Source organism: Tursiops truncatus, chromosome 1, assembly GCF_011762595.2.
Source record: "Tursiops truncatus isolate mTurTru1 chromosome 1, mTurTru1.mat.Y, whole genome shotgun sequence".
Taxonomy (NCBI): Eukaryota; Metazoa; Chordata; class Mammalia; order Artiodactyla; family Delphinidae; genus Tursiops; species Tursiops truncatus.
The window spans coordinates 75,996,153-76,284,510 of record NC_047034.1 but is presented as its reverse complement, the minus strand read 5'-3'; the positions used below and the strand labels follow the sequence as shown (position 1 = coordinate 76,284,510).

Sequence of the window (288,358 nt, the reverse complement as noted above, 5' to 3'; positions counted from 1 at the left end):
GTCTACCAATTTTAATGTTAATCTCATCAAAAACACCCTTACAGAAACACCCAGAATAATGTTTGACCAAATATATGGGCACCCTGTGGCCCAGTCAAGTTGACACATAAAATTAACCATCACAGGTAGTTAGAAGTAAATGGACTTATGTCTGAAACTTACTCTCAAATGATTCAGAAAAATAATTATATATGTGTAGTTAGATACATAAAAAGAAACAAAGCAAATATGATAACATGTCAATATTTGGATAATCTGGGTATCAGGGTGAGGGGTATACAAGAATTATTTGTACTATTTTTGTATTTCTATAACTCTGAAAGCACTTAAGAAAAAGTTAAAAATAAAATACACACACATAGAACCATACATCCAACATGACATCTGTTCTTCGATATCATAAAGACACTTCAGGATCAAGTCCAAAACAGAATTGGGCACCTAGTCTTTCCCTTCCCCACCCTTCCAAACCTGTGCTTCTTCCAATATTCTGTATCTTAGGGAACAAATGCCATCCATCCAGATGCACAAACCTGATAGTTATCCTTCATACTTTCCCTCCCGTAACTAGCCCATTACCACATCCTGTGGGTTTTACCCTCCCAATGTATATCTTACAGCCACAATTTATTTCCATCTTCACCTGCATGACCACCAGCGTGGTCCAAGTCATCATCATCCCTCACCTAGACTGCTACACTAACCTCCCAACTGGTCTCCCTGCTTGCACTCTTACCTCCTCTACAGTTCTCCACACTGCAGCCAGGGATCTTTGCAAAATAAAAATTTAAAGATGGCTAAATTCAATGCATGATCCTTGATTGGCTTTCGAAAAATAAAAAATTATAAAGGCAGTAATGAGACACCTGGGGAAATTTGAATGTCAACTATATATTAATAACAGTATTGAACAAATATTAAACGTCTTAGGCGTGGTAATAGCATTGTGCTTATGTAGGAAAATATCCTTGTCTTAGGAGATATACGTTTAAGTATATAGCAATGAAATGTAAAGATTTTCGCAACTCTCAAATGGTTCAGCAAAAATGATAGCAATATTTTTATTATATACACACATTCAAAGAGAGATTAGGGCTTCCCTGGTGGCGCAGTGGTTGAGAATCCACCTGCCGGGGACTCACATGACATGGGTTCATGCCCCGGTCCGGGAAGATCCCACGTGCCGCGGAGCGGCTGGGCCCATGAGCCATGGCCGCTGAGCCTGTGCGTCTGGGGCCTGTGCTCTGCAACGGGAGAGGCCACAACAGTGAGAGGCCCGCGTACCGGAAAAGAAAAAAAAAAGGGAGATAAAAAGCAAATCTGGTAAAATGTTGTCAGTAAATATAGGTGAAGAATAAATGGGGTGCTCATTGTACTAACCTTGCAATTGACATTATGTTAAATTTTTTGAGTGTGATAGGGTATTGTAGTTATTTAAGAGAATATTCTTCTTCTTAGGAGATACATACTGGAGTACCTAAGGGTGAAATGTCATGCTGTCTGCAACTTATTTTCAAAAAAAGTATAGAAATACATTTTTAAAGTATATAAATATACATAAAGTACTTAAACATAAAAGTATATATGTATAAGTATATAATATATATAAATGTAAAAAACAGTGAAAGGTAGAGGATGCTGTTTTGCACTGTTCAACTTTTCTGCAGATTTGAAATTTTTCAAAATTAAAAGTTGGGGAAATACATATATGGAGAAATCGATAAAATATTAGGATACAAAATAAAATACTGGTTGAATTGATGAGTTACATATCATCTTGGAAAAATCTCATCCTGTTATATCCCCACTGAAAACCTTCCCTAGCTTCCTACTGCTCCTAGGATAAAAACAAAACTGCCTAACGAGGCCTTCTCCCCACAGGCCTATACATTCGCTCAGCTTCCCATCACCATCATCTCTGCCCCGTGGGCTCCAACCATATCTAACTACACCCAAAGGAACCACTCCCCCAAAGTTCTCTCTCCACCTGGCCTTTGTGCGTGCAGCTACCACACTAGGAGGGGCTGAGAAAGGGATTTTTGTGCCTCTTGTAAACTGTTTCCTTAAGTTTTCTCTTCTCCCCCAAGTCTGGACGACATGCCTCCTTAGCATCCTGCTCTTAGTCCCATCACAGCCCTTAGCACACAGTATTGCAACTGTCCACTCACTGGTCCATCTTCTCCAGTGTTCTGTAAACTGCCTGAGGACAGGGCCTGTCTTACCTCCCCAGCCTCCAGGACTGGTCTGGCACACAATAATCATGTATTCAATAAATGAAATGGACTTCCATTTTCTTGTATGTAAAATAAAGGTGTTGGGCTAGATAATCTACAAGATGTATTGTCAATAAAATGAATCGAATAATCTCAATATCAATTGCACAGAAGTTCCCGTTTTCTTTACAATTCCGCAGGTTCAGAGCCTCCCACGACCTCACGAGTCGGGGGAAGTAGAGACTACAGTTCCCGAGAACCCTCAGGGCACCACGTGGTGCCGGCCCGGTCTATCGCGTAGCGAGGACTCCATTTCCCAGCGTGCCTCAGGACGCGAAGTGTACGTTTCGCCCGGAACGTCAGGAGTCTGGCCCTGAATGGGAGCTGCGGTAGCGAAGACTGAGTGCAAGGTAGAAGGGGCCCAGCCTGGGGTTCAGAGGGGACACAGGGACATTGGCTCAACCAAAAGCCCGGAGTTGCACATACCCTACTCTTGCAACCTCCAGCTCATTCTTTGCGAATCCCCTTAGTAAGGAACGTGCCTCGCGCGCGGGCTCTCTCTAATCCACCGCCTCCCTTCAGCGGCTCGCGGCTGGAGGCCAGATTCCCCCATGTCACACAGAGGAAAGAGGCGGTGCCTCGCGTCTCACTGTCGCGTCTAGGCGGGCTCCCAGTGTGGACGTTGGCCGGGGGGCGGGGGCTGGGGTGGTTGAGAGACGGGTCTCTCACCAAGAGCGAGGCCCTGACCCTCACTGCTCCCGTCCTTGTCTCTGCCGTAGCTGATGCTGAGTGGGCAGCTGGTCGGAAGCCTGTTCTCCATGGCTGGCCGCGTCTGTGTGTCCCGGGGCAGCGCCAGATCAGGGGCCATCGGTCCCGTCGAGGCCGCCATTCGCACAAAGTTGGAGCAGGCGCTGAACCCCGATGTCCTGGAGCTGCGTAATGAGAGCGGCGGCCACGCGGTCCCACCAGGCAGTGAAACCCATTTCCGCGTGGCCGTGGTGAGCTCTCGTTTCGAGGGACTGAGCCCCCTGCAACGGCATCGGCTGGTCCACGCGGCGCTGTCAGAAGAACTGGCTGGGCCGGTCCACGCCCTGGCCATACAAGCGCGGACCCCCGCCCAGTGGAGGGAGAACCCTCAACTGGACACGAGCCCCCCCTGCCTGGGCGGGAGCAAGAAAACTCGAGGAACTCCCTGAACCCTGAGAGAGAGGGAGGACCGGGATCGAAACGGGTTGGGTGAGAATAAACTACTGGGGCCTTCTTCCCTTCAACACAGTCTGGTATTTGTAAGAGTTGAGTTGACCTGGGCCCCATTCAACCGGCATATACAGGTTCTCTGGAGACAGCAATTCATTTCACATCAAGGTCAACCTAAGGAAAGCATACAATCACTCACTACTGCTCTTGCCCTGGACTATTAAGGAAAAGCTGCCCAGTTGTTTCGTGTTAAATTGTGACTTAAGGAACCACCAGACCTTATGAGTTGCAAGTAATCCTGTACATTAAAAGAGAAATTATCATATGAGGTGAATTGCTGTGTTGTTAAAGGCCTGTTGAACCAGTGCTACAGATGTTCTTGGGAGAAGAAAGATACTTGAAGCCTAGCATAGTCAGGAAGGGCTTCATTAAACCAGAAAGGAAAGGAAAGTTGTTGCAGGGGGGGGAAGAACCCAAGCAAAGGCATAGAAGCTGGACTGGGCAGAGAGTTATTGGACAAGACAGCAGTTACAGACACATTTGAACTTCAGACTTGGGGAATGTTTGGCTTTCTATCAACCTGTCCATTTCCAAAAGGATTTACATTTGTTTGTGAGAAAAAAAACTTTTTAAAAAAAAACCACTAAAGCAGTGAAAAGATTATAATCTAGGAAGTAAGTATAGAAGGGGGAGAAAACTTTACATAGCCCTTTTTCTTATGAGCCTTCCAAATGTCATAATTCTGAGGAAAGCTCAGGTGATGTCTAGATAAGCAGCTTTCTGATGATCTCAGTATGGAGATGGAACTTAGTAAAGAGAAAGCTTGGTTAACATGTATCAACTGTTTCTGGCTAAAGAGTGTAGACTGCATCTGGTTGGGCAGTAGGGAGTCATTGAAGGGTGTTGAGGAAAGGATGCCAAAGAGCATTTTGGGGCATATTGATCTGGCAGTGATGTGTAAGTGGGTTGGCATAGGAAATAGGAGGCACAGAGATTAACCAATGGTGCAGGCAGAACCCTGACCTAGAGGTCAGCTGTTGAAATGGAAAGGAAGGAGTTGATTTGAGAGCGACCATTTTTAAAAAGTCAGAAAACGGCTTGATTAGAACAGAAATGGACTAGAGTGAGAGGAGCATCAATGGTAAACCTCAGGCAGTACTTTTCAGATTTCCTCACAGATAAAAATTCCCACGGGAGCTTGTTTAAAATGTGGATTCTAGGTCAACTCTCTTCCAAAAAAAGATTCTGATTCCACAAGTCAGGAATGGAATCTGGAATCTACATTTTTAAAAAACACACAAAGATTTGGAGGAAAGTTGGTTCTATTCTCAAGAAATATTACTCCAAGTTTTTGTTTATTTGTATTCATTTTTGGAGTTCTTAGATTTTTTAAATGTTTTTGTAAATATTATTTTATTATGGCAAAAACTCTTGAGATCTGTCCTCTTAACAATTTTTTTAAGTGTACAATCAATACATTATCACTGACTATAGGTACAATGTCATACAGCAGATCTCTAGAGCTTAATCATCTTGCTTAACTGAAGTTTTATGCCTGTTGATTGGCAACTCCCCATTCCCTTCTCCCCCAGCCCCTAGTAACCAACATTCCACTCTGATTCTATTTGACTATTTTAGATAAAGTGGAATCATGCATATTTGTCTTTCTGTGACTGGCTTATTTCACTTAGCATAATGTCCTCATGGTTTATCATAGCAGAATTTCCTTCTTTTTTAAGGCTGGCAAGTATTCCATTGTTATGTACATACTGTATTTTCTTTATCCATTCATTTGTCAGTGGACATTTAGGTTGTTTCCACACCTTAGCCATTGTGATATTCTGCAATGAACATGAGAGTGCTAATACCTCTCCAAGATCCTGATTTCAGTTCTTTTGGATAAATACCCAGAAGTGGGATCGCTGGATCATATGGTAGTTCTATTTTTAATTTTTTGAGGAACTTCCTTATTTTCCAGAGTGGCTGTATCATTTTGAATTCTCACCAACAATGTACAGGGGTTCCAGTTTCTCCACATCTTTGCCAACACTTTATATAATAGCTATCCTGAGAGGTATGAGGTGGTATCTCATGGTTTTGATTTGCACTTCCCTGATGATTAGTGACATTGAGCATTTTTTTATATATACCTATTGGTCATTTTATGTCTAATTTGGGAAAATGGCTATTCAAGTCCTTAGCCCATTTTTTAATTAGGTTATTAGTTTTTTTGCTATTGAGTTGTAGGACATTACCCCAAGTTTTCAAAACTAGGAGACTGAGGGGGTGCTCCATCTGTAGAAGTGGAAAGGTCAGGATAGAGAGGCCAACTCAGGAAGTAAATGTGATGCATCATGTTACTCTGGCCTTCAGTTTAGAGAGAGAGGAGTTGTTTTTCCATCTCACGTCTTCCCCTCCCAGGACTGTCTCAGAGTTGGACGTAGGTGAAGGCAAAGAAGCAGACATAGATTTTAAGGATTTGTTTCCTTTTTATTTTTCATCAATATTTTCATTTTTTACATCAACAGAGTTGGGTTTAGGGTTCCCCAGGAAAGTAAGGGAGATGGATGGGTCCCTCCAGGGGGTTGCAGGGGAGAGGGCTGCGTCCAGCAAGTGAAGGGTGAGGGAAGAGGGCACACACTCGTACACTGGGCACTGGAGAAGGCAGTCCTTTGAGCACAGACATCAAAGAGTTAAACAGTCACCACCTGGTTCATTGTTACAAAATGGGTGGGGGGCACCAGACGCGGCATGAGGAGGGTGAATTTGGATTTCCTTTTTTTATTGTTGTTTTCACTTTTTTCCTTTTAACTTTTAACATTTACAAACAGCTAAAAACTACGACACATCACAGCTACGGTGGGGGAAAGGGGGCACCAAAGAAAGCAGCCACACAGAGTAGGGTGGGGCAGGGGCAGCTTAGCCTACAGGGGCTGTCCTGTGGAAAGGGTGAGATGAGGAGACTGAGGCTTCTGGTCCCTGCATTAGGAGTCCCTGGCTTACTGCCTAACCTCTTCCCACTTTACAGGAGTTGCTGGGAAGGCCCCAGTTCCTGCCCCGCCCCAGCTCCTTGTGCTTTTGATCTGCTGGTTGGACCATATGACTGGTTTCTTTCCCTCCACTGCTCCCCTGCCTGTGAGGGGACAGGTTGGAGGTGGGAGGGCTTCTGTGCTGTGCCTGTCTGTGCTATAGTGGGTAGAGCCTCTCATTCCAGATGAGGCCTGTGCTTCTTGAGAGGAGGGGAGGAGATGGACCTTGTCAGGTGCCCTCAGCTCTCCCTAGACTGTGGGATTCTTATCCCAGCCTGGCCTAGGGCTCCTCCCACCCAGGCCCGGCACAGAAACAAGATTAGGGGAGGTACTGGGGGAGGCAGGGTTGTGTGTGTGTCCACTGAAGTTACCCTTGGCTTGTATCTGAGGACAGCATAACGACACCCCCACCTCACAGCACGCACACACACACACATAAATGTACACAAGCACTCACACACACAGTCCTGCTGAGCTGCCTCAGAACTTAATATATAAATAAATAAGAATCAGAAAGCTAATTTCATAAAATTCAGGCTTCTTACTTGTAGCCCAAATTGAGAAGGAAATGGAGGCTAGGGGGCTGAGGTTTATTGCTACTCCCCCAGCATCCAACAGGAGGCGTGAGAGGGCACTTTACGCGCTTACGACTCTAAGTTCTTTTGGTCCGTGGTCTACACTAGGCCCCTGCCGCCAGCATAGCCACACGCCTGTGCTTTCACCAGGGCCCAGGCAGAGGGAATGAGGGGGAAGGCAGGAAGCCTGTTCTAGAGTCCCAGGCGCCGGGAAGAGCAAGGGCCTCTCTCCAACACTGGGGAGAAGTGTGGGGCCAAGCCTTCTCTTGGGCAAAGTCACGGGTGGGAGGAGGTGGGGGACAGGGCTGCACCCCAAACCTGGGATGGAGGAGCCTTCCCTGTAGTCCCTGCCCACGGGGTCACGCACGTGCACACACATACACACGAACACACGGCTAAGACACCAAACGGGAGCGGGGAATGAGGGCTCTTTGTGGCCAGGATGGCAGGGCAGGGAAGGGGAAGAAGGAATTGTTGGTCTCACAGTGTGCCTGCCAGCCCCGAAGCCCCAGAGACTCTCACTGCAGCACCTGCCCCCGCGTCTCGGGCAGCTTCAGGGCCAGAGAACTACCAAGGGCAAGAGCAGCTGAGGCAAAGAGGATGGGGGCGGCCTTGGTGATTCCCACAAAGGATGTGAAGATGCTGATCCCCAGCACAGCTGCCAGCTTACACAGAGCATTCAGGAAGCCGAAGGCTGTGGTCCTGCTCAGGAGTCCCCCAGCGCAGCACGCAGGATGCAGGGGCCCGGCCCCGGAGGGAGACAAAGGGAAGAGGCATGGGAGGGTTTGTGGGGGAAGGGTGGGTAGGTGGGAAAGTGAAGGAGAGACGGCAGGCAGTGTCCAAGAGGAAGAGGAAAGATGGAGAGATTAGAGAGGTGAGGGATGCACATCAGGGAATACAGATAAATTGGGAGGCAAGGGGGAAAGGACACCAAAAAATTAAGTTAAGACTTCAAGGAGTGAATATAAAAGCTACCAACTTGTAGAGGAGAAACTCAAGGGGAATATGTACCCTTTTACCCCTAAAGATGCCTTTCCCAATCAGCCCCCTTCCTCACCCCTTTTCTGTCCTGTCCTGTGAGCACTAAACCTGCTGCCCTGCCCCTACCACACTCCAACTACCTCTTGTCCGAGGGGTAGAGTTCAACAGTCAACACGTCCAGCGCGTTCCAGGATGCAATGCTGACCCCCCCAAAAAGGCAGAGCAGAGCAATCATGGCTGACTCGCTGTTCCCAAAAGACAGGAAGAAGCAGGAGACACAGGACATCACGCTGGAGCCAGCTAGAGCCGGGGAAGGAGAAAGCAGCATGAGCCTGGCCACAGCCCACACTGTCCTGTCGACCAGCGTTGAGCGCAGCCCAGGATGAGACTCTCTTTTTGCCAAGGTACCCAAAAGAAAGGCTTTCCACTCATCCCCAACCTCCCTTAAAATTGTCTTATTAACAATTCAGTACCAACCATTTCTTCAGTGCAGGCTATGGGCCAAGCAACTTGATGGTTTACACGCATTGCTAATAAGGCAACCTCATGAGACAGGTACTATCATCACCGCCATGTTGCAGATGAGACAGCTGGGCTCATAGAGGTAAAGTGACTTGCCCAAGGTGGAGCTGAGATTCAAAACAGATGACCTCAAAGCCTGTGCCCTGAACTTGCTATTCTGCCTACCTCCTACCCCCAGAAGAGCTTCCCCACCAGACCCCTCCCTGTCCTGCAGCCACCCCCAAGCAGAAGACATGAGAGACAGAACCTTCTATCTTAGCTTCTGGCTAAGCTTTCCACAGACTAAGCTGAGAAGCCCAGTGACAGCCTTCCCCTTCCCCCAGCCCCCTAAACAGTTCCGACACACCACCAGCCAGCCTCCCCGCCTTACCAAGCATCCGGAGCCTGCCAATCTTGTCCATGAGCAGGGCAGACACAATGTTCCCAGGAAGCACAGCCAGCGTCCCCAAGAAGCTGACGAAATACACCATGTAGGCGCCTTCACCTGTCCCTGTCACGTCCAGTGGGCAGCCCTCCTTGTTGTGCAGGAATGTGCTGTTCACCAGACGGCTGTTCACAAACTTGTACTCAAACAAGTCTGGGGGCAAAGGCCAAGACAGGCGGACAGGGCAGATGTGAGAGGGAGGCTGCTACTGCTTATGCCCAGGGCTCTGCCTTTGAGGGGTTTAGCTGGGATGGCTCTCAGAATCATTCAGGACACTCATGGCAAAGCATCAGATAACATCACCATATGAACTAGAACTCTTTACAGCACAAAATGACCATAGTCTACCAAATGAAACAGTGTGGCTGGCTGTTTCCCAGTTTTCTCATTAACAGTGTCTGCTTCTTTCCCATTCATTCTTTTTGTCTGCTCTAGCTGACTACAAGCAGTAGCAGTGCCATGAATTTAGGATAAATTAATGAGCAAAATATTAAAAATCATTAAAAATCCTATCTATTATTTTTTCCTGCAAGGTGGAAAAACTCACCCAGTACTCCATTTAGAGGTGGGAAACCTCAGTCTAGCTCACAAAACCAGCCTTTCATGTGCATACAGTTTGAGAATCACTATTAAAGAAATGGATTAAGGCACTGACTCCCTTTTCTCCACCAAATATCCCTTTTATTGTTTTTCTGTTTCCCAAGGACACTGTTTTGAATGATTTTTGCCCTCTTCAAAAATGCATTAATATCACCACACTGAGCTGTTTCAATTCTAGCCAAAGGCAAAGAAACCTGCTGTTTTTGTCAGATGTTCTATTTATCACAGAAAAATGTTCAATTTCCATTAGATTTTTGTAATTATTGGTAGTAGCTAATAGGCCCCCATACCACCTCCAAGGCTCCAGAGAGCTCAGCTTGAGAACAGTGAGTTAGGAAATGAAGAAGGCTCCTTTCCCTGGCTCAAGATCCACCCAACCCTTTAGCCTGTCAGCCACTAGCCACCCCACCTTACCAGTGTTATAGAACACGGTGTTGATGAACGTGCAGTTGCGGAAGAAAGTGTTGCTGGATGTGACATCCTCGAAATAACACTCCTCAAATAGGGAGTCCTCAAAGGACACTGACTTCAGACGCAGCCCAATAAACCTGTAAGGCCAGGATGATGAGAGCCACTTTCCCCTCATCCTTAAACCCTCCTCCAAGACTCAGTTCCTTAGTGAAGTAACAGGAAGCTGCAGCGCTGAGGAGAACCACGGCTCCTTGCCCCCAAACACCTTGTCTCCAAATCCCCAGACTCACAAAGGAGGCAAAGGGTAGAAGGGGTGGAAGGAGTGAAGTGCAGAGGTCCCCACATACTTGTCATTGAAGTACTGTCCCCCTCGGTGGATCTGATTCTCCAGGGTGAAGTTAAAAGTCACATGCTCTACACGTTCCCCAGGGAACACTTTGGTGCGAGCTGCATAGTCCACTGCTTGGAGATGGCGGATCATGTCGGGAAACCAGACAGTCAGGCCATAGTAGCTGAAGAGTCAAGGGCAATGGAATCAGACAGGGCTCCAGCATCAGGGCCACGCAGTCCAGAAGGAGGGCGAAATAGAGGAGTCAGCTCATGTTAGGACCTTGCTCACCTCCCCAGCCTCATCTCCTGCCTCATCTCATCTTTCACCAATTGCTGTGGTTCTGGGGGACTTCAGGTTCTTCTAACCCTCCCACCATATTATTTCTTACCTCCCAGGCATTTGCTCTTCCTTCTGTTTAAAACAGTCTCCCCATCCCACCCTCAGCCTATCTAACTCCTATTCATCCTTTAGGACTTAGATCCCCTCCCCAGCCCACCCCAGATCTGGGCTGGAAAGCCTGCTCATGTGTTCCAGAAGCACTTCCCCCACCGTGGCACCCATCACACTGCTTTACAGCTAGTTTTCTCTAGCTCCTGGGCCAAAATGTAAACTCCATGAGGACTGGGACCACATCTATTCCATCGCATCAGAGTACCTGGCACAGAACAGAAATTAATACTGTTCAGCCTGTAATATAAGTTTGTTGGATTAATGAGTGAAGTATAGGGTGGAGGATAAGAGGGGCTCTGAAAAGCACCTTCCTCATTATTCATCCCCTTCACTTCCATTTTCTCCACCTCCCTCCCAACCCACAAACCATCACATCCCCCACATACCACCCGTCCCACCCACCTCCTCACCTGAACGACATGGTGAACCACACACCCATCATCATCAGAGTGATGCGGCGATATTCTGGACCAAAACAGGAGAGGAAATTCCCCCAAACCTAGGTGGAACAGGACAAAGCCAGACAGTGGCTGCCAGCCAGTAGTTTTAGCACCTAAAGATCCCCATTCTTCTGCCCTACCACCTCCCTTCAGTTCACGCATCACCCCCACACCCAGGCTCAAGCTCTGCCTTCCTCTCCATCTCTCCCACTCCCTTCTTTCTCTCCACCATCCCATACCCCATTACCTGCCCTCCCAGGCTCAAGGCCCGGACCCCCCAGCGCTGGTACCAGGTCCCTGTGTCTGACTGAATCTCAATCAACTCCTCCTCCTGATGAATTGTCTTAATGTGGGTTACCTAGGGTCAAGAGAAGGAGCGAGCAGTCACACAGTCTGTACTTTCCACCCCTTCCAGGTACCTCAGTTTCTCCCGCAGTAGCAAAATGGGAGGCAGGAGGTGGACATGATACCCTGAGGGATCTCGCTGAGGGAGAGTGTGGCCAGAGCTCCCTAGGAAGGTGGGTGGGGACTGCGGGAGGTATCCAAAGAGGGGCCAGGTGGGGGCTTGGAGGACTGAGGGGGCTGTGGCTTACTGAGAAGACTCGCTCAGGATGCCCCTTGGCTCGCATGTTGGTGTCATGGACCTGCTTCAGTACCATCCAGGCCTCATCATGTTTCCCGTTCTAGAGCCACAGACACAATCCCCACATCCAGGTTAGCCCCTCCCTGACCCAGGGTTATAGACCCCCTCCCTCAACCTGGCTTATGGAATCACAGGACACAAAAAGGCTCCTACCCCCAACCCCTATGTGCCCCTATGTGACCTATGGGCACATCCATCATCCACTCTGAAAGAGCCCAAGCGGGAGTACAGCAAGATATCATCAGACTTGGGTAAGAGTAGGGGGATCCAGGGTCCTAACCCAGGTCTTAGGGAATCCCCTGGTCCAATGGAAAGAGAAAACTGAAAACAAGGGAAATGATGATGGTGGGCAAGGATGTAGTCAGAGAAGGGGCAGCATCCTAACCCTGCTGGATCAAGATAAAGTTGGAGGGGGAAGGAGTAGGCAGTAGATCCTCTTTTGAACTGTAAAGTCAGGGCCAGGGCCAGGACCTCTGCCTGCAAAACCTTAAGCCACCCATGGTTGAGCAGGTCCCATGGTTTCTCCACCCACAGAACTCCTCTGGAAACACATTCTAAGACAAAGGAAGCAAGATAAAGTCCCCCAGACCTTGGACCCTGTGAGGAAGGAAAGCAGCCACATAGGACCAAACCAAACCCACAGTGGGTGTTTGAATACAGGAGCCCCTGCTGCCCTTCCCCCAGGCCAGCCCCCGCCGCATTCACCTCCAGGAAGAAACGGGGGCTCTCTGGCTGTGTGGTCAGAGCCCCAATGGCAAACACAGAAGGAAAGGCGCAGACGAGGACAAAGACCCTCCAGCTGTGGAACTGGTAAGCGGACCCCATCTGAAAGCTCCACCCTGGCAGGGACAGAGTCACAGCATCAGCAGAGAGGCCAGAGGCTGGAAGGTCCTACCACAGGGAGCACAGGAGAGGAGGGAGTCTGGGGTGCATCTTCTGGGGGCTGCTCACCGTAGTGGGGGATGATGGCCCAAGCCATAGCAGCTGCGTACACTCCACCAATCATCCAAAACATGCAGAGCCAGCTCAAATGCTCCCCACGTTTCTCCTGGGCCAGAAACTCCGAAAAATAGGAGAAGACGATGGGGATGGACCCTCCAATCCTGGAGGGCATTGCAAGAATCCAGCATTGGAAAATGGCCATATTCTTGATCCCCTCCCTGCCCCACTGCTCTGGATCCCCAAGTCCCTTTCATCTTCCGGACCTTTTAAAGAGACTCTTTCTCACACGTGCCCTATAAGCTCCCTCACCACCAGCCATCAAGCACTCATCCTTGGGAATCTGGAAAACAGGCAGGCAGGTCTCGGGGAATGGGAAGGAACAAACATTGAATGTTGAAGATGACTACAGAGTTGGAAGGGAGGGAATATAATTACAGAAAAGAAGGGAAATCCCCAAAGGAAAAAGAGCAAAGAGGCAACTGAGGGCACATATATGGGAGCAGGCCAGAAAAGAGCTTGGAGACAATGCAGAGAGTACATGCAGGTGGCTGAGGAAGTGTAGGAGTTGGGTGGGTCAGGACTTCAGAGTTCTGGCAGGTGGGGGTATTGACAAGGTCTGTTACTGAATGTAGGAAATATTTAGACTCTGGGAAGGGGATAACTCAAGGGTCCACAGGTACCCAGGGGTGAAGCTGAGACCCACTAGGCCTCTTCATGGAGCCAGGCTCAGAATGGAACTAAAGCATAGGGTGGAAGACTCAGGAGTGAACCACACATGGAATGGCATTCTGGACAGGCAGTAGACAGGTCCTGGACAGGGAGAAGCTGGCCTGAAGATGGTGGGAAGAGGAAGGAATTCATTCATTCAACTCACACATATTTGAGGTGCATCTGGTGTGCCTGGCACTGTGCTGGGCCCTAGAGATACAACAGTGACCAAGACCCAGCCCTGCTCTCCAGGGGCTTAGGAAGTGGACACTCACCCGACGCCAGAAAGGAGGCGGCAGAAAAGGAAAGTGCCATAACCCTGGACGAAAGATGAGAAAAAGGCGAAGACGCTGTTGACTGAGAGCGATATGAGCAGACATTGTCTTCGACCCAGCCGATCAGCCAGCCCTCCCCAGAGGAAGGCTCCCACCATCATGCCCAGGTAGACAATGAGGCCTGGAAGGAGGAAAACAGGGGCAGAAGGGGTATGAGCAGACACATTTCAATTCTTCCACTTGCCAAATATTTAAATGAGCTGAAACTGCAGGAGCATGGATGGAGGATCTGAAGGACCTCTAGAAGCTAAGTCTACCCAGAGATGAGAGCAAGTGAGAGAAGATGAATTATGTGAGCAAAAATGGAAGGCCATCTCTGCAGGCCAGGGGTTCAAAGGCAGGGATGCAGGTATGGGAGATCCCTAGAATTCTCCTCTTTCTTTCCCTCATTCCTTCTTGCTCGCTCTTACTTCTCACTCTCTTGCTGTCACGCACACACATGTACACGCACACACATACATGACACCCCCATCTCTGGCTTGCCTGGAATGAGGAATGGATCTGCCTAGATTCTCAGACCCTCCCAGGGTCCCCTCTATTCTCTCTGCCGTGATGCCCTCAAAGCAGCAAGACGTGTCTCTTATGTTTCCTGGGAAAGAAGCTCCATTGCTTCAATCTTCCCAGGAAATCCCATGCACAAAATCCATCCTTTACTCTTTCCAGCTCCAATACTTCTGGTCCTAAAACTCTCCTGTTTCTTACTTCCTTCATAAAATCAGAGTTGGAATTGATCTTAAAAGTCATCTACTCCAAACTCCACATTTTACCCAGGCCCAAGCCAAGCCCCAGGGAGAAGGGAACTGCCCAAGATCTCACGGCAACTTGGCGACAGAGCAAGACCTGATCCCTTCTGAGTGAATCTAGGGGACTTCCTCCCTCTGGGTCCCCATCAGGAAGGGCCATTAAAGACCAATCGCTGGCCCCTGAACACTCCCAAGGCTAACCAAGAGCAAGTGTGACCAGCTTCTCTGGCTGAAGGCCGAGGATTCTTCCCCTCCCCCGACCACCCCAAACTGACTCTCCTCATGTAAACCAAGGAATTTGGATACTGACTTCTTGTTCCCCGCCAAAGGGGAATGGATCAGGATAACAAGAGGGAAGGCTCTGAAGAAACATTAAATGGGGGCCCATCCCACCATGGCCACCTCCCGCAGAACTAAGCAGACCACCACCCAACCACTGGCCCAAGCCCCAGCCCAGCTGCCCTCCCTCAGGCCTCTCTTGCATAAGCAACCTCACCATGACCCAACCCCCAGAGGAGGGGGTGGGGGTGGAGAGTTTGCAGAGGAACCCTGAACCCTCTGGGGACATCTTGGGAGCAGGGTCCTTGGGAGCCCAGTGGTGAGGACAGGAGCAGTTCTCAGGAACAGGAGTGTTTCCAGAGTTTGGGGCAGGACGGGGCTAGAGTGTTCGTTGAGAATCTTACCCAGCATGCCTTTGTTGGAGTCAGACAGGCACATGTCTTTCTCAGCACTGGGCAGCACGAAGCCCACCACAAAGACCTCGACACCATCAGCCATCAGCGCCAGACCAAGCACGAAATACAGTGTCCACTGGAAGCGGCCATGGCCACACTCCCGTAGGATGGCTTCATACTGCTGGGCCAGTTCTTCCCGTTCTTTCCGCCGCTGTGCCTCTCCCCGGCCCCCAGGGGGGCCCTCTCCATCACCCAAGCCCCCCCTCACTCCAGCCAGGGGTGCCCCATCTGCCATCCGCTCGCCTTTGCCCCCAGACTCTGCACGGGGGATGCCCTGATATTCCCCTTCATAGATCTCATCATCCTCGTCATGGCCCTCAGTGGCATCACTAGATGCGCCACCTTCCTCCTCATCCTGGGCCCCTTCCCCGCGGTAATAGCCGTCAGCAGTGGCAGGGAAGTCATCATCATCGTCCTCCTCCTCAAAGCGGGAGTAGGATCTCCGGGAATATTCATCCTGGACTCTGTCCAAGCCCTTCACCACCTTCTTGGCTGCGTGCTTCTTGACTTCCTTGGCAATGTCTTTGGCCCCACGGATGAAAGCTGCCCGGTCTCTGAAACCCTCTTCCATGATGGGGCTTTGGGAATACTTCACCAGATTTCCTACACTCCTTATTCAGATTTTGCTCAAGGACTTGTGGAGTCAGAAAGACCCCGTCCCCCTGTTACTTAGATGAAGTGTGTTCGAGTATCTTTGGGCACAGAATAGGAGAATATAGGGCTTGGCCAGTGTGTGTTTAGGAGGGGAGAGGAGGGAGAGGAGCTTTGGCCCACACCCACTTCAGTTGGGTGCATTGGGAAGGGAGAAGGGGAGAGGGGGAACAGGAAGGGGAGGGGGAGCCAGGTTGCGGAGGCTAAGCTGGGGAGCCAGGATAACTCAGAAAAGGCTGCTACTTCTCTTCCAGGAGCTTCTGGAGATCTAGAAAAAAATAAGAGGGAGAAAAAGGAGGTTGTGAGGTGTAAGACACTGAAGAAGGCCAACAAAGAGCTCCTGCTGACACAGAGCCCCACCTGGGCCATGTGTTACAGAGATGGTCTCCTTGCCTCAAGTCCCACTCGGTAAAAAGGGATGACTACCTGGGCCTACTACGGGCCATTCAGTATAAGCCCCCTTACTTTGACCTTGGAGACTAGACCCATGGGATTTGCTCCAGAGTTACAGTCATCGACCCAGAGCCCTTCTCACGACCCCCTGCCCCCCATCAAGATCAGACCTTTTGCTTTACCACCAACCTGCCAAGAACACCAGAGGAAATAGAGAAACCAGAACTCCCTACTCCAGTCTGGTCTGGGTTTCTTACTGGGGGTGGAGCTTGGGGAGAAGGTAGAGAAGGAGCACTGAGTCCTCCAACCTGTTGCCTTCAGCCCACGGATGGCATCTGAAGGTGGGGCTTCCACAGTCCTTCCCTCGGGTTTCATGTTTACAGGCCTCACAGGGAGGGGTCTTCTCCCAACATAGCTCAGTGGGTGAAAGCTCAGCTTCCAGAGTCAGACACACTTGGGTTTGACTTCCTGCTTCAGCACTTACTAGCTAAGTGACCATGGGCATGTCTCTGAACCTCCAAACCTTAGTTACCTCTTATTTAAGCAGGGAAAAGTAAGGATTAAATGACATAATGTGTGTAAGCTCTTTACCATAATACCTGGCACGTAAAAATTGATGAATAAATATTAGTTATTACGCTTCACAGTGATAATAATGTACGGAGATGCCCTCTACTCCTTCATAAGATGCCAGAACAAAAGCCCTGTGGGTGCTCCTAAGGGTGAGCAACAGAAAGGGATACTGGCAAGGAGAAAGCTGGTTCAGTGCAAAGCACATGACAGTTACACGACGTAAGTTGAAATCCCAGCTCTGCCATTTACTAACTGATCTTGAGAAGGTCACTTAACATCTCTAAGCCTCAGAGTCCTTATATTTAAATTGGGGATAACAATCTCTATTTCTCCAAGTTGATGTGAGAATTTAATCTCACAACAGACATTCTATTAGTTTCCTTCCTTCCTATTAGATTGAAAAATGTGAAAGAAGCGGCAAGCAGCAAGGGCAAAGCAGGGGAGTCATACTTGGATGCTACTGTATCCTCCCAAAACAGAGTCCCAAGACCCCTCTGTCTGTGTGCAAACGAATTCCAGCAGCTGGACCCACACTGTCTCCCTCCAGACAAACAATGGAAGACTCACAAAAAGGGAGATCCGGAACCTAAGGTCATGGAAAAAAAGGCAGATCAAAATCTAAGAAAGAGGTGATGACTGGCTATTGCCACCTTCCTTCAGGATGTCATAAATAGGCCCCCATTTCACTAGTGGGGGTGGGAGTGGAAATGACTGATCAAACACATACATTTCCAACATGGGGGTCTAAGGTCTATAGTTGCACCTCATTCCCCCATGGCCTCCCTTCCTAATCCCCCTTAATCCTTTCTGCTCCTCCTCCAGGAGTCAAGGAAAAGGGAGTCCATAAATACCGCATTGCGTAGGAGGCTGATGTAGAAGGAAGGGGGCCTTGGACCTCCCCACCATAAAAGTCACCCTCCAGAGGCAGGCATAGGAGAACCCCCTCTTCCTTCATAGAAGCAGAGGAAGCAGGACTAGATTCTGATCAGAGATCATTCCCCTAAAAACATCCTGCCTCCTTCTGCTCCCACCCATCCAGGGCCCTCATTAAATATCACACACACACACACACACACACACACACACACACACACACACACACAGACACACACACACACAGACACACACACACACACACACACACAGACACACACACACACACACACACACACACACGGTGGCCCTGGCAAAGAGGGTAAGTAATGCTATGTAGTTCAGAAAGAAGCACTGGCAAGCAGAGTCCTACCCCTCAGGTCAGATGTGGGCACTGGACCACGATGACCAGAACCAGTGACCCCTACATCACCTTCTTTTCTTTGCAGTTCAACCCAAACCATCCCCCATGAAAGAAAGGGAACAGTGGAATCCCCTTCGTGCATGCAATTTGCTTGCCTCTCCTTTCTTTCCCAACTAGAATCTCCCTCCAAACCCTGAAGGAGGCAGATGGACCCACCAGGAGCCATGCCCCTTGTTTGTTAACACTATCCACCCCTGAGAGGTACGGGAAGGGTAGAGAAGGCCCCCAGAGCCTCAGCAGAATATGATGGCTCAACAGCCAGCTCCCCCAGGGCCAACAAGCCCAGGAGGTCAGGATGGACAGAAGGAAGACAAATTCTTTGAGCTGGTGAGGAAGTGGTGTTATTTTTAGCCCCCAAAGCAGCACAGGGTGGCTAAGCCTGTGGGAGAGGAGACAGGACTCGGAGAGGTGGGGGTTAAAGGAGACAAGATTCAGGGTTACAGGGCCCTTTAAGGTTGGCTGACTTCACCTGACCGGAAAATGTGCCCAGGAGATTTTCTGCAGAGGATGGAGGGGCGGGGAGACTCTGAGCAAAAGCTTCCTTTCAGGATAACTGAATCAGCCCTGGATAAGTGGAGGAGGGTCCAGAAGCCCCCTCCCCCCCATCAAAACCCCTGACTTTGGAAGCCACCTGGATTTCCCAACCTACCCTAGCCCAGGTGACAAGGTCATCAAGAAGCAGTCACTTATCAAAACATCCATGGAGGGGGAGGCTCTGGAGCACCCCTCCCCATTACAGCTGGGTGACTGAGCCTCGGTCCCCACCCCAGGACAGCCAAGGCTGCACCTCCCCTCCCTACATGCTACCCTAGGGTTAGGAAGATGGAGTATCTGAGGGAAGAAGATCAAGGTGTCAGCTGAGAATGCCCAAGACGGAATACGGAAAGGCAGGGGCGCAGGGGGAGAACTCCACGCGCACACGCGCAGAGACTGCACCTGCCATCATCTGCGGTGACCGTCCCCATCCCACTCCGCTCTGGTGTAAGAGACGAGCCCCTAGAACTGACTGAACCGATTCTCTGAGCGCCTCCCCTCACCCTTGATTCTGCTGCTGGACGAGGGCCTACTCAACACCCCTTCCCCCTCACCCCGGAGCAACTGCCTCCATCCCCCGCCATCCGTGCCCCTCAGCCTATTCATCTACCACCTCTACCTACCCAGCGCTTCCGTTCATCATTCCCTTCCCTCCCTCCTTCTCCTGCCCTTCCTCCAAACCCCCCCCCCCCCCCCCCCGCCGCCCGCGCAACCCGAGTCCAGGCGCACCGACTGAGGTAGCATCCATTCTCTGGCCCCAGCCAAGGTCATTTATCACTCATGGGGGGAGGCAAGGAGGCGGGGGAAGATGAGTTGGGAATTGGAGTTTGAAGGAACCCTGTTCCACCTTACAACCCCCATCCCGTTAATATCTGAGGAGGGTAGTAGACACTTGGTTAAGGTAGAGAAAAACACCCCTCCTCCCTATATATACGTAAATATATGAGATATATATATATATATATATATATATACACACACACACACACACGCACACACACACACATACAGACAATGTTTTTTTTCTCTCCTTCTCTGATCAGCACAGCAACCACAATAAACGTCCATTCAAACCACCACCAATTCCCTCAGCCTTAAAGAGGGACGGTCACCCTTCCCACAAGCAAAGCATCGGAGGATAAAATGGCTGCAAGGCAAGGCGAGGATGCTTCTGCCCGGGGCGGGGTGGAGCCGAGAGACTGAGAGAGGGGTCTTACCTGGGCTGGGTCCCCCGGATAAGGGAGTCCGGGCGGGGGTCCCGGCCTTGGGGCTGGCGGCAGCGGCGACTGCTCCGGGTACCAGGGGAAGCGGCAGCGCAGACCTGCCCCCCAGCAGGCTCCGGCCCCGCCTCCGCCCTCCCCCTCCACCCCCCAGTGCCACTGAGCATCGGGAGAGACCATTGTTGGGGGGGGGGGGGGGGGGAAGAAGAAAAGAGGATGGGGAGGGACTCGGGGCTCCGCGGAGAAGTGTTGACGGGGCTAGCGGGGCTGTCACAGGGACAGCTGGAGATGACACACAGACCCTTCTAGTTAAAGACTAAAGGATCTAAGGAAAGTAAAACTGGTATCAGGGAGGCAAGTGGGAAGACAAAAAAAGGAGATGGTGAGCGAGGAAGCCCCTTCTTCAGCGGCCCAATCCCAGAATGGCAGGACCGACGAATTTCAGGGGCTCTCTCTTCCTTCAGATCGCCTCCCTTCCCCTTCCTCACGGTTCCTAGCCAAACTCCTTTGCACAACCCTCTCCTAAATCCGGAGTGCTCACACTTAAAGTTTACCTGGCTGTTTTAGAGGAAGCAGGAATAACAAGGTGTGGTTTCTATCCCAAACTGCCAGAGGCAGAAACTCCTGGATCCCTGCCATCTCCTTCCAGAAAGTCCAGATTATTTATTTCCAATGCAGACCTCCCTGTCCTCCATTCTGCTGGCGACAGCAGAGTTTGGAGAAGCTGAAGCGGTTTAACAGGCCTGACCAAGTGGGCATCTCCCTTTCCATTTATTTGCTCCAATGACTTAAAAAAGAACTTCCTCAGTACTCTTCCCCACTTTCTTACTACACACACACACTTCACACTTCTGCTTCCAGGGCAAGAAGGAGTGAATTGGTTTCAATTCTTTCCTTTATCTTTCCTTTGCCCCTGTACCAGTAACCTGGGCTTAGAGATCCAAGTCATACCACTTGGTGAAATCTTTGCTCCAGAGTGCGGGAGCAGGGTGCTTTGGGGATGTTCATACTGAATGTGTCTACCTATTCTAGGTAAGGTCTTGGGTTATCTACACAGAACACTGACCAGGGGCTCTGACTTGGGTTCTCACTTCCAATAAGCTATGGGCTCTTGGTCCAGTTCTCTGCCTCTCTGAACCTCAGTTTTCTCATCTGGAAAATGAGGGTCTTGGACTAGATGCTGTATCGGATCCCTTTTATATTTAATAGTATGTGATTCTGTTCTCCTAAACATGGAGGTTTCAAAATGCTGGGATATGTTACATGGAGAGGGCTGGCAGGCTGTGTCCCAAGCAACCTGACAGATGGCATTTGTGGTGTTGAATTTACCACTGACAAGGATGTGGGCCTTTGGAGTTTCGCATACTCCAAAGCTACATCTTGGAAATACTGTTTTTTGCCAACAAACTTTATAATTTACTAAAATATAAAACCATAATACATAAGCATAATTTACAGTGAGAAATTTAACTGTCACTCAGACTGAAGAAAAACTCATGTCTGCCTGTCCAGCACATTTTCTCCCTTAAATCAAATCAGAATAATAATGTCAACATATAAATGCACAATGACATAACTGAACAGGAGTAGTTGTATCTTTAATGGCATCTGGCCATCCCCAGCAAGGAGTCGTGCCAATGGGTTCAGAAAACTCTTCTTTGGCTACGGTTCTCCACCCCTATCTCTTAAGCTATGGGCAGCCTTGCCAATGCTCCTGGACTACTCTAACTCTGCTAGTTAAGGCACTCTTTCCAGGATGGCTCTTGGAAAGGCTGTGCCCACGTGGGCCTCATGGACTCTCCCTTTACTGGCTAGCATTCACTGCTGACCTCTCTTCAGGTTGACATATTCCTTATTGAAATACGTTAATATTTTCAATTAGGTCATAGCCAAGTCCTGCTGGCAGGGAGCCATCTCTTCTCTTTAAGGTTACTTTGCATACTCTCTACTTACCCATTACTAAAATAGAAATCTTGTACTCTTAGAGAGAAAGGTTGTATATACGTTTCAAGTTCTGAGGAAAGACCATCATTTTTCCCTAGAACCAAGGACCCATGCACCTCACCAGCTACTCCTTCACAGGCCCCTTTTCTGGGTCCATTAACATTAGAGTTCCTTAGGGGCTCAGTCCCGGGCCTGTCTCTGCGTCCACCTACTCTCTCTTCTCCTTGATCACTTCAGGTAGACCCAGGACCTTAATGCTGCCTATATGCTATTAATTCCCACATTTCTATCTCCAGTCCAGACCTTTCCACCAAACTCAGAATCACCATCTGTCAATTCAACATCATCACATGGGTATCTAAAAACCATCTCAAACCTAACAGACCATAAACAAACTTCTGAACGAGTTCCTCATCTTTTTACCAAGGTGTTCAGGCCAAAAACCTTACAGTCATCCTTGTTTCCTTTCTTTCTCTTATCCCTACATCAGCAAGTCTGGTTGGCCCTACCTTCAAAATCTATTCTGTATCTACCACTTCTCCACCACTGCCTTAGTCTAAGCCACCATCATCTCCTTCCTTAGCTACTGCAACAGCCTCCTAACTGGTTTCCCTACTTCCAATCTTGCTTACTTAAAACCCATTATTCTCAGCAGTCAGGGTGATCCTTTAAAAATAAATCAAATCTGATCCAACAAATATGCTCCCAAGAGAAATGAGTGCGTATGTCCCATAAAAAGACAAGTATTTTTATAGCAGCTTTATCCATAATAGTCAAAAACTTCAAATGTCTATCAGCCAAAGAATGGTTAAACCTGGATAAACAAATTGTGGCAGCCAAAGAATGGTTAAACCTGGATAAACAAACTGTGGTATATTCATATAGGAAATACTATGTAACAAACTTAAAAGACAGAACTATTATATACAACTGCATAAAAAGATCTCACAAAATATTGAACAAAAGAAGCCAGGGCTTCCCTGGTGGCGCAGTGGTTGAGAGTCTGCCTGCCGATGCAGGGGACGCGGGTTCATGCCCCAGTCCGGGAGGATCCCTCGTGCCGCAGAGCAGCTGGGCCTGTGAGCCATGGCCGCTGAGCCTGCGCATCCGGAGCCTGTGCTCTACAGCGGGAGAGGCCACAACAGTGAGAGGCCCGTGTACCGCAAAAAAAAAAAAAAAAAAAAAAAAAAACCAGACCAAGAGTACATACTTTATTATTTCATTTATGTAAAGTTCAAGAAAAAGCAAATTAATCTACTGTGAGAGAAAATAGTGGTTACATGGTGGGAATGTGCTACATTTAAACCTAAATGGTGGCTAAAACGGTGCATACAGATGTAAAAATACACTTAAGATCTGTGTGTCTTTCTGAATGTATTTTATACTGCAAATTTTTAAAAAAAGCTTTAATGAGATTTTTCATTCTCCTTTCCTCAGATCCTCCAATGCTTCCCATTATACTAAAAATTAAATCCAAACTCCTAACCAAGATCTAAAAAGCTGTGCATGTTCTGGCCCCTACCTGCTCCCTCCAACCCTCTTTCCTAGGTCTCTCCCAGGCTTCAACTCTGCTTTACCTTCACTGGTCTCCCTGCTGTGCCTCCAACATGCCCACATCTGAGGACCTGGGCACTGGGAGTCCTGCTGCCACTGCTGGGAACTAGTCTAGACTTGCTCTTACCTCCCCCCACCAGACAGCTCTCCTCCACAAATGGCTTAAATTGGGTGTGGGAAATAAAATTATGGAGCAGAAGGTGATCAATAAGTGTACAGTAATCATGGTTAACATTGTTAGAGCATTTACCTGACTTGGGCACTTTTCTGACCAGTTACATTGATTAACTCACCCCACCTCCTCATTAACCTATGAGATGATCACCATTTACAGATGAAATTGAGGCACTGATTAGTTAAGTAGTAACTTGATATAATCACACAACTCAAAAGTGGCAAAACTAGGATTTGAACCAAGGCAATATAGATGCAGAGCTCTTATTCATTTTAAATGCATCCATTTTAAGTGTATAGTTCCATGTGTTTTAACAAATGTATACACCCATGTAAGCAACCTTTTGATCAAGATAAAGAACATTGCCCCTAAAAGTTCCCTTGTGCCCTTCTGTGGTCAATCTCCCCATCCTTGGCAACCACTAATCTCCTTTCTGTCACCGTAGATTAGATTTGTCTATTCTAGAGTTTTATATAAGTAGATTCATACAGTATATAGGTCTCTGGCTTCATAGCTCTGGGTTTCAGAGCTTTCCAGGGTTTTTAACCACTGCCTTATACTACTTCGTGGTGTAGCTTCTTTCACCACTTACCTATCAAACTGGCTACTCCTCAGGACTTCCCTGGCAGTCCAGTGGTTAAGACTCTGTGCTTCCACTGCAGGGAGCACGGGTTCGATCCCTGGTCAGGGAACTAAAGATCCCACATGCTGTGTGGCATGCCAAAAAAAGTTTTTTTAAATGGCTACTCCTCAACATCAGCCACCCATCTATATCCTATCGCTGCTTTTACGCACGCCACTCCAAGCACACGAGATTGTCAGAATGGGGAGTGTAAAGAGGGACAAAACAAGCTCAGTGACAGCCCCTCTAAGATACCATAAAGTTCCAGTGAGAGAGGCTAACAAGTGAAGCACCAAAATTCCTATCCTTGAAGAGCTTATAATCCAGTTAAAGAGAGGGGATAGCTTATATATAAAGCCAATAAGTCGCAAAGCAAAAAATTCATTCATTCAACAAGGACTTATTCAGTAAATATAAAATAGTATAATGTGACTAAGCAATTGGCTCTGGAGTTCAGACAGATCTTACTTCATCTACCACTTCTTAGTATGTGACCTTGGTCAAGTAAATTAGTATCAGTTTCCTGATCTTAAAATTGGCATAACAGCAAAATCTACCTAAGGGGTTGTTTTGAGGATTAATTGAGATAATGCATACAAAACACTTAGTACAGTACCTGGCACATAGTAAAAGTTCAATAAATATTAGCCATTATTTTTACAATTATTGTATATGTTAGGCACCTTTCAACACTCTCGGGAGATACAGATTAACAGAATGAGATTCATTAAAGGTTCTTAAGGGATTCAGTTTAGTGCAGGGATACTTAGACCGGGATCCATGAAACTTCTGGAATTTTTGCTTCAGGATATTGGATATATATGCATGTATGTATTTTTTCTTGGGTAGGGTCCACAGCTTTTGTCATATTCTCAAAGGACTGTCCCATGACCTACAAAACACTGAGAACCCATCGTCTGGAGCATGCATTCTCAATGGGGGTGGTATCGCCCCCCCCACACACAAGAAGTCAAAAATTGGTTCAGGGATGGGAATCTTAGATATGACAATGCTTATGTCCTTCCAAAGGGCCATAGTACATATGCAGAGACACAGAATATTGGTGATATTAAAATTTCATGCATAGGGGGAGGGCAATTAGGAAAAAATGTCAGAGGATGGGCAAACACTAAAAAACAAACAGATGTGCAAACTGAAGTACCTAAGTGTACAAGCAATACTAGCTCTGTTCAGAGAATTGCTGAGTACTAAAGTCTGAAAGAACCAGAGGGTGGAGAGATAAAGGAGAGTTTAGGGGAGTCAAACTCAGTGAGTAGTGGAGGCACTCAAGAATCACTGAACGAAGAAAAGCTCAGAGATTCTGAGAATGAATATCTGAGAAAAAAAGTGGCTCCAAAGAGAGAAGTAGGGAATTCAGCAAAGGCACTAATTTATTCTATGGTGTGAATTCATCAACACGATATCAGATAACAGCAGAAAATACCGCATAGGGGGAGTTCCCTGGTGGCCTAGTGGTTAGGATTCTGGGCTTCCACTGCCGTGGCCCAGGTTCAATCCCTGGCCGGGGAAGTGAGATCTCAGAAGAGTCCATTCATTTGATAGGTAACCTGAAGACAGAAAGGACACAGAGACTGAAAAAACCCTCCCACCACCTGGGGCTGCTTCAGTGCTGTGCCGGGTTCCAAGTGCTCCTGGGACCTCAGCTTATGACCACATACAGCAGAACTCTGAAATTACGAGGTCAGTTTGTCCCATTATGACTCAGAAGACCGGCATCCAGTCATGATGTGAAATATCACATCTAATCTTCCAAGTTTTTTTTTGGCTGCACCATGCCGCATGCGGGATCTTAGTTCCCCAACCAGGTATCGAACCCATGCCCCCTACAGTGGAAGCGGAAAGTCTTAACCACTGGACCACCAGAGAAGTCCTTCCCCCAAGCTTTTGACATATGGAATCAGACATCCACTAGACGACCCAACCTGCATATCTCACAACACCCCTCAAAGTTGGCATATCCAAAACTGAACCTATCGTTTTTATCCTGCCCCCCTAAATTCTTCCTGCTGCATACTCTCATCCTTCATGCCACCCTCCCCTTCATTCACTGTATCCTATCTAATACCAAGTCCTAATTTGCCTTTTAAATATCTCCCCACTGCATCTCTCCCTTTTCTTCCCTACTTGTCACAGCCCTCATTTAGCCCTCATCTCTCACCTGAATTGTTGCCAGATGCATAACTTGTTACCTTGCCCCCAGTCTTCATCTCCCCCATATCTACTTTCTACAGTGCAACCATGGTTCTAAAACACCAATTTGTCATCCCCTTGCTTAAATCCCTACTGTGGCTTCCCATCATGGATAGCAACTTCCCAACCAGTGTGCCTTGACAATGATGCTCAGTTATTAATTCCCTCAGCACTCTGGACTGCTAGGCAGGGCCTGGGATCGCTAGAATTCTTAAGCCAATAGCCTCAAGCCTAAAGAACCCTCCTCTCTTTACCTCAGTGTGTTGCTTGAAATGGTTCTGTGCCCTGATGTGAAAAAGGGCTGAGAAGCACTGATCTTTGGGAGCTCCCTAACTGGCTCTGACCTCATCCCACCTCCAGCACAGAACAGTGTTATTAGCTTTAGCGAATTATATACCATGTTACTCGTCAATCTCTGCTTCTGCTCAGAAACATCCCATCCACCTGGAATGAGCTTCCCTTCATCTTTGTCTGAGAAGCTTCTAACCTTCCTTTAAGATTATATTCAAGTATCACTTTTTTTCCAGGAAGTTTTCATGCCAGGACTTCCATGCCAGGTTAGATACCCTTCCTTACGCTCCCCAAAATATTTTGTTTCCTATGTGCCAGTCTACCCCCTCGGTAATGATCAGACAGCAGAACCACCTTGCTCATCTTTGCATCTTCAGCGGCCACCAGCATGGAGCCCTTGTATGTACGTTACATGAATGAGAACGATGCAAGAGAACGAGAGAGCTAGGCTCACCTTTTCTTTCCTAGAGTTTAGTTCGTGGTTACGTAAGAGCTTCAGAGAAGGGGGTGATATAACAGGATTAAATGTGGCAAAGAACAGAATAGGCCATTGGATTCGGTCTAGTTACTGCTCTAGTTACTGAAAGTCTGAGCACAGATTTAAATATGATGGAAATCAGGTCTGGAAGGACTGAGAATGAGGAAAAAATAGGAATAAGATACAAATCCCTTACCCAAGATACCTGGTGGTATGAAGAATGAAAGAAAATGACGGCTTACTGAGTTCCTACTGTCCCATTTCAATTGTTTTGCAATCATTTAAGACATTTATATGGTTCCAAAGAAAGCCACATTAACATAGTACACTCGGAGAAATCCAGTTTCCTCCATATCCCTTCCCTTCCCCCAGTGGTAACAACTTCCATTAGTTTTTGGTTTATCCTTCCATTTTTAAAATATAGACAAATGTATATATTACGTGTCACCCCTTAGATAAGGAAACACACTATACATTGTGTTCTGTGTGTTAGTTTCCTCACTTAACATATCCTGGAGCTCTCTCCAAACAGTATGTAGAGTCTCCCTCATTCCTTTTTTACTGCTGCTCAGTACTCTACTGTATAGATTTACCAGTTTATTCCACCATTCCCTTACTGATGGATACATGAGTTGTTTCCAATCTACTGGTATTACAAATAGTGCTGCAATGAATAGCTTTGTGTATGTTACTTTATATTTTTGCCATCATATCTCCAGGAACTTTACTTCTGTTCTCACTTAATACTCACAATAACCGATGCCATGGATACTGGGTCTCCATCTTATGTATAAGCTTGATGTAAGGAAACAGCTGCTGTAGTACACAGCAGTCCAGCAACTGCAACAGCACATTACAGAGTAAGCCCTTAAAACATGGAATAAACACCCTCACTCCTACCTTACCATTCTTCTCCCAATATACGTCTCTTCTTAGAGAAAAAGAAGTTATTTTGCCAAGTTAAACACCACAAAGAATAAACAAGGAGTTTAGTTTTATTTTCTCTGTGCATTTGCAAAACACTTAGGACTGACACAGAAAAAAATAAAACCTCCTGTGAAAAAAATTACACTTACAAAAGGAGGCCTGAGAGGGATTAGCGCCTTAGTCCCTGGGAGCTACAGCAACTCTGATTGGTCCAAGGAAGTGAACAGATATTGGGAGGCTATAACAAGAGGAAAGGCAACGAGAAATCACTGAGGGAGAGGGCCTCGAAGTGGGCCTCGAGGGGGAACTGGAGGCCGGGGAGTGGGTCTGGGTGGAGGGAGGGGCCCCCGCTGGTAGCCATAGGGTGGAGGTCGTGGAGGGCCAGTGTATCCATGAGGGGGCATCAGTGGAGGAGGTCCACGCATGCCATGCGGAGGCATAGGACCTGGGTGACCTGCAGGAAGAAAAGGAAAACTTAGTAAAAACAAGAAACAGGAGACAGTTCACACTGGGACAATGCAGAGAGAGGACAGACAGGGAGACAGTGAAAAGAAATCTAAGAAACAAAAGTAAGGAAGTGCAGTGGATAAGAGGTGTGACAAAAGAAGCTGCAAGAATGCCACGTGAGGATGAGGGAGGTGGCTACAGCCTACTCACCCATGGGAGAGCCGAACGGAGGCCCTCGGGGGGGCATGCCCATTGGAGGAGGTCCAGGATGAGGCATTCCAGGTGGTGGTCGGGGTGGTGGCTGCCCCCCAGAGCCAGGGGGCCCAGCATGGGGGTGTCCTAAGCCATGAGGGCCATGGTGGGCCAGCTGCATCTGAGACATCCCTATGAGAACAAAACAGACACAAAGAGAAAGGAGACAAAAGGAAGTTAGACAAGAGGGCAAAGAAAACGAGACAGGAAGAGAAGAAAATGGAGAAGCAAGTGACATCAGGAAGAAGAGCATGGAAAATAAGGCTGGTAAAAAGTGCCCTTATCCTTGACTCCATTCCAAGAGAACAAACCAACCAACTACCCAATCAACTCCCTGCCCCCTGCAGCTCACTTGCTCCTTCCATGATTTAGGCACTGTAATAGTGCTGCAACAGTACATAACAAATGGCGTGATTATTCTACGGAGTAGGATTTGGGAAGGTAACAGAGATGCTGTCTGAGCGAAGATCTAATTCTAAAGGATGAAAAGGAATTTTTCAGGTGGACAGCAGAATGGGAACAGAATATTCCAGGCAGAAAAGATTAGCATGTGCAAAGCATGTGTATGATCAACAGCATAGTATGTGAAAGGAAATCCAGTAACTCAGTCATCAGGAGCAGCGTGCAGTCATAGGAGTAAGGGGAAGGAGCCTGATGGTGAAAAGCCTAGAATGCTACGGCAGTGAGTTTGGGTTTCACTCTGTAGATAAAAGGGAGCAACACAAGAATTTTGAGCAAGGGTGTGTGAACATCTGTATTTTAGAAAAATTACTCTGTGGAAGTCGATGAAAGGTAGACATAATTAGAGTTAAAGTGTCAGGATATTACTACAATAAATTAGGTGTGAAATAATGAGGATATGACAGCCTGAACTAGGGCACTGGCCTAGTGGAGGTCGATGCCAGATATAAATAAGACTTGGTATTAAGAGTGGGGTGACAGGGAATAGTCAAACATAACTCCTAGATTTCTGAATCAAGCACCTGAAAACAAAGAAAACTAGAGAAAGAATAGGTTTGAAGGGGAATGGCAGAAGAATGGAGCTGTCCATTAAACACCAAGATTAAGGGTATGGAATGTTAATAACCATGGAACAGAGATACAGATCTAGGAGGCATCAGTGTACAAATAATGGAACTATGCAGAAAAGAGAGCCAAACACAAAAACCTAGGTACAAGCAGAGAAAAAGGAGCCCATTAAGGTGGATGAGATTAAGGATTCAGAGAGATAGATGGAGAATCCAGAAAAATCAAAAGAGACAAGATTTTCAAACAGGAGGACATGGCCAGTTTCAAGTATAGCAAAGGTCAAACCAGATAAGGAGCAGAAGTGTCCCCTAGACCTGGCAATTAGGTCACTGCTTTTGGGTGGAATTCAGAGGAGAGAATGGAAGTAAAAGTTAAGGAAACAAAAAATAGCAAGTATAGTTATACTCTTTGGTAAAACTGAAATAAGAAATGAAGACAGGGTGGTAGTTGTTAAAGTAAACAGAGTAAAGTATCTTGTATTTACTTTTACAAAAGAATGTCTGAAAGAAAGGAGAACTCTGGGACTATTTATTATTGCTGAAGGACAAAGAGCAGCAGCATAAGTGGTGATAGAGCTCCTCTACCAACATTCCTCTCCTTCCCAGCAAAGAACACCCACCTGGATGGGGCATCCCACCCGGTGGGAATGGGTGAGGATGTGAGTGTCCATGTCCAGGATGTCCAGCCCCTGGGGTTCCTGCTGATGGGGGGCCATGTCCTCCAGCTCCAGGAGGCATAGGTGGTGGGGGCATGGCTGGGGGTATCCCAGGTGGAAGGGCTCCAGGAGGCGGTACTGGTGGTGGGAAGGAGCCAGGAGGAGGCATGCCTATAGAGAAAATGTAAAAAGAGTTAATGACAGTGAGAAGAGAGTGCCTTTAGAGAGCCTGTTCCAATCTGGCCTCTCCAGGAAGGATGAGCTCTTTCCTCCTCCTCCCAGCTCTCTAAAGTCAGAAGCAATGCTAGATGACTCAAACAACACCTTCTGGAGAAACTCAACAACTTGCTTCCCTCCACAATCATCCCTCCACAATCACCCCTCAATCCCTTTCTTATCACTTACTGACTCAATGTTCTTCCCTTTCCAGGTTCTTTTTCCTTCTCCTTACCTGCCAGCCCCCCAACCCAAGACAAACATGTTTTTTTTGTTTGTTTGTTTTTGTTTTTTGTGGTACACAGGCCTCTCACTGTTGTGGCCTCTCCCGTTGCAGAGCACAGGCCACAGACTCCGGACACACAGGCTCAGCGGCCATGGCTCACGGGCCTAGCCGCTCCGCGGCATGTGGGATCTTCCCGGACCAGGGCACCAACCCGTGTCCCCTGCATCGGCAGGCGGACTCTCAACCACTGCACCACCAGGGAAGCCCCCAAACGTATTTTTTATCAAAAGCTTTACCTGGTGGAGGAAGCCCAGACCCCAGTGATGATACCACAGGATTCGGAGCAGAGGGTGGAGGGGGTGCATCTGCAAACAGCTGATGAGGGCGGTCAGCCTGGGAGAGTGGGTTCTGTGCTGCCAGAAGTCGTTCAGCAGCTGAGCCATGGCGTTCACCTTTGGAGTCCTTCTTGAAAGCATAGGACACGGTGATTGGGCGGTTACAGAGGTACTGCCCATTCATGGCCTCAATCGCTGCATCCGAAGCATCAAATGAAGCAAAATTAATAAAGGCATAACCTTTGGAGTTGCCTGTGTCAGGGTCCCGCATAATCTTGGGGGTTTGTAAGATGACCCCAAAGGCGCTAAAAGTATCATAAAGCAACTTCTCATCGATCTCTGGGTCCAGGTTCCCAATGAAAATGTTGGCCCCCACATCCAGGTTTTTGTTGTGAGCTGATGCCTTGTTCACCCGTATTGGTTTCCCATAGAGTTTGATCATGTTCATGATCTTAATGGCATAGTCAGCATCTTCCTCACTCAAGAATTCCACAAAGCCATAGCCTGGGGGAGTGGAAAGAAGAGGTTAACAAGTGATTCCAAATGAGGTATAACTCATTTGCCTTCTGAAGCACAAAAAACAAGAAATAATAATCTCACTTCAACTGAGAATGGTTCCAGAAACAAACTGTGAGTTAGGCTTAAGAGAAAAAAATCCTTAGTTTGCTCATTCCAAGACAGCTATGAATACTGCTGGGGGCCTCCTGGAGCAGCCTGTCCCCTCAAAACATAACTGCAATTCTTGCCATGTACTCACCTTGGTGCTGACCAGTGACTCTATCCTTTGGCATGTGGGTGTTGACCACTGGCCCTGCCTGGAGAAATAGCTCCCACAGCAGTGGTTCGCTAACCTTCTCATCGAGGCCCCCCACATACACAGTGGCATCTGGAGGACAGGATTAGGAGGTTAGGGCAGAGATGAGAGGAGATAGGGAGGTAACGGGAACATGAAGATGGAACCCAGGCGGGGGATTTGGGGGTTGAGACAGGGTATAGGAGCAAAGAGGGAAAGAGAGAGAGAAAAAAAAAAGACGTTAGCTTAAGCCCTTACACCTCCTCCTTTCCAGAAAACAGATAAACTTCTTAAGTCTAACTTAGAGTTCTAGAGCAAATTCACTTCGTAACTTTTCTTTTTCTTTTTTTTTTTTTTTTTGAGTGGGAAGGCAGCAGGGGATTGGACATAGCATCACACCTACAGGCCTCAGCCTGCACCCGTCCATCCCGTCCCCAGCAGGCATCGGGGTAGGTCTGGCACCCTTCGGAACGGCCCAATCTCCCGCCCCGGAGGAAACACTGCTAGCCCTAATCGGGGCCCCCCAAACTCCCTGAGTTCATTCCGGGCTTGTCCCCTCCAGTCACCCTGGTTCCGCTCGGAGATCGGCCCGGCCGCCATGGCGAAACAACTCCCGCCGTCTCCAGACAACGATCCCGCCCCCTGACCTCAGTCACAACTTCCACTTCCGGGGCGAAAGCTGACGTAAGGCTGTGGGCGGGCCCTAGGCAGGGGAGGAGCCGGAAGCGGCCGCGGCCATCTTAGGAGCCGCTGATACTTGAAGCGGCGGAGGTGACGGCGTTTGAAGTGCGTCTGGGAGTTGTCAGGGCGGGGCAGACGAACGGAAACGCCCAGACCCTCCTAAGGCAGTGCTAGACGTTAAAGGGTCACACTGCTCGCGAAAATGTCAATTCAAAAGCTGAAAGAACAAAACTTCACTTTTCATGTATTTTGTAGCCTTCTTTCGTTTCCCAGAGAAGGGTGTGCTGAGGAACCCCCCAACGCAAGGCGTGGAGGCAGCTGTCCGCCCCGACCCGCAGCCTTTGGACAGATACGGCCTCACAGCCCCGGCCTGGGCTTGAGGTATTTCGTTTTTCCTCAGCCAGGGGATTGCGGAAGGTCTGAGCTCGCCTAGGCGTTATTGCATAGAGAGTGAGGGGAACATGAGGCTCAGAGGTGGAGTGATAGCAAAGCTGAAGGGTGGTTGACACAGAAGCCCAGAGTCCTCTGTCTCAACGTCCAGAGCGCACCCTGACGCCCAGCAACGTCTGGGTGTCTTTTGACCCATCTGCACGAAAGAGAGAACCCAAATTGCCTGTGAATTCTTCAGAGCCTCCCCTGACCCATCCCCTTATTTCCTTAGCAATAATATGGTCGGTACCTTCCTCTCTTGGGTCACACCCCCTTCGCCCCCCCCCCCCCACCACTCTCTTACCTAGATTCCTTTATTCAGACACAAGAAACAATGCCAGCAGCGTGTATAAATATTGTGCTTTAATGAACTCCTTAAACAGAAATGTCACGACAAAAATATACAATTGGAAGAGACAGGTTGTCTCCCATACCCATGGAAAACTGTAAAGGAAGAAGTAGAAATCGGAATTACAGGAACAGCAAGAGGAGGTGAGAAGGAGGTCTGTAGGCCATCTTGTTGACACTGATAAATGGTATCTCTGATCTCACAATTTACCAGCTCAATATCCAAAATTTCCATCCAAAAGGGATGGCATTGCCCTGAAAAAAGGATGCGATCATATTCTGGATTGTTTTTGTTTGTTTTCGTTTCTTAATTCTTCAAATCACAAGAAACTATTTAAACCAAACAGGGCAGAGTAAGAGTTGGATAAGGTCAGCACCACCCATCTGCAATGGAAACTCAAGTCAGTGAGCTTGTTTAAGGGCTGACGTATGAAAGCTGAGGCAGCAAGACCAGGTAAGAAAATTGAAGGATTAGACAAAACTCTCCCTCACCCCAGACCACCCTCTGCCCTGCCCATGAGAAAGCCAGCAATTTCAACGGGACTGGGACATAATGGTATTTGGATTTCTTTTCTTGGAGTGATCCTCAGGAGATATTCTTGGTGTCCATTTCCTTAATAACTCCTGAAGATGGGCTAGCTCAGCCTGAAGGCCAGAGATCGTGGGAGCTGAGAGTCCCATCTGGGGAGGGGGTGAAGAGAGGCAGAGAGGAATATTATTTTAGCTGCAGCTCTCTGCTCCTGGCATCCTTAATTCTCTTTCCCCCTCCAACTATGCCCTAGTTTCCACTTGATATTAGTCGCAAGCAGTTTCCCCACACTCCCAGACCTATCCACTTTGATACCAACAAGAATGGTACCTCATTTCCCAGACCCCCAGCCCTTTCTCTTTCCAGCTCCTGGAAATATCTGGTTTCTCCTAGAACTTCTGGTTCAGCAGTCAGGCCCCTTCTCCCACTCCCAGTCCCTGTTTTTCCTTCTCACCTGGACCTCAGGCCTTCCCCTCAGGTAGCAGCGTCTCCAGAGCCTGATTTGGGGTCCCAGATATCCAGGCAGCAGCAGCCCTGGGGGTAAAGGGCAAGCTCCCCAATGTGAGGGGAGCCCCCACTCCTGATCAGCCAGGCTTTCAGAGGAGATAGCAGGTCGAGGGAGCCAACGAGAAGAGACTGCCAGCAGGGAGGGACTGTCCCGCCAAGGACAGAGCTGATTCAGGGGGGTCAGGGCCCCTCTAGAGAAGAGCCACACGGAACTGGGGGGCCCAGGAACCATGAAGCTTGGCTAAGGAGGAAAGGGAAATCAACTGACAACCTAGAAAACTGATGACCCCAGTTTCCCCAAACTGGGTCAGGAAGGAATGTCCAGCTGCCACTCACTCAACACTGCACGTGTGATCAAACTACCAGCCTCCGCCCTAGAACTCTTTATCTGCTCTCCTTATTAGCCTTCAGACTAGGCCTCAGGACTGATTCAAGTTGATTTTAGGGAAACATAAAAATGTTTGCGTGAGACAGGAAGACTAATAAGGATGAGGAGGACAAAAAAGATGCTTTATGTTAACTTTAGGATTTCTGTCTTCCTGGGGACAGTCAGGTACTATAAATGCCTGCTAACAGAAGAGGAGTGAGGACCTCAGACACTGTCTTTTCACTTCTCACCTAGTGGGATGAGCCTGTGAGAGAGTCAGAAGAATTTAGGAACTTTAGACACCTCACCTGCTGTCTAGGGAGCCATGAATCTGGGCAGTGTTCTGGGTCATAGCCAAGATTATGGAACTGTAGTATCTGTTCCTTGCTGTAGCGTAAGTCCCAGTCCCAGACAGATAGCTGTGGGTTAACAGAGTTCCCAGCTGGGGGCTGGGAGTACCCTGCAGTATAGACTTGTGTATAGGTGTTGAACTGGATAGAGGAAACAAGAAAAGGATGGTTAAACAAACAAAAATATATAATCCTTCTCCCAAGTCTAGAGAGAAATCATGAAATTCTCATCTCTTAAGAATCAGATATAGGGTGAAAGTCCCTTCCTGAAAGTGAGCATCAACCTCCCCCTTTCCCATCCACAGACCTCACTTTTCATAATCAAGACTAAACTTCAGAGAGTAGTGGGATTTTTTGGGGGGGGCGCACTGCACAGCTTGCGGGATCTCAGTTCCCCAGCCAGGGATTGAACCTGGGCCACGGGAGTGAAAGCCCAAAATCCTAACCAGTAGCCCACCAGGGAACTCCCAGAGAGTTCTTCTTAATGGGGGGAAAAAAAGACAAGTCAAAAATGGAACTCACTGACCTGTCCACTCTGCTTTCCACGCTCCCAGGGAGTGTCTCTCAAGAATGTAAGGGTGTCAGGAACCCTGACGCTGTCATGAAGAGCAAGAAGGAAGAACTCAGAGAATTCAAACTCAGCTGGAGACTGCTGGAGGAGCTGCCAGACGCAATCAAGGAAGAGGAGAAACACTGGGGCCTGAGAAGAGGGAAATTAAGAGGTTGGAAGGGGTTATGGGGACCTAAATGGGGAGGATGACAAAATAACAGGGGATGAGGGGCACAGGAACAGAGGACACTAAGGAGGTCAGGGAGTGGAAATCTCAGTTGAGGTAGGGGGTTGTGGTCCCTCACTCATCTGGGTCTCCCTTCAAGCTTAGCCCAACCTCAGAACCCTTTGGACCTAATTCACCTCCGATGGATTTTACTATTTAATTTTCTCATCCCCGTACTTCTTAATAATACTCTCCCAGTACCCTCCCCAAACATTCTCACCTCTTCACTGGCCCCAGTTCCCCCAAGTCGGGTCAGGAAAGGATGTCCAGCTGCCACCCACTCTCGCTGCACTAGTGATTGGAAGCCAAGCAGTGTCCGGGCTTCAGGGGCTGAAAGCAGCTGGACGAGTGAAGAGAGGAGGCCATTGAAATCACGATCACCGCGCTCTGGGTGATAAAGAGGGATAAGGGACAAAGAAGGAAGGCCAAGAAACTAGGGCAGAAGAGAGTGAGAAAAAGAAATATGGCAAGAGGAAGTGAGCAGCACAGAGGGGGAAAGTTTGAGGTAAGTAGGATTGAGAGGGCACATAAAAGTGAAGAGAAAACAAAGACTTTGAGTGATTCACTTCATACACTCCACTGAGATAGAAATACCCAGCTTCACATGTAGGAAGCAGAATCATAAATGTCCAACCAGCTTCCACATTTTCCTTCCCACCCCAACCCCAATCCCCATCCTCTGATGGAAGGACAGGAACAGAGGGCTGAGAACCCCTCTGTTAGGGACCACAAGCTTAGTGGGGAGGCAGAAGTAGCACTGAAGGATGAGTTAGAGCTGATGGGTAGTTCCTAGTAGAACGAGAGGATGCTAGCACTGGGAGGGGACAAGGAAGCTTTATAGGTCTCCCTCCCTGAGCAGAATCCAGTCAGGTGAGTAAAGAGAAAAGGCAAGGAATGGAGTGGGTTGGCCCAAGAAACTCACCTTGAAGTACTACAGAGCGAACCCTGGATGTCACTAAGACTGAGATGTCACTAGCCTTTCGAAGACAAGACCTGGAGGAGTGGGTGAGGAAGAGAAGGGGAGAATAACAAGCCTGGAGGAAGGGAATGATGGGTCAGGGGATACAACAGAGACAGACTCCCAATTCCTTCCCCCTCTCCTTCTAAGGAGAAACAAATAACAGTCTTCTTGGGGAACCAAGGAGAAGAGTTAATGGAAGACCATTTAGGAGTCAGAGGGAGTACCTGACGTAGTCCAACCATCGTGTTCCATCCAGAGCTGAGAGCCATTTATCCTCAGCCACAGATGAATCTGAGAGAGAGTAGAGGAGTCAGAAGGGCAAAGAGATCAGGAGAACTGGAAGTTCAGGATCCAGAATTAAGAAGGGTCAATAATAAGTTGGGTAGTGGTTGGGTCTGGGGTTAGGAATGAGAAGTAACTATAAATGGCTATGAGGTTTCTACAATTAAGTTGTGGCGATGGTTGTACAACATTGTATATACAATGAAATGCATTGAATTGTACACTTAAGATGGGTGAAGGGTGAATTTTATGGTACATAAATTATATCTCAATGAAGCTGTTTAAAAAAAAAGAATATCTCGGGGTCAAAAAGACAGGAAATCAGTGAGTCTGTGGGAGATGGGAGTTGAGTAGAAAACTAAGGATCAGTGGGTTGAAGGGGTACTCATCCACAGCAGGCAAAAGGGTAAACCAGGTTAGGGTCAGCAGACCTAGAGATGGGGTAAGGGGTCATAGTTTATCTCACCAGGCAGGCAGAGGGCCCTCAGCCTCAGGTGGGCAAGTTGGACGTCTGCAAGACTGGGGAGCTCATCCATAGTGTCTACCAGGACAATGTCTGAATGCCCAGCCTGGAACATCGACTCCACTACTCTGGAGGGGAGAGAGTCAGAAAGTAAGGGAAGCTGTCTGCCCTGAATATCTAACGCTTGATTCTTCTCATCAAACCTCCCCTCACCTGATATCATCCTTGTTGGGGTCACTGGCTGTATAGAAGCCACCACAGCGGAGAAGATCACTACCCCCAGGGTGATGCCAGGACAGGCGCTTCATGTGGATGAGAGAAGGATCATTGAGGGAGAAACTCCTAGCCCCACCCTACCCTTGCCCCCACACTGACCTCACAGGGATCCCCTCCCTCCACAATGACCCGTAACCTCCCATGACCCTCTAATTCCCAACCGTTACCCTCACCCTCACACACTGACCGGTCCACGGCTCTGATGGAAGTGGCCAAATGCTCTCCTGACCTCACTGTCCAGAGTTCGGTTAGGGACCCAGAAGTAACGGGGGAGGCTGTGAAATTGAGAGTTATGTCACAGCTTGGCTCAGTGACCTCATTATAATGCGAACCTGTTATTACAAGGAAGCTGCTTAGGAGGGGATCATTCCAAGGGATCTCAAGTTTAGAGATCTAGGAATTAAAGGGGATAGCTTTGCGGATGTCCTAGGAGGCTGGAGTTTGTGGGAAGTCCTAGTTTTAGAGGATCAGAGAAGTGTGGGAAGATTGAGGGGGCAGCAGGGGTTGGGTGGACTGGGGGATCACCTGGTGGCTACGTCGAACCTCTCGTTGACAGTGCTGACCCTCCAGCCCCTGGCCCCCTGCTTTTTTCGCTCAATCTCCCAGTCTTCTGATGTCTCCAAGAGGGGAATAGGTGGTTTTCTGGAACCAGAACTCTGGCCTAGGGCAGGAGGGAGGCACAGAGGAGGAGGAAGAGGAACCAGAGCCAGCTCAGCTCTTTTGCCTTCAGCCAGCTTCTACTTTTTCAGACTCTCTACCCTTTCCTTATCCTAAAGCCCCCACACTCACCAGCCTTGCTCAGGGTTATCCCTGCATACTGTTGGGCTTGACTGTTCTGAGCTCTGGCTTGGACAATGGCCATGGTCACCTGTAGAAGAAAGGACATCCCATCCTTTGTCTCAGACTGAAGTGAAAAGAAGGAAATAGGGCTCATGTGTTGCTCCACTGTCTTTGCTGCCAATAGAGAAGAAAAGCGAAGACAATCCCTAACGAAGGGAGCTTCCACAGGTCATGGGGACTGGAGTCAGGGGAACACATTTAGGACCAGAGAATGACAGAATGGTAATTCTGGGAGGAATCTTGGGGATAATCTTATGCAACCCTCCCTGTTTTTCAAAGGAAGAAACTTGTCCGCAGTTACACTCCTGATAATTGGCAGAGCTGGGCTAGAATTCAGGCCTTTACTCTCATTATACTATCATTTTAGTCACTCCTTGAGAAGAGAAGCAGAGAGAATGATGAGAGGGATCTTGGGAGACAGGGGACTATTGGGAATTTCCAGGGAAAGGATGCCAAGGTTCTAAGGGGAAGAGGGGTCCTTGGGCTGGAGGCCTCTTACCTGAAAGGCCTGTGGCTCTAGTCCTCCAGCCTCAAAACCAACTCTGAGTAGCCGGAAGTCTTGGCCATGAATCAGAATCTCCTCAGGGATAAATTTAAGCAGGGACCCTGGACGGAGGAGCTGGACTCGGGACAGGCCATTCACTGAAGTCAAGAGAGAGTGGAGTGAAGTAAGTCAGAAAGAGAAAAAAATACCGTATGCTAACACATATATATATATGGAATCTAAGAGGAAAAAAAAAAAAGGAACCTAGGGGTAAGATGGGAATAAAGACACAGACCTACTAGAGAATGGACTTGAGGATATGGGGAGGGGGAAGGGTAAGCTGTGACAAAGTGAGAGTGGCATGGACATATATACACTACCAAACATAAAATAGATAGCTAGTGGGAAGCAGCCGCATAGCACAGGGAGATCAGCTCGGTGGTTTGTGACCACCTAGAGGGTGGGATAGGGAGTGTGGGAGGGAGGGAGAGGCAAGAGGGAAGAGATATGGGAACATATGTATATGTATAACTGATTCACTTTGTTATAAAGCAGAAACTAACACACCATTGTAAAGCAATTATACTCCAATAAAGATGTTTAAAAAAAAAAAAGAGCTAGAGAGCGGTACAGCCATGGATCAGGGTCCCTCTAGGAGGAACTCTTCCAGCCCATCCCACTCCATCCACTCAGGCTGTCCTCTGAAAATAAAGGAAGGATGAGGGGTTCCAATACTCCCAGTGAGCCCCTTCACCAAGCTCCCACACTTACCAGCCTCTAATCGCCCAATGTTGGCCAGGGAAAAATCATACTCACTGCTCAGGGGAGTCTCCTAGAGGAAGCACATGAACTGATGCTAAAGACATCTGAAGTCTCATTCTTTGTCCTACCTTGGCAGCCCTAACCTCCCTAGAGATGGTCCCCATGGACAATCCCTGATACTCTCAGAAGACAGCCCTTAAGCATAACTCTCACTTTCTCACTTCCTGTAATGTTTGTCTACATCTTCTAGACTCCCCTACCCACTTCCCACTAGTTGTCCTTTGCGCTGCCCTAACCTTCTCACCTCACTCCGCTGCCATCCACAGGGCTGGAAGGTGACCCTCAGGTTGCTGCAGATCAGGGTTCCAGGCAGTTCAGGTTCCAACCCTTTCCTCACCCCTGGGGCCCATGCTAGGATCTGCTCCCCTGCAGGGCAAGAAGGGAAGCCAGGTTATGACTGTTCCCAGTACTGCCCACACTTGTATACACCCACTCCTCTCAGACAGGAGGATCTAAAGAGGGAAGATTAAGATCCTCCCCTAACCCCACTAGAATGAAAGCTTAGGAGGAGAGAATTTATATTCTTTTACTCTAGAGCCTAGAAAGTGCCTGGGACATAGTAGGCACCCAAATATTTATTGAATAAGTAAATGAGAAGAGGAGTAACAGGGTCAAGAAAACAGAGGGACCATCAAGGTCCAAGCTCCCAGCCAGCCCTGGACAGAGAAGAGAGCAAACCTCAGGCAGAAGCACTTTGAGCCAGGAGAGGAGTACAGAGGTACCTTTGGTGAGGTTTGAAACAAGGTCTGAGGAGCATGAAATTTGGAGGAGTCTTTGGAGATCAGAAGTATTGGAAGGGCATTATTACCTGGGAGGCATCCAGAGGCCAGGCAGCTGCCAAGCTGATGACTCCTGGGCTCTGGCATCCCACTCCCCTGGACAGACTTTGGTCCAGAGAGCTGCGAAGGGTGTAGGGTTAATCCCTAGGCCTCTCCAATCCTGGGGTCTGGGGTTACTTCAGCAACCACCTCTGGAGGCCTACACTCAGACACTCAGGATAAACTGAGATCAGTGGCTGTGGGGAGCTCAGCACGGTGCGGGGGGGGGGGGGGGGTGGCAGATAGTTAAGGGAGGAGCTGGTTAATGGATAATGAGACAATGAACTTGAAACTGCAAAAAAGACCAAGCTCCATCAACTGAGGTTGATATGAGACACACCCTCCTCCTCCTCTAGATCCTTTTCTTCCCTCTTTCTCCACACCATCCCCATTCACACCCTCTTGCCAATGCCCCCCTCGCGCAAGCCCGTTTCCTCTCCTTACCCCCATCTCTGGCTCCTCCTTCTGGGGGGTGACGTTGAAACTCTGGCCCCGGCCCCCCCACCACATTTCTCTGGCTCCATCCGGGGATGGAGCGGTCAAGGGTGGGAAACCTCGAGGATGCTCAAGCCCCTTGGGGAGAGGCTGAATCTTGTAGATGGGAGGAGGGAAGTCAGGGAGAGGGGCAGGAGGAAGATTCAAGGGAAAGGAGCATTTAAGGTGCAAGGAGCACGCTTTGGGGTCTTTTGAAAGGTGTGTCCAGCCCAGCTAGAGAAGGCTCCTCGGAAACTTCAGTCGACTCTGGAGAGGGCGGGAGAGATGCCCAGCCCCTTAAAGGAGAATACACACAATTTTGGAAAAGTGGAGAGGAAGTGGAGGAGCCTAAGAAAGGTGAGGAAAAAATGGGGGAGTGAGAAAATACCCAGATTCCCCGCTTTACCCCAAACCCAGATCCTATTGTCTTCCTGTTCATGAGCATTGGAGACTGTTTGAGGGGAGCAGTAGTGCCAAATATTAAACTGGAATCATTGGGCCACTTCCCTGGACTCTCACTGATGGCTTCCCTGGGAAGCTGTTTTTGTTTTTTTGTCTTCTTAAAGGGGGTGGAGGTGGGGGGAATGTTAAAGTAGTGCAGACTTCCTTGCTGCCTCCCCTTACAGACCTAACAGAAGTGGTTGAGAAGAAATTTATTAATGGAAATTGGCCCTCAGGGTATTTTTGCCTGGGGAGGGAATTAGGGAGGGGGGTGAGTTAAAGTGTTTTTGTGTATCCTTCTCCAGAGAGCATGAAACATATCTCATGTGAAGGGTCCAGTGGAAAAGTAGGGAGAGAAATTGAAACACCTGCAGGATACAGACACAGGTACAGGTATGTTTACATGCAAGTTCTGGTGGTGGGGGTGGGAGGCTCAAGGAAAAGATCCACTTAATCCAACACACACACACACACACACACACACACACACACGCACACGCACACGCGCGCGCGCACACACACACACACACACACACACACACACACACAACCAGCTGGAAACTAGGGCCCATTCCAGGTACAGGAGCCCTCCCTCCAGCCCAGACATCAGATCTCCAAGTTAATGATTCATGTTAAGGACTTTGAGGGCTGAGGGTTGGAAACCTCTGTTAAGTGCAACAGTCCCATCCCCCCACCCTCCCCCTTGCAACCCAAGAAGCAAAGATGGGTGGGGAGGGCACTAGGAGGGAAGTAAAGGAACTGTAGGCAACGGTGACTGGGGGTAGGAACGCAAAACTCTAACTTTAGGTATGAAAAAGACAGAAAATAAAATACAAAGTAATGAATTCATGAGCTGCTGTTTTATTGATTTTGAGTTTGTACAGAGGCAGCAATTCTTAGGTGGGGGCCCCAGTTTTATAGTGACAACTCTCTCTTCCCCCCACCAGCACACACACCCTTCCGGCCTCAGCTTTAAAAGTTCCCTGTCTTGGCTGCAACTGTGGAAATAGTGAAGATATTCTGAGGCAGGGAGTCAGTCTGGAACAGAGAGGCATACACCTGCTAGGAAGGTAGCCCAGAAGCCTGATTCTAGAAGTCTTAAAAGCTACCAAGCCCCACCACCCCCACCTGCATTCCATCAGCCTCAATCTCTTGGGGGGAAGAAAATATTTCCCAAGGTCTGTGGCAATAGGAAGAGCTGTGTACCACAGTTTAAAAATCCATTATCCACTTTCCTTCTCCCCACCACCCTTCATTCAAGAGCCTCATTCTATTCTTTAATACTTGAGGTGTAGGAGCAGCAGAGGAATACAGAGAAAAAACATCAGGGGAATGGTGGAAGGTCACAGGCAGAAAAAAGATGGGTGACTTGGATCAGCACCTCACCAGGAATGCAAAGGGGGCAGCAGCTGAGGGTTAAGTAACAGGAGGATCCCCTCTGTCCATTCTACACACACCCAGTAGAGGTTTAGTGGATGAAAGGAAGGGTGAAGAGGCAAGGGGCTGTATCAGATTTTTCCATTTTCAGAATCCTGGTCTGGTTGCAGGTTTGTGCCAGGAGTGAAGGCTGCTGGGAGGGGCAGCTAGAGGAAGGAGGTGGAGCTGTGTGACTCACAAGATGAGTCACAGATCCAGTTATAAGCACAGAAAAGAGGCCAAGGTCCTCCCCACCCCCACTCCTCTCTGCGCCACTGTCAGCCAGCTTCCCTTTCTCTTTTCTACTGCCCCTTACCCAAGTGGCCAGTGAAGGGAGGTGGCATGGAGAAAGTCTCCATGGGGGATGTCATATTTTGCTAGTCAACTTAAGTTCAGGAGGCAAAACAGCCTGTAATTTGCAGACCAGGTATCTACAAAGTGAAAGAGACAGACTGCCTACATGAGTCACTGAATCTGTTGTTGAAGGGCCTGGAGGGAAAAGGAAATTAGAAAAATCTGGGGTGCAGGTGATTCCAGGCCGAGAAGGGGCTTCTGATTCTGTCTTCTCACCTGTGGTTGTGTGTCTGGGGCACTGACTCCTTAGAGAAAGAAGAGAACACAGAGTCCAGAGGTGTCCGAGTAACTGGGGACAATTATCTTTGAACCTCCTTTATTGGGAAAGATAAAATGTGACTGGAACCTTGGACATGTGGCTGTTTAGAAAGTAGTAAGAATACCAAAAGCTAGGTTCTCAGAATTCATTCAGCTCCATTCTTTCCAGCTCAGTATCATTCTCAAATATACAACAAAAAGTCATTGCTAATTTCTGTTGTGTTGGTCTGTGAGCTTTAGTTTCACTTGAGAAGAAACAGCCAACAGGAGAGGGAAGGAACTTCCCTCCAGGCCCTGTACAGCACTGAGTTAAACACCATCCGCACTCCATAAAGAGACTGAATCTTAAAAAAAAAAAAAACAACAAACTTTTAATATAATCTTTTACTTTTGTTTTAGAATCCAGTGTGAGGGGAAAACGTTTGGTTAAATCTTATAACTCTCAATAAAACCAGCATAGATTAAGGGAGGAATTTGGAGGCCTCTCCTATAGTATACTTGCTCCATCAGGGCTGAGATGGAGAACGTAGGGTGGAGGGGTAGCACTGTCTTAAATCAAAAGGGGAAAAATAAGAGGCCTGAAAAATCTTCCCTCTCCAATAAAAACCTCAGTAGGTACCCCAGTGCCTGGATTAAAGGAACTAGGTGCACTTATTTAAGCCTGAGAGATATCATCCCTCATCCAGTGTTGAGGGGTCTGCCTCCCCCCTTCACCCACACCCTCCTTAACTAAGGAGTTTGGCTCATTTTGAGTGCACATCATGTACTCTTCTCCTCCCTTTTCCCCAACACAGTAATTGCATGAGCTTGCCTCTTCCACCCCCTCATCCTCCCCAAATACCATAAACCAACTAGAGTCTGTCTTCATTTTGCAGGCATTATTTTTTCACCACCCTCCCATTCCACAGCCCTCTCAAAGGATGAAGCAAAACAAACTTTACTCACCCCTATGGAAAAACATCCATTGACTCAGGGTCCCTCATCTTTAGAATAAAGAGAGTGTTTTTTTTTTTTTAATGTGTCAATAAATAGTTACCTTCCCAAATTAAAAAAAGAAATGTATTTCTTAATGAAAAAGCTAGAGGGTCTAAATAAAGCTCTATTTTACCATATTCACCCCTAGGCCACCCACCAGAATTTCCACCTTTTTTATTTGAAAAGAAGTCAAAAGCAATTGGGATTGATTCATTTATAAATCAGAACAAAAGCAAACATGACACAAGGTTTCCGTTTTTGTTCATTTGTCCTCAGTTTTTAAAAACAAAAGTATTAACTAGAATCTAATAACAGGTCAAATCCAAACACAGCAGTCCAGTGGAGAATCAACTTTCCTGGTTTTATTCTCTGGGAAAGTCCCTGGTCTGTTTCCATTTCTATTGGTCCAGGCCAAAATCCTATGATATAGATGGATGCCTATGGGAAAGCTAGGTGAGCTATGCAAATTCTTGGTGTGGGTTTGAGCCACCTGTTGTTTGGGTGCATGTTAGGGGATGAAGTTCATAAGGTGGTGGTCTCACCAGTGCTGTTCTAACCCCGGAAACAGGGTAAGGTGAGCAAGGCACTCACTTTGGGCACAAAATTTAAGGGGTGCCCCAAAACCCAGTAACCAAGATACTATTTTAACACAGTATATTTTGAAAATCAAAACTAATGTAAAAAAATCCACAATGACTAAAGTATCAAAATTTTAAATAAAGACAGGATTCAACCCGTACTTGCTCAATTCAGTGTTCCTACCCTCACTCTAACCCCAGTCCTGTTGGATTCTGTCTTTTTTAAGATTCTGATATTTTGCTTGTCATGGATTTTTTGCATTAATTTTTAAAAATACTGCATTAAAACAGTATTTATCTTGATTACTAAGTTTTTGGTATCTCCTTAAGTTTTGAACCTGAGGGGCGTGCTTGTCTCACACTAGTCCCAGTCCTGCCCAGAAATATATACATACCCTCCACCCTCCTTTGGAACCTATCTCCTTTGACCTCATCTCATTGCTTCCTTAACACCAGGTTTGTTTTCAAATAAAAGCCTAAGAATTAACAGCCATGGAAATTATTAAATCAACAATCAGATTTAGAAAATAAGTGACTTTTCAAGTTTGTTGAGGAGAAAGGAAACTTTCTAAATTGTGAGCAGTTCCAGTCTTGGCTGGCTTTGTTACCAAGGGGGAGATGGGATGACAACTTTCCTGATTGGGCAGAAGCAACACAGGGCAAACACGAGTCCCCCTAACACACACACCCAGCCCATGTCTGCCTTGGATCAAATGTGGGGATTACATTCCACAGGATGGTTTATGAGTACATACCTCAAAAGAGAAATCCAAATACAGAAAAATAGCCCCAATTAACACTCTGGACACTTAAGTACACTTATTCCCCTTCCTCATATGCACCCAGGAGTGTATACAATTGCATAGTTGAGTTTTTTTCCCCCCAGAAAAAAAAAATTTAAAGAAAAGGGAAAATTGGCCCAGGATAGGTCCTCCAGTTTAAAGCTCTTAGAAATGGTGCTGGCCAGAGCATAGGCTGGCCAGACTTGTGCTTTGTGCAAAATGCAAAGGAGCTCCCCGCTACTGTGTCCACAGACCCACTCCCATCCTCTGGGGAAAAGGATGGGGGGGGGGGGGGGGGCAGGGGGAAAGGGGGAAACCCAAAAACAGATCAGCTCATTGGGAGTAATCTGTGATCTGTGGTTATAGTTCACTAAAATATATTTCTCTACCTTTTTATAAATTGCCCCTAGCCCCTACCCCAAGTTTCAACATCAGTCCTATTATCAAAAATATCTCTTCTTACAAAGTATTTTTATTATTTTAATAAACTAACCACAGATTAAGGTCAGCTATGGCTTAACAAAAGAAGCCGGGACGTTAAGTTCATTCTCCAAAAGTAGAGAGGAAGGAGAAAGAATCACTTAAATAGGAGGAAAAAAAAATATTTTTTAAAATGTTTTTGCTTGCTGGGGTCTTTTTGTTTCTTTTCTTTAAAAAAAAAAAAAATTCCAAAAAATAAGTTGCTTTCTACAGAAACACAGCAGCAGAGGATGGTAGTGCTCTATTTAGGTTTTTGGTTTTGTTTGAAACAGTCTGGCCAAAAGTCTGTCCTCCTCCCACCCCCCTCCCAAGGCGCACTCAAACCCCAATATGTGGTTATTGCTAGTAGTTAAAAAAAGATCACCTCTGTACCAATTCACCTGGAGAAAATTCAACACACACAGCTGCTCTTCTCATCATTCTCTTGCCTTCCCCAGAGGGAACTTTTGTTGTTGTTGTTGTTTTTTAATAAAATTAAAGTCTTAAAAAAAAAATCACAACCTTCTTAGCTCAGCCCTCAAAAAGGATGAGAAAAAGATAGGGGGCAATTGGCAATCTCCTCCCGAACTAGAAGGGATGACAGATAGCTGTTTAGAAGGAAATCAAACTCAAGAGGAAGAAGATTCCCCTTTTAAGTTTCTCCCTTTCCCAGCTCACTAAACTGATTTAAGCCAGCCCCCTCCTAATAAGCATCCATAAGCACATGTTACTGCCTTGTCTTTCCAGATCCTTCAAGAGGAAAAATTTATCCAACACTAAATTTCTACCTTAATTCAACTCAATAGAAAATTTGACTAATTTCCCAGTTTCCCTCCACACTCCCAACTCCACCACCATGTGCTTTTTTCCAACCTAAAAGAACTTTGGTCTGTTTTTTTCTTTTATTGACTGAGAACCTCCTTTGCCAGTTCCTCCCCCAGACTTCTGCCCACCTCCCCACCCCCTCACATCAGATCTTCCCTTACACTTTCCCTTAGGTCCTGGGATGGACCCAAGGGATTATGACACAGAATTACCATCTTTCCCCGCTTGTACCTCCTCAGTACCATTAAGTCAAGATGGGCAAAGGACCAGTAGAGCCCTTGAGGCACCATCCAGCCCTGACCTGCTCTTGCCAGCCTGGCAGCTCTCCAGAGCATACACACTTAAAAGTTTCTGGCCAGGTTCACACAAACATTACTGCATTTGCCCCATCAACATGGAGGCTGGGTCTCATGAGCCAATTAATTGAGCTTAACTTTCTTTGTTTAGCCCCCTTGCCCTCCAGGGTTTCCCCATTCAGAACCTGTGCACCAGCAGCTCCCCACCCGGTTCACGTTCCCTTCTCCTCAGTTCTTCCCTGTAACAGCAGGAGCAGAAGTTGTTTGTCTCAGGGTGTCCATAGAAGCTGCAGTTCGGTTGTTTGCATTTGGTCTGGGTTGGGGGAAGCCCCCGGGGACCTCCAGCCCATCCATCTGGCTCAGGGGGCTCTCTGTAGCCGTTGCTATAGGAATCAGCCACGCGGAAGTGGGGTGGTAACAATGCACCCCTGTGAACTCCATCCTTGGAGTGACTGCCTGGCTCCAGAGAAGGGATGCTGTCCTGATGGGGGTAGGGTCGCCCAGGAGGGCACTGTCTGGGGAAGGTGGCATATGGTGGCAGGCCCCCCCCACATGGCCCCCCTGCCATCTGCCTCCGGGGCTCCTGGCAGTGGACTCCACCCCCAGAAGGTCGAGGGATAGTAAAGCCACCAGGGTAGCCAGTAGACAATGCCACCGCCTTGGACTCTGCTGGAGGGGCAGTCAGCAGCTCCTCCCCGCCATCTGGCTCTGGCTTTTTGGCTGGAGGAGGCCCACTCCCTACCCCTCCATTCATGATCTTACTCTCTGCCTCCTTCTGCTTCTGCTCTGCCAGGAATCTCTCCTCAGCATCAGAAAGGTAGCGTTGGATCATCTCCTCCTGATATTGGTGACGGTGACCCATCTTCAGGGTTCCAACAAAAATAAACTTCCCCTCCCCTTGCATTGCAATCCTCAAAATGCTCAGGCTTTGCATCACCTCCTGGCTATACTTGCTCCCTCCATTACCAACAGACTCAGATGTGGGCTTCTCAGTTACAGGCCCATCCCCAGCTGCCTCCTCTTTGCCACCCTTCCAACTCTTCAGTGAGTTTTTCTTCTTCTTCTCCAGTGTCTCAGTGCCACTGCTTACCCCCGACCCTGTTCCCATCCCTCCAGGCTTAGAACCCTTGCTGTGCATCAGGCCTCCCATGTTCTTCTTGAGCTTGCTGCCCAAGGTTTTGCCAAAGCTGCCCAGTTTGTTAGCCACAGAATCTGCTCTTTTCTTGTCCTTTTCCCGGTCTCGTTTTGACTTCTCTTTCCGCTTGCTGCCCTCATTGCTGGCAGAACTGCTGCCAACTGACTCCTTGTCTGATTCCCCAGACTCAGGAGTGGACCGGGGCTCATCTCCAGCTGAGGCTGTCGGGGACTCAGGCTGGGCCAGGGGAGCCTGGAAGAGACAAGAAAGTGGTTGACAGATATAGGATGGATAAACAACAAGGTCCTACTGTATAGCACAGAGAACTATATTCAATATCCTGTGATAAACCATAATGGAAAAGAGTATTAAAAAAGAATTTGTATATGTGGATAACTGAGTCACTCTGCTGTACAGCAGAGATTGGCACCACATTGTAAATCAACTATACTTCAATAAAAAAAAATTTTTTTAATTAAAAAAAAAAAAGAATGTGACTGACAGTTATCCCATTGGTTTGGGTTGAGGGAAGCCCCCAGGAACCTCCAGCCCATCCATCTGGCTCACGGGGCTCCCTGCAGCTGTTGCTATAGGAATTAGCCATGTGGAAGAGGGGTGGTAACACCCCTATGAACTCCTTCCTTGGAGTGACTGCCTAGTTCCAGAGAAGGGTTGCTGTCATGACAGGGGAAGGGTCACCCAGGAGGGCACTGTCCTTCCCCAGCTCATCAGCTCTCCCATGAACCAGGGAAAGAGGTATCTAATATCTAACTTTTATCTCACCCCCTGCAATTTGATGCCCTTCTGTAATAAGGGGATACCAAAATGAAGCCTGGATTTTGCTCTTCTAGAACAATGAGCAACTATACAAATATATGGCCTCTGGGTGAGGAGGGAGAATATTCTATAGACACTAGAATGGCCTTTATTATAAATTTCTCTATGCCAAATTCTGCTCAAAATTAATCTCAAGGAAGTCTTGAATAACCACCCCAAGCCTTAACCATTCTGCATCCCCTCAAGTTCTAGACATTCAGCACTGGAGTCCATCAGTTGGCCCTTGCTCCTGTGTTCCTGTTCTATGGATAATAATGACATCCTCAGAACCTACTGTATCAGGAGCCCTTTAAGCTATTCTGTCTCCTCTGGTGCCCAACACAGAGGTCTATGTACAGAGGGCTTGGAACAAAGTAATAACAATCTCAAGTTCACCAAAAAGTTCAGAAAACTTTTCTTGAAGAATGTGTTTTAGTATCAGAAAGAAGAGCCTGGCCGGTGAGAAGATATAGAAAACAAAGGGCACTAACACGTAGAAAGGCAAGAAAAAGTGTCGTTTGGAATTTATCTGATATTTTCTAGGTATTCCTAACCTTGAATCATAAGCCACTACTCAGAAGAGACTCAGAAGGAACCACCATCAGATTTCCTTGTTCTCCCTGACATGAAAATGAGGACATGCAAGGGTGGGGTGGGAGAAGTCCTCACCTGTGCATCCGAGGACACTGGGATCCACTTCACATTCATGTAGCCATGCAGCAGATGCAATTTGACCTCTAGGGACAGGATTACACTGTGAAAAGGAGAAAAAAAGAATTTCAAAATACTGTGACCTTTAAAAAGCAGAGCAGTGTGATCCATTTGGGAGGTAGGGTGGGAGAGGGCTACATGGCTGGGATCTCAGACAGGGTTGAGTTTGAATTAGGGCTCCACCAGTTACTAAGCTTTATGACCTTGAGCAAGTCACTTCAACCTCCCTGAAACTCAGGGAGGGGTTGATAATGGGTATAGATAATAATATCTATCCTGCAAGGTTGCTGTGAAGATTAAAATAGTATTTGAAAAGGGCCCAGCACAGTGTCTGGAAACTAGGAAATACTTCTAAACGGCAGCCACTATTATTGTTGTTGCTGTAAGTATTACTCAGAAGGAGCTTTTCATAATTAGGTAAGAACTATTTAAAAAGCCATAAACGCTGGGTTTTTAAATCAAACCGTCTCAGTTGGGTTCAGTTTTAGGAGCCCGAAGAAGGCGGCACTGGCTAAGAGGTAAGGGAGGAGCTTTTACATTCATAAGCTCTTATGGGAAGTTTGGAGGCAGGAGGAAGCCAACTTCTGGGAGGTGGCAGGGGGGCGGAGAACATATTTTTCTTGCTGTTTAAGTTCCAGAAAGGCAAAAGCCCAGACCAAACTGTTTTGGTCAGCTATTTAAAACCCTTCTCATTTGGGCTGGGAGAAGAAGTGTGATTTGATTATCTTGATTTTCTGATCACTGTTTTGGGGATTCTGCAAGAACACTCCTCATACTGTAAGGAGATCCCAGGATTCCCTTGTCTTTCACAGGGAGAAAAGGCAGCTGCAAGAGTCCTGGTGCCCAATCTGTCTCCCTCCTCTCCATCTTCCCAAAGACACTGGAACTAGGATGCGACTGTCTTTGCCTCTGAGCTGAGGAAAAGTCCCCGGGAGACGGACATCGGACATCATATGTGGAAGAGATCGCAGCTACAAAGCAGATAGAAAGGCTAGGCTTGCCTCACCTGGCCAATCGGACATTGTCATTGTCATCTTTGCCCCACTCCCAGCCCTTTCCAGGGTCCACAGCAAAGTGCAAGGGCAGCAGCTTATGCTCTGAATCTGTAAGTGGGATCACAGCTGGGAAGGAAAGAAACATGATCAAGGAGTCTCTTTGAGGAGAGAGGAAGGCAACTGAACACAGACTGACTTCAGTGAAAAGGAGGCTGAACCATACCAAAGGTCTCTAACTGCAGTGACTTCTCAGTTCGTAACATGTGAATTACCTTAGCATTTAAAAACTTAACAGGCAGGTTTTCCCTTGTAACCCAGCACACAATTTAGGCCACTAATCTCCATGACTTCCCACCAGTCATCTAGCACCTATGATGTTCTTGCCAGTTAACGGAGATTCAGGGAATTCAAAGTCATTATCAAGACAAATATAGCAAAGCATCATTTGGAAGGTACTATGACCTTACTGTATTAGCTCTTTACTCCAGAGCAGGGAATACAGGCTGTGTTTTTCTCCAAACCTTTTTTCTTTTTTTAATTTTAAAACCTCTGTATATCTTATAGCTTAGTAAAACAGTATCAACATGCACTGTCTGAGCTTGCAAGTCGCTTAATTCTTTCCTCCTACATTCTCTCTCATTTCAGTTTTTCGAAGTGAAAATAAAGCGGACCAAAAGACACCAGAGACACAGACATTGCATTCCGCACCTTGTTCCTTGGCATTCTCCTTCTGTTCCATGGACACAAGTGCAGAAAAGTGGGCCTGATCGTAGGCGAGCACCAGAGGGGAGCGGTGACACTGGCTGGCTGGAACCTCCAAGGGCAGATAGATTCCCCCAAAGGGAATAGGGGCAAATGCTGCAGGAAACCACGGAGATTATTATTAAGGCTATATTCTTGCCTAGTGGGAAATCCCTCCACCCCACTCTGCCAATTGAGCCCCCCTCTCATTCCAACCCATGTTTAATAATTCTTTCCTAAGAAGCCACATCAATTAACCTCAGCTGCTTTACTCTGAATCTCCTGAGAATTTTGCCTTGTTCTAATTTATACCTTGTTTTTTTCCCAAGGGTCTATATAACCCCTTTCCTGCCCTCCTTCCAGTGCTTAGCCCAAGGCTCTGCAAATAGGGCTGCTCAGGGTAGAGTGAGGACTGACTGACTCACCTTCCCCACCAGAGTCCCTCAGCATGGTGTCTGCCACAACAACTATGGGCCTCCTAAGCACGTGGGCAAGGACGAAAACATGGAATTCTTCTAGGCTCTCATACACAGGCTCTTCTGAACTCTCCACCCTAGAGTTGCAGGAGGCGAGAGAGTGGAAGGGGTGCAGTGGCAGGGAGAGGGAAGAAAACAAAACAAGAGACCCATGAAGACCAGCTCTGCAAAGAGGAAAAAACAATGTCCCTTCCTTGTTTTCCAGTCTTAAGGCTGTCACACACACAGCTGATTATTTTTTATGCTACCATGGCTGTTTCTACTTCCGTTTCACAGATGGGGAAATACAAGAAAAGAAATATGAAGGTCAAGAGTTAAAGTAGTGTTAGGAATCGGCACGTAATCCCTCTCTTAATACCCATCTTGTTCAACAACCTTCCCCAATTCTTTGTCCAGTAGCTCAGTGTACAGCTGTGTAGCTTCATCCTGCTTATCACTTTACGCACCACAACGCACACATCACACTCACCATGTCCTATCAAAAAAGGACAAAACAAAACACAACAGGAAAGAAACAAAAATCCCTCCTTCTATGTTCACTTACTTGAAGAACAGCCTCACCCATCTGCTTAGTAGCCTAATCAGAAATCTGTGAAATATTTACTGTTCTTTATATTTCATCTTCAATTAATCACCTGGCTTGACCAATTCCATCTTTTAAGTGTCTCTTGTAACTGTCTCCTCTGGCCTATCTGCAACCCACCACTCTTGCTCATACCCATTACTACTACTCCCCTCCGCTTCATCATCCACTCTGCTGTCAGTGTGTTCAAATACATGAATTTGCTCCCGTCACTCACAAACTCACAATTTAGTGGCTTCCTGCCCCCTAAAGCAATGTTATTCAACATTGGGTGCTTGCTACAAATGCAGATTTCTGGGCCTCACCTCAGTCCAACTCAACTGGACTTCCTTAGGGTGGAAGTCCAAAAATCTGCATTTTAAACAATCCTCCCAGATTATTCTTACGCCCAATAAAGTTTGGATAGGTTATAGTTTTTTAACTTTCTAACTATAGAAAAATTTAAAATTTTAAACATATTCAAAACTAGAAAGAATATTATACTAAACTCTCATGTATCCATCACCCAGCCTCAACGATTATGAACAGATGGTCAATCTCGTTTCACCTAGACCTTGATATATTTTCCTAGGGATGGCCCCCACACCCACCCCACCCCACCAGATTATTCTGGAGCAAATCCTAGACATCACATAATTTCATCCATGAATATTTCAGTTTCAATCTCTAAAAAATAAAGGACTCCTTTAAAAACGGCCACAATAGCATCAATACCACACTTTAAAAACTTAACAATAATGTAAACATTATTCACATTTCCCCAACTGTCTTATATATGTCCATACATTCCAGCTGGTTGATGTGTCTCTAAAGTGTCTTTAAACTTAGGTTCTTTCTCCCTTTTTGTTTTCTTTGTCTTTATTTATTGAGGAAACCAGGTCATTTATCCTGCAGTTTCCCAAAGTCTGGATAGAATACAATTTTAATTCCTTAGCATGGCACACAAAAATCTGGACGGCCTAGCCGCATCTACCATTCTGCGCCACATACTCTATATTCTGGCAATACTGAACTACCTGTATTTCCTAGAACGTACCATGCTGTTACACCCTTCTGTGCCCTTGCCATGGCTTCTCTTCCTCTCCTTCTAACATCCTCTTAGCACAGAGCTCTTTGGACACTGAGGACTCAGCAAAGATTATTTCCTGCTCCTCCAGTTAGACATACTTACCCACCACAGTTGGCTCCATTGGTACCTAGATGCATGCGGGGTTCACTTGAGGCAAGCTTGATCAGCTCATTCCATTCCTTCTGCCACTCATCCTCTGTGTATACCAGCCCCGACTGTGTGAAAGACAGGCAAGGAATATCAAGCAATTAGAGGCTAGGTTCAAGAGGCAATAGCCATTCCAACTCACTCGTGTTACTCCACTCCCTATTCTCTTACCACTTGGCTAACAATTTTTACTACAAAGTCCAATCTCTTCTCCCTTTTATAGTCAGGATCCATGAAAGAATGTCTATGATCACTCACACTTCTTCCATTCTTTTCTGACCCACTGCAGTCTAGCTTCTGTATCTGCCCTCCAGCCTATGCCCCCTCCCTCACCCCCACAAACTACTTCACCGAACTGACTCTAGCAAAGACAATTACCTTCTAATTGCCAAATTCAGCAAACTCTTCAGTTCTCATCTTTCTTAGCCTTCATGTGGCATTTGATCTCCTCAAACTTTCTTTTCGTTTAGCTCACACAACACTACTTTCTCTTACCTCTCTGAACTCTGTCTACCTCAAAAATATTGATGTTGTGTCAATGATTTTAGCCTTGGTTCTTTCTAGGTTATCTTTTCTACTACTATAATCTCATCTACTGCTATCTACATGCTCAGGATTCAAAAATCTTCTTCTCCAGCCCAGATTTCCTCTTAATTTCTATGTTCACATCCAGCTGCCTACTGAAGACTGCCACCTGCCCATGACTACCTCAAACTCTGTGCAGTCAAAACTGAACTTCTGCCTCTTCAAAAACCCTCTCTTCCTGTTTTCCTACCTTTGTAAACAACACTATCACCCAAACACCCAACTAGAAACCAGGGGGTTATCTACGACTCCTCTCCTTTCACCCATCCCATGCCTGGGATGGGTGAAAGGATTTACTAACCCTTTAGTCAACAGTTATTAAGCATGAACTACGGCAATGGACCCTTAATTGGTTTTACTACTTCCAGTCATACATTCTTACGATCCGTTTTCTACAATGCTACCAGAAAGATTTTTCTAAAATTAAAATATGATGATGTTTGCTTCCTGCTACAAATTAAGACCTGTCATTACCTCTTAGATACAGTTCAAACTCCTTAAGCATAGCAGAGACTCCACTTCCTGGCTCCCAACCCACTTCTCTAATACCATTTAATTAGTCATAGTTCCTTGAATGCACTGTGTTGTTTTATACTTCTGAGCTTTTGTCTAGGTTGTGCCTTCTGCCTGGAGCAGCCCACTCCATATCCACCTGGTGAATAATTTCTCAACTGTCAGGAAAGAACTCAAGTATCACTCCTCTATGAAGCCCTTCCTAAATCTCCCTGGTACATCAACCACTCACTCCTTCCTTTGTGCTCTCCCTCCTCAAGTGCTATGTAGACTTCTATCATAGAAGTCATAACCTGTTACTTTGTTGCAATTATGTATTTACATGTCCATCTCCTACTACTACTCCTAAGAACCAGGACCATGTTTTATGCAATATGCCTAGTACTTACTATGTGATCAGTAATCAGTAAATACATGCTCAGTAAAACTATTAACTTTTTATTAAAGGAGTAGAAGGAGTAGTACAAACAATCTTAAAATACCATATTGGCTTTAGGATGTATATGATGATTTGGAAGAAAGTCTATATTATTAATTATATTTGACCTATATAAGTGTTAAAATGAGTTTATACTTTAAACACACATTGACATAGTAGAAAGAATCACACTGGAAACATGAGAAGTATCAGAACAAATTTAACAGGAATTAAAGAGCTATTGTGACCACATTTTACTTTAACAATAAAAAAAAAGACAAAGCTATTTTCAATGTGTAAAATTCTATCACAGATTTTTTCAACTAAAAATACAGAAGAACAATGCACAGGTTATATATGGGGTGCTCTGGTCACTCTAATAAATGGTCCCTGATACACATTCATGAGGATCTGTCTCCGTCTTGCTCTCACCTATTTTTGTTTGCTGTTTTTATACACACAGCCACTAGGTGGTGTACCCTTCTAGGCTGAAAATGTTCTTACTGTGTTTTACCACCATTTTTAACAACAAAACAAGGAGGCCTGGGAAATCAAAACCAATTTAGTTTGTTTGGTGTTTGGTACTGGCTAAAAGTAGCTCCGCAGTCCGTCACCCCCTTCCCCACCCCACTATAATGCTATGAATGGTCTGAGCTAAAACAATTATCTTGTTTCCATGTGGAACTTTCAATGTGCTGAGCAAAAGGAGTAAAAAGATCAGTCCTTCAATATCTACTATCCTCCAGGCATGTATTTCCATTTGAGGACTTTGAGAGGGAATAGATAGCTGACCAGGAATAGAACTTGGGTATTTCTGGGTCTCCTGGCTAAATACCATCATAATCTAACTTAACCTTTAAAATAGTAACTATAACAGCTTAATATAGCTGGAATTGGGCCTACCTATCCTCTGACTGTGGCTATCACGTCTACTTTACTAGCTGGCATGACCTGGTTTGGTCTTTTCCTGTCTCTGAAGTGGTCAAATCTAAGGTTCAGGTATAGCCTGAATTCAACAATGAGGAAGGCAAACTCTAGGCTGGCTCTAGCTCAGACAAAAAAAGCTCTCCACATAGTCCAGCTCAGCTCACCAGACTGCCAGGGGGTTTGGTGTCAATAAAGAATGCTGTTTACTGGCCTTGCCCCTGTGCATTTCTTTCCCTCAAGAATCTTCGGGGGCAGACTGGCTGATCAAAGACCGGATTCTGATCTTAATATCATCCTAATTTTAAGGTTGAGTTCTTTATTTTTGAGAAAGAAACATAACACATTCTACTTCCATATTTTAAATCTTGAGAACATAAAATTCTAATAACTGAAACAAACAAAAGTCTGTTAGTTCTATATTATGGCCAGTTATGATAGAGCAATAAAAAGAGAAGGAAAAGAAGCTGGAAATTAAGTTTCTGAAGATATTCCCATATTAATGCCAGAAACACCCAGCTTTATATACATGGCAAAAATAAAAAAGATATACATGAAGAGCAGGAGATAAACATAGAAGACAGAGAACCAGGGCAAAAGGAAATAGGAAGACTCATTATCTTTATTTAACTGTATAACGTCATCATTAAAGGGAAGGGAATCGGCAAACTTTTTTCTGTAAAGGGCCAGACAGGAAATATTTTAGGCTTTGCGGTGGGGCAACGTGCAGCTTCTATATTCTGCTGCTGTAGCACAAACACATGTAAATGAATTGAGTTGGGGAGGCTGTGTTCCAATAAAAAATTTTTTTTAACAAAAACATTTGGTGGGATTTGACCCACAGGCCATATTTTTTTTTTTTTTTTTTTGCGGTACACAGGCGTCTCACCGTTGTGGCCTCTCCCATTGCGGAGCACAGGCTCCGGACGCGCAGGCTCAGCGGCCATGGCTCACAGGCCCAGCCGCTCCATGGCATGTGGGATCTTCCCGGACTGGGGCACGAACCCATGTCCCCTGCATCGGCAGGCGGACTTCCAACCACTGCGCCACCAGGGAAGCCCTACAGGCTATATTTTGCCCAGCCCGTTTATAGGAATGGAAAGTACAAACAGTCCAGTGTTACTTTTTTCTTTTTTTTTTTTTTTTTTTGGGTGTGTCGTGGTGGTGGGGACTGAACCCGGGCCATGGCAGTGAAACCGCCGGAGTCCTAACCACTGGACCCCCAGGGAACTTCCCAGTATTGCTTTCTTATATGAAAGCAGCCTTAACATTTACTAAATCCCTGAGAAGTACCAATTAAACTCAACTCAACATCTGCTGAACTTCTAATAGAAGTACCATTCAAACTCATGCTTTTACAATTTTTTAACAGATAAACTGAACATACAAAACACGGTATATATGGCCAAAACTATTTTTATGCATTTACATTTCTATAATGGTTGAAAACATAAGTCCTTAAAAATTGGTCTAGCCTTATTATATGCAAAAACACAAAACAACACAAAAATCCTATGTGCTTGTCGTATTTCATTTTGCAAAAGACTGCCACTAAAGGCTTATTGAGTGCCTATCGGGTAGAAATGCACAACGTTAGATACCTCCTCTACAAGTCTCCACTTCCCCACACCAGTTCTCATAACTCTATCAGAAGGCATGTACCCTATGGTGGTATCTGAATTTTCAACCATTTCCAGGATTACAAGAGGAGTGACACTGACCTAAGCACCTAAGTATGAGACATTTCCTACTGGTAGGCACTGAGCATTTCCCCTCGGTAACTTTGGGAAACAAGGTGCTCCTGCCCAAGCTCCCTCACCTCTTTATTCTGCTGAGTTTGCTGCCACCTCCAGCGCCGTTTTAATGCTTCCTTCTCCGCTCCCTTCTCCATTAGTGCATACAAAGCTTTCCGTAGCATCAAGTCTCGATCATGGAAACCCCACATCCCTATGGCAAGAAAACATTATGGTTAAGACACCCTACCTCGACTCAACTCCACTCATTAATTATGATACACAGACCCTGGCATGAAGGAAATCAGGCTGAAGCCCAGGTTCAAAGAAACCCCTGCTGTGACTTGGGGGAAAGGTAATCAAGAAAGAAAAGATGTTCCTATTCTGGAGGTTCAGAAACTTTGAGAACCTGAAAGTGGGGGATATACCACATCCTACAGACTCCTGACAAGAAGCCTTTACTCGTGATACCAAGTCTAACAAATTAAAATACAGAGTGGGAATTCCCTGGCCATCTAGTGGTTAGGACTCCTCACTTTCACTGCCAAGGGCCTGGGTTCGATCCCTGGTCAGGGAACTAAAATCCCATAAGCCTCGTGGTGCGGCCAATTAAAAACAAATTGTTTTTAATAAATAAAGTAAAATACAGAGTAGCAGCAGATAAGATGGGTCTGGCACATGGTAATCAGCATCAAAGCTTGAGGGGTGGTTGGAAAATGGGGACTTTTTTTAAAAGCTAAGGCAAATAATATATTGAATTATAAATAGGCATAACAATTTAAAGAAAACAAGTCAATAGTTATGTAATATATTTGTATGGTGACAGATGGTAACTACACTTAACGTGGTGATCATTTTGAAATATATAGAAATATTGAATCGCCATGTTGTGTGCCAGGGTATAACAGTGTTGTAGGTCAATTATACTTCAAAAACAAACCCACAGAAAAAGAGATCAGATTTGTGGTTACCAAAGGCAGGGGGAATTGGATGAAGGTAGTTAAAAGGTACAAAGTTCCATTTACAAGACTATTGAGTACTAGGGGTACAATGTACAGCATGATAAATATAATTACACTGCTGTACATTATATATGAAAGTTGTTAAGAGAGTAAATCCTAAAAGTTCTCATCACAAGGAAAAAAGAATTTTTTCTATCTCTTTAATTTTGTATCCATGAGATGATGAATGTCCACTAAACTTATTGTAATCATCTCATAATGCATGTAAGTCAAATCGCTATGCTGTATAAAACTTATACAGTGCTGTATGTCAATTATATCAATAAAACTGGAAGAGAAAAAAGAAAGAAAAAGAAAAATACATTATTCTAGATTAGACATACATTAAAAAATAATAATAAACAAGTTTCACAGGGGACTGATGAAAACGTATCTTTTTTATATACCAAAAGAATAAATACTTAGTGGAATTATATGCATACACATACAGTATACTGCTTGCTTACTGCTGCGCATTACTTCTGGGGGCCAGTTCTCCGAGTGGGACTTGTGCTAAATCCTATGTACTCCATACGATTTCTCAACAAGACTGAAAAACTAGGGCAGGGCTCTCTTCCATCTCCTCCTGCACCAGTGAGCATGCACGCACACACACACACACACACACACACACACACACACACACACACATAGCCTTGCTCTGAGCCATCACTTCTGTCTGAGATCAAGAATAGTCGGATCAAGCCCTTCACATGAGATTTAACTACTGCTTCCTTTCTATGAGGGAATGAAGGACCATTTTCAAGACTCACCAAGAGAGGCTGCGTGCAGGAGGCAGTTTCCATCTCCAGTAGTTGCTAAAGGAAGGAGCCTCTGACAGGTGGGGTCCACACTCACCCACCAGTTCAAACGCCCTACAGAAACAGGACGAAAAGGAGAGCAGCAGATGATGCATGAAGTTCTCCCTACTTCCCTATTTCTAAAACAGACTCCTAATTTGCCTCCTCTAGGAAGCCTATCCAAAATCAAACCATCACTCTATTACTCTGTGTATCTTCTTCACTTATATTTGCTTCATCAGAATCTGGTGAGCACAACTGGTTAGATCAGTTCTTAAGTAGGGACAATTTCGTCTCCAAAGGGACATTTGGCAACATCTGGAAATATGTTTGGTTGTCACAAGTGGTGGGGAGATGCTACTGCCATCTAGTGGGTAGAGGCCAGGAAGGCTGCTAAACACAATATAATGCACAAGGCAGCTCACACAACAAAGAATCATCTGGTCTTAGGTGTCAGTAGTGCTAAGATTGAACAACCCTGGGTTAGATGATGAGGCCTAGGTCATAGGTCGAAATCTGTGTTGGCTACTTGGTCTGGCTCTGATTTCTTCACTCTGGTCAAGAGACCAGCAGACACTGTAGCAATAAAGGTCAGCACAAATCCATCATCAGTAAAAGAAAAACAACCCAACATGTATATTCAAAGTGTCATGCAAGTATCATCTGCATATATGACAGTAAGCATGTCACCATGTATGTGGTACGACTTTAAAGACATGAGCAATAAGACAAAGTACTTAAAATACCCAAGAAAATGATTCTCAATTCTGTAGTCATCCTATAATTGCTGATCCATTACTTATATAAGGAAAATAATTTATGAATAATGCTTAAAAGTTTTTTTGAATTACTGGACAGTCTACTGAAAGAAAAACTGGCCTATAATCACAGCAGTCAGATAAACTGCTTACTACTTAAAAAACTGTAAATAGATGCACATGATTAGTATAGAAGGGCACAAAATGAAAAACAAGACCTTCCTTTCTGTGCCCCCACCTCCCACCCGCCCCGTCCTTCTTCCATGGGAGGTTTTTAATAACTGACTAGCTTTCCCAGAAATCCCAGCTGCCTCACCCCAACATACCAACAAATTTTAAATATAATTTAAGACAAACATAATTGTAAAGGTAAATAAATCTTTTGGGAAAGGTTCGTATAAATAAATGTGACTTAGTTTAATCACCACTTGCATCATGTACAGCACTGGTTCTTGGAACCAACCATCTACAGCATTGGAACACACAAGGTGTTCCAGAGCCAATTATAATTCATTTGTATTTTTTTCATGTATTGATTTTTAGGTATTGATTTGTAGGCCTTTCACATGTGTATCTGGTTTCCCTTCAATCAAACAGGAAATTTCCAGAGGAAAGTGTCTTATTTGTGTCCTTTCTTTAACTTGAAGAAGCACCTAGCTCAGTACATGTCTCTCTGACTGACTGCCGAGTTTGACTGCAGTCAATCAGATCGCAGGCTTAGACTGGAAGCCGCTTGTCAAGCCCAGCCCCTCCACATGGCTGCCTAGACATGGAGAGCAGAGGGAAGAGCATGGGAAAGAAAGTGCTCACTGACCTGCCTGCTCCAAGGCAACCAGCATGGACTGCTCAATGAGGTCTCTCTCTATGAAGCTGCGAAAGTCTTCATTGTACACAGTGAGATCTGGAAGCTGGAAGGCACAGATGGGCATTTCCAGGGGGTGCTCACTGCTCCCCCCACCCCCACCATTGGAGGAGACATGGGACCGGGCCAGGGAAACAATGCTGGAGCTGGCGTGGGAGATGCCCCTAGACAGGCGTTTTTCTGCAATGAGAAATGGAGTCACCTTAGAACAAACACAACCCACTCAGAGAACTTTCCACTCATGAGGTGATGGTTACCTCTTGACAAGGTTTCCAGTCAGGGAAAAACTGTAAGTCTAACTGGCTACCAAATTTCATGACCCTCTTTCTCATGCCAAACACAGTTGGAGAAACATAGAAAGTGGCCTTTTCACAGGCACTCGCATTAGCACCAAATATACGTTCCTCTTTCTACCCTTTTGCCTGAACTTCTCTCCACGACGCTGTCTTCTTCCACTTCCATTTCCCAACATAATAGGGACCCTTCATTTGGCAACTTAGTCATTGTCTGGTGGGAGGAAGAGGGAATAAGGGAAATGGAGTTTCATTTGGCTACACTGAGTCAAATAATCTCTCTGATAATTTTCAGGGCCTTGGAGAATGTAGAAAAGGATTTCCATTATAGAAAATTAATGACAAATCTTACACATTCAGGAACTTTCTTATCTACCATCAATAACATTTATTTACGTTATTTACTACAACTATTCTTGATGCTCATATTTATCAGAAATTTATAGGTACAGTCAATGCTTACTTAACATACTACAGAGGAAGGCGGTAATATAGATAGTGCCCCAAATTATTTCATTTGTTTTGAATACATGGCACTTATAATTCTCCAGCAGATATTCCAGTGTGATAATAATTTGCTCAGTATAGTATTGAAATTCATTTGCATGGCTTGACTTATATAATGACTATCAGAAAGAGCTAAAAATTATATTGGGTATCAGGTCTTAATCCAATATCTGCCAGGGATGATGCATAAAGTAAGTAGTTAGTCTAAAGTTATTTTATAGTGTTATTTTTTAAACTCTTTTTAAAGGTATTTTAAAAGTACCACATGCCCATGGTAAAAAATCAAAATACTACCAAAAGGTTTGAAGTGTTACAAAGAAATGTCCCTCTCATTCAAAATTCCTGATCCCTTCCCCAGAGGCGATGTTTTGTATCCTTCTAGAATTTTTTTGCCATGCCGTGCGGCGTGGTATGTGGGATCTTAATTCCCCAACCAGCGATTGAACCCGTGCCTCCCTGCAGTGGAAGCACGCAGTCCTAACCACTGGACCACCAGGGAATTCCTAGAATTTTTTATGCACATAGAAGCACAAACAACTTTTATAACAATTTTTAAAAACATAAACAGGAACATGCTATATATATTGTTCTGCATCTTACCTTTCTCAATAGATTTTAGAGATTTTTCCAAAATAGCACATCAAGTTCTACTTAATTCTTTCTAATGGCTGCCAAGTATTCCATAATATGGATGATTACAATTTATTTAACCACTCTTCTATTAATGGATAATTAAAAGTTGTTTTCAAGCTTTAACTTTTAAGCTTTACACTACATGTCTTTGTGTCTATTTATGAATTAGGTAAGTATGTATTTATTTAAAAGGATACACACCACACACAGACACACACACACACAACACATATATGATAAATTCCTAGAAACAAAATTGCTGAGATAGAGTATACGTGCATTTAAAAATTGACAGATACTAATAAATATTAAGAAAATATCCTCCAAAGGGGCAGATGATAGTGATCCTTTGAATTCTATCTTTATGTGTACCTTATCTCAACAATTAGATCGTTATTCTTCTTCCTCTATCTCTTTGAAGATGGCATTTATACAGGATGGCACTCAAGATGCAGAAAGTGAGGGGTTCCAGCATCTGGACAGACTGTCACCTCTGATCATTTGGTTGGGGAGGTGGGGGAAGAATGGAATCATCTCTAAAGGATCACTAAATTCTCTGACTGGTCAGCAGCTGCCTCCCTTTCTTTCTACTCCGCATATGGAAACAGCCCTCAGCACCCCAATACCTTGAACGATGTCATCTTGCCGCTGTAGGGTGGGTCGGGGAGGGCGAGTAGACTCTCTATCAGAAAACCCTTTCTCAGGGGTCCTGGAGCCACCACTCCCCTCACTAAAGGGTGGGGGCAGGTTCCCAGCATGGACCTGACGTAGCTGTTCAAAATCACTGAGGGCGGCGCTCACATCCCAATTCTTTCCTGTCAGGACACAAAGCAAAAAGTGAATTGGGAGCTGAGAGTATAGAAAAATTGAGGAAAGATACAGAACCATCATTCTAAGCATCTTATCAAAACCAGCGAGCATATACTCATGCGTACCTCAGTCATTCTCCTTTTCCTTCCCCTACTTTAATTTCCTTCATAACACTTCGATCTGGAATACCACAACTTCTTTATTTACTTATTGTCTATTTCCTAAGAAAGCCCTGTGTGCATACAGAATTTGTTTCTCTGAACTGAAAGGGCCCTTGGAGACCTAGTAACCTCATTTTACAGATAAAGGAAATGAAGCCTAAAGAAGTAGAGTTACTTGCCCAAAGTCACGGGTAGTTCACACCAGGGCCTCAGCTGGACTCAAGCCCAGGTCTCCTAATTCTGAGATCCAGAGAGTTCTGAGCCTAGATGTGCTCTGGGGTGTCCTAAACCACCTGAAACTGTATACAAAGTTATAGGTATGTGTGTTCTAAAGAAAGAGCTGATAGCTGCCATCAGGTTATCAAAGGGAATTATTAATTCCCCTCAAATTTAAGAATCACTACTCTGCTGAAGAAAACACCCGAAGGATAGATTTGTCACAGCAGATTTTTCAGTTGCTTTCTCCAGTTAAATTAGTCAATAAATAACATATTGCATAATTGTTCACACTTCTTTCTGTTCTATTCCATTTGTCACCACCTTAATTCAATTCCTATATCACCTAGTGTCCCACCTCCAATCTAAAGGATCCCATGAGATTAATCTTTCTACAGCACAATTCTGATCATTTCAGTTCCATAATCAAATTTTTAGTGGCTTACCACTACCTACAGGATAAAGTTTAGCCTCCTTTGTCTGACGTTCAAGGCTTTCTATGACCTAGCTTACTTTTCTAACCTTTCCTCTGTGCTTCAACTTCCCTGGCTATGAAAGTGGAAGTGATACCACATAGGATTGTTAAGAAGATTAAATTAACTGAAAGCACTTAAAACAGTGCTTGGCACACAGAAAGTGTTATATATGTATTTACTGCCATTGCTGTTATGCTTCTTGTTATAATTATAATTCTCCAGTTAAGCTGTATTAATCATCCATGCCAGATGAATTTATTTCTGAACCATTAGATTCACCACTTGCTCCAACTCCCTTTGCTCACTCTACACTCTGCGTCAGTCATACTGGCCTCTTTGCTGTTCCCAGAAATGTGCTAAGCCTGTTCCCACCTACAGCCTTTCCACCAACTATTCCCACTGCCTAGAAGGCTCCTTCTCCAATATATCTACACAATTCCTCATCTCCTTCAGATATTTGCTCAAATGTCACACTCTTAAAAAGGCCTACCCTGACTACCCAACTAAAAATCACAACCTACCTCATTATTCCCCTTACCATTTTCCACAGCACCTAACACCTTATACTATGTACTTTACAACTTACTTGGTTATCATGTTTATTGTTTATTGACTATCTCTCAGGCTAGAATGTAAGGGCAGAGATTTTTGCTTGTTTTGTTTTGTTCAAGCATCTAGAACCTAGTACATAATAGGTACTCAATAAATATTTGTTAAAGAATGGAGGACTTTTGTTCTGAACCAATGAATGAATAAATGATTTGTCTTGAGCACTGGATAGTTATCTCCAACTGTCTGCTAAAGTCCTTAAAATCAGGTCCTCCTAACAGTCAACATGTCTAAAACTGAACGTCCATCATCTTCCCTCCTAAAGCCTGCTTCTTCTCCTTCTTCTATAGTCCCTAAATCAGTAATGGCATCACAACCCCTCCAGGCCAGAAACTACAGTCATTTCAGCTCTTCACCATTCCTCAGACCCCACTCCTTCTCTTCCCTCACTATCTACTCAGTTCTCAAGGTGGTTTGTACCCTTGAGACATTTCTCAAATCTATTCTTTCTTGTCCATTTTTATTGTCACTACCCCAATTCAGGTCCTCATATTTTCACCTGGTCTTTTGGGAGGGGGCTCCCTAGTCTCTCTACTCTTAGTCCCCTCCCCTCTATAATTTGTTCTTTACACTACAACCAGGGTTAACTTTCAAAGGAAAAAGCAAGAGACAGAAAGATAGAGACAGAAAATGAGGATCAGATCCTTTGGTTCCCTTTCTAAATTATACCTTAAATCTACCCACTTCTCACTCTGCTGTTACCACTGTAGTCCAAGTCACCATCACCTCTCACCTGAACTATGGCAACATTCTTAACTGATTTTACCACTTCATCTCTGGCCACCTTCCAATCGGTTCCATATCTTTTATCAGTACACTGTTCAGAAACTCAAACCCAATCATTTCTCTCCCCTGATTAAAATCCTTCACCAGCTTCCCACCGAACATACACTGAAATGCACAACCCTTACCACGGCCTACAAAGGCCCCCCATATTCAGCTTCCTGCTTATCTAACCAGCTTCCTACCACTCTTTCTTGTACTACTCTTCCTACCTCGCTCACTAGCAGTGCCAAACTCTCTCCCACCTCAGGGTCCTTGTATAAGCTACTTTTTTTTACATAAACACTCTGTGCTACATCCCTTTGTCTTGCTACTCCTGTGCATCCTTCTGTGTTCAGTTCACATGTCACTTCTTCAGAAAAAGCCTTTCTGAACTCTATATCCAAATTAGGTTTCTCTCTTAAACTTCCACAGCACCCTCAACTTTTCTTTCATAGTATGAATGTGTGTGCACATGGGTGTGTGTGAGAGAAAGAGAGACGACATGCAAGCATTAACTTGTAACACACTTGTTAAAAGCCAGACTCTGAAACCAGATGGCCTAGGTTCAAATCCTACTTAACTTCTTGGACCTCAGTTTTTAAGCTGTAATACTGGGATAATAAAACCTATTTTGCAGAATGGTTGTGAGAATAAAGTAATATATTTCAAGTGCCTCACACATATTGAACACATAGAAGTGTTCAACACATGTTACAAGAGGAAGAGAAGGCATTTGAGCTGAATCCGGAAGGATGAGGAAAATTTCAAGAGAATAATGGAGGAAAGGACACTGCAGACTTAGGAGACAACTTAATATGATCAGGGAAAGGAAACAGGTCAGGCCTGGCTGGAGCACAGGAACTGTGGGAGAAGGTAGTAGGAGATGAAACTGAAAATACAAGTTAAGGGCAAAGCCATACTGAATTATCAAACTAGAATTTAAACCCTGATCTTCCGTTTCCAAACCAACCTTATTCTCACAGGTGCCTAAGTAAATGTCATATTGCCACACCTTACTAAGGGCTGACAACCTAGAAAATTACCTATGTGTGCTAAGAACTTGCTCCTTCCCCCACAGGCTCACCTATTTGCGTCATTATATATTTTCACCAAAAAGCATCTGTTAACTATGACTCCAAACAAAGAATCCTACTGACATGAGGCCAAGCCTTAAAGGACCTTAAAATCTAGAACATTCACACTTACGTATACATACAGATATAAGTAAACAAAAGCAGCTAAATGAAAACATTAAATTAATCCACTCTATATAGAATGACCCATACAAGTTAGGGAAGGAAAGACAAAAAACATGAATGATCCCAAATATGAAAATCTAATCATTTATACATAAAAAAGAAGTCTTACAGATCTAAAATTATGGTTTTAGTGGATTAATTATTAGTGGACTAATATCAAATTTCACTTGCATTACCTGAGCTTAAATTGACAGTGGAGAAAGCTACCCAAAAATTCAAGGTGAAAAGGGAATTTTGCATTTTAAAATTATGGTGGGTAATACACAAAGTAGATTATTAGAAGTAACTTAAATGTAAGGCCTACCATACACAAAGTGTCTTTCTGTTCACCTTAAATGTTCCAAATCATCCTAACAATAAATATCACATCTTATTTTCTCTCTTCTCATTCTCCCCCAAAGACTCCTTACCTTCCAGGAGATCTCGGGCCAACCCTGGCTCTGCTCCTGTGGAACGGACAAAATCTGACAGGACAGCATCCATGTCCAGGGTCATGTGATCATTAAGTACTTTCAGGCAGCTGATGTAGGGAGGACATAGATCAAAATTCAGGCCTCCACCTGAGGAGGAAATAAACACATAAGGCCCAAATTACACTGGAACGGGATGATCATAGCCCAATTTCAGCAGCTTCCTAACCAAATGGGGAAACTAACTATCCTAGCTCATTCATTTCAGTAGAATTTATTATAAAGAGTAACATTTAGTTTCCTAATTTCTCATTAACATTAGTTTTTTTTCCTTTTATTATATAAGTTTCAGGTGTCTAGCATTACAGTTCAACATCTATAAACACTACAGTGATCACCATCACAAGTCTAGTTACCATCCATTACATACAGTTCACCCACTTCACCTATATTAATTTCTTAACTACTACATTAACCACAAAACCATAATACCACTCCAAATAATGCTCTTCCTCTACCTTTCTAGAGTATTACATTTCTAGCCATCAGTTTGCTTATCCAAACTAATGGAAGGAAGCAGCAGACTACCACCCTGAAGAATTCCCCCCCTGCATTATTCTCTTACATAGCGCCTGTTTATTTCCTTCTTGGCACTTGATATACCCTGAAATTATTTTAGTTGGTTGCTGTCTAGCCTCCTCCTCCAACGTAAAAGTTTCTTGAAAGTACAGAGCTTGTGTGTTTTGTCCACTAATGTATCCCCAGCATGTATCCCTTGGCACAGTGCTTGGCACACGGCTCTCAGCAAACATTTTACTGAATGAATGAATACCATACACTGAGTAACTTTAGAGTTGACTAGTACTCTGATGCTAGCTGAGGAAATGGGAGGAGCAAACTGGTATCTAAACTTAATCAAAATAGGGACTTCCCTGGCGGTCCAATGGTTAGGACGCTGTGCTTCCACTGCAGGGGGCATGGGTTCGATGCCTGGTTGGGGAACTAAGATCCCACAAGCCAAGCAGCGCGGCCAAAAAAATTTTTAAAAATAAGAATACTCAAAATAAAACAATCTGCGATTATGCAAAGCAGAGTGGAGATCCCAAAGGTTCATAACAAACGTCAATCTTTGTCCACTAACTTCATGAACCCAGGAAACATGCCTTTCTCCACTCAGGACAAATGACCACCAAGTAAGTTCACCTGAAAAAGATCGCTTCTTTCAGACTTGACTTTGGCAGAAACTATGTCCCTGACCTGTCGGCCTGGCACCAATCCACATTCCTCTGAAGTTAGCAGTCCCAGCGGAGGGAGCAATAACCGAGTGAAAAACAACTTCTCACCAAAATCTGCCACTTCAGACAGGTTTACAGTTCTCTGTAAAAGAGGACTTGTTGGTAAAGTCACCAGGCACATACCTGCCCCACCAAACCCACCAGTCCCCTGCTTTGGCGGAATGCCAAAAGTAGAGTTCTCAAAGGCAACAGAGTGGCTCAGATGACTGTCTCTTCAGAAGCATCTCCTTCTAAACAACCTAAACTCTAAGGGTGATTCTCAGGTACTTTTTCATCACACCTCCCCTGACCCCAAGACACAGATTCTTTAGTAGTGTGATCAGATCCTAATTATCTAAATTCCTTAGAAATAGTAAGGCAAATAAAAAGCAGTGATTTGTGGGTTATAAAACCAGTAGGCCATTAACTTAATAACTTCATGTAAAAATTTTTTTTTTTTGGAGAGAGATGGCAAAATATAAAGTATTCCTTCTTGTACTGTTCCACGAGTACAAGAGGTCTAGGAGCAGAGGGACATGTTTAATTCCTATTCGTGCCGCAACATCTAGCACAGCATCTACATTACTGTCGACAGTCAATAAACGCCTGATGAATAAATGATTAAATGACTAACTGAACCTCCACATCAGCCACCACCAAACCAATCAATTTGAGGCTTAATTCAGAAGATCAGAAATGTGAGAGTGGGACTTCCCTGGTGGCACTGTGGTTAAGAATGCGCCTGCCAATGCAGGGGACACGGGTTCAATCCCTGGTCCGGGAAGTTCCCACATGCCGCCAAGCAACTAAGCCTGTGCACCACAACTACTGAGCCTTCACTCTAGAGCCCGCGAGCCACAACTACTGAGCCTGCAAGCTGCAACTACTGAAGCATGCGCGCCTAAAGCCCATGCTCCACAATAAGAGAAGCCACCGCCGTGAGAAGCCCGCGCACCACAACGAGGAGTAGCCCCCGCTCACCACAACTAGACAGAGCCCGCACCCAGCAATGAAGACCCAACACAGCCCAAAATAAATAAATAAAAACAAAAATAAATTTTAAAAAAAACATAAAAAGAAGAGAAATTCAAGGGTACTTCATCTTTCACATCACCCCACTATTTCTAATGGTCTGTCCCAGTCCCAATCCATCTCTCAAAGTTTTACAAACTCTCCTTTCTAAAGAGACATCAACATACTGACACTTCCACCACCCTCGTATCAGAAGAGTTCTACCTACACTTATATATATTAGCTGGGTGACTTTGGTCAAATTACTTACAGGGTGTCAGTTGCTTCTTGTATATCCTAGACTTGGATTCGATGACTTCTAAGATTCTTCCCAGGTTTAAAAAATGAACTTCTTTAGTTCACTACAGCCTCAGAAACCATGATCCTTACATTCTCTTTTGGTCTGCATATTATCAATGTCTAATTTACTTCCATTTTAATATCACAACTGTCAGAAAAGACTACCATTACATAAAGAACTTTTGGCCTGAGATGCCTCAAATTCAAAATGTTGTTGTTTTTAAACAACTTAGTTCCTCAGATAAAATACTTAACAATTAAATTCCTTCAAAATTCACAGATGAATGAGTGGTTTCCCTTTCCTCTAATACAGACAAGAATTCCTTCTTCAAGCCCATTTTAGTCACTGTCTTAGGTCACAGGGCATGGTAGCAGCCCAAATAACTTAAACACATGAATAATCTAAAACCAAGAGCACAGCTGCAAAATGAATTTCAACTCTCTCTCTAAAAAAACATGCAAAGGAACTTGGTAAAGCCACTCTAATAACTTACTGAAAGGATGTGGGAAATATACAGTAAGTACACAAATAACAATCAACAAAAAGGTACTCAGCAGAAGAGAGGAGTTGATTAAGCCACAGGCTTATAGGCAATTTCCCAGCCAGCCAGAGGCTTTTGAGTGAGAGAAGCCAATGAATACCATCGATGTCATGGCATCGTAGACCTCATATGCCAAAGTAGTAGGATATTCTTTTAAAAAAATATTTTTAGGGCTTCCCTGGTGGCGCAGTGGCTGAGAGTCCGCCTGCTGATGCAGGGGACGTGGGTTCGTGCCCCGGTCCGGGAGGATCCCACATGCCACGGAGCGGCTGGGCCCGTGAGCCATGGCCACTGAGCCTGAGCGTCCGGAGCCTGTGCTCCGCAGCGGGAGAGGCCACAGCAGTGAGAGGCCCGCATACAGAAAAAAAAAAAAAAAAAGTTTTAAAATAATATTTTTAAAAAATAATTTCCAAAAAAAAAAAAGAATTAATTCTGAGTAAGTCATCTGAAAAATAAATAAATAAATAATTTCAAGGTCCAACATTATCTAGAATGACTTGCTCAAAAATTCGAAGCACTAAACCAAACTTCTTGGCAGCCCATTCTTATATTTGATGTCTCCAGGTGCATGCCATGGACTCCACCCTAAGCCCACCCAACAGGTGAGGACTGCAGCTTTTGTTACATCACCACCAACACCTGGCTTGAGCTTCTTAAATTCCAAATGGGAATATCCAAGGCAATGACTAAGACTCATAGTCCTTGACTCAGCACACAGGAAGGAAAAAAAAGAAAACAAAACACTGGCTTTCAAAATGAAACAGAAGAGGTACTCAAATATTTGTTGATTGAATGGTGTTTAGACAAATCTAAAATGGAGTCAAAATCCTCCAACCTTCCAATTGGTGGGACTTTAGCAATTACTTAAACCAATGTCTGCCCCAATGCAAGAATCCTTCTATTGCATCTCTGACAGATAAATCATCCAGTCTCCACATGAATACAAGCTCTGATGGAGACTCATTTCTTTGCCACAATGTCCATTTTATTGTTGGACAGCTCTAATTGTTAGAAAATGCTTTTTTAAACTAAATCACCAGCCCCCTCTCTCTCTCACATAATGGTCCTTGATCTCTTCTCTAGAACAATAAAATCTACTCCCAGGAATGATGGAATTTTCATGGAAAAGGAACAGATAAAGCATTTCTTTCCATAAAAATGTGTTGTAGGTCAACACTGCAATGTTATCATAAGCCAGCCAGTGCCTTTTTTTTTCTTTTACAAAATTCTTCCTTATATCAATACTTGCTTTTACCTGTATTCATTCATAAATGTTTATGCTGACCCTACAGTACAAACTCAACAAGTGGAATAAATGAAGTCATGTACCTTGTTCAAAATTCACTTCTGCTGCTATCTTTGCCTCTCATCCCTACTTCCACACTTTCATGCCCTCTTGAAGTGATGACAGCAATCAAGAATAAAAACTAACAAGTTAATATTAAGTAAGCACTTTCAAAAACACTATCTTATTCATTAACAACAAAACCCCTAGAGCAGGCTTATTATTCCCAGTTTACAAGTAGAGAAAGGTATAAGGTTTGAAAAGTCAGGTGAGTTACCCAAAGTCTGAACCCAGATATTTTGAACACATGCTCTCTCTACTGTACCATGCTGCTTCCCTAGGGACTAAGTCATTACTGATTCCCAGAACTGCACTGATTCTTATCCATTCAATTCTTTCACCATAGGAAAGGGCTGTGCCTATCTCTCAGTGTTTATTAATGACTTAGACACCTGCCTTATATTTTCCTCAGTTCAAAGCCTACCACCTTCCTGAGCAATTTCAACACCCACCTGCATAATCCATCCAACATTTCTGCCTTAGAGTTTCATAACCTCATCAAATGCAAAGACCTCCATCTCCACTTCAACAACTCAGTCCTGGACCCTGCCATGCCCTGAAACCATTCCACCTCTAAATCTTCAACTCCTAACATCTTACTCTGTCTACAACCTCATCTCCCTCCAGCTTTCCCTTACTACTAAACCTGCTACCTCACCTCAAGACATCCTCACCTCAGACTAAGACATCCAATTCCTTAACCACCTTATTCATTAATTCAACAAAAATTCATGGAGTGCCTACTCTGTGTCAGGCACTATGGTCAGGACTAGGAACACAACCATGAACTAGACATAATCTCTATCCTCACAAAGCTTCCAGTATGGAGGAAAAAACCCACAAAATTTCACAATTATAATAGGGAAAAATATTGGGGGGAGGGGTGTTATAGCCTATAGGGAGTCAGGAAAAGCTTTCCCAAGAAAGTGACGTTACACCTAAGGACTGACGAACGAGTAGGCATTGGAGACAAACTAAGAAAGAAAGAATGCTCTTAGCAGAGGAAACACATATCAATGTTCTGTGGCAAGGAGGAACACAGAAGTGAAAATGGTGCAAAATGAGGATGAAGAAAGGGCCTAGGGCTTCCCTGGTGGCGCAGTGGTTGAGAGTCCGCCTGCCGATGCACGGGACGCAGGTTCGTGCCCCGGTCCGGGAAGATCCCACATGCCGCGGAGCGGCTGGGTCCGTGAGCCATGGCCGCTGAGCCTGCACGTCCGGAGCCTGTGCTCCACAGTGGGAGAGGCCACAACAGTGAGAGGCCCGCGTACCGGAAAAAAAAAAAAAAAAAAAAAAAAAGGGCCTAGTGGACCCTAATGAAGATTGAGATTTTATCCTAAAAGTAATGAGAAGGCTTTGAAGGGTTGTAGGCAGGGATAGGACATGATCAGATTTAAATCATTAAAAGATCATCCTGGTGGCAGTGGGAATAGTTTGTAGGGAACACAAGTGGATTTAGGGAGACTTGTTTAGAAAACTGCTGGAAAAGAGATGATGGTGAGCTAGACTAGGATGAGAGCGGAGAAGACTGAGAAAAACAGATAGATTCCACTTTGTTCCTTCTTACCTACCTGAACATAAACACAATGAGTGATGACTTTATTTTCCTGTAAAAACCTATCCTTATCCTTCCATTTCATTGGCCCAACCTGGATGGACCCTACATTCAACTTCTCTGCTACTAAATAGGGCTACTGCACAAGACAAGATCACATAATACTACAGAGTAAAGTGACTACAGATATATGGCGTTCCATCTCATTCCTTTCAGTGAAACACTGCAGTCTTTTGCTTGACTTTGGTACCTAACCAGTCTTCTCAGCTACTACCCCACACCTTTGCCATTCTCCCTGAGCCTCCCACCAAAACCTTATTACCTCCCTTACTCCTGGTAGATGACCTTCCCTCTGACTTCACAGAAAAAATAATGAAATGAAGCAAAAGGAGTTCCTTCAGGCTTCCTCCTCTGCCCTACCTGCTGGCTGCTATTCTCTTCTTCCCTGCAAAACTCCTTAAATTAGACTACAGTCACTGATGCTACTTTCTCATCTTATGGTCAGTCCTCGACCTATTAAAATGGGCTTCTATAGAAAGACAACAGCACCACTGTCTTATAGATAAGATCATCACCATCCTCCTTACTGCTTATCCAAAGTATCTCTTTGTAGGGACTTCCCTGGTGGTGCAGTGGTGCTCAAGCCCTGGTCCAGGAAGATCCCACATGCCGTGGAGCAACTAAGCCCATGTGCCACAACTACTGAGCCTGCACTCTAAAGCCCATGAGCCACAAATACTGAGCCCACACTCTAGAGCCCACAAGCCACAACTACTGAGTCCGCGTGCTGCAACTACTGAAGCCCGTGCGCCTAGAGCCCATGCTCCACAACAAGAGAAGCCACCACAATGAGAAGCCCACACACCGCAACGAAGAGTAGCCCCCACTCAACGCAACTAGAGAAAGGCCGTGCGCAGCAAGGAAGACTCAACGCAGCCAAAAATTCATTCATTCATTCATTCATTTAAAAAAATGCATTCACAGTCCCCAACTCTTTCAACTCACCCAGGAATCCCACAGGCACTTCAAGCTCAGCACATTAAAAAAATGAGCCCATTCTCTATCTCTGTCCCCCACCCTTTCAAGCTATTCTTCTTCTGGTATTGCCTATTCTAGCAAGTGGTACCACCATCCCTCCTATCACTCAGGTCACAAGCCTGGGAACCACCCTGGATTTCTCTTGTGCCTTATCCTCGCTCACAAATAGTCCTTTACTATGGTTTACTAATTTTAACCTTAAAAAATTCTCAAATCCATCCAACACCTTCAGATGTTCATAACCTGGACCCCAGTAAGTAGCTTCCTAATTTCTCCCTCTTCCTCTCTCCAGCCACTTTTCACAATGGTTGCTTGTAGAGGCTGATCAATCTAAAATACAAATATGATAGTATTATATCCCACTGCTCTGAATTCTTTATTGGATCCTCAGTGACTAAAGCTTAATATCCAAATTCCTATACATGACAAACGAGGCCCTTCATGATCTAGCTCTACCTAACCCTCCAGCCTTATCTACCTCCCATCATTCCCCTCCTTGTACTGGTAGTTCCCCAAGCATATACTACGTGATTCACATTTCAGTTCCTTTGTGAATGTTGTTCCCTCTGCCTGGAACAACTCCTGGCCTAGCAGGTGAATTCTTATCTCTTCTTTAAGGCTAACTTAAGTACTACCTCATCTGCAACACCTTCCCTGGCTTCTCAAGTTAAAGTGCCTGCTTCCTCCTTGGTGTTACATCTTGTACTCTACCTCTATCATATTCTTTATCACACTGCACAGTATTTGTGTTTATTTACATGTCTCTCTCCCCACTAAACCATGAGCAATTTGAGGGCAGGAATCTTGTCTTGTTCATCCTGTATTCCTAGCATCCAAGCACCTGGGAGGTACTCAGTTTTTGTTCAGATGAACTGAATTCTACTTGTACAGTATCCCACTACACACACACACACAAAACAGTATTGTCGATAATCAGATAATCGGTGTTGTAAACAGGCAAGTCATCTCAAAGTGTTTACAGTGTTGTAAACGCTGCTCATCTCAAATACATTTGCTTAAGATTGTAATATGATCTTATTTGCAACAGATTTCTCTCCCTAAACATTTAGCTCAGACTAATATTAAAACCAGTCTGCATGATCTGAGTGCCCAACTACTTAGTAACAGAGAAAAGTGACTTAAAATTAAATACCGACTGTAGATAATACAGCTATGTTAAAATGCGTGAGAAACTACTGACCCTACATTCTCCCATCTACAACATTCCCCAAAGTGTCCACATTCTCACACTATACCCACTCTCCTGGTCCCAGTGATGCATTACAGCTGTGTCTGAGTACTCTCCAACTCCTCCCCAAACTCACTGGAAAACCACAACATTCAAGACTGTCAAGAATTTTCAAAGGTCAGCAACTCCTCCACGTCTATGATGTCAGTCCCAAGGAATCCAGACAGGGAGAAAGAGGAGGGACAGAAACCCTTAGACTTTCACACAATTCTTGACTAGGTGGGCGGGAGAGATGAAAGACTGTCTTGGCAGATTGTTTTTAGTTAATATACATCCTTCCAAGTGAAAGAAACAGAATATAACCTTCTTAGAAAAAAAAGAATTGACCGAGTTCCATACTAAAGAGACCTATATATCACTAAATGTTATAACCCAGAGATAATAAGATGGGTCTAAATGGAAGAAAAGAAGGAAAAGAAGTAATATGTGTTACAGTTTTAGACACTGTTTTCATTTAAACTTCCAAACAACTCTTAGAGGTTTGTCTGTATTGTTAACTCCATATTATAGATGGAGATGTTAAAGCTCACAAAGGTTAGACAATCTACCCAAGGTTATACAGTTTTAAAAAGTGGTAGAACCAGAATCTTTATGAGTCCAGCCAGTCTGACTCCCAAGACCAGACACTTGCACTAAATCACACTTAGTCCAGGGAGGAGGACTGAGGAAACACAGGTAGTCCACCATGTGAAAGTCCACCCTCACTGCTTCAACTCCTTTCAACTCCACCTGGAGAGAGAGAATAGGCTCTGGATTCAGACAGATCTAGGTTCAAATCCCTGATCTACTACTAACGGTGGTGCAATCATGGGTAAGTAATATGACTGTTTTGTGCCTCTGTTCCTTCATGTTAAATTGGGGGAAATACCTACACTTCAGACCTCTTGTTAGGATTAAATAACTTAAGATATGAAAAGCCTTTAGGGCAGTGCCTAGCACACAGTAAGTCCTCAAAAAATGTCATTTGCTTTCTTGCCTAATTCCCTCCCACGCGCTCTGCCTCACTCCACTGTGTGCCCAACACAGCCTCTGTATCTCTCCTTCAGAAGCTCCCCCTACTTCTCCAAACAAACCCTCCAGTCCTACAACTGTTTCCAAGGCACAGTCTTAACACATACACATTGTACATGCTCTATCACTCCCATTCCAGTGTCTTTCAACTCCTCAAGTCCTCAAGAAAACGTCGTAAAGGGAACTCCCTTAGTTGCATCTTCTACCGGATGGTCCCTCAAAAAAAAGAGCAAAAGAAAAATGTCTGTCCTCTCCTAGAGGTACAGACATAGCTAAATAGCTCCTTCATCCCCAAATCTCCAGGAACAGCAATTTCACACATACTGACCGAAATTCTAATGCCTTAATCTACCAGCCCTATCTCCCCACCTTACTACTCTCCTCATTCCAGATTCAAAGACTCTATAATATTCACCTAATCTCATGCACAATGTCTATTTTTGGATTATTGGAAGGAATAATCCTATTCACCCTGCACAATTCTGAGATGTTTTCTACCTCCACTACAGTGTATACTTGGGGAATGTCTATTTTCTCCCCCAAAAACAAACTAAAGAGAAAAAAACTTAACCCGATCATATAATTTACCACTCCCAAAACAATGTTATTGTGTATACACACCAGTAAGGACTCAAGAATTGGCCCCTGGACTTTATCACTACAACTGGTATGTGTATGAGTCAGAACAAGATTTAACTATTTCTTTTCAAAAGTTTCTAGTTTTTATCGGGCTACAAACAGCAAAATAAATTTCTAAGAGACAAATCCCATAAATAGCCAAATGTTAATATACAAATGAGACAGAAGTTCACAGAGAACTCCTTATGAACTGGTATTTGTCTTTTCAGTGCTACTGATAAAAGGCTCCCTGGATTACAGTTATTTGGGAAATTTAATAATTTGGAAGGCTTGTACAATGGAAGTGACCTTTGGAAAAATAAGGGCAGAGACAGTCACAGAGAAAGTCTATTATTATAATATTGGCACAAGAGTAACTTGAATAGAAACAGAAACCATGTTAATGTTTATTTTTTTTTAGATCCAGACCAGTATGTCTATTTGCCACACACAATGAATTTTTTCTTTTTCCTTTCAGCTAAGGTCAAGGATAGCCCAAGGTTTGATTCTCAGTAAGTTCAACTTTTAAAAGAATAGCCTGTAGGGCTTCCCTGGTGGCGCAGTGGTTGAGAGTCCGCCTGCTGATGCAGGGGACACGGGTTCCTGCCCCGGTCCAGGAAGATCCCACATGCCGCGGAGCAGCTGGGCCCCATGAGCCATGGCCGCTGAACCTGCGCGTCCGGAGCCTGTGCTCCGCAACCAGAGAGGCCACAGCAGTGAGAGGCCCGCGTACCACAAAAAAAAAAAAAAAAAAGAATAGCCTGTAAAAACAGAAGTTCTACTGAGCCCTTAAAAATAGGACTTACCTGGTGGCACAGTAGTTAAGAATCCTCCTGCCAGTGCAGGGGACATGGGTTCAAGCCTGGTCCAGGAAGATCCCACATGCTGCAGAGCAACTAAGCTGGTGTGCCATAACTACTGAGCCTGTGCTCTAGAGCCCACAAGCCACAACTACTGAGCCCACATGCCACAACTACTGAAGCCTGTGCACCTAGAGCCCGTGCTCCTCAACAAGAGAAGCCACCACAAAGTAAAGCCCGTGCACCACAACAAAGAGTAGCCCCTGCTTGCCACAACTAGAGAAAGCCCGCACAGCAATGAAGACCCAATGCAGCCAAAAATAAAAAATATATAAATACATAAATTTATTTAAAAAAATATTCTCATTACTGAACTTTTTTTTTTTTTTTGCAGTATGCGGGCCTCTCACTGTTGTGGCCTCTCCCCTTACGGAGCACAGGCTCCGGATACGCAGGCTCAGTGCCATGCTCATGGGCCTAGCCGCTCCGCGGCATGTGGGAACTTCCCGGACCGGGGCACGAACCCATGTCCCCTGCATCGGCAGGCGGACTCTCAACCACTGCGCCACCAGGGAAGCCCTGAACTTTCGACATGAGAGAAAAATAAATACTACAAATCAACAGAGGCTAGTCTAATAGCAAAACACACTATTTCTCTAGAATCAACCCTCAAATATTCAGTAGCTGACAACCTTCTCTCCCCTTCTTGATTCCTAACTACTGGTCATTTCACTGTCAATTACAGAACTTCCATTCAAGGGAAGAAATAGCAGAAGGGAAAAAAATTCCAATTACTATCCTATCTGAGATTAGTTATCCACAGGAAATTAATTCACTTTGTAAATTCCTTCTGATAAATTAACTTCCTTCAGCATACAACTACTAATTTTTATAAAAGCCTCAATTAGAAAATGAAATCTGCGTTTTATAAAATGATATAATTCAGTTCAAAGAAAGACACTTTTTATTACTATTTTTTTTTTTTTAATTCTCCACCTGCAAGTTCCACTGTTCCATCTTTCCTGGCTATATCTAATCCTCATTTGAACTCCTACAGGTACAATATGTGAAAAATTCAGTGGTACTTGCTGTTATCATATATTGCCTTATCATATTAGTTGGCCTTCCGGAAATTTACCTCGCCAATTTGACTAACAGTCATTCATTCAAAATTTACCAAGCCGGGTCCACCACAGCCTGGGGATACAAACGAAGAAGAGAAGCCAGAGTCCTACCTTCAAGGCACTCCAGTCTGGTGTGAGAAATCTAAACATGCTTTTAGTGCCCAGTGGGGTAGGAAGAGGTATTAGGAGCAACTAGTTTACCTTGATGGGTTAGGGAAGTTTCTCAAACTTAGTCTTTAGGATGTGTAAGGCTGGAGGACAAGATACATTCTAGGTAGAATTAAGATCCTTGAGCTTGGCACCTCTCTTTTATACTTTTAAAAATTCTAAACAGGCCTAACAAACTGCTTGGCACATAGTAGATGCCCAACAAATATTTGTGGTTCTAAATTATTCATGGTAGTCCATGTGTGTGGTAAACTAAGAGCTCATCTATACCTAAAATAGGCTGGTGAATATTTACGGGTTTCAAATGTCACCATTCACCCCACAGACATGTAAAATAAAGGTCTATATGAACAAATACATTTGTACAGCTGTCTGTTCACTAAGAATAGCTTCTCTTTCGCTGTAATTTTTTGTTTTTAAAGCACTTTCACAAATATGGCCTCATTTAATAACAATTTTAAAAATTATATACCCTTTGAGATTTTTAATCCCCTCTTTTCTGATGGAAAACACATACACAGAGAGAAGCTTACAAAGCTTGAGTGATACCCAGATAGCAAGGAGCTTGGACCTACATATTCTGAATTTGAATACAGGGTTCATATCAGTTCTCCAGGGATTTATAGCAAAATGAAATCAGTCTAGCCATGCAAAGTCCACAAGCTGAAGAACTCTTTAATACTTTGCTTTTATAACTACTATCCACATTCACCCACACTGTCTTCTAGCCACCACCACCCTCCCCATCCCCCAGCAATCCTGCCAACACACACCTATTTCTATTTCCAGGTTAGAGTTAAGAAGCAGAAACTCCAACCCAGGGTATCCTGAGCATTATTTGGGTCTCATTCATTTGTATAGGTTGTACCTTTTGTGATAATAATTTCTCTTTTAAAAGCAAGCAAGCCTCTGGTGGCACAGTGGTTAAGAATCCATCTGCCAATGAAGGGGACACGGGTTCGATCCCTGATCCAGGAAGAACCTACATGCCACAGGGCAACTAAGCCCATGCGCCACAACTACTGAAGCCCTCGTGACTAGAGCCCATGCTCCACAAGAGAAGTCACAGCAGCGACAAGTCCGCGCAAGGCAACGAAGAGTAGCCCCCGCTCGGCACAACTAGAGAAAGCCTGCGCACAGCAACAAAGACCCAATGCAGCCAAAAATAAATAAATAAACAAACAAACAAATTTATTTTTTAAAAAAAGCAAGCAAGCCTCATATTTATGCACATAAAATTAGTTACAAGCATATAATACAATCTGACAAGTCTAGTCTACCTAGTTATACACTTCTAATATATTTACATAATTAACATTTCACATTCAGGTCTTATTTGGAACAAGGCTGGTGGTAAGGTACAGAAAGTCAGTCTATTTTCCTTGTTTGGCACTCTAGAATTATGGACTTTAGAACTAGGATATCAGAGATCATTTCATTCCATACCCTCAAGTTACAGATAAGAACACTGAGAACCAGGTGAGTGAGATTAAGTGACTTGCCCAAAGCCGCACAGCTAACTAGCGAGAAAACTGTGTATAGAACATAAATCTGTTAACTCCCATTCCAGAAATCTTCACTTGACTTCATATATATTGATAACTTTCAATTCTCCATGTAATCTGCACTGTGGATTGATATATGAAAATGTCTTTTCCTCCTGCCACCCAGATAAATCTCTTACTTCTACAGATGTATATCAAAGAAAAAAATGTGTACCTGGGAAATTTAATCACTTAAGCAAACCATATTGGAGAAGGGAAATCATCTATAAAGAAAATCATGAAAACATGCTCAAATCATCATTTTTGTTCTGATCGTCACCACTAAAAATATAAATTGGATTTGAAAATACTGTATTCTTTTAGCCTTATATCCCTAAGGTCTGAAGTTCTGTAAAATTTAAGTTTTATAAAATTATAAAATTATGTATGACATAGGGAGAGATTTTTTCTTTTCTACTGATAGTTTGAAGCTATAATACACTTCTCATACGTTAAGAAATCACAGCAATAACTAAATTTTGAACAGAATAAAACATAAAAACCAAGAGATAAAGCACCAACCTTTAACACATTACTTCTCCTTGTCCAAAAATGTAAAATGCCTGGAAGCATCAAAGCAATCACTTTCCTCGCATTCACATTTATTCATGTTTATTTGCAGAAAAGCTACATTTCTTCTTCCTCTTAGGAAGGGCCACCATCGGCACAGCAGCACCGAGGTCACACAACTCTCCCCTTATGAAAACTTTAACCTCCTGACTCAATCATTCAATAAGCACTTATTAAGGACCCCCTCAGTGCCAGGCAGTCTGCTAAGCGGAGGGGACACATCATGCATCAACTAATAAGGCATTATCCCTGCTTTCTAGAAGTTCATCTAATGGGCTGGTTCCAGAGAAAACCGTAAGATCAGTATCAGCTAACTTCCTTTATTCAACAAAGATTTACTGAGTGCCAGGCCTAGAGACAGAAAAGGATGGCAAGGAAATTTTTTAAAGTAAGAGGTTTTTTCAAAATTTGCTGAACAAGTTGCTCTTTTGGATTATAAAAATCACATGTTCTTCTCTAAGAACACCAATCATCAGAAGTTGACTGTAAAGGCTTTTAATGATAACACCTAACCAAATATTTTGGTCAAAGGCACTGTTTCCTCAATCTTCCTACACTGGGAGGCCAGGCAGATACTATCCTGGACCAACATAATTTTGTTATTTATTATAAGATCCATAATATAGGAATGTGGTTGATCTTACCAATAAACTGGGATGAGTTGTTTCCTATGTAGACAGATGCTTCCAGTAAAATGTACTATAAGCCTCTAAGGTCAAACAGATGATAAATCCTGTTAAATTTTCTTGCCACCACAGAGAACCAGGTATAGTGTAGGTAACCCTTCATGAAGACATAGCACCAGGCCAAGTTTTCAGGGTGTCAGGTATCTGCTTTTCCTTCTCCCTTCCAGAAAAACTACAAAAGGTATCAATTAGTACACAAGTCATCTGGCAAATATCCCATTGTCCTCTGAGTTCTTCTCCTTGAAATTAATCCAGGAAACCAACCCCTGTAAAAATGAATCCCATTCCATTAATATTTTTAATGTTATTATTAGTAATGATGGTGGTGGTGATAGCAACCACTAGCTCTGTGGTTCACAAAACACTTTCAAATATATTATCTTATTTACTAAAAAAAATGGAGAGGGGATAAAAGGAAATATCATAGGCAACTGTCTCAAATATCAAAAATCAAACCCAGTTTAACTGAATTGAAAAGCAAGCATTTTTAATTCTACCAACGGGTCAAGAAGTTATTTCTATCAAAAAAGCAAAGGGTTGACTCTAGCAAAGCAAAATCACAAATACCCCCTTATATGCCAGGCCTAACTGATTCAATTTATAAATGTTAAGTCTCAGCAAGAATCTGATATTATAAATCTTTGTTACCCCAACCCCTTTCCCAAATGCTTTACCCACAGGTAAAGGCTCAACAAATACTCTTCTAAAGAAGGAACAGTTAATGATGAGGAAGCTGCCCTAGGAAGACAAAGTGATAATACTCAGCATTCAAGTATCTTTTTAAGATTTAACTAACGTTTACTGTGCACCAAATCAAGTATCAAGCACTAGGCTAGACACACCCACATAAATCATCTCATTAACCTCATGAGCCATGCCCAGATATTCCTGGAATCCAAATACTAAATTGACTGGATCCCCAATACTAAATAGTTTTGACACTTACAACCTTGATCCCACCTTATTAATCCCTAGAATTCAACTACTGGAATTTAGCTCATCACTCTCACAGACTTAAGCATCTTTTAATGCTTTCTGCTAGGTAATGCTCATGAAAAAACTCCCTGTGCCTGTTTTTAAGTTCCTAACTCCAGAATACCACTCATTCCAGATATGGCACATGGTGATAATGGCCATAATCTAACAAGTATTCTCTTGGATCACACTTGCTAAAGAATAAACCTAAAATGCTAACAAAACTGGATTTCAGCTGGGCAGAAGACATTGAATATTAACAGTCTTCTCAACCTCGAGACTATTTTCTAGTCCTCTGAATACAGAAAGTCTTCTCTATTTGAATGAACTGTGGAAAGCAAGTGTGACCCAAGAGTCACATACTCATCAGAAAGAACCAAGGGAAAAAGAAAAAAATATTCCAACTGGCATGACCACATCACGAGGTTAACAACACATTACTCATCATTGTGCTACAAGAAAGAACTTGCAAGCAGGCAAGGAAGTCAAGGAAACAAATAAAACTCTCCCAGTGCTCAAAGCACAAACACATCCAAATGCCAAAGCAGGTCTCACTGTCCAGTTCATGCCCAGGTATGAGTGGGTTCAGAGAGAGTGGGTAGAGGGGAGAGGAAGAGAGGAAAAGCATTACTGTGCAGGTGTGCTTGCCAGCACCAAGGCAGATTTATTTCTCAGATTCATCAAGAGCCTTTTTAAAAAGAAATACTGGGGGAACCCACCTATTTTTATAGCTTGATTTGTGCAATTACAGAGAACATGTAGTACATGTAAACAGTAGCATATTGTATTGATAATAATTGTTGCAGACATTCCCTTTGGAATCCATCAGTTCTATACCTAAATCCTACCTCTGCCACTTTCTTGCTATGCGACTTTGCGCAAGTTATTTAACTTCTCTGTGCCTTAGCAGGAACCTCATCTGATATTCACTGTGATATCCCTCAGCACCTTAAACAGCGCCTAAATATTCTGGTGAATTAATATTTTATTAACATAGTAATAAATACTTTGGATGAATTACCGGCAAGCAGGTATAAGAATATCTACCTAACTTACGGAATTGTTATCAGTATTAAATGAGATGATTATATAAAACACTTGGTATAGCTGAGGGTAGGGTCTTCACTATTAAATAGCAAAGTTTTCTTCCCTTTATTCCCCAGGCAGGTCACAAGTTATAAAAGAAGAGTCATGGCAAGGATTAAAATGGGATAAGAATTGTAGAAGCCAAACATTGGAATATGTTGACTACAAGGGAGCTAACATAAAATCCAGGAATATTTAATCTTGGCTGATGAAATTACATAACAGTGCCAGACCCTTATAGTAGATACATAGTGTTAGCTGATCCAGAAAATGCTATTTTGCATCTGCAGGTATCTGTTACCAGATAGATAAAAGCCTGGTAGAAAGGAAAAGAAAAGGAAAGGAAAGGAAAGGAAAAAAAAGGGAGTAAGAAGGAGCCACGGGCTTCCCTGGTGGCGCAGTGATTGAGAGTCCGCCTGCCGATGCAGGAGACACAGGTTCATGCCCCAGTCCGGGAAGATCCCACATGCTGCGGAGCGGCTGGGCCCGTGAGCCATGGCCACTGAGCCTGTCCGTCCGGAGCCTGTGCTCCGCAACAGGACAGGCCACAACAGTGAGAGGCCTGCGTACCGCAAAAAAAAAAAAAAAAAAAAAAAAAAAGGAGTCACATCTTAAATATACCTGACTACATATTTAAAAACAAAACATAAAGGATTCTTCAGAAAGCCATTCAATTCTCTAAAAACACACCATTAGCAAAAATACCCTATTGATTCACAGTATTTACTGCCCTTTTTAGGTAATAAGATCTGTGTAAGGAAACTGTTCATAACTGCTGACAGGGTAAATAAGCTTGAAAGATTTGGGTCCAAAACTCTCCTCCTCCAAAAAGACTAATGTGGCCTTTGAGGCTACTTCACCTATAGTTTGTAACCAAAGCAACCTAACTACATGCAGGGAGAAGGACTATTTTATCTTGAAAATTGGGGGTCAGAGAATATATGCAATTAAATCCAAAATCTGAAAGAATCTTTTTCCTTGACTGTGAAGAAGTGAAACTCAGAAGAAGATGGCTCTAAGAAACCTAGATCACTGTTACATTACGAGCCTGACAGAAGTATACACATTTAGCGTCTAAATATAAGGAAAATCTATGCAGAACTGAAACAGCTTGTGGTTAAACCTCATCATAATGTGGTCTTCAACTTCCCATTTCACTTCCAGGCATTTGCTCTGTGTTTTTAACCACCTGACCCACCTCCTCGTAAGCCGTATGATATAATAGAAAGAGCACTGAACAACAGTCAAAAGAATGGGCTCTACACCAAGTTCCACTACTTACGAGGCATGCACACCAGCCACTTAAACTCTTTGTATTCAGTATTATCTGAGTGTTGGGCTAGACTCAGTGCTTGCTTCCACCAGGGTATCCCTTTGGAGAGTAGATCAGAAACCAACCAAATCCAGCTCCCCTACTGCTATAACCCAGAATAAAAACATGAGCATTGTTCTTATCTATCCTTTTTCATAAAAGCAGTTACCAAATTCTATTTAGTTTTCTTCAAATCACATGAGTCTCTCCCCTTTCTCCATTCCCATCACCCCTGTAGAGACTCTTTTGTAACAGTCCTCTAACTGCTCTCTCTTCCTCCATTTCACACCACACGGCTGAATCCATTTTCCTAAAATACTAATTATATATACAATTCCCTGCTCAGGAATTTTTCACTGTAAGGATAAACCAAACTCCTCGGCCTCAGATTTAAGGCCCTCTCCAATTTACCTAACTCTCCAACTTTATTAATCTCATTGCTCTCCTAGGTGAAACACTATGTCTACTTGTTCTGCCTCCCAAGCAAGATGGGCTCAGCTCAAAGTTCTCATACTTTGAATGTTTCCCCTCTATAATTACCCAGTCTTCTCTCTTCTCTAAGGCCTAGATTATCCTAAGGGTAAAAATTTTCCCTACCCACTCCCTCTAAACTTCTGTATAACTCTATATAACTGTATCCCTCACTTGACACGTAATGCCCATGACTTTGTATTACTATTTATCTTTTTATGCAAACATTCAGTCTTCATAACTTACTAAGTTCTTGATAACTTTAACTCTTTCTATACCTGAGGCCTAACTTTTCAGAGGGCAGATATCTAACAAAATGTTTGTTGTTGAGGGTAACTACCTTGAACAAGTCATTGAAATATTCTGGGCCTCATGTTCCTCACCCAGACAATGATGACAACATGTAAATTTCCTTTCCATTCTAAAATGCTACGTGAGATTATACATAATACTACATAGCCTGTATTTCTTTTTTTCTAAATATGTGTGTGTAAATATATAACACTATGTCCTATTTTAACCCAGAATATATATTCCCAAGGGGCCAAGTCTCCTACTACTTGTTTAGTTTATTTATTGGGTAACACTTCCTTGGCATCTCCTCAGAGCATCTTGTCCAAATTCCAGTACACAGCAGGTGTTCAGTAGAAAGGAATTTATAGTCTCAGCCAGACAGCAAACATCAAGGGAAATCTGCGTAGATGATTTTTTTCAATCTTACTTTCCATAATGAACTAGTATATTACCAAAAATTACAAAGATGATGTGAGAGAGAAGGAACTTAATATTAAAATGAGAGGTCACCTTGTGTCAAATAGCTAGGAATTTATTTTAGGCATCCAAAGAAACTAGGATGCAGCCAATCTTAAGTCTAACTCTCAAATTCTATTTGCAGAATTCTGAGGAGTGTGTTAAGTCTCTATCCCTAGACAGTAAACAGGGACCAAGTATTCTTCATATCAGATAATCTTGTCCTTAGTACTGATGGAAAATTTCAGAAAATGAAGAGTCCAAACACTCAGCCAGGTGAGCTCCTAGTTCAAAGAAGATGAAAGCAAACACTCACAAAGGAACTCATTAGAGCCTTAAAGTTTTTAAATGAGAGCATGCTATCCAAAATATTTTTGTTAGTAGCATTATATTTTCCCATTGTCTTGCCTTCATTCCTCACTTGGGACTATCTTCATGTAAATATCAAGACTTACTCATTCTAAAGCCTCAGAGGAATTCTTTTCTTTTCCTTTGAAGTCAGTTATTAATGATTCAAAAGGCACTAGCAGACCAACTCATTTAAAATGACCTAACTTTTCAAAGAATCATTTTAGAACACAAAGCTGATACTTTCAAAGCTGACGTCTATATATGATGTTTTCCAAGTAGGTATGTGGCCTGGATACAACTTTGATATAGTTTAGGTACAAGGTTTATAAAGAATTCTAAGCGGTTTTGAACGATGAGAGGAAACAGAACCTCTTTAAATTTTTATACATATCCCTTTTTCCCATTTCTGCTCCTCTGCTAACTCTCGCTCTCTACTCTGTTTCTTTGCTCTTTCTCCTGATTTCCGCATTCCTCCTCGCTCTTACCCTAAGAACTGTTTGGGGAACCATGGGTAAGAATCTGGTGCCAGGAGCCAGGGTTCTTACCCTCTTCCCTGTTAAGTCTCCAAATATCAATAAAATCAAGGGTCACAAGCAATTTTCTCTTCCCACCACCAGATCTCTCCTATCAAGACTAGAGAAGAGACATGGGGGTGGCAGGAAAGGATAGTGGGGTGGTCATCTACTCAAAGGAACTGCAAGCTCATTAAAGCCAATTCAATCAATTATATGTAGCTACTGACAGCGTAAGTTTTCATCTCAGCCTTATCTTCCAGGTACTCTGGCCTATAACCTTCACACATTCCCCTACAACCTTCCCAAATATACTAAATGTGTGCTGAGAAATAAGAACATTTTATCAAAAATTTGAGCTAAAGATAACTACAAAAGATAATCGGTTGTAAATTAAAGTTCAGAAGTGCATTTTAGAATTATAAATAGATTTGGAATTAGCCCTCAGAAAGGTCCATAATAATGTTCTTCAGAACCCCCATAGGAAATCAAGACGTGACATGTTAAGTTTAACTACAGTTTAAGTTTAAGCAATAACCATTAAATATAAGCTTAAGCAATAACCATTTAACATAATAACCATTAAACATAATAACCATTTAACATAACAACATAAACATAAGTTTAAGCAATAACCATTGGTGATATTTTACTTACTTTACCTCTAAAATTGCAATTTCATTATAGTTCAACTTAACATTTAATTTCTTCCTGGTGGGGGGAGGGAAGGGCTTCCGTGAGGCCTAACAATGTTATACTGGTACTACACATTCCACAATTAAAAGCTTAAAAATATTTTGCTGAGATACAATCTGGTCGCATCAATAAAAAAGATGCTGTTAAAAGTATAAGTACATATATATGTACAAATGTGTACATTATTTAGGCTTTCTTTTTTAGAGGCCTAAGAATTCCTGTTTCTCAGCAGTATTCATTAAGTGAACAGATAGGCTGCTTTTTCCCAATGCCAATATAAATCTCCAGTGAAGGTGTCAAGACCTTGATGACAATAGCAGAATTTGATAGCTAGTGAAATGTGTCTGGCCACAGGAGCACATTGCCTCAAATACCATCAGGATCAATTCCCAGGAGTTTCCTCATTGGGATGATATCACCAATCAATTCCTATTTCATTTTTCAGGGAATGTTTGCTCTCATCTCCTACAGGAAGTTAGTCTTGACTGCTCTCAACTTTTATGTGCATTTCTATATAATTTTCAGTGCTGAATGTTTCTTTATAAGCTTTATTTTTCATTAGGGCCACTATATCACTCATAATTAAACAGTTCACCAACTCAAAGGACTGTCTTTATTTTTTTATTCATTAGTTAACCATTTAGTCACTAATAGCGACTAAATGCCTACTATGTTTATGTTACTGTGGCAAGCCCCTGAGGGATACAAAGATAAAATAAACTACTTATCTGCTTTCAAGGAGCTCACAGTATAGTAGAAGAGCCATGCTAAGGGCACAAATAAACTAAAATACAAGAATATACAACCACCACCAGATCAGTACCAATAAAATGATAGGCGGATTCAGAAGTAGGAAAGATCGCAGCCTGCAGGAGAAGAAAAACGAAAGTTTTCATGGAAGACAGGGTTTAAACTGGGACTCTGATGGGTAGGATTATTTCATGAGGCAAGTGGGGAGGACAGTAGAGGAAAAAGGCTTCAAGATTAAGGTGATTAAATGAACTAGATCTACATGTACACAAATGTGAAAAACAATGTTGAGAGAAAAGGTTGCAAAAATATACATGCAGTATGACTCTATTTATGATTTCAAAATAAAACTATATGTTGTTTGTGTCTATATTACACATTTTTTAAAAAAGTATAAAACATGAAATGGAATGATACATAACAATTCAGAACAGGATTCATTTCCCAAGAAAGAAGAAGGGGATAAGGATGCAGAGTAGGACTTTGGCTATATCTAATACCTAACAGAGAGTGAGAGATCTAAAACAAATATGACAAAATGTTAATATCCATTAAATTTGGGTTGTGGGCTCAAAATTGTGTTAGGGTTTATTCCCCTGAACTTTTCTAAATATTTAAAATATCTTAGTATTCAAAATTTTTAAATTAAGAAAGGGCCGGGTAACTGGAAGAATAGGGGAGTCATTAACACAAAAATAATCAGAAGCAGGTTGGTTCCCCTAAACTTTAAGGGAACAGTTGATAAGCTCAGTTTTAGACTGAAGAGCGTCCTTCAGATCCCCCACCTAGTGTGCACAAAAGGCACTTAGAACAGAGTGAGGTGGAGGCTGACATATATGGACAGAAAGGAAGTTTTTATTGCCATCCTAGGTCAGATAACTGAAGGCAGAGAGAACCACCTTCCCACGTAGCTTAAATGCCCTGTAACCAAGTCATCTGCCGCAAAACAAAGCCAAGGAAACTTCCAGTTACACAGGAATTCAGATAAAGACTCACTGTGAGTAGCTATTCCATGCCGCCTCTCTCCCCACCCCTCCCCCAAACACTCATAAACAAAAACAAAATGTACCCTTGCCCACTTGAGAAAGAATTAAGAATTGGCAGCTCTGCTAAAGTGGACAGTATCCAATCCAAGGCCCTTCTCTGGAGATGTCGACAGAGCCCAGAGAAAGGAGTAGAGAAATCATAATTCAGTTAAGTTTCGATGAAGACTTACCAGTGGAAGGCATCCATCCTTCTACATCCCCTCATGTCCCAACTTTCCCCAGGGGAATCTAAGGACCTCTAAGATGTCCTCTATCCTGTTCTGTTTTTCTCCAGCAAAAAAGACTAAAACGCAAAATCCAAACTCTTACTTCACGCTTTAAACCCAAATAATTTATTTACCTTCACAAAAATCCAATGAAATTAAAAACATGGGGAAGAAAGATTTAGAATCCAAGTATAATGACAAATCTTGTTTTTTAGATATACTTTTTTCGGTGCCCAATTTATCATAGCTTATTTCTTTTACCAAAGTTTCATTAGTACAATTTAAAATTAAGTTTAAAAGAAAACTTGAAGGCAACTTAGCAGGAGAGATAAATACATCTACACACACAATAACACAAATACCCTGACATTCTTCTACATTTGAATCACTATCGCTGAAGAATCCTAACACCCTATTCACTCCACTCCAGGGCATCCAACTGCCCCAGGTCAAAGTCCCTATTCTCCATGGTACTCTCAGAACAGATCTTCCTCAGTCAGACCTGGGAAAATACCACTGTTCACTTTGGACTAGTAAAAAGGACAATGGAGTGAAACGACAGAAGTCCTTCTGTCTTCTAGCTCAATGCAGTGTGGCAGAATGGAACAAACACTGCAACGGGACTTGTGAGGGAATGAGAGAGGTGAGCTAACATTTATTAATCACCTACCTCATTACAGCCACTGAAGACTGAATTCCAGACCAAGCTATCACTTCACTACTTCTGTGATCCTAAGTAAATCTCAGGTATTCCGTTTGAAAATCAATGAGGGAGACTAAGAAGCCTAACAGTCCCTCTAGTTCTCTGATTCCATGATTCCACAAACATGATCACTCAACAACAAACGTATTACTGTTAAACATAATAAAGTTATTTTAAAAGTCTTCTGCTTTGTTCCTCTCCAATCCACCCTCTATATACCACTAACAAAATAATCTTTCTAGAACATGAAAATTACTTTATCACCCAATGCTTAAAAACCCTTAAATGGCTTATCATTTAGTGTAGCACAAGATAAAGCTGTCCATGATCGGCCTTACCTACTTCTCCAGCCTCTTCCCCGCCCTCCAACCCTGTCCTCCAGCCATAATAATTACTTAAAAGTTACCTGAAGAAGCCTGACTGTTTCGTTCCTTTAAGCTTTTGTTCATGCTGTTTTCTCAGCCTGGAGTGTACTTCTCTCTCTCATCTGTAGGGTATATCCTTAACTCATCTTTCAAGACTCAGCTCAAATATCATCTCCTCTGGGAGGCACTTTCCAACCTCTGAATGTCCAAGGCAGAACTGACCTTTAGGCCCCCACTCTGCCCCCTACATACCTCTAACACAATACCTATCACACTTCATTCCATCTATATACTGACACATCTCTCTCCTCCCACTAGACCCATAACCCCCTTGGACATTGAGATCTTGTCTGACTCATCTGCTTCCTTAGTGCCTAAGACAGTGCTTACAAGAGACATTCAATGGGTATTTGATGGAGTGGGGAGCAGAGGAACAGAAAACATGAAAGGAGACAGAAAAACTCAATTAAGATGGCCTGAAGAGTGGAGAATAGTAGTATTTATCAGTACCACTATCTTTGGCCTTCTGCTCTTTCCCTAAACTCTAGTCTTCAGAGAGTTTATTCATCTTCTTGGCTACAGCTACCACATCTATGCTGATGAACTGCAAAACAACACTTTCAAGCATTATTAACCCTCACCGCTCCACCAGCTGTAGGCTCTTCTCTAACAACTGGAACACCTTTCATTCGGATGTTTCACTGCCACTTTAAATCCAAAACATCTCAAACTGAACTCATCATATTTCCTTAAGAAATGAGGAAACCTCCCTAACTTCTTTACCCCAGTCAGTATCTCAGAAACCCAGGCTTAAAATGCTATCATTATGTTTGATTGAACACTCTCCATCATCTTCCACATCCAGCCCGCACTGATTTCAATTTTTTCCTTCACAATCTCTTTGTCACTCTTTCCCCTCCTTAACCCACCCTCCACAACTCTAGCTCAGGCCTCATCACCTCACACATCCCAGCTGCTAATCTCCCTTCCCTCCAAGCCAATCTATTTCCCAATATCATCATATTACAATCCTAATAAAAAATTCTCAGTGGTTAGCTATTTTCCATTGTTCAAGACCTAAACTCATAAGCCTGACTTTTAAGACCCTCTATAAACATAGCTCCAGACCATCCTAACCACCTGTGTTTTACTACTATTCACTGCGACTCAGGTCAGTCTCATCACTGCCCCAAGAACATTCCAAGTACATTCCTGTGCCCAGGCTTCTGCTTGATCCCTCTCAGCTCCAAATTTAAATGATTTTTTTGTTATTTGCTTCATTTTCATTTCTTGTACCTAATACAATTTTTTTTAAGATCTGGAGTAAGTCACAATTCCTCTGTGACATCACTCATAACTACCTGAGTACTCTACTCCCAAAACACCTATGGTATGAGGTCTGTATTATGCAAATGATAATACACTTTCACATTTTAAATTTTTCTCTGGCATAAAGAGGCTCAATAGGTATTCATTCCTTCCTATTCCCCTTACTCCCAACTAGGCTGTAAATTCTTCAAGGGCACAAAACTGTCATTTTTCCTAATCCTCCATACCACTTAGTAGAACTAAATTCACAGCAGGATCACTAAAAATAACAGCTTAGTAGTCTCTCCTATCAAAAACTATTTCTTATAGTATAAGGTATAAGAGATAATCCTAAAAAACACAGTTAAAAATAATCCTGAACTAAACTGTATAAATTAAGATGACTGATTTTTCCACCTCTGAATTTTAGCTCAGAGATACTTCAATCTCCTGACTTAAGTGGTAAATAATAATCCTGTGCCCATGACATCACAAGCACATAGTTTGGTAATGATTATGAGAAGGCTGGGGGTAGGCAAGGATGAAGGAAAGCAAGTCAACTGAAAGAACAAGGATGGAAGAACAGCTGTGTGATTTTTTTGGTTACTTCTTAAGTGTGGACTTCTCCTCATTCCTTTTCTTTTTTTTTTTTTTTTTCTTAAATTGGCCACATTTTCAAACAAGTTTACTCCAGGAGGAAAAATCTAATAGATTTTCAAAGGAGCTAATATCTGAAGAGCCTCTACAAAGCCCAAGTCCTTCAAAAAAAAGCCAGCTTAATCTTCAACAATGCAGTATCACGCAGTAGGACTCTTCCAGATATTGTGTGTAAAGACTTATTCAGGCTGCAACATAGGCATCTTCTACCAATAGCTCTTAGGAATAAGGCAGACAGCCTGAGGCCACATTGGACACACACAGATTTTGAAAAGAAATTGGTCTTCATTAACATACTCAGTATAGCCCAGTCTTAATTACCCTCATATGGACTTTTCATTTTATGGATTTCTGAGGCAAAATCTTTAATCCAAGACTGACGTTTCTTCACCATCAGTATACTTTCCTCACTATCAGGTAATTCAGGCTTAGAAATGCCAATTCATTTCATCAGTATGATCCCCAAAACACTAAAATAAGTCTGGTTTTTAAAATAATGCATTTTCCAACCAAGAACTTTCTTTCTGAAGTTCTGAATTACCTAAACTAGTGCTCCCTACAACAGCAGAGACAACTGAAAATTCAATGCACTGGAAACATGACACTGCCCTTACCATAAGCTCTTGAAGAGAATCCAGACATAGCCTTGAGACTTCCCCACAGGTTGGTACAACATCAGACAGTCACAAGCAGAGCTCAACATAGTGAGTAAGGTGTGTAAATACAAAAATTTCTACAAGGAATCTTACGTCTCCTGGCTGATCTCTTTAGGCCAGGATGGTCCAGAAGAGAAGTAGGAGAGTCACAATTTACCGGTGCCTGACTCCTTGTCCCTGAGTTCTTGGATCAGAGGGCTCAATACTTCTCATTAAATCCATCCTTTGTTCAAGGACCTACAATGACTCTATTGACCCTTTCATCAACACCCAACAGAGTCTGGCCTCTGAGTCCCCTCCACCCTCTCGCCTGCTCTACCCATGACTTGACCAACCCACATTCTCTCCAGTCATTCTCATTTATTCTCCCCACAAACACAACTTAGTCATTCATACCATCATTGCACACTGTACATTCTATACTTTCTGCCCAGAAGATCTTTTATCTCCTTTTACTCCTAACACAGAATAATTATTTTATTTATTGGAATGCTCACACCTATTATATAGATAAGGATGGAGAAGTAAATTGCCCAAGGTCACATTAGTAAAAAGTAGAACCACAAGTTGAACCAAGATCGTCTAACTCCATAGCCCATGCCTCATTATGACTGTAATCCATAGCCTCCCAAGTCCACTTCAAATTTTACTGACTCAGAAATCTTCCCTAATTTACTTCATTCATACTTTGTTACTTCGAATTTCCTAATCTCTACATACTTCATTTGTAGCACATTAAACTTGGTTTTGTTTATATGTTTTTTCTTAAATGTTAAAGCTTATAATAGTCTGCTTTCTCATTTACATACTGCCTTCCCCAACATCACCCTTGTCCCAAGGGCAAGAACACCTGTTTTTACAACTTTTATATCTCCCCAAAGCCTGTCACTGACACTTGGAAACTGCCTTATCCACAGGAGTGTTCAGTCATTATTCAGCAAGGATTTATTACTTAAAAAAAAAATCAACTTCCTTCTTCTATCATATTAAAAAATCAACTAATTTCAGGCATTCATGATAAAACTGTCCTGCATCTGCATTCTAGTTACACAGATTTTAATTGTCTGACTTATCAGGGGCTGTTGAAAAGATTCCAGGCTGCCATTCCACAGCTCCTAAGTTTGCATAGGAAAGATACTGCTGAAGTCACACTTCAAAGCATTGTTTCAGGATTTTTCCCTTGATGGGATGAATGTCTGGCGTAAGGAGAACGTGTGCTCCCTTATAAAGTCCTCTGCCAGCATACTTAGCATGCTTGAGACATTCAGGGGCTCTAAAACTTTAACAAGTGGCACTTAGTGCCCCCGTAACAGTCTGAAAACTTATTTTTAATACTGAGTTACTCCATCATAATTCACTTAGTTACATATATATTGAATCTCAAAATTCCAAACAAAGCCTTCTGAGAACTGAAAACAGTGATGGGCTATTGGGCTGCTACACTTATTCCTAGAGTTTATTCACTCCTTCAATCCCCACCCCTAACCCCTGGAATAATATATGTAGTTCAACTAGGGGAAGTTGCTAAATACAGATATGAATTGAATTTGCCAGATATCATCACTAATATTGGCACGAACTAACTCATAAATTAAAACAACTATTGATAGTCAACAGACTCTGGAACAGCATGTGTGATTTTTAAAAATTAGATATTACCCTTCAAATTAAGTCATTTTCAATAGGGGTCCCAAAAGAAAGAGATTAACGAAATAAAGCTTCAGGAAAATTTCCACGTTGTTGGTAACATAACTACACAAAGTCCAACTAGTAATTAACATTCATTACTGGTCAGCTTGCCTTATACAAGTCAGTAGACAGCCCTTTCTTTGGCAAAGGTTTACTTTTTTTCTTCACAAAGGAGTCTTTGGCATTAAATGAAAGGGATAAGTCAAAGCAGGCAACAACAACAACAAAAATAGTAATAGTTTGGAAACTATCTTCCTTCCATCTTTCCTTCCTGCTTGAATGCGTACTGTCCAAAGTGGATATCTGTTCAACTCTAAATTATTCATGTTAATGGATGATTATCGGTAGAAAGGTGCTGATAATCCGAAATGGAAAAAATCGAAAAATAATCTATTTCAGTTTTGGAAAATCTTTTCAGCGTATTTATCATTTCAATTATTCCTAGCATGAGCTAATATGTGTATTCATTTGTAATCTCTAAGTACATAGTAACTGGCCACTAACTCAGGGAGGTGCTCTGAGGCACGCTGCGTAGCTAGCGGAAATTAGAACAGACTGGTATTCAGCTTCCAGATGAGCAACATCAATTTCATTTATTTTACAGTTCTGTCCAGCCTTCAAAATATCAATAGACTAGCACAGCAGGTTGGTTACTAACCTTTAAAAGAAAGGCTCGGAAAAACAATGAGGACAAAGAGTATAATTGTTTGCCCATAATGTATTCATTTGTAAATTATGCACAGCAAATGTTTAATTACAAGTCTGATTCTCCCTAGGCACCCAGCATAAGCCCCTGCTGTCTTCTCCATCCCATCAAGAATGCAATCTCACTTATTAGGAAAGAAAGTTTCTGTTTTTTAAAGTAATACAGTATAGAAAATGTTTTTTAAAAGATTTAGGACTAACTACCCTTTTGGACCCGCCTTATCGACTACCTCTTCTCTCTACTTTGTCCTTTCCCACTTTAGAAATAGGTTGAAAGACAAAGGGATCCAGCGTCCTCTAAGATCTAAATATACAGTATGAGAAGCCAAAGACTGAACATTACCTGTTTCTAATTTTCTATAAAGTATTTTATACATATATGTACTAAAAGTCAACTAATTTTTGCCTTTGCATTCATGAAAACTCCCTGAAAAGCTGGGGAGAACCTCTTACAGAAAATTTCTTTGAACCTAATTTTTATATCTGTATTGTGCCCAGAGAAGCCACCTGGGCTCCAGAGAGATTATCTAGACCGTGGGGGGGTGGGGGTGAGGGGTGGGAAAAAAAGAGGAAGAGAGAGAAGGAAAGCCGGAGGGGAAGAGAGAGGCGGAGAGAGAGACTCAGAGCGCTGGTCCTTGTGAGCCGACAAGCTAAAAATACGCCGGCCCAGTAAACAAATCCCGTTCCATCCCGACCGGAGCCACACCGTTAACCTAGTAATTATGAGAAGAGGAGTGAGATCACGCAGCCCCCGGCTTACTCATCATCAGCTTCTAAAGTTTCCATCGGCTCACGGCAACTTTTCTTTTTTCTAAAGTTCATAAGCCTGCCCTAGAACCAACCCCTCTCTCTCTCTCTCTCTCTCTCTCTCTCTCTCTCTCTCTCTCACACACACACACACACACACACTTCTTTTTCGCTCCCTTCCTCCATTACTAGACGCACCTCAGTTTGGCTATCGATAGGGGAGAACAGCTTGTTTTCTTTTCATTTTACTTTTATATTGAGACTTTAAAATGAACTTTATCCTACAATGAGGGTAGCACCCTGCACTCCTAGCCACCTTAAAACTCCACCATCTCTCCCCGAAAGTCTAGCTGACAAGGGAGGACCGTCCAAACTGCCCAGCACAGTTGACGAAGGGAGGCCACGAACGGGGAAGGGAGGCTGGGAAGGCGGGACGCAGGTGAAAGGGAGGAGTAACCGCGGAAAGGTTGGGGCCAAGCAAGGAACAGTCAGGGCGAAGAGGGGGTGCCGAGAGGAGATGGCTCAGGGTGAAATATAATCAGAAAGGAGATGGGGAACAGTGGCGATCAGAGGGTCAGAGTTTGGGAGTCTGAAGAGGCGGGAGGGGCGGGAGCAGACGGGGGAGGGTGACAAGGCGGGGGCTCCGTTACCCTCGCGGCTCCCGGGGCAAGGCCCTAGGCCGGGGCGGAGCGCGGGGCCCGGCTGCCTCTCCTCATTCCTCTGCTGTGACCCCGGGGTCCGGCCGGCCCCTCCCCCGTCGACGATGGAGGCGGAGGCGGTGGCAGAGACTGAGACCGCGGCTGCTGTTCCGCACAGGATCAGGAGCTGGAGCCAGACGGGACTGATCTGGACTGGCCTCCCCCAGTGGCTTTTTGCCTGCTCCACACTCGACTCCGGCTGCTGGTTCAGGATCGGTGGTTTTCGGCCGTCCGGCCGGAAACAAGCGCCAGTTTCCGGCCGGAGCGGGTTGGTGGTGACACCCAAGCGGCCCCCGGGCCTCCTCCCTCCCAGCCCCGCCCCGCCCCACCCCGTAGCAGCCCCGCCCTTAGCGCCACTCCCCTAGCTGCGGCCAGTTTGGCGCTTGCCCCGTGCGTGACCCCGTGTTTTCCTGGCCCGTGTACCTAAAGCCCCTGTTCTGGAGGGTTCTTGAACCGGAGCTGGAGGGCTACTGGGTGGACTCTTGAGACTTTGAGGTGTAGTTAGTTGGACACAGACCTTTGGGAAGAAGCAGAAAGAGGCGGGGTAGTTCTAGAAAGGTGAGAGGGATGAAAATACTTAGACTGAGAAGACTGAAATTCTAGTTACTCTATGCGATCATTCTGGACTGACCGGAGGAAAATTAACACTTCTTCCAGACCAATCTCCACCCAGTTAAGCACTCTCCCTCCTTCACTCCTGCAGTGAACATAGTGTAAGATGTTAGGGGAAAACCCGAACGAACTTTTTGGCCAACCGCATACTTTTCTCTGTAAATACTCAATATTTATTTACTTGCATAATGATAATACCCTATTGACATATCTGCCTTAGACTGTTAGCACAAGCAAAACAAGTTATGTAGTGCTTTTTTGGTAATACCTTTTAACAGCCTTGTACAACAACCATGCTGTAGCATAGTTCAATTCACAAATATTGAGTCCCTACTACGTGCAAGGCACTGTGCTCATTGATCCTGGGGACACAAAAATGAATAAGACATAATTCCAGGCATCAAGGGTCTTACACTTTAGTAAAACACAAAACTGTATTGTATAAGGCAGAACTCACATATGTGCTGTGTGATTTACAAGGACCTATGGCTATGGGAACATAAGCCTTGCCTGGCACATAGCAGACCTTCCATATTTGTTGAATGAATAAATATTAGACGAACGTGGACAGTTTCAAGTAAGAAGAGCCATTTAATAAATACCTCTTTATGACAAACACAAAGTGCAGCCAGCCCCTGCTATAATCTGACCAAAGAAATGCTAAGTTTTTTTAAGTTTATTTATTTTATTTATTTATTTTTGGCTGTGTTGGGTCTTCATTGCTGCGTGGGGGCTTTCTCTAGTTGCGGCGAGCGGGGGCTACTCTTCGTTGAGGTGCGAGGGCTTCTCATTGCGGTGGCTTCTGTTGTTGCAGAGTACAGGCTCTAGGCGCACGCGCTTCAATAGTTGTGGCTTGTGGGCTCTAGCGCTCCGGCTCGGTAGCTGTGGCGCTCGGACTCAGTTGCTCCGTGGCATGTGGGATCTTCCCGGACCAGGGCTCAAACCCTTGTCCCCGGCATTGGCAGACGGATTCTTAACCACTGCGCCACCAGGGAAGCGCAAGAAATGCTAAATTTTAATTCAGATTCCTAACATTGTGGCAACTGGTTTGCGTTTTCAAAATGTTGTGCCCATTAGGCCTATTTAAAAACAAATATTACAGTCAACTTTTCTGTCCCCTCACTACTTTCTGAAGTCTTCAGTTTCTAAAGGTAAAGAGGGGAGCATAGACACTTTAGAATTATCCAGCTCAAGACTAGAAAATTGACATCTGAAACAAGAAACTTCCTAGACAGCTATATCTCTTGGGAATATCCTGGATTTAGAGTTGAAGATTTAGGGCCTAGGGCTATACCAAGGCCAAGTAGGTCAGAGTACCTAGCATGAGGCATATCCAGGACCAGCAATACAGGTTGGCAGGCAGAGGCATTTGGGGGACAAGCATGTGGGGACTACAAATTTTGGACACTGTTCAGTGGCAAATTTGAGAAGGAGTAGGATGAGACTTGGTCACCGAACTCCATGGATCACACCCACCCTTGCCAGCTAGATCTGAGGTAGGAAGAAAGGTCCACAGATGAGGAGCCTCAAAAATTTAAAGCTGTCTTGTTTCACCAAGGCCCTCCCAGGACCAGGTTATGCCCATCTGTTAACTACGTCTTTCTAGTCTTAACTCCACTACCACAGACTTATTATGACCAGGTATGACGTTCAAAGGCCTTCTCCACCTCTCAGTACAAGGCTGACCTTTACTTTTGGCAGTGACTACAAAAAGTTTCCAAATTTGAAAGCTGGGCCAAGTTGCTGATCAAACTCATTTAAGTGACCACACTTTATAGGCTTGCCTGGAAATTTAGGGGCCAGGAAGTGATGGGGTTGCAGTTGCTTTGTGCCTGTTTCTTGCTCTGACCATCCATCACTCATTGTTGTTTGTGCAGTTGCTCAATGGGCTGCTTGTTTTGGGTCAGCCCAGGCTGTATGCGTAGCAGTGTGGTCAGCCGGGCTGGGAGCCAGGCCACCTGGGTTCTGGTCCCAGCTCAGCCAGCCCCTAATCCATTAAGTGATTCCCTATTCCTATGTGTCAATTTCTCTGCCTAGAAGCAGGGGACCTCTTTTGTAGTGATGTGCAGCCATTCAGGCTGTCACTATGCTAAATGCTCAGAAGCAGCTGTCCAGTGTCATTGTGGGAAGTCAGAACACAGGTGATTATTTTTTGCTGACAGGTAGAAAAACAGTAAGGGAAGTAAAAACAGCAGAGAAAACCCTACCAGTATACACAGGGTCACACAGCCTTATCTGCCATTCAGTACAAAGTTCTCATCCACCCTAAAGGCCTGTTTACTCATTTTAGCAATTCTAAGGGCTACTCCAAGGAGCTCCCTGAGTTTTCACTTCACTTTAAGCAAGAGCAGAAAAAAACAGAGCTTTGCCTTTCAGCAGAGAAACTAAAAGGAGAGATTATTTCAACACCTGGGCTAATGGATAGAGTAGGGGGAAATGTTCAGAGAAAGCTATTTTGCAGCTAACCAGGAAAACAAAAAACAAACAAAAAAAGCCACCCGGCAATTGTTTGCATTTATATCCTTTTGTGGTAGAAAAGAAAATCAAACCAAAATAACTTCCTTTCCACTACCACCACTATAATTTAGACCAGTGGTTCTGTGGAGTCTTAAAAACTACATACCGTATGTGCCTAGGAACCTCAGATGACTAACTCAGAATTCTTAGGACTGAGGACCATGAATCTATATTTTTTAAAAATATCCACAGTTCTTATAAAGTGAAACGCTTTCCTACTCTGTAACCCAGCAATTCCACTCGTAGGTATTTACCCAATAGAAATGAAAACAGATGTCCACAAAAAGCTTTTACGTAAATGTTCATAGCAACATTATTCATAATAGACCCAAACTGGAAACATCTCAGATGTCTACCAACAGAAAAAATACACTAATCAAACAATGGAATACAATTTTAAAAAAATGGACTCCCTTTAAACACAACAACATGGATAAGTCTTAAAATCATTTGTTGAGAAAAAGAAGCCATTTATATGAAATTCGAGAACAGGCAAAAGTAACCATGATGATAGAAATCAGAACTGTGGTTGCAGGGACTTCCCTGGTGGCACTGTGGTTAAGAATCCACCTGCCAATGCAGGAGAACATGGGTTCGAGCCCTGGTCCGGGAAGATCCCACATGCTGCAGAGTAACTAAGCCCATGTGCCACAACTACTGAGTCTGTGCTCTAGAGCCTACGAGCCACAGCTACTGAGCCCGAGTGCCAGAACTACTGAAGCCTGTGCACCTAGAGCCCGTGCTCCGCAACAAGAGAAGCCACCGCAATGAGAAGCCCGCGCGCAGCAATGGAGAGTAGCCCCTGCTCGCCGCAACTAGAGAAAGCCCGCACGCAGCAACAAAGACCCAAGGCAGCCAAAAATAAATAAATAACTTTATTAAAGAAAAAAAAAAGAACTATGGTTGCATATTGGGGGGAAGTGGAGATTGAATACAAAGGGGGCATGAGGGAAATTTTTGAGGTGACGGAAATGTTCTGTATCTTGATGAGGTAGCTGTTACACATGTACATCAAATTGTGTACTTAAGATCTGCACATTTCACCATGTGAACTTTACCTCAATTTAAAAAATAGAAAACAAACATCTTGGGTTCCTTCATAACACTTAACCAAGTTATAAATTTACATTTACTTGTAGATTATTTCATTGATATTTGATTCATCAGTTAGATTGCAAAGCTCCACCAGATATGTTCACCGTTTTATCTATAGTACCTAGCATAGTGCTTTACCCATGGCAGTCATTCATTACATATCTATTGAGTGAATGAGTGAATGAATTGGCAGTTGAGAACCATTGCTTTGGTAGTACATATCAGACTCTATTTTATAATAGAGTCACATCTAGACTCATAATAATATAACTGGGTCTATTTCCAGGCCTTCTATCTGCTCGCATACCATTGCTAGATTACGCTTCCTAAAATGCTTCACTGATATTTTCTCCCTTTGCAAAAGCTGTAGCAGCATGTTGCTTGCTTAACCACTGTCCATCCCCCTTCCCCGCCCTTGCTTATAGAATCCTGATCATGTTTAAGCAGCCGTCCTTCTCTATGTGGCCATGGGCTTCAGGGGAGATTGACTCCAGTGTAGGGGTGGGGGCTGAGTGGGAGGGAGATGGGTGAAACACTGATGGATCTAAACCAATCACGGGGTTCCATTCCCCTTGCCAGTACTTGGTTTAGGACTATGATAAAATTCTCTCCAGTGTGAGATTTGAGGAAATCTGATGGACTTCCTTGCTCCTACAAAGAGACAAAGAGAAATAAGAAATGATTCTCTTTTGCTGCTGAGTGTTGCTGGATTTGGAACTGCTGTTCTGTTTGGAGGACAAGGTGACATACTAAGGATGGCAGAGCAAAACAAATGAAAAGAATCTGGGTCTTGGGTGAACTGCTGAATTAGCCAACCCTCAGCCGTCCTCCTTGAGTTTCTTATTATATAAGAATACGTCTTCCTTATTGTTTAAACAATTTTGAACTTAGTTTTTCTATTGCTTGTAAGGAAAAGCATCTCAGCTAATATAAAGCCATCAACAATTCCTCGATATCTATAGGATAAAGCCAAAATTCCTCAGTCTCCCCTGTAAGATCCTATACAATCTGACCCCAGTCTAGTACTAACTCCAGAATGTGGCTTGCTAATTTCCATCTCTCCAATGGTTTTCTGCTTTCTTTACCATCAATGGTAAATATTAACAACGAGCTCTCCAGGTGGAAAAGGCCCTGATTTATAGCCTTTACCAATTTCCATTGTGTAAATATTTCTACTCCTGATAATTTCATGCCACTAATATGACATCACTGAACACAGAGTCGGGAAGAGACATGCAATCAGCACCAGCAAGCCAGTTAGAGGACTCTACCATGCTACTACCCACCTTCCTTTCTTCTGTCTATAAGTTTTCTCCCTAGAGTTCAAGGCCCAACCTGTATCATGTCCTTTTAAAGACTTCCCATAAAATTCTAAACTATAAATGTCTTTACCAATCAATTGGAATCTAAAAATTGTCTTGAACTGTTAGTCTTCACAAGCATTTGCTCATCAGTCAACTATTTAATCAATTAATTTAAGAACCTAGGAATAATAAAACAGCAAGAGAGAAGAGTTCAGTGATACCATTTACGTTCCCACATCTTCTAAAGGGTTCCTAAGATTAGGCACTAGGGGAACTACTAAGCAGAAAATCCTGCCTCCAGGCCCTAGAAGTAGTAAAGATCACTGGAGGTACATTGTTGTAAATAGAACCTATCAGCTCTCAATTATTGCAAGTGCTGGTCCCCAGGAGAGCTATGTTAGGACATTAACTACAAGGCTGTTGGCAAGATTTGGGCTTGTTCCTATTCTGGTCCTGACAAATCCCCTGAGGATGTAAGAATGGGAGTTTAAGGCCATCAGAGGCCTAGCAACAGGTAGGTAAAGAAGAGAAGCCAGTTCCTGAGGCTTTGAAGAGAGCAAGTGCTACCTTACCTGATTGGAATGCCATCCAGGTGGATCAGCTTCATCTCCACCTCACAGGTGACACTCTTAGGTTTGGAGGAAAAGCAAATAATTAGACTGCCAACACATTGGCTGGGGCAATGAGGAGAGGCGGGGGAATGGAGTGACTAAGTCACTCTGTCCCCTGACTAGGTCAGCCCTGGGAGGCAGGCCAAATTCAGGCTACTGGAAACTGACAGAGCATTCAAGGGATAGGAGATGTGAGACTGCACCAAACTCTCCTTTTTTAATGAGACAAATGGTCCATATTGAGCTCTATGGGTACTGAACACTAGGAATGTTTTCTAAATTATAAATATGTGTTTCTTTCCTGCCTTGGAGAGCTACCATCCAGCTGTAAGTGGTATAGTTGAGTGACTATAGGTACCCTCTGACTACCTCTTTCCAGGTTACTGAACTGATCAGCATTAGGGTTTTTCCCATGTTGCTTATGTTCTGTAGACAAGCCTGCAGATCATAGCAGCTCCTCATAGAGAAGTAAATGGATGATAGTTTTTTTCTGCTGGAAAAAAAAAATCTGGATTTGAAAAGCGTCAAAATGTTACCTTAGGTTACCCTTACCCTAGCACGTTAGGTAACCTTCCTAGTCGAAGAAGAGATGAAATCCTGAGGTCAGAAGAAATGAGAACAAGACCAAGAACTAGGGAGATGCTTGGATGAGTAAAGTACTCTAGGGGCACCCAAGAGAAAAGTGTAAGGCCTGAGGGACATTGATTATGAGAAAGCATTGACTATGGGAAAAGAAAGGAAGGAAAACTGAGGGGCTGAAAAATGAGACCTGCTCGAAGAAGGTTACAAGTGCTACTCAGGGATGCTGCCCCTGCAACAGTGTTTGAGTGGTCTAGCCTCCCCCAAGCAGTGTCCTTTTTATCCTCCTCTGGGCCAGAGATCACACACAAGTGGCAGCTCTGCTCTTACTTGCCAGGAAATGATACTGAATATAGCGCCAGAACACTTGCCTCCTTATTTAGATCCTCTACAGGAGCAACAAAATGGGAATTAATACCATTCAGTGAATTCTTTTGCTATTTTTAGGCACCCACCATGTGTAAGGCATGCAAAAATACAATCATAGTCTTTAAGGAGATTTCATGAGCAGGACCAGGCATTAGAAATCCAAATCCTTCTATGACACGTAGCCTTCACCTAATCCAGAAAAAAAAAGGAAGGTGGGACTTCCCTGGTGGCGCAGTGGTTAAGACTCCTCACTCCCAATGCAGGGGGCCTGGCTTCGATCCCTGGTCAGATAACTAGATGCACGCCACAGCTGAGAGTTTTCATGCCACAACTAAGGAGCCTTTGAGCCGCAACTAAGACCCGACACAACCAAATAAATAAATAAATATTTTTTTAAAAAAGGGGGCTTCCCTGGTGGCGCAGTGGTTGGGGGTCTGCCTGCCGATGTAGGGGGCGCGGGTTCGTGCCCCGGTCCGGGAAGATCCCACATGCCGCGGAGCGGCTGGGCCCGTGAGCCATGGCCGCTGAGCCTGCGCGTCTGGAGCCTGTGCTCCGCAACGGGAGAGGCCACACAGTGAGAGGCCCGCGTACCGCAAAAAAAAAAAAAAACCACAAAAAAGAAACACACACAAACACACACACACACACACAAAAGGAAGGTGATGTAGAGTATAAAAGGACAATGTGGCCTTTGACTACAGACATCCATTCCTAAAAGAAGCTGAAAGGGCCAATTCTTACTGCCCGTACTGTACATTCTGTCATTGATTTCCTGCTTCCTACATGACTTCCTTTTGATCTTTAGTTTCCTCCTCGCCTCCATCTCTAGATGAATAGTATTTATAGGCCCTTATGCAGCAAAGTGCTTCTTTTTTTTTTTTTGCGGTACGCGGGCCTCTCACTGTTGTGGCCTCTCCCGTTGCGGAGCACAGGCTCCAGACGCGCAGGCTCAGCGGCCATGGCTCACGGGCCCAGCCGCTCCGCGGCATGTGGGATCTTCCTGGACCGGGGCACGAACCCGCGTCCCCTGCATCGGCAGGCGGACTCTCAACCACTGCGCCACCAGGGAAGCCCATGGTGGTTACTTCTTAACACTGAAGCACAGCCCAGTGCTCTGGCCTATTCTGTGGGATACCCCTAGCACTGGACATACACACATCTACAGTTAGGTTACACCACAGACTCAGTTTGTCACTAGTGTCCCTGCTTAAACCCAGGTTAGTTTTCTTTTAATGTCTGAATCTATTGTCAATACCTCTACATCGAATCATTAAATCTGTTCCTTTCACCCAATTCCCACTGCCATAATCCTAGCTCATGACCTCTGACCTAAGCTACTGTAAAATAAGTCCACCACTGGTCTCTTGCCTTTCAGCTCTCTCTTCTCCTACTATCCTTCATGCCCTGTCTAAAACTAAGGTCTGGTCACATCATTCCCCTGTTCAAAAACCTTCAATTGTCCTTGAAGCAAAATGTAGCTACTGCCAATAATAATAATGATGATAATAATAATTATTATAGGTATATTATAATATTAAATTAAAGATTATAATTCTATTACATATATATTATTATATTATAATCATATTATCATATACTTATAGAATACTTTTTTTGGTCAATGTGGTTGGCACTATACATCCCTGAGGGACTAAAAGAATTCAAAGAGCTCGTAGCTTACTTTGTGATCATTGCGTAAACTGAGAAAGAAAATATGTAATGTTATTTAAAACCAAAATTGACTACAGCTGCTGCCTTTTAAAGGCAGTGATGTAATTCATATAGAAAACGAAAATTTCTTCACACTGCCTGCTTCCCCTCACAGAAATGGAAGAAGGGAGTGGTGGCCTTTGCAAGGCTCAGTTGGTCCTTCTGAGTCTCAGGATGGGAACTAGAACTGATGATCCACAAATTGGCATGACACATTACTGAGTCCTTGGCTCTAACAAAAAAAGGAGAATAAAATTATAAGAGGGGAGCCCCGTGGAAGGAGATCAGGAAAATGAGGAGTCTTTTTCATTTATTTATTTATTTTCTGTCTGTGCCGTGTGGCTTAGCGAGAGATCTTAGTTCCCCGACCAGGGATTGAACCCAAGCCCTCAGCAGTGAAAGCACAGAGTACTAACCACTAGACCACCAGGGAATTCCCAAGGCATCTTTAAGCGAAGAGAAAGGAACAAGCAATATGGCAATATAAGACTTCTTCATCGCCTCCAAATCTTCAGCAAAGCTTAACACATACACAAATATCCTGTGCGAGGAGTATTTTCTGGGGAAAATGAAAGTGGTCATTTCACATCTTGGGGCAATGTGGTGGAAAACAGCAACAGCCCACTATAGATGGTGAACCAATCTATCCATTGAACCAATTAGTAACAAGGAAAGGCATAAGGCACACCCCCACCTCCAGAATTCCAGGAGAGACTGAGGGCTCTTACCATACAGGAGAATGGGCTTAAGGCAGTTTCATTTGAATCTCACTGGTATCTGTACAAAAGCACTGGAACCTTCACAGAAACATGGGTTACGATTTGATGAGAGATGTGTATTCCCTTTTGACTCCCGTTCCCTGTGAGTATTCCGGGGGCCCAGTGTGTGCTCAGTGCCCACAACATGAGTACTAAATAAATACCTATCTGATAATGGTGTTGACATTTTTCATTTTCCTTTCATTCAAAATGGTCTGCTCAGAGGCCTGTTCCATTGTGCGTTTTCTGTTCCTCCAGCTGTGGTCAGCAAGCAGTGTTCCCTCCCTCCCAGTGTGACTGTTACAGGGGCCACCGCTCCTCTACCCAGGGGTGGAATCTGCCACAAACCCAGTGCACAGTAGTATTCTTAAGGCCTTCTCCTCAGTGAAAACAAAACGCCATGTCTCTTCCCCAGACTTATTGCCACCCACATTCTTTCCTCCCCTGGGTTAACTTTGCTAATAAGAAAGGTCCCAGATAATTAGTAGAGGGAATTGGAATCAAAGAGAGAAATAATGGAAGATACCATCCTTGTGTCCTATTTAGTGAAACTAGTATCTGAGCAGAACAGTTGGTAACCTCTGTGTATTTGGAGGGAAGACAGTAGACAAGAAAAGAAGCAAAAGACAGGGGCTTTGTAGTAGAGTAGGAATTATAAAGGGTGGTTCCCAGGTGACAAATTATACCACCCACTGGGCTCATGCAAGGGGCCTCTGCTTTGAGCCCTGAACTTGAAAAGGTACCATTCCTACCTTCCTCTGAAGGCCTTAGGATTCTGTAGAATCAGGAGACATACACATCTGGAGCCTGGCACCCACTTCTAGAGCACATGCTAGGTGCTTGGGAATCTGGAATTCCTGAGCCCACTTCCAGGGCCTATGTGGGCCTCTTTCCGGGTCAAGATTTCTGAGGGTGATCACAAACACCAGTGGGCCAGCTCCTCCCACGCTGCAACACCCCAGGCCACAACCCCAGGAGACCAATAATTCTAAATTTGAACCCTGCCTTCCAAGTTGTTATGCAAATACATTTGTTAAGGTAGGAAGATAAAACATGTTTTATCTAATAACTTCTTAGCTCTATGCATAACTTTTAAATATTTAGGCATATGGTATATGGGCCTCTATTTGTACTCTTGCCCCATGCCTACGAATGTTAGGAGTGACCCTATTTAAAATAAAGTGCTTGGGACTAGAGAACTATATATTTAAGAGAAAATATGCTTCCCTGCTATTGATTAAAACTGGACTACAAACCTAGATTTTTATTTACAGCTACTGATTTACCTGGAAATTTTTCTCTAAGGTGAAGCAGACCCCTGTCAAATAATTGTCTGTATCTAAAAATTATACTTTCCCCACACATGTTTGGTGTAACAAAATAATTATGGGCACTTGTTGATTTCTTAGCTTCCAAACAAGGGCCTGGATCCTGGCCCTAGTCTGCCTTATCTGGTCCTGCTCTGGTCTCTGCTGCGGCTGCTGTTCCCACCTTTTCTCCTCTGCTTGGCCTCAGTCTCCCTCCTTCCACTTCCATCAGCCTTCTAATAAAAGGAAAGTCACATATTTTTTAAGTACATAGATTAAAAGACTTTTTATTCAATAGCAAATGAATCGACTCTTTTGTATTCCTTTCTCTCAAAAGAAAAAAATATCTAACAATCTTTTTTCAGTGACTCAGAATTTCCCCCTTTGGGTCATATACTTTTAGTAGGAAATGCTCTGTTTTGCTCAATAGTGTATTGTAAGCCTTTTGATGTCTGATTTTTTTTTCCAGTGGGGGTGAGGAGGAAAGCAGGCCAGCCTTGGGCAGGGTCCCAGAGGCTAGGAGGACTTGAGAAAGGTATTTACTCACAGCCGCTGGGAGTGAATGAAGCCAGAGGGTGAGTGTAAAACTATATTAGGGAGGTCCGGCAGGGGTTAATTATTAATCTGGAGAAGAAAAATCTTGTCATCAAGTCCGAGGGGCAAATTCAGAGCCAAAAACAGAAGATGAAGTCAGAGAGCAGGAACTCAGGAAACTCAAGTACCATGACTAAGGCAGGTATGAGGTGAAAGGGTCCAGTACAGAATGAAATAGACTGAGCACCAGAGCTCCCTGGTATGGGATGAGCAAACATGGGCTAAGCCCAGGTCAGGTTTAGTGAAGAAGACACGACAGCAGCAGCCCAGTGGAATCCAGGCTCTAGTGCTCAATGGATACTTTCAGTTGATGGAATCCATTTATTAATTAGTCAACAACATGTATGAAGAATATATAAGAAGTATTAGAATAAGCATATGGCCAGCAAACTCAGCAGCTTTCCTGAAGAGAGGCAAAAGGGAGAAAAAGGTGCGAACGTGGACATTTAAAATTCACTAACATTATAGACACAGTGGTTACACTAGACTTTCTCTTGCCACCAAATACAACATCTAACCCAGTCATTTCAACAGTTTCAACAGTCGTTAAGAAACAACAGTTTCTTATTCCAAAATGAAGAAAAATCTAGCATATCTCTCTCTTTTTAAAAAAACTATTCTTCCTGCTTCCCTGCCCCAGCTTCTGGAACTCAGAATGGAGGTAGTAATGAGTCGGAGTTAGTTCAACACTCTTCAACTGTAACCAATATTATAAAGCCTCATGCCTAAGTCTGAAGCAGCTGATCTGGCTGAGGGAGCAACTCCAGCCCTTGGTACCTGGAATTGTGTAAAACAGCCACGTCCACACATGCTCACGTGAACAGAGCGCGTACTTCACGTGGTTCTCAGACCAGCAACAGTACATCACCTGGGAGTTCATTGGAAAGTAGACTTGTTGGCATAGACAGATTCCACAGGCCATGTAATGACATCTTATCACCATGTCTCTAAAACAGACTCTGCAAACCACAAACAACGGATGGGAGTCTGTCCCCTGGGCAAGTCGGTCAGGAGTCACTCTCCATTTACCTGCAGTTTTATTCAGCTATCTAGTACTTCATCTAATATTTCATTCATCTTATGTCCAATGGTAGGTGTATTTTTAAGAACGTAAGAGAAAAAAGAAACACCTCAAAGTGCCCTATTACTAAAAAACCCAAGGAGTCTCTTTGCTAAAAGGCCAGAACATTATCTGCAGGAGCCTCAGCTAAGGGACATTAGTATCCAATAAGATTTTATTGTTTGCCATCATTGTGGCAAGAGGTTTATACAATTAAATGATACCTGGCTGTGGGGGACTAGGCACTAGAAAAGACAGGGAGACTTCTCTTACCCGGTGTATAATGTGAAAGCAGAATCAGGAAGGGCTATTGACATTAAATACAGAAAGGTATAGTAGCCTGACCTAGTGACATCCATACTTCCTGCTTCCTTCTACACGTGTTAGTGAGTGATGACAGAATTGAACTACTTTAGCCGAGAACTATTTCCTTCCTAGTTGTGACACATCAGTTAGTGGTGGGTTCTAGGGACAGGAAAGGCAATTATTTCTCAGTGGAGCACCACTACTTAGCATATTAATAAAAAAGACTTCACAAGTATTTATCTGCATAAGGCAATGGAATAAATATTCCATTTTACAAGTCAAATCTAGTTCCTGCTTAGCTTTTCTAAGCCCCTATGATCTATTTTAGATCACAAATTATAAGTCCCTTCAAACAGAGCCATTTTCATTTTTGTTGTCAAGAATGAGACCACAGCAAACAATAATGTCTGAGGTAACAGTTTTTCTGGCAGGAGCTTGTCCCTGATTATTGCCTCTGCACTCTGGGGAATAAAGGATCTCACAGGCTTATGAGGGAACATTAGCTTCAATAGGAGGAGAACAATAAAGAGGATAAGGGATTTGAGTACAAGGTGATAAAGCCTAGGAACAGACGGCTTGATGAAGAACACCAAAGAGGGTTAAAGGTATTGATCTGTATGCTGCTTTCCATGTTCTGCACAAAAGCTAGAAAAATTTTTTTTGATGTTTTAAGAGTTTAGCCTGAATGACATTATATGACAAGAATTGTAAAGACATAAATATAGCGATTTGAGAACAAATATCTCAATAAATAGAAATAATTGCAGCTATCATTTTAGAGTGTATTGTATGCCAGGCACAGAAAACTAAAGGACTGATGATGGTTTTCTCACTTAATCCTCTCAACAATTCTTCTTTTAACCCCAAGTCTTCAGTGAAGTTTTATAAAACACCACAACCTGATCTGAGCTGAGTTGCGGAAGGTCCAACATATGAGCGACCTCAGGAAGGAGTGACTGAAACCAAGGGCTCAAATGTTTCCAGGATTCTCTGCAGCCTTTATCATGAGTAAAGTTCTTTCTACGTTTGAGCTTTACTCTCTCCCAGCACAGACTGGCTTCTTTTACACAAGAGGGAGTAACAACTCCAGGAGCCACACGTCTCACAGTGCTCTCACCACCAGAGAAGATCTGAGACCAGCTTTCTCTGGCCAAGTTAAAAAATCTGGAAGAAGGGCTCTTATTGAACCAAAGTGGGTCTGGTGCCCATCACCAGACCAATGAATTATGTCTAATGTTGGGAATAGTGAAATATTATGTTTGAGTCTTGTGTCTGGCCCTAGACCAATGAGCATGGCCAGCTACAAGGAGTCATATAAGAACATGGAAGCCGGGACTTCCCTGGCAGTCTAGTGGTTACGACTCCGTGCTTCCACTGCAGGGGACACTGGTTCGATCCCTGATTGGGAAAAGGGGATCCTGCAGCATGCAGCACAGCATAGCCAAAAAAAAAAAAAAAAAAAAAAAAATAAAATGGAAGCCTCCATAAGAATTACATGATTGGAGAAGCCAACGTGATCAGGGGCTTATGTTCATACTTGGAACAAAACAGTATAGGGGAAGCAGAGCGGGGAGAGTCTTATAGGGCTGCAAGGGGATCTGGAGAGCTCTGGAGCAACAGTGGCCTTGAGTGAGAGCTTTCCAGTGTTCCTCAAAGGGAGGAGGAAAAAAATGAAGAAGCACATGTTCTTTTAGAACATTTCCTAGACACTGCACACAATAGTTCTGCTTACATCATTGGCCAGAACTTGGTCACGTGACCACACCCAGCTGCAGAGAAAGTTCATAAATGTAAATATATTATTTATTCTGGGTAGCTGTTTGCCAAGTTAAAATGAGAAATTCTTTTACTAAGGAAGAAGATCGGAAGGAATAGTAAAAGAAAACTAACAATATAGGCCATGCAATGAATATTTACTATTTTGCCTGACTATAACAGTACTTATCTTCTTCGGGGAACTTTTTCTCTCCGACTGCAACCATGTGATATTGGAGGGACTTGCCAATAATAGTATTCCACTTCCCTGGCCACAGAGATGAGCTGCTGACCCAAGTTCTTTCAAATGTAACATTGCCATCCACCTTGACCTCAGTGATTAGCAGAAAGATGACACATAACCCAAGTTCAACGTATCACAGACACTCCCTGGAATTTTCTAGTTGGATTTTTCTTAGGTTATGAGGTCATAAGTATATAGCTCAGGGCTACTTAAGGCTATGCTTGAAATATGGTGACAGCAACTTAAAAGATTAAAGCCAACACAGAGAAAGAAGCAGAGGTGAAAAGTGAAAAGAAAGAAATGAGGAGACCCTGGATGATATCTAAGCTCTTGGAGCCAGTCAGCTATGAGAACAGCGTGACTCCTGCCCTTTCTTCAGTTTGGCAATACGAGCCAATACATCCCCTTTCTTGCTTAAGTTCATTCCATTTGGCTTTCTGTAATTTGTAATCAAAAGTATATTTGGACTTTCCTCTTACCATGACGCCATCATGCTCTGCAAGCCATTCACTGTGAAGGTTTACTTCCAAGAACCATGCATGTTCTCTCACCCAGTGCAGTGGGAACTGTGCTCCCTGAGCTCCAATGTCACTGGCTGTGACAGAGAGAGTTAGAAATGAACACTTCTAGAAGGAGTGAATCTGTGCACTGTGACCAGGTCACCTGCCCAGCATGTTGGAGTCCTGAGGAGCTTCCAGGAGCTGTCTGTTCTTAGTGCTTGCTAGCCCTGGGGATTCCTCAATGTCCACCCACAAGGAAGGAGCCCTGAAGCTCACGGTGTTCCTGCAGACACTCAGTTGTGCACTGGGAAAAAGGCAGGTCAGGCTACTGGCCACGTCAGCAGTGCTGGGAACCATGACCATCTCAGCAAGAATGACTACCTTGTCTACAAAATACATGGTGTGGTTAGTTGTTATGAATAAATCCACCTCCAGAGCAACTCTTGATAATATTTAAACTGTTTCAGGTGAAGAAATGTTCACCCAAGTTAAGGGAAACACGAAGTCTGTTGTGAATTATGATAAACATTCAATTTTACCTAACTTTGTCTGAAAAAAAAAATATATTTGGGGGCTTCCCTGGTGGTGCAGTGGTTGAGAGTCCACCTGCTGATGCAGGGGACACAGGTTCATGCCCCAGTCCGGGAAGATCCCACATGCCGCGGAGCGGCTGAGCCCGTGAGCCATGGCCGCTGAGCCTGCGCGTCCGGAGCCTGTGCTCCACAATGGGAGAGGCCACAACAGTGAGAGGCCCGTGTACTGCCAAAAAAAAAAAAAAAAAAAAAAAAATATATTTGTATTTAAATTTTAAATATTTAAAAATTTTTAATTTCTAGACAAAGTTATACTGTATGCATATACAGTGTATGCCATTAATGGTGTGATGAGCTCCTGCTTAAATAATCTTTAACTTTCGGGCTTCAGATAATATAAATCAAATATATTGTGTTCTTTTTTTTTTAATTAATTTATTTTTTTGGCTGTCTTGGGTCTTCATTGTGGTGCATGGGCTTCTCATTGCGGTGGCTTCTCTTGTTGAGGAGCATGGGCTTTAGGCACGTGGGCTTCAGCAGTTGTGGCACTCGGGCTCAGTAGTTGTGGCTCGCGGGCTCTAGAGCGCAGGCTCGGTAGTTGTGGCACACGGACTTAGTTGCTCCGCGGCATGTGGGATCTTCCCAGACCAGGGCTTGAACCCATGTCCCCTGCGTTGGCAGGCGGATTCTTAACCACTGCGCCACCAGGGAAGTCCCTTTTGTGTTCTATAGTATTGTACTGAGTGCCTTCTATATGTGATAGGCACCCTGTTAGGTTGGTTCCAGGGATATAAGATTATGCCTTTATCCCTATCCTCTGTAGGGGACGCAGAGGAAATAAATAGTTACAATAGTATAGAGATAAGTAAAAGGTGGGCAATGGTACAAAGGAAGGAGTGATCAGCTGGACATTTCCAACTTTATTTATCAAAGAAGATTCTTTGTAATAATTAATTGACTACTCTACGAGTCTCCTCCAGTGCTAAAAGAGTAAGTGCTAAGACAAAGTGCATTTTCTTAAAATTCCGAATTAAAAATAGTTCTTTACCTTATCCCTTCCCTATGAAATATATAAATTCTATTCTACTCTATCATGAGAGATTTCAAGTAGAAAAGAAACTTCCTCAACTAATTTGACGAGTTCAAATTATTAAGATGATTAATTAGCCAAGACCAGAAGACATTTAAAATTTTTATTTATTTATTATTATTTTTTGGCTGCATTGGGTCTTCATTGCTGCACGCGGGCCCCCTCCAGTTGCAGCGAGCGGGGGCCGCTCCTTGCTGCGGTGCGCGGGCCTCTCAGTGTGGTGGCTTTTCTTGTTGCGGAACATGGGCTCTAAGCATGCGGGCCTCAGTAGGTGTGGCACACGGGCTCAGTAGTTGTGGCTCACAGGCTCCAGAGCTCAGGCTCAGCAGTTGTTGTGCACCTCGGCAGGTGGAATATTCCCAGACCAGGGCTCAAACCCATGTCCCCTGCATTGGCAGGCGGATTCCCAACCACTGTGCCACCAGGGAAGTCCACAGACATTTTTAATACAGGGGAAAATACTAGAAAAAAAGCTTTCTGAAATAGCCAAAATAATATATCAATATCCAAATAATGAAACCAGAAATTTAAGTTGAATTCCTTCAGATAGAAAAATTAAGTTATTAGATAGTAGGTAATCTTCAATGATATTCATGTTTTCATTAGGTGATCTGTACATAACCATTCTACTCAAAAGAGTTATTTGTTTAAATCAAACAGGTTTGGCAAGGCTCTAGGATACAGTTGTCAACTGTGTCCTTAATTCAACAGACACCGTGAAACTAAGCACAAGGAACCAAGCAGGTAGCAGCAAGCTCTAAAGAGCCCGGCTTACACTGTAGTAACCACTGGAGTAAATCTTATCAAGATCATTTGGCCTAGTATAAGGTTGTGTGAGGTCTATGTTTCAACTGTGACTCAGGTAAAGTCTTATTTCCAGCAGATAAGTAACTGAAGTTTGACCCTATCCCTTGAGATTGCTTTAGATTTGTACTACTAGATAGCTTAGACAGTATTTTAATAAGTATACTTAGTTCTACTTATTAAGATACTTTAATAAGTAGAACTTATTAAAGATTCCAGGAGAAGTTTCAGAATTTAACCCAAAGCAAATCTAGGAACACATTTATTTACAGCTGCCTCCAGCAGAGGTTGTTCATTCTTTCAGGCTCCACAGTCCCTGAAGACAAGCAATTTGGTATTAGCATTCTTCTGGCTTCCCATTTTTCATATAAGGAAACAGAAGATCAGAGTGATTTAAGTAAGTCATCCTAGGCCACATAGCCAGGAAATGCAATGGGTTCTCCAAAGCCTTTGCTCTTTTTACTGCACCACATTGTCATCTCTGAATTTTAATTTAATTTAATTTAATTTATTTATTATCTTTGGCTGCATTGGGTCTTCGTTGCTGCGTGCGGGCTTTCTCTCGTTGCGGCAAGTGGCGGGTACTCTTTTTTTTTTTAACATCTTTATTGTAGTATAATTGCTTTACAATGTTGTGTTACTTTCTGCTTTATAACAAAGTGAATCAGCTATACATATACATATATCCCCATATCTCCTCCCTCTTGCGTCTCCCTCCCACCCTCCCTATCCCACCCCTCTAGGTGGGCACAAAGCACTGAGCTGATTTCCTGTGTTATGCAGCTGCTTCCCACTAGCTATTTTACATTCGGTAGTGTATATATGTCATTGCCACTCTCTCACTTCGTCCCAGCTTACCCTTCCCCCTCCCCGTGTCCTCAAGTCCATTCTCTACGGCTGCATCTTTATTCCTGTCCTGTCTCTAGGTTCATCAGAACCATTTTATATTTTTTTTAGATTCCATATATATGTGTTAACAAACGGTATTTGTTTTTCTCTTCCTGACCTACTTCACTCTGTAGGACAGACTTTACTTCACTCTGTAGGACAGACTCTAGGTCCATCCCCCTCGCTACAAATAACTGAATTTCATTTCTTTTTATGGCTGAATAATATTCCATTGTATATGTGCCACATCTTCTTTATCCATTCATCTGTCAATGGACACTTAGGTTGCTTCCACGTCCTTACTATTGTAAATAGAGCTGCAGTGAACATTGTGGTACATGTGTCTTTTTGAATTATGGTTTTCTCAGTGTATATGCCCAGTAGTGGGATTGCTGGGTCGTATGGTAGTTCTATTTTTAGTTTTTTAAGGAACCTCCATACTGTTCTCCACAGTGGCTGTATCAATTTACATTCCCACCAACAGTGCAAGAGGGCTCCCTTTTCTCCACACCCTCTCCAGCATTTGTTGTTTGTAGATTTTCTGATGATGCCCATTCTAACTGGTGTGAGGTGATAGCTCATTGTAGTTTTGATTTGCATTTCTCTAATAATTAGTGATGTTGAGCAGCTTTTCATGTGCTTCTTGGCCATCTGTATGTCTTCTTTGGAGAAATGTCTATTTAGGTCTTCTGCCCATTTTTGGATTGGGTTGTTTGTTCTTTTAATATTGAGCTGCATGAGCTGCTTGTATATTTTGGAGATTAACCCTTTATCAGTTGCTTCGTTTGCAACTATTTTCTCCCATTCTGAGAGCTGTCTTTTCATCTATTTATGGTTTCCTTTGCTGTGCAAAAGCTTTTAAGTTTTATTAGGTCCCATTTGTTTGTTTTCGTTTTTATTTCCATCTCTCTAGGAGATGGGTCAAAAAGGATCTTGCTGTAATTTATTCATAGAGTGTTCTTCCTATGTTTTCCTCTAAGAGTTTTATAGTGTCTGGCCTTAAATTTAGGTCTTTAATCTATTTTGAGTTTATTTTTGTGTATGGTGTTTTTAAAAATAGTTTGCCCATTTATTTTCTTGTCTATGTAGATCATCATGTCATCTTCAAATAAAAACAATTTTCTTTTTACAGTCTGTATGCCTTTTATTGTTCTCATGTTTTCATATTTGTTTGCCTCCTAATGAATGTTGAATAGTAGTGATGAATTCCCCTGTCTGGAAATTCTTCTAAAGTTGCACTATTAAGTATAATGTCTGTGTATACATTAAGAACTCTTTATCAAGTTAAGAATTTTTCTTCCTATTCCTTTTTTGCTAAGAATTTGTATTATTTATTCAGGAATGGGTGTTGGATTTTATCAAATCTTTTTTATCCATCTACTGAAATGATCTTTCCCCTTTTAGTACATTAATCTAGTGAATTATATTTATAGACTTTCTAATATTGAACTATTCTATAAACGTGGAATAAATCCTACTTGGTCATGACGGATTATTCTTTTAATACACTATTTGGGCTTCCCTAGTGGTGCAGTGCTTAAGAACCCACCTGCCAATGCAGGGGACACAAGTTCGAGCCCTGGTCCAGGAAGGTTCTGCATGCCACAGAGCAACTAAGCCCATGCCCCACAACTACTGAGCCTACACTCTAGAGCCCATGAGCCACAACTAGTGAAGCCCGTGCACCTAGAACCCATGCTCCGCAACAAGAGAAGCCATGCAATGAGAAGCCTGTGCACCGCAAGGATGAGTATTCCCTGCTCCCCACAACTAGAGAAAGCCCACGCGCAGCAACAAAGACCCAATGCAGCCAAAAATAAATAAATAAATAAATTTATTTTTAAAAAATACACTATTGACTTTATTTTCTAATATTTAAGATTTTGCACTGTGTTAATAAGTGAAAATGGGGTATAATATTCTTTTCTGGTGCAAATTTGTATGTTTTTGATATCCTGGCTTTGCCAGGTTATAAAGTGAACTGGAGCATTTTCTTTCTTTTTTTGTGCCTTTACACTAGGCTAAGTTATAATTATTTCTCTGTCTTCGATGTGGGAATATGAGCTCAGTGAGAGCAGGAACTGTGTTTGTCTTGTCATCTGCAGTCCTCCCAGTACCAAGAACAGTGCTTAACAGCTGGCAGGGGCTCAAAACAATTTGGATAAAGGAAGCTCTCCCTGCACATCTAATGTACAACATGGTGACTATAGTTAACAATACTGTATTATATGCTTGAAAGTTGCTAAGACAGTAGATCTTAAATGTTCTCACCACACACACACACACACACGGTAATTAAGTGAGATGATGGAGGTGTTAGCTAGCCTTATTGTGGTAAACATTTTGCAACATATAAGTGTGTCAAATCATCACCTTGTATTCCTTAAATTTATACAGTTATATATCAATTATATCCCAATAAAGCTGGAAAAATAAATAAATCTCTCCCCACTTTGACCTCTCAAGGTACATAGTATCTTTTTACTGTAGTGATCATTTTCTAGTACTCCCTAATCTCGCTTACTAAGTTATAGACTCCTTAAACAATTTTTCATTGTGTGCCCGATTGTGCCTAGCAAGGAGGAACCTAATGATTATTTGTTAAATACATCAATGAAAATGTTAAGTGATATGGAAGAGCACTGTAACATCATATTTTAGATGAGGTATGGGGGCAGGCCCAAACAAAACTGCTCTCCAGCAATAGCCACCCGCATTGCATTCCTCATTAACCTAGTCTGGCTCTTTCCTGCTCAATGTTCTTCAGCTGTCCCAGAGAACCTGTTACTGATGTGCTTTCCCTTTCACCTCCATAAAATTTACCTGTCCTACTTTTTATTTCCTCAGGGCCTAAGGTTTCAGCCAGCAAATCAGACAAACTAATTTTCATTAATGGAGAACAGTAATTAGAGAAGCCAAAAGGAGCACACGCTTAGGCAATAAATGTGCACATTTAATAAAATATTGTGCTTTTTCTGATTATAAAATACATATTTTTTAACATCTTTATTGGAGTATAATTGCTTTACAATGGTGTGTTAGTTTCTGCTGTATAACAAAGTGAATCAGCTATACATATACATATATCCCCATATCTCCTCCCTCTTGTGTCTCCCTCCCACCCTCCCTACCCCACCCCTCTAGGTGGTCACAAATCACAGAGCTGATCTCCCTGTGCTATGCGGCTGCTTCCCACTAGCTAGCTATTTTACATTTGGTAGTGTATATATGTCCACACCACTCTCTCACTTCGTCCCAGCTTACCCTTCCCCCTCCCTGTGTCCTCAAGTCCATTCTCTACGTCTACGTCTTTATTCCTGTCCTGCCCCTAGATTCATCAGAATCATTTTATTTTTTTTTAGATTCCATAAATATGTGTTAGCATACAGTATTTGTTTTTCTCTTCCTGACTTACTTCACTCTGTATGACAGTCTCTAGGTCCATCCACCTCACTACAAATAACTGAATTTCATTTCTTTTTATGGCTGAGTAATATTCCATTGTATATATGTGCCACATCTTCTTTATCCATTCATCTGTCGATGGACACTTAGGTTGCTTCCGTGTCCCAGCTATTGTAAATAGAGCTGCAATGAACATTGTGGTACATGACTCTTTTTGAATTATGGTTGTCTCAGTGTATATGCCCAGTAGTGGGATTGCTGGGTCATATGGTAGTTCTATTTTTAGTTTTTTAAGGAACCTCCATACTCTTCTCCATAGTGGCTGTGTCAATTTACATTCCCACCAACAGTGCAAGAGGGTTCCTTTTCTCCACACCCTCTCCAGCATTTATTGTTTGTAGATTTTTTGATGATGGCCATTCTGACTGGTGTGAGGTGATACCTCATAGTAGTTTGGATTTGCATTTCTCTAATGTAAAATACATATGTTTTATGGAAGACATTTTAACTACCAAAAAACGTAAAGAAAATAAAACCCACACAAAAAACCTCAGAGAAGAAATTATAACTTTTTTGTGTTAGTATAGCATAGTAGCTAAGAGCCCAGACTCTACTGCCTTAGCTTGAATCCCACCTCTACTACTTTCTAGCTGTGTGACCTTGAACAGGTTACTTAACCTCTCTGTGCTTCAGCTTTATCATCTATAAAATAGGGGTAGTGATAGAATCTATTTTTGCCCTGAGGATTAAATGAGTTAACATGTATAAGGTGCTCAAAACAATCTGAGGCAAATAGTAAGTTCTATGTAAGTGTTTGTTATTGTTGTTTTGCCAAATATTCTTCCAGATAGATAAGACCAACCAACAGACAGGAAAAGGGTAGGTCTATAAAAACATGTTTTTTAAAAAATATTGGAATCATCCTTTACTATACCACTTTTCTTATTTGCTTTTGTCACTTAAAAATATACTATGCATTGAAATAATGCCATTTGCAGCAACATGGATGAACCTAGAGATTATCATACTAGGTGAAGTAAGTCAGAAAGAGAAAGACAGGACTTCCCTGGAGGTCCAGTGGTTAAGACTCAGCGCTTCCACTACAGGGGGCGCGGGTTCAGTCCCTGGTCAGGGAACTAGGGTCCTGCAAGCCGCATGGTGCAGCCAAAAACAAAAAAGAAAGAGAGAGAAAGACAAATACCATATGATACCACTTATATGTGGAATCTAAAATATGGCACAAATGAACTTATCTAGGTAACAGAAACAGACTCACAGATATAGAGAAGAGACTTGTGGTTGCCAAGGGAGAGGTGGGTTTGGGAGGGATGGATGGGGTATTTGGGATTAACAAATGCAAACTATTATATATAGAAGGGATAAACAGCAAGGTCCTACTGTATAGCACAGGGAATTATATTCAGTATCCTGTGATAAACCATGATGGAAAAGAATATGAAAAAGAATGTATGTATATGTATAACTGAATCACTTTGCTGTACAGCAGAAATTAACATGACATTGTAAATCAACTATACTTCAATAAAGTAAAAAAATTTTTAAGTATGCCATGAATATTTTCCCACATTTTAATATTCTTCAACAGTAGGTGTCTCAAGCTGGTAAACCTATGGGCAGAATTCAGACTTCACCCTTTCTTGGCCAAAAAGTGTTGTTTTATAATTTGAATTTTAATGCCTTAGAGGGGTGCACGAACTCTCCAGTTTATCATTGTTCTCACCACTTGCTAGAGTCTCATACTCAGATGATTCACACATTTAGTTTACTGGCTAAGCTTTTTATACCCAATGTGATTTTTAGTAGTTACATATTCTTTCATTCTATGACTAGGCCATACTTTACATAAGCTGTTTCTATCGTTAAGCTTTTAACTTGTTTCCAACTCACTATTGTAAATAATGCTGTGAAGAACATCTATAAACACATATCTTTTTATACATCCTTGTCTCTTTTCCTTACAAAAGTTTCCTAAAGAATAGAAATGCTGGGTTAAAGATCTTTAATACATATTGCTGAATTGCCTGACCAAAATATTGTATTGCTTTACCTTTCCACTGGCTCATTTCCTTGAACAGCTATTGATACTGCCCAGAAAAGGTCTACTAAACAATAATAAGCATCTTTTAAATATGGTCTTTTGAGGACAAAATATTTTTTCCTCCAGCTGGCCAACCCCATTCTTTTCCTTGCTGTCCAGACAACTAAGTGAAATGGTCAGAAGAAAATAAGAATCTTAGCTATGGCCTTAACTGATATCAACATTACCCAGATGTCTCTATGCCTCAAAGAACTTGCCAGTGGTAAATAATAGGAGTAAGATATGGAATATCTTCAGTCCCTCCTAACCTCTATCATTAAGGTATGAAATTACCATCAGTGTAATTATTATTGTAATCGTTAATAACAGCAGCTATCATCTACTGCACACTTTATTATGTTGAGGGGCTGTAATATAATTTCAGTAATCCTTACAGTAGCCCAGGAGATAAGTATTATTTTAAGTATTATAACAGATAAAACTGAGGGTCACACAGGTTAAAGAAACTCGTTTCAAGTTACATGATCATCGGTGGCAAAGCCAGAATTCAAGCCTTGCTAGTCTAACTCCAAAACCACTATACTAAAATGTCTCTAAGAATATTGTTATCAAAAATAAATCTCTTTCATTAAATGCTTTTAATTTCTCAAAAGGATTTCACATATATAGTTTGGTGCTGATGATAATAAGTCTGTGGAACATAATGAAGAGACCACGTGATCGGTTCACAGATTAGGTAACTGCACCCGTCTGTTGCAGGATAACAAGAAACACAACATCTCACATGGTCATTGCTCTCCATTAAGGTCATAACCAGTTCTATACTTGCGTTAGAACTTAAAAATTACTCACATCAGCACTCTGAGTTAGATGTAGATGACAGCCTTATAGATCTCCCACACAATTAGGTTTCTCCTAGCGGCAGCAGGAATGCCAATTACAGAATTATGACAGGAGTTCTAGCCTACTCCAAACCATCCTCATTCAGCAAGTTTGTTCTTTTTCTGTTCTCCAGCTGACAGAGCTACTTTAAAAAAAGAAATCATTTCTGCAAACATTTGAAGCAGCTCAGCCCTCTGGCTTTTAGCATAATAGGACTCTGTCAGAATAATATAGAAATCTGTTTTCCAATGCTTCTATAAAAGTTCCTAAGTTTTTTACTATAAATTTTTGGGGGCTGTTATGGCATTAGATTAGGCCAAAAATATAAATATATATGCAAGCTTTGACTTGTACAAACCCGCATATTTTATTTTTTAAATTTACTTAGGGGCCTTTAAAAAATGTCACTATGACTTAGAGTAATAACAAGATTCATTGCATACTTAATTTTAGCAGCTTTCTTCATAAGATCAACACACAAAATGTCATATTAAACTTCTGTTTCAGTGCTCTCAATCTTTTTGGTCTCAGGAACACTATACGCTAAAAAATTATTGAGGACTTCAAAGAGTTTTTTTATTATGTGGGTTATAGCTACTGATATTTACCATATTAAAAATTAAAACTGGGGGCTTCCCTGGTGGCGCAGTGGTTGAGAGTCCGCCTGCCGATGCAGGGGACGCGGGTTCGTGCCCCGGTCCGGGAAGATCCCACATGCCACGGAGCGGCTGGGCCCGTGAGCCATGGCCGCTGAGCCTGCGGGTCCGGAGCCTGTGCTCCGCAGCAGGAGAGGCCACAACAGTCAGAGGCCTGCGTACTGCAAAAAAAAAAAAAAAAAAAAAAAAAAAAAAATTAAAACTGAGATATTTCAAAACTACTTACTTTTTTACTTTTTAAAATCAATTAATTTATTTATGTATTTATTTTAACATCTTTATTGGAGTATAACTGCTTTACAATGGTGTGTTAGTTTCTGCTGTATAACAAAGTGAATCAGCTACACATATACGTATATCCCCATAACCCCTCCCTCTGGCGTCTCTCTCCCACCCTCCCTATCCCACCCCTCTAGGTGGTTACAAATCAATGAGCTGATCTCCCTGTGCTATGCAGCTGCTTTCCACTATCTATTTTACATTTGGTAGTGTATATATGTCCACACCACTCTTTCACTTCATCCCAGCTTACCCTTCCCACTTCCCGCGTCCTCAAGTCCATTCTCTACGTCTGCATCTTTATTCCTGTCCTGCCCCTAGATTCATCAGAACTTTTTTTTTTTAGATTCCATATCTATGTGTTAGCATATGGTATTTGTTTTTCTCTTTCTAACTTACTTCACTCTGTATGACAGTCTCTAGGTCCATCCACCTCACTACAAATAACTCAATTTCATTTCTTTTTATGGCTGAGTAATATTCCATTGTATATATGTGCCACATCTCCTTTATCCATTCATCTGTCGATGGACACTTAGATTTTTTCCATGTCTTGACTATTATAAATAGAGCTGCAGTGAACATTGTGGTACATGTCTCTTTTTTCTTTTTTTTTTTTTTTTTTGCGATACATGGGTCTCTCACTGTTGTGGCCTCTCCCGTTGCGGAACACAGGCTCCGGACGCGCAGGCTCAGCAGCCATGGCTCACGGGCCCAGCCGCTCCGCGGCATGTGGGATCTTCCCGGACCAGGGCACGAACCCGTGTCCCCTGCATCCGCAGGCAGACTCTCAACCACTGCGCCACCAGGGAAGCCCAGTCTGGTGGGTTTTTACCTTGCTCCTTCATCTGTTGTGTATTTCTCTGTCTTCTCATTTTGCTTAACTCCCTGTGTTTGGGGTCTCCTTTTCACAGGTTACAGGTTCGTAGTCCCCGTTGTTTTTGGTGTCTGCCCCCAGTGGGTAAGGTTGTTCAGTGGGTTGTGTAGGCTTCCTGGTGAAGGGGACTGGTGCCTCTGTTCTGGTGGATGAGGCTGGATCTTGTCTTTCTGGTGGGCAGGATCGCATCCGGTGGTGTGTTTTGGGGTGTCTGTGAATTTGTTATGATTTTAGGCAGCCTTTCTGCTAAAGGGTGGGCTTGTGTTCCTGTCTTGCGTTGTTTGGCATGGGGTGTCCAGCACTGTAGCTTGCTGGTCATTGAGTGGAGCTGGGTCTTAGCATTGAAATGGAGACCTCTGGGAGAGCTTTCTCTGTTTGATATTACCTGGGGTCGGGACGTCTCTGGTGGAGCAATGTCCTGAACTCGGCTCTCCCACCTCAGAGGCTCAGGCCTGATACCCGGCCGGAGCACCAAGACCCTGTCAACCACACAGTTGAAACACCATCTGTAGGCAGCCTCTTCTTCTCCAACTTGTCAGGATGAGTGGCAGGAGAGATTCATGAGCTGAGATGCTTTGTTAACTGGAGGTCACACTGCCGGTACAAGTGGAAAATCTGTATCCGCCAAACCTTTAAAATAACTTGTAATAAGTTTTGAGCTCTATAAATGTTTGCCTATTTAGCAAATGCTGGAAAAAACATCAGAAACTTCGAGGATGAGGCCAACTCTCTGTGTTATTTCTGTTCCATGTGATCATAGATCTTAGCAACCTCAGTATACGATTTTTTTTTCTCTTCTTATTAAGTTGAGAACTTTCACTTTTCACTTAAAGGAAGCACTTTACAGCTTCTCTTTGGCATATCTGAATTGCCAGCATCGCTACTCTTGCAGTTTGGGGCCATTTTTAAGTCAAAAGAGTTTCCTGAACACAGTGCTGCCATAGTGATACCTCAACAGTCCATCTGGTCAAAACTACTTATTAATTCATTTTAAAATAAACCCATTATATGTTAACATAGACAACGTTTTAAGAAAAATAACTATATTTTTCAAAATAAAAAAATAGAAGAGGATGGCATTGTTTTACATTTTTGCAAATCTCTTTAATATATGGTTTAATACAAGACATCTGGATTCTCTCTCATATGTCTTTTCCATTCAATTTGTTGGGATATGTTTTGTTTTGTTTTGTTTTGTTTTTGCGGTACGCGGGCCTCTCACTGCTGTGGCCTCTCCCATTGCGGAGCACAGGCTCCGGACGTGCAGGCTCAGCGGCCATGGCTCACGGGCCTAGCCGCTCCGTGGCATGTGGGATCTTCCCAGACCGGGGCACGAACCCGTGTCCCCTGCATCGGCAGGCAGACTCTCAACCGCTGCGCCACCAGGGAAGCCCCGGGATATGTTATTTTAAAAGGTTAAAATAGTTGAAGAAGATCCAGCCTCACACAGATGTATAGTTATAAAAAGGAGGAATATTTCAAGGGTTTCTTCAAATAATTGTGGATATTTTTCTTTGATACTACACCAAAACTCAACAAGTAGTAGTCTCTAAAAGGCTAGTTGCAATATGAAATCTGAAAGCATATCAATGAATTTTTTTTTATTTTTTTACTTTTTGCAGTACGCGGGCCTCTCACTGCTGTGGCCTCTCCCGTTGCGGAGCACAGGCTCCAGATGCGCAGGCCCAGTGGCCATGGCTCACGGGCCCAGCCGCTCCGTGGCATGTGGGATCTTCCCGGACCGGGGCACGATCCCGTGTCCCCTGCATTGGCAGGCGGACTCCCAACCACTGTGCCACCAGGGAAGCCCCATATCAATGAATTTTTCACACTCTGTTACATTAAAACCCATTACTCTATCTTGTACTTATTTTGTACTGGTCATTTGAAAAATACTGAGCCACTGAATTATGCAGATCTTCCAAATGTTAACACACTTCATTGTATAATATCAATATATTACATTTATGAATATAATCTCATTAGAAAATCTTTAAGTGTGGGAAGCTGTCAAGTTTACAATGGCAGATACAACTTTCCCAAAATTCCTGTATTTGTTTGAAAGCCCAGATTTTATCATTGGCAACAAATTTGGTCAGTTGTTTCCCTTGAAGTGATGGGCTCACTTTGCTCATTTTTGAGAAAATACCTGCCATATACCCATGTCTCAATATCCATAGACTGTCAGACATTCTTTCAAGTAAAATGGTGTTCCATGACCAAAAAACTGGTTAGTTCAACTCACAATTCAAACAATTGCACAAATGCTTTTCCAAAAAACAACCTTCATACCATGGTATACAGCAGGAGTGCTTATGTTCACCTATTTCATCACCCAGCATATCAAAAACACATGTACTCAGTGGTCGAAGTTTAATAAAATAAAATTTCCTGCTTCATCAGCAGTCTTAAGTGAAACCGGCATTTCTTGCTTTCTCTTGCTTTCTCTCTTCCTTCTTTCCTCTTTCTTTTTTCTTCTTTCTTTCCTTCCTTCCTTCTTCTTCCTTCCTTTCTTCCTTTCTTTCTTTCCCACCCTCCCTTCCTTGCTCCTTCTCTCCTCTTCTCCCCTCGCCCCTCTTTATTTCTGCAATTGCCTGGCAGTGAAGAATATAATGACTACAAATAGTATAGTTTGGTACCATTGCTTAATTTGTGTTAAGGGACTCACAGTCTTATCCACAATTGCTTTTGCACCATCAATGTAATATCAACAGAGGGGGAAAAAGGTACATCATGTCTAAAAATTTTTTGAAAATAGTTTAACCTTGCAACTCCTATAGTCATCAATATACTATACTACTATAGTAGTCACCAGCTACTATTGTCAGTGATACTCTTGCTAACTAGGGTCTACTGATTAGCAACCTTAATTCCATCTGCAACCTTAATGCCCCTTTGCCATCTAACATGACATATTCACAAGTTCCAAGTATCCTAATGCTAATAAGAAAATCTTTCAGGAGGAGGGCATTATTCAGCTTACTATAGTAAGCTCCACCCTTGAGTTACCATCCCAAAGAGAAGCAGGCGCCATAGCCCAATGCCACTATTACAAGACCTTCATGTGCTTTGTAATTTCCCAGTGTTTGCTCTTTGTGACTCCCCAAAGTGGTTTGTAATAAAAAAGTTTTAAATGAAAAAGGCCTGGGAGGAATGATAAATACAGTCTTCCAATCCAGAGCTAAGCTTGGAAGAGATTGAGCCCAATGGTGTTGCATTGGGGAAGAAAAAGGCAGCCTGAGTCCCTGAGGCCAAAGTCTCAGAGAGAGGAACACAGGGTGCAGGTGTGAGTGGCATGGGTGCCCTCACTTACAAAATACAGTGACATTTAGAACATCTAATGTCCTCTTACACAGAACTGTCAACTGCCTGGGTTCCAGTTTCTAGAAAAGCAACATGCCAACTATATCCCTAGCACTGGGGTTATCACATTTGTATGTTTCTACTATCTCCCTTAGGTTTAAGTCTTTTTTATGGTTGCAATAGTAGTAGGTGCTCAAATAATGTTATCACTGTGTGGCAAGGGCAGTGCTAGGTAGGGGTTTAATTCTCATCTTCACAATAAACTTGCAGAGTAGCTAACAATATCCCATTGGATAGATGGGGACACAGGTCCAGGGAGCCAAGCACACAAGTTGTGAGGGAGTTAAGCTGAGACTGAGACCTTGGTTGCTTTGGGTTCAAAGTCAGTGTCTTTTCATGACATCACACTGCCTCCCTCATGAAATATCTTTGCCTGCCGCTTGCTCACACATTGTTCTCTTGTGAGAATTTACCATGTAAGTGTGTTCTTCATCATAACTTTTATGAATGCTCAGTATTCCAAGGAGGACAGCCATCATTATGTAATCAATCATTTTTCCACTGCTGAAATTTTTATGATCATAAATAAAGCTATGGTGAATATAAGAAAAATCATTTCAATGGAATAATCCACAAGGGAATGAATCCAGAAAAATATTGTGAAATTAAAATATGCTTTAGGGTGATTTTCATATTGATTGAAATAACTCATCTTACTTAACAAATATTTGCCCCACAAGAATTTAACAACAGCCATAAAACTGAATCATTTGAGTTCATGTATGTCTTTAATTCATTCCTAGAATTGAATTATTCATCAGGTAGATTTATACTAAAGCAACATAAATACTGTGTGGTCCAGGCCTTTAAAAAGTAATGGTAGCTTCCCTGGTCACGCAGTGGTTGAGAGTCCGCCTGCTGATGCAGGGGACACGGGTTCGTGCCCCGGTCCGGGAAGATCCCACATGCCGCAGAGCAGCTGGGCCCGTGAGCCATGGCCGCTGAGCCTGCGTGTCCGGAGCCTGTGCTCCGCAACGGGAGAGGCCACAACAGTGAGAGGCCCGCGTACCGCAAAAAAAAAAAAAAGTAATGGTAAACTGCTTTTCCACTGCTCATATTCATCCTATAGACACAAAATATAAGTTAATTTTTACATTAGGTATTTTCTTTAGTTATGCATATTTTCAAGCATATATGAGAAAATAAGAGCTAGCAAAAATTAGGTCAGATATGGTCCAGTCAACTCAGAATTTTATCTAATGAAAGTGATACTGAAGATCCATTTCTAAGGACATATGCTAGCTGTCCTTGGTAGAATAGATCTCAAAATGTTCAACAAGTAGCACAAAATACTACCATCCCCCTTTTAAAATAAAATCTTTTTTATCTTATTGCTAGTTTTTTAATCTGAAGAAAAAGACTATAGACAGTGGATTCAAGTGTTTACCTTGTGTAAACCCCACTAAAATGGCAATAAAAACATATGCGTTCTGGAACAAATAGAATGAGAGACAAGATGACAGCAACAAAATCTTGAAAGTTGGATAAGTATCTACTTTAACAGACTTCACATCTTATTTCACAGATTTCAGGCCTTATCATATATCTTCCTAATTTTAGTTTAAAAATTACATGAATATTTGCTAATTATAAAAAGTCAATACCCTGGGTGTAATCTGGACAGTATAGAGGTTTTTTTGTGTTTTTTCTAATTTATTTATTTTTGGCTGCATTGGGTCTTCGCTGATGCACGCAGGCTTTTCTCTAGTTGCAGCGAGCAGGGCCCACTCTTCGTTAGGGTGTGCGGGCTTCTCTTGTTGGAGAATACCAGCTCTAGGTGCGCAGGCTTCAGTAGCTGTGGCACGCAGGCTCAGTAGTTGTGGCTCGCAGGCTCTAGAGTGCAGGCTGAGTAGTTGTGGCACCCGGGCTTAGTTGCTCCGCAGCATGTGGGATCTTCCTGGACCAGGGATCGAACCTGTGTCCCCTGCCTTGGCAGGAGGATTCTTAACCACTGTGCCACCAGGGAAGCCCTCTAAGTGCATTTCTAAAGCCATGTATTTTCTTTTTAATACTACTTTCTGTATGCTATAGGTTTTGCTATGTAATGTTCTCAGTATTGTCTTCAACTTCAATTTTGCTTTTTTTCAACCCAAAAGTTATTTACAAGAGTTCATCTTACCTTACAAGCAGATAGTTATTTTTTAGCTACTTGTTGGCAGTATATATTTTTTTCCTCCCACCCCTCCCCTCCCATATATCTGCCCAGAGAACCAGCACCCATTTCAGGGAAGACTGCCCCCAAGACTGGCACCATCAATTTAGCTAAAGATCACCAAGTTTTGTCCAGCCTGTGGTCCCCAACATTCATTTCACCCTGTTCTGCCTTCTAAGGGTCATTTTTACACATTCATCTTTCTCACCAGCTGAGGCCTTTTGGTAAGGAATTCAGAGATCTCTTAGTACTACATTTTGAAACAATATTTCTCAAAAGGAGGCCCAGAGACCTCACCCGTCAGAATCACCAGGCAGTACTAATTAAAAGCAGAGCTTCTACAGCCCCATCTCAGATCTATTAAGTCAGAATCTCTGGGGAATATGGTCCAGGAATTTACATTTTTTTTAAATAAATAAATTTATTTATTTTGGCTGCATTGGGTCTTCGTTGCTGTGTGCGGGCTTTCTCTAGTTGCAGCAAGCGGGGGCTACTCTTCCTTGGGGTGCATGGTCTTCTCATTGCGGTGGCCTCTCTTGTTGCGGAGCACCGGCTCTAGGTGCACGGGCTTCAGTAGTTCTGGCACACGGGCTCAGTAGTTGCGGCTTTCAGGCTCTAGAGCACAGGCTCAGTAGTTGTGGTGCACAGGCTTGTTGCTCCGCAGCATGTGGGATCTTCCCGGACCAGGGCTCGAACCTGTGTCCCCTGCATTAGCAGGCGGATTCTTAACCAATGCACCACCAGGGAAGGCCTGGAATCTACATTTTTAACAAGCACCCCATATGAGTCTATTCTAGCGCACTGAAATTTAACAACTATTGCTTTACATGAAACCCTGATAAGCTTCAGTAAGTTCAGAGCAAGTCAACCAGGTAGGAAGGTCTTAGGAACCATGTCACATAAAGAATTTTGAAGAAACCTAGGATGTTTAAAGCTAGAAAACAACTTGATAGGAAGAACAAAAGAGATGGCACTCATATGAAAGATACTTTAAATTTATGCTATATCATTTTTAGAGGGTAAGTCCAAAGGGCAAAAATTAGAGGTAGACAGATTTCTAACAATTTGAACTCTTCAAAAATGGAATAGCCTTCTTGTGAATTAGTGAGTTCACTTCTATTTGGACATATTCAAGCAGATCACAGATGATTTTGTGCCAGAGATGTTGAAGAGAGACTTTACCTCAGGCCAGATGATTTCTACATTCCCTTCCAACTCCTAGGATTCTTAAGATTCTCTAATTTTAGGTTCATGATCTCAGTAAGAGTTATAATCATTATAACACTTCCAGACGATACTGGAAGCCTATTTCTCCATAATCAAGCATTCAAATACATTTGGTGGTTTACTACAATGTATACAAAAACTGGTCTGAGTAAATAAAATCTCACACAATTATATTTTGTTCAAATTTAAGAGTTGTTAAAGGTTTAGTTTAGATCATATTTCTGCGTATATATATGTGATGGCTAATCCCAACCTAAGAGCTAAAAATACAAAACTCTTATCAAAATCAGGTGTGCAATGGACAAATAAACTCATTCACTGCTTACATGAAAGTCAAGGAAATATGGCAAAGAAAACTATATATAACAAGCCAATATTACAATCTACCTACACAATAACTCATCTACTCCTTGCATCTTTATAAGGTGAAAAAATGAGTTTAAAATTTAAAGCAGAAACAAGATGTATTAATCTGTGAAAATGGTTCTTCAATTGTGCGCCTTTAATAGAAAAAAGAGACGGTATTAAAATAGATAAATTATATATCACTATGTTTATGTAGTAGTTGTAGCCAAGGTCCCTAAACAGAATATTGTCCAGCGGTGCCAAGGGAATCGTAATAGTATCAAGAAGTGTTAGATTCAGATTTCAAGTTTTAGTTGAAAAAAAGATAACATTTTATTTGTTTTTAAACTAAGCTAAGCTCTTAAACTAAGCTCTTAAAATCAGAAATATTCCTCAACAGTCATCCTCCAGAGTAGAGGGAAGTTTTTGGAAAAAGGAGACAAAAAAGCATTGAGAAAGATAACATTTTCTAGAGAACTCTGCTAATATCAGAATTAAATGTTTTAATTAGATAGTAATTTACTTGCTCTCTTGTACGTTATGCCATCTTCTCTAGTTTGTGTTGTTACAGTTCTGCATGTGAAATAACAAAAACATATCATATAACATAACAAAAACTCATCATATTTTACATGATCAGTATGTTACAACATTAAGATCAGACTAATAATACAAATCCACTCCACTGCCAACTTTTAAACTCCCTGCAATCTTACAGCAAGTCCTCAAGAATATTAAAATGTGAACAACAGGCTTTATATTTATCTTACAGAAGGTATAAACATCAATCATAAAGAAGAGATGCAAGCCTTTTTTAGTTAGAACATAATTAACATGATTATAAACCATCTCTAATAAACCAGAGGCAATAATTATATTGCTTGTAGTTCTATTCAGCGTTCATTGAACAATTAAAAATTTCAAAAACAAATACAAAGGCAAATCCTTATTAGATAAACAAAATAAATGCATTAGCTATTGACCCAGCATTTGCTTTTCCCCAATCTAAACAAACTAATCTTAATTCCTATGGCATACAGGGTGGATTGGAAAAGGAAGAAGCTAAAAATCTGTTGTTGCAGAGTTCCTGGTGTGTAGCATGTGAATGATGTAGTAACAGTGAAATTGAAGAGGGAAGGGCAGTCTTCCCTCACAAAACCTCTTTTCCTGCAGTCTTCGCCATCTCAGTTCATGGCAGCTTCATCCTGCTAGTTGTTCAGGCTAAAAAAAAACCTATTATCTTGCGGGGACTCCTCTCTGTCTCACATATCCTTCATCCAAACCACCAGTTAATTCTGTCAGTCTCCAGAATCCATCCACTTCCTCACCATCTCCATCTCCCTGGTTCAGACCTACCTCTCACCTGGATTATTGTAAATGCTGCTAACTAGTCTCCCTGCTTGTTGCCTTTGCTGTGCAGTTTACTCTCAACCCAGCAGCTGGATTGATCCACTCCTTAAAGCTCTCCAGTGACTTCTCATCTCATTCAAAATAAAAGTCAACGCTCTCACAACAGGGTCCTACACAAACTGTTTCCCATTATCTATCTTTCCCCCTCCCGGCCTCAATTCCAGCTACACTGGCCACTTTGCTCTTTTATGAACAGGTGACTCTCACCTCAGGGGTTTTGCAATTGTTATTCCTTTTACCTGGAAGTTTCTTTTCTTTCTTTCTTTCTTTTCTTTTTTTTTAGAATTCTATACCCAGTGACAATATCTTAAAAAAATTTCTTTTATTGGAGTATGGTTGATTGATACCTGGAAGTTTCTTTATTTAGATAACACATGGCTTTACTCCTCTCACCTCCTTGAGGTTTTTGTTCAATGTCCACTTCTCAGTGAATGATTCCCTGACCACCCTATCTATAACTGCGAACTTTATAAAAAAGAGACACTTAGTATTAAAATAGATAAATTATAGATTTATCTATAATTTATAATTTATAGATTTATCTATAATTTATCTATAATCTATAAATACTCCATCTCCCTTCTTTAAACCTGGTTTGTTTTTCTCTATAGAATTTATTACCATCTAATTACCATAAATTTTACCTATTTTCTTTGTCTGAATGTCCTCACTAGATTGTAAACTCCATGAGATTAGGAATTTTTGTCTGTTTTGTTTAATGCTTATTTCTTTTTTGGCTGAGCCGCATGGCTTGCAGGATCTTAGTTCCCTGACCAGGGATTGAACCCCAGTCCACGGCAGTGAAAGTGCCGAGTCCTAACCACTGGACCACCAGGGAATTCCTGCAATGCTTATTTCCACAGCTAGCACATAGTAGGTATTAAATAAATGCTTTTTGAAAGAATGAATACACTCTACAAATCCTCTAGTAACCAGAGTTGAGAACTAGATGCTTATATAGGTGACCCAGACAATTTTCTCTAAGAACCACACAGAAAAATGACTTTGGGGAAGTTAAGTGTCGTTCAATTTAGATGTTTTAACTCAATTAAAAATAGCAGCATTAAATAGTCACATAAAAATTAGACCACCATTCCCTTTACCTCTTTCCTATCTTAAGTCTGGATGACATTACTTTACTTCCAGAAAGGAATAGTTCCTAAATATTCTGCAGGAGAAAGCAAAAGAATATTAATAGAGATACTCTGCCCTCACATTTACACAGTCTTTTCTCAAAAAGTTGATAAAATCCACACCTCCCTCCAGGAGTTTAAGAAGGGAGATACATCCTTCTTCTTCCCACACTTAAGGAAATGCTTTAACCAACATTTAAGAAAGCAAGAAAAAGCTATCCCCAGGAACCTATGCAAAGAAAGAAAATGACAGCATGTCCTAAGAAATGTCAAAGACAAATGACTATATTTCCATGGCTAGTACATAGTAGGTGTTCAATGCTTGTTGATAGAATAAATACCCTCCACAAATCCTCTAGTAATCAGTGCTGAGAACTAGATGCCTATGTAGAACTATTCTGGGGGCTCCACACCAGTGCTAAAGCAGGCATGACACTGTTAGATTTCTATTAATATACTGCTCCCAGAAATTGAAAACGATGTACAATATGAAGATATAAAACAATTTCCATATGCAAAATATAAAACTCAAAGATCTATGACCTGAGGTTTTCTAGTCCATTTCCTTCATTTGAAAGACAGAGGTCTAGTGAGCTTGAATCATCTCTGAAACTCATCTAAATATTAGTAGTGAAACATACTATAAATCAGATTACTTGGCTCCCAATTCATTACTCTTTTCATTCTATCATGGTACTCTCTAAACTTGAGTGTTCCTTGACCAGGAGTTCTATAGCACCTGAGTTTAAATTACTACATCACCTGGAAATTAAAAGCCTAACTTCCCAATATTATGCCTAAATTAAGTTGTGGTGAGCCTGGATGTTGCTGTAGTCTTTCAACAATAACTGGAAAAAAACCAATTTCACAATTAATTGCATATTTCCTGCCATGAACAGAGGAAACTGTCATTTGCAGTATAGTTTTCTGGTATAAACATGAATTCTGGTGTTCACACCTCCCAGGTTCATATCCCAGTTCTGTCACTTTTTAGAAGAAATCTTCTTAATCTCTCTAAGCTTCAATCTTCTCATTTTAAAAAAGAAGTTAATTGCCAGGAATTCCCTGGCAATCCAGTGGGTAGGACTCTGCACTTTCACTGCCGAGTCCCCAGGTTCAATCCCTGGCTGGGGAACTAAGATCCTGCAAGCCACGTGGCAAAAAAAAAAAAAGGATCACATGCTGTATTTAGTTGCATGGAAAGTACTCAGCACATGGCCTAAAACATACATATTCATGTTGACAGATCTACTGTCAATTGCAGTCAGACATGAATAGAAGTTATAATCAGATTCCCAGCCTTCAAATTTTAGACTTCATATTTATTAAAATAATCTCCCAAACTGAATGCCTGTTGATTTGAACTTGGTAGCTATTAGTTTTATCTAGTTCCTCAAGAAATGAAAAAATTATAAAGCAGTCAATTCATGTAACAGTTCAATAAGATTTAAAACCAAAACAGATTAAACACAACATTAAAGCATTTTGTGACCTATTTTGGCCAAAAAATGCATTTTTCCCTCATTCGTGTAACCATTACCATTACTCGGTGAACCAGCACCCAATGTTACAAAGATCTTGTAAGTTTGTGTGTGTGTGTGTGTGTGTGTGTGATATTCAACACTTTATTATAAAATTGGCTTTGTGATCGATAATTTTGCCCCACTGTAGGCTAATGTAAGTGTTCTGAGTACATTTAAAGTAGGCTAGGCTAAGTTATGCAGTTTGGTAAGTTAGGTATAGTCAATGCATTTTCAACTTACGATATTTTCAACTTACAATGGGGTTTATTGGGATGTAACCCCATTGTAAGTGGAAGAAGAAAAGATCCTGTAAATTATTGATACCTTCTTAGTGGTCCAAGGGCGCCCTCTGTCTGGGTGCAGAAAAAGTTCAATGCTAAATTACTTTTTTTAAAGCTGATGCTTTTCAAGTAAATTCTTAACAAGTCTATGAAATTAATCTTCTCTTTAATCACTGCTAACATATTGTCAGAAAAGGCAATGTCATTGTTACAAGAGTACCAGAATGGTTTGGTCTTACATCCCTATAATTTACCTGGGAATTGGAAAGAAAACCCATGCTATTTTCCCCAGAATTTATTCCACATCATTCAATAAAATTGTTGGTATAGATCACCTAGATAAGTATATTGATCTCTTTGTTTGTTCTGTCCATGTAAAACTCTATACTTTATTTAACATGCCATTGTAGCCGTTTGCCCAGTAATGAGTATCACCAATGTTAAATATTTATTGGGCATCTCTGTGTACAGGACACTGTACTTGGTGAAAAGGATGGGGAAAAAATTCTCTATCCTCAAAGAAATGGCAATCTACTTTTTTAATAAGGATGTGAACAAAGAAATATAGGGTAAGATGTCCACTGAAAAAGATATGCTTCTCTCAGTGCTGCTTTCTGTTACCTCAGGAAAGTTATTCAACTTCTCTGAACCTCAGTTTATCTATAATATGGAGATAATACTCACCTCAAAGGAAAGTTGCACAAATTAACTGAGATATTTGCAAGGACTCAGCATATAGTAAAAGCTCAGTAAAAGGTGGTTGTTTTTATTTATTAATATTAAGAGAAATCTTAAATAACAGCATCCTACATTAAATTTCACTTGCTTCAAATGGAAAGATGCGTAAACAAAATATTTTGTATCTCATTTTTTCAACATTATTCTTTCTAGCGAAGAAAAATAAGTGATCCTGATCAAATGCTTGATTAAATCAATAACTAGGTATTTCTAAAGGAATTATTTCAGTATAAAAAACATAGTTAAGACTCCTTTACCACTACCGAAATTTAGGATTCATAAGAACATGAATTTTCTGGTACTTATTTCATATGCCTTGCCTATTCTCTTGAAATATCTAAAATGTTGAAAATAATTTCATTGTGTTTCATGATCAGCTACATTTCTAACATAAAAGCAGCCCAAAAACAGAATCATGATCATAAAAGGGATCTTAGCAATTTCTAGTTCAATCTTTTTTTTCTTTTTAGAAATAAGAATTTATGCATCTCCTTAACATTACAAAGCACTTTAAAATTTATTTTGTGAATTTTAATAATTTCTCAGGGGGGCAAGCACATAACAAAATATTTTTTATTCTGTTTGTAGGTGGGGAAACATAAATAGCAAAACTAAGCACAGTACAAAATATTCACTAAGAAAAAATAGTTAAAGCTACGCTAAAGACTACATGTATTATCTCAATTCTCATGTTAACCTGATATAGGTGCTATTTTCTCCATTTACAAATGGGGAAACTGAGTCACTAATCGCTTATGTAACTTACCAATGTCCTGCAACTAGTACACAGCAGAATCAAATCCAGGCTGCCTGATTCCAGAGTCTGCACTCTCAACCTCTATCTATACCTTTCTATTATTTAAAAGTGACAATTTTCTTAAATATCCATGAGTCTGACATAAACGATTGTATAAATAAATGGGGGAAAAGGATCACTTTTTTACAGAAGAATTCCAAATAATAACTATAGAAGGAATGAGGAAAATAATTACCATTCAGTAAACACCAACTGTTGCAAGGAAGAACCATCAACGGATTCCAGTTAAAATTACCAGGTGTATGATGAGAATAGGACATTTGCAACTCACCAAGGCATCTCTCCATATGATATTTATTAATTATAAGGAGAAAAATAGTAAATTTACAGTGGAGAAACCCAGCAGACACAACCTAAATAAAGTGATCAAAGTTAACATCACCACCAGAAAGGTGGAATCACTGTAATTACTGAATGTACAGACAGAACCCTCCATGCAAATAATTTTTACTTAATGATTTAAAGCTCTTCAGCGTTTTTGCTACCATAAAGTTTGGTACTAAACTACCAACTGTGACAAAAACTTAACAAATTCTGTTTGAGTTGAGGCTGGGTAGGCACTAAGTCTCTGAAATCACTTGAAGCATTTTTCCTAAGTTTTGTCTTCGCGAAAACCGTATGCTTTAAAGAAATTATGATGGAGCAGGCCAAATATTCCCATTAATATTTCTATTATCATATAGTAATGCAAGATACAGTTATTATGGAAATTATATTTGGAAGATAGTTTACAAATTCTGAAATCCATTCTCTTTTTAAATATTATTGACAAAGAAAATGAATTATGCCATATGTAAAAAAATAAAAGTTATGGGTACCTTTTGATTTCAAATAATTAAAACTGATATTTATTGAGCCTTTACTATGTACCAGGCACATTTTTTTCTTGCACATTATTTCATTAAATTCTCACAATTTCATAAGGTAGATTATATTACCACCACTTCTCAGATGAGTAAATGGCTAGAAAGGTTAAAAACACTGCATAAGGATGGGTTGTCTGACACAAACAATACTGTCATTCTTTTTCTAAATATTTTTCCAATTGCTAACAAGCAGAAAATCTAATTAATTTGAGTTTCATTGACTTTCATCTTCACTTCCCTCCTATGTAGGGCTATGTTAACACATAGCAACAAGGAGAATGGTAAATAATTAATAATCTAAGATAATTAAGAGTTGGCCATATTGTTATTACAATTATACTAAACTTATTTACATATCCTTTGTTTTATATCAAACTTTGAGTTCTTATGGAGGAGAAACATGATTTTGATTAAATATAAAATGGACAGTTAAACCTCTAAATAGTACACACTTTGTAAGAAGCTGAAGCACATGTCATTATTCAGGTAATCATTCTTGATTACTTCATTTACACACATCTTTACAAGTCTAAACAAAATGTACAGATATAAACACCATAATTTTTAACTTCCTGTTTTTCACCCTTAAAGCACTGATTCCTTGAACCTAGTAAAAAAAATTTTCAAGTAACTGCATTAGGAAGTTTATAATTAATGTAATCATTTATATTTAAAGTATTTTTTAAATTTGAAGTTTCTATTATTAAAAATATTTATCATTACAGTTTATTTACACCCTTGATTTTTAAAAAAATAAGTAATGTGCTTCATATTGGCTTCTGGATTTGCTGTCTTGCCTACAACAAAACAAGTCACTGGGTTTAAACTGGATGAGTCACAAAGCAAAAGTTTGGACTTGATCATTGGTTTCAGTCCTATTTTTAGAGGTATGGGAATACAAAAGAAGTTCTTAATCTGGAGACATTTAAAATGGCTTTTTTAGTTTTCTTCAGAAAGGAAATGGGCTGCCAAACTTCAGGACCATCATAGAATCCACTAAATATATAATAAATATTTTGTACAAAATGTTTACATTCTATTAAACATTCTATCTTACCTACGTGTAAAATAACACTGCCACTGACATCAGTGGAATTTCATGGGCAAAGGAATGAGTCAGTAAGTCTTGTCAAAATAGGCATTTTTCTTACTCCTCTAAAATGTTATAATTGTCCAAATATAAATACTTAAAAGGATGCAGTTTCCATGTATTACTTACAGATTGACAATTGTCTAAAAAAGCACAAAGTTCATAGACAAGCCTCTCTCTCCTTGTTCTTTCTAAAAAATGCATAAAATGGAAAACAACCTTATACTATACTGAAATCCAAATTATAGGTAAGAAAAAACAAAAACCAAATGATACAAGAGTGGAAATTAATTTTCAAATATTGGTAACTTACAGGATTTGCAGTTTTTCATTAGCATTGGTTTGCTGTTTTCTATGTTTTAAATTGTAATATACTTTGAAGAAAATATTCAATGTATTTAAAATTTTTAAAAACATTTAAAATGAATAAGAACAGAATTTTCAGATAACATTAGATTTTTCTCATTTGTATCCATTTAAAGATTCATTTTCATATAACTGTTCTTGCAAAATGTATCTCAAAAATAGAAAAAAATGTCCAAAGGAAAGTTTTATTTATGTGGTAGAAAAATTGAAAAGGAAAGAAAATAAACACATCTTCACAATTTCAGAGGTGACAAAAACCTATGGTATTTCAAGTGGTTTCTGATCTCCCTTAAAGGATTTGAAAATTGTATACAAAGTTTTATAAAGTAATCTTAACAGCCAGATTCCTGTTGACGTGCTCTAGGTCTCGTTTTAACGGTAAACTTCATACAATGTAATGAAAGAAAATTGATTTGGTAATGCTGAACCTATGGATTAAACTGTGAACACAACAAACACTGGTCATTTTTTGGGTAGAAATATTTACAAGTAATTAAAGTCTCTGATTTCTTGCAGTTGTTTCCTGTTGTCTTCCCGATTTTACAATTCCCCAACGCAAAGGTGCAGAAAACTAACATTTACCATCCTTTTCGAGAAATGGCATAATGGAGAGAAGACCTGCGGGGTATAAACACAGATGTAGACATGTGGAAGTTGATGGCTTTAAGATTCATTTTGTTGCTAAGTTTTTGTCGTTTCTTAAATTAAAATTTTGAGTTTTTCCTTAAAATCCCCGCGCTACTTTGCTTTAGCCCCACCGAATACATGTCCCCTACCCATTTTTGACCCTGTTAACTCTTCTCCTGCCGCTGTTTCAGCATCGCAAGTCCCCAGCAACCTGGGAGAGTTGAAACCCACGGAGTCCAAACGCCCAGGGAGCCGAAAACTGGGTGGTTCCGGGCTCCGCTGGACCCGCGGCCTTCGAGTTCCGGCGGCAGACCCCACCTCCAGGCCCTCCTGGGAGATCCGAGGCCTCTCCCAGAACATTCCTAAAGGGCGTTCCCTATTTATTCGTTCAATAAGTATTTGTTCAATTTCCGATACCCCTCAGTCTTCGGAAAAGCAATTAGGGCCTCACTTTGCCCGAACTGTGTCCTCGCCTTGTTAATGACACAAATAAGGCGGGGAAGACGAATCTCGGCCACTATTTAGCAAATACCGCGTGAGATTTACCAAATGCCGTCCCTCGGAGTCCCTAGCATCTGCCGGGAACACAAGGCCATCTCCCTTCCCTCCATCCTTCACTGCCACCCAAGAAAGCGTTAATGGCAAATAGCGACCACGGCCAAGCTCTGCTGTTCTTGCCTCCGAGCCAGCATTATGCCAAGTTCCTCCACACCGCGAGGCGCCACCCTCTCCCCAAGCCAGCAGGAGGGGCGTCAGGCCGCGGCCCGGACCCCGGGCCAAGGGCCGGGAGAGATCTGAGCGTCCGGGCCTCAAACACCTCCGGGCTAGAGGTGGGTCGAGAATCAAGTCCGGGCGTGGCATCCTAGGGTGTCTCAGCCGAATTCTTCCAAGTAGCCGGGAGGCTGGTTGTCCGAACCGCGTAGCGAAACTACAACTCCCAGGACCACAGCTGACCGGACTTCCGGAAGCCAAAGCCAGGCGGGGAGGAGGCTGCTGAGATCCGGATAAGAGGCCGGGGGTTAATTTAGCAAGAAAAACGGGGGGCGGGAAGAGCTATAGTGCTAACCTGTCAATTCGCCACCATGAACGTGGTTTTTGCTGTGAAGCAGTACATTTCCAAAATGATAGAGGACAGCGGACCGGGCATGAAAGTACTTCTTATGGATAAAGAAACGGTGAGTTTGCTTTTGCTCAGTGTTTGTGAGGGAACCCTCCTCCCTTGCAATAGCTGGTCCCATTCCACTGTAGGATATAGTATGTAATTAAAGATTTATAAGTGAGGGTCAGTTCAGTGTGGAACTGAAAGGTTGTGTATGTAAAGCTTGCCTAGAAGGTTTGCAGTTTGAATGGCTCTAACCACTGCCGGAGGTTCTTGTACCCAGAACAGTTTAATGAAATCAGAAATCGTTTTTTAAATGCCTCTGCCAAGAAATAATATATAAGACAGCGCACTCGGAGGACTTTGGGATGGTCCTGTTATTTCCACTCAGCGTTATGTTTTTAAAGGAAAGCTGTCAGGGCTCAAACTGAGGTGACAGGTTATTATTTATTGGTCACAAAATTTAAAAAAAGAACTCTTTAAGGTGATGGGAAATTTATGGGTTGTTCGTGTTCAGAGAGAACGTTTCATTTTGGTACATTACTTATTATTTTAGATGCTCAGTAAATGTTATTACATATGTTAGTATTTAAGTTATCCAACTAAGTAGTGTTAATGAAAAAAAAGATTTTAAGGCTTAGGTATGGCTGCTTGTTTTTATTATTCTGGACTAGCATAATATTAGTTAATTCTTTTTCTTTACAGACCGGCATAGTGAGTATGGTATACACACAATCGGAAATTCTCCAGAAGGAAGTGTACCTTTTTGAACGCATTGATTCTCAAAATCGAGAGATCATGAAACACCTGAAAGCAATTTGTTTTCTTCGACCTACAAAGGTACTACATAAACAGCTGCCGTCTGCTTAGGCAAATACAGCACACTATGATCTGGAAGTATTATTAAGGCAAAATAAATTTATATTATCATCATTTGTGGCATCATAATTATGCTGGTTTATCAGAGTTATAACCATGACTCTCCTCCTTTCCACATCTCAGTCACTGCTTACAGCCAGTTTTTCCTTCAAGGTGTCTTTAAGGTTCTCAGCTACTTCCAAAGCCACTAACTATCCCAGCAGAGACCCACATCACTTTATTCCTGGATTAACCTCCATACCTATCACACTGAACACCATTGCCATTTATTTATTTATTTATTTTTAAATTTTTGAATTTTATTTTTTTATACAGCAGGTTCTTATTAGTCATCAGTTTTATACACATCAGTGTATACATGTCAATCCCAATCGCCCAATTCATCACACCCCCACCCCCACCCCCCACGGCTTTCCCCCCTTGGTGTCCATACATTTGTTCTCTACATCTGTGTCTCTATTTTTGCCCTGCAAACTGGTTCATCTGTACCATTTTTCTAGGCTCCACATATATGCATTAATATACGCTATTTGTTTTTCTCTTTCTGACTTACTTCACCCTGCATGACAGTCTCTAGATCCATCCACATCTCTACAAATGACCCAATTTCATTCCTTTTCATGGCTGAGTAATATGACATTGTATATATGTACCACATCTTCTTTATCCATTCGTCTGTCGATGGGCATTTAGATTGCTTCTGTGACCTGGCTATTGTAAATAGTGCTGCAATGAACACTGGGGTGCATGTGTCTCTTTGAATTATGGTTTTCTCTGGGTATATGCCCAGTAGTGGGATTGCTGGATCATATGGTAATTCTCTTTTTAGTTTTTTAAGGAACCTCCATACTGTTCTCCATAGTGGCTGTATCAGTTTACATTCCCACCAACAGCGCAAGAGGGTTCCCTTTTCTCCACACCCTCTCCAGCATCTGTTGTTTGTAGATTTTCTGATGATGCCCATTCTAACTGGTGTGAGGTGATACCTCATTGTACTTTTGATTTGCATTTCTCTAATGATTAGTGATGTTGAGCAGCTTTTCATGTGCTTCTTGGCCATCTGTATGTCTTCTTTAGAGAAATGTCTATTTAGGTCTTTTGCCCATTTTTGGATTGGGTTGTTTGTTTTTTTAATATTGAGCTGCATGAGCTGTTAATATATTTTGGATATTAATCCTTTGTCCATTGATTCGTTTGCAAATATTTTCTCCCATTCTGAAGGTTGTCTTTTCGTCTTCTTTATGGTTTCCTTTGCTGTGCAAAAGCTTTGAAGTTTCATTAGGTCCCACTTGTTTATTTTTGTTTTTATTTCCATTACTCTAGGAGGTGGATCAAAAAAGATCTTGCTGTGATTTATGTCAAAGAGTGTTCTTCCTATGTTTTCCTCTAAGAGTTTTATAGTGTCCAGTCTTACATTTAGGTCTCTAATCCATTTTGAGTTTATTTTTGTGTATGGTGTTAGGGAGTGTTCTAATTTCATTCTTTTACATGTAGCTGTCCAGTTTTCCCAGCACCACTTATTGAAGAGACTGTCTTTTCTCCATTGTATATCCTTGCCTCCTTTGACATAGATTTGTTGACCATATGTGCGTGGGCTTTCTATCTTGTTCCATTGATATATGTTTCTGTTTTTGTGCCAGTACCATATTGTCTTGATTACTGTAGCTTTGTAGTATATTCTGAAGTCAGGGAGTCTGATTCCTCCAGCTCCGTTTTTTTCCCTCAAGACTGCTTTGGCTATTTGGGGTCTTTTGTGTCTCCATACAAATTTTAAGATTTTTTGTTCTAGTTCCATAAAAAATGCCATTGGTAATTTGATAGGGATTGAATCTGTAGATTGCTTTGGGTAGTATAGTAATTTTCACAGTACTTATTCTTCCAATCCAAGAACATGGTATATCTCTCCATCTGTTGGTATCATGTTTAATTTCTTTCATCAGTGTCTTATAGTTTTCTGCATACAGGTCTTTTGTCTCCCTAGGTAGGTTTATTCATAGGTATTTTATTCTTTTTGTTGCAGTGGTAAATGGGAGTGTTTCCTTAATTTCTCTTTCAGATTTTGCATCATCAGTGTATAGGAATGCAAGAGATTTCTGTGCATTAATTTTGTATCCTGCAACTTTACCGAATTCATTGATTAGCTCTACTAGTTTTCTGGTGGCATCTTTAGGATTCTCTATGTATAGTATCATGTCATCTGGAAACAGTGACAGTTTTACTTCTTCTTTTCCAATTTGTATTCCTTTTATTTCTTTTTCTTCTCTGATTGCCATGGCTAGGACTTCCAAAACTATGTTGAATGATAGTGGTGAGAGTGGACATCCTTGTCTTCTTCCTGATTTTAGAGGAAATGCTTTCAGTGTTTGACCATTGAGAATGATGTTTGCTGTGGGTTTGTCATATATGGCCTTTATTATGTTGAGTTAGGTTCCCTCTATACCCACTTTCTGGAGAGTTTTTAACATAAATGGGTGTTGAATTTTGTCAAAAGCTTTTTCTGCCTCTATTGAGATGATCATATGGTTTTTATTCTTCAATTTGTTAATATGGTGTATCACATTGATTGATTTGCATATATTGAAGAATCCTTGCATCCCTGGGATAAATCCCACTTGATCATGGTATATGATCCTTTCAATGTGTTGTTGGACTCTGTTTGCTAGTATTTTGTTGAGGATTTTTGCATCTATATTCATCAGTGATATTGATCTGTAATTTTGTTTTTTTGTAGTATCTTTGTCTGGTTTTGGTATCAGGGTGATGGTGACCTCACAGAATGAGTTTGGGAGTGTTCCTTCCTCTGCAATTTTTTGGAAGAGTTTGAGAAGGATGGTTGTTAGCTCGTCTCTAAATGTTTGATAGAATTCACCTGTGAAGCCATCTGGTCCTGGACTTTTGTTTGTTGGAAGATTTTTAATCACAGTTTCAATTTCACTACTTGTGATTAATCTGTTCATATTTTCTATTTCTTCCTGGTTCAGTCTTGGAAGGTTATACCTTTCTAAGAATTTGTCCATTTCTTCCAGGTTGTCCATTTTATTGGCATAGAGTTGCTTGTAGTAGTCTCTTAGGATGCTTTGTATTTCTGTGGTGTCTGTTGTAACTTCTCCTTTTTCATTTCTAAGTTTATTGATTTGAGTCCTCTCCCTCTTTTTCTTGATGAGTCTGGCTAATGGTTTATCAATTTTGTTTATCTTCTCAAAGAACCAGCTTTTAGTTTTATTGATCTTTGCTATTGTTTTCTTTGTTTCTATTTCATTTATTTCTGCTCTGATCTTTATGATTTCTTTCCTTCTGCTAACTTTGGGTTTTGTTTGTTCTTCTTTCTCTAGTTCCTTTTGATGTAAGGTTAGATTGTTTATTTGAGATTTTTCCTGTTTCTTGAGGTAGGCTTGTATAGCTATAAACTTTCCTCTTAGAACTGCTTTTGCTGCATCGCATACATTTTGGATCATCGTGTTTTCATTGTCATTTGTCTCTAGGTATTTTTTGATTTCCTCTTTGATTTCTTCAGTGATCTCTTGGTTATTTAGTAACGTATTGTTTAACCTCCATGTGTTTGTGTTTTTTTACTTTTTTTTCCCTGTAATTCATTTCTAATCTCATAGCATTGGGGTCAGAAAAGATACTTGATATGATTTCAGTTTACTTAAGTTTACTGAGGCTTGATTTGTGACCCAAGATGTGATCTATCCTGGAGATGTTCTGTGCGCACTTGAGAAGAAAGTGTTATCTGCTGTTTTTGGATGGAATGTCCTATAAATATCAATTAAATCTATCTGGTCTATTGTGTCATTTAAAGCTTGTGTTTCCTTATTTATTTTCATTTTGGATGATCTGTCCATTGGTGTAAGTGAGGTGTTAAAGTCCCCCACTATTATTGTGTTACTGTTGATTTCCTCTTTTAGAGCTGTTAGCAGTTGCCTTATGTATTGAGGTGCTCCTATGTTGGGTGCATATATATTTATAATTGGTATATCTTGTTCTTGGATTGATCCCTTGATCATTATGTAGTGTCCTTTCTTGTCTCTTGTAACATTCTTTATTTTAAAGTCTATTTTATCTGGTATGAGTATTGCTACTCCAGCTTTCTTTTGATTTCCATTTGCATGGAATATCTTTTTTCATCCCCTCACTTTCAATCTGTATGTGTCCCTAGGTCTGAAGTGGGTCTATTGTAGACAGCATATATATGGGTCTTGTTTTTGTATCCATTCAGCAAGCCTGTGTCTTTTGGTTGGAGCGTTTAATCCATTCACTTTTAAGGTAATTATTGATATGTATGTTCCTATGACCATTTTCTTAATTGTTTTGGGTTTGTTTTCGTAGGTCCTTTTCTTCTCTTGTGTTTCCCACTTAGAGAATTTCCTTTTGCATATGTTGTAGAGCTGGTTTGGTGGTGCTGAATTCTCTTAGCTTTTGCTTGTCTGTAAAGCTTTTGATTTCTCCATCGAATCTGAATTAGATCCTTGCTGGGTAGAGTAATCTTGGTTGTAGGTTCTTCCCTTTCATCACTTTAAGTATATCATGCCACTCCCTTCTGGCTTGTAGAGTTTCTGCTGAGAAATCAGCTGTTAACCTTATGGGAGTTTCCTTGTATGTTATTTGTAGTTTTTCCGTTGCTGCTTTCAATAATTTTTCTTTGTCTTTAATTTTTGCCAATTTGTTTACTATGTGTCTCGGCGTGTTTCTCCTTGGGTTTATCCTGTACGGGACTCCCTGCACTTCCTGGACTTGGGTGGTTATTTCCTTTCCCATGTTAGGGAAGTTTTCAACAATAATCTCTTCAAATATTTTCTTGGGCCCTTTCTCTCTCTCTTCTCCTTCTGGAACCCCTATAATGCGAATGTTGTTGTGTTTAATGTTGTCCCAGAGATCTCTTAGGCTGTCTTTATTTCTTTTCATTCTTTTCTCTTTATTCTGTTCTGTAGCAGTGAATTCCACCATTCTGTCTTCCAGGTCACTTACCCGTTCTTCTGCCTCAATTATTCTGGTATTGATTCCTTCTAGTATAGTTTTCATTTCAGTTATTGTATTGTTCATCTCTGTTTGTTTGTTCTTTAATTCTTCTAGGTCTTTTTTAAACATTTCTTGCATCTTCTTGATCTTTGCCTCCATTCTTTTCCGAGGTCCTGGATCATCTTCACGATCATTATTCTGAATTCTTTTTCTGGAAGGTTGCCTGTCTCCCCTTCATTTAGTTGTTTTTCTGGGCTTTTATCTTGTTCCTTCATTTGGTACATAGCCCTCTACCTTTTCATCCTGTCTTTCTTTCTGTGAATGTGGTTTTTGTTCCACAGGCTGCAGGACTGTAGTTCTTCTTGCTTCTGCTGTCTGCCCTCTGGTGGATGAGGCTGTCTAAGAGGCTTGTGCAAGTTTCCTGATGGGAGGGACTGGTGGTGGGTAGAGGTGACTGTTGCTCTGGTGGGCAGAGCTCAGTAAAACTTTAATCTGCTTGACTGCTGATGGGTGGGGCTGGGTTCCCTCCCTGTTGGTTGTTTGGCCTGAGACAACCCAACACTGGAGCCTACCTGGGCTCTTTGGTGGGGCTAATGACAGACTCTGGGAGGGCTCACGCTAAGGAGTACTTCCCAGAACTTCTGCTGCCAGTGTCCTTGCCCCCATGGTGAGCCACAGCCACCCTCTGCCTCTGCAGGAGACCCTCCCACACTAGCAGGTAGGTCTGATTCAGTCTCCCCTGGGGTCACTGCTCCTTCCCCTGGGTCCTGATGCTCACACTACTTTGTGTGTGCCCTCCAAGAGTGGAGTCTCTGTTTCCCCCAGTCCTGTCAAAGTCCTGCAATCAAATCCCACTAGGCTTCAAAGTCTGATTCTCTAGGAATTCCTCCTCCTGTTGCCAGACCCCCAGGTTGGGAAGCCTGATGTGGGGCTTAGAACCTTCATTCCAGTGGGTGGACATCTATGGTATAAGTGTTCTCCAGTCTGTGAGTCACCCACCCAGCAGTTATGGGATTTGATTTTACTGTGATTGTGCTCCTCCTACCATCTCATTGTGGCTTCTCCTTTGTCTTTACATGTGGGGTATCTTTTTTGGTGAGTTCCAGTGTCTTCCTGTCGATGATTGTCCAGCAGCTAGTTGTGATTTTGGTGTTCTCGCAAGAGGGAGTGAGAGCACGTCCTTCTACTCCACCATCTTGGTTCAGGGCCACCAATACATACTTATATCAGTGTTTTCAGTCTTTATCATTTTATTCACATGTATGCTCAGGAACCTTTAATGACTCAATTTTACTTCCATCATTAAGTTTATATTTAGTAGCCCTCAGAGCCCTCCTTTAGCTGGTCTGGTCTGCCCTTATGTATTCAACCTCCTATGTCCTACCTCTGCTCCTCCACTGCAGCCAGATTGGCCTTTTTATGATCCCTTTACATACTCATTCCTGTCCTCTGTTCTCTTCCCCTGATTAAAGATTCTTTAGCCTTCTGTCAGTTTTCAGCCATCATCTTCTAAATCTAACTTGAGTCCTCCTTTAAAATTCCTTTACTATTTCAATCTTATTTTGTATGTTCTCTTGTTTTATATTCATGTGCTTAACTCCAGTGCTTGTACATTATCTACTTTCCAATATACAAATCTGACCATGTCACCACGCTTGAAATCCTTGAACGTTTGCTCATTGCTTTTATGATAAAGACAAAACTCCATTAAGTGTGGCCTGCAAGGCCCTGTATGGTCTAGTTCCTACTATTTCTATAGCCTCATTTCAAACCATTCCCCTTTTGCTCTTAGCCACACTAACCTTTCAGTCCACTGTATTCCGTCATGCCGCAGGACCTTTGCACAGGTTCTTCTCTTTGCCTGGAACGTTTTCACTCCCTCAAGCAAATCTTCCCTGGCTTTGCTGACCAGTTCAAACTCCCCTCTCATAAACACTTATAGCACCATCTTCCTCTTCCTATTACTTGTCATGGTTGAAGTCTCGTATGGTTTGTGTGATTAATTAATATGTCTCACCTGCCAGCAGTAAGCTCCAGGAGAGCATATTTTCACACTGTTCTGTCCCCATTGCCTGCCACATAATGGATACTCAATAAATAGTTCCTGAATTAATTAATACATCAATTAATTCTTTGATACAGTAGTTTCCAATTGTTTCATATTAGTCATGAAATTTTGGCTCTGGGAGGGATCTTAGAGATTATCAGTCTATCATTTCCTAACATTTTTTATTGGAGAAGCTCTTTCAGTGCCATATGTATGTTCTCTCAAACTCAAAATGTGTTGTCAAAAACAATTTTTCCTTAAGATTACATTATAAAGTTAATTTTTAATGTGTTTTTTAAATTTAAATTACAGTTTTTAAAGTCTTTTTCCCATTTAACAAGCAATATGTATTGCTTACATTACTTTTAATTCTATAAGGAAATGTATGGTTTTTTAACATTCAAAAATGATATTTTATATCATGTATAATTTGGGGATCAACTTTATACTGAAATTTAACCATATGTTATAGTATCAAAAGTAGATAAGATCTGCATTATGATCGTATGTAATTGGAATTATTATGTTTTGACCATTTGAAAATCAACTTTTAGTTCTAAATTTCATGTTTTATTTTTAAATAATGTAATTATACAAAAGGTCTTAGCCTACTGTTTGCAAATACTTCACAAATATTGCAGTTCTGCAGCCTCTGGTCCCAATTAGTTAAAAGTCCAAGTGAATATATTTAACTATATTTTCTCTTGAATGTTGGTTTTTAAAGGACTAGACACATTTTGATGTTCCACATAAGAATTTTGATCAGATGAATAAAATTTATAAACAAACAGCTTGAGGCAAATTTGCAGAATTATTATCTATTTTATGTTGTATTTCAACATCTATGTCCTTTATATTTTTTAATCTTAATTTGGCCAAGGCAATGCAGCTAGTTAATGTTACATGATTCCTGATCATTGTATTCAATGTGGCTCTTTTTTATCCCCAGCCCTCACCCCTCCCAACATACACACACTTAATCTAGACCTCAGCACACAGTAGGCACTCAGTAAATACTTAAATAAATCAGTGGATGATACGTATTTATTACTTTTTCACTTAAGCAGTTCTCGTATTTTATTTGTTTGTTCTTTTCTTTTCTAGGAGAATGTGGATTATCTGATTCAGGAGCTCCGAAGACCCAAATACAGTATATATTTTATTTGTAAGTATGTTACTTCACCTGTTCAATCATGTAACTAAATCCTAGCTAATATGTTCTATTGGGTACTTCATATCATCAGTAAGTTAATTGAATCCATCACTGAAAGAGTCTGGTGAGTTTTTTTGTCATTTCAAAGTATTAAAAGTGTTAAAAGTGTTGGACCAACGTTCTGTTTCTGAGAGCTAAATGTGATTTCCACTCATCATAGACTGCTTAGGTTAAAAACAAATTTTTTGTTAAGTTTTACTTTGCCCTTCAAGTTTCTTTATAAGTCAAAAGTTGTAAGTAGTCAACTTTCACATTCTACCTTTGCCAAAAACGTATGTATATTTATTTCTATTTTACACTTTTATGAACGGAGGCATAGAAGCTGATTTATTTATTTGGAGGGAGGATATACTTGAGTTTGTTGGAAAAGCAGAGATTTACTTTACATACCAGATGAAAACAGTCTACTTCTCTTTGCAACTTTATGTAATACTTGAAAGTACAAGTCATCAGGTAGATATCTCCTATTTGCATAACTTTTGGGGAGGGGAAAGGGGGTGGAGGCCTGGAAATAAACTGGGTTTGTGGTTACTATACAATTTATATGGATTTTTTTAATGTAATACATTCTGCTTTGGAAGTTACATCTTTTCTCCTCTAGATGTCCTTATTGATCTTCATAGCATTTGTATTGTTTACTTGAAGGCTTTGGAGTTTTAGGGTTTAAACTATAGTCTAAGATATATACTTTCTTCCGCATATACTACAATTTAATAATGGTACAAAAAATTAACATTTGTGATAAGACACTGTAGTTTATAAGAACTCTCTCATATTTTATTCAGCCCTTAAAACAACCCCAGGAGGTAAAAACAGGCAATTTTATTCTTTTCTGTCATCCTACTTTTGTTTTTGTTATTGTTTTATTTTTGGCTAATAATCACGGGTTTTCTTTTTCAATTAAGCTTTTTTTTCCTTCTTTTCTTTTCTTTTTTTAAATTTATTTGATTTTATCTGTGGCTGCATTGGGTCTTTGTTGCTGCACACGGGCTTTCTCTAGTTGCTGCAAGCAGGGGCTACTCTTCATTGCGGTGCTCAGGCTTCATTGCGGTGGCTTCTCTTGTTGCAGAGCATGGGCTCTAGGTGCGTGGGCTTAAGTAGTTGTGGCATGCAGGCTCAGTAGTTGTGGCTCACGGGCTCTACAGCACAGACTCAGTAGTTGTGGTGCACAGGCTTAGTTGCTCCGCGGCATGTGGGATCTTCCCGGACCAGGGCTCGAACCTGTGTCCCCTGCATTGGCAGTCAGATTCTTAACCACTGTGCCACCAGGGAAGTCCTCATTTTTATTTATTTATTTATTTATTTAATTACTGAGTAGTATTCCATGGTATGGACGTACCACAATTTGTTTAACTGTTCACCTGTTGAAGGACATCTCAGTTGTTTCTAGTTCGGGCTAATACAAATAAAGTTGTTATAAATATTTGTGTGAACGTAAGTCTTTATTTCTCTGTAATAAATAATACCCAGGGAGCAATTGCTGGGTCATATGGTAGTTGCATGTTTAGTGTTTTAAGAAACTGCTAAATGTTTTCTGGCATGACTATGCCATTTTACATTTCCATTAGCAGTGTACAGGTGATCTAATTTCTTTGTATCCTCACAAGCATTTAGTGTTGTCGCTGTTTTTCATTTTAGCCATTCTGATAGGTGTGCAGTCATTCCAGTATTTTTTAAGTCAGATTACAAGCTAGGTACTGAGGATAGGAAAGTATAAAAACTTTTGTATTCAATGACGCACATAGACACACATACACACACACATATATTTATATATAGAGAGAGATTGATTCCCCATACTGTCAAATTTATCTGGACATCTAACAGAATTACTGTTTTGCTGAGTCTCTTAGCTAAAAATTGAATAGATCATGAGATGAAAGACTCCCTTTTCCTCTGAAAAGTTATTTGATGCAGTGGTTGGGATTAATAACCAAAAATAAGTCTAATATTTACTCTTCTGGTTGTAAAGTTTGTTTGATTTGGGCTGTAAATCTATGAAGTCAAAAAAAATTATATATGTTAAAGTAGTTAGCACTAAAACCTAGGAAAAATGGACTGTTGAAATGTCTTGGGTGGAGCAATCAATTTCACAATTTTATTTGATTGAAATAAACTAAAATGAGTTTATATATAGTGATTTTATTCTTTACAGACTTTTAGCACAATTTATATTAATTAGCACAAAACTGGCCTTCTGCTCATGTCATTTTTTAATAATTTTATTTTTGTATATTCTTATGTCTACTAAACATCTTGTATAACAGGCTCCTCCCTTCCTTTATTTAAAAAAAACCTTTTTTATTATGGAAGTTTTCAAATATGTAAAAAGTAGACAGAATAGTCTAATAAATCCCAATGTACCCATCACCCAGTTTCTACAGTTATCGTACCATGGCCAATCTTGTTTTAACTATACTGCTGTCTACTCCCCCATCAATATCATATTGAAGATAACCTAAGACATCACATGATTTCATCCATAAATATTTCCATGTACATCTCTAAATGATAAGGACTTGTTTTAAAGAGTACCATTATTATATCCAAATAATGAAGAAAATTCTTATTTATTCAAATATTCATTCAGTGTTCAAATTTCAAATTCTTTCATGCCTTTTTTTTTCACCACTGTTTGTTTGACTCAGGATCATAGTAAGGTCCACACATTGCTATTGGTTGATACGTTGTTTAAGTTTCTTTGATCTTCTATAAGTCCTCTCTCTACCCCAACCGCCATGCGGTCTATTTATTGAAGAAACTACATTGTTCTGTTAAAGTTTCCCACAGCCTGGATCTTGCTGATTGCGTCTGCATGGGGTACTTTAACATGTTCTTTGCAATTTAAAATGTTCCCTCTGTCCTCTAGTTCTTGTAAATTGGTACTTGGATACAGAGGCTTAATTAGATTCAGATTTGATTTCTTTTTGACGAGAATATTTCATAGATAGTGTTGTGTGCTTCCACTGATTGTCTCTTACTGTGATACTAGCAGAGGTTAATGCCCAATGCCTAGTTCCATCCATTGATTCATTTGGGGTTTGAAAAAAATGATGGTGTTTTAATTCTATCCTTATCATTCCTTTGCTTTTTAGCTGGAAAATTTCTTTAAAGAGGAGTTTCCCCTCATCTACCGTTTGGTTATCTGGTGGTACAGTTTGCATATAAAAGGATAAAAGCTTACTTCTTTCCCAGTATTTGCTATTTTCAATATAATGATTTGGTTCCCTAGCATCCTCCAATGCCTACAATGGTGGTTCCCTTTTTTTTTTTTTTAAGTATTATGAATTTACAGATTTAAACATATTTGTGCTGTTCATTCCAATGTGAAGGTGTTTGACATATACCACAATGTATACTAAATTTCACTTAGTCATTAGACTTTAACTGTCAGGCCCATTTATGTCTAATTGCAGCAGAGGTGATCTCCTCTGAGTCAACCACAACCTATATGTCTGTTTCAGATTTCAGTAATGTGATCAGCAAGAGTGATGTGAAGTCATTAGCTGAAGCTGATGAACAGGAAGTGGTGGCTGAGGTTCAGGTAAACATATTGGTCCTCTAATACATATCTTATATTGGCCCTTTCTAAAGATTTGAGTCTAAAAATATGGAAGGTGTTGTCTCATAAGAAAGGAAGCTATTGATCAGACACAATAAATGTGCATTGCACCAGACTATACTCATATTTAGAAAATTTGGAAGAGGTATCAAATTGAGTGGGAATAGAATTAAAGTAGGCAGTGGGAATGAGGAGATTGGAAAGGTACTGGATTGGTAGGGACGGTTTCACAGGGTTGGGGGCAGAGCCAGGTATGTCTTATGCTAGTTTTATGAGCTATACTATAAGAATATTCATCTACACAGTTATAGTTTATGTCTGATTGGGAGAGAATAGGAAGTAAAGGATGTGAATGAGGTTTATTAAAGTTCTGTTTGTGATTATCTTGCTTTGGGAAGTAGTAAGCAGATTTGTCATTAGGTTAAAACGTGCAACTCCTAAATGTTTATTCTGCATTCTATGTAATACTTCACATTAGAACATTTCATGTTACCTTTTCCTTCTTAAACCCTTTAGTGTTCTTGAATACATTATCACAGATGTTTGAATACATTTATCACCTAAGTGAAGAATATCGTCCTCAGGGAAGCAAATAAACAAGTTTTGGATTTTCAGGAGGATGCGCTAGGTGATAAATGAATGAAAAAAGAATGACCTATTTTAAATCATATTCTCCCTCATGAGAATACACTGGACAGCAAAGTTCTTATTCATCTAACTGAGTGTAACATTGTGTATCTTTAGCAGTGTTTTATTTTTACTAATTGATAAGTCTTCTTAAGTATGATATGTATATTTATACAACTTTGTTTTTTGGGTTTTTTTTGTTAAAGATTTATTATTATTGCTACTATTTTATGATTATCTTATTAATTCCCTCACATTGACTATTGTTACTCAATTGTTAATTGATCAATTTTTCTCTTTTATACCTGCATTTCCTTAAATTTGATTGTATCACATAGTATTATATCACATATGAAAAATATTATTGCATGATACAGTTAGGAGTTTATGGAATGACTGACTAATCTTGGTGCTTTGTTTGCAGGAATTTTATGGTGATTACATTGCTGTGAATCCACATTTGTTTTCCCTCAATATTCTGGGTTGCTGCCAGGTATGGAAAGAAAGGATTTTTTTTTTAAGTTTATTTATCAGGTAGGAGTTAATTCAGTAAGTAATTGGACTTGTAAGATAAAATTCAAATATTTTCTCTGAATATATGTTTTAACAAAAAGGGTCGAAATTGGGATCCAGTCCAACTATCCAGAGCAACTCAAGGACTGACAGCTCTCCTTTTATCTCTGAAGAAATGTCCCATGATTCGTTACCAGCTTTCATCAGAGACAGCAAAGAGACTTGCAGAATGTGTTAAGGTATGGCATTCTCTATCTCCAGTTCCAAAACATCAAGACCATTCATTTCTTTTTCATATTTCAGAAATTAAAGGAATATTTTATCTAAAACTAAGGAGGTGATGTGTTAGGTTTACTGGCAAGGAAGTAGGCATTTGTAATTCAAGACCAAAAGCAACAAATTAGAGCTAAGATTCTTAGGTTTAACCCAAGAAACATTTGCAAGCTACTTAACTTCTTTTGATCCTATTAAACCGCTTGTAAAATAGAGTTTCAAATCCTAACCCCTTAAACAGAATGCTACTAAACTTTGTCAAGCTTTTGAATCCTATTATGGAAGGCATATGAAAGTGCAAGAAACTATTGTTAAATGTGGTTTTTGTGTATTAATTTTCTATTTATATCATCTCTATCTGCTACTAATTGGTTCACCAAACCGTCTTTCTCTCTTACCCACAGCAGGTGATAACTAAAGAATATGAACTGTTTGAATTCCGGCGGACTGAGGTTCCTCCATTGCTACTTATTTTAGATCGCTGCGATGATGCCATCACCCCATTGCTAAACCAGGTGCAGAGCCCTTTGTTAGCATAAAGAAAAGATGATTTCAAGTGGTATTCATCAAAATGCAGATGTGGAAATGAACAACATGGTCCATTTATTTGCCTTCTTATTTTCAGCTATTCTTGTTTTTGCCTTGTGTTTCCTAGCATTCTGGTATCAGTGTTCTTCCAGCCACAGTCATCTTCAGCTCTTTCTTCTGCCTCATCCTTCCTGTCCCTTTCTGCCACCATCCCTAATTAAGGCAACTTCTGGGTCTGTAGATTCTACTTTTCCGGTGTCTGCTCTTTTCCATTCATATTGCCATTATCCTGGTGTATCTAATCTCTTATAGGAATCCTCAAATAGTCATCTTCTTGATTCCCCACTTTTAATTTCTCTCCACTCTAATGTATCTCAAGGATACAATGTTGTTAAATTACTTTTACTAAAGTAAGTTCTGATCCTATTACTCCTGGCTTAAAAATCTTAATTGTTTCCCATTTGCCTACTGGATGAAATACAGACTCCTGAACTTGGCATCCATGAGCCTTCACAATGTAGGCTCAACGTTATAGAAAACTGCAGCCCACTACTGTGTAGATATACCTCATGATTTCCTGCCATCATTTTATTCATGTTGTGACCTCTCTTTGAACTCTGGCATGTTTGGAATACATTCTCTTCCCATCTTCACCTCTCAAAATTCTTATCCTTTAAAACCACTTGAAACATCTTTTAAGTGTTTTTGAAACATCTTATGTCTCATGCTGCACTTTCTATGTTGTACCTTTGATTGTTTTCACAGTCTCCTAGGTTATACATTCCTTCAAGGCAGACTGTGTCTTACTAATGTTTGTTCTTCTGTGAATACAAGCACAGTGGCTTACACTTTGTAGATACTTTATTAATAGTGACTTTAAATTTATAGGAAAAGGCACAGTCTATATTTCAGTTCCATCCCAGCTTATAATAATAATGTTAATGCTAGGGGAAATCTGTACTGTGCAATGCAACTTCTCTATGATATGATAGATAGCTTATATTCCTAAAATTCAAAGTAATATAACTTTATATATTACATATTATGTGTTACATATTTTATATACATTTTAATAATATAACTAAAGAAATTTTGATGATATAAAAAAGTAGAAAGAAAAATAATTGCTTATAATTTAGTTTCCCAAAGAAAAGCAATCATTCATTCAACAGATTTCACTGAGGACCTATTATGTGCCAGGTACTGTATTAAGTACTAGAGATAAAAGGTTAAAAGATACAGTCTCTGCTCTCAAAGAATTCATGATCCAATGAGGAGAAAGTAAACATCATTTTAATTATGAAGTATGTGCTAATGGCAAAAGCATGCACAGGATGCTGTCTATGGAAGCATAAAGCATTTTGTTGTACTTATTTTAAATGCTGTAATGAAACTTGCTTTTTCAAGGACTCATTGGCAAATATTTTAGGAAATAAAGCACCTACTTTTATAACCTCTGAAGTTATTTTAACAAATCTAGTATTTAGACTCTAGATTTAGAGGGTAATTTGCTGGAAAATACTTAGTTTTCTCTAATGGGCCTGTGACTAAAAGTAACCTGTTCTCCATAAAAGGTGAGAAGGCAAATTTGGGGGTTTCTCCTTTCCAGTTTTACAGAATAAGTAAGACTGGAAACCGGTCCTTCTTCACAATGCATATTAAGTAAAAATATAAAGTAAAATGGATTCAGAGGCAAGCTTCTGAATATGTGTGTTTTGATCAACTCAAGGTTTTTTTCTGGTAATATTAGTGTTCCCAGGATAAATATAGCACCACTCAGATCTGCAAGAACACACTTCTCATGCTGCAGAAAACCACAGAAGTGTACAGGAAATGGTACAGCTTGTAACTGCAGTACCAATATAGCCCTATCTATGAAGCCAAAAATATACTCTTAATTCACAGGCAAAAATTGGAGCTAATGATAGATCTAATTTGTTTTCTTTCTATCAGGAATATTAATCTGGCTGCCCTTCTTCCAAAAGTGTGAGATCTAAAAGCGTTTTGACTGTCGGATGTTTAACCAATTAAAATGACAATCTTAATGCTTAGTATGGCACAAAGTATTAATAAAATTTGAGCTAAATAGAGAACCTCCATGTAAACAAGACTAGTTACTAAGAATGTTGTCAGTTTTTATTTGTTTTTCTGAACGTGTACTATTTCCATGTTTTGTCAGTTACCAATTTTTTTTTCTCATAATTCTTTATTTAGTGGACATATCAGGCCATGGTCCATGAACTACTGGGCATAAACAACAATCGGATTGATCTTTCTAGAGTGCCAGGGATCAGTAAAGACTTGAGAGAGGTGGTCCTATCTGCCGAAAATGATGAATTCTATGCTAACGTAAGTGGTTTAAAATTCTTTTAAATTTTTTTAGTTGTTTTTATGTAAGAAGGTTAATATTGATTTGTTAGAATGAGAGCAGGTTGGGGATTTCATGTAGAAGGATGATAGAGGCATCCTGTAGATAAACTGCATCTCAAGGGAAGGCAGACTTTTTTCTGACCCTTTAACAATATTTTTTTCACAGTAATCACATACTTAGTTTTGTACTTTTAAAATTAGAACCCAATTTATTTACTTCCCTCCTGTCCTTAGCCCTTTGTGAAAATGGTAATGGTATTCATCACCAGTGTCCTGGCCAATATCCAGATTTGGTAATGATAATGAAATTTTCTTGCCCTTCAGTTCTCACTGTATTCAGTGTTCTTTTTTACTTCTTTTAAATTGTCTGAAAGTCAGACTTGTTGATAGAACTGTGTTTCCAACTTCCTTTTTCACAGAATATGTACCTGAACTTTGCTGAGATTGGTAGCAACATAAAGAATCTCATGGAAGACTTTCAGAAGAAGAAACCAAAAGAACAGCAAAAACTAGAATCAATAGCAGACATGAAGGTAAATTGAACATGTACATGGATGATTAACATACAAGACTTTGGAACTATTCATGTAAGCAGCATTTCTGGAATATTCTGGGTCTGATTTCTGCCTTGATTCCTTTTGTTTGGTTTGAGATTATTTTCTGTAATACTTCTCTTTAGGAAAAAATATAGTGAAAACTTCATAATAAGCCATGTACTTCTTTCCATTCATCAGTCATATTTGGTCTATTTAAAGACTCAGTCTACTGACATATACTAGTTCTTCTCTTCTTAAGCATAACAAAATGCCATGTGATTGAAAGTATTAGATGCCTTAGTCTGGGCAGAAGAATAATCCCTTCCTTTTTTTTTTTTTTTTTTCTCCTTCTTCATATATGCCTATCCTCATCAAGAAATAACAGAACCCCTAATTGATGTTTTTCCCATGGCAGGCCTTTGTTGAGAATTACCCACAATTCAAGAAGATGTCTGGGACTGTATCAAAGCACGTGACAGTGGTTGGAGAGCTGTCTCGGTTGGTCAGTGAGCGGAATCTGCTGGAGGTTTCGGAGGTTGAGCAAGAACTGGCCTGTCAAAATGACCATTCTAGTGCTCTCCAGGTATCTATTCAATCCAATTTGATGAGCACCTACTATGTGTAAGGCACTGTGCCAGGCAGAGCAAGAGATACAAAGGCAAGTAATCCTTTTTAACCAACATGGAATTTACAGAGTAACAGGCAGTTGAGACAAGAACACAAATTAGTATTATTTAAGATAGATGTATGATAAGAGGGACAGTAGAAGAAAAATGTGCAATCTCAAAGGGTTCAGGCAATTAATTGAGTGTTTAGGAGGGCAGCCTAGTCAACTAGAAAGAATGCTAGACTAAAATCAGAAGATCTGAATTTCAGTGTTTGATTTGCCACTGCTGGCTTTGTGACCTGGAGCCGTTGGCTTAATCTGAGCCATTTTCCTCATTTGTTAAATAAGTATAATGATATTTATCTCACAGGTTGTTAGGAAGATTTTAAAGGTATAATATATTAAAATGCATTTTCTAGGTTTTTATTATTGAACATCTGCTGTTTATTCTACAAACATGTGAATGCCTGCTCCATGTTCATGGTGCTGTGAGGATCTAGCGGTACAAAAATGAATAAGATACCATCCTTTTCCTCAAAAAGTTCACATTTTAGTAGGGGAGAAAGAAATTTAAACCAGGAATTATAATATATGCAATAAGTGCTATACGAGAGGTATTACAAAGGGATATGGGAATACAAAGGAAGGACAACTGTTTTCCCTAAGGATGAATCTTCTTAGAGCTTCTTAGAGACAATGACATTAGGTCTGGTTCTGGACAAGTAATTAAGTAGAAGTGCACCAACCAGAGAAAAGGAAGGAAATTCTCAGCAGAGGGAATGCAGGCATGGAGATGCGAAAAAAAAAAATTTTTTTTTTTAAGGGAACAGAGACTAATTCAATGTAGCCAGTGCTGAATATAAGATGAGGAGTGGTCTTAGATAAGCCAGAAGGACAGATTGAGGCCTGGTTATGGCCATTGAAAGGAGGTTGGGCTTTAATCTTAAAATGATGAGAGCTATCAGAAGATTTTATTTTTTTTTTTTTTTTTTTTTTTTTTGCGGTACGCGGGCCTCTCACTGCTGTGGCCTCTCCCGCTGCGGAGCGCAGGCTGCGGAGCACAGGCTCCGGAAGCGCAGGCTCAGCGGCCATGGCTCACGGGCCCAGCTGCTCCACGGCATGTGGGATCTTCCCGGACCGGGGCACGAACCCATGTCCCCTGCATCGGCAGGCGGACTCTCAACCACTGCGCCACCAGGGAAGCCCCTATCAGAAGATTTTAGAAAAAAGTGACATAATCAAACCCTAGCCTCATGAAATTTACAGTATAAGTTGAAGAGACAAAACTAAAGCATGAGTAACAATTAGGCAGTGTTTCAAGTTAATATTTAATTAAGTCAAAATTGTGGTACTGACTATAATTAAAGATTTGAGGTTATTAGGGACAGTTTCTTAGAGAAGGTGATATTAAGATGGACCATAAATAATGAATAGAATCTGGAGGAGGATTTCAGCAAAGAAAAGATGCAGAACTATGCAGAAAATAATAAACAGCATGACCTGTTGAGAGTGGGTGTGCAAGAGACATAGGAGATAAAATTGAATTGGTAAACAGGAACTAGTTTATGAAAACACTTGTAAGGGGGATTTGTACTTGCTGAGATAGGCAAAGAGATCCAGTGTAGAGTCTTACTTAAAAGTTGATATGATGAAAGCAGTATTTAAGGAAATTTAATCTAGTAAGGATGCTTTGGAGATGAAAAAAATTCAAGTCAGAGAGGCTAGAAGACTCATAGTGGTAGTAGTAAAAATGTACAGAAGGGCAAATATGAAAGACATTTCAAAGGGAGAAAATAACTATTTAGTGACAGATTAGATATAAGGATAACAAGGCAGAACAAATCAGAGATAATTCCAAAATTCCTGAGAAGTGGCAAAACGTGGTATCACTGAGAGTGAGTAACTTGGGAATGAGAGTCCTTTGGGAAATAGCTGTTTCTAAGCCACTTATTATAAGAAGCACATTTCCTTATTAATAGGACCCTATATTCTAAAACTTAGTCTCTTTCTTTCCCTGCTGCACTTTTGCTTTATAAAATAAAGCCAGCATGGTATAATGGAAACAACACAGACTATCCTGGCTTGTGTCCTATCTCTATGTATCAAAGCTTCTCTGGGAAAATTACTTATTTTGCCCAAGCCTCAGGGATAATGATTTCAAACTTTTAGGTTGTTATCAGGATTTAATGAGATATAAAATGCTTCGCATATGGTAGGTACTTTGTAAAGGTTAGTTTCCTTCCTCTAAGTACAATTTTTTAAAGATATGGTACAATCAAAAGAAAGAAATTCACCCACCTGTGGTTGCTCTAGTTATACCAAAGTCTTCACTGTGATTTATGTTGATAGTTGTTGGTTTTTAATTTTTAAAAATGTTTATTGGGCTTCCCTGGTGGCGCAGTGGTTGAGAGTCTTCCTGCCGATGCAGGGGACACGGGTTCGTGCCCCGGTCCGGGAAGATCCCACATGCCGCGGAGCGGCTGGGCCCGTGAGCCATGGCCGCTGAGCCTGCACGTCCGGAGCCTGTGCTCCGCAACGGGAGAGGCCACAACAGTGAGAGGCCCGCGTACCGCAAAAAAAAAAAAAAAAAAATTAAAAAAAAAAATGTTTATCAAGAGTTCCTCTGAAAACACCATCATTTTGAAAATCATAAAGATGCTATTGGCTTTATATTTATGAAAAGTACTTCTGTCAACACTTAATTTTATCTCTGTGTTCTTAAATCTTCACAAAGAACTTTTAGGCTGACTTTATATTGACTTTATATTTTAGTTGTATTAAATATGAATTTTTTTAATCTATTTTTTTATTGAAGTATAGTTGATTTACACTGTTGTATTAATTTCTGCTGTACAGCAAAGTGATTCAGTTATACATATATCAACATTGTTTTATATTCTTTATATCATTGTTATGGTATACCATTATGGTTTATCATAAATTCTAATTCTTAAATAGATAATATAAGTACTTGATGAAAGAGATACATAGTAAAAACTGAGTCTGTTAGTTTCACTTGCATTCTTACAGTTATTCTGTGTGTGTGCAAGCCTCTATGAGTGTGTATATTTCCTTCTCTCTCTTTTTAAAATTCAGATGATACCATACTGTACACATAGCTCTGCATTTTGCTTTTTCACTTAACTGTGTATCTCAGAGATTGTTCCAGACCAGAACCTAAACACTCATTCTGTTAAATCACTAAATAGTATTCCTTTGTAAAGATACATCACAATCTATTTAACTTGGCCAACTTACTTTAAACAACACTATTAATAAGAGTTTATAGTTGGTTTGTGGGCCTAATAGAAGCATTCCTATGAAAACTTTTTATTTTTCTCAATAAAATGATTTTTTTTCTCTTATTAAGTAAAAACAGAATTGTGTCCTGTAACTAAATTTAAATTTACTTATGTTTCTTTATCATTTTATTTTTCCCTTTAAAACAATAGAACCAAACTTAATCACTAGCCAATTTTAGTATCTTTATTTGTATCTCACCATATGGAAAGCAGTTAGAAAAGGCTACTGTAATTCCTTGCCTGAAATCTTATTTTTTGTTCATTTTAAAAGAAAAACAGATACTTTAAAATATGAATTCCCTTTGTGATCCACTTTATATTTTTAAAAATTATCTTTTGAAGGTTTTCTTGCCCAGGGTATTAGGGTTTTACAGTGAGCAGTTGATTTGGACTCCCCCATCATAAAGGATTTCTTTGACAACATGATAGCAATAATCAATAAAGAGAACTTTTAATAATGAGTAGATGCCAGGGGCCTGACCCCTAGATGGGTTACAGCATTCCTTGGCTTGACCTTAGGTGATAATAAGCGATGAATTGACTTTTGAGTAAAGATGAGGTTTGCTTTATTGAATAGTAACTGTATCATGGTGAGGCAAAAAAAGCTCATACATTGCTAAAATTTAACCTATAAATTGCTGCCACTTCTAACCAGTTACCCTACAGGGTAACAAAAAATTTGATTCAGAAGAATTTCACTAGAACCAAACTGCAGTGTACTATCATTGAGACATATGCATAGCCTTGGAAAAGACTCATTTGATTAGTAAGGAAGATTTTTTTTCATACCATAAAGAGAAAAATCTTCAGAAAGTAAATAATTTCTCCCCCTTTTGTTGTCATATTACAGCTTTTCATTTGGAAGGAGGATCTAGTCTTTTTATATCCTTCTTTCCTGACCTTGAGTAAAAGATCTCAAATCATCCCATTAATAACACGTAATAAGGACAACAAATATTCATTAAAGAAATGAAGATAAAGAGTTCTGTTTGAAGCAGTATAGAATAGTGGCTGATAGCTTGAATCTTTGATGGCTTGGGTTTGAAAATGATTCTTAACCACTCCAAGTCTTAGTCTCTTTGTCTGTAAAATAGGGGGAAATATCAGTACTTACTTCAAAGATTTTTGTGAGGGTGTAATGAGCTAATACATGTAAAGCACTTAATACGGTACCTGGTACTTACAACATTCAATGAATATTAACTATCGCTATTTTCAGTATTATTGTTTCTCAATAAGAGAAAAACATTCTCTTTTCTTTATGGCATCCGAGACATGTTTTTTAATTCACTCATGATCTTGGAACTCTCCCTGATTTTAGAAGGGTTTTTTTGCTTCTCGTTAAAATTGTAAGAAAATTGTCTTGGACACATTGAGCTGACAATTTTACTTTTACCAACTAAGAGTAAAAATGATCCTTTTCTCTCTAAACTATCATTTGACTAGTATTTCAGAAACAGTGTTGACCAGCAGAAGACCTACACCAAAGCTAAATTTGACTAGTCATTAAGTAAAAGAATACTGACTCATGTATTTACCAGTTAGTGGAATTGGGTCCTACCTACTTTCTATCATTTTTCCTAGATAAGCTCTTTATAGTCCCATAACACTGTTCTCTCAAATGGTTAGATTAGACTCATTATTTAATCATATCAGCATGTTGAAGACTTCTACCAATTTCATCTTGCTGTTCTAATCTATTGGCTTATAATGCTATTCATTGAGTGTTTTACTACATTACTGTGATAGTTGATAACAAGGTACAGATCCTGTTCTTTAGTTTAAATTAAAGCAAAAAAAAATGGGGACGATCTTTAATTGCAGACTTCAACTGTAATTTGTACAATGGTTTAAAGTATAGGCATGTCATTATGAAAGTTTTTTCTTGTACTGCTATATCATAGTTTTGGTAGGAGAAAACAGAAAAGTATAAAAGTAGTCAGCCCAAAATAATGGAAGAATCCCTAAATATCAGAAGAGAAGGATGTTTTTTAATCAATGCCTTTTGAATGAACATTAGCTCCTTTTTGAAACTTGACCTTCAAAGATAGTGTTTTTGCATTTCTTTTTCTTATTCCTTCATTGGGCCTACACTAATGTTAGAATTCAGTGGAAGATTTTTGAATGCCTCTCACTGTTGTGGCCTCTCCCACTGCGGAGCGCAGGCTCCGGACGCGCAGGTTCAGCGGCCATGGCTCACAGGCCCAGCCGCTTTGCGGCATGTGGGATCCTCCCGGACCGGGGCACAAACCCACGTCCCCTGCATCGGCAGGCGGACTCCCAACCACTGTGCCACCAGGGAAGCCCAAATCCCATCTTCTTAAGTGGACAATAGTTTTCTGTTTCACTCTTTATTCAGCCATTGTTATTATGTAACAGTGTACTTTTCTCCCTTGATTATCTCAAGGTTTATGGGAAATTTAATAAGAAAAGAGATACCAAAAAGTTCATTATATAATTCAGTCATATTTCCAACATATAAATACCACTGTGTAACACATACCTCCTATGTAATTAAAGTCTTTCAGATTCTTTTTCTCCTCTTCTCTGGTTAGTACTCTGGAATCTTAATATAATGTATGTCACTGTCAGTCAAGTTGATGAGTCAAGTAGCCATGAGGGAAATAGTTCAAAATTAAGTCAAAGGATAACATGGGATCCAGGCAGACAAAAAGGCCCTGCTTCTTCAAGGACTTATATAGCTGAAAAAGAAAAAGAATTCAGCTTGTATCTACAGGTTTCTTTTCATGAGGGAATAGATAAGTCTAACTGGAACACTGACCTGAGCCATGGGTTGGGTCCTAAGGGCTCAAAAGTAAGCAAAGTACTCTACTCAGCGTAGTCTTGGGTCAGATCTGGGCTATTGGATCAGAAGGCCTCCCATTGAGGGAGAGCTAAGAGTCAAGCCGGGGACTCTAAATACCAGTACCAAATCTCAAGGATTAGAAGTGGATTTTTTAAATGGGAAATAGAGCCAAGAGTCAAGATTCAAGGAAAGGTAATTAGAAAGGAGCAAATAGGAAGGGTATAAACTGATTACTGCAAATAGTCTTTGACTGTCCCCATACCAGTTTTTGTGGGTTTACAGTTACTTGAGTATCTCAGATTTGCTTAGAAGTACAGGGACAGGTCAGTCAGAAATTGAGTAGATTTGAGGTAAAAAGAGAGTGACTGCAAGAGCAGAAAATGAAACATTGTGCCTATAAGAAAAGCGACAACAGAGATCCCAGATGGATGTTTTAAACTTATGCCAGGTTGACTGAGATACATATGAAATTGTGTATTTTTACTTGATAATTAATTTGTATCCTGAACTTTCTCCATATTATAGTAGAAATTAGTGGAACATTTAAACAAATATTCTAAATAGTCTGTATTTAGTCACTGCTGTGTGGAAACGTTACCACAAAAGGCAAAAGAGGTAAGGAAAATTTTATGACTGCAGGGTTTAAATCTGTAGAAGAGAAATTTATTCCTTTTTGATCCTGTAAGGATGATGGTAATGAAATGTTCACCTAAAAAGCAACAATAAGAATCCTACCCAGAGAACTTTGTACTTGAAAACTACCTGGGAGGTTCCCCATTTCATCATAGTCCCTCTTTAGTGTGAAGAAAAGAGTTCTTAGTCATGAGACCTGGTTGTTGTGAAGTACTAAAAAGACAATGTATGTAAATGCATCTTGTAAGTTACAGAGTACTATACAGATGTTAGTTGTTATGTCCTCAGAATCAAGTGCCTGAAGGCTCTTACTAGTCTTGTCAACCCAACTCATTTCTTTCTCTGATTTCCATATTCCTATTAATAGCCTCTCTTTCAGTCTCTCAAACTAATTCCAAAATTTAGTTTTTAAGACCTTTTATAATTGATCCCTCAGTAACCAGATGAGCTTCTCTTCACTTTGTGTCCCCTGTCCCCCATTGCACTGATTTTCAGTTTTTGGTTTTTGCATGCATATGTTTCTGTTATAATACCACATATGTGTTCCTGAAAAAGCTTCACATTCTGCAAAATCATGCACTAAAAATAAACAAAGGTTATGGGAAAATAGGGTTATAAGCAGATCACTTAAAATTTATATAACTAAAAAAGAGAAAGAAAAATCTATATAACTTTGTAATCAGAGCCCTGATAAAATAATAATCCTAATTAAAATGCTAACACAGTTAAATTTCGCTGGCATTTGCCCCTAGAAATGCACTCAGACCATCCTTTGTGGTTACTCCTGGGGCTCATGTTTTATTCTTCGACATATAAGGTCTCAAAAATATTTGCTTCTCATAGAGACTTGTGTCATCAAAATTAAAAATACGATATGGGAATATCAGTCAGTTCGGGGTTGTTTTGTTTTGCTTTTTAACACAGAAATATCTTTGCATCCTTTTCATTTGCACTTGCCCTTTCCCCACATAGCTTAACATTGTGGAAAGCACAGCAGTTCTTAAAGCTACAAAATCAGTTACTTCTAAAAAAAACACTTCTGTAGGATTTTCATCTTTTTTCCTTAACATATTGGTAAAGCTTCCTCTTTAAAGAGGAAACTTGTGCCTGATCTTTTCTAAATATTAACTTGCTGAAAAATTTACATGTAAACCAATATGCCTTCTGTGTTATTCCCATAGTTACCAATCTCGTAGAGCTAAGTGCATTAAGAAACATACTTTATAGCAGAATGGAACATACTTGTTTTATCCCCCTTTACCCCATTGTCTATGAACTCACTGAGGACAGAAACTGTCTCCAACTCATCTCTTTGTCCCCTCCAGTGCCTGGCATAGTGCCTTTTGCTTATAGAGTGATCAAAATGTATTTGGGGCTTCCCTGGTGGCGCAGTGGTTGAGAGTCCGCCTGCCGATGCAGGGAACACGGTTCGTGCCCTGGTCCGGGAGGATCCCATGTGCCGCGGGGCGGCTGGGCCCGTGAGCCTTGGCCGCTAAGCCTGCGCGTCCGGAGCCTGTGCTCCGCAACGGGAGAGGCCACAGCGGTGAGAGGCCCACGTACCGCAAAAAAAAAAAAAAAAAAGTATTTGTTGGCTCTAATTAATTTGTTCTGCATAATAAATATAAATCTATAGTATAGGGAAGTCCCTTAATGTGAGGACTGATACAACCTAAACATGATTTTGTCTAGCTTCCTTTGCTATCAGCACCTGCCCTCTTAAGATCTTACGTATTCAGTTTAGAGATTATATGCTGTTACATATTCATATCTCTGTAAGCCATGTTGAGACATATTGTTATATATGATGCTTCTTGGAGATTAAGCCCAGTCCTCCTATGTAAAATTCTCCCAAATTGTCTCCGTTTCACTGGTCGGTCACTGACACTAAAAAAGGCAGTAGAGTTTTACAAGTCAACTGGTCAGTTCTCTTCTGTGCTGTATTGATTGAAGTGGTAGAAATAGTGGTGGAAATAGTATGTGTTCCTTATTTCAGTGAGGAAATTGCAAGCTTTCCTACATGAGACCCTGGACCATCTCAATCAAAGGAAAGAAAAGGGGAAATAACCATAGTTTGTCTTAAAGCAATTACAGTGAGAATTTATGTCCTTATTTAATTCTTATCTTAGGCAAAAGGCATTTAATTTTCTGTAGTTGAAACAGTTGCTAAACCTATGACTTGTACATTGCCATAGTAGTGATCTTAGTCACATGTATTTTAGTCAGATGTATCACTACCATTCCATAATTATTAGAACTAAGATATTATACATCACCCAAGTGAAGGGAGGATAAATATTAGTTCTCTCTTTTTTCAGAATGTAAAGAGGCTCCTGCAGAACCCCAAAGTGACCGAGTTTGATGCTGCGCGCCTGGTGATGCTTTATGCTCTACATTATGAGCGACACAGCAGCAATAGCCTACCAGGATTAATGATGGACCTTAGGAATAAAGGTGTTTCTGAGAAGTATCGCAAGGTAACCAGATTTATGTTAATCCCATCAAACAGGAACCAAATTCTAGTATTATAGCCTTAACTCTGACAAATGACGTCATACTGTTTTTATTCACAGAAATGTATAATTCTGTCCTCTCATGTTTTCATTTCCTTAATAAAGTTATTTTCTTCCTGTTCCACAAGCAATAAGAGGTTGTTTCTCTTTTTTTTTTTTTTAAAAAAAGCTTGTGTCTACAGTTGTTGAATATGGTGGTAAACGGATCAGGGGAAGTGACCTCTTCAGCCCCAAAGATGCTGTGGCTATTACCAAACAGTTCCTCAAAGGATTGAAGGTATGATATCTCTATGCTTTCCTAAATGAGAAACAGTTGAAGTCCCTGAAGCTGAGAGTGAATGAATATGATCTTCAAAGTAACTTCAGGATTGCTGCTGATCCAGTACTATGTCAGTTAAATGAAATTAAAGCAGACATCCTCTTGAAAGCTTTTTCTTTAAATACTTTCTGTATTGGAACGCATCATCATTGGCCCAAATAGCTGAGAAGGGAATAATGAGATATTTCCAGGAAATACCCAAGAGTAAAAAGGCAGACAGTTCTGTTAGTCATAGCTATTTTACTCCATTTGTTTAAGATTTGTTAGGTTGTTTTTCTCTGATGGAAATTAAAGATGAAGCAAACAATTGTAGATCTTTTAAAAATACTAACCTATTTTCTTAAAATGGTCAAAAATGAGTTTTAATCTGCTAGCCTTTCTTATGTTTCCTGAAATTTTTCCATTTTCCTGAGTGTTTCTAGTCTCCTTTGCTACATAGTCCTTTTATTTGCTCTACATATCATATAATATTTCCACAAAAGGAAGGGTGTCAGTGAAGAGATAATAAAGGATTTAAGCAACTGCATTTTAAAAATTCCTTTATAATAGCTAACCTTAAATTACAGAGTTTTTTCATAAGATTAGAACATTTCTAATTGATGAAAATAATTAACTATAAAATTCTCCTAAAATTCCTGCTTGACTCTTGTCCCGTGAAATCTCTATTGAGTACATGTCCTTTTCTGATATGAGTATCATTAACTGTCATATTGCAATTTCCAAAAAAAATGACATAAGAACCATTTCCCCCTGTCTTAGGGAGTAGAAAATGTATATACTCAGCATCAGCCTTTCTTACATGAGACCCTGGACCATCTCATCAAAGGAAAGCTCAAGGAAAACCTGTATCCTTATCTAGGCCCCAGCACACTCAGAGACAGGTAAGATAACAAAGATATTAATAGTAAAAACCAGAGACACTAAGAAAATAGGAAATTTAGGGTAATGTAAAAGACTACGACAAAGGTTATATCATTCTAATCTTCCTTCCCCAGTTGTTTCAGTTCTAAGATTCTTTTGGTTTTACGTGTGTCAAAGTTAGATTTCAATTCCCCTACTAAGCCTGAAACATTGTTTCTTTTAGAATAAAGAAACAGATGTTTTGGAGAACCCCAAATACTGTGTCCTGTCCTTTAGTTTCAGACCAGTTTACCTGTGCCGTTTAAGGTTCAGTTCCATGGCATCTAGCATTTGGAGTTTCAAACATTAAGGCTGAAAATAGATTTGCTGCTTGATTACCATCCAGAGCAGGTTGTTACTATTTTTGGTGAGGACTGGACTTTGCCAAATGTGGCCAGTATATAAACTGAGACCTAAGTGACAAAGGCCTTTTGTCACACAGGAGAAAAGGATGGCTTTCTTTTTGGGTATTAACTGAAGGAAGCAATTAATTGTCATTTTAATCCAGTGGTTTGTTAGTTTTAATAAAAACAAAAGTTGTCCAGAACAACTTACATAGGCCAACCTGAAATTTTAAATATACACAAATTCTACCTAGTTATAAATTATATTCTTGTGTATTTTTTATTGGGACCACATATTATAAAGGGCCTAATATATGTAGCTGAACCCTATTGGATAGATTAATGTGAGAATTGTTACTGTTGGTATAATTCTTATATTATTTTAGCTAATCATAATCTAAGGCTTTGGAAGAATAGTGTTTTATAAATGTAATGAATTTCTGAAAGGAGAAAAATATTTTGAGGTACATAAATAACTCTTGTATGATAAAATATATTTTTTCACGTTTTTCCTTTAAAAAAAAAAAACTCTGTAATTTGGTAACAGAACAGAAAGAAAAAAAGAAAAGAAATCTTTTTAAAAATCCAAGGTTGAGAAGCAGAACATCTGGGGTTAAATTCAGAGAGTATACTCATTTGGCATCAAAATTTAGAAATGTCAGCTAAGTGGTAAGAATGAAAACCAGCCCAAAGCTATTCACCTATCTGAGAGGCTTTTTGAAAAACGGTATAACTCTCTTAAATAGCCTTCTAATTAACATGATAAAAGTAAAAATATTAATTTTCTTATGAATTTCATATAAGAATTATTGAATAAGAAATTAGCTACTTATTGCTAAAGGGACATAATAGACCACCAGAAGAATATTGTGGATGATTAGTTATGAGAGCAAACCTTTCTAATTTGGGGAATTCATTTCCAAACAAAGTTCAAAATGAGGCTCTTCCAACAAAACACACATTCATCAGTTGTCAGCATCTGCGGGCATTTGTCACTATTACCTAAATATATATATAGTTAATTATTCAGTTACTTCATCCTTTTATATAACAAATATTTGAATGCCTTCAGTATGTCAAGAACTGCTGGGGAAATAGAAGTGACAGGAAAGACAAGGTACCTGCCTTCAAGGAACTTACATGAAGGAGACAGACAGTAAACTAGTAAAGAAATTTGAATATAATTTGAATGAGGTAAGTGCTATTGAGGAAATAAATAGGGTAATAACCTACAAAGTAACTTTGTAGAGGTGGGGAAGGCTACTTTAGATGGAGAGAACCTCTCTGAAGAAGTGATACTTAGGATAAGCTTTGAATTACAAGAAAGAACCAATCTCATAATGATTAGGAGGAAAAGCAACACAAATAGAGGGAACACCAGAACAAAGTCCTTGAAGAAAGAGAACTTGGCAAGTTCATGGAACAGAAAGAAGTCCAGTGTGGTTGGACCATAACAAGTAAGAAAATAAGAAGTTGAGAAGATAAGTAGGGCTGGATCACATAGGGTCTTACAGGCTCTGGTAAAGAGGTTTTTAACATTTTTAAATGTCATAGGAACCCACTGAAGAGCTTTAAGCATTCAAGTGACATAAACTGAATTATGTATTAAGAGATCACCTTGTGGGGAGAATGGATTATTGAAGACAAAGTTAGAAGCAGAAAGACTACTTAGGAGGTGGCTGCAATAGTCCAGGTAAGAAATGAAAGTGCTTTGGATAAGGAACCTAGGAGAGAAGGTAGAATCAATAGACTTATTTAATGGAGTAGAGTAATGGGACAAGGGTAAGGGAGAAACCAGGAATAACTCTCAGGTTTTGGGGGGAAATCAAGGGTTTTGTTGTTAAATTGCAGATGCCTGGTAGATAATCAAATGGAAATGTTCGATGCTAAATTGGGAGTCAACAAGATTTTGGTGATTTAAAGCCATGGGACTAGACTAGATCACTTAGGGGAAAAGAAGAGGACGCAGGACTAAGCACTGAATAGAAAATTGGAGTCAGCAATGGAGACTGAAGAAGAGACAGAAAGATAGGAGGAAAACCAGAAAAACTTGGTGTCATAAATATCAAGGAGTGAGTGGTTACCTGAGACCAGTCTTCTGAGACATAAAAAAGGTGAGGACAGGGCTTCCCTGGTGGCGCAGTGGTTGAGAGTCCGCCTGCCGATGCAGGGGACACGGGTTCGTGCCCCGGTCCGGGAAGATCCCACATGCCGCGGAGCGGCTGGGCCCGTGAGCCATGGCCTCTGAGCCTGCGCGTCCAGAGCCCGCCTACCACAAAAAAAAAAAAAAAAAAAAAAAGGTCAGGACAGTGAAAAATCCATCAGACTATTCCCCAGGTTCAGTGAGTTTGGAAGCCAAATTAGAGAGGGTTACAAGAGATAAGACAAAATGGAGATAACAAACAGTATGTAACACTTTTTAAGAAGTTTTGCTTGAAGGGGTTAGAGAATGGGATTGTAGCTAGAAGAGATTGTAGGCTCAGGGGGATGAGAGATTCTAAAGCATACTTATAACTTGATGAGAATTATCCTAAAGAAGGAGAAATAGGTAACGCAGAAGAGAAAGGGCAAGACTTGCAGAAGTGAAGTCTTTAGGAGATCTAGAACACAAGCAGAGAAGATTTTGATAGGAGCAGAGGTACTTCTTTCACTGTAACAGCTTTTTTTTTTTTAATTAATTTATTTATTTTTGGCTGCATTGGGTCTTCACTACTGCGCGTGGGCTTTCTCTAGTTGCGGCGAGCAGGGGCTACTCTTTGTTGTGGTGCACGGGCTTCTCAATTGCGGTGGCTTCTCTTGTTGCAGAGCACAGGCTCTAGGCGCATGGGCTTCAGTAGTTGTGGCATATGGGCTCAGTAGTTGTAGCTCATGGGCTCTAGAGCACAGGCTTGGTAGTTGTGGCGCACGGGCTTAGTTGCTCCGCAGCATGTGAGATCTTCCTGGACCAGGGTTCGAACCCATGTCCCCTGCATTGGCAGGCGGATGCTTAACCACTGCGCCACCAGGGAAGTCCCCACTGTAACAGCTTTGATGTTGAGAACATGGGGCCATCTTGTTTGATTACTTCTATTTTCTCAGTAAAATATGACGTCAAGTTATCAGGTAAAATACAGGATAAAAAGAGAAAACATTGTGAAATTGATATCTTGTAGGCTTGTAATCAGATTTACTAGGGAAATGTAGTAGGACTTCTAGGCACGACTGAGTGCCCACTGGAGTTCTGTGGTCATTAATTTAAAATACAGCCCATGAACCTAGTTGTGTGGTTTTCTCTAGCAGCTTTTAGCTGCACTAGATTAAATGAGGAGAAGGCTGATGGCTGGGTCCAACCAGGATTTTAGGAAACAAAAAAAGAAGGAGGGTATTGGATAGTGAAAAAAATATTGTTGAATGAATTGGAGGTATCGATGAGGTCAAAGAAATATTACAGTAGCAGCATTAGCATAAGTGAATTAAAAGTTGAGGGAGTGGTTATTAGAGAAAGAGGTCTTCAATTCAAGATTTCATATTGTGGATACTTGTAATGCAAAAGTTTATGTTATAATCATGGATATTGGTGGCTGTGAGGGATGAAAGAACGAATCAGTGTGGGTGAGGAGACCAGGATGTGAGATGAGTAATCCATGTTGGTGTTAAAGTCACTGAAAATCTTGAAAGGAGCAGGAACGAAAAGGAGGACAGTAAACCAGAGCTGAAGTCTTCAGGGAATAAGAAAGTGACCAGGAAAGGAGGTCAGGAGAAAACAGTGCAACTATATCATAAGCTTCTAAGATAGTGGAAATTTTGAAGAAGGCAGAGAAATGGTTATGAAACCATAGTAGGGGGCACAGGGGATACCTATGCCACCTCCTGGCCCTGTTTAACAGAAAGAAGAAAGAAATTGTTAATAATGGTTGCCTCTGGATACTGAGACAGTGGTTAGTTGTATACATATCTATCCTTCCCACTAGGTATTGTATTAAGTATTGTAATCTTGAAGTAAGAACTATGTTTTATTAATATTTGGGTTTTTCACAATATTTAACACAGTGCTTTGCATATAGATGTTCAATAGATATTGTCAGATTTCTTATGTAGGCATCTGTAGTAGTTGATACGACAAGATTTACAGTTGGGAAATGTAAACTAGAGAGTAAATTTGGTTGATGTTACCAGACAATTTCGACTTTCGCAGTTTGCCTGTACAGTATTTTGGCTCTGTATTCACTTAGACCCACCCTCAGCTCTAGGCACCGTCTTCACACTGGGTTATCACATTTAAAAGAGTCATTGATTTTAGTCATCTTTATGGCTAACTTAAGTCTCATCATGATAGAACTTCTTCATTTTTTTGTTATTGTCATATTAGAAGATAGCAAAGGAGATCTGGCAAGAACACAACTTTGCAAAACCAGGAACAGTTGTAGGGATGTTTTAGCCCTTAGCTTTAAGTTAGTGGTTAACCTGTTTGGCAGTATAGCTATATCCACAAATTGGGTTTGCTCTTTCTCGGCAGATGGGACTCCCACATATCCTATTTATCAGGCTAGAGTTTTTTTTTTTCTTGCTCCAGAATTGCTTCTTACCCCTGATAAAAACAAGCAACTTAAACATTTGGTGAGAAAAGAGAGCTATCTGGTCATGCATTCCAGAATTAGTCAATTCAAAAAGGAAGTACTCTTTCACATTTATACAAATTTAGTAGAATCTTGTTGTTTTTGTTTCTATGAAAGCAGCAGTCCTTTCTCATTGGCCTTTTTTCCTACAGTCAATGCTCATATGATCTTTACTACCTGTAAGTACTAGCTTCAAAAATTTGAATTTTAGCCATAAGTGTAACAGTCCACAAAGTAGATAAAATACTGCCTCTTAAAAGTTTGTTTTTCTGCTTAACTGAATGATTAACGATTAAAGTAATGATTTCCAGAAACACTGTGTGTGAAAATTTTTTTATTTTTCTAATACAATAGGATATAAATTGGTTGGGTTCTCAAGGTGTCCTTGTATGTATATGTGTGTGTGTGTGTGTGTGTGTGTGTGTGTGTGTGTATATATATATATATATATATATATATATACACACATAACAGCATGAACAGACTGGTGTTTTCTAATGTTTGCTATCTGCATTAATTAATGCTTTTGGTTGCTATGGTGAATTACAGAGCACAGGAAGATGTGTACAAAGAATTGAACTTGTGTATTCCACTTAGCTTCAACCATCATATAAAAATGATTTACTGTATGTTTTACTGTTGGCCTCATCAGAACATCTACTTTTAAAATTCACCAGGGGAACGAATTAAAAGGAAAAATGTCAGGGATGTTTTTTTAATTTTTTTTTTCACCAGTGTTCCTCCTTAAGCCAGCCTGACTAAGTAGTAGGAGGCTCAGGAAAACATTTATTAATGTTTTCATAACCAAATGTGACATAGTCATCTTTGTTAGGTACACAACTGAGTCAAGCTCTAAGAGCCTATCCCTACATGTAAGTTTTGTCGTTACACTGATATAACCTACACCCACAGTTACCACCCGTGGCATCTTCTTCCCTCTCCATCAATATGAAAATACTCTGGCACCCTGAAATTATCAGACTAAAGAATAGTGTTCTCTGGCTATGTTAGAAACCTGCTTGAATTTATTCCTTCCCAGTTCTTGCCTTTCTTTTCCATAAGAAAGATATATACTCTAGAGACAGGTGATAGGCAGAGGGCAGCTATGGAAAAGCGACATCATTTTCCAGGGTGATCCTTACTACTCCACCCAGCTGCTTTTCTTTTTTTTTTAAGATTTATTTATTATTTATTTTATTTTATTTATTTTTGGCTGCATTGGGTCTTAGTTGCGGCACGTGGGCTCTCTCGTTGAGGCGTGCAAGCTCAGTAGTTGTGGCGCATGGGCTTAGTTGCCCTGTGGCATGCGGGGTCTTAGTTCCCTGACCAGGGGTCAAACCCGCGTCCCCTGCATTGGAAGGCGGATTCTTTACCACTGGACCAGAGAGAAGTCCCTTAGCTGCTTTTTAAATTGACTTACCAGATCAAGAGCTCAAAACAAAAGTGTTACTGTCTAATTCTTCTCATCAGTCACTGTACCCCTGTAAGGGAGAAACCTGCTTCCCTTCTTCTTAATGGAGTATTCTGTGTAATTCATGAGTATTTACTCAAGATAAGCTGCATAAAGGGTCTCAAGCTAGATTTGTCCCTCAACATCAAGAGCACTGCTTATGGAACGTTACTGTAAAAAAATACTCATTTTCTGGCAAAAAAAAAAACTCATTTCAGGTTTGAGGATTTTATTGTTTCTGAATACTGTAACAGCCTTTTTTTTTTCCTCCTGTTTTCCACCTAGGCTGACCCTAGATAGTTACAACACAGACCAGACTGTTGGTAGAGTCCTCAGTCTCCTTGATGGCACGTTCTTATAACACTGGAATTTTTTTTCCCAAAGAACTCATTCTTTAATGACTATTAAACCAGTTGGCACTGCACTTCAGAAGCCATTATTATCTCAGATCATTCGTACCTCTAGAACCAATATAGTGGGAAGATTTAAAAATATATATCCTTAGAAATTTAGTGTATATTCTTGAGGGTAATACTATGGTAAAAGTTACAGGAACTCATACCAGTTTTTAAAATTACAACCAATTGTAGTTTATTTGATCTCTTTCTTATGAAATATACCCCTAAAGATCCTGACAAGAGCTGAACTTGAGTTTTAGATGTTCATATTCCCCTTCCCCTTCTGTAGAAATATTAGTAAGAATTGAAACAACACATACCAGATGTAGAAAAAGACAAGAACCTGTATTTTGCCTGAATATTCAGTCCCCAAATAATTGAGAGTTTATCATACTTGGTAGAAAACTATTGCTATCACAATTATACAACTCGTCCTAAGCAAATGGCCTTTTTCAGCAAGAAAAAGCTGGCCAGTAACTGGAGGCAAATACTTGAAGGAAAAAAACCTTGATAGTATAGAAAATTTTAGTCATTCGTGAACAGTGGTAATGCTTTCCTATAAGTTTATAAAGAACCTCTTTCCCTGCAGCCTAAAGCACCAGATTAATATTGGATTAATAATTTAGGCTTAAGGCTCATAACTCTTTTCTGTGCTACTAGAGGAAATCATACAAATTATAGATTAGGGCCACTACAAATTCACTGTTTCTCACTTCACTTGGGCCTTCAGGGATACTCAGTCAAACTTAGTAGTTCTCTCTCTTTGTCTCATTCACTACATCAGTTTAGAATGTTTTCCATAATGTCTAAGTCACCTGACCCACACCAGTGTTTCCTACTTCACAGTGGAAAAAATTGAGTCTGTCAGACATTAGCTCCCTCAGTGTCTAGCCCCCATGTTTATAAACTTAGTTACATATATCTACCTAATCTCCTTCCTTCATTCTAAAGGAAATACATCCTCTTTTCCAATTCAGAACTAACCTCTCTGCCAACACTCATTTTAGACTCCTACCATCATTGAAGGAAGCCTTTCTCTGTAATTACTTGCACTTTCTGTAATTATTTCCACTTTCTCTCCTCTCTCTCTTTCTCTCCCCCTTCTTCTCCCTCTCCCTCCTTCCTTCTTCTGTATTTTCAGCTTGTCTTCCTCTAATTACTTTTCCACAGACTACACGCATACTGAAGTTTCTCCTGTTAAGTAATGTATTTAAAGCCCTTGAGCCTGGATTCTCCTCTAACCTGTCTTCTCTTCAGTCAAGCTTCTTGGATAAAGTCGCTATCTTCACTTCTCACCTCTTCAATCCATGTACCCTGGCTTCTTGCTCCACTCTAATACACTGAAACTCTTCTTGCGAAATCACATTGCAGGAATGTGCACAGTGGTCTCTTTCAATCCTCACTTATTTACCTCACTACTGCATTTAACACTTAACCATTCTGTTCTTCAAACTCACTTGTCCCTTGGCCTCTCCCTCTGGTTCTCCTCCTACCTTTCTGACAGTTTCCTTCTCAATTGCCTTTGCTAGCTACTGTTCTTGCTTATCCTGTAGATGTTAAAGAATCCTCCCAAACTCTGTCTTTTGGTTCTCTTCTCATTCTACATGATCCCCCTAGGTAGAACTCATCTATTCCCACGGCTTCAGCTGCCACCTGTATTCAGGGACATCATCAGGTCTCAATGTCCAGATGTCTGGTGGACATCTCCATTGGGATGTTCCACAGGTATCTCAAAAACAGCATGTTTTTGTCTTAATTCAGTCAGTCTTGCTTTCTTTGTTCTCAAACTTAAACCACTATACCTAGTCACCAAAACCAGAATACTTGAAGTTATCACAGATTCTTCCTTTATCCTCATCCTTCACATTTAATCATTGACCAACTACTGAATGAAGAGTCTACATTTTTTGTGTCTTCTATATCCAGTCCTTCCCCTCCACTTCTGGTATTTCTTTAGTTCCAACTTTTATCACATCTTCCCAAAAGTCTTACAGTAGACTTTTGTTCTCCAGGTTTTCCCACCAGCAGCTCCCAATTCATTCTCACATAGCTGCCAAAATTTTCCTTCAGAAAAGCAAGTTTGATCATGGTCACCTGTTAAAACCCTTCGGTGATCCCCCCATGGCCTATAAGATTCAAGATTCTCCCTCTCTTCCTCTCGCTATATCTGCAGCCATAAAGGAGAAGTTAGGATGGCTCCAAAGTTTTGTCCTAAGCAAGTGAAAAGATAGGTTGGCCATCCACTAAGATGGGGAGAGCTATATGTGGAACAAGCCTGGGGGAGAGGATTAGGGATTTGGACATGCCGAATTCAGAAATAAACTAAACAGCCAAGTAGAAATGTCGATTAGACAGATGCTTAAGTCTAGCATTTAGAAGAGCAGTCTGGGCTGGAGATAGAGATTTGGGAGTCATCAGCAGATAAATGTATTTAAAAACCACAAAACTGGTTGAGATCATCTAGGGAAGTGCAGTTCAATAGAACTTTCTACAATGATGGAAATGTACTATATCCATGCTATCTAATAAGGTAGCTACTAGCTACATGTGACTATTGAGCACTTGAAATATGGCTAGTTCCACTGAGGAACTGAATTTTTTATTTTATTTTAATTAATTTAAATTTAAATAGCCATATGTGGCTAGTAGCTACTACATTACACAGATATAGGGAGTAAGTGTAGATCAAGAAGAAAGGAGGACCGGTGAATGGGTTCTGGACACTCTACCATTAAGAGGTTCAGTGAGGGACTTCTCTGGTAGTCCAGTGGTAAAGAATCTGCCTTCCAATGCAGTGGACGTGGGTTTGATCCCTGGTCAGGGAACTAAGATCCCACACGCCGTGGGGCAACTAAGCCCACATGCCACAACTACTGAGCTCACGCGCCACGAACTACAGATCCCACGCTCTGGAGCCCTCGCACCACAACTAGGGAGAGAAAACCCGCATGCCACAACTAGAGAGAATCCCGTGCGCTGCAACTAGAGAGAAGCCTGCACACCACAACAAAGGGCCAGTGTGCCACAACGAAAGATCCTGTGTGCCGCAACTAAGACCCCACACAGCCAAAAAAAAGAAAAGAAAAGAAATAAAGAGATCAGGGAGATGAGATGAGACCATGAAGAGACACTGAAAAATGTCAACTAATGAAGTAAGAAGAAAACCAAAAGAATGTGATGTCCTGGAAACCAAGTGAAGAAAGTATTGAGGAGGAGCAAGTGATCAACTTAGTTTAAAAGGACCAAAAGCCTTGATAATACACAGTACTGACAGGATGTGGAAAAATAGGCACTTTCCTGAATTGCTCATAGAATGACATCTGTAGAACACCTTGGAGATACCTACCAAAATTTAAAATGCACAGTATGTCCACACAATTATATATAAAATGCAGTTTATAGACTGTATATAATATATATATTAAATATATACATACATATGCATGTATCTTATAATATGAATATGTAAATTTGTAAATATATGTATATACACATAGATAGTCTCTCTGAAAGGATATTCATAAGAGATGAGTAATAGTGTTTGCCTCTAGAGAGAAACTGGGGTGCAAGAGGACTGAGGTGAGAAGGAAACTTACTTTTTTTTACAATATGCCCTTTTTTTATATTCTACCATGTGCAAACATTTATCTAGTCAAAAACAGATATTTTACTTTATAATTTTTTTTTTTTTTTTTTTTTGTTTTGGCCATGCCGCGTGGCTTTCAAGATCTTAGTTCTGTGACCAGGGATGGAACCAGGGCCCCCTGCAGTGGAGGCACAGAGTCCCACCCCCCAGACTGCCAGGGAGTTCCCCAAAACAGTATATTTTAAAGTAACAAAAAATGATTGTAGAAAATATAACACTATGGAACACTTAAAGCGTCATGATGCTAAATACATTGTTTCAGGTGGGTAGATTCAAATGAAGCTTACCTTGTCTTAAAATGTAGCATTTCAAAGGCATGATTTTAAGTCCCAAGTTCACATAGAAATGTCATAATTGACTCTGCTAGATCAATTGCAAAATAATCACCCCTTCATTATTGGGAGCCTTTGTTGGGTATCTCTGCAATTCAGAGATTATCTGAACATTCTTACATTTATTTTTTTAAGTTTTTTTTTTGTTGAAGTATAGTTGATTTTCAATGTTGTGTTAATTTCTGCTGTACAGCAAAGTGATTCAGTTATACAAATATATACATTCTTTTCCATTATGGTTTATCACAGGATACTGAACATAGTTCCTTGTGCACCTGGTTGTTTATCCATTCTATATGTAATAGTTTGCATCTACTAATCCCAACTTCCCAGTCCATCCCTCCCCCATCCCCCATCCCCCCCTTGGCAACCACAAGTCTGTTCTCTGTGTCTGTGAGTCTGTTTCTATTTCATAGATAAGTTCATTTGTGTCATATTTTAGATTCCACATATAAGTGATATCATATGGTATTTGTCTTTCTCTTTCTGACTTACTTCACTTAGTAAGTGATAATCTCTAGGTCCATCCATGTTGCTGCAAGTGGCATTAGTTCATTCATTTTTATGGCTGAATAGTATTCCATTGTATACATGTACCACATCTTCTTTATCCATTCATCTGTCAGTGGACATTTAGGTTGTTTCCATGTCTTGGCTATTGTGAATAATGCTGCCGTGAACATAGGGGTGCATGTATCTTTTTGAATTATAGTTTTGTCTGGATATATGCCCAGGAGTGGGGTTGCTGTATCATATGGCAACTCTATTTTTAGTTTTTTGAGGAACCTCCATTCTGTTTTCCATAGTGGCTGCACCAGAACATTTTTAAATAGCCACAACATCTGATTCTGTTTTCATGAAGTCCCAGAAGAACAAATACTCTCTCAGTTAGTGATTCCTTCAAGGTGTTTTAGAAAGAGACAGAGAGACAAACAGAAAGGAAATGTAGGGTTGGTTGTTGGGTTTCTTTCCATGATTTATACATAAGCATGTACATCCTTTGACTAAAGATATTTTTATTTAGTTTTGTGCTATAACCTCCAAAATGGTTGCTTTGCTTGATGTCATTTTAAATAATGGCCGGTAAGTGATTTAACAAAATTATTTGCCTACTAAGATTAAGTAATTTTATCTTCTCTTGGTGGCATGAGAAAAGAAAAACAAGGCAGACTTTAACAGTTTTGAAAATAATGTGATCTCCTTCTTGTTCATATCTTCAGAAGGATCTAATAGGAGGACCACTCACTTTTGTTATAAAGCTATTTTCATAAAGATTGAAGCACCGTAAAACTATGCAGTGCAACCTAAATGAGGCTAGTGACTGAGCTGATGCGTCAGCATGTCCAGTGTCAAAACTACACCCACTGGTTTTTTGTTTCCATGGTTTCTTTTTCTTGGTTTATCAAAGGATTGAGGAACAAAGATTTTAAGAAGAGGTGGATTTCTAGAAGCGCCATTAATTTATGTATCCCATTCTTTTTTTGCACTCAAAATACTAAATGTTTCTTGTTCCCGTGTTATGGGGACATCCAAATATACCAGTACTTTCCAAAATACTTTGAGGTCCTTGGACAGAAGCCATTGTAATGACACTGTACTAAGTATTTGACGAAGGGCTTATACGTGAAAGGAGATGTGTAGTACAAGCATAAATTACTGCTATATTGATACCATATCACAGTGAAGTACTCTTCAGCCTCTTGAATATAAAAGAATATTCCTACATTTGGTTCCAGCAAACACTATTGTGCTATTCTGAAATCCACAGCACAGAAATTATGACATCCGCTCATAAACAGAAAGCAAATCACTATTCAGCATTTCCTGCTCTGTTTCCTGCCAATTTCAGATAATTAAAACTTTTTTTAAACCTTTTATTCTATTCTGCTTTAATTCTGCTTCCTTTACCAAAAAAGAAAGATTCAGAAATTAAAACTGTGTATATGATAGTAACAGCAAATTTTGCCTTTTTTCCCCCTTATCCTATGATATTAACTTCCTTCATTATTGTAGACCTCAGGATATCATTGTGTTTATAATTGGAGGAGCCACCTATGAAGAGGCTCTAACAGTTTATAACCTGAACCGTACCACTCCTGGAGTGAGGATTGTCCTGGGGGGAACCACTGTGCATAACACGAAAAGGTAAGGGAGAACATTCAGTCCTATAACTCTTTCCCCTTTCCCAGAGAGGTAGGCTTAAATTCCCTTTATGTAGGAAAAGTAAGGTCAGTGCTGACCAAACTGCTGTAGACCAAAATGCATCAGTTCATAGAATAATTTAGAGTTTGTGTGAGATGAAGGATGTATACTCTATTAAGTTCATAAATCACTTAATTCAGTCAAAGACCTGGAGAGTAATGACCAATCTTCACTGTTAACAGTTTTGTTTCTTATGTTCAAGGAACAGACTGGCATTTTAAAGATACCCAAACATAATGCTATTGAATTCTGTGAGTTTTTCTGTCTTGTTGATTAAGTACGTTCATTCAGTAAATATTTAGTAAGAAGAATACAAAGATGAAGAAGATAAATATCCTGCCTCAAGTAAGTGATTGTCTATTAGGAAAGATAGAACATAAAAAATAAGAAAATAAGTGTCTGGAGAGAGACGTAAAAGAGCCATGATTCTCAGAGTGGCTAAGAGAAACTAGCAAATGTTTCATGGAGAAGATAGTGTATAACCTGAGCCTTGGATAAAAAATGGACATATGGAGGGAGAGTACATTCTAGGCAGATTTAACCACATGAACAAGTTACAGAAAACTATAGGCGACATACATAGAAAAAGAACAGCAAGTAGTCAATTAGCTGGAATGTGTGTAATAAGTGAAAAGGTTGATTGAATGCCATAATTGTAGAAGGTCTTGAATTCCATGCTGAGGAATTTTTTTCTACTTCCTTGTGTAGAAAATGAGGAATCATTGAAAGTTTTAAGCAATAAAATTACAAGAAGGTCATAGTATTTTAGGAAGATTAATTTGGAAACTAAGAGTAGGAAAGACAGATAATTGAATTTAATGATTGGGGACCCTGAGAGATCCACACTGAGCCATGTATACATAGATACACAGGGAGACATTAGAGGTGTTTGTGTACTTTTTCACTTTTTATTATTATTTGCCTCATTGTACATTCTGTTTTATAACCTGCATTTTGTAGTCTATGATAAAAACATCTTATAGTCTTAAATATATAATCATTCATTCATTAAACAAATATTAATTGAAAGGTAAGATTGGCTGGATTTGAATATTTCCATCTTACTGTTTTTATGAATTTAGGCAGATTAGTTAACCTCTTTGTCAGTTTCCAGAGCTCACTGGCCATTTATATATTTCTGTTTGTGAATTGCCAGTTCATATTCTTTGCAAGAATTATATCTGTATAATTAAGGATATTGACCATTTTCTAATATATTTGCAAAATATATTTTCCTCTATTTGATATTTTTGTTTTATATTATTCACAGTGTTTTGTTGTATAAAACTTTTTTTTTTTTACTTAAAGTAGTCAAAGTTACCAGTGATTTATGCCTTTGATGTCATGCTTAGAAAGTTCTTTCCCAGTCAAGATTATATAAATACTAACCTCTATTTTTTCCATTATTTTTAGGACTTGTATTTAAAGTTATATATTTATAATCTATCAAAATTTTATTTTGGTGTAAACTGTGCAGTAGTTTCCTTTTATAAACTTTACTGAAATATCACATGTACATACTTCATTACATACAGAAAAGTATACAAATGATAAGCAATGAAATAGCACAAAGTGATTACATCTATGTAACCACCACACAGATCAAATAATAGAATGTTACCAGTATCTCTAGAAGCCTCCCTTATTCCTCATGTCCCCTCCTTTGCACAACTCCACACAAAATAATAACTATTATGACTTCTGTTATTATATATTAGTTTTACCTGTCCGTAAAAGATAATTGTTGAATGAATGAAGAAACAGTGGTTAAAATTAATCTATTTCTGCCTTTCTCACAAACAGATCCTTAGAAGAATCTCTAATCACCTTACTCCCAACTTACAAGCTATCATTGTCCAGCATATTGGTTCTACTTTGTTTTTATAATCCCCAAATGAATCATTATTATTTTCAATAGTCAATATTTGTTTAGATTTACCTACATATTTGCCTCTCCCCCCTCTTCATCCTGGCCCTTCTTTCTGATCCAGTATTCTTACTAAAGAACCTCTTTTAGTACTTCTTTCAGGTTCTGGTCAACTTGAGGTTTTTGTCTAAAAATATCTTAGTTTAGCTAAGTTTAGAATTTCAGGTTGATAGTTTTTTTCAGCACTTAGAAATCAGAAGACAGTGGAATACTGGTACTTCCCTGGCAGTCCAGTGGTTAAGACTCCGTGCTTCCACTGCAAGGGGGCGTGGATTCGATCCCTGGGGAGCTAAGATCCCGAATGCCAGTACCGTGTGGCCCCGCCCCCCCAAAAAAGAAGACAAGCAACTATTTTCAATTGTTGCTTCTTAGTAGACTTCTTAAGAAGTCTACTCTCGATACAATTGTTTTTCATCTGTAGGCAATATTTTCTTCTCTGGCTCTTTTTATCTTTTTGTCTTTGGTATTCTTGTTTCAGTATTACGTATCTAAATATGGATTTATTTTTATTTATGTTACTTAGTATGAAAATACATGTTTGGCATAATTTCTGGAAATTTTCCAGTCGTTATTTCTTTGAATATTGCATTTTTTCCCCAATTATTCTGTTCTCTCCTTCTGGAACTCCTGGGAGCTATATGTTAGGCATTTATCTATTTTCATGTCTCTTAACCTCTTATTTATATTATCCACCTGTTATCTCTCTGTGCTGCCTTCTGTGTACTTTTTTTCACATTAGTATTTCAGTTCAGTAATTCTCTCTTCAGCTATGTATAATCTGTGTTTAATTTGTACATTCAGTTTTTAATTTCAAAGGTAATATTTTTATGCCTGAAATTTCTATTTGCTTCGTTTTCAAACTTGCCTGATTTTTCATTAATTTCTTCTTCTCATGTTTTCAAATCCTTTTCAAATTTTTCTTTAACCACATTAATTCTATAATCTGAAGTACTTGAAGGTCTAATTCTGCTGTTGTGTCTGCTGACATTAGCTCCTGATGGCTCATTTCTGCATGTAATTTTGTATTACGAGTTATCTTAAAGAAGACTCACAGGACTCATTCGGAGCCTAAGTTGAAGATATATCTCTTCTGTGTAGTTTGTCTTTCATTTAGGCCAGGTACCCAAAGAGTATTATCAGTTCAGAACTTTTTTTAATGTTAATTTCTGTACTAAAGGGTTCCTGAACCATGCAGAGCTTTATACTGGTTTATTTTCAAGTTTCCTTGTGATCTTCCTGTGCAGATAGAAGATTTTTGGTTTTCTATTCTCTCTTTTCAGTGAGGGCCTCTACATTATGCGAGAGTCTTAATTCTAATTCCCTTTCTTACTGAGGCCTAAGCCCTGTCTCCTGACCCTCTGCAGCTGTTAAAATACAGTGCCCTTGTTTATGAACATTGGCATATTATGAACATTGGCATATATCTATTGGGTAGTTAAAAGCATTGGTTTATACTTATCAACCTAAATTTTGGTTCCCTTTTTGTGATGACTCTTGGAGATTTCCCTTAATTTCTTAAGAGGTTAAGCTATTCATTTAAAAGTATGTATGTCATTTTTTTATCCAGCATTTCTATGTGTTTTATTTAATTTCGCCTTATCTAGTTGGCCTTGATTTCAGAAATCGAAGTGTAAGTGTGGTTATGATCTTGGAAAAGTTTAAAATGGTAGTGACATTATGCGAAGTTTACTCTAATTTGAAAACTCTTAGGTAGTATTTGGAAGCTTAACCGTGCATCCTAAATGTCAGACTGAGGATTTTGTACCTAATTCAGTAGTCTGTGGGGGTACCATTGAATAATTTTGAGCACAGAGTGACACAATACTATCGCTACTATTTTATGCAAGTTCCTCCCTTTGTTCCTGCTGCTCCTAATAAAAATAATCATAATAGGGCTTCCCTGGTGGCGCAGTGGTTGAGAGTCCGCCTGCCGATGCAGGGGACACGGGTTCGTGCCCCGGTCCAGGGAGATCCCACATGCCGCGGAGCGGCTGGGCCCGTGAGCCATAGCCGCTGAGCCTGTGCGTCCGGAGCCTGTGCTCTGCAATGGGAGAGGCCACAACAGTGAGAGGCCCACCTACCACAAAAATAATAATAATAATAATAAATATTTATTGAGCATCTATTATGTGCTAGGAACTTTACTAAGTACTTTACATATATTAAGTCATTTAATCCTCATATAAGGTATGTACTATTATCTCCACTCTGTATATGGAAACTGAGGCAGAGAGATTAAATAACTTGCCCAAGTAAACATGGCTAGAGCCAAGACTCAAAGCCAGAGTCCATGCTTTTAATCACTGTGCATTTCCTTCATAAGTATTACTTGAATGCCTGACACTGTATTGTTCTCTAAATAATATTTAATAATTTAGTGTTCAAAATGTTTTATTACTAGATAGCCATAATGGATTTTATTTTCTTAATCTAAATGAGTTCTCTCATGAATGTATATATAATTATCTGCTTTTAAATAGGCTTTAATATCAGAATTCAGAAAGACTAATTGACTTTTAAATGATCTTTCTGAGAGTTAATATTTCCCATTGAGTATTTGTAGCCCCACGGCCCATACTTAAGAACTATAGCATTTTCTCTTTAACTTGAAACATTAGACGTTTAAAACTAAACATCTGTATCTCAATTTTGAAAATACTTTGGATTTAGATGGAAAGATAGATTGGCAAAGATTTTTATATATTTCTTTGTAATTTAGTCATATTACATAGAAATAAAAATGCATATATTTTCAGATGTGTTTGGCTAATTAATAGTACTGTGAATAAAACTGCATTTTACTATTAAAAATGGGGGAGGAACCTAAACATCTAGGTTTTTCCTTAAATTAGTGTCCCAGGTCCTGAGAAAATAATCTTTAATATAAAATTAAGAAAGGCAGGAAAAAAAAAAAAAGTAAGGCAGCTTTGTAAAAGCTTTATACTACATTCTCCCAGCTAGCCAGCTCAGTATTTCTTTGTCTGACTTAACAATATGCTAAGCAGTACACTAAATTACATTTGAGTAGATATCCTTAAGCAATAGAAGGGTCAATAAAATCTTGAATGGGATTGTTCAGTGGTCCCCGATCAATGAAATTTTTAGGAAGAGGGTGTTGCTATGGTAATTAACAACCTGGAAAAAATTTAATGTTTGCAATACATAAATGTTCCAAAATCTGGTTTTTTAAATTTACTTTCATAAATATGTAGCCTCCAGCAATAAGTAAATAGTGAAATTTTTCACTATCAGTAAGAAGATAGTGCAATTTGTATTTCAGAGTCCAGTTATTGTAAAGGCTTAAGTAATTGAAAGCAACCGTTTCAGCTTTTAGAGGAAAGGCTCAATTTTCATGATGAATGTGGATTACCTTGGGTATTACTAGACTGTTAAGTAATTAAGAGTTCACAACTCTTAATACATATTGAAATCCCAGACTCTCAGTAAATGGGAAGGTTAATATTTTTTAAAACTCAGTTTTATACCTGGATATAGTAGGGCTGCTGTGAGCAGCAATAAAATATGGGGGGAGAAGTTGAACAATTTGTTTCTGTGAATTGTTAGGGTTTAATTTTTGTGGGAGTCTGTGCAATTTCCTATGTAATACCTGGATTATTTCTTAAAAGTCCAAAGGAATAAGTGACAAAGACACAGCCTTAACCTCAAAACTCTACCGTGCAGAAGTATTATTTTGAGAGACTATGGCAACCAGGAAACAGTATACTTTTAGATGTGCCATGATAAGTGCCCTCTTTTTAAGCTTTTCTTTTTTTTTTTTTAATTTATTTTATTTATTTATTTTTGGCTGCGTTGGGTCTTCGCTGCTGTGCGCGGGCTTTCTCTAGTTGCAGCGAGTGGGGGCTACTCTTTGTTGCAGTGTGCAGGCTTCTCGTTGCGGTGTCTTCTCGTGTTGCAGAGCACAGTCTCTAGGCACGCGGGCTTCAGTAGTTGTGGCATGCAGGTTCAGTCGTTGTGGCTCACGGGCTTAGTTGCTCCATGTCATATGGGATCTTCCTGGACCAGGGCTCGAAGCTGTGTCCCCTGCATTGGCAGGTGGATTCTTAACCACTGCACCACTAGGGAAGCTCCGTGCCCTCTTTTTATACTTGGAATTATGTAAAATATGATATGCCCCACAAAGATCTGGATTGGTGAGCATTGTAATAAGCAGAAAAGAAATCATATCTTGGGAATTCCCTGGCGGTCCAGTGGTTAGGACTCCGCGCTTTCACTGCCATGGCCCGGATTCAGTCCCTGGTTGGGGAACTAAGATCCCACAAGCCCTGCGGTGCAACTGAAAAAAAAAAAAGAAAAAAGAAATCATATCTTGTAGCTCAGAGTGTTATATGCTGATATAGAAGCTACTATCCTTGCAGAGTGGGAAATGCCAATTGCAAGATATTTCTGTGATACAGGTCACTTGATTTCCCTGATGTATTAAATAAAATCTGAGATTATGACAGATTTATTTTGAAGTCAGATCCCAGCACTACCACTTACTAGTTTATGATTTGGAGCAAGATACTTAATGTAATAGGTAGATGGGTCAAAACTCGTCTCTTGCATCCTAGAAAATCACATGAACCTCACATGTAGCAATTTTAACAGCCTTCATCCTGGGATACCTTCTGTTTCTAAAATACATTGAGATTGCCTTCACTGTGAATTGAAACAAAATCTTAGTTTTAAACAAAACCAAAAAATAAAAAGCAATTCCTGGGCTTCCCTGGTGGCAGTGGTTGAGAGTCCGCCTGCCGATGCAGGGGACACGGGTTCTTGCCCCGGTCCGGGAAGATCCCACATGCCGCGAAGCGGCTGGGCCCGTGAGCCATGGCCGCTGAGCCTGCGGGACCGGAGCCTGTGCTCCGCAATGGGAGAGGCCACAACAGTGAGAGGCCCACGTATCGTAAAAAAAAAAAAAGCAATTCTTTCCTTCCCTCCCTGACATATTTCCAGAAATGAAAGTAACTTTTGGTGAGAGAATAGGGCCTGTGTATAAGTAAGCTAAGTTTTAAGCCAGAAGGTACCTGCAGATAAATGTCACTTAGAGGGGTTTTTTTGATTATAAAATATCTGCTTTATTTTTAAGAATAAAGGACTATTATTCCATGTTAAATGTGGTTGCCATTCTCTGTGAAAGCACTGAAAATTCTAACATTTTTTATTTCTTAAGTTTTTTGTTCTACTTAAAATGTCCCTTAGATTTTAAAAGGAAATAAATATACATTAGTTGAATCTGAAATTCAACTTGCCATTTAGAGTTCTAATTTCAGCTGCTCTCTCTTAAGTACCTTATTTCTTTAAAATAGTTCTTTTGTGACAATATTATTCAGTGCTTCAAGCACTGATGACAGTGAAACAGAGTTCTACAGGCCTTTTGTAGTTATATGAGTTGTTTCTATAGGACCTGCTCTGATGATGTGTAATTGTAATTATCTTTGTTTAGCTTTAAACACTATTTAAAATAGATGGTGTGTGTTTGCTGCTAAGACACCAAGGAACTTTGCAGAAACTAATTATCTCCTTAGCAACATTCTTAATAAAACTGCCTTCTGAATGAAGAGAGGTAGTCAATATTTTCTTCTCTCTCCGTAGCCATATGAAGTTTAATATGAATTTTGTATTGCTTTCCCTTCTCCTTTTATACATAATGAAATCAAAGAAATAGAAGATAGTAACTGATAACAGGGACCTCTATACAGGCATAATTTTCATGCCTTTTTCAAAGCAGAGAACCTGCCCTGAAAAAGGATCTAGGTAAATAGATTCAGCAGTGACCTGAACACATGCAAGTGCTTGCCTTAAGCAGTTAGTCTGTTATGTCTCTGGGGTCCATGCAAGTTTGCAGTGTGCAGACTGTCATCTCCTGTGTCAGTATTTGCACATCTTACGGATATACTTCCCCCTGGCCCTTACTACTTCCCTCTTCATTTGTCTCATTAGTCATACTGGCCTAATAGATCCTCAGTTAGCGGGGAATAAGTCAAATTTCAACTTCTGAGATTATATATGACATGGGTTGTTCTACTCACCACATATATTTTCACCAAAGTCTTTGTGAAACAGTCAGAAGTAATATTGCCCTAGTTATGAGTTCTAGAATAGATAAACATTTATTGAACAAATGAGAAGAGCATAGTCAATAGTTCATTCACTCTTTCAGCAAATATTTACTGAATATTGGAATACCTCTGTGAATAAAAGCAAAGATCCTAATCCTCAAGAAGCTTACATTTTAATGCAGAGAGAGACAGAGATAAACAATAACTTAATAAATAAGTATATTTTATAGTAAATCAGAAGATGATAAATTCTATGGGGGAAAAAAGCAGAGCAAGGTGAAGGGAAATCAGTAATGCATAGAGGCAGTAGGGTTCAGTCACACTGCTCAGTATGGTATCGGGAAAGGCCTCATTAAGAAGAGATTTGAGCAAAGACTTGGAGGAGCTGAGGGAATGAGCCAAAAACAGATGCGGGGAAGAGAATCTCAGGCACAGCAACGCTGTGTCCTAAGGCAGGATCATGCAGTGTATTCAAGGAGACTGAAGAGTCTGGGGTTGCAGTCAGGGAAGTATCAGGCACCTGATCGTGGACGGCCTTGTAGACTATTTTGAGGACTGGTTTTCACTATGAGTTAGAGAGCATTGTAGGACATTGGGGTTTTTTTTAACAGCTTTATTGAAGTAAAATTCATATACCATACAATTCACCCCTTTAAAGTATACAATTCATTGGTTTTTGGTATATTCACAGATATGTGCAACTACCGCCACAGTCAATTTTAGAACATTTTCATCACCTCAGAAAGAATCCCCCAGCCTTAAGGAACCACTAATCTACTTTCTGTCTCTATAGATTTCCCTGTTCTGGACATTTCATATAAATGGAATCATACAATATATAGTCTTTTGTGAGTGGCTTCTTTTACTTAGTATAATGTTTTCAAGGTTCATCCATGTCGTAGCCTAGATCAATACTTCGTTCCTTTCTACGGATGACTAATATTTCATTGTGTGAAATGAAATACCATATTTTGTTTATCCATATGTCAGTGATGGACATTTGAGTCATTTCCACCTTTTGGCTATTATGAATAATGCTGCTATATACATTTGTGTACAAGTTTTTGTGTGTATTGTAGAGTGTTGAGTAGAACCATGACATCTGACTTATATTTTAGCAGGATCACCCTGGCGATCAAGTTAATATGAATTGAGAAGTATTATTTATCTTAAAATATTCAGAATGAATATGGGTTATTATAAAAATGCAAGTTTCCTAGACATATATAAATGAACTACACCCATTATGCATTCATCTACTGAGTCATTATTCTTGTTGTGTTTCTGAAGCACATGATCGTACCTTGCAAATAAATGAGCACCTTGGTTTGGGTTTTGAGCTGGCTTTTGCCTTATCTCTTCACAAGTCAATCAGTGTTAAAGAGTTCTGGTCCTTGCTGGCAGCAGTTGACATGTTAGGTTAGCTGTGTGAGCTGAGAGGCCAAGAACCAGATCAGTACGGATGGAATTGTTCTCCCAATAGAAGAAATCCCTCTGTCTTCTCAGAAACAGGATAGAAGTGGAGTAGAAAAGGGAGGTGAGGTGAATGTATTAGTAGTGCTGCCAACATTACCTGAGCCCTGCCTGAACTGTGGATGAGGAGAGCTCTTTAGTCTTCCCCAGTGCTGTCAGTCAGATCAGTACTTTCTTAAGACTTTTGACAAGGAGGAAAAGTAAACCTAGATCAACAATCCTCTTACTGCCAGATTCCCTTTCAAACCAATAATAATGACTACACATAGTAGGTTCTCTATAACACTACTGGATTCAAATAAACCCTCATTAACAAGCCTGCACAATCATTAATGGTCTCATTTTTCAGTTATTTTCTCTCTAACTAGCAAAGACAGATGAAGAAAAATAGGCTCCCCCCACCCCCGCAAGTAATTCATGCTCATTGTAATAAAAAAATTTAAATATAAAAGTCAAACTCATTCATACTACCACACAACTCAGAGCTAACCACTGTTAATATTTTGGTATATTTTCTCCTAGTGTTTTTTTCTTTACCTGAAGGTTTTTGAGTTTTGTGTGTGTTATGTTTGTTTTTGATGTAATAAGGATCACATTACGTTGTCTATAAAGTTTTGTACTTGCTTTGCCCACTTTTAATTATACTGAGAACATTTTACCATGTTATTAAAATTACTTAAAACGATCCTAATGGCTCTATAGTTTCAATTTTAAGGCCGTATCTCTGTTTAACCATCACCATTTGACATTTAGATTGTTTACAATTTTTTGCTTGATATAAATACTGCAGTAAGCATCTTGTATATTGATAAACCCTTGTCCTATCTCTGAATATTTCCCCAAGGTAAATGTACAGTGAGGCAGTCTCAAATATTGCTAGTAGAAGTGTAAATCCGTAACTTTTCTGGAAAGCAGTTTGACATTATATATTCAAGGGCATGGGGTTGACTTCATGGCTCTTGTTGTTATTGAAGGTTTTTTTTAGTTTCTTGATTTTTTAGAAGCCCTAACTCAGGTGTTGGAAGTGTTCTATATCTTGATCAAGAAGATGGTTACATGACTGTATACATTGGTTAGAATCATCAAATGATATCCTTAAAAGTGGAACATTTTATTGCCTATGAATTATATCTCAATTAAAAAATTAAAATTTTAAAAAACAAAGCACTGTAGTACCAAACTGACATTTTTTCCTTGATATGGTTAGAAAGATAGATGAAAAGAAATAGTTTTCTTACTATGTATTTCAGTGTTATTTAGTGACATGCCCTAGAACCACCAGATATTTGCTGGTGTTATGAGCACATGATTTGAAAAACACTGATCCATAGCAACTCCTAAGAGGGGATTATGATGACACTAAGAAGTAAAATTTATTTAGCATATACTATGTGTTAGACACTGTTTTAATACTTTATACCCGTGCTATCCAAAATGTAGCCACTAGCCTTTGTAACTATTGAACACTTGAGAGGTGGCTAGTCTAGTTTGAGGTGCGCCACAAGTATAAAATACATATTGGAGGGCTTCCCTGGTGGCGCAGTGGTTGGGAGTCCGCCTGCCGATGCAGGGGACACGGGTTCGTGCCCCGGTCCGGGAAGATCCCACATGCCGTGTAGTGGCTGGGTCCGTGAGCCATGGCCGCTGGGCCTGCGCGTCCGGAGCCTGTGCTCCGCAACGGGAGAGGCCACAACAGTGAGAGGTCCATCCCGCGTACCGCAAAAAAATAAAAAATAAAAAAATATTGGATTTCAAAGACTTAGTACACAAAAAGTGTAAAATATCTCATTAATAATTTTTTAAGTTGATAATGTTTTAGATATATGGATTAAGTCAAATATGCTATTAAAATTGACGTTACTTATTTCTTTTTACCTTTTTAATGTGCTTACTAGAACATTTAAAATTACATAGCCACTCACATTTGTGACTTGCTTTGCATTTCTATTGGATAGTGCTGCTTTATTCATTTAATTTTTATTTAATTCTCATAACAACCCAGTGAGGTAGGTGTTTTTATTATTATCATCAACCTTATTTTTCAGATGAGACTTAGAGTAGTTAAGTACTTTGTCCAAAGTCATAGAGCTAGTAAGTAAGTGGCAAAGCTGGAATTGAACTCAGTTTGTTTCCAATCTGGGCACTCAGTTGAAATAATATTTTAGGAAGATTTATCTAGCTATAATTTTTTTTTTGCGGTACGCGGGCCTCTCACTGTTGTGGCCTCTCCCGTTGCGGAGCACAGGTTCCGGACGCGCAGGCTCAGCGGCCATGGCTCACGGGCCCAGCCGCTCCGCGGCATGTGTGACCTTCCCAGACCAGGGCACGAACCCGCGTCCCCTGCATCGGGAGGTGGACTCTCAACCACTGCGCCACCAGGGAAGCCCTAGCTATAATTTTCTTAAATCCCTTGCTTATAAATGTCACAAGATAGCAAAATATGTTTTTATCAAATGGAAAATATGTGAAGCTTTCTGCCTACTAAAAAATATTGTAAACCAAAGCAGAGAAAAAACAGTATAAAAGTAAGGAATCATTTAGTTTTGTTTAAAGATTTCTGTCATCCAAAGATAATTAAGAATGAGATTTAAGACAGTGTTGCCCTTTGGATAAAAATGACTAACTTGATTAACTAATGGCAGCTGTTAGTTTCATTACTACCCGAGATGATGCCTGAGCTTTGGTAATAATATAATTCTGACAAAGTCAGGACATTAGTGTTTTTTTGTAGAGAGTACAGTTTAGAGCTTAGAAAACAGTTAGCATTTTGAATTTCTGTAGATAGATTTGAAGCTGGGAGGATGCCGATTCATATTATCAACAGGTTCTTTATAGATTTCTACCTAAACAAGTAACACTAGAGACTTGGACCTTCTCCTATAACCACGAGTTGGTTTGATCTCTGAATTATTTACTGAAAAATTAGGATCCTGTGACAGAATTTACATTTCAAAGGAAGAGGAATTCAGAGGACACTTCTTCACTTGTAGGTATTTCAGAATCAGTTTTGAAACTGTTGGAACCATCACCATCTACCATCTCTTGGTAGAGATTTTTGGGAGAGTTTACTTTTCTCCTGTAACCAAAGTGTTAAAACACCATTGCCAAGAGCTGTGATGGAGTGTGTCACCTGTCACTGACAAGCATTTATTGAGCACTGTTATGTGTAAAGTACTGTGCAAGGTGTTAGAAAGATGAAGACATATTCTATGTCGTTGAAGATCTCAGTGTCTAATGGAAAAATAGGCATATAAATGAATAACTGTAACAAGATGCTCTTTTAAAAAACTAAATTTAACCCAAGATTGAAATCTGTGTCCCCTGATTCCAATTTATTTGTACACTGAAACATATTTTTTTAATTAAAAATAGCGTTTTGTTACAAAATCAATACGTAATCCTTATAGGAAAAAAGTTTAATACAGTTAAGCAAAAATAAGATAATAAAAATATTCATACTACCACCATCACACCATTGGAAATATCAACCATCTTGATGTATGCCCTTTTAGGTTTTTTCCTATTAATGTATACACACGTATGTTTAAATAAAGTGGAATATACTATACGTGTACTTTCAATGAAAATACTTATATATGTCATTTTTAATAACTGAATAGCATTCTATTGTCCAATTATGCCACAAATTATTTAACCAATCCTCAGTTTTTTGTTCACTCAGCAAGTACTTACTGAGCACCTATGTATTCCAAGAGCTATCTTGAGACTAGATATATTGCAGTGAACAAAACAAATATTTTTTGATATTCATTGTTTATATTTTTTTTACTCTTATAAACAGTGCTATAACAAACATGATTTTATATACATCTTTACACACTTGTCCATTTGTTCACTTGGGATAATAGTAATTGGGCATGTACTATATGCCAGACAATCTTCTGACTTCATTTCATATATTATCTCATTTAATCTTCATGATCCGAAAGGTAATATTCTTGTGGTTCCAATTTTCAAGTGAAGAAACTGAAACATTAAGAGAAGACAGTTAAGTAGTTTGCCTTAGGTCATATAGCAAGGAAGTGCAAAGCTAGAATTCAGGTTCAGATTTTTGGGATCCTAGATTCAATGCACTACTAGCAATGTTGAGATGAAATTACTGCATCAGAGAATATTAACATTTTTAAGATGCTTAAATACTAATTTGCCAGCCAGAAAAATTTTACGTTTATAGCTTCACACCATGCCCTTCCAACCCTGAAGTTAACTGCTCCTGATTCTTAAAAATAAACAAATTTTTAAAAATCATCAATTTGGGACTTCCCTGGTGGTGCAGCGGTTAAGAATCTGCCTGCCAATGCAGGGGACACAGGTTTGAGCCCTGGTCCAGGAAGATCCCACATGCCACAGAGCAACTAAGCCCGGAGCAACTAAGCCCGAGCGCCACAACCACTGAGCCTGTGCTCTAGAGCCTGTGAGCCACAACTACAGAAGCCCACGCACCTAGAGCCCGTGCTCTGCAATGAGAGAAGCCACCGCAATGAGAAGCCTGCGCACTGCAACGAAGAGTGGCCCCCAGTCGCCACAACTAGAGAAAGCCTGCACGCAACAACAAAGACCCAACGCAGCCAAAAAAATAAATAAAACTAATAATTTTTTTAAAATAGATTAAAGAAAAGAAAAAAAATCATCAATTTGTATGGAGAAAATTAGTTAAAAATATTTTACTTCAACTCAAAAGAAAGAAGAAAGAAGCAGATGAATAATGCAAAGCTAAAAGAAGAGACCAATAAATGAAAAAGTCAGAAATAGAGACAGATTCAGAGAGGTATGTACTGTCTGGTTTCAAAGCAGCCTCCAGTTCCAGATTCCAGCCCCTTCTGAGGCACTGATCTTACACTGGTTCAGTGATAGACCCCCACCCCCATGTCGTCGAGTACACTTTTTTTCTTTTGCTTAAGCTAGTTTGAATGGGTTTCTGTCCCTTGCAGCCAGAAGGTTGCAGTTTAGGAAAATGATATTATCTTTTACAAGTTTATAGGATGTGCCTTTTTGTGTGGTATGTAAGACCCTATCCAGTGTTTGCATATTTGTTTCAGGATTTGATGGGTTAGACAATAAAAAACTTTAAATGAAAGGAAAAGCTCAAAAATGCTAATCCTGTGTAGTGATACACGAGAGACTCGTTTACTTCTTTATTTCCTATGTTATCTACATTTTAATGTTTTTTAATGATGAGAAAGATGTTGTACAAATTTTTAAAGGTCAATTGATGTCCCTTGGGATAATTAAGTAGTAAAGTATGTAGTTGATTATCCTCTACACACTCCTGCAAAACTGTATTACCTTCCCCAATTGAATGATGCGTCCTTTAGGACATAAGTTCTTTCACTAGGATTATCATTAGAACTTCTGGGCTTGAATGAGACCTGTTATTTATAAATCACCTTATTGTACTCTCTGGTCTAAGAGGCAGTGTAGCACAGCAATTAAGAGCAAGGCCTCTAGTGACAGACTGACTACCTTTTTTAAATCCTAGTTTTGCCATATGTCCACTTGTATGACCTTAGGCAAATTATTTAACTTTTTTGGGCCTCAGTTTTCTCAACTGTAAAATGGAGGTAATAATAGCTCCTTATGTCATTGTTATGATGATTGGGTGATATATATAAAATATTAGAGGAGAATCTGGCGCAGGGTAAGCACTTACTTAATATGTGTTGCTTGCTGCTGCTGTTGTTATTACTATTACATTTGGGGAAAATAAAGTAAAAAAGACTTTGGGGGCTTCCCTGGTGGCGCAGTGGTTGAGAGTCCGCCTGCCGATGCAGGGGACACGGGTTTGTGCCTCGGTCCAGGAAGATCCCACATGCCGCGGAGCGGCTGGGCCCGTGAGCCATGGCCACTGAGCCAGCGCGTCCGGAGCCTGTTGCTCCGCAGCGGGAGAGGCCACAACAGTGAGAGGCCCGTGTACCGCAAAAAACAAAAAAAGACTTTGGATACTCATTGTCACCACCTCTATTGTCACCCATACTTCCAAATCACTTGTTTTGAAAACTACTTTAACGTAATTCGAGAGCAGAATTATATTATCATGCCAGGTAGGAATATACTGGGGCAGTGGTAAAAATTTACTCTGACGGTAGTCCAGTTGCCAGGTGACTTCTGTGGTCTTTGGAGAAAAAGCTTTAGTAACTTGGTTTCCATTTGTGCTCACACAAATTTCCCCTTTGAAGCCTCCAGACTCAGTACCTCTATAATTAATAGACTTGCGCAGTCTTCAACATCCTGTTTGCTACAGATAGGTAATTTGGAGCTTTGTTTCCTGTTGGGTTTGGGGGGGTTGTTTGTTTCTTTGTTTGTTTTGGTATGGCGGTCACCATTCTACTCCTCTAGTTGTGGTTGCTCTGACAAATTGACGTGGTCTTGAATGTTCCCAGTGGTGAGAAAGTACATCTGTAGCTCTCTTCATTCTCAGATGATAACCTCCTTTCGTATCTTTACGTAACTGATACGACAGGCAGTTCAGTCTTTGAGGAGTCCATCTCTTGCCCTGTGGACTATGAGGATAGTCCTTTCTCCTCGCGTGATACTCCAATGAATGACACAGGCACAGTGCTGGATACATGCAGAATCCCATTGGCTGCTTTTTTGTTCTGTATCTTCACAGGGGGAGAGGAAGTAGGACCAAGGGCTCCTATTTATTTGTTTTGCTTTGCTTTGCTTTTTGTTTTTTCATAAATCAGGTGTCCAGTACTAAGGTGGGAACTGGGAAGGAGTAGCTACAGTTTTTAATAGGCAGTTACACTGTTTGTAAGAAAGTATCATAGGGTAAAGTAACCTCAATGGAATTGGTTATAATCAAGGAAATATTTTATATCTTAATTCAGTGTTTCCCAAGGTCTGTTCTATAGAAAATTTGTTTGGGGAGATATCGATAGATATTGCATTTAAAAAGATTCTTAGCCAGCTAAGTTTGGAAAAATCACTGTATCCTCCTGGAAAGGAGAGAGATTCACATTAGCATGCTAAAGATTGTGAGAAACTTCAGAGTATAGAAACCCTATAGATATAACTTTTTTTCTTAATTCTATCTTAATATAATGTTTTTATTAAAGAGTATGTGTAAATATAAGTTAGAAAATATAATGAATACCCTGGGATCCTTCACCTAAGGACTAGAAAATTGCCAATAACATGGATCTATCTGTGTGATCTGCTGAAATTACATCCTTTATCTCCCTACAAGAAGTAAGCACTATCCTAAATTTTGTGTTTAATTCCCTTGCTTTGATGGGGAGAGTTGTATTTTTATCACTAATTCTAAACAATGCATTGTTTAGTTTTACTTATTTTTGAGCTTAATAAAAAAATTGTATCATACTTTTTCACTCAGCATGCTTCTAAGATTCATCTGTATTGTTCCATGTAACCTTGTTCATTCCTTTGTCGGTGCTGTGTACCATTCCACTGTGTGAACATACCACAGCTTGCTTCTCCATTCACCTGTCCACAGATATTTGAGTTGTTGGTTTTTTGTTTTGTTTTGTTTACTATTGCTATTACTATTGCTTCAGTCAGAGAGCAGCAAGAAAAAAATGTGAGCCAAGGATATTGACGGAATGTTATGATTATACTGTTTGGGAGCAAGAGGGAAGATATTTATTAAGTAGCTGCTTTATATGAAGTACACTTCCAAAGCAGGGCCTAAAATACAAAGAAAGTAAGATGTCCCTATCTTTGATGATCTTATGTCCAGATAGGGGACTTAAACAAATCTGTATTTCTCAAATTAGGATATGATTAGTACCAGAGACACACAAAGGCACCAAATAAACATGACACATCTTTTGGAGTGTCTGTTTTCTTAGAATTGCCGGGGAGAGGGGATGTTCAGGGGTAGAATTAAATAATTTAACTGGAATTTAATTTAAATTCCTTGTCAAAAATATGTTTATGTTGAAATTTAAAAGGTCCTTTTATGAAAAATAACAAAATTGTTATGTATTTTTAAAACAAAATACCAGACCTCAAAGAAAGATGTAAGCTGGTAAACCAATTTGGACTGTACCCTCAGGACTAATAGATTCATTGTCTTCTGTTGTTAGGGGTTCTTAGGAACAGAAATTTGAGAAGTGTTAATGTATGTAAGTTAAATAAAATGCATCCAAAATAGATATAATTAACTCTGGCAGAGTAATCAGGAAATGCTTCACAGGGGAGAGAGCATTTGTGCTAGACCTTAAAGAGTAAGTTGGATTTCCATAGGAAGAAAGAGCATTCAGGACTGAGAAAACAGCATAATTGAGGACAGGAGGTGGTGGGGAAAGGCACAGCCCATTCGAGAAATAATGAGTTCTTTCTGGGTAAAGTATATACATCCAGTGAGGAGCAAGATGATGTGTGTGTGTGAGATTCCTGATATTTTCCGACATAAATGTTGAAAGCCAGACTTTTTCCTTACTCCTGACAAAATTGCTGTTGAATATTTAGCAAAAGTATAGCATGGTAGGTGACATTTAAGCTGAGGTCTTAACTTCTTTAAAAAATATGAATCTGATTCATGTATTCCTTCAGCAAATACTTAATTCAACATCTACTTTGTACTAAGGATACACACATCAAGAAGATATTACTCGAGGTGTACATTAACTGGTAAGAGAAGTCATTAGAAGAGAACTTGCACAGCTCCCACTACTGCTGCTATCCTCTGCCTTCACATCACAGTGGAGAATGCTCCTGGCTAAGCCCAGCCTTCCTACTGGGGCGCCAGATTGCATCCCCTCACCTACCCCAGGGCATCACTCCAAACCTGCTCCTCTCTCAATCCTGACTGGGTTTTTCCCACTCTATTGGATCATTCACAGAAGCATAGAAACATGCTAGGATTTTTCCCCATCTTTAAAAACCTTCTGTTAACCTCCTATCTCTTTCCACATTCTATACTATTTCTCTGTTCTCTTTTATAGCAAAATTCTTCAAGAGTTGTTTTCACTCACTGCCTCTGATTCCTCTCCTTATATATTCTCTTAAACCTCCACCTTCTTTTAAACCTTACCTCTTCTTTTAAGCCACTCCATTCAGGCTTTCATGCCCATCAATCCCCACAATTGCTTCTGTTGTGGTTCCAGGGATCTCCACACGGCTAAAGTCAGAGTCACCTTTTAGTACTCATTTTACTTGCAGCAGCATTTGACACAGTTGATCAGTTCCTTCATTTTGAAAGACTTTTGTCACTTAGCTTCCCGAGACTGTACTCGCCTAGTCCTCCTCCCTCACTTGCCATTCCTTCTCTGTCTCTTTCGTTCATTTCTCCTGTTTTTGGAATCCCTGGAACTCTGTCCTTGGACTACCTCTCTTCTTGTCTGCACTTCACTCCCATGTAGTCTCGTGGCTTTAAATTTTATCCTCTAATGACTCCCAGATTTACATCTCTAGTCTAGAGTTTTTCAACTTCAGCACTGTTAGTATTTGAGGACAGACAGTTCTTTGTTGTGGGGAACTGTCCTGTGCATTATAGGATGGTCAGCAACATCCCTGGCCTCTACACACCAGATGCCAGTAGCACCCCAGCAGTTATGGCAACCAAAAATGTTCCCAGACATTGCCAGATGTCCTCTGGGCATAAAATCACACCCTTCCCCATTGAGAACCTCTATTTTTAGTCTGAGCTTCTCCCCCAGACTCCAGATTTATATATCTAACTATTTGACACTTCCACTTGAATGTCTAATAAACATCCATATTTAACAATGATCAAACCAAGCTTCTGATATTTCTTCTTAAATATAATACCCCTCAGACTTATCCATTCTTCTTATTTCTTAGGCCAAAAACCTTGTTGTCTTCATGACTCCCTCTTTCTCTCACCTACATCCTGATTTACCAGTAAATCTTGTGATCCTTCCCTTCAAAGTGTGTCCAGAATCTGATGCCCCCTCACCACTACCAACCTGGTTCATGCCACCATCACTTCCCATCGGGATCATTACAACTGCCTTACCCTTAACCCCTATAGTCTGTTCTCAATACAGCAGTAGAGCGATCCTGAGGAAATATGTAATTCAGGGCATGTCACATCTCTGCACAAAACCCTCCAGATGTTTCCCATCTTACTTAAAGTAAAAATCAAAATCCTTACAATCCTTACCAGGCCTTACATGATCTCATCTTCACACTCCCCTCCATCCCCTTCCCTTAATCTCTCTAATCTCATCTCTTACTACCCAACTTCACTGCAGCCACACCAGCCTCCTTCCTGTTCCCTGAACATACCAGGCCTTGGACCCCTTGTGCTTGCTCCTCTCCCAGATATGTCTTCCATTGCCTTATTCAAGTCTTGGCTCAAATGTCAGTTTCTCAGTGAGGTCTTCCTTGACCACTAGATTTAAAATCTCACACCACCACTATCACCTCCAAGTCTCCTTCAAACCTGCTTTATTTTTCTCCATAGCATTTTCTTCATCTAACATACTAGAGAGAGTTCTCTTGAATAAGAGAACAAGATTGTCTGGGTTTGCATCCCAACCTGGTCGCTTTCAAGATATAAGACTTGATTCCTGTGCCTCGATTTCTTTGTAAAATAGGATAGTTTCTATCTCATTAGAATAGTACCTCGCATATAGTAAGTGATATGTTTTCACCATTATTATTATATTTTACTTATCAATTTTGCTTATCTTCCCTCCTCCCCCAGTGGAATATAAATTCCATGAGAGCAGAATTTTTTTTACTTCACTTACTGCTATATTCACAGCTTCTGGAACAGTGCCTGGCACATAGGTGCTTAATAAATGTCTGTTGATCAAATTGTTATCTCTAGAGAGACTAATGGGGAGAAGAAGAGTCATGGAAGACTTGAGCTTTATGTATACTATTTAAAACTTTTACAAAAGGAATGTATTCATGTATTACTTGTACCCTCAAAAAACTCATAGGCTTACATGGAAAATAGACATGTAAACAAATAAATTCCTAGAGGAATATTGTGAGAGCGAGTTGGGTTTTAAAAGATGCATCGTTCCACTAGATAAAATGCGAGAGGGATGAGACAGCTTTCTAGACAGAGGGAATAGTGTGTGCAAAAAGCAAAGAGGTATAAAACACAGCGGTAGCTCTGACAACTGTAATCAGTATTTTGAGGTATTAAAAGTTCCATCTTGGTGAATGGATAAAGAAGATGTGGCACATATATACAATGGAATATTACTCAGCCATAAAAAGAAACAAAATTGAGGTATTTGTAGTGAGGTGGATGGACCTAGAGTCTGTCATACAAAGTGAAGTCAGTCAGAAAGAGAAACACAAACACCATATGCTGACATATATATATGGAATCTAAAAAAAAAAAAAAAAATAGGGGCAGGACAGGAATAAAGACACAGATGTAAAGAATGGACTTGAGGACACGGGGAGGGGGAAGGGTAAGCTGGGACGAAGTGAGAGAGTAACACTGACATATATACACTACCAAATGTAAAATAGGTAGCTAGTGGGAAGATACTGCATAGCACAGGGAGATCAGCTCAGTGCTTTGTGACCACCTAGAGGGGTGGCATAGGGAGGGTGGGAGGGAGACGCAAGAGAGAGGGGATATGGGGATATATGTATACATACAGCTGATTGACTTTGTTATACAGCAGAAACTAACACAACATTGTAAAGCAATTATACTCCAATAAAGATGTTAAAAAAAGAAAAAGTTCCATCTTGGGACTTCCCTGGTGGTCCAGTAGTAAAGAATCTGCCTTACAATGCAGGGGACATGGGTTCCATCCCTGGTCGGGGAACCAAGATCCCACATGCTGCGGGGCAACTAAGCCCACGCACCACAACTACTGAGCTCGCATGCCCCAGCTAGAGCCTGCGTGCTCTGGAGCCTGTGGGCCACAACTAGAGAAGAGAAAACCCGCACGCCACAACTAGAGAGAAGCCTACGCACCGCAACAAAAGATCCCGTGTGCTGCAACAAAAGATCCCGTGTGCCGCAACTAAGACCCGACAAGGCCAAAAATAAAATAAATAATAATAAGTCTTAAAAAAAAAATAAAAGTTCCATCTTATCCCTCTCTCTCACTAATTCCTATGTTCCAGCTAAGTATTTGGCTATAATTAGAAGCTTATTACTCCATTAAGGCAAATATCTCGGGGTTTTTTCTCATTATTTTCCTGTAAGTCTTTTTCTATTTTCCTGCCCCCCAGAACGTCCATTCATTTTTTTCATCATACCACTCTTCAGATTTGATTCTAAATTCCCGCTATGTCTTTGTTATAATAAGAAACTCACATGTAATTTCTATCTGTGGAGTATAGTAAAAAAAAGAGGAGATAGATAGATAGACAGAGTTTTGTTATAATATGTAGCTTTGTTTAGGAACACAGTTGTTCAGCTCAATTATTTTAGTAATTAAAATTTTAAATCCTATAAATGTTAGTGTCTAGTCCCTTATCAAAGACTTAAAAGTGAAGAAACTTGTTTTTCAATGTGTGATGCAAGACTTTTTGAGGTTGACTTTTTAAAATCAGGGATTTTTTCTGCCCACCTTCCTTCTCTACATAGAGCTGGGAAAGAACCCTTGATGACAGCACAAACCAAGGCAAGCAATAGTGCTAATCCACTAGATTAGCTCCTGGTACCATCACTGTGTATACCATCTCTCATGTTGCATTGTGATTGTGTATCTCTCTGAGAGCCCCTTAAAGTTAGGAGTCATAACAAGTGTTCATATGAACACCTAGTTCAGTGCCTACTGCATAATGGATGCTCAGTAAATACTGGTTAAATTTAATTGAACTGAGCTGAATTGAATTGGATTATAGTACCACAGGGGAAGGGGATTTCTGAGTTTGCTTTTTAAGTAAGACTGATTTAAAACAAATCTAGAAAAGAAAAATCATTCTTTTTTGTTGTTTTTAAACATAGTCTAAAGTTTGGGGTACAGATACCAATATGTTCGTCACCTATAATTTTTAAAGCATTCTGCAATGACTCATCAGAGTCCCCAAATAGATACTTTTTAAAAAGCCACAATGGCCCTGGGGAACAAAATTAGGCCTGGCAAATATAAATAGTGTTTTCTCTTTGCAGTCAAGAATGTGGGGTCTTGGGCTTCCCTGGTGGCGCCGTGGTTAAGAATCCGCCTGCCATTGCAGGGGACACGGGTTCAAGCCCTGGTCCAGGAGGATCCCACATGCTGCGGAACAGCTAAGCCCGTGCGCCACAACTACTGAGCCTGCGCTCTAGAGCCCGCCAGCCACAACTACTGAAGCCTGCGTGCCTAGAGCCCGTGCTCCGCAACAAGGAAGCCACCCCAGTGAGAAGCCCACACACTGCAACAAAGAGTAGCCCTGCTGTCTGCAACTAGAGAAAGCCTGTGCACAGCAACAAAGACCCAACGCAGCCAAAAATAATAAATAAATAAATAAAATTAATTTTTTTAAAAAAGAATAGATACCTAAAATCAAAAAAAAAAAGAATGTGGGGTCTTGTTGATACACAGAGGAGGATCTTTAAGTATAATTTCAGGAAAGTTACTCCTTTCCTTTGCACATGTAGGAGTCTCATGTGAAGCAAAGATCACCTCATAAATTCCTATAGGGTTTCCCAGCATATTTGTTTCATTCTTACTAAAAGTCCCTAATCAATAACTTCTGTGTTATCTTTCAAAAAAGAAAGGCAATGCTGCCTCATTTCCTGACACTTGTTTTCTGGCCTCAAAGTGTCTCCTGTCCAACTGGCCAAAGAGCCAGGCTAGACAGAGGTGCCAGTATTAACAGAGGTGTTCAGTAGAGGAATAGATGAATTTAGCTTCTGCTCCTTTCCCTCTACTTTACTATTTTCTTCTTTTGCAAAGGAGTTTGGAATTTAAATTTTCTAAGCCTAGAATCTTCCAGGTCTAAGACTGCACAGCTGTGGTAATAATAAGGTACCTGGTCATTTCTCCAACCCTCAATCTGCTATAGATCTGTATCCTGAGAACGAGTCCGGCATACTTATAAGTAATACCCCCAAAACTCCTGTGTTATAGAGAAGGCTTTCTTGCCAATGGGTAGCTATTTTAATTACTTCATTTATTCCGTATACCTTTATTGGGTACCTACTAGGTGTCCGCCTCTGTGGTAAACCCTGGAGAGCCAAGATGAATAAGTGTTAGTCCCACCCTAAATAACTCACAGTCTATTTTGGCATCAATAATGTATAGAGTACCTAATTAATAATAATATGGTGCTAAAATAGCACTAGGACAAAGTGATAATAATGATGGGGGTGATTAGTTCAGCATGGAGGAGAGTTTGGGAAAGCTTCACAGAAAAGGTGGCTTTTAATCCTCAGCCTTAAAGGATAAAAGGGATTTCATCAGACAAATGTCCTCTATCATTTCAGACACAGGACATAATAAGAGCAAAAGCATAAAGGTATGGAAGCTCAGGACATGTTTAGGGAACAGTGAGTGGTTGGGCATGGAAGGCACATAGGCTGCATGGTTGGTGGGAGATAGAACCAGACAAGTGAGAGTATTGTGTGGTACTGAAGGGCACAGATTCTAGAGCTGGGTTTGAATCCCAGCTAAGACACTAACTAGCTTTTGTGATCTTAGCAAGTCACTTAACTTCTCTATAGCTTGGTTTCTTCATTTTTTTAAATGAGGATAATAGCATATATACACATACTACGTTTATATGTATACACACACACAGCTCAAACCAGTTCTCAGAACAAAAGAAATACAAGTATTATTAGGAGGCCACATTATGAAGGGCCTTGAATTTTAATCTGTATTATTCTGTAAGCAAAAGAAAGGTTTTAAAGCAGAAGAGGGGAGAGTATGCAACAGGATATAATCTGTATCTTAGAAAGTTGGTGCCACTTTGGAGAGTAGACTGGATAAAGAAAAGACTAGAGGCACAATACAAGTTCTGAGGCAGTTTCAAGAGTTTAGATAAGAGGTGCTGATAGAACATGGTTCTGAGTTGATAGTAGCCTTGCCCTTAAAACTTCTGGGTTCCTGACTAGAAATTTCAAACTTGAAATATTAGTCTTAACAGATCTCACAAGTTTAACGCTAAAAGACACAGTGAGAACCCTGGGGACGCGCACAAAGGGGTTCTCCTTCTAGTCTGGATGTTTTAGTGCTCAACTGATGCTTCTATTCTGCACCCAAATATCAGACCACTGCTTCTTCCATTCATGATAACCTTTCATCTAGTTAAATGTCATGAGCAAGACATTCTGTTTTGGAGATGCTTTTTTTTTTTTTCCCTTGAGTAACCTCAAGTCTACTGGTCAGTTTCCTAGAGGAAGTTCTGGCTTCTGGACTGCACAGCCGAAGCAAGGACAGCTCTCAAGTTACATCAAGGTTAGCAAGCAGAAGATGAAATGGTGATGGAGAGGTGAGATGAATGGTGCAACTTCCCCTCTTGCCTCGCTGCAGGCTTTCTCCACTGACCAGAGGGGTGTTGGAGAAGAGCCTTGGGCTTTGTGCTTCTTGTTATAACCCATCTCCAGGTAGCCTGCTGATTCCTGAACTGTTGGCACAGACACCAAGACTCCAGTGGTGGTTGAGAATAAGTCTGAGCCCATTCCAACACACTTCTCTCATGTTTTCTTTATCAAATAACTAAATGTATTCCTTGTATTTGATAGCACAATCACTTCAGTTTCTGGCAAATTTTGTTGGGATCTTACTTGAGAAAAGGGTTATCAGAGCTTAAAGGAGTTTTAAAAAGTAAAAATTAGATGCACATACTGTAGACTCTTCTCTTGACCCCTTTTATTTTTCATTAACCACATTCCTGAACAACTCATTTCTGAAAACCCATCATATTTCTGTAAGAACCATCCAAAAATTGACCCTAAATTGCAATTTTCTGTGGTACTGAGAAACCATGTATGACTACAATAAAAATCCATTTTGTGAAAAGATACAAGTGATTTGTTTCTTTGGGGTTAATAACTATTTATGGGAATTTATGTGATGAGGCATGAGCTGGCTTTACACAAAACTTAGAGAAGGCATTGCCTCTACCCAAAGGATATTTAAAGTCTGTCAAGACAAATAATGAATTCTGGTGTCAATGGGACTTCCCTAGTGGCACAGTGGTTAAGAATCCACCTGCTGATGCAGGGGACTCGTGTTCAATCCCTGGGCTGGGAAGATCCCACATGCCGCAGAGCAACTAAGCCCGTGCGCAACAACTACTGAGCCTGTGCTCTAGAGCCCACATGCCACGACTACTGAAGCCCGTGCATCTAGAGGCCGTGCTCTGCAACAAGAGAAGCCACTGCAATGAGAAGCCCACACACTGCAACGAAGAGTCGCCCCCGCTCGCTGCAACTGGAGAAAGCCCCCGTGCAGCGACTAAGACCTAATGCAGCCATAAATAAATAAATTTATTTGTTTGTTTATTTATTTATTTATTTTAAATGACTCATTTAAAAAGGAGTCATCATTTGTTTTTTTCAATCTTTTGGCCGCACCACGTGGCATGTGGGATCTTAGTTCCCTGACCAGGGCCCCCTGCAGTGGAAGCGTGGACTCTTAACCACTGGTGTCAATTTCACTTCTCTTGAAAGCAGTGGAGACTGATAATGTCATTAATACCAGGAAATTATCGTGTGCTCAAATCATATCACAGTCCCTCTTTGGTGCTTTGTAATAAATTTTTTAGACCTTTTATGTTGATTAACATTCTCTAGCATCAGATAGCCTAGGCTCAAATCTGTGTCAAGTTATGTGGCTTTGGGAATGTTATTAAGTCTCTGTGGCTCAGGTTCCTCATCTATAAAAAGAGAGTAGGGCTTCCCTGGTGGTGCAGTGGTTGAGAGTCCGCCTGCCGATGCAGGGGACACGGGTTCGTGCCCCGGTCCAGGAAGATCCCACATGCCACGGAGCGGCTGGGCCCATGAGCCATGGCCACTGAGCCTGCACGTCCGGATCCTGTGCTCCGCAACGGGAGAGGCCACAACAGTGAGAGGCCCACGCACCGCAAAAAAAAAAAAAAAAAAAAAAAAGTAATAAAGTACCTCCTCATAGGAGCATAAGGACTAAATGAAATGAGAGAATACATTTAAAACACTTAGAACTTTGGTATATAGTAAACCATCGAAGGAAATTTGACTAATAATAGTAAATAAGATTGACTGCTGTCTCCAAGTTGGGGATACAAAATCACTACACAAAATGGTTGGATTCCTGTCATCCTCCCACTACATTAATCAGCAGTTCAAGAAGTAGAGGGAAGAGGTGAAGGGTCATCTGATCCATCTCCCTTTTCCCCATTCCTCTCTCAACTCTCTACCATTGTTTCTTCACCTTACACTCATGCGAAGCCCTAAGCCTTTTGTCTATATTACAGCTAAGAGCTAAGATCTAATAAGTTCTGTTTTGGTTGTTTTTTTTTTAATAATAAAAAAAGTAAGGCAGCCTTACTTTTAAGGCTAGGGGAGACAAGTTTTAAATGCAGCGTTTTACAAGTTACATAGTCTTTTCAAATAAACAGAAACCTCCTTCCTCCAAGCAGGATTACCTGTGCTTGCCTTTCTCTTGGCAAGATAGCTCTGGAATAAGAACAGAGATTTTTCTAATATCATTCTCCTCATTATTCACCTGCTTCCATTGTGCCTACTCAGCTAACAATATCAAGAAGTCTAGGGACTTGCCTGGTGGTCCAGTGGTTATGACTCCTTGCTTCCACTGCAGGGGGCCCTGGTCAGGGAACTACGATCCCGCATGCCATGCAGTGCAGCCAAAAAAAAAATTTTTTTAAGTCTAAGAAATGAGCCTTACCTTCAGGATGTTTTATGCCAGAAGTTGGCATTTCTTTATTAAGGATCAAAGATTCATATTTTTATTTAAGATTTACAGAGCTGATTACATTATTACCGGTCCTTTATTTTTTCCCTTTAAAAACATTTTTTTTTTCAATCTTTTGGCCACACCGCGCGGCATGTGGGATCTTAGTTCCCTGACCAGGGCTCCCCTCCCGTGGCAGTGTGGACTCTTAACCACTGGACCACTAGGGAAGTCCCTAAAAACGTCATTGTAATTACGGTCTCATGCTTCTTTTTAATTTTTTTGCGGTACGCGGGCCTCTCACTGTTGTGGCCTCTCCCGTTGCGGAGCACAGGCTTTGGACGCGCAGGCGACATGTGGGATCCTCCCGGACCGGGACACAAACCCGTGTCCCCTGCATCGGCAGGCGAACTCTCAACCATGGCGCCACCAGGGAAGCCCTAATTAAGGTCTCATGCTTTTAATGACCTCTCTTCCAGAGATTGAAGTGCCTAGTCAAAACCTCTATGTCCCATTTACTCTACAAAAGCCAAGGTGCTTGTTTTTAGGTAAACAACTGTTTGGATAACAGTTTTTGCCCAGTAAATATGCAGGCAGCAATTCAAAATCCTTATCTCTGATGGCTCACTTCTTCGTCGCTTAAGTGGAGTTACTTATAAAATAGTCAATTTAAGAATAAAGCTACTGACAGTTGTGTCTTATCCATGGTGATGCAGTTAGGGAGGTAACCCCACCATGAGTACCCCCAGTATCTTTTTTTTTTTTTTGCGGTACGCGGGCCTCTCATTGTTGTGGCCTCTCCCGTTGTGGAGCACAGGCTCCGCACACGCAGGCTCAGCGACCATGGCTCACGGACCCAACCGCTCCGCGGCATGTGGGATCTTCGCGGACCGGGGCACGAACCCGTGTCCCCTGCATCGGCAGGCGGTCTCTCAACCACTGCGCCACCAGGGAAGCTCCCCCCACCAGTATCTTATCTCCACCAAAGAAGGACATTGAGTTATCTGAGTTATTTTTGTGGTTTGTGTGTGCGATAATGTCAAGCTCACTGAGGAGACAGTGCTGTGAAAATGAGAAATGGAACCCATAAGTTGTTACTCTGAGATTTCTCACTTTCGAGTTGGTCTTCAGAAATAGTCTCAGTTCATAGAACCCAAGTCAGGTGCCACAAGGTTCACCTGGTAGAGAGAAGTAAAGCTTGAAGAACAGGACAGGGGAGGAGTATGGCTTATGGGAAGAGGGATGAGTAGCAAGACAAAGGGAGACAAAGTAAGGGAAGGTAGGGGCAGGATGATAAGATGAGGCAGTGCAGCGGTGCAGGTTAATGAGAGAGAAAACCAGAGATTTATGTAACATCTCCAGGAGCAAATAGGCAGGGAAGGTTCTCCAGCCCACATGCATCTGTTCTGGAATCTGAAAATTACTTTGGAGGGTTTTGATTTCTTAGGAGTCCCTCTGCCTGATATTCCACAAAGCTCCAGCTCCTGCCTGATATAGCACATAGGACCCTAGTACCTTGCATACAGGACATATTCAAGTATTTGCTGACGAAAGGAAGATGGGGCAAGTCATGAATTACTTTTTTCCCCATAAACCAGAATCTATTTAAACTAACAGTCCAAACCACTCCTATCTACCTGGCAAGCAAGCCCTCAAAAGATCAAACAGGGTAGTGTTCTTACCAGTATGATGGGACATTTTGCTTCCTTACTTATGAAGATACCCTGGATTTTCTCATTCTTTTTAAATCACTTGTTAAATAGAGAGGGTGGGAAATAGAGATGGTGGGAAGGGGAGTGTGTGTGTGTGTGTGTGTGTGTATGAAACCTAAACAGAGTGGAGTCAGAAAACCTGGATTCTAATCTATTTAGCCAGTAACTTGCTGTGTAAACTTGGGCAAGTCCGTTGATTTGCCATGCCCTGTTTCCTCATTTTCCAAGTGGGAATAATATTTATTCTATTGATATATACCTCACAAGGTGGCACTAAAGAGTTAAAGAAATGATATATGAGAGCATTTTGAAAGGGTACATTTCTATATGAGTCTAAAATACAGGAATTAATTAGTATGGTAAATGAAAAGAGGTTAAGAGGAATATTATTGGATTAGGGGAAAAGGGGGCCTCAGAAAAGAGAGAAGCCCCCTCCTTTATTTGACAGATACCAGAAAAAGCCAAGACCACTCCACTCCTTAATTTGGCCAACATTTTCTTTTATCTTGAGACATCCCTGAAAAAAGGGGTTCTTTCTTTTCCCTGCTTCTCTGTGCCAGGGATTTGTATTCATTTTGAAGTTACTGTCTGCCTACCATATGCCAGGCAATGTGTTCGTTAGCTCATTATTATTTAGTAATTAGCCCTAGAGGGCAATATTGTATTTTTAAAGGACTTTCATGGGTTATCTCATATATTGCCCTATCTTTCCTTGTTGATGGAATTGGCAGTCACTACTTAATATGTAGAGGAACTGAGGCCCAAAGAAATTCAGTGACTTGACCAAAGACCACGGGGCAGTGATGAAACTAGTACCCAAACCTAGGTTTCTTGACTTTCCTCTTCCTGTTAAATGGGTACTGGGAGAAAAATGAAGTTACCAAGATGCTGGTGTCTGGGCTCTGAGGCAGATCTGGCTTAGGGGTGATCAGCAGAGCCTTCCCCAGCTAGGGCATCCTCTGGGCATTGCGGTAGACAGGATGGAATTTTTACGTGTCAGTGCATCAGGGAGAGATACCAGGTAGTAGGAAGTTTAAGCCTCACCTGGAGCTTGTCTGTAAAGCCACTTGGTCTAACAGACCAGGGCTCTGGAGACAGACAGTTCTATTCCTGCCAGCACTTACAGTGTGTCTGCAAATCCCTCAGCCATTCTGAATCTCACTTTTCTCTCTGTGCAATGGAGATCATAATATGTACCTCGTACTTAGGGTTATTCTCCTGAGGCTCAAATAAGGCCTGAGGCTTTGTAAACTGGAAGAAATGTGTATTAATATTAACTTCTCTTCCACGGAGTCGCCCTTCACATCGGTACCCTCCATAAAACTTTTCCCCAACGGTTGACCTGCCCAGACCACTATCAGTACCACCTAGGGAGTGTGAATTCCAGTTGCCAGTCCTGGGTAACGCGCCCTCCCAGCTCACGTTCTTGTTTTTGTTTTGGCTTTGAGGGGGAGAGGATCCCGATCTAGGTTATCGCCGGTTTTCATAAACCTCCCTGTCTCTCTATCATCCGCTCCATCCGCCCCTGCCGTCTCTCTCGGCAGGTCGGCCCGGGCTGTCTTTTCTGGCTCCACCTCTCGCTCCGGCGGTCTGTGGGAGTCTCGGACTCCCGGCCCCTCCAGACGCCGTTCTCCGGCGGGGTTTAGGTCTGTCTTCTTCACCCTCAGTGAGTCAGAAACAAAGGAGGGGGGTGGAGGGAGCGCACTCTCTCCGGCTCGGCGATTCGCCCTTTATTCTGAACTCGCAACGTCAGCGGGCGGGTGGATGGAGCTGCGGGGCGCGGGCTGGGCCGCCCACAGCGCGCCGGGCCGGGGGAGCGGCCGGGCCGGGCCGGGCGGGCGGGCGGCGGGGGAGCTTTCGGGGGCCCGGGCCGCGTGGGCGCCGGGATGGAGGGCGCCGAGGGGCGGGGAGCGGGCGTGCGTGTGTGTGCGAGCGCGAGGGAGGCCGGCCTTTAGTGTAACCGGAGCTACAAAGAAGGGGAGAGGGAGGGAGGGAGGAGCGGCGGCGGCGGTGCCGGGGGCCTCTCCGCACCCTCCCCCTGGGCAGGAGCCCCCTCGAAGCGGCCTCGGCCCCCGACGCGGGGCCGCCCCTCGGCGCCCGCGTCCGCCCGCCCGCCCGGAATGATGAAGAAGAACAATTCCACCAAGCGGGTGAGTGCGCCCGCCCGCCCCGTGCCCGCCGCTGACTTTGTGCCCCGAGGACCCCAGCCCTGTCGGGGCCGCGGGCGGCCGGGTTGGGGGCCGGGGACGCCCCGCGCCAGCCCCCTCCTTCCGGCCCGTGGCCCGATGGCCGGTCCCCTTAGCCTCGGCCTCGGCGCGCTGGGCCCCACGACGAGGCACCGGCGGGGGCTTTTGTTTGTTTACTTGGGCTGGGGGTTAACTTGGCTGAGTTTCTACCCGACCCCCGGCCTCCCCTTCCTCGGGCGGCTGGCGGCCGCCGGCATCGCGCTCTGCAGCGGCGAGAAGACAATGAGAAATAAAATAAAATGCCGTTAATCCCGGCGCGGCGAGGAGGGAGGCTGGGGGAGGGGGCGGGGGGCTCGGCGGAGACCCGAAGGCCACCCCTCGGCTCCAGCCCGGCCCTCACCCCTTCCACTGGCAGTTCCAGTTGTTTATTTGGGAGAAGGGGGAGGGGAGCGATGGGGAAGCGAGTTCCTTGGAGTGAAAGGCTTTGAAGAAGTGGGGAGCGAACGCGAGTCTCCCAGACTCCAGCTGCGGCGGGGCGGACGCGGGAAGGAGGGGACCGGGGACTGAGGAGGGCGCTGGGGACGGAACGGGAGGAGGAAAAAGCTGTAATCACCTAATCGTGTGGTTCTCATCTGGCTCGGGGGGCAGGGGCCTCAGGATGGAAATCATCAGTCTGCACCGCCTGAGAAGGTCGGCTGGGTCCGGAAATTCTGCGGGAAAGGGATTTTCAGGGAGATTTGGAAAAACCGCTACGTGGTGCTGAAAGGGGACCAGCTCTACATCTCCGAAAAAGAGGTAGGTGCCCTTTGCCGCTAACTATCCCTGTTTTCTCATAGTCCCCACTTTGTCTCTCCGCAGGGGTCTTATCTACTTCTCATCTCCCCCTTACCTCATTCCTCATTTTGTTCCAAAAGCTAGTTCAGCGGTCTGGTTGGTCTCTACCCCCATCTTATCTGCAGAGAAAGGTCACCCTTTAATGAGGAGACTGGAGTTAGAATTAGAAGTTGAGTTTGCATCTTATTTAAAAATTTTTCTTTGGAAATACCTTTCTGACAACCATGATAACTCCCTCCCAAGAATGTCCCAAAAGTTTTAAGTGTCCCCTGCTGGCCCCCACCCTATCCTGGCCTCTAGCTGACCGTAGGATTATTTTTTCTTTGCTGTTGCTGCTGAAACACTGTTCAGCTTATTCTCCACTCCTTCCTGCCCTCCCCATCCCAACCCAGCTAGCCTCCCCTTTCCTGTCTCTCACAGGGACATATACAAGTCATATCAGTAGTGCAGCTGCCCTGAATCACAGAAAACACACATACAACCCAGGGTCAGTCTCACATGACCTCAGGTAGAGTATTTGTAAGTGGCAGTGGTTTCTGTTGAAGGCAGTGTCCCTAACCAACATGTTCTCTGTTCCCCATCCCCACTCCACTGAAAAACAAAGAAGCAGGGAACTCATTCTCCATTCCTTCCTGCCCAGCTGCCCCCCACCAGTTATAGCAGAAGGGAGAATGGAGTTATGAATCCCTGTGTGTCTGTGTCTTTGGGGCTATAGTTAAAATGAAAACCACAGTCCACATTGGGTCAGAACCTGAGCCCACATATTGAATCCAGATTACTCTCTCTGTTATCTCTAATTCTTGGGATAAATGACACATAGTAATATTGAGAAACTGAAATTGCCCCTCTGTAGGTTAGAAGTCATTCCAGTCCCTACCTCTTTGACTGTGTCAGCATCGCCTAGGAGACTGTCCTGAGTTCCCCTAGTAGGATGACCCTCCACCCGCCCCCTCACCCAGGGCTAACTGCGAAGTCCTCCCTGAGTTCTAACCTCTTCTGCTTTCTGCCTAGACTATATTTAGGTAAATAAATCCTTTTATGGTATTGAAATAGACACATGCGCAGTCCTAGAGAAAGTATTCATCTGAACAGGGCATCTACTGAGGCAGCTAAGAAAGAACTAAGCTGTGCCAGGGCCAAAGAGATCCCTCATAAGGGTACTTAAACCTTGCTGTTTACACTGAGAACTTGGTGATGGAGTGAGGTGAGAAAACACTTTGACAGGAGAATTTATTTTTAAGGGTCACCTCTGCCCAACCCCAAATCCTACCCAAGGTTTTTCCACAATGTGTGGGCTTTCCAGGGGGTGGTTTTTGGCTTTTTTTTTTCTTAGGCAAGTGTCAAAGTGTATCTCCTGTCTTCCCTGAACTCCATAATGGCAGGAAACTCTAGTAGCAATCAGGGAGAACTTCCCACACGTCAGTGGGGAAAACATGTGATCAGGGAAAGGGTAGAAGGAACAAGACATCTTTTTCTTGTTTGTATTTGTTCAAAGAACAGAGTCAGGGGGCAAAAGAGCGTAGTTGACCCTTGTTTGTGGAGGAAGGGGTACTGAGACAGGGGAAAGGATGGAATGACCGCAGCTTAGGATGTCTGGTATCCTGTGAGTCAGGAGCATCTGACCGATCATGGGGCCAACTGCCCACTGCTGAGAAAGGCATAGGAAAATAGGGAATAAGCCTATTGGTAGTACTCTTCTTTGGGGCCAGTTTCCACGCTACAAAGGCCTAGGTTAAAGGTGAAACTGATCAAGGACTATAGGCTTTATTCTGTCCACTTCCCAAAAGCTCCAGAGCCAACAGAGTCAAGATTCTTTTTAATATAGTATGATGTTTGTAATTTACATGGGCTTTTTAAATTTTATTTATTTATTTATTTTGGCTGCACTGGGTCTTGGTTGCGGCACGCAGGATCTTCGTTGCGTCCTGTGGGATCTTTAGTTGTGGCATGCGGACTCTTAGTTGCAGCATGTACACGGGATCTAGTTCCCTGACCAGGGATTGAACCCCAGCGCCTGCACTGGGAAGCTAGGAGTCTTACCCTCTGGACCACCAGGGAAGTCCCAGTAATTTATATGTTAATGCAGGAAATCCCTAACCCTCTCCCCTAGAATTTGCGCCAGTATTTTTTTGCAACTGCCCCCACCAAAGAAATCCTTCTGTATTTGTTGTTAATAATCGTTTTCTTCATTCTTAGTCAAAGGGCACCTTATGATCATGGAGCTGATGTATAGGAACAGAAACTAGACCTTAGGGAGACCTCATGGTAGAGGAAATTGAGTTCAAGGCATCTTTTTTTGGCAAGCATGGGAAAAATTCCTTTCTGTGGGCTAAGGAGAAAGAATCAGGGGAAAGGGTTGACTTTTGTGGGTGGTAATTATAAATGAGACTGTGGGAATTAGATGGGCAGAAACAATACAGTGGAGAACTAGGGTCTTGGAGTTGTCCATCTTCCCTGGGCACTGGAGTATGCTTGTTTCACTGCTTTACCCCATCTTCTACCCCTGCCTTATGAGGGGCTAACCTCTGTCAATGTCTTCTGCTCCCCAGAGCTCCTTATCAGTCGTGTCCAAGCCAGAATATCTCCCTTTCCCTTCCCTTCCCCTCTGTTCCCCTCCCCTTCCGTTCCCCTCTCCTCCCCTCCCCTAAGGAAAACAGAACAAGTAACTCTTTTCCCCTGGCTACATATACACACCCAGCACTTTCCTCTCCAAGATTTCTGGCCTCTGCTGATAGCCTCAGCTCTGAGGAAGGAGGGGAAGAGGAGTGATGCATCACCCAGCATCCCTGCTTCCATGTTTCTGGGAATTGTTCTGGGACACCCCTTGCCAGCATCTTGTCCACTTTCACCTACAGCCTTCAAGGCTTCTGGTCACTTCCTAGTCCAAAACCCGGGAGCCCAGGATAGGGGAGAGCCCTGGAGGAGCCGGGTCACGTGGAAACAAAGCAAGGTGGGTGTATGAGCAGCCATTCACCTCAATGAGTCTGTGTCAGCCCCCTGGGTCCAGTGCCAAGTCAGAAGGATAGGCAGATACAAGAGCAGAGATCGGCTGGGGGATGGAAAAGAGAACCAGGTGGATTAATGAAGTCACCTCCAGGCACACAATTCCTATTTCAGAGCTTGAGATGTGGGGACTCTTTTGTGAAATATTTCCAGTCAGAGAGGGTAGATGTCTTCCAAGGAACATATGAGGCTACTTTTGACTGTTTAGTTTTAACAAGACAAGTGCTGGTGGTTTTCATCTCTCATCCCAGGAAAACCTGAACAGCTCATTCCACAGGGTCTTCCAGTCCCAGGCGCAAGTAGCAGAGGGTGAAAGGGTTTTCTAATCACAGGCTGCTCCATCCAGGCCAGTGATGAAGACTTCTTTCCTCTTGCAAGCCAAATCACAGCTTCAGAGGATTAGGGCTATGGGAATACCTTAGGGGAGAGGAGAAAAAACCCTGAGAAGTTTAAAACGGACCTTGGCAGAAATGTTAGTAGAATTTGCTTTGTGGCACTCATAAAAGGCTGGTTGGGGTTGGAGGATGTAGACGGAACTGTGGTCTCTGATTAGACATTCAACAAGAGAGTTAAGAGCCAAATGATGGCTAGAAATGCTGAGAGTGGAACCGGGTGCAAGATGGATTCTACAAGCAGGAGGGGCTCAGTTTAGACACAAGGAAGAACTTCCTGGCAGTAAGGGCTCAAACTGGAATCATGGAAACAGGTAGCAGAACGCTTTTTTCCAAGTAGTCCTCCAGGGAGAGTATAAATGCATCTTTGCCTAGAGAGCAGTGGATAATTAAGTGGCTTCTCAAGCCCACAGGAGCTAGGTTGGGTTGTCACGGTACCTTGGAAGGAAGAAGGAGAGGTAGGAACTACAGGTGTGTTTTTCACCCTGTCTGAACAAACTCAACAAACTGAACACAGGGGCTGCTGTTCCTATGGTGCTGAAGCTTCTGAAAAGAAGGAGATAGATCAGTCTCTTCATAATAGTATATATTTAAGGAAGGAGCCAGGGGATAATGGGATGGATAAGAAGGCAACAGCATAAACATAGGACAGGGGAGGGCGGAGGCAGCCCTTCGTTCCCTCCAGACATCCCCTGATATTGACCCTGCCTTTACCTCCTCCCTCTGGACAATCAAGGGCCATCCGGGTCTTGCTTACTTCAGGATGATAGGATTAAACTGTTAGTCCTGTAACCATGTCCTTTGAAGAACAAAGTGGGAGTCACAGTGAAGAGAGACCTACTGGGGCTCTGGAAATGGTAGCTTGGCTGAGGGGAGTGGGGACAAGGGGTTTAAATGGAAACCCACCTGAGGAATCAGGACATGGGGGGCTGCCCCCCACTGTCAGGCCTCTGTGGGCCTTGGGTAGGACAGCCTTTCTGTAACCTGTCATCCCTCCCCTCTCAGGCTTCTTCTGGTTCCCAAGACTGGTCAGTAACTAACAATTTGGGAGAAGGGACTAAGTAATTTTATCCTCAGCACCTCACCTCCAACCCTCCCCTAGGTAAAAGATGAGAAAAATGTTCAAGAGGTGTTTGACCTGAGTGACTATGAGAAGTGTGAAGAGCTCCGGAAATCCAAGAGCAGGAGCAAGAAGAATCATAGCAAGTTCACTCTTGCCCACTCCAAACAGCCTGGGAACACGGTACGCTCCGCCTGCCGCCTGGGCCACCGGAACATCGACCAGGTCAGGGGTGTGGGGAGCAGAGGAGAGCACCTGCCCCTTCAGGATCTCTCTCTCAGCTCTCTTGGCTCAGAGGCCCTGAATTATTGCTCTCCTGCCAGCTTTTATTATTTAACCTGAGAATATCATGGCCATTTCCTTCCTTCCAGGCAAGCCAGCCTTTAAACTGTCCAGCCACAAAGATCATATCTCTCTCCCTCTCTCTGTCTCTGTCTCTCTCTCTCTAACACACACACACACACACACACACACAAATACACAAACACACCCCTCTTGGGAGACAGCCACTTTTCCCTGTACTGTGATAGGCGGTTGAAATTCTGAATCTAATTTCTCTTGTCTGAGGAAACCCAGGGAAGCCATTCCTGTCAAATTCTATTTCTTCAAACATTTAAAGATCTTTATTTTAGTACCTGTCCTTCCCCAAACCTCCTCTAATTATCTCCAGTGCCGTATTAATATCTGGTACCCTTCTAAGCTCCTCATTGGTCGTTTCTAAAACAGCCTCCAAGCAGTGGCATTTTGCAGGAATAGAGGCTGATTTCCTTTAGTTACGGATGACTCCAGAAGTAGAATCTCTCTCCTTCCAAGAGCTGGGTCTAAGAGAATGAGATTATAATTTCTTACTTCTTCACTGTCAAGGTGAGGCCAAATGTAAAACCCTGACTGAAACAAGAATCTTCTCCTCACAGGCACCCAACTTGATCTTCCTGGCAGTGAGTCCGGAAGAGAAGGAATCATGGATCAACGCCCTCAACTCTGCCATCACCCGCGCCAAGAACCGCATCTTGGATGAGGTCAGGAGGTTTATTGTGGGGAAGGGGACGCTGAGGCAGAGGGAGCAGAATGACTCACTGAAGAGGGAAGAGGATGGTGTGGGCCCCATTTACTAGCTCCCTACCAGCTCTGCTCTTTATTTCCCTTTTGAAACCCTATTCTCCTTCTGACTTCTAAGTCTTTTCTGCCAACTTCTCTTTCCCCACTTTCTGATGCATGGGCCAGCCCTGGGCCAGCTTAAGGAGCCCCTTCATGTCCAATACATCCCTTGCCCTTGGATTTGCTCAGAAATTGTTCATGAGGTGGGATTATTCCCAGTCCAGGCATGTTCAGGCCTCAGGGGAAGCTGGGTTGGGACAGAGTCTCCAAATAGCACCCATGACTCACAGTGCATCTCTTCAGGTCACCGTTGAGGAGGACAGCTATCTCGCACACCCAACTCGAGACAGGGCAAAAATCCAGCACTCCCGCCGCCCCCCAACTCGGGGACACCTAATGGCTGTGGTATGTAAGACTATAAGAAAGTAAAAATTGGACTTCCCTGGTGGCGCAGTGGTTGAGAGTCCACCTGCCGATGCAGGGGACACGGGTTCGTGCCCCGGTCCAGGAAGATCCCACATGCCGCGGAGCGGCTGGGCCCGTGAGCCATGGCCGCTGAGCCTGCGCGTCCGGAGCCTGTGCTCCGCAATGGGAGAGGCCACAACAGTGAGAGGCCCGCGTACCGCAAAAAAAAAAAAAAAGAAAGAAAGTAAAAATTGCTGAAGGGCCAACTCCACGTCAGTTCATCTCAGACAGGACTGTATCTCAGACAGCCCACCAGAGGCATTTGTGTACCAAGGTCAAAGGCTAGGGAAGTCCCTCCACCCTGTTCCCTTTCTTGATTCCTCCAAACCAAAAATATTTAGTCAGCACCTACTGTGAATTTGAAAGTCCTGCCCTCAATAAATGTATCATCCTTTGGGGAAAATGAGATATACCCACAAGGGAAGTGAAAAGTAGAAGAGATGAATACAGTACAAGGGAACATAAGCTACTGTCTGGTGGCTAGCTGTCCTGACGGATAACAGCATTATGTATCACAGGCACTTAGAGGAACAAGGATTTTCTTTCATTTGTCTGAGCGCTAAGTGTCTAGGGAAAGAGGCACTCGGGTATAGTAGAAAGAGCATGGGGGCCTCCCTGGTGGCGCAGTGGTTAAGAATCCGCCAGCCAATGCAGAAGACATGGGTCCGAGCCCTGGTCTGGGAAGATCCCGCATGCCGTGGAGCAGCTAAGCCCATGCGCCACAACTACTGAGCCTGCACTCTAGAGCCCGCGAGCCACAACTACTGAGCCGCATGCCACAACTACTGAAGCCCATGCACCTAGAGCCCATGCTTCCAACAAGAGAAGCCACCACAGTAGAAACCTGTGCACCACAACGAAGAGTAGGCCCCGCTCGCCACAACTAGAGAAAGCCCGCACACAGCAACAAAGACCTAACACAGCCAAAACTAAAATAAATAAAATAAAATTAATTAATTTTTAAAAAAAAGAAAGAAAGAACATGGGCTTTGGAATCAGACAGAACTGGATTGGAACCTAGCTTTGCAGTGTACTCTGAAGCTGCCCGCCTCCAACTGTAAAGTGGGGCAGTAATCATGCCCACTTGAACGGTTGCTGTGAGGAGTGATTGAAACAACATATGTATCAATACATATAAGGTGCTGAATACCATTATCACTTTTTTTTTAATTACAGTATTCTGGAAATAGAACAAGTTTTATTTTAAGGCAAGAAGTTCTGAGGTCCAAATAGCAGAGGGGGTTGAGGTGTGTGGCTCAGAGAATACAGATGGAAAAGGACAGTTACCCTGCCATGCCAGGCATCCTGTATGTGTCAAACCCAACTGATGCTTAGAGTCCACAATACAGAGGAAAAAGACACTCTTCAGGAAGCTCGTAGTAAAGTGGAAAATACGGGAAACAAGCAGGAGAAATTATTTTTTTTAATAAATTGGTATTTTAAAAAAATATTTATTTATTTGCTAACTTGGTTTGGCTGTGCCGCGTCTTAGTTACGGCACGCAGGGTCTTTAGTTGCGGCATGCTGCCTCTTAGTTGCGGCATGCATGCAGGATCTAGTTCCCTGACCAGGGATCGAACCCAGACCCCCTGCATTGGGAGCGCGGAATCTTACCCACTGGACCACCACGGAAGTCCCCCAGGAGAAATTACTTTAAGTCACAGAAAAATAAAAGAAAGAAAGAAGTTTAAGTCACTATCAAAGGAATAAGCAATAGGAAACAAAGTCAGAGGGCTGTGTCAGGAGTGGGGTCTTCTCATTCAGGAAGGCACGTTGAGGAGGGAAATGACCACAGCTTGCTTCTCTTTCAGGCAGTCAGTCCTGAAATGCTCACTAACGACAATCTACCCCCTTCATTCCCTCCTTCTCCCTCTGCAGGCTTCAACCTCTACCTCGGATGGCATGCTGACCTTGGACCTGATCCAGGAGGAAGACCCTTCCCCTGAGGAACCAACCTCCTGTGCTGAGAGCTTTCGAGTCGACCTGGACAAGTCTGTGGCCCAGCTGGCAGGCAGCCGGCGGAGAGCAGACTCAGACCGCATCCAGCCCTCCTCGGACCGGGCAAGCGGCCTTCCCCGACTTTGGGAAAAGCCAGACAGAGGGGCCACCTACACCCCCCAGGCACCCAAGAAGTTGAGCCCCGCAGAAAAAGGCCGCTGTGCCTCCCTGGAGGAGATCCTGTCTCAGCGGGACACTGCCGCAGCCCGCACCCTCCAACTGCAGGCCCAGGACCCCCCGACCCCCATCCCACCCCACCCGGGGCAGCTGTCCCGGATCCAGGACCTGGTAGCAAGGAAACTGGAGAAGACTCAGGAGCTGCTGGCAGAGGTTCAGGGACTGGGAGACGGGAAGCGAAAGGCCAAGGACCCCCCTCGGTCTCCTCCCGATTCTGAGTCAGAACAGCTGCTGCTGGAGACAGAGCGGCTGCTGGGAGAGGCGTCATCAAATTGGAGCCAGGCGAAGAGGGTGCTCCAGGAAGTCAGGGAGCTGAGGGACCTGTACAGACAGATGGACCTGCAGACCCCCGACTCCCACCTCAGACAGCCCAGCCAGCATAGCCAGTACCGGAAGAGCCTGATGTAGAGGAAGGTGACAGAGTCTGGAACGTGTGGGGTGGACAGACTCTTATCTCCAAGTGTTGCAGGATACAGCTTTTTTATTTACCTCAGTCAAAAAAGAAAACAAAAACACGATCAAATTCGTTGCTCTTGCTGCTGCCCGACCCTCCTACAGCCCTTATTTCCCAAACTCCTTTCCCCCCATCTATCTCTCTGAGACCTAAATTGCCTCAGATCTGGGGAGGAGGTGACCCCTACAGCAGTATTAAGAAGCTTTCACCTGTATGAAGAGAGAGAGGGTGACGGAGGCACAGTCTGACCGTATTACACGCACCACCCCTCTGAGGTGTGGTGAGGAATATCCTGCTGCTCCCAAAGATGTATCTGGGCTCCTAAGTTTAGAGGGGGAGGTGTGGGCCGTCTCTTGTGTCCCATTCCAAGTTTTCAATCTGAGGGTGAAATTTCAGCCACTCAGCCCTAGCTCAAGAGATGTGGGAGCCAGTGCCACCTGTCCACGCACACACAAGTGAAATTTATCCCAGTCCCGAGGAGGGTTTGTGCGATTAAAACACCCCCAGCCCCGCCGCCAGGCACTGGCTTCTCACGCCTAGCAGCCTCTGATTGCGATCACGCTGCCTGGCTTTCTTGTATGAGGTGTTTCTTCCCTTCCTCTCTCACACCCTTCCCAACACTGATTCAGAGATACAGCCCTGGACGGATGGGATGGATTTGGTCATTTGGCTAGGGGCGCCTAGCACAGGGGAACCGGGGACAGTCAACCCCACGGAAGAACCAAACTAAAACGGAAACTGATTTGTGATGCAAGCTGGGTAGGATGAAGGGGAAAGCCAAATATATGCCCAGGTTCCTCTTTCGGCCAAGCTAGGGTTTCCTGTAGCCTCTCCCTCTCCTTCCTCGAACCCTACTTCCAACACTAATCAAGCCCCGGCTTTAGAAAAACATCTTTATGCTCACACCACCACCCTCCTGACCACCTCTGCAGCTGCCAGACTCCCCGACATTCTTGTCTGCGGTAGAGACTACACAGCTCATTTTGATTGCTTCTTCCCTCTGAAGTTTCTAAGATCAGGTTTAATAACAGTGATAGTGTCCAGAGAAGAAGAAGGCGACATATGAATGATTTTTGGAAAGAAGGGGACAGTCCCGTGAATCAAGTAATGAAGGGTTAAAAAAAAACACTTTGAAGTACAGTTGACCCTTGAAAAGTGCGAGGGTTAATCCACCTGTAAATTAACAGTCAGCCCTCCATATCCATGGTTCCTCTGCACCTGAGGGCTCAACCAACTGCAGACTGTGTAGTACTGTAGGGTTTATTGGAAAATATCTGCATGTAAGTGGATCTGCGCAGTTCAAACTTACGTTGTTCAAGGGTCAACTGTAGACCCCTTGCTTCCTGATCCCCTTCCCTAGGTCCCCTCTCACCTCCAAGAGCCAAAACCTAGAGTTCACCTAAGGGTGAGAGGGGAGAAGAGGAGAAAATGGGGACAAACTGTGCGTACGTCCTGGCCACAATGCTGCCCTCGTGTGACATTCAGGAAGGTGGGGTAGGAGGGAAACAAGGAAAATCCTTTGGGCAAAACACAGACCCTCAATTGCCACTCTTCTGCTCTGACATTACTCCATAACCCCCGTAAGCAAGATGGGGGAATCCGTCCAAGTTGAACATCTGTAGGGAAGAGAGATTCTCATGCTCTTTCGGTCCCCACCAGTCACAGTCATGAAGATTTCCCCTAGATTTATCCTGTAGATAACTAAATCACATGTATCCTTGAGTGAGGAGAGTACACCAGAGTGCCACCTACATGTCATTCCCAGAGTCTCCTGGGGTAGGAGGGGAGGGAGCCTGGGTCTCCAGACTTCCTATCCTCCAAACAAGTTTTGCTCACATAAACTCTAAGCAGGGTCAGCAGAGCTACCCGTTGTCACAAATATTGAAAGCCTAGGTTAAAATATTTACTTTCTATATGTAAGTCTGCATTTTTGTATTAATTTATTTTACCAGCATTTTCCTTTTTCTCTCTTTCTTTTCCTTGTCGCTCCCACATAATGAAGAAAAAGACAAAAGCAAGAATGACATGTATATCCCAACATGCCAATTATCTGTGGCTCCCAGGGGAGCTAGAGGATGGAGGGAGACACCGGAGAGGAGAAAGGTGAGGGGAAGCAGAAAAGAAAGATCAGGGACCCCGGGAGACTAAGGGTTGGGCGCTGGGCTCCTGCAGTCTTAAGGCACCAAAACCAGGCCACAAGGTGGTAAGATGAGGCCAGCTTTGGAACCAGACAGATCTGGGTTCAAATTCTGACTTTTTAGTTATGAGACCCTGGGCAAGGCACAGGCTTTCCAAGTGTCAGTTTTCTCATCTGCAAAGTGGAAGTGTAAAGACAATGTATGGAAAATGCCTGCCAGCTGGTAAATAGCTGCTGGGGCAGCTGCTGCTATTATTAGTTTGACTCAGTGGGCTATTAACAGTAGCTCAGGTGGTAGGAGTACAGTTAGAATGAGGCTTAGGGGATGGGGTTACTGTCACTGTGTTCTGGTACACGAGTTGATCCAGTCCACAGACTGTGCCCATAAGCCTTTCTTCAAGGAGAGAGAATACCAGGTACTGGGCTAAAGGCCAGAGATAGAAAGAAGGGAGAAAGCTTGATCTCCTGTCTTCAAGAATTTCAGAGCTTAGCACAAAGCCAGGCTCCCCGCTAGAAAAACAGCTTAAGAGCGTACGCTGGTGGTGGGCTGCTAGCGTGATCTCTGTTAAGGAAGCATGAGCACCGGCACTGTGGCTGGAGGATAATGATGCTGGAACTCTAGCTTTTCCCTCCTCCCAGATCCGTCTTCCCTCACTGCATCACTCCAGTTTCTTTACCTGAAATATTTCCCTTACTTCCTCCCAGTCACGTGTTCTGGGGCAAATGGGTGGATTGAGTAGGGGTGCGGGGCAACCTGCTTACTACACAGTTGCCGATAGACGTTTCTCAGGATGTGTATTTTTCTTCCTCCTTTCCTCTCTTCCAACATCTTTGCTATATTCTTTTCTTACACAAATGAACTGGAAAAGGGAGAATCTTTTGGGAGGCCCCAGGCAAGGGAGATGAGGAAATCCAGTACACACAGAGTTGACATGGGGCGAGGGGCAGAGACAGGTAAAGAACTAAATGCCATTTCCTATTTCAATGACATTTTCCTCAACTTTTCCTGTTCTTCCCCCATTAACTTGTAGAGGTTTGGCGAACAGAGTGCGGTACAGTCCTGACTGGCCTCCATTAGGAAGAATATCTGAGGTGTTGACCTGGAAAGCTGATGAATTAATTTGCATGCTATTTCCACAGCATAGCTGTAGGTTGTTTAGGGTGAAAAGAAAAGGAAAAAAAAAACAAGTTTTTCTAACTCCCGCTCCAGCCGTCACAAACCAATGCCGTGCCGACCCTAGGGAAATAGCTTTGCCTCCTTCCCTGCCGTCTCCCAGACCCTCTGCGAACAGTAAGCTCTACCTCATTACACACAAAAAGCAGCCCCGAAGAATCTCTCCCCTTTCTAAACCTTACAGGCAAGGGCACCCAGCCCCATTCTGCAACCCTCAAAGCTCAGCTACAGCCCCTCCCCTTGACACTCCCTCCCCTTGCTGGGTTCGTTCTTTTTTCTGCTTTCTTCCTACCTCCGAGTCTCCCAACAACAGCAGCCAATCCCCAGGCTGCTCTAGAGCCACACCATATATGGAGAGGTTGAAAAGAAACCCGAGTAAATGTGGGAGCGAACACACCACACACACACACACACACACACACACACACACACACACACACACACACACACACACACACACACACACACACACACACACACACACACACACACACACACACACACACACACACACACACCCTAAGACACACACACGCTAACAGTTTTTGAGCACCTCTCTGCACGTGACCCTGTGTCTATTTGTCTGTGTGTGTCCACCATTCCCTGCCCCACCCAAGAACGAGGAACCTGTTTGCTATTCCCGGCCTTTATTCATGCCCCCTGAGACCATCAATCCAACCAGTTGCCTCTGACCTAGATTCTCTGCACTAATTACAATCCTAACGAGATCTAACAAACATACAACTTAGCACAGCTGAGACCCTCGAGGTCAATTAGTACAGCCCAGCTCAGCTCAGGAAATGGGAGATGGAGCCAGAAACTCTTGTACTTGCCTCACCCCGGCTCCGGCCCCAACCCCAGCCTGGGCTTGAAAGCAGCCTTGAGGAGAATGCAAAAATTAGCAAAACCAGCTTAAAAATAAGATCTTGGAGAGTTAACGAGTATGGAGAGAACTACGTTAAGGTTGGGGAGAATTGGAGAATACAGATTCCCTGCTCTTCCTAAGTTATCAGGTGGGAGAGGCTGATGCAGCTACAAAAAGGAGGGACATAGGCAGTTTTCATTTTCGTAAAGACAATACGGAGAAGAGTAACTTAGAGAAGAGCAGGTAACATAGAACTGTTGATCTGCATCACAGCCTCCGACTTATTCCCTCCTCCTCTTTGCTTTCTCCTTTGGACAAGTTGGATTTATCTCCCCTGTCTTTCCTGCTGGTTTGGAATAGCTCTGAAATCACCTCTTTCTTTCAAAAATACTAGACTCAACCTCATTCTTGCTTTTCCTCTTCCATATAGTAAAACCATGACAGCAAACAGCCCCTTCCTCCTAAGAAACACAGAAAAATCTAAAATAAGGGTAATCAGTTTTGGGTTGACAAAGTGTTGTCGGACATTTGAGGATGATGCCTAAACTGTCTTCTAGATGAAGAATGAGAGGAAATGGCCACAAGTGGTAACAATGGGAATGTAGTTGCTTTTGCAAATTTGTCCTACCTGGCAGCAAATGCAGCGCAACAGAAAGAAGATTAAGCGGGGCAATGTGGCTCGTTCCCCGTTTTACTGGGTTCCTTTCTTTAGGTGGCAAAACAAGGCAGTGGAATGGTTGCCTGTCCTATATCCTCTGTGTGCAGACCAGTTGTCCTAACCTCATCCCTAACGCCTGTGGCTCTGTCAAGGAGGGAGGTGGAAGGAGAGGGCTAGTGGAATCCTCTACACCCGAGTGGGGGAGTGGACTTGGAGCCGCCGCAAGAGCAGAATGTCCTTCTTCCCCCAGCCTTTACCCAGCCTTGTTCAGAGCGCTGCACCCTGCTGGCACCCTGACTCCTCCACAGTCCACTGCCGCAGCAACCAGGAACCCGCAGGGCAGGATGATTCACATAGCATCATGTCTGTATGTTGATGATTCCCAATTTCCTTCCCTGGCCTAACCCCCGGCTCTGGGATCAAGGCACTTACAGCTAAGTACCTATTTGGCATCTTTACTTGGGTGTCTAACAGGCATCTTTTTTTTTTTTCTTGTGATGAGAACTCTTAGGATGTATTAACTTCTTTTAATACAATTTTAAAGGTTATACTCCATTCACAGTCATAACAAAATATTGGCTATATTTCCCATGTTGTACAATACAACATCCTTGAGCCTATCTTACACCCAATAGTTTGTACCTCCCACTCCCCCACTCCTATATCCCCCTCCACTGGTAACCACTACTTTGTTCTCTGTATCTGTGAGTCTGCTGCTTATTTTGTTATATTCTCTAGTTTGTTATATTTTTTCAGATTCCACATATAAGTGATATCGTACAGTATTTGTCTTTCTCTGTCTGACTTATTTCACTTAGCGTAATGCCTTCCAAATCCATCCATGTTGCTGCAAATGGCAAAATTTTATCCTTTTTTATGGCTGAATAGTATTGCATTTTAACAGGCACCTTAAATTTAAGTGTGGTAGATCCTTAAATAATGGCCCTCAATGAATCAACCTCCATCCATGCTCTTGCATTGTGAGTTTACTTCTCCCACTCAAGAGGCATTGCTATTTCTCCAAGTGCTGTCTGAATCTGGGTTTGCCTTGTGACTTGCTTTGACCAGTAGAACGTGCAATTGTATAAGTTCCAGAGTTTAGGCCCTAAGAGGTCTCACAGTGTCCTCTCTGGCCCTCTTAAAATTTAGCTGCAAGTAAGAAACCTGGCCGAGCATCTTTGGGATATGAGACCATGTGGGGAAAGAGGCATTGAAACCGCGCGAAACCATCCCAAACATCTGAGCCTCTGGGCAAACGCAAGCTAAATGCGGCACAACATGCAAGACCAAAGACCAACCATCCAGTCAGCCCACAGTATTGTGAGAAATTAATAAATCATTGTTGTCTTAAGCCACTAAGTTTGAGAGTGGTTTGTTATTCAGCAGTAGAAACTGAAACACTAAAGTAGGAAACTGCAATACTTAAAACCCAAAACACAGGACACTGGCATTGGGACCAGGCAGTAAACAGAGGCTAGAAGGGCAGCCAAGAGACTATTAGTAGAGGCTGGATGATCGGGGAGGAAATTACCATTGGACGCTGGAGAAAGGGTTACCTTGTGTTAAATAGTTGTGGAATAATTTATGAAACTGTCACCTATGGTACTTTGGAAGATAGAAAATGTACCTAATGAGCTTATTGGAGGTAGCTAAGGAGATTTCCAGGCAGAATGTTGAAAGTACCAGTAAGCTTTTCTTAGCTGTAAATGATAAGGTATTTTTGCAAGAGAAAGGAACCAAAGAAGGAACCATTCAGTTTGCAAGCAAAATTTATTGGAAAAATAATAGAGAGACAGGAACAGTCTCCAGCCAGAAAAACTTTCACCAGTGGTAATTCAGGAGAATGATCTGATGGAGGAGACCCTCCTGCCAGTGAAATGATTCAGGTATTTGAAAAGTATAGGGAAATGACTCATACAAGGACATGAAAATTGGCTGATTGTTACTAAACTGCTTTGGCATCTTATGGGGAGACAAGAAAAAGCAATTACCAACCAATTGAAATTAAGTGTGAAAGCCTGAGTCTTCTTTGGTAGCTTACAAGGAGGTCCTTCTCTCCTGCTGTTAAGAGAGCAGTAAAGAATGAAGACCCAACTCAGAAACTAGTAGAGATGCAGAACTTCAAAGACAAACTTTCACCTGAGGCAGGAAACTAGAACCTTCAGGACAGGGTAGATCTGTTGTGCCAGGGCCAGGGCCCTAGTTGAGAAAACCTGTACTGGAACCCTGACACATGGAGTGGGGACATCCGGTATCCTCGGATGGTAGATGTCCCTGAAGATTTTGGTTTCCCATACAAAAGTGATCCACCCCTCCCCGTTAAGAGCTAGCATCACCTATCCCCAGTAAAGGCCCCTCCCTAGAAGGTGGCAGAGGTCAGGATCTGACCCCATCTCCTTTTCTGGCTGCCAGGATGATAACTGGTGCTAAGTCACAGCACAATTCAGCTGAGAACATGTTGGACCTCAGAAGGAAGAAAAGGAACTAACACCCAGCATGTAACAGCAGGAGCAGGAGAGAATGCCATGGATTAGATTTTTTTTTTTTTTTTTTTTTTTTGCGGTACGCGGGGCCCTCACCGCTGTGGCCTCTCCCATTGCGGAGCACAGGCTCCGGATGCGCAGGCTCAACGGCCATGGCTCATGGGCCCAGCCGCTCTGCGGCATATGGGATCTTCCCAGACCGGGGCACGAACCCGTGTCCCCTGCATCGGCAGGCGGACTCTCAACCACTGCGCCACCAGGGAAGCCCCATGGATTAGATTTTGAGTGTGCTTGATCAAGGGTACCAGAATATAAAACTGGATAAGAAAGAGTTTATTAATTTAGGGGCACTCTCTTGGGATATAGGGTTTACATTTCAGCAAGGACACCAGAGTTGTTTCCAATGTGTTCTTAGAGTGCTCCTAGAAGCCTGGAAAAAGTGATGTCCCACACTGAGCAAAGTTGGAATGCTGGAATTGCCACATCAGACGGTGGAGGAAAGGATTAAAAAGCTTAGGGAGTGGACATAGTGGAATGGATCTATTATTTGAGGCCTGAAGACCCACCAAAGGATTATATTTCATGGAAGGTTCAGAAGACAAACCATTCACCACAGCCACTAGAGGGGCACCAGCATCACTGAGTTCAGTGGTGGCTCGTCTCTGCAGAGCAGGAGAGGCAATCACAGAGCTGGGATCATTGATAGCAATGGAGATAATCAAACCCCCCTCCCCATCTCCATCAGTTGAGGCCAAGTGGCAACAGTAGGAACCAGGGGGTCACAATTATCTTAATGAACAGCAAGATTGAAGGGCCAAGCAAGGGGGCTTAACCCACAGAGATCTGAGTTGGTTAATGGAACACGATATCCCTAGGGACAAAATAGATGGGCATTGTTTAATATATAAAAAGAATGCAAGAGGGCTTCCCTGGTGGCGCAGTGGTTGGGGGTCCGCCTGCTGATGCAGGGGACGCGGGTTCGTGCCCCGGTCCGGGAAGATCCCACGTGCGCGGAGCGGCTGGGCCCGTGAGCCATGGCCGCTGGGCCTGCGCGTCCGGAGCCTGTGCTCCGCAGCGGGGGGAGGCCACAACAGTGAGAGGCCCGTGTACCGCAAAAAAAAAAAAAAAAAAAAAAGAATGCAAGACTAGGTGAACAGGGAGCTGAACACTGTTGCCCCAATAAGAAAAAATCATGATCCCTTGATGTGGAGAAATTGGAACCCTTGTGCACTGTTGGTGGGAGTGTAAAATGGTGCAGCCACTATAGAAAACAATATGGTAGTTCCTCAAAAAAATAAAAATAGAATTACCATATGATCCAGCAATCCCACTCCTGGTATATATCCAAAAGAATGAAAGCAGGATCTTAAAGAGATATTGGCACATCCATGTTCATAGCAGCATTATTAACAGTGGGCCAGAGGTGGAAGTAACTCAAGTGTTCACCAAAGGATGAATGGATAAACAAAATGTAGTATATACATGCAATGGAATATTATTCAACCTTAAAAAAGGAAGGAAATCCTGTCCTATACTACACCATGGATGAACCTTGAGGACTGCTAAGAAAGCCAGTCACAAAAAGACAAATACTGTATGCTCCCGCTTATATGAAGTATCTAAAATAGTCAAAGTCATATAAACAGGAAGTAGAATGGTGGTTTCCAGGGGCTGCAGGGAGGGGGAAATGGGTTTTTTTTTAATGGATGCAGTTTCAATATTGCAAAATGAAAAATTTCTGGAGCTGGGTTGCACAACATTGTGAATATGCTTAACACTACTCAACTGTACAGTTAAAAATGGTTAAGATGATAAATTTTATGTTTTTTACCACAGCTAAATATATATTTTTTAAAACACTTTATAGGGCTTCCCTGGTGGCGCAGTGGTTGAGAGTCCGCCTGCCGATGCAGGGGACGCAGGTTCGTGCCCCGGTCTGGGAGGATCCCACGTGCCGCGGAGCAGCTGGGCCTGTGAGCCGTGGCCACTGGGCCTGCGCGTCCGGAGCCTGTGCTCCGCGACGGGAGAGGCCACGACAGTGAGAGGCCCGCGTACCACAAAAAATAAAATAAAATAAACACTTTATAAAAAAGTCATAATCCCTTGTCCAGTTCAAAGACCTGAAACCGCTTTCAGACTTGAAATCTATTGAATGAAAAAGTGTCCAAGTCCCCAGGAGAAAGGAGCCTGCAATGTCACAGCAAGTATACACTGTAATAATTCTACCAGTCCTTCTTGCAAAGGGACTCACAGCCATTTTACTTGGGTGACTGTAAACTAGGAGGTTGGGGGGGAATATCCGGCAGGACACAGGCTCTGAAATGATACTGATATTCAGAGACCTAAAATGTCATTGTGGACCCCCATTAGAGTGATGGGACATGGGCCAGGTCAAAATGGAGTCCTGGCTGAAGTCAGCTTAAAGGGGGTCCACTGGGTCCATGGCCCCACCTAGTGGTCGTTGCCCCAGTCCCTGAACGTGTAGCTGGGATTGCTATATTTGGCAGTTGGCGAAGCCGCCACATTGGGTTATTGGTTTATGTGATAAGAGCTTTCACAGTGGAGAAGGACAAATGGAAACCTCCAAAACTGTGCACCTCTCCCCACTCCTCTGCTCCCCAGACAAGATGGTAAATAAAAAACAATACCCCATTTTGGACGGAAGATAAAAATCAGTGCCGCTCTTTAGGATCTTAAGGATGCAGGGATGGTGGTCGCTACCATACCTCTGTCTAATTCACCAGTCTGGGTCCTGCAGAAAACAGATAGATCCTGGAGAATGACTGTAGACTGTTGCCAGTTCAACTCCACCCCGATTGCAGCCACCACGCTGGACGTGGTCTCATTGCTAGAGCATATAAATATGACTTCAAGTACATGATATGTGGCCACTGATTTAGCAAATGCATTCCTCTTTATCCCAATCAGGAAAGAGGATCAGAAACAGCATTCATGTGGACTGAACAACATTCATTTAGTTTTTTCCCCAGGCTGTGGTAACTCTCCAAATCTATGTCGTGATATATTCAGAAAAGATCTAGACCATCTCGACATCCCGCAGAATATCACATCGATCCATTGCATCAATGACATTATGCTGTTTCAGGAGACTGAGCAAAAGGTGGCTAGCACCTTAAAGCCTTGGTAAGACACAAGCACTCAGGAGGGTGAGATATAAACTCTAGGAACATTCAGGGAACTGCCCCTTCAGTAAAGTCACTTGGGGTCCAGTGGTAGGGGTAAGCTAGGACACCCATCTAAAGAAAAGGCAAATTGCTGCATCTTGCATCCACAAAGAAGGAAACACAATCCCTGGTGGACCTCTTTGTTCTGGAGACAATATGCTCCACCCCCTAGGAATACTGCTGTAGCCCATATACTGGGAGACACACAAAGTTGCAGCTTTTTTTGTTTTTAGAAGAGCTTACACTTTTATTTATCCTAAACCTGATTCCAGTCTGACTCCAGAAAGTAACTATTCACTCATTGATCCAACTAATATTTTTTGAGGACCTCCTATGCGCCAGGCACTGTTCTAGAAGCTTGGAATATAAGTTACACAAAAGAGACAGCTCCGAGCCTTCCTGGAGTTTGTAGTCTAGCAAGAAGAAGTATTTCCATGGCCACCTCCTTGGCCCCAACCACCATCTCTCACCTGAACCACCACAGGAACCCCTGCGTCTCCCTGCTTCCACTCTCACTCCCTTTCCATCCAGGTTCCACACAACAGCCAGAGTGACATTTTAAAAATACATTAGGGACTTCCCTGGTGGTCCAGTAGTTAAGACTCCACGCTTCTAAAGCAGGGGGCCCGGGTTCGATCCCTGGTCAGGGAATTAGATCCCGCATGCCGCAACTGAAAAAAAAAAAAAAAAAAAAAAGATGCTGCAGCCAAAGATTCCACATGCCGCAACTAAGACCCGTCGCAGCCAGATAAATAAATAAATATTTTAAAATACATATACATAATACATACATATATAAGTTATATCATGCATGTCACTCCCCAAGGCTGCAGCTTTGAGTGGGGCCTCAGGGATACTGAGCCTCATCAGCAAAAGGAGGTAGAACTGCTACTACATGGGACAGGAATATGTGTGGAACTCAGGTATCCATTTGGGCACCTCTTGGCACTCTGTGGCCTAACTGTGACATGAATGACAAGCACGGCCCAGCCTGTGAAGGGTGAGGGTATCAGGGCTCAGACCTCCTCAAGAATAAGGGTGTGGGTTACACCACCCAGTAAGCCATCAAGACCAGCAGAGGTGACAGTGGACTGATCTCCAGAAGAGAGGGAGAGTGGAATTTAGAGTAGATAATGGAGCAGGGAGACAATAAGTTACCAGCTGTAGCCCCAGGACCAACCACAGCAACAGCCAGTGGTTGTCCCACAGACCTCCCTTTTCGAAGTCCCTTAGGACCCTGGAGAGCTCCCCCTGCTTCTCCTCTTCCCCACTCAGCAGATGGAATCCTTAGAGCACTTCACGTTACTTGCCTACTTAAAACCATCGAAGGGACTTCCCTGGTGATCCAGTGGTTAAGACTCTGAGCTGCCAACGCAGGGGGTGTGGGTTCGATCCCTAGTCAGGGAACTTGATCCTGCATGCGGCAACTAAGATCCCGCATGCAGCAATGAAGATCCCATGGGATGCAACTAAGACCCAGCACAGCCAAATAAATAAAAAAACTTTACACACACACACACACACACACACACACACACGCACACACACACATAAAGCCATCCAAGCTTCTCGTCACTCTCAAAATAAAAATCCAAACTTCTTCCCCTTCATCATCTGACCCATGCACGTCTCCCACTTTATGTTGCCCAGAAGCAGCCACACAGACTTCGTTTCTGTTCTTCAAACACACCAACCTCTTTCCTACCTCAAGACCTTTGCCCTTCCTAGTCCTTCTGCCTAAAAAAACACTAGTTCTCTTCCTTAAAATTTTTTTCAAATGTCAGCTCCTCTGAGAGCTCTTTACTGGCCACTCTGTCTCAAAAGCACCCCTTCCAATGGAACTGCTCCCTATCATGTCCCTCTATTTGCTTCTTTCACTACAATTAGCACAGTCTCATTATTTGTCTCATTTACTGTGTTATTATCTCTCTCCCTGAGTAGAATATAAGCCCCACAGGGGCAGGGCCTTGACTTGTTCACTGTTATCTCCCTAGCACTCTGCACACAATATAAATGCAAAAATTGTTTGCATAATAAATGACTGAATAAAATGGTACCTAACCCATGCACACATCTGCCAAATTCATCGCAACCATTTAGTTCCATTGTAATAATATTAATATATTTTGATGACCCACTACAGTTTTTGTTTGTTTGTTTTGTTTTGTTTTGCGGTATGCGGGCCTCTCACTGTTGTGGCCTCTCCCATTGCGGAGCACAGGCTCCGGACGCGCAGGCTCAGCGGCCATGGCTCACGGGCCCAGCCGCTCCGCGGCACGTGGGATCTTCCCGGACCGGGGCACGAACCCGTGTCCCCTGCATCGGCAGGCGGACTCTCAACCACTGCACCACCAGGGAAGCCCCCCATTACAGTTTTTAAATAGCATATTCTTGTTTGCTATTAATAGCTTTTACATACATTACTTATTTTGATCTTAAGAATTAACCCTGTGAGGAAAGTAGGGCAGAGATGACACCAAATTAAGGATTAAAAAAAAAATTGAAGCTGAGAGAAGTAACCAAGCTAGAAAGTGCCAAAATCTAAATCTAAAATCAGGTATTGGGAAAACGCAGTGATGTCCAGCACCAACTACCAGGTTTAGGCCAAACTTCACAGGTTATGGGCCCAGTCCTCCACAAGGCTGCCCTCACTTCAGATACCAGTCCCAAGAGCAGGAGTCCCACTACTCCGTCAAGTTTGAGAGTTTGCTAGAACTACTCACAGAACTCAGGAAAGCATCGTACTTACTATTAAAGTATTAGTACAAAAGGATACAAATCAGGATGAGCTGAAAGAAGAGACAGATGGGGTGAAATGTGGGTGAGACCCAAACATGAAGCTTCGGGTCATCTCTCATGGAGTCCTGGATAGCATTACCTCCTCCCGGTTACACCGTGTGCCAACATTCAAGAGTGTTGCCAAGCAGGGCTTCCCTGGTGGCGCAGTGGTTGAGAGTCCGCCTGCCGATGCAGGGGTCGCGGGTTCGTGCCCCGGTCCGGGAAGATCCCACATGCCATGGAGCGCCTGGGCCCGTGAGCCATGGCTGCTGAGCCTGCGCGTCCGGAGCCTGTGCTCCGCAGCGGGAGAGGCCATAACAGTGAGAGGCCCGTGTACCGCAAAAAAAAAAAAGTGTTGCCAAGCAGAGATGCTTACCCAAGTCTCTGGTGTCCAGAGTTTTTATTGAGGCTCAGCACACACTGCCCACACCTCTGACCTGTCGTCTCCTGTCCTCTGGAGGTCAGAACTGATACAGCATCTTTCAAAGCCACCATCATAAATCACATTGTTAGACTGGTCAGTGGCCAAACCCCCCAGGCAGACAAAGACACTCCTATCAGGTAGGACATTTTAGGGGCCTAGATATTACCTCCCAGTAGCTGAGGGCAAAGGCCAGGCCTCTCTTTGGGTAAAGTTAATTCTTCATTATACAAGGGAGATTTACTCTTTTTTTTTTTTTTTAATTCTAAGTCTAGTGCTCTAAACACACTGCTCTGTTTAATCTTGAATCTCTAAGTCTGACCTATCTTTCCTCTTTTAGAGTCTGCTTCAGGTCACATGTTGCCCTGGAGAACTGAGAAGGATGAGCAGACCTACAACCAATTATGGCCCCAAGAAAGCAAGAGGACAGAAGTAAGCAAAGTCTTTATTATCAAACAAGAAATATGCTGTTTATAAAGAAAATTATTACAAATTCTCTTTTTTTTTTACATGATGTTGCTGAAATAAGATCTAGCAAATGTAGCTGTTAGTAAGGAAAAGACTAAAACAATGCTGGGCAGTGACATCAAAGTAACATAATACTGTAATCTAGTTGACATTCTCTGATGATATACTACTACCCTGCAGCCTGTAATTCCCTACAGATTAACATGCCAAGAAAATGCCAGTTACTTATTGCAATGTAAAATTCAGATGATTTTCACTGATGTCAGGGTGTGGGGGCTCGTTATGGGTATGTGCATGTGTGGCTTCTTTCTCCCACTCTTTACAAAAGTCAATAGTGATCATTAACTTTTGAGGAAAAGGTGTCATCACGCTGTCATTAAAAACCATTTATCAAGTCTCCAAACTGCAAAGTATATTTTGTCTTTGATTGTAACCATTTGTTTATTTTCCGTTCTCCCAACTAGATGGTGAGCAGTTCACAAAGGTACTCAATAAATATTTTTTAAGGGACTTCCCTGGTGGTGCGGTGGTTAAGAATCTGCCTGCTAATGCAGGAGACACGGGTTCGAGCCCTGGTCCGAGAAGACCCCATATGCCGCGGATCAACTAAGCCCGTGCGCCACAACTACTGAGCCTGCGCTCTAGAGCCCGCGAGCCAAAAGTACTGAGCCCGAGTGCCTAGAGCCCGTGCTCCGCAACAAGAGAAGCCACTGCAATGAGAAGCCCACACACCGCAATAAAGAGTAGCCCCTGGGGCTTCCCTGGTGGCGCAGTGGTTGAGAGTCCACCTGCCAATGCAGGGGACACGGGTTTGTGCCCCGGTCCGGGAAGATCCCACATGCCGCGGAGTGGCTGGGCCCGTGAGCCATGGCTGCTGAGCCTGCGCGTCCGGAGCCTGTGCTCTGCAACGGGAAAGGCCACAACAGTGAGAGGCCCGCGTACCGCAAAAACAAAAACAAAAAAGGAGTAGTCCCTGCTCGCCGCAACTAGAGAAAGCCCACATGCCACAACGAAGACCCAATGCAGCCAAGAATAAAAATAAATTAAATAAATAATTTTTTTTTTTAAAGGCATTGAAATTGTGGCCAGAAGGCCAGGTTCCCATTCTGGCTCTTCTCCTTATTGATTGTTTGACCTTGGGCAGGTCTCAATTCCTAAATCTATTTCCGCATCTGCAAAATGGAATTACTCACATTTGCTCTACTTACTTCATAGGGTTATTGTAAGAATCAAATGCATACGTGGATTTTAAGGTATTTTGCAAACTGTGAAATGTCTTACTAATACAACATTTTTTTTCCAATTAGAAATTATTTTTAAAGTGACATGGGGGGACTTCCCTGGCGGTCCAGTGGTTAATACTTCACCTTCCAATGTAGGGGGTGCTGGTTCGATCCCTGGTTGGGGAGCTGAGATCCCACATGCCTGTGGCCAAAAAACCAAAACATAAAACAGAAGCAGTACTGTAACAAATTCAATAAAGACTTTAACAATGGTCCACATCAAAAAAATCTTTTTAAATAAATAAATAAATAAAGTGACATGGGGACTTCCCTGGTGGTCCAGTGGTTAAGACTTCACACTCCCAATGCAGGGGGCCTGGGTTCGATCTCTGGTGGGAGAACCAGATCCCACATGCTGCAACTAAGAGCCTGCATGCCGCAACTAAGATCCCAGCGCAGCCAAATAAATAAACAAATATTTACAGTGACATGTATTTTACTAGGATGTAAAATGTGATTGGGGAAACAGACTCAAGAATTCCAAGCCTAAGCAGATTGAGAGCAGGGAAGCTACCTCTCACCTCATCAGTCCTGTCGTAGTCTAGAGGGACCTCTTCCTGCTCTCTATCAATGTGTCTTCTGTGAGTCTCAGTTTCTTTATAACAATTTCTCTGAGCCTCAGTTACGCCATCTTTTACATGGGAATAAAACATGCCCTATTTACCCCAGATGGTTTGATGGGAGGCTCAAATTAGATCATTGTTGCTCAGGTCTCTTTGCCAGCCATAAAGTGCTATAGAAATGTAAAGAAATCTGGTAATATTTTCCTAAAGGTGATGAACTTTCAGGAATAGCTTCAATAAAGCATAAAAGCCGAGGGTATGGGAGGCTTACACTGGGAGGCACATCCCAGGAAAGAATAGAATATGCTTCACTGTCTTGGGTTGGATTACATATTGCTTTACAAACTCCATTCTGGCAAGGTCTTGGAAGAAAGTAAAATGAAACACAGGCCCTTTCACATCCATTGGCTTATTAAATCTTACCAACACTGTGCCAACCAGGAATTATTATACCCATTTTGCTGATGGGAGAACTGAAGTTTGGAGATATTGATACTTTCCCAAGATCATGCAACTGGTAAATGGTTGCATCTGAAACTAACTCTTCCAACATCAGTGGGAGAGGACAAAGTGTGCTTAAACCAAAGGGAAGAACAAGTGGGCGGTAGCCTTACAAAATGGCCCATTTCTCATTCCTCCCAAGCTATCAGACCTACTCTCTTTTACAAATACTTCCTGTTTCTCACGATGGCTAGGGGGCCCAGATAAACAACTGTGACAGCAGGTAGATTTAGGATACAATACAGTGACTGACAGCCATGGGTGGACAAGAGGGCATTTCTACTGGAGGGGAATATGGTCAGTGTTCACAGCTGTGGCAGCCTCCTCCCCTGAAAGATCTTTAATTGGTGAAGAACTGTCTATGCCAGCTTCAATCCATCCCTGTTAGACATGCCCAGTTCTTAAGTCACATAGACTCAAAGGTCTGCATAAACACTCACTACTCTCCCACCTCCACCCTCATAACTACATTCACCCTAAGGCTTAGGCAAGTCAAGAGCAGTTCCTCAGTCACAAAAATGCCAGGGGTCCCTGTTTATATATAAACCTTTTTTCATGACCTAAAATTCTTCCTTTATTAATTCATGTCTCTTCTCTTATGTAAAAATCTAATTCAAATACCAAAAATTGGAAATAGCCCCAATGTCCAGTCCATCAGTTTGGAGACCAATTTAAATAAATTATGATAACACATTCGTTCAGTGGACTATTTTTTTAAACGCATCATTCTTTTTTTTATAAATTTATTTTACTTTTTATTTACTTTTGGCTGCTTTGGGTCTTCGTTGCTGCGCGCGGGCTTTCTCTAGTTGTGGCGAGTGGGGGCTACTCTTTGTTGTGGCGCGCGAGCTTCTCTTTGCGGTGGCTTCTCTTGTTGCAGAGCACGGGCTCTAGGCTCACGGACTTCAGTAGTTGTGGCACGTGGGCTCAGTAGTTGTGGCACACAGGCTCAGTAGTTGTGGCTTGTGGGATCTAGAGCACAGGCTCAGTAGTTGTGGCACACGGGCTTTGTTGCTCCATGGCATGTGGAATCTTCCCAGACCAGGGCTCAAACCCATGTCCCCTGCACTGGCAGGTGGATTCTTAACCATTGCGCAACCAGGGAAGTCCCCATTCAATGGACTATTAAACAGTCATTAAAAAGAATGAAGCAGATGTGGCAAGACTGCCACAATATAATGTTAAGTGAATTAGTAAAGGGAAGATCAGGGTGTATGGTATGCTCCCATTTTTATAAAAAGAAAAATATTAAATGTTTTAATAAAAAGAAATATTTTTAATGAAAATACTAAAAATTTAAGCTTACAGTGGTACAGAAAACTTCTAGAAGAATACACAAGAACTAGTAACAGTGGTTGACTCTGGTTAAGGAGACATACTTTTCATTGTACAGCTTTAGTACGGTTTGAATTTTGCCGTGGCATGTATTACTCTTTCAATTAAAAAAACAACTTTAAAAATGAACTCAGGGGCTTCCCTGGTGGCGCAGTGGTTGAGTAGTCCGCCTGCCGATGCAGGGAACACGAGTTCGTGCCCCAGTCCGGGAAGATCCCACATGCCACGGAGCGGCTGAGCCCGTGAGCCATGGCTGCTGGGCCTGCACGTCCAGAGCCTGTGCTCCACAACGGGAGAGGCCACAACAGTGAGAGGCCCGCGTACCGCAAAAAAAAAAAAAAAAAAAAAATGAACTCAAAAATTTTTTCCCTCAAAAGATTTCCTTGTCCATCCGACTTCTCAACTATCTCTTAAATCTGATCACCTCCCTCCCTCCCCTTGCCTCTGCCCCAGACTAACTGCTAGGGATTGACGGTGCTTTTCCCTTGGAGACAAAAAAGCAGAGAGGGAAGTTTTTTTGTTTTGGGGTTTGTTTTTCTTTTACACAATTATTTTAAAAGAATAGCACCTGGTTATCCACAATATTTAGTTAAATTGAAAGCTATTGGAAGGCACATCACAGTCACATCCACTTACAAGCCATATCTTGAATTACAGAATTGTTTGAAGGTCAATTTTTAGCTGTTTGCCTTGAGTGCCAGAATTGCTTTTCATGGTTCTGTCCCTGCAGGTTCAGGCCACCAACCCTTCTCTCTTCAACTAATGCAACATTCTTCTAATTAGTCTCACTGATTCTACTGTTTCTCATTCTCCCTCTCCTATAATCCAACCCAATACAGCAATCAGAGTGATCTAAGATTTAAATCTCATAGTCATATCCCCATTGCCCTTGAGTTAAAGTCTACTTTCTTTAACACGGTTTACAAGGCCCTCCAGATCTGGATTCTTCAGCCCCAATCTCCCTCTCCCCACTCCCTTTGCTAGATGCCTCAGGGCCCCGCCCCCTGCTCTATACTCCAGCCGTATTGCATGTGCACTAAACTTTCTGTTTCCTGAACCATCAGTGCTCTCTCTGGCCTTAAACTCTTGTATCTGCTGCTTGCACTTTGGGGAGCACCCCACACACACACAACTGACTGCAGAGCAGCGACCAAAATATATGTGCTGCCACAGGCTTTCCTCTCTGAGGCATACACTTCTCCTGTTGGAACAAGTATCCTTTCGATTAAAAGTAATAAATCTCCTCTTGTTTAAGGAGCAGATGGTTAAGATTGTTGCTTTTGCTTTTAGCAATGCTCTTAAATGGGAAAGGAAACCTATAGGCATAGGCATAGAGTGAGAAGAGATCAAATATTAAGGCCAAGAACTAATTCCTAGCAGCCAGGCAGAAGTTCCAGGGGGGTCGCTCAAGTTCTTTACGTCAAGACCTCCACAAGAGCTCCACAAGGGCCCCTCTCGTCATAGACCCCAAGTTCTAGCAATGAACTCAAAGTTCATCCTCCAATGTGTGATGGCCAAGTTTACTCAGAAATCTGTGAATCACTTGGACTGCACTTCCCCTCCCACCTCCAACCTCCCAACCCTCACCCAGCTTCCATTTTGATGTTTAATAAGGAAACTTCCTGTGTGCACGTGCTCCAACAGAGATAACATTTAAAGGCTCATACTTGAACTGAACGATGTAAATATCCCCCAACAACACAGAACAGAGACCAGATTTTTCTGGTTCTTTTGTAATGTCCACACCATACCCATTCTTCAAAATCTGTCACACTTCCAGATAACACCAGGTAGCAATGAACTCTTCCCATGTGCACTTCAGCATATCTTGTCTTGAATTGTTCTCTGACAGCAATAGGCACTTTCAACAAGAGTCGAATGGAAAAATACCAAACTGGGAGTAAAATGATCTAGCTTCCAGTCAAAAATCTGCCACGAACTCCATGTAATCTCGAGCAAGTCAACTTTCCGGGCCTCAATGCTCCCTGCAGAATAAGGCTGAACCGCTTATCTCTAAGGATCTTCCACAGCCTATGGGTCAACGACTCTGAGCTCCTCAAAGTTCGGGAGCACAGGCCACATCCTTTCTCAGGGCTAGACACATAATAGGAGCTCTATTAATACTTGAATGAAAACCATTGATGAGAAGGTTGCCTGGCCTCAGCCCTTCTATACCAAACCGACATGCCACAGATGATTGTGTCTTCCTTGAAGCACTCTCTCAAAGTCTACAAGTGAGTCTACAACTTCACTGATACAAATCTAACAACTTTTAATATCTTGTTCTACTGGAAAGTTATTCCTTAGTATAAACTTAAATCTCTCCAGATCAACCTTCAAGACAGCTGAGAATCATCAGCTTCAAATTTGTCTTATTTCCCCCACCCAAGGACTCCTTTTTGCTGCAGCACTTAGATTCTAGTTCAGAAAGCAAATACTAAAGCTGGGCCACTAATTTGTTAGGTTCAACTATTTGGCCCTACTGCCCAGACCCCCAGTGTTACCACTAAGCAAGCCAAGAGATTATGTGAATCACTGACTGACACTCAAAGGCAAAAGATAAACAAAAACAAACTCCTTTTCAGTAATTTCACTTAGAAAACCAAGTATAGTGGCAAAAAAAAAAAAACCCACCAAAAATAAAAAAGCCTAATATTTTAAGCTTTTGGGGATGTTGGGGGTGTAGAGTTCTGAAGAGCTGGTTTCCGAAGGGCACTGCATACCAGACAAAGTAGTACAAGAGCCTCCCGGCTGTTGTGTCAATGAAGCCTTTCAGGCCTTCCACACTACTTCACTTGTTCCCCTAAAGTAGCGGTTTCTGGAAGCTAAACTCTCAGCTGGCGAGAACAGTGAACCCTGTGCCATTTGTCTATCAACTTCTTTAAAAAGAAAAACCTCCTGTACAGCTGTCTTGTTTTGCATTTTCTATTCTGTACTTCAGTACACGTAATGACAAACAGAGGAGGCAAGGGGCTCTTTTAAAACTGTGAAGAAAGAAGAAATAAAACAGTGCCCAGAAGTCTCTGCTTCAGCTATTGGGAAAAGTTTGCAGCCCATAGAAATGAGCACTAATTTAAAATAACAAAAAAAATTCAGTCCTGAGCACTAGGAATTAACAATAAGGCATACTTCAGGTTTGGGGGTACATAAGAAGAGGTACACAGTCCATGCCTCCTTTCTAAATTAAACAATATAGTCTTCCAAAATCTGAAGGTAAAAATCTTTTCACATGTGAATTTTATCTCAAAAGATAAACTTTAATAAATAAATAAATAAATAAACTCAGAAAATCTTTTCACACACAATCTACTCTATTGGCACTACCGTAGGAAAATAGTGCAGATAATTCAAAGTAGTAAATATTCCCCAAAGCATTTTTTTCCCAAAAACATTTTTTACCACACTTTTGTATACCCAATGTATGTTTTACAGAAAATGTATCTTTGTAATTTTATTTTTCTTAAAGTAATTGCTTAGTATAAGTAGTTTACACCACTTGAGCCCACACCCATTGACAGCATAAGAAAGCAGTTCAAAGAGTGCCTAAAAAGAATGGAAACTAAATGTTTTCCCCAAATAATATATTTTTTAGAATCCCAAAACCCTACATGTTGAAAACTGGTGTTTAAAGGAATATTATTTTAAAAGAACTATCAACACTATCCATTAAAAAAAAAAAAACTAGCAATGTCTTAACACATCAAGAACTGAAACAAACTGATAAAACCTGAGAAAATTACAAAGTATATAATAATATAAATAAATAAGAAATAACCGGGCTTCCCTGGTGGCGCAGTGGTTGAGAGTCCGCCTGCCGACGTGGGGGACACAGGTTCGTGCCCCAGTCCGGGAGGATCCCACATGCCATGGAGCGGCTGGGCCTGTGAGCCATGGCTGCTGAGCCTGCGTGTGCGGAGCCTGTGCTCCGCAACGGGAGAGGCCACAACAGTGAGAGGCCCACGTACCGCAAACAAACAAACAAACAAACAAACAAAACACAAAGAAATAACCATAAATATGAGGAACTGTTCGTACTTAATAGTAGTCATCAAAGAATTGATACTAAAACAATAAAATAACATTTTTTGTCTCCCAACTTAGCAAATGAAAAACAAATGAGACTACTTCAGTGCTGTTGACTGCCATGAAATGGGCCTCACGCTGATGGGGACAATACTTCCAGTAAGCAATGTGTCAAAATATATCAGGAACCTTAAAAATGGTATACTCTTTAGCTTGGCAGCTCAACTTCCAGGAATTGGACCTAAGGAAAAAAACCTAAATACAAAAAAGAGTTGGTTCACAAAGATGGTCACTGAAGCATCAAATGGGCATGGCTGAACAAATGATGACACATCTCACTATTGTCAAGTAGGTATTTTAAATGAAATAGATGAACATTTTTTTTTTTTTTTTTTTGCGGTACGCGGGCCTCTCACTGCTGTGGCCTCTCCCGTCGCGGAGCACAGGCTCCGGACGCGCAGGCCCAGCTGCCATGGCCCACGGGCCCAGCCGCTCCGCGGCACGTGGGATCCTCCCGGACCGGGGCACGAACCCCTGTCCCCTGCATCGGCAGGCGGACTCTCAACCACTGCGCCACCAGGGAAGCCCTTAAATGAAATAGATGAACATTTTTAATGCTTGTGATATAATTTTAAGGAAAAAACCAAAATAAACAATTCTATTTCATGATCACAAGTCTTTTTAATGTTTTTAAAAGACTTAAAAGGAAATATACAGAAATAGTTGTCTTTAGAATTATGGATTCATGTTTTTCTTTTTTTATATTTTCAAAATTTTCAAAGGGTCCTTTTCATAATGGAACAAAACAAATTAAGCTTAACTTTAAAACATACTGTCTCTATAATGTGTAAATAATGCCAGTGTGACTGCTAGGATGAATATGAAGTTGTTTTTGAAATAACTAGTTATTTCATTTTAACTCAGAAGCCATGATGAACTCTCTCTCCTTCTGCATTTCTGGAACCATGAATTTAGTACTTTGGGAGTTTAGCACTTTAGGACTATAGTTTAAAATTTAACTAAATCTCTATACTAATATTACTTTCCCACTCGATTTCAAGCTTAATGAGAGCCAAGATCATATGGTTTTTACATAGTGAACCTACCACCCACTCCCCAGCTCTTCTGCATATAATCAGGACTTCATGATGATGACTGTTTCTCTAATTGGTAAAGAGCTAGTAAGTAGAGTTCAGCTAGCAAAATGATCAAATATAATTGAGACCAGTTACTATAATTGACAGGTAGTTACTAAAAATGCAGTATATTAATACTACTCTCGCCATATTAGGCAGACAAATAAGTGCCAGATGAACCTCAATTCAGAATGTGAACAAATAACCTCTTGGCCATTAAAACCAATCCATTTGAGACCTACTTAGTGGTTCTAGAGGACTTCACATTACCCCTGTATTTCTACAGGCCTGCCCTGGTCCTGGTCCATTTCTCAGAGTTTTAGAAACCCTCATTGGCCATCATCCCTGGCACTGCTCCCACAACCTCCAAAATCATAAAATTTTTACCTTTACCTGTGAGTCACCCAACGAATTGCATGACTTTGGACAACTTATGTGCTTTCAAGGTTTACATTCCCTCTTCTATAACTTAGAGCTACACTGTTCAGTTAAAGTAGCTATTAGCTACATGTGGCTATCGAGCACTTGAAATGTGCCTCCTGCAAACTCAGATATGCTGTAAGTGTAAAATACATATCACATTTTATAGACTTGGTATGAAAATATAATGTAAAATATCTTAACCATCTTTATATTGATTATATGTTTAAATGATAATATTTTGTTAATTAGGTTAAATAAAATATATTATTTAAATTAATTTCACCAATTTTTAAAAAACTTTTTAAACGTGGCTACTAGAAAATTTTAAAGTAAATAACGTGACTCAGGGGCTTCCCTGGTGGCACAGTGGTTAAGAATCCGTCCGCCAATGCAGGGGACACGGGTTCAAGCCCTGGTCTGAGAAGAACCCACATACCGCGGGGCAACTAAGCCTGTGCACCACAACTACTGAGCCTGTGCTCTAGAGCCTGCGAGCCACAACTACTGAGCCCGTGTGCTACAACTACTGAAGCCTGTGCGCTTAGAGCCCGTGCCCTGCAACAAAAGAAGCCACTGCAATGAGAAGTCCTTGCACCACAATGAAGAGTAGCACCCGTTCTCCTCAACTAGAGAAAGCCCGCACACAGCAATGAAGACCCAATGTAGCCAAAACTAAATTAATTAATTCATTTTTAAAAAATTGGCTCACATTATATTCCTATTATATGGCTTATCCTGAGGGACTACAGGACTTCAAAGACCCCTCCTCCTGGATTTAAACAGTCTTCCAGGGAATTCCCTGGCGGTCCAGTGGTTAGGACTCCACGCTTTCACTGCGGAGGGCACAAGTTCAATCCTTGGTGGGGGAACTAAGATCCTCAAGCCACATGACTTGGCAAAAAATGTATATATATATTCTTCCAAAATTTGTTTGGCTTCAAATCTCTGTTTTACCACTTAGTAGCTTTATAACCCTAGGCAGTTATTTAAACTCTCTGTGTTTAGTTTCCTCATTGGTAAAAATGGAGATGATGATAATGATAGTACCTAGCTCCTAGAGCTCTTATCAGTATATGGATTAAATGACTGTACACATGTAATGCACTTAGAACTGTGCCTAGCACTTACAGACTAGTGTTAGCTATTTTCATCATCATTATTATTCACCAAGGAGAGCAAAGTCACAAACTATGCCCTTACTGTTTAAAATACCTAGATGAAAACAGGAAATATCTTGTATAATTCCAAATATAGTGTTGTTTAATATTAAGGGATGTATTATAAATATCCAGGTAGTTCAATGAATTTCAAGCTTTAATTCAGATGGATTATGTTCTATATATCCATTCATTCAACTACTAAGTATTCCTTGGACATCTACTATGTGCTAGGCATTTTTACAAGTATAAACAAAACTAGACAAAAACTGCTGTCTTCATTGGGTTTACATTCTAGTAGAGGGCAGTAAAGCCAATGACCAATAAAGTCAATCTGAACTACTTGGGTTTTTTTAAGATCACATATTCTTGGATATTTAAAAGAGGCCTTAAGGGACTTCCCTGGTGGCGCAGTGGTTAAGAATCAGCCTGCCAATGCAGGGGACACGGGTTCGAGCCGTGGTCCGGGAAGGTCCCACGTGCCACGGAGAAACTAGGCCCGTGCACCACAACTACTGAGCCCGCAAGCCACAACTACTGAGGCCCGCTCGCCTAGAGCCCGTGCTCTGCAGCAGGAGAAGCCACCGCAGTGAGGAGCCCACACACTGCAGCGAGGAGTGGTCCCCACTTGCCGCAACTAGAGGAAGCCCGCCCGCAGCAACGAAGACCCAACGCAGACAAAAATAAATAAAATAAATAAATTAATTTTTTTTAAAAGGCCTTAAAAATAAGCTCAAGAATTATAAAAATTTTCCTAGTTTTTTCCCCATTCCCAGCACCCTTTCAAAAGAATGATAAACCTAATTAGTATTCTGTACCACTGCACCAATTAGTACCTACCCAGAGCTAAGGGGAAAGAAGCTACAACAAAGATGTGTTTAAGCTCATTACTTAAACCAAATGAAAGCGTAAGATTCAGAGAATTCTTTTCATATCTGTTTCAGAGTTTGAGAAAATATACAATCTGATGCAACAGATTATAGGATTTTGCATTTTTAAACTTAGATTTAATTGATGAGAGCAAAATATAAATAGGTGCCACCTAGCAATTCCATCCTATGTGTATACACTAGAGCAGAAAGCAGCAACCTTTTTCTATAATGGGTCAGAAGGTAAATATTTCAGTCTTTGCAGGCCATCTAATCTCTGTTGCAACTACTCACTGGGCCTGAAAACAGCCATAGACAATATATAAACAAATGAGCATGGCTGTTCCAATAAAATTTTATTTATGGACACTGAAACTTGAATTTTCATGTGTCATAAAATATCAGTGTTTCTTTTTAAACTTTTAAAAGCCATTCAATAATGTAAAAACCATTCTTACCTTCTGGATCATACAAACACAGGTGGAAAGCCCTATGGACCAGGCCATAGTTTGCTGACTCCTGCCTTAGAGAACTCTCACACATGCACAAAAACAGCTACATATGAGAACATACGTAACATCATTATGTGGATTAGCAAATAATTGGAAATAACCTAAATAACTGTAATAGGAGGATGATAAATAATATTGGTATAACTGGAGATACTTGTATCAACATGGATAAATCTTATGAACATAACATTGAAAGGGAAACACAAATTACAGTTTAGCTACATGCCATTTATAGAAAGTTTTTAAATATGCAAAAACTATATATTACTGTGCATATTTAGCATATATAATAAAACTATGAAGAAACAGATGGGATTGTTTAACATCAAAGTCATTTACCTGGGCACCTGAGCATGATGGCAGGGTGAGAGACAGGAAGAGAAGGATGCAATTGGAGAAGGGTGCACAGAAGGTTTCAATTGGACTGGTTCATAAATGTCCATTCTTTATACTGTGTTGTATACCTTGAATGTTTAATAATAAATAAAAAGGAATGTGTAGGTTTAATGTGAGTTTAGCAAATGGTTTGTCCTGTTTAGGGGAGGGAGGTTCAATTTTTATTAAAATACCTAAAATCTTAGGCTTCAGCCTGGATGTCTCACACTGAAAAGAGAAAATATTGTTTCATTCTTAAAAAGTGGACTGATCCTTAGGAAAAAAACAGAAAATGGTATTGCATTCTTCCATAGTTAACTAATGTAAATAACTTCAAACAAACTGGTTATTATTTACCTGTTTTGAAGATTCAAAGAGCTGATTCAGACTCTACCTCATTTAATGGGTTCAATCAGCTCTGCCTTTCTGCTGTTAGTCCCCCTGTCCCAGACACATCCTCCACAGCATTACAATGATCCACATGCCCTAGGAATAGCGACTTTCCATCACCTTCTTTGACAGAGCAAATAGAAGTGTAGGTGGCAATGATAGTGTTTCTGTGTGTGAAAAACGTAGCGTGAATTTCCCCCTTTCTCTGGCAAAAGTTCACAGGGCATCATTTATAAAAAGAAGAAAAAAAAAATGCTTGCTCTGCTTTTACTGATTTCAGAAAGAGTAGTCATTAAAACTGCCTTTTGGCCTAGAATTACTTAAACAGTTCTTTAAGGGTCTCCTAAAGTCAGTTATCTTCAAGTAACCTAAATCACGAGCTCCTCTTTAACTTCAAAGAAAGACCCCCAAAGTAAAGTAATATCAGTCACAACTGTTGGGCAGGTACTGCCCTCTAGTGCTTACACTTTTAGAATAAAATTTTTAAATACTGACATATCAAAGTCTGTCAAAAATTAGATAGCGTCCTCTTGACCAAAGATTTTTCAACTTCATACTATTGACATTTGAGGCCAATAAGTCTTTGCTGTGGGGGCAGCCCTGTGCAATGTTGGATGTTGAACCCCAGCCTCTCTACCCACTAGATGCAGTAGCACCCCTACCTCAATTGTGGCAAACAAAAATGTCTCCAGGCATTGCTAAATGTCCCTTGCGGAGCAAAATCGTCCCTGGTTGAGAACTGCTAAAGGCTGTCCAAAACATTCATATTAGTCCTGAAAGTTATAAACAAAAAAAGTCTCTCTAGATTCATTCATTTGAGTGAAATAAAAGAAACTTTCATTTCTGCATGAAAAACAAAAATATAGAGAATTAAGATTTTCAGTTCTTCTCCCCACCCCCAAAATCTTGGCTGGTGGGAAACTCTTTACTCCATTATGTTCCAGCTTCACTTCTTAGATCTATTCACTTCCTTTCAAAGTGCTTAGAAAATAAAGCTTGCACTTCTAGCTGAATATAGGGAACATGATTGGGAAAGGGTGGGGGGAGGTATGAGTGTCTGTACTGTGTTCTAGCAAAATTTAGAGGGTCAGGCAACAGAGAATCTGTATTGGTCGTAAACATAATATGAAAATTCTTATAAAATACCAGAGGATGTTTCAAATCTGGACTTAGGAAGTTTAATTAGGAGGGTTTATTCAGATCTGCTATGAATGACTTTTTCCTCATGTAAGTGCTTTATGTGTGTAAGTCCTGATTCTATGAATTTTAAAGCCTACAAATGACTGAGGACTAGATATTTTAAAAATAAAACGTAGTTTGGACTGACATTGAATGAAACTTCCTCCCCTCATCAAATTTCTCACTGGCCCAATTGGTTTTACTGGAGAAATAAACAAGAAATAAGAATCAATAAACAATTTTAATTCACTTATATAATTAAAAACATATCATTTTTATTAACACATTCAGATCTAATATTTTATTTATTGCTTAGTGAAATTGAAAGTATTAAAGCTCTATAACTGTCAAGCTCTTATTAGCAGAACCTTGGAATGGAAATCTATTTTAGCTGCACAGAGCAGTTTGTGATCACTCCTGACCTCTTAGAGGCTGTTGCTTTGCTGAACGTTCATATTGGTTTCATTCTATCCTCTCCAATTAAATTCAGTTAGAAAGTCTTCTAGTCATATAATAAAGCCAAGGACAAAGAGGTTTTAGGCTCTGATCTTTTAAAGGACAACCAAATGATTCAGAATGCATATTGTTTAAATACAATGTACATGGAAAAGTTAAAAACAACAACATAGAAAAGTTACATGACATGGATCAAAATAAAAAGCTAAAGGAAGGGATTTCCCTGCTGGCACAGTGATTAAGAATCTGCCTGCCAATGCAGGGGATATGGGTTCGAGCCCTGGTCCGGGAAGATCCCACATGCTGTGGAGCAACTAAGCCCGTGCACCAAACTACTGAGCCCGCGTGCCACAACTACTGAAGCCTGCATACCTAGAGCCGGTGCTCTGCAACAAGAGAAGCCACCGCAATTAGAAGCCTGTGGGCAGAATAATTGCCCCACCTCTCCTCCGAAGTCCATGTCCTAATCCCCAGAACCTGTGAATATGCGACCTTACATGGCAAAAGGGATTTTGCTGGTATGATTACATTAACAATTTTGAGATGGGAAGCATATCCTAGATTATCTGGCTGAGCCAAATGCAATCACAGGGTCCTTATAAGTGAAAGAGGGAGACAGGAAAGTCAGAGGAGATAGAATGATGGAAGTGGAGGTCTCAGTGATGCAATAGCTGGCTTTGAAGACGAAGAGGCTACGTGCTGAGGAATGTGGGCCATGTCTAGAAGCTGGAAAAGGCAAGGAATGAATTCCCCACTAGAGCCTCCAGAAGGAACACAGCTCTGCTGACACCTTGATTTTATTCCCATAATACCCATTTCAGGCTTCTGACCTCCAGAACTATACAAAAAGTAATTTGTATTATTTAAAGTGACTAAGTTTGTGGTAATTTGTTGTAGCAGCACTAAGAAACTAATACAGGAACATTTCATTACTCTTTTAGTACTTTTAATATCCTGTTAATTCAGAATTTCAGCATTTGAGTAATTACCTCTCATATTATTACCATGTTCATAATTTTTAAAGGTACAGGGGCTCTCTTTCTCTGGTTGCTAATAACTATCACATTTTACTAAAACATACTTGCTATTCACCTTTAATAACATGAATCTCAAGATTAAAACCTGGAGGCTAGTACACATACAATGAGGAGAATCTGCTCTAGCACTGCAAGACAAATTTAGTGGACATGAAACACGCATTTAAATATGTGGCAATAGCTACCTATCGAATCTCAAGAGACAAAAAAAAGTCCAGTAGCCCAACTACACTGGCTGTTAAACAAGTTGAAATTTGATTCATAAAATAGAATCTGACTTCAAAAGACAAAAATGGCAAAGTTAACAATGCTACTTTGATGTGACCCTTTAGCAGAAAGCTGACCTTTGTAGCAGTTGTTATAAACAAGTTAAGTCATTGTAGGAGAGAACTGAGCTTGATATATTATGAAAAATAGGCCTATCCCTTTCATGTAGGTAGAGAGAACTGGCTGAAATTTTATTCTCATCTCATTTCACTAGTATTTTAACAGTGAAAGCTGTCACTGTGGAGGCTCATCACACAGCACCTGTGGTGCCTCACTTTGATATAGTAATTCCCAATAATCCTTTTGATGGCAAGCATCCATAAACTCTTCCTTTTCATGGAGAAGTATTATTCAGACACTCTTTAAGGAATTATAGTTACAATCTTTAAGGGTTACAATACCTTCAAATAACTAAACAATGGCATATACTCCCAGAAGAAAACAACTTTCCTACCTTTGCCAACCCACTGACAAATTTGGAAAAGATACAATTCCAAACAACGTTCATTACTGCTTATGATTTTGACTCTTGAAACTTTATGAAGAAAACTCTGCATACAGATTATTTTCTCATCTTTTCCAAAGTACTTATGAAAAACAAGAATTTTTAATCCAGATGCTGTTTCCTAAATTGGCCAAAAGGTGTATTCCTTGATTTGAAATGGAAGAAATTATTTTAGCTTAGCACTTGTTGTTTAAGAAAGTAAGCTTCAGAAATTCTCTTGCTTCATCTCCTCCTGTCAGGTTTCAATATCATCTGGTGATTTAAACTTTTAAAATAGTGTCTACAGAGTAAATTAATTCATTACAGAACATCTTCATTATTTTCACCTGGCATCACTTTGGGCATCAAGGTGTCCTTTGTACTAAGCAGTTTAATCTGAATTGGCAATATATGGATTACGTATATATATAGTAATTTGGAGATTTTACTGTATTTCTCTTATGGAATGCTTTATACAATTTATTTTTTCTCCTTCTGTGATACGGTAAAATGCCTCTAGAGAACTTTATGGTTTATGTAACATAAAATTACATAAAAGTGCAACAAGTAAAGTATGAGTTTAAGGAAAAATATTTCAAGTAAAGTAAACTCTAGCTATTTTTAACCTATACTTGAAATTTTTCCCTTCTTGTACTTCTGTAATGAGGCAACTGATAACTAAGGAATTCTAAAAATCTAAACAAGCATTATAAACAAGGCATTGCTGCAAAAGGTGGAAGATGCAAAGACAATTCCTGCCCTCCAGGAGTTTTCATTTTGGTGGGGACCAGAAGAATGATGATAAGAGACTAACAGCCACATCATGTGGGACCTCTAGACAAGCAATCCAAGGATACGTTAGAGAAAGACTGAATCCAGAGGGATCCATAAAAGAAACTGCCCTGACAATGGATAGGATCTTAGTGAATAGAGATGGGGGACATTCCAGGCAAAGGGGAAAGTGTGACCAAAACCAGAGAGATATGGTATACTGTTTTCCAAGGGGTGCTGTAACAAAGTACCACAAATTAAGTGGCTTGACATAACAAAAATCTATTCTCCCATAGTTCTGAAAGATAAATATAAAAAATCAAGGTGTTATCAAGGCCATGCTCTCTCTAAAGGCTTTAGAGGAGAATTTTCCTTGCCTCTTCCTAGCATCTCACGGTTGCCTGAAATCCTTGGTGTTCCTTGGCTTATAGACACATCAGTCCAATCTCTGCCTCCATCATCACATTCTCCTGTGTGTGTCTCTCTTCACATGACTGTCTTCCATGTGTGTCTGTGTCTCTTCTCCTATTCTTATAAGCATACCAGTCATATGGGATTAGGGCCCACCCTAATCCAGGATGACCTCGTCTTAACTACATCTACAAAGATTACATCTACAGAGACTCTATTAACAAATAAGATCACATTCACAGGTACTGGGGGTTAGGACTTGGACATTTGTTTTGGGGGGACACAATTCAACCCACAACATATGGTAATGAGAAGTTCAATGTGGCTAGAAAGTAGACTACATCTTGGGGAAGAATGAAAATAACACAGGAAAGAGTTGTAGAAGACCTTGATGAATAAGCAATGGGTTGTGCCACAGAATTGTTTTTTCATAAATTTATTTGTTTTTTTTTATTTTTTAGTTTTTTGGCCATGCCATGCAGCTTGCAGGATTTTAGTTCGCCAACCAGGGATTGAACCCAGGCCCCGGCAATGAAAGCCCAGTATCTTAACCACTGGACCACCAGGGAATTCCCCCGCAGAATATTTTTAGGTAAAAGAGTATTACTAATGAAACTACCCATTTGGGAAAATTAAGTTGTCATTATTATGTAAAACTCATGTGAGAAAAAGACACAATAACATGCAGAGAGTTACTTTAGGAATAGAACATGTTTGTGATGCCTCAAATAAAATGGTCTCATAAGGTTTATAAAGAATAGGACATACAAGAGAGACTGGTTATAGGAGATAAGAAATGAGGTAAGACAGAATTTGAGGACTCGGAGAATAGTGGTATGATTATTATCATTAGTATGTTAGTTGTATTGCATTTTAACACCAGTTCTCTGACACTAACTGGGTGTCCTACCATTCGACTCTGACACTATCTACTGAGAGTTAGTGCAGACCCCACAAGTTAAGGGCAAAGTCCTTCACAAGATTGCCCCCATTTCAGACACCAGCCACCTGCACATCTGCTGACTACAAATTCTCAGGTTTCTTACAACCCCTCAGGTTTGATAATTTGCCAGAACAATTCACTGAATTCACTGAAAGCACTGTAGTTACAATTAAAAGTTTATTATAAAAAATACCATTCAGGAATAGCTAAATGGAAGAGAAACATAGGACAAGGTCTGGGGTGGGGGACGGGAGGAGGGGGACACATGCCTTCTCCTTATGCAATCCAGTGCATCACCATCCTGGCACATTAATGTGTCTATGAATCAGGAAGCTCCACTGAGCCTCAGATCCAGAATATTTATTGGGGTTTCACTGCATAGGTATGATTGACTAAATCACTGGCCACGTGACTGAATCCAATTTCCAGTCCCTCTCCCCTCCCAGGAGGTTGGGAGTGGGGGTTAGGGGAGTGGGGTTGAAAGTTCCAATCCTTTAATCATGTGCTAGGTCTTTCTGGTATGGCCAGTCCCTCACTTGAAACTATCCAAGGTCCCACCAAGAGTCATTTCATTAGCATAAATTCAGGTATGGTAGAAAGGGGCTTGTAATGAATAACAAAAGATACTCAGGAAATTCCAAGTTTTTGAAGCTTGTGCCAGGAACTGGCGACAAAGACTAGATATAGTCTTTATTACATTACATGCATATTAATAACAAATATTTATTAAGGACTTGATCTGCAACAGGTACATTTAACTCTCACAAAGCCTTATTATTATCATCTCCATTTTACAAATTAGGAAATTAAGTCTCAGGGATCATATGAGCCCCAACTTCATAACACTAGTAAATGGTAAAGATTCGAAGTCAGTTCAGTTTACTCCAGAGCCCATGCTGGTAACCACAATGCATACTTCCTTACTGTGTACCCTTGGGCAAATCACTTTACCTCTCCAGACTATCTAGTAAAATGAAAAGGCTATGATTACCAATGCTCCTTTCAACTCCAGTGTTTCCCTTTTTCATTTAAATTATTTCAAAACACCATAATATCCTACTTATGAGTAAAGAATAATTTACTATTACTCTGTTGTTGGACATTTAGGCTGCTTCCAGTTTTTCCTTAATATAATTAACCCTGCAGTGAACATCCCAGTGCACTCACTATCTGCTTTACAGATTATTTCCTTAGAATAAATTATTAGAAATAATCCTATCTAAATATATTTCAGTAATAAGGATTTTTTTTAATTTTGTTAATCTAATGAGAATTTTTAATTATCATTTTAATATACCTGCTTTTAAAAAGCAATATTATGCTATAATAGGAATTTAGGGAAAAAAATAACACATTTTATTTTAACTTGATTTCTTTAAAAATTTTTATCACTAATTTTTTAATATCAGGTCTACGTCTTCTTATCTTCATAAAATTACATTTGTCAATGATAATAACAATTCATAAGAAGAGAAGATAACACATTATACTTATACCTGATTACTTTTAAATTGTAACATCTTATTCACAGATGTATCCCTAGGGCTTAGAACACAGAAATCAATAAGTACTTATTGAATGGATAAACTTGTCTTGGTCTTTTTGTTTATTCTTTTAGACTAACTTTATAAAAAATTTTCAGTTCCTTCAGTTCCCCCCTAAAAAACCTCCATAAGGAATTTAAATGGGAATTGTATTGAATTTTTAAGTTGATTTAAGATGGTGTGAAATCTTCAAAATGTTTAGGGTTTCCATCCAAAACTTAGCATGCCTCTCCTTTCATTCAGTGGTGAAAAACTAAGGGTGTTTCTATTAAAGGGTGTTTCCAATATTTTTTCTCTCTGGTAATAATTTGATAGTTTGGATTATATAGGTCAAACACATTCCTCAATAAAAGCATGCCTATGAATTTTATTTGTTGATAAGTGAATGAGATATTTTTCATTACGTTTTCTACCTAATTATTGCCAGAATAGTAGAGTGATTTTTTTTTCCTGAACTACTTTATTAATTCAAATGTTCAGTTTAACATAAAAATTCTATCATCTATTTCCCCCTAGGATTTAAACCACTTATTTATTTACTATCTTATTGCATGAGTCAGAAATTTCAAAACAATTTTAAATTATAGTGAGAGACTAAATATAAAAATGGATAATGGCCAGACCATATAGAAAATAGAAACCTGACCCACCAGCTGCACCCACCTGCCCAGGAAACCAACCCCTTATCTACAATAAACAACCCAGGAAGCCAGCCTGCTATGTCAGACTTGCAGGAAGCCAGGCTGCTATCTATAGTGACAATCCAAGTAGCTAAACAATAACTTCTCTAACAAATGGCTCAAAATGGCCAGGACTTCATTAATAACTGACAGCTTCCCTAATTTTGGTCCCCACTTCCAATGTGGAACCAACCATAGAAAGCCAAATATGCACCCCTAACCAATCACATAGGATGCCCCATTTCTAGTTAGCCTGCCTACAAGCTTCTCCACACCAGCAGCCTCCAATCAGCGCACACCTGAAGCTTTCCCTTTTTCCACTATGAAGCTTTCCCATTTCTGCACCTGATTTTGAGTCATTGACAAAACTCAGGTAACAGAGGCTGATTCCTTTGCTATAGCAAGCTCAGAATAAATAGCCTTTGCTTTTCTCATTTGGTTGGTCTTCATTTATTTGCACAGGCAATAGCGGGCTTCCTTAATTTTGCTCCTCATCTTAATGGAAACATCCTTAATTTTTTTTGCCATTAAGAATAATACTGTTATTTTAAGAATGGATAAACAACCAGGCCCTATTGCATAGCACAGGGAAATATATTCAATTTCCTGTGATAAACCGTAATGGAAAAGAATATAAAAAAGAACGTATGTATATGTATAACTGAATCACTTCGCTCTACAGCAGAAATTAACACACCATTGTAAATCAACTATACTTCAATTAAAAAAAGAAAGAAAGAAAGAAGAATACTGTTATTTTGAAAAATATTTTTATCATGTTGAGGTATCCTTCTATTCCATTCCTAATAAGTACTTAAAATAGAATGTTTACTTTTTATCAGATATCTTTTCAGCATCTGAAAAGATCTTGGATTTTTCATTTTCTATGTTTTAAGATTAGATTTCTTATTATTAAGCCATCCTCAAATTTCTGAGATAAGCATTTCTCAGTTGTGATTAATTATTCTTTCAATATATTTTAATATTTATTTGCTTGTCTTTTTATTTAAGATTCGCAGTCTATATTTATAGGCAAGACTCATTTTTAGTATTCAGTACTAATCTTACTAGTTTTATTTTCCAATGGATAATTTTATTTTCAGACTGAGAGGGCATCTTTTAGGTACTTAAAAAAGATGAACCAGAATGTTAGCAGCCACCTATAATTATAAAGGAATAATAAACAAATGCCTCACCTTCAAAAGTATAACAACATGGGGCTTCCCTGGAAGTCCAGTGGTTAAGACTCCAGGCTTCCACTGCTCGGGGAGTGGTTTCGATGCCACAGGCCAAGCGGCACGGCCCCAAAAAAAAAAGAGTATAACAACAATTCAAATGTATTCAAAAGTGAGGTGAAAATAAACCTACTTGCAAATATCCGGTTTAATTAAATAGAAAACCATTATTTTAAGCATTGTCTTTATTGGAAAATTCTCTACTGTAGAGAACCATAGTACTCAAGCTAGAGAGAAAAGTCTATTGATATTACAGACAAAACTTAAGACTTCTCAGAAATAAGAATAGTAAATACATAAAATAATGCTTTCTTTTAACGTTAACCTGTTCCTGTATTAAATGAGAGTATATGTTTTGCATATCAAATTAATATATGTTTGGGCTCCCCTGGTGGCACAGTGGTTAAGAATCCACCTGCCAATTCAGGGGACACGGGTGCAAGCCCTGGTCCCGGAAGATCCCACGTGCCACAGAGCAGCTAAGCCTGTGCGCCACAACTACTGAGCCTGCACTCTGGACCCCGTGAGCCACAACTACTGAAGCCCGCGTGCCTAGAGCCCGTGCTCCGCAACAAGAGAAGCCACCGCAATGAGAAGCCCGTGCACCGCAACGAAGAGTAGCCCCCACTCGCTACAACTAGAGAAAGCCCGTACACAGCAACGGGACCCAACACAGCCAAAAATAAATAAATAAAATAAATTAATTTTTTAAAAAATTAATATATGCTTAAAATCTGACTTCATGAAGTTTACTATCCTGCTGTTAATGATATTAATATTTTTAAATAATTAGACATAAGTAAAATATAACCATAAAAATTTAATATCTGCTAAAAAGGAGATATCAAAAATCACTGGCAAAGGGATAGATGATTCAATAATAAATAGTGCTGGAAAAACTAACAATTTGGGAGCATGGAGAGACAAAAAAGAGTGTCCAAAGAATGGGCCCAGGGGCTCCCCCAGGGTTGCCTGACAATGAGCTGGCTGGTATCTGGAGGTGCCTGATCTCACCTTCCTCCAAAGTCTCCAACTGCTGGACAGCTAGTGTTTCCAGCAGCTCCCTAAAGAGCTGGCACCCAAGCTCAGGCTATTTGACACCCAAATTCAGCTCCACTCTCAGCCCACTCCCATGTTTGACCACAGCACACCTGGTGCACTCAAGCAAGTACATCACTCTCCTGGAGAGTGAGTGCATGGCCCCTTGCATCCTCCTGAACCTTCTATTTATGAATTCCTGCTTGAACCAAATAATACTTGGTGTTGATTGCCTGAGCCCTTTGCTTGAGGAAATGGGTTTAAACCCTGACCTCACATTATGCACCAAAACTAATTCTGTAAGGTAAACAAAATAAAGTCAGTAAAATAAAGTTAACAACAACAACAACAAAGGTTAATAAAAATAAATCAAGACAATGAAAAGCTAGAATAAAGTAGAATTAAATGATTTTCAAATCTCTGGAGGGTGAGACAAATTTCTAGGTTTCATAAGAAGAAGATAAATCACAAATAAAAACACTAATTGATTTACTACTTACTACATAAATATTTTAAACATTCATATAACAAAAAGACAAAGAGAAGAAATATTTCATCTAATACGACAAAAGGTTAAAATCCCTATTACATAAAAAATTAATACAATTGATTTTTTTAAATCAAATCATTGAAGCCTAATTGATAAAGGTTATAAACAATCTACAAAGGACCATGCAACCAGTAACCAAAAAAATGCAAATGAAAGCAACAACAAGGTACCATTTTAACCTACTTTTCCTCCTACTTTTCTGACAGCTCCTTCTTAGGCTCTTTTGCTCTTCATCTCCCCAACCTCTGTATGTTGAAGTGCTCTAGGAATTCAATAGTATTTAGACTCATTACCTAATGACCTCAACCAGTCTCATGGCTTTACATAGCACCTATTTATCACTGATTCCCAAAATTTATATCTCCAATTCAGACTGGAATATCCAGCTGCCTACTTGCCATCTCCACTTGAATTTTTAACAACAGACTCAAACTTAATGCAAATATATCTCATTCTGTACTACTGATAATGCCCCTCTCTCCCAAACCAGATTCTCCTGCAGTCTTCTCCTTCTCAGTTGATGGCAACTCCATTCTTCCTGTTGCTCAGGCCACAAATCTTGGTACCATCTTGACTCCTCTCTCTCATATGCCACATCTCAGCAGTCAGCAATTTCTGTCAGCTCCACCTCCAAAATACACCCAGAATTCAATTCACTTCCCCCACCCCCACCAGGATCCAAGCCACCATCATCTTTCACCTGGATTATTGCAATAACCTCTTAACTGGTGTGCTGGCTTCTGTCCTTGCCCCTCTTCCTCTGTTCTCAGGAGAGTAGCCATAGTGAACCTCTTAAAACCTGAGGCAGATGCTCTCACTCCTTTGCTCAACTCTCCAATAGTTGCCCATTCCCATTCAAAGTAAAATCCAAAGACTTTACAAGCCCTACATGATCTATTCCCTTCTTACCCTACCTCATCCCTTATCGCCATGACTCCATCTAATATTGCTATCCCTCTTGCTTACCTTCTTCTACTCATGTGACTCTGGTGTCCCTCTAACCACACAAGCCATGCTCCTACCACAGAGCCTTTGCATTTGCTATTCTTTATCTGGAATGCTCTTACCAAGATATCAAATCGCTCACTTTCTAATTTCCTTTGGGTCTTTACTAAAAATTTGCCTTTATTTTCCTCCTCCCCTTTCCTTCATTTCCTGGCAATTCAGTCTTAAAGGTATTCAGTGGGGGCAGAACAAGGTACACTGGCCCATAGTGGTGTGTCAGAGCCAAGCAGGACCAACAGGGCACCCATGCAGAGGGGTGGCCTGGCATATGGGGTGTCAGACCTGAGCAGGGTGAAGACATGCTTACATGGAGTGGTGGAGCCCATATTGAGCCCATACTCAGTCAGAAGGGCATCGAGGCAGGGGAAAGGGTGGCAGCGGAAGAAGAGATTATTTATACACAGAGGGTTTGATCAAATAAGTAAATACATTGAGGATAAAGACAGCTAATTTCCCACTAATACAGTATAGAGGTACAAAGATGGAAAGGGATAAAACTAGAATGAAAACTGAAGTGTTGGATTGAAATTGAAGTGAACTCATGGTTTTCAATACAGTTATAGTATAAATATAGTATAAATAATAAACATAGTATAAATAAATATATGTATATATTGTTTATATATATGTATATGTATACATACAAAAATATTCTCGGTCCACTGAAAGTACCTGGAAGGAGCAAAATGCCAATAGCAATGAGCATACCTAGCGCACAGAGTGTGGCTTCAAGATAGCATTCTCAAGGGCTCCTTGGAGAAATGCCTGATTCCAGGGTTGGGGCAGGAAAGTACAAGATAAGCCTGGAACATCTTGGTATGCCAGAAAGCAAGGACATGTTCAAAGAATGATCGGGACATGATGAAAAGACACAGAAGCTTAGCTTGAAATGTTCCAACAGGAAAATGTGAAAATAGTTTTACCACCAAAATAATGATACTAGCTCACTGATTAAAACAGGAAACTATGAGCTCATATAGACATAGACAAATAAACTGAAAATTTGATGAGAAATGTCATCAAGTATCTCCCCACAAAACACTTAATTACAAAGAGAAGACGACTAACTTTAAAGTGGCGAAGTTTGGAAGACACCATTTAAATCAAGTGATCAAAGTAAACAGTATCAGTAATGGGCCAAATAGAAATTATGTGCCATCTGATAAGATACAACAAGAATACAGCATTGCTTCTGTGATATTCCTGCCAAAAATGTATAACCTTAAGTCTAATCATAAGGAAACAGCAGACAACCTAAATTAAGGGCTATTCTACAAAATAAGTGGCCTGAAATTTTCAACAGTGTCAAAGTCATAAAAGTTGAAGAAACACTGAGAAACTGTTTCAAACTGAAGGAGACTAAAGAGACAAGATAACTAAATGTAACAAGTCATAACGGAGAACTGGATCTTTTTGCTATGAAGGGCATTATTGAGACAACTGACAAAATTTGATGGGGGGGTAGGGATGAGGATAAGACAGTAATAATGTATCAGGGTTAATATCCTTATTTTGATGGTTACATTTTGGTTAAGTAAAAAAACGTCTTGGGCTTCCCTGGTGACACAGTGGTTGAGAGTCCGCCTGCCGATGCAGGGGACACGGGTTCGTGCCACGGTCCAGGAAGATCCCATATGCCGTGTAGTGGCTGGGCCCGTGAGCCATGGCCACTGAGCCTACGCGTCCGGAAGCTGTGCTCTGCAATGGGAGAGGCCATAACAGGGAGAGGCCCGCGTACCGCCAAAAAAAAAACAAAACAAAAAAAGTCTTTGTTTATAGGAAAGACACCCTGAAATATTTGGGGAAGGTGGAACATTATATAGGTAAGTCACTGACTTTCAAATGGTTCAGGAAAAAAAAGGTTTTGCTACTATGCTTGCAAGTTTTCTGTAGGTTTGTGATTTAAATTTAAAACATTTTTTAGAATTTTGTCACTTATTCAAATGAAACCTTTACTAGCCACTCTAAAATGCTCACCCCAATGACACTTCACGTTCTCTTTCCTGCTTTAGTTTTCCCCTTTAGCACACATATTTCATTTATTTATCTAGTTGACTGTTTCACCCAGGAGGATCTATGAGGGCAGGAATTTTTGTCTGTTTTATTCACTGCTGTGTCATGAGTGCTTAGAACATTGCTGGAACACAGCAAGTGCTCAATAAATAATGAAAAAATAAATGGATAAGCCTGTTAAATAAATGTTTGAAGAAAGATATAACCATTACAAGGATGGGTGAAATAAAACTGTTACTCTCATCATCAATGATAGTTTGTTAAAAATCCTTTTGGAATTGAAAGTCATAAAAATATTAATATCCTTTAACCTATAAATTCCACTTCTGGGAATTTATTCTAAGGAACTATCCTAAAATATGGGGAAGTAATCACAATGTCAAGGTGTTCACTAGAGTGAAAAACAATAATAAAGGAGAGAGAGAGATAAATATTCAAAAAGCATTGGATAAAGTATGCCATACCCACAGATTAAAATTCTATTTCAAATCCCGCCATCCTCTGAGCCACCTCTCGCAGTCAGCGCGTCCCAGCGCATTCCCTCCGTGCCCCTCCATCTGTACCCACATTTACACCTCCACACACACCCGAAGCCACAAAGTATACTCTGCGCGTTCCAACTGCACTCTGTTTTTACCTTCCTGGGAAACCCCACACTCCACCCACCTGGACCAGGCCCTGGCCCTCGCCCCAGCCTGCAGCCGTCCCCTATGCTGTTGAAAAGAGAACATTTCCGGATGGAGGGGCTTGGGTAAATGGGCCAGTTTCCCCATCGCAGGGTGCTGGCAGTTGGGCTGGGTCCGAGAGACCGGTGCCCTGAGTCTGTTCTTCAGGGGAGAGGCTCCAGGTACAGGCAGCGATGGTCTCCTGAGACGAATTCTAGACACCTCACTACTGCTGGGAGGAACAACCGGCCCCAACGATGTGCGTTCGGGTTGCTTTGGCCTTGGACCTTGGGGCCCCATGGTTCCTGGCCAGGGGCTCACGTCACTGCCCCAGAAGAGACTTGCGCCCCTTGCGTGTTCAGTTCACTCCCCCGTTCTGGCCTCCGGCTGTCCTGCCCCTGCACAGCGTCGGAGCCAGAGCCCTGTCCCGGACACCTGGCCACAGGCCCTGAGCCAAGGCGGCGCTGCACTGTGACTCTGAGTAGGAGGGAAGGTACTGAGGAGGACTGGGGTTTGCTTAATAGGTGGGATGAGCCACACTCCTCACGAAGGAGTCTGGGACAAGGGGCCTCCAACACTGGGGCACCCAGGTGTAAAAGAAAAAACAATTAATTAATATATTAATTTAAAATAAGGCTATAGGTATAAAGTTTCAATTATGCAAGATGAAAAAGTTCTACAGACCTGCTGTACAACATTGTGTTTATAGTTAACAATGTAGTTAAATTTTAGTTAAAATTTTGTTAAGAGGGTAGATCTCATGTTGGTTTTTTATCACAATAAGAAAAAGGCTATAAAATATATATAACTACATGTAAAGGATGTTTTAAAAAATCTATCATGCCAATCTGTGTATGAGTACAGATATGGAATTAATAAACACATTAAAAAATTCTATTTCATTTGAAATTCCATTTGTTTTGAAATTTCATTTCATTTGAAATTCTGAAAATGCGGGAAACTGCTTTTTTTAATGTATTATTACATGAAGGGAAAAAACAAACAGAATATAGATTTACAGTCTATTAGTCCAACTAAATAAAAATATGCACTTTAATAAGCAATTATTGTATTGGGGCAAATTTTGTTCTTCTCTATTTTCCAAATTGTTGGTAATATGGTTGTAATTTACATTCTTAAAATACATCTATAATAAATTTGTATTTACTTTTAGAAAACACATCATGGATGAAATTAGCTAGATATAGAAAGTATTAACCCCATGAAAGAATAACTGTTTGGCTGAAGAGATTAGGAACATACAAACCAAATATTGACTAGTCTGCATTCAAATATGACTAAATATAAAAGAGGTAAAAAAAATTTAAACCTGTTTGAATAAAATGTTAATAGAAAAAAGTGATTTACATAAACTCAAAAGAAGAATTTGGCAGTATCAGTGTATTACTGCTGATGCAAGACATGTTAAATGCAACAAACTCTAAAACCACCAAAAAGGTACACTCTACTGGATCAGGGTAGGTTCATCATGCTTGTCAGGCCAATAAAGTATCCTTCAAGACTATCCAGCACCCCCCGTTCTGATTCCATGCTCACCAGAGAGTCTTCTGATTATTATCTTGGCCTCCCGGTTAACTTCTTCTAGGAAAGGCATATCCTAGACCTTCACATAGCCACATAAGTACTTGAAATAGGGCTAATCTGAATTGACATGTGCTGTAGGTATAAAATCCACCCCTGATTTTGAAGACTCTGTATGAAAAAACAAATAAATAAACTACCTCAGTAATAATTTTCTTGATTACCTGTTGAAATTATAACATTTTGGATAAGTTGGGTTAAATAAAATATGCTGTTAAAATTAATTTTACCTGTTTCTTTTTATTTTTTTAATATGGCTAAAAAGAAAATTTTAAATTACTTTTGGGGCTCACATTTGTGGATATTATTATATTCCTATTGAACAAGAACACTGAACAAGAATACTGCAGTTGGGACTTCCCTGGCAGTCCAGTGGTTAAGACTTCACCTTCCAATGCAAGGGGTGTGGATTCAATCCCTGGTTGGGGAGCTAAATCCCACATGCCTTGCGGCCAAAAAAACAAAACATAAAACAGAAGCAATACGGTAACAAATTCAATAAAGACTTTAAAAATGGTCCACATCAAAAAAATCTAAAAAAAAATAAAAGAACACCACAGTCAATGTAATTATACCATCTCCCTATAAAGCAATAAATTGACCCTCTGGTTTAGACATTAGCCTCTTGTGAGTTTTCATGGCACAAGCCTGTCCCTCACAGGCTGATCAACTTTGCGTTGACAAAATTAAGCCATGCTAAATGGAAGATGAGACCTTCATTGAAGTGAGCAAGTCAAGGTTCTGGCATCCTCTGAGCTTCCTGGGCACAAGTTGTCAGCTCAGTCATTTCTCTACCTTCCATCATTTTCTCTCTCAGTTCATAATCTTGTGTTTAGACTGTGTTTTTCAAAGGATAGGGTTGTGTATTATTTATCTTTGTTTTCCTAGCACTTAGGTGCTTTAAACAAAGATATTAAAAAGTTTGTTAAATGAACATTTTTCTACATCCTTTGCCTTTGATCATAGCTACAGGCCTCCTTGCCTTGAAATACTGTGCATAACCTCCTCACTTCTTCATCCGTTAACTGCCACTTATAAAGATTGAACACATAAAAACCTGAAAGTGAACTTATACAGTCACGTGAGCTAAAAACAATAATATCTAATGTGGAGTGAAAGCTTCATAAGCACCACAGCACACTATATTATCAAGGACAGAGCCTTAGAGACAGACTACAGAATTGATATTTCATCATTATGCAATGACCTACATTATATGACCTCTTATTTGTCCCTGAACTCCAACAGCAACCTGAGGCTAATATAAAACAGTGGTGGAAGGGAAAACAGATGACACAAAAAGAAAAGGAGGTTTATTATGGGATCAGTGTAATGATTTGGCTTCATAACATAGACCAGATGGCAATAGCCCCTTTCTCAGCAGGTGGCTTCTCAATGTCCTATGGGTTGTAAAAAACAAATTCACTATCAACCTCCTCTGCTAATAATTATTTCTGAGTACTGTGGCAGTATCAAAACCATGGTGAAAACACACACAATCCCTCAACACAAGGAGAACTAAATAAATAAACTTCTAAATATTTACTTCTGACAAAAGGAAAATCCTCTTCTGAGAAATGCTGTTACCTAACAGATCTTGGCTTCTAAAAAGCCAGGTATGTTCTCATCTTTTATTTTAAATGAAGAAGATGGCCTTTGTTTTACCCAATTTTTTGGCTGTTTTGCAAAAGCCATTGAAAATGCCTGAGAAAGGATTGGCATCAGTTTTACTGAGGTTTAATATTTATAGTTGCTAATTCTGTAAAATCATGAACGCTTTTTCTTTTTTTTTTTTCTTCACCACGCGGCTTGTGGGCTCCTAATTCCCCCACCTGGGATGGAACCCGTGCCCTCTGCAATGAAAGGGTGGTGTCCCAACCAGTGGACTGCCAGGGAATTCCCCATCCTTTAATATTTTTATAAAAATTGTGTATACAAGAATTCGTTTGCCTTCATTTTCCATACCTCCAAAGAAACCTTTCTGGTGTACAAGACAAACTGAATCAAATAGTCTCTGAAAGGTGACTTACCGATTCCAATAAAAAGTATAATTTGATGACAATTTCTCTTCAATAGTTTGAGACACTTCTAACAAACTACAATTCAGTTGCCTTAACTAAAAGCCTGCAAACTGACCTTTACAAAATTTTCCCAGTAGAAGCGTTCTTTCATTCTAGGAGACAGAAAAGATCGTACATATGTTACAGCTCTTTATCATTTTACATATGGGCTGAGCGTCATCTTTTAGTGACTTCCCTCCAGATAGTTGGTTGCTCTAATATTTTCCAGAATTGATTCGTCCTTAGGTACCGACTTGACTGAACTATTAAGGCTCACATCAATCCAGAAATTCTGGCTTTAAGATAGGGAAAATGGGAATAGGAACCGCAGAGCTGGCTAACTCCTAGGGACAAGAAGCAAAGTTCACCACCAAACGAAGGTCACTCAAGTGCAAACTTGAAGCAGAAAGGCACAAGGAGAGGGAGAAACAAAGTGGCCTCAGCTCGAATCGCATTTAGAGATCTAGAAAACAGACATAACACATCTCAGTTTATAGTCGTTAAATCGGATGATATTCGTGAATGTGGGACTAAGAATCATGCAATATTTGAAAAGTAGAAAGGAAACAGAAGCTCTGTAAACCGTTAAGCGAGGGCTGTAAAACGTGAGTAAAGAAAAGGAAGGTCGTAAGGACCCCACCTTCCGGGAGAGTTCCAGTCCGCGTTAGCTGGCGGACTCAGGAAGAGGAGGAAGAAGAGGAGGGAACACTTCAGCGGGACCCTTGGCGCCCAGGCTCCCGGCGCGACTTGGAGCAACTCGCTGACGCATGCGCAGCTCCCTGACCTAAAGACGAGGGGGCGCCCCGGCCCTCGTTTATCTAGAGGCGGGGAGGGCGGGGCGAAGACACGTGACCGGGTTGCGGCATTTCTGGCCCAATCCGAGGCGTCTCGGAAAGCGCCCTTGCACAGCAATTCGGGTGGCCCCTGTTCGTCCGTAATTTCCTGGCTATTTGACTCCGCTCTTGAATCTAAGAATTTAGTTTGTCAGAACTTTCTTCCGTGTGTTCCGTGAATGAAATTAGTGGCACACTCTAAAGTGACTGGCGCTTTTTATTTATTTTTCTCTATAACTAGAGTGTATTTCTGTAATTTCAAGTCCTGTTGCTCTCTCCCCAGCACGCTCAGGTCCTCTTCCTACTGCGTGAGACTCCAGAATCGCTGGAGGGCGCCTTTATGTAAAATCAATCCCCTAGGAAGAGAAAAACTGCTTTATATCTCAGTGGTAGAGGATTAGGGAAATTCAGGTAAAAATTTGAAGAGGCAAGTGTCCCACAGGACTACCACAGATAGCCTCAAAGACATACCCTAAAAGACTACTTTATTTCAATATAAGCATTTAAGTAAAATCTCCCGCTCTGTTTATTCCAGGCTGCTATCAAGAATCTGAAGCAATGATACTGGGATAAGATTACCTGCAAGATGTGGTTGGTTCGCCCCAGAGGAGTGTTACGAGAAACAGGTTTTAGAGAAACTCAGTCTTAAAGCTGGAGTCCTTGAAGTGAGAAGGGCATGGAGTAAAAGCAAGATGGATGGGGCTGATTTCTAGGGTTCTGATCCATCATGAACTGACTTTTACAGCCCAGGAACCTTGGCATTGGGAAATCAAGCAGTACTGCAAAAGGATAAGATGCCAAATATGTCGAAACAATAAAAAAAGGAAATTTCCCTCCACATATCGCAATATGGATAGCTTGGTAAAAATAAGACCCCTCACCTGGAATCCTGTTCAGGAAGAGTTCACTCATTTCCTACAAATAATAAATCCTCAACACTGCAGAAATGAGTCTGTTCATAACTCAGAATATTCTCAGAAAACGGGGACGGGGTGCACAGCTAAAAGCTCTGAACCTGCACTGGCTTTTCTGCTAGAGTTGCAGCGTGATGGTAATTGCTGCTTCCCTTGCAGACACTAGCTTCCTCTGTTGCTGCTGTCATTGGTTCTTAAGAAATATAGTTGCTCCAACTTCAGTTCCTTCCATGATACTTATAGATTCTTCTACCAACCCTAGTATTCCTCAGACACAGCTGTCTATATAAATGACATTGAGCTCCATTGAGTACACTGCTACTGGCTTCTTGGTGCCAAGAGAAGATGACTGTGGGAGAAAATGCCTTCCAGTGGAGAAACCCAATAGCCTCTGTGAGTTAATTCTGGAGCTGTGGAGTGAGTCTAACCAGGAAAAGTTACAACTAAAGTGGAGGGCACAGGTCATGGCCTTCATCTGCAAGATGGTGCCGTCTGAGTATTTAATAGGAGAATCAGAGAAAATAGGGAACTGTTTACAAAGTCACTTCTTGAACAGCTAGAATGAGTTGTTTTCACCAGTGTTGTGTGCCTATTTGGTGGCGTCAGTATTGACAAGTAATGTGGATGTGTCCATTTTATAAGTAACCAGGTACAAATGATGCCTCAACAAAAATCTAAATTATTTGTAAATATTCATAACATTGAAAGTCATACTTGCTTCTGATTCCTACTCAAGCAGAACTGCTGTCATGGGATAACCCTGCTTCAGGGTCTTACCACCCAAAAAAGTGGCTAGATTTGTATAAAAGTATTTTACCAATATATAAAGCCTTTTTAAAGATTCTCCTGGAAATCATTTTGTAATTTCCATTTTGTGGTAGAATCTGTTCTCCTTCAAGTTAGGGCTCTTCATTAGACTAGTAGTAACACAAGTAGCTGCCTCAGGCCAAATTACCCAAGCCTGGTTCTCAAATCTTAGGCTGATTAGTACATGAAGAAGGAATACAGTAGTAGAATGCTATTATTAAGCAACAGCTGCAGAATATCATTGCATCCAGTACTAGGAACAACAGAGGGGAAATTTTCAGCAACAGGGAGAATAAATGTCACGTGTTCCAAAGCCTCTCTTTAAAATATAGAACAAGGAATAAACAATACATAAAAGTATTTTTGAATCACAATCTGTCACAGAATTGCTTCTTTACCTTCACAATCTGTCACAGAATTGCTTCTTTGCCTAACACCTCCACCAAAAACTTTTAGTGTATTTCTACAATCTTCTTTAACCAAGAGGGGAAAGGCTTTGAATATTTTAAGCCATAAAACCAAAAAATACCATACTAATTTCAATAAATAATTCCTGCAGTTGAAATATACTTCAATATTTTCCATCTGTCAGGAAGCAGAATTCCATAATTAAAATACCTTTTCGATATTAAACTGTAAAGCAATCATGAAAACATTACTTAACATTACACTTATGCCTTGACTTTATAAAATAGATTCGAGTTGTCTACAAATGAAACATTTTAAAAATCACTTATCACAGGAAAGCCAAAATGAGAGCAGAAAAAAATGTTTGAATCAGGTTGGATTTACTCAAGGTTAACATGCAAGAATTATTTATACTTACATTACCTAAGGACTCTGAAGGTAAACATTATACAGTATTAATGGAGACTTTGCACTCATTTTAGAAAACTATTTGGTGTACAAGAGGTTTATAATCACTTTAGTTAACTATAGATATAGTTACTTCAACTGTAGGTAATAAGTTATTACTTCAAATCAAAATACAAAAAGTACTGGCTCAATCTGCAACTCAAAAAGGAAAATCAATTTTTTCTGCTCTTTGGAAAAAAAGTTAGTAAGCTGATGAGTTAAACTATTACATTGTAGTACCTCATATCACATCCAAGCGTTTGAATGTTAACTTTCAAGCTGATTCTGTTTCTAAAAAGACCTTCAAAGCCCCCAATGGTGGTGTTCAAAAAATGAATGTCATACAGTGAAACTAATCATTAACAACAAATCTTCAATTTATTTGAAGCAATTCGGTTTCAAAAACTTTAAGTTACAGCAGTCACAGAAAAAAAAACACGGAACAGTCAGAAATAATAAAAGAATAATGAGGAGTACTGCATTTTTTTGTTTTTAACACTGTCATGGCTTTATTCAAAACACAGTTGCACAAAAGTATTAACTTCAAAGTTTTTAAGGAGGGTTTCGAGGAATTCAACACACTATATACATACTGCCATACAAAGAGCATTAAAATAGGACCAAAAACTTCTACAAAATATAAAACCCACCCTTACTTATTTGCATGAAAATACCACCCACAAAGCTAAGTAAGTCTTAAAAAGTTTTTTGGAGGCTCTAAGTGTTGTTTTCAAACCAAAGAACTCTCATTTTGATTGCACAATAAGATGATTGATAAGAAAGTCAATATATAGATTTAACTTTTAAAATAAGTATTTTATAATCTGGCATACTATGCAATGAGAACCCTTAACGGACTAAAACAGGGCATTATAATTGTTAAAAAGGAGTAAAATGTTAGCCTTTTGGAGATTCCAATCCCCCCACTAAACTTATCCCAACAGTTTTATTTCAGTCAGTTATGCAAATTTTTTAGTTTATCCACAAATAACTTCATCATTTTTTACTTTAAATCCCCAAGTCATACATTTTAAACCAAAAAAGAAGCAATACTATATTCAGTAATTTAAATGTGTCCCAGTACGAAAGTGTAACTTCAATTAATTTGCTGATACTAACTTTTTAAAAACTTACAAATATTCAAAACAAAGGGGAAAAAATTTTTAGATAGCCAAGATTAAGAAAGCAATTGCCTTGAACATGGAGCCTCCACAACAAAAAAAGGGGATGTACTTGCCTACTCATAATATTATATTTAGTAGCTGTATAAGGAAACACACACTCACAGTTATCCCAAATATTTTTCTATTTTTAATGGACATCCACCTGAAACCAAATCTTAATTTTAATATTGATTTAGTTTCAAATATTTTTCCAACTGTCCAGTATATTTCAATTAAATGCTATATCTGGTAATGCTTTAAAACTATAGAAAGAATAATTAAAGGTTCTACTCAGGAAAATTAGAAGTACTTTGCAGAGTGGTATCTAAATCACTTGGAAAGCTAATCTGATTTGAATGTCTCATTAATTATCAACAGGCAATTGTTCTGACTTTTGAGGAACACACATGCTGCTTCCAAGAGCCTCCTCTGCTTCTTTTCTTTCTTCATCCTCCTAATACAGTCTGTACATCTTGTCAAGAAAGAGATTTACAGTAAGCAGAGTCTGTTGCATAAAACTGTATTGATAATAATATTCCTATTTCAGAAAATACTCAATTTCTTTCACTTAGCTTGTTTAAAGCTAAGACAGGTCTGAAAAGGTGGTTGAGGTATAAGACAAAGTCATCTTGGGTGTCCATAAGTTTCCCAACTCTTTTTTGAGAAGAGGGGAGTGAAACAAGAAAGGAAGGTGATCATAAAAGAATCACTGAGAGGAAAACAAAGAATGCACACTTAAAACAAAACAAAATAACAACCGTTGGCAGGTCATGATCTTCGACTTGAAGAAAGGGCTCTCCTACATGTCTCTGAAATCAGTATAAGCAATTTTTCCTTGGAAACTAAAATCTTCTTAGTCACCTGGCTTAAAAGGTTTTAGAAGCCTTCACAAAAGCCATGAACTATATTGTTGAATAGAACCTTTACTATTCTGCTCCTACTTTCCAAGCTACTCATGTGACAAAAAAGCACCCAAATACCCTCAGCCAAAAAAAAAAAGTCACTGCCTTCAAACTAAAGATCTCTGGGTTGCCCCTAAAAAAATAACCAACTTATCATTCAAGAGACTATTTTCATTCCAGATTCCAGCCAACTGTGATTTCAGTTAATTTATAAATAACTTTAAAATCCTATGAATGAAATGCACCATATTACGCCTGTGTAAAAGCAATCATGTTTTAATTATACTAAAAATGACTAACACAGTGAACTTCAATTAGAAAAATTAAGATTCTAAATAAATTGCTAGGGAATTTCACAATGGGGTCAATGAAAATTTGTCTCTACATACAATATGATCATTAACAGACTAGTTAATCTTATTTGGAATGGTAAGGCAAAAATAGTAAAACCACACTTTTCCTATAAAAAGTTACACATTATCTTCTGTAGGGATAGCTATCGTACATGAAGAAACAAAGAAGATGTGATCACTCTATTGCACACCCAGGAACATTAGGGAATCTGGTCTTAGAATGATCTAGTCATCTTCTTCCTCTCCATCATCTTCAGCATCTCGTTTCCTCTTTTCCCCTCGAAGACCTTCTTCTTCTGAAAGAGTAAAAGGAAAACTGTAAAATACTTAATTTTAACAAATGAATATTTGTTAAGCTACAGAATTTTGAATCTTAGTGAAAAGTTAATGGCGTATGAAAATTATAGGTTAAGTTTCTCCTCTGCATTACTTTCAATTTCAGTATTGAAACAGCCTTAATAGACTTAGAAATCCATAAATAATGACAGCTTGCTATGCGCCTTAATAGACTTAGAAATCCATAAATAATGACAGCTTGCTATGCACCCTTGTGGCCAAATCATGAAGTACAGATCAAAAAACCAAGGGCTTGACATCATTGGAATTGTTAGTGAATTTTTAAATTTCTTGAAAGGCCTAGGTAAAGAGAAGCAGAGAGCAAATCTAAAACGGGCATTATCTGGAGTTCAACTGTTCTTCTCTTATAAATAAAGTTTCACCCCCTCCAAAATGAAAGGCCCTAAGAAAATAATAAATTGAGCTTATGGTTCCATTATCTCTTCATTCCTGTTTAGAAAATAAATGTTACAAGCTGTTTTTTTTCTTTTAAATGGAATTAATGAATACCCTGAGAAAACTCCTCTTTAAAAAAGGTTTTACACCAAAAAAAAAAAAAGGTTTTACACCTTTCAAGGAATTCTATTATATGTTACCAACATCAAAGAGATCAGTGATAATTTGAATTATAGACTCATTCTTTAAAATCCATGAATAATAGCTTTTTAGGATTTTTGAATGGCTAATGTAACTCACCCTCTTCTTCTTCTTCTTCCCCTTCTTCAACGTAGTCATCATCATCTTCTTCATCCTTGAGATTCAAATATTCAGTTTGAATATGATGCAAATGAACTTATTTTCGAAACAGAAATAGACTCACAGACATAGAAAACAAACTTACGGTTACCAAAGGGGAGAGGGGGTGGGGGAGGGATAAATTAGGAGTTTGGGATTAGCAGATACAAACTACTATATATAAAATAGATAAACAACAAGGTCTTACTGTATAGCACAGGGAACTATATTCAATATCCCGCAATAAACCATAATGAAAAAGAATATGTATATGTATACATATATATGTATAACTGAATCACTTTGCTATATACCAGAAACTAACACAACACTGTAAATCAACTATACTTCAGTTAAAAGAAAAAAATTCAGTTTGAGAATAAATAAGCCATGACATGGGCTATTCACTGTTTGATAATAATACATTCCAATAGGAGCAAAAACTATGGTCATCCTGTGTTCTGACAACCTCTGCCTCACTTACAGAGGTCTTTTTTAAAAACCCAACTAAATCTAGTTTCTTCATGAAAACAAGTTATGTTTGAGACCAGCAACGTTCAAAAGAACTTTCTGCAACAATGGAAATGTTCTGTACCTGTGCTGTCCAATACAGTAACCACTAGCCACAGGTGGCTCCTGAGCATTTGAAATGTGACCAGTGCAAATGAGGGACTGAGTTTTAATTTTATTTTACTTTAACTAAATAAACAAATGTGCCCGGTGGCTAATGGACAGAGTAACTTTTGACTATTTCAAAGACACAGTCTTCTGTTTTATAGACTGAGGAAGGATCACCTGAATCTTAGCCTGAACACAGCTACACGTGTTGAATAAGTCACTTAATCTCTCTGGACCTTAGTTTTCCAATCAATGAAAGAAAGTATTCATCTAGAAAGATCTCTAAGTTCCTTCTACATCTAAAAATCTACACATCAAAATAGCAAATGTCAATAAAAATCACAATAAAACTTGATCTACAACCCCTGTGGAATGAGTTGTTCTGGATAGCTAAGATTTAAACATAGCCTTGAAACATCATAACCATTTATTTTTTAATTTAGCCAACTGGGATAAAATCTCTAAAGTACATTGCACACTTCTACCATTTTATGCTAAACCTAACAAATCTTTTTCTTGAATTGTCATAGTCACCATTGTGACCATGAGCAGTACACTAATTAGTATATGCCAATTCTCTCAAAGCCTATTAATATATATAAGATGGTTTTCTCCTTTTTAAAATGACCCTGGCCTCTACTTTGAGTTGTATCTTTCCATAGTTTTTATGCCTTCTCTTTTGCAGTTAGTTACTATTTCAATTTTAATCTGCTATGGATTCAGAAAATAGATCAACAAGCTTACCAGAGAACTGAATATAAAAGAGAAAACAGGATTAGAATAATGGCTTGAATACTCTCCTACAAAGAAAATGTCTTTTGTTACGTATACCTTTCACAGTTACCGCCTTGTGCTTGGTTGTGTTCCAAATGGTTAAGTTCTAATATATGTTTGAAAAAATGGAATCAAGCTAGGGGTTGATTGGAGGGTCCCCCCTCCAACCCCAAAATAGTTTACCCCTCCTTAAAAATAGTTTAAATGGCAAATGTTAAAAACTGCTGGGTAGTTAGGAAAAACTTGGACAACCCACACTTTTCAAAGTATCCACAGCTCTATTTGTGTCTATAAATATTAAACAGAACCTATTTTTCCAGCATTTGGCTTAAAGCCCCTGAGAAACTAAACTGCATGACACTTATATCAGAAATCATTCTTATACAGTCAATTCAAACACGAAAACATTCCATACCAGAACACCCAAGCTGCCAGGAGCATAAGCAATAGATGGGGTAGCAAATAAACTAAGGAACTATAGTAAAAATCAGGAGAATGTGTGGGCTTACATTTAAAGAAGAAAAGAAAGGAAGAGAAGAGGGGTAGAGGAGAGAGGGGATGGAAGAGTGGGGAAAGAGAGAGGAAAAGAAGGAGAAAGAAAAGGACATTTTAAACATTTCAAATCTGCAAGGAATGATAAATGAGGGTATTTAAATATTTATAATTTTTTAAAAGCCACTTGAAATACTAATCACATTTATTCATGATAATTTAGAAAAGCCCAAGTCTAAAAAGCAAATCACTTCTCTGGATTTTGTTTTAAACAAAACATGATTAATCAATTCATGTTTTTATGCCTTTTAAAAAAATATATCATCTATTAGATTACCAGAGACTTGCTCTGTAAAGATTATGGTCTTAGTTCCTAACTAGTGGGTAATAAAATGTTTCCTCATTTGTACTATGAATAGTTCAAGAACACCATAATTCCCAATTCTTCTAAAGCCCCCATCTCCATTTTTAATGAAGTATACTACACTTACATAAGTCCTTCTTTATACATATTAATTCCTTACCTCTGAAGAGCAGCTGAAATAGAAACAAGACTCAAACAAAACAGAGCTAATCAAATACCATTTCTATTTCCTTCTAATTTCTTTTTTAAGTCTTATAGTCTCTGAAGTTTCTCTGGCTCTTAGCTTCTAAAAACAAGACTTCGGGCTTCCCTGGTGGCGCAGTGGTTAAGAATCCGCCTGCTAATGCAGGGGACACGGGTTTGAGCCCTGGTCCAGAAAGATCCCACATGCCGCGGAGCAACTAAGCCCATGTGCCACAACTACTGAGACTGCACTCTAGAGCCTGTGCTCCGCAACGAAGAGTAGCCCCTACTCGCCGCAACTAGAGAAAGCCGGCATGCAGCAACAAAGACCCAATGCAGCCAGAATACATAAAAATAAAATAAATAAATTTATTTTTAAAAATAAAAACAAGACTTCATTTTAAAAAACATCCAAATTATCTCATCATGATTGAAAACTTCTGGTCCCAGCTACCACATTGACTTAATGTTGTATGTATTATCTTAGAGATGTTTGCTCTATACTCCACATCATTTTTAGTTAATATTTCCCATTACTCAATGGAATGATAAACATAAACATTTGCAGTTAGCTGAAGGTCATTTTTAAATGACTTAATACTATTTAAAGAAGAATTACTGGCAGAGAAAATAAAAAGTCAATTGCAGGGAATTCCCTGGTGGTCCAGTGGTTAGGACTCCGTGCTTCCACTGCAGGGGGCATGGGTTTGATCCCCGGCCAGGGAACTAAGATCCCGCAAGCAGTACAGCACAGCCAAACAAACAAACAAACAAACAAAACAAAACAAAGTCAAACTGCAAAATAACAAGTCCATTATTTTACTAAGTAAATTAAAACTTAGGGGAAAAATATTCAAGTTGTATGCTGATGTAAACTGAATAGGTTGCCTTTCTCCCTGAATACTTAAAATGCTTAAAAGTTCTGTTCTTCATTATTGTAAAGCTAACTCACGAAAGCCCCAAACAAGTTTAAGTCCCATTTTTTCTACACTAGTTTCATATTTAAAATGGTATCAGAGGGCTTCCCTGGTGGCGCAGTGGTTGAGAATCCGCCTGCCAATGCAGGGGACACGGGTTCAATCCCTGGTCTGGGAAGATCCCACATGCCGTGGAGCAACTAAGCCGGAGCGCCACAATTACTGAGCCTGTGCTCTAGAGCCCATGAGCCACAACTACTGAGCCCGTGTGCCGCAACTACTGAAGCCCGTACGCCTAGAGCCCGTGCTCCACAACGAGAGAAGCCACCGCAGTGAGAAGCCCGTGCACAGCAACGAAGAGCAGCCCCCGCTCACCGCAACTAGAGAAAGCCTGCCCGCAGCAAAGAAGACCCAACACTGCCAAAAATAAATAGATAAAATAAATGATAAAATTATTAAAAAAATGGTATCTGAGAAACATCATCATTAATTAGTGATACTGTCTATCTAACTAATGTAAAAGTCATTAGGAGAACAAACAAAAATACAATTTCTAGTCTAAATAAGAGATGTTATTTTTAATAAATATTACTTTAAATTATGAATTATGAAAACAAAACTCAATAATTTAACATTAGGAGAAAATAACTTATCTAAACTCCCAGGGACTAAAGATCATTTGTTCAAGTCAACTGATTTCCTGTGAACCTACTATGTCCCAGTCAATGTACTGGATGCTGAGATAGAAAAATGAACAGCCCTCCCCTGAAGGAGCTATCTAGTAGAAAGTGGCCAAATAAACAAGTTTTTACAGAAGTGTCTACAGGCAACAGACACCTAATCAAGGTTCAAAGGTAACAGAGGAAGGAGTGACTGTCTCTTAAAAATTACAGAAAGCTTCAATAATGAGGCAACGCCAGAGTTGACTGTTTAAAGATAAGAATCACGAGGCATGATTTGAGTGGTAGTTACACAAGTATGTACATATATAAAATTTCATGGAGTTGTACATAAAATCAGTCCACTTTACATGCTTTAGTATATTTATGTTTACCTGAGAAAAAAGAAAGTAAAGTTCATCAGAAGGCATGGGTAGAAAGTCATTTCAGATAGAGTAAACAATGTGTATACAGACAGAAAGGCATTAATAGCTTCGTGTGATGATTTAATTTGGTATTGAGGGAGATGAAGCTAGAGAAGGTAGCAGAGGCTAGATAATGAAGGGCCTTGTATGTCTTGGTGGCAACAGGGAAACATTAAAGGGTTTCAAGCAGGCCAGTGATATGATCACATTTGCATGCAGACTACACAGGCAAGCACTATGGAGGATACAACAAAGTGGTGACGCTGTTCTCAAAGAGACCATTTAGAAAACTACTAGAAAAGCATAAGCAAGAAATAATTAGGGGAAAGTTTTCACGTGACAAATAACGTGCCAGCAACTAGATACTTTACACATGTTAGTTTGTTAAATCCTTAACGACCCTATGAAGTTGGTATAATCTCAGTTTTATAAATGCAGAAACTGAGGCTCAGAAACATTTGTAAAATGTTTCCACTGTCCCATGCTGCTGAGAGAAGAACCGATTTGAAAGCTATCTAGGAGGTAAAATCATAGGGTTTATTATCTGGATATAATATGAACTGAGGGGCAGTGGGAAAAAAGATAGGCACACGCACACACACACAAGTTAGAAACAACTCTCAGATTTCTACACAGCTTACTTTTTATATTACTTAACCCTATGCCTAAACAGTTAATTTTCAGTGCACATAAGAAGGTCTATTCACCTGAATTTCTTCTTTCATTAAGTATGAGAGGCCCACCTCCTCTTCTCCCTCTCCCAGTTCTGAGCCTGCTTCATCTTCATCCTCATCCTCATCCTCGTCCTCCTCCTCTTCTTCCTCTTCCTCATATCCTTCAGGTGGACCAGCTTCATCTTCCTCTTCCTCTTCATCATCTTCATCTCCATCTTTAAAAATATTTTAAAAGATAAGCAAATGTCCAGGCAAATGTTTTTGCCTTGGCCCCTCAAACTCGTAAGCCAATGGGTAGAAAGTATATCAGGGTGATTTTTTTTTTTTTTTTAAGATTTCTCTTTTATAACATCCCATTTACTGTTTGAGAAATATGGTGTCTAAATATTAAAATTTTCCCAACGTATAGATTTTTCATCAAAACATTACATGGACTGAAGTTTATTTTACTTTGTGGACACTTCAAAATCTGCCTGTCCATCATTCCATCATTTTATAACACTGTTTATCTATCAAATTCTTCTTACATGTGAAAAACTTTTCAACCAGTAGTAACAGTGTCCCATTATTGACAACAGCTTTTCTGTCATCAGATCTATTAGTCACCCATTTATCCAAAAATGTATATTCAACTCTCTAGAGCATTTCCATCACCACCACCACCCCCCAAAAAAAAACATATCCATTAACAGTCACTCACCATCCTCCTCTCCCGCAGCCCTGACAACCGTTAATCTACTTTCTGTCTCTATGAATTTGCCTCTTCTGGGCATTTCATATAAATGGTGTCATACAATATGTGGCTTGAGTACGGCTTCTTTCACTTAGCAGAATGTTTTCAAGGTTCACACACTGTAGCATGTATCAGTACTTCAATCATTTTTGTGGCCGAATAATATTCCATTGTATGGATTTATCACATTTTGTTCATTCATCAGTTGATAGACACTTGGGTTGTTTCTACTTTGTGACTTGTATGGATAATTATGTGATGAATGGTTCTTTTTTTTTTTTTAGTACTATTTTAAAAGTTACCACTTTTACTGGGTGGTGGTTAAGTTTACAGAAATATAAAATTTCATGGAGCTTAATATTATAACAATCATTAAATTCCCCAAAGCTATCAGAAATCTGAATGAATACAAGACTAGGGCTATGAGTTTTTAAATTTTTGTCTTACTAACGTCTTTTTTTCCCCACACCTAAATACCCAGGCCCAATCTAATCTGCCAGCTAGACTGGAGGCTATAACTGTGACACATTTATGAGTATTAAGAATGATTACCTTCATCATCCTCTTCTTCTGAGTCTGGTGCTTCATTATCCTCCTGGTCAAATCCATCTAAGTATGTGATTTGCTGTAGCAGTTCAAAAATACTTTCTCTATAATCTTCCAGGTTTGTGATCTCACAGTTAAACAAGTCAAGACTCTTCAAATTCTTAAGATTTTGCTGGAAAAGTAAAAAGTTAAAAATTACATTCAAGATTTAAAAACTCATGTTATTTATTTTTAATTCATGAACCAGAACATGTATAAAACTTTAAATCAAGAGAATGATTTTTGGATTTTTAGAATTTTATAATGAAGGGTTATTATATCAAGCACAGCTAATTCTCTTAATGAGGCCCTGGCACCTAAACTCCACGGGAGTAGGAACTTTGTTTTGGCAACTGCTGTATCTCTAGCACCTGGCTTAGTGCCTTACTCATAGTATGCACTCAGTATACTTTGTTGACTGAATCTGTGCCTAAATAGGCAACAACAATAACATGGTTAGTTTAAATCCACAGTCAAGCTTATTTTCAACAATTTCAACCTCCTCCCAAGCTTTTTTTAAAAAATCAGAGCAACAATTTTCAGAGTTTCACTTCATCCCCTTTTCCTTCCCTCATACCAGGAAGCAAAGGAGCAAATAAAAATAATCAAGAAGAAAGAAAAAGGAATAGAATTTAAGAAAATACTGGAAATTTTAAAACCAGATATTCAGCTCCTGAAGTTGATGATAAAATAAATTTCTCACTGATTTAAAAATTTATCTGGGGCTTCCCTGGTGGCGCAGTGGTTAGGAATCCACCTGCCAATGCAGGTGACACAGGTTCGAGCCCTGGTCTGGGAAGATCCCACATGCCGCGGAGCAACTAAGCCCATGCGCCACAACTACTGAGCCTGCGCTCTGGAGCCCGCGACCCACAACTACTGAAACCCGCGCACCTAGAGTCCGTGCTCCGCAACAAGAGAAGCCACCGCAATATGAAGCCCGCGCACCACAACGAAGAGTAGCCCCCGCTCTCCGCAAGTAGAGAAAGCCCGCGCGCAGCAACAAAGACCCAACGCAGCCAAAAAACATAAAATAAAATCGTAAAGTAAATAAATTTATTTTTAAAAAATTTATCTGAATGTTTTACTCCAAAGGAAAATAAAGCAGTATCATCTAGATCACGACATATAAGAAATTCAGAAGTTTCAAATGAGTGACATAAATACAAGTCAGTAAGATAAAATTCAAGCAAATCTCAGAAAAATTCAACCAAAAAAAGCAAGTCCAGAGACAAACCTTTCCACTTACCAGAGCTTCTACTGTACTAAGATCTTTGATTTTGTTTCCACTCAAATTGAGGTAGGTAAGGTTTGGACATTTCTCTGCCAGGACTTCCAAGCCTCCCGAGATTATATTGTCACTAAGTTCCAACTATAAATTCAACATGGGGAGAAAACAAAGAATGGTGAAGGCTTAGGACACATCAAAGATTTCTCAAATGTATCAATTTAAAGAAGAAAACAATTGTCATTCTCTCTGGCTTCAAGGGACTGTCACAGTCTTTAATTTCCAAAATCCCACCTATGACTGCCAAATAAAATATTAGAATCTCTATATAACAGACTTCTAACTCAGTTTTGGTTCCAGTTGTATAATAGTTGGATTTTATGTTTCAAAGAAAAACATTTGGTAGATGTTAAATTCATGCCATAAAGCGATTTCATTAGTCAATTTAAATTTCCAAAAGTAATATGACAGCTGATTTCAAAATCCTACAAAACCCCATTTTCCTACCTCTAGAAACTTAGAACCTTCTAATTAAAATGCAGAATGGTTGTTTCATTTGGGAAAAAAATATACATAATAGCCCACGGCATCAAAATCATGATGCTTTCACGCCTAGTGCCAGCTTACCTTTCGAAGTTTATTTAAGCTGGGCAGCCGGGCCAGTGAACTTAGTTCCACATTAGCCATACTCAGAAACTCTAGTTTTTTAAAAGTATCATTCAGGCCCTCAATTTCCCCATTGACACAGAGGCAATTATCAAGGACCAACTCTGTCACCTATAAGAGAGAATATGAATGATTCTTTAGTTTGCAGTCTGTTTAGCAAAAGACCTGGGTCCTGACACTCTGGAAATGTGAATATTAAAACCATCAATTCCCTCATATAGATCCTTTTCATTCTCCCCCCAAATTGAAATACAGTCTTAAGTCATCATTATAAGTTAACTTTTTAAATTTAAACTTGGACTAAGAAGTTCAATGCCTGCTTCAAATCACTAATAAAAAAATTTTAATTGCATAAAAAATAAGACTTTGAAAAAGGTCCCATGTGAAAATTGTTTCTGACCCTCATGAAAAAGACCCTCAACATCAGGGCATATATTTATGCATGAGGGGATACCAAGGCTACTGAGAAAGGATTTAAGTGAGTCCTAAAACAGCAGGGAGAAGAAAGGAAATTGTTTTATTCACTTTTTCAGTTTAAACCCCCTTATTTTGGTTGATAAATGTCACCAAAACTCAAAAATACCTTGTTAGCCTTCATGAAGAAATGTTAGAAAGCTCCTTCTGAGACAGCCCAGCGTTCATATGTTACTTGTTCTAATATCGAGGCGAAACATTATCACCCAGGACAACACATCCTTGACAAAATGCTATTTTTCCCCTGCCACCCTGGTAGAATTTTTGTGACTTCTCCCCAGTCTTGGGAAGGGGTTGCTGGATCCTCTCTTAGGTCAGAGTTGTAACAAAACTTTCCGGTGTGGGCCTAAATGGACTTAATCTTAAGAGGGAGGCAGGAAACCCTGGCTCTCCATTCTCAATGCAAAAATATGTTTGAGGTATTTTGAGAAATAAAAATTAGCACAAGGAATGCTACCTTCTCTATTTGAACATGACATAATTATTTCAGGAAGCAAAGAAGGCATCATAATCTGTTTAGAGAGGAGGAAGCCAAGGCCCAGAGGGTAAGCATGACTGCCTAGGGTCAGTCACAGTATGTGGCAGAGCTGTGCCTCCACTTTGTCTTCTGACTCCTAGTCTAGCTGAGTGGAGGAGAGAGGGCCACTAGGTTTGGTGTCAGAAAACCAGTTCTTCCACTTGAGTAAGTAACTTCACTGCCCTGAGACTCCTTTTGCTAATTTGGATTCTACAACAATACCATCCACCTTACAAGTCTGTCGGAAGGAGGAAACAACAAACACGAAAAGTGCTTTGTAAACTGTAAAGGGCTATACAAATAGAAGACCGTTATTACACCACAGGGGAAGGAGGAGAGGCTGCAAAAAGGCAACATCCGGCACTCCCCAAAACTGGCAAGGAAATTACTAGGGATAGGATAGGTATAAGAATGGGGAAGGAGGGGCAAACCCACTTTTCCAACCCAAGACATAAAAGAGTATTCGAAATGTGTGCTTCTTTGAGACAGCATTTTAACTTTGATTTTGTTTGTTTTTTCCTTAAGCCCCTAAAGACTAGGCCCTAGGAAACTTCAAGTTATCTGTGGGATGATAGTAGTGACTGTTTCCTCCTCCCTGCTATCTACCAATTTCAGCAAAACAGAGACTTTTTAAAAAGTACATAAGGACCTTGGATTCCCACCCTTCACGCCGCCACAGCCCACCGAACAGACCCTACTCATCCTCCACGCTGGTATGCACAAGCACCACCTCCACCCCTGCTGGAAAAAAATTATATCCCTTATATTGCAATTCTGGGGTTTTTTTCAGAGGCCGCAATCAGCAAGACCCTATAGACATTTTCCTCTGCGACCAGAAATGCGAGGTTCCTCGTTGGCCATGGGCCCCGCTCTCGCGACCTGCCGCTCCGACCGACGGGAAACCCCACAAGGGGCGGGGACTCCCCAAGGAAAAAGGGGGTCGCCTCCCAGCCCGCGTTCCCCTAGCGCCTCCGCCCCGGGCGGGGAGAGCTGGGTGAAGCCGAGGAGGCGCCCGCGAAAAGGAGGCGGAAACGCCTCCCGCCCGACCCCCGAAAAGTTGACCACGACCCCGCCTCACGTGGCCCCTCCCAACCCCGTCTCTTTAACTAAGGCGACAGCAGCGAGAGCGCATCATTTAGTTTCGCCGAGCCCATCTTGAAAACACGAAACTTCTACGACCCGTTTGTTGAGTTTTGTGAAACCGTCTCCAGGGATCAAAATTGGAGTTGCAGCCACCACTACGACACGCCGAATTTCGTTACACCGCGGGGGGACGAAGGGGATAAAGCCTCGTGTCCTCTCCCCACCTTCGGCCACTGCGACGAGTCCCAAAACTTACCCGCGGCCGAAGAACGGGCCGCTGACCCAGATTCCGCCTGGCGGCGGGCGGCGCGCACCGCTTCCCGGGGGAGTGGGCGCCGCCAGCAGTGGGCCGTCCGCGGACTCCGCGAGCGACCCCAGCCCGCGCCCGGCGCGACGTCGTCCAACGCCCAGGGGACTCGAGGCCGGAGACGCCCCCCAGCCCAAAAACAAGAGTTGGCAGCACTGCAGAAAAGTTGGACTAACTTCTCAGGCGACGATGGCTGCGGCAGAGGCGAGTGGGACTGGGGGGTCGCGCCCACGCCGCCGGCCCCAAGGAGCTGGAACGTGAGGAGCGAAGCGGCCGAGCGGCCCCCAACACCCCGCTTCCCGCCTCCACGAGGCCAGGACGTCTGACTCGGGGAGAGGCGAAGGGGCTTAGCCCCCAAGCACACACAAAAACGCCCCTAGAAACTTAAACCCTTCGCCATTTTAAGTAAAAGATTTTAATGATTTAAAAGTTAAAATTAAATATTTTCCCCCAGCCCTACCCCCAGATGGGGGTTAATTCATTACCCCGCCCCACACACCCTCCAGGACCCCCAGAAACCCGATCCTCCGAATACAGGGCTGGTGAGGAAGGGGAGGGGGCTGAGTCATCTCACCTCCTCCGGGGCTCTGTCCCTTAACTCCAGGTTAATCCTCTTCTTCATCTCCATGTCCTCCTCCTGCTCTTCTGCTACTACTCTCCTCCCTTACCTTTTCCTGCCTTTCCCACTACCCCCAACCCTAAAATTTTAAAAGATTTGGAAATGAATGAAAAGAAATGCAAATATAAACGCCCACCACCACCACCAGATAGGTGTGGGGGAGAAAGAAGGGAATAGCAAATGGAGTCCAAGGAGTTGGGACTCTAACTCAGCTGCCCCCACCTTCTTGTCCACACACTCGCGCGCGCACTCACACGCACACACATACACACACCCGCAGTTCCTTCCCCTTCAATGGCTGCTCGGAGACTGAGCCTCCATGACACGGCACCGCCAACCCCCTGGCCTACACTCCACCCACCTCCCGAATGTATTGGTTGATTCTTCAGCATCTCACTACTCCATTGGGTTACATAAATGTCTATCAGTCTTTAGGGCGGACCTAAGCCAGAAACACTGTGCCTATTGGCTACGACCAAGCGCGCAGTTAACTCCGATAGGTCCAGGAAGGTGTTCGTCCCGGGGAAATGATTTTGAATCCCAGTAGCCCCCCTCCTTTTCTTTGTGTGATTGGCGCGCTTTCCCTAGGCGATCGGACGGTTTTGAAGCCTGTCGGGTTTCTTTTTGTTTTTGTTTTGCCTGATTTTAGTGTTAAAGGAAGGAAGAAAGCATCC

The 288,358-nt window shown here is 41.4% G+C and overlaps 8 protein-coding genes and 4 long non-coding RNA genes across 36 annotated transcripts in view; 4 read left to right on the top strand and 8 right to left on the bottom strand.

Moving 5' to 3' along the window:
• Positions 1-2,997, bottom strand: part of LOC141279339 (uncharacterized) — a 3,550-nt gene extending 553 nt beyond the window's left edge. The window contains exons 1-2 of the long non-coding RNA XR_012333393.1: positions 2,700-2,997; positions 1-2,597 (exon numbers count right to left, since the gene is read on the bottom strand). The exon at positions 1-2,597 is cut by the window's left edge and continues 553 nt beyond it. This is a non-coding gene — a long non-coding RNA (uncharacterized lncRNA). The remainder of the gene's footprint in view (positions 2,598-2,699) is intronic.
• On the top strand, positions 2,484-3,484 carry BOLA1 (bolA family member 1). The gene is made up of 2 exons (XM_004315508.4): positions 2,484-2,623; positions 2,993-3,484. The coding sequence occupies exons 1-2, from the start codon at positions 2,591-2,593 to the stop codon at positions 3,407-3,409; spliced, it is 450 nt and encodes a 149-aa protein (XP_004315556.1). The 5' UTR covers positions 2,484-2,590; the 3' UTR covers positions 3,410-3,484.
• Positions 3,485-5,879: 2,395 nt separating this feature from the next.
• Positions 5,880-28,060, bottom strand: SV2A (synaptic vesicle glycoprotein 2A). 3 transcript variants are annotated; one of them, XM_019919561.3, is made up of 14 exons: positions 19,944-28,060; positions 17,346-17,481; positions 15,228-16,197; positions 13,742-13,922; positions 12,768-12,919; positions 12,522-12,655; positions 11,767-11,856; positions 11,421-11,531; positions 11,144-11,232; positions 10,300-10,464; positions 9,956-10,089; positions 8,888-9,094; positions 8,136-8,295; positions 5,880-7,716 (listed from the first exon to the last, which is right to left on the bottom strand). In XM_019919561.3, the coding sequence occupies exons 3-14, from the start codon at positions 15,847-15,849 to the stop codon at positions 7,533-7,535; spliced, it is 2,229 nt and encodes a 742-aa protein (XP_019775120.1). In that variant the 5' UTR covers positions 15,850-16,197; positions 17,346-17,481; positions 19,944-28,060; the 3' UTR covers positions 5,880-7,532. The 3 variants fall into 3 exon arrangements, with proteins under 3 accessions (XP_019775120.1, XP_004315555.2, XP_073664386.1); XM_004315507.4 differs by lacking the exon at positions 17,346-17,481; XM_073808285.1 differs by lacking the exon at positions 19,944-28,060 and having other exon boundaries at positions 17,346-19,287.
• A 140-nt stretch (positions 28,061-28,200) lies between these two features.
• Positions 28,201-32,783, bottom strand: SF3B4 (splicing factor 3b subunit 4). The gene is made up of 6 exons (XM_033860266.2): positions 32,668-32,783; positions 32,066-32,194; positions 31,270-31,812; positions 30,496-30,702; positions 28,806-28,979; positions 28,201-28,602 (listed from the first exon to the last, which is right to left on the bottom strand). The coding sequence occupies exons 1-6, from the start codon at positions 32,699-32,701 to the stop codon at positions 28,415-28,417; spliced, it is 1,275 nt and encodes a 424-aa protein (XP_033716157.1). The 5' UTR covers positions 32,702-32,783; the 3' UTR covers positions 28,201-28,414.
• Positions 32,784-33,554: 771 nt separating this feature from the next.
• On the bottom strand, positions 33,555-41,618 carry MTMR11 (myotubularin related protein 11). Of its 7 annotated transcripts, none has more exons than XM_073808299.1 (17): positions 41,479-41,612; positions 41,025-41,115; positions 40,461-40,582; positions 40,166-40,226; positions 39,410-39,552; positions 38,860-38,974; positions 38,596-38,731; positions 38,258-38,345; positions 38,008-38,096; positions 37,798-37,922; positions 37,274-37,340; positions 37,011-37,081; positions 36,309-36,475; positions 35,839-36,012; positions 35,271-35,453; positions 34,543-34,836; positions 33,555-34,240 (listed from the first exon to the last, which is right to left on the bottom strand). In XM_073808299.1, the coding sequence occupies exons 1-17, from the start codon at positions 41,542-41,544 to the stop codon at positions 34,094-34,096; spliced, it is 2,139 nt and encodes a 712-aa protein (XP_073664400.1). In that variant the 5' UTR covers positions 41,545-41,612; the 3' UTR covers positions 33,555-34,093. The 7 variants fall into 7 exon arrangements, with proteins under 7 accessions (XP_073664400.1, XP_033716140.1, XP_073664407.1 ...); XM_033860249.2 differs by having other exon boundaries at positions 38,860-38,938; XM_073808306.1 differs by having other exon boundaries at positions 40,211-40,226.
• Positions 41,619-41,734: 116 nt separating this feature from the next.
• On the top strand, positions 41,735-53,968 carry LOC109547413 (uncharacterized). Its single transcript, XR_004527469.2, has 3 exons — positions 41,735-41,865; positions 42,255-42,342; positions 51,367-53,968. It is a non-coding gene; the product is annotated as an uncharacterized lncRNA (long non-coding RNA).
• OTUD7B (OTU deubiquitinase 7B) lies at positions 45,152-99,043 on the bottom strand. 4 transcript variants are annotated; one of them, XM_033860232.2, is made up of 13 exons: positions 98,769-98,904; positions 83,092-83,305; positions 68,299-68,448; positions 64,219-64,407; positions 62,112-62,339; positions 60,513-60,614; positions 58,825-58,952; positions 54,521-54,633; positions 52,716-52,843; positions 52,258-52,407; positions 51,561-51,675; positions 50,513-50,597; positions 45,152-49,279 (listed from the first exon to the last, which is right to left on the bottom strand). In XM_033860232.2, exons 3-13 carry the CDS (start codon positions 68,381-68,383, stop codon positions 48,071-48,073), a joined length of 2,532 nt encoding a protein of 843 aa, XP_033716123.1. In that variant the 5' UTR covers positions 68,384-68,448; positions 83,092-83,305; positions 98,769-98,904; the 3' UTR covers positions 45,152-48,070. The 4 variants fall into 4 exon arrangements, with proteins under 4 accessions (XP_033716123.1, XP_033716131.1, XP_019775337.1 ...); XM_033860240.2 differs by lacking the exon at positions 83,092-83,305 and having other exon boundaries at positions 98,769-99,043; XM_019919778.3 differs by lacking the exons at positions 83,092-83,305; positions 98,769-98,904 and adding an exon at positions 82,053-82,075.
• Positions 99,044-138,274: 39,231 nt separating this feature from the next.
• On the bottom strand, positions 138,275-142,224 carry LOC109547370 (uncharacterized). Its single transcript, XR_002173126.3, has 2 exons — positions 142,095-142,224; positions 138,275-141,539 (listed from the first exon to the last, which is right to left on the bottom strand). It is a non-coding gene; the product is annotated as an uncharacterized lncRNA (long non-coding RNA).
• Positions 142,225-142,481: 257 nt separating this feature from the next.
• On the top strand, positions 142,482-209,548 carry VPS45 (vacuolar protein sorting 45 homolog). 5 transcript variants are annotated; one of them, XM_033860216.2, is made up of 15 exons: positions 142,482-142,723; positions 143,353-143,487; positions 151,637-151,697; positions 155,210-155,289; positions 156,359-156,427; positions 156,549-156,686; positions 157,125-157,235; positions 159,463-159,597; positions 160,038-160,151; positions 160,570-160,737; positions 169,818-169,976; positions 170,182-170,289; positions 171,091-171,212; positions 184,010-184,141; positions 208,909-209,548. In XM_033860216.2, exons 1-15 carry the CDS (start codon positions 142,631-142,633, stop codon positions 208,994-208,996), a joined length of 1,713 nt encoding a protein of 570 aa, XP_033716107.1. In that variant the 5' UTR covers positions 142,482-142,630; the 3' UTR covers positions 208,997-209,548. The 5 variants fall into 5 exon arrangements, with proteins under 5 accessions (XP_033716107.1, XP_073664335.1, XP_033716100.1 ...); XM_073808234.1 differs by lacking the exon at positions 208,909-209,548 and adding an exon at positions 206,709-208,839; XM_033860209.2 differs by lacking the exon at positions 208,909-209,548 and adding an exon at positions 186,002-204,998.
• On the bottom strand, positions 197,512-270,242 carry LOC117309655 (uncharacterized). Of its 5 annotated transcripts, XR_012333347.1 has the most exons (6): positions 270,109-270,242; positions 269,439-269,581; positions 267,364-267,519; positions 260,497-260,559; positions 240,329-240,386; positions 238,407-239,863 (listed from the first exon to the last, which is right to left on the bottom strand). It is a non-coding gene; the product is annotated as an uncharacterized lncRNA (long non-coding RNA). The 5 variants fall into 5 exon arrangements; XR_012333342.1 differs by lacking the exon at positions 238,407-239,863 and having other exon boundaries at positions 239,878-240,386; XR_004523965.2 differs by lacking the exons at positions 238,407-239,863; positions 240,329-240,386; positions 260,497-260,559 and adding an exon at positions 197,512-197,647.
• On the top strand, positions 215,119-230,411 carry PLEKHO1 (pleckstrin homology domain containing O1). 5 transcript variants are annotated; one of them, XR_012333340.1, is made up of 7 exons: positions 215,119-215,275; positions 215,960-216,106; positions 220,643-220,825; positions 221,515-221,619; positions 222,002-222,103; positions 224,042-225,067; positions 226,795-228,630. XR_012333340.1 is itself a non-coding variant. In XM_033860222.2 (6 exons), exons 1-6 carry the CDS (start codon positions 215,246-215,248, stop codon positions 224,744-224,746), a joined length of 1,230 nt encoding a protein of 409 aa, XP_033716113.1. In that variant the 5' UTR covers positions 215,119-215,245; the 3' UTR covers positions 224,747-230,411. The 5 variants fall into 5 exon arrangements, 4 of the variants coding, with proteins under 4 accessions (XP_033716113.1, XP_033716111.1, XP_073664361.1 ...); XM_033860222.2 differs by having other exon boundaries at positions 220,643-220,783; positions 224,042-230,411; XM_033860220.2 differs by having other exon boundaries at positions 224,042-230,411.
• Positions 270,243-273,236: 2,994 nt separating the features above from the next.
• ANP32E (acidic nuclear phosphoprotein 32 family member E) lies at positions 273,237-287,997 on the bottom strand. Of its 2 annotated transcripts, XM_004317762.4 has the most exons (7): positions 287,640-287,997; positions 284,646-284,795; positions 284,040-284,162; positions 282,758-282,923; positions 281,506-281,687; positions 276,328-276,382; positions 273,237-275,591 (listed from the first exon to the last, which is right to left on the bottom strand). In XM_004317762.4, exons 1-7 carry the CDS (start codon positions 287,691-287,693, stop codon positions 275,521-275,523), a joined length of 801 nt encoding a protein of 266 aa, XP_004317810.2. In that variant the 5' UTR covers positions 287,694-287,997; the 3' UTR covers positions 273,237-275,520. The 2 variants fall into 2 exon arrangements, with proteins under 2 accessions (XP_004317810.2, XP_019775532.1); XM_019919973.3 differs by lacking the exon at positions 284,646-284,795.
• Between the last annotated feature and the right edge of the window lie 361 nt (positions 287,998-288,358).

What these genes read in the sequence shown, in the direction of transcription:
- BOLA1 (XM_004315508.4), top strand. Translation starts at nt 2,591, where the DNA reads ATGGGAGCTGCGGTAGCGAAGACTGAGTGCAAG. An exon ending in TAGCGAAGACTGAGTGCAAG is followed by an intron (nt 2,624 to 2,992) that starts GTAGAAGGGGCC and finishes TCTCTGCCGTAG; the next exon opens with CTGATGCTGAGTGGGCAGCT.
- SV2A (XM_019919561.3), bottom strand. Translation starts at nt 15,849, where the DNA reads ATGGAAGAGGGTTTCAGAGACCGGGCAGCTTTCATCCGTGGGGCCAAA. An exon ending in ATCCTGAGCGAGTCTTCTCA is followed by an intron (nt 11,532 to 11,766) that starts GTAAGCCACAGC and finishes TCTTGACCCTAG; the next exon opens with GTAACCCACATTAAGACAAT. An exon ending in GGACAGTACTTCAATGACAA is followed by an intron (nt 10,090 to 10,299) that starts GTATGTGGGGAC and finishes CTGGCCTTACAG; the next exon opens with GTTTATTGGGCTGCGTCTGA.
- SF3B4 (XM_033860266.2), bottom strand. Translation starts at nt 32,701, where the DNA reads ATGGCGGCCGGGCCGATCTCCGAGCGGAACCAGG. An exon ending in GATCTCCGAGCGGAACCAGG is followed by an intron (nt 32,195 to 32,667) that starts GTGACTGGAGGG and finishes CCTGTCCTCCAG; the next exon opens with ATGCCACTGTGTATGTGGGG. An exon ending in GTCTGGGCTTCCTCCACCAG is followed by an intron (nt 30,703 to 31,269) that starts GTAAAGCTTTTG and finishes TTTTCTCTATAG; the next exon opens with GCATGCCTCCTCCTGGCTCC.
- MTMR11 (XM_073808299.1), bottom strand. Translation starts at nt 41,544, where the DNA reads ATGTGGTGGGGGGGCCGGGGCCAGAGTTTCAACGTCACCCCCCAGAAG. An exon ending in AGGAGGAGCCAGAGATGGGG is followed by an intron (nt 41,116 to 41,478) that starts GTAAGGAGAGGA and finishes CACCCTTCGCAG; the next exon opens with CTCTCTGGACCAAAGTCTGT. An exon ending in GTGGATGGCAGCGGAGTGAG is followed by an intron (nt 40,227 to 40,460) that starts GTGAGAAGGTTA and finishes TGCTTCCTCTAG; the next exon opens with GAGACTCCCCTGAGCAGTGA.
- OTUD7B (XM_033860240.2), bottom strand. Translation starts at nt 68,383, where the DNA reads ATGACCCTGGACATGGATGCTGTCCTGTCAGATTTTGTCCGTTCCACA. An exon ending in CCTGCACGCAGCCTCTCTTG is followed by an intron (nt 58,953 to 60,512) that starts GTGAGTCTTGAA and finishes TTCTTGCCATAG; the next exon opens with GGATGTGGGGTTTCCATGAT. An exon ending in GAGGGACTCTGGTGGGGAAG is followed by an intron (nt 52,408 to 52,715) that starts GTGAGTCAGTCA and finishes GGTTTCCTGCAG; the next exon opens with CATTTGCCCCTATTCCCTTT.
- VPS45 (XM_073808234.1), top strand. Translation starts at nt 142,631, where the DNA reads ATGAACGTGGTTTTTGCTGTGAAGCAGTACATTTCCAAAATGATAGAG. An exon ending in GTTTTCTTCGACCTACAAAG is followed by an intron (nt 143,488 to 151,636) that starts GTACTACATAAA and finishes TTTCTTTTCTAG; the next exon opens with GAGAATGTGGATTATCTGAT. An exon ending in AGTTCCTCAAAGGATTGAAG is followed by an intron (nt 170,290 to 171,090) that starts GTATGATATCTC and finishes CCCCTGTCTTAG; the next exon opens with GGAGTAGAAAATGTATATAC.
- PLEKHO1 (XM_033860220.2), top strand. Translation starts at nt 215,246, where the DNA reads ATGATGAAGAAGAACAATTCCACCAAGCGG. An exon ending in AGAACAATTCCACCAAGCGG is followed by an intron (nt 215,276 to 215,959) that starts GTGAGTGCGCCC and finishes CTCGGGGGGCAG; the next exon opens with GGGCCTCAGGATGGAAATCA. An exon ending in TCTACATCTCCGAAAAAGAG is followed by an intron (nt 216,107 to 220,642) that starts GTAGGTGCCCTT and finishes ACCCTCCCCTAG; the next exon opens with GTAAAAGATGAGAAAAATGT.
- ANP32E (XM_004317762.4), bottom strand. Translation starts at nt 287,693, where the DNA reads ATGGAGATGAAGAAGAGGATTAACCTGGAGTTAAGGGACAGAGCCCCG. An exon ending in GCTTAAATAAACTTCGAAAG is followed by an intron (nt 284,163 to 284,645) that starts GTAAGCTGGCAC and finishes TTGAATTTATAG; the next exon opens with TTGGAACTTAGTGACAATAT. An exon ending in TTAGTACAGTAGAAGCTCTG is followed by an intron (nt 282,924 to 284,039) that starts GTAAGTGGAAAG and finishes TTACTTTTCCAG; the next exon opens with CAAAATCTTAAGAATTTGAA.